This window comes from Cryptomeria japonica, chromosome 2 (assembly GCF_030272615.1).
Source record: "Cryptomeria japonica chromosome 2, Sugi_1.0, whole genome shotgun sequence".
In the NCBI taxonomy this organism is placed as follows: Eukaryota; Viridiplantae; Streptophyta; class Pinopsida; order Cupressales; family Cupressaceae; genus Cryptomeria; species Cryptomeria japonica.
The window spans coordinates 633160473-633448830 of record NC_081406.1 but is presented as its reverse complement, the minus strand read 5'-3'; the positions used below and the strand labels follow the sequence as shown (position 1 = coordinate 633448830).

Sequence of the window (288358 nt, the reverse complement as noted above, 5' to 3'; positions counted from 1 at the left end):
AGTGTTTGGAAGTAAATGCTTCATCAAGAGAGATGAATATGATTTAGGTGGTTTTGATTCTAGGAGTGATGAAGGTATTTTCTTGGGTTACTCAACTCACAACAAGGCCTACAAATGCCACAACAAAAGACTGAGAAGAGTCGTTGAGAGTGTGCATGTAAGAGTTGATAAAGACTTGCGTAAAGGCAACCAAACACAAGTAAACTGGTATGATAACTCATGTGATGAAGATGAAGTGCAATCAGAAAGTGAACAGGAAGAGGCACCCAGCAAGACTCCTAATAGATATGTGCAGAAAAATCACCTGGAAGAGCAGATTATAGGAAATAAAAATGACGGTGTGTAGACTAGAAGAAGACCTACATGAAACAATGAACAAGTGAATTTTTGCCTCATGACTGAAATGGAACCCAAAACATTTAATGAGGCCAGCAAAAGTGAGAAATGGATGGATGCAATGGAAGAAGAGTTGCAGTAGATTGAAAGAACAAGACTTGGGAGTTAGATCCTAGACCAGGGGATAAGAATGTCATTGGTACTAAATGGGTCTACCAGAACAAGATGAATGAAGAAGGTAAGATTTTCAAGCATAAAGCAAGATTAGTGTGAAAAGGGTATTCTCAAGTAGAAGGAATTGATTTTGAAGAAACATTTGTACCAGTTGCAACACTTGAGGCTATTAGAATGTTCTTAGCATTCTCTACTTACAAAGGATACAAGGTATATCAAATGGACGTTAAATATGCCTATTTGAATGGTAATTTGGAAGAAGAAGTCTACATAGAACAACCAGAAGGTTTTCTGTTGCATGATGATGAAAATTTTGTGTGTCGATTGAAGAAGGCATTGTATGGTTTGAAGAAAGCTCCAAGAGCATGGTATTCAAGATTAGATAAATATCCTCGAGAGCAAGGTTTCAGAAAGGGAAATGTAAATAGTAATATGTAAATCAAAGCAGATGGACATCACATGATTATTGTTGTTGTGTATGTGGATGATATAATATTTGGAGGCAACAAGGATACCTTGTGTAAAGAGTGTGTTGATCGGATGCACTCAGAGTTTGAGATGTCAATGCTTGGAGAGTTGTCATATTTTCTTGGTTTGCAGATTTCACAGCAAGATAAAGGAATATTTATCTCTCAAACCAAGTATGCCAAAAATATGTTGAAGAAGTTTCAGATGGAGGACAACAAACTGGTAAGTACCCCCATGGTGACCAGATGCAAGTTGAGCAAGGAACTGATGAGTCACCAAAAGTGGATCAGACCCTATATAGATCCATGATTGGTAGTTTGTTATGTCTTACTGCCTCAAGACCGGATATTGTGTAGGCATATGGTGGCAAGATTTCAAGCTGCACCTAAACAGTCACATGTGAATACAGTTAGAAGGATCTTCAAGTACCTACAAGGAACACTTAATTATGGCTTATGGTATCGAAAGCAAGGATATTTCACTTTGCAGGCCTACATTGATGTTGACTGGGCAAGTTGCATTGATGACTGGAAGAGCACAAGTGGTGGAGCATTCTTTTTGGGTAACCGGTTGGTTTCATGGCACAACAAGAAGCAGGATTCAGTCTCCTTATCTACTGCTAAGGCACAGTATATTTTTGCTGCTACATGTTGTTCTTAGGTGTTATGGATAAAGCAGACCCTCAAGGACATTCAAGTAAAAATATTTGACCCTATTCCTATCTGGTGTGATAACTCAAGCGCAATCAACATTTCAAAGAATCTGGTTATGCACTCAAGGATAAAGAACATTGCCATCAAATACCATTTTCTCAGGGAGAAGGTTGTAGAGAAAGAAGTAAAGGTAGAATATGTCCCTAGAAGTTAACAAGTTGCTGATAACTTCACAAAACCTCTACCGGTAAACACATTTGAGTATCTAAGACACAAGTTAGGAGTTGTCCCACTAGCTTTCTACACTTAAATGTGTATGGAGATTTGTGGTTCAGGGGGAGTTCGCATCTATACATCTTTTGACTCTCAGACCATATGTTGTACACAAAGGGAGAGTGTGTACCACCGAAAGGTTTGAGATTTGGAGAAGTTTTCTATTCAATTTGTCTATCTACAAAAGTTGCAATCGACTTGACAGGGAGAGTAACTTCAAAGGGGGAGAACTCGATCATCATTCATAGTCTACAGGAAAAAATTGTAATTTTGATAGTTGTCAATTCAATTTGTCTATCATCAAAGGTAGAAACCAGCTTGAAAAAATGGAGAGAGTGTATTGATGTTTGGAAAGGAGAGTGAACCGGAGTGAAGTTGGTGTTTGAGCCCTATGTCATTGTTGTCAAAGGGGGAGAAAGAGTATAGTTGTGAATAAAATGTGTTGACTGTTGACATTTTGGTATGGTTTTGTCATTGATGTCAACACCTACTATCACTTATCAACTTTGGCACTTTGAAGAATTGGAAATGTTCACCGACAAGCAAGTGACTTATGCATAGTCACTGGTATCTGGTACACCAGCAGGATATAATGTTCACCGACACTTGGAATGATATGGAAAACACCTGGTTATGTTGAAGATATCATTTGGACACTTTGTCTTGGAGATTTGTTCATTGGCATATTCGTATTTGCATTTTTTATGTTACCGGCAAATAGGTCCAGGTTATACACCGGCAGGATTATCTATTCCAGATCAGCACGACACGCTATGGAGATTTTTTATTGTTGTAAATGCATCAAGCCGACATGTTGAATCAGCTATTGCATCAGATATTGTTTTATTTGTAAATTGATTTTATTGTAATATCTTTTAGAGCCGACCTACTAAAATTGGTCTTAGGTTATGATATAAATGTAAGATCTTATTTGTAAGATCGAATGTAGAATGTGAAAAAGAATTGTGAGAAGGTATATGTGAAAATAAGCAGAGCTATACACGCAGACATCATTTCAAGGTTGAAAGAGGGTTTTTGTGAAAACAATCAGAACTACACCGATACTGAATCCAGCATAGAAAGATGCTAATTTGAGCAGTACATCCTTATTGGATTTAACCATCCAATTGTAGCCAGTGTGACTCCTATTTGTGTTTGAGCAGTGAGCTCTAGGTGCTTGGCCTTTCTGCATGTGCAGACCCCATTTGTATACACAAACTATCTGCAGTAGTATCATCTGATTGTGGGTAAGGTTTCCCACCGCGGTTTTTCCCCTTACAGGGTTTCCACGTACAAATATTGGTGTTATGTGTTGTGGATGTTATTGTCTTTCTATTTCATGCATTAATCTTTACCGGTATTACAATTAACTGATAAAACTGTCTACCAGCATAAAAGACTGGTTTACCGGTTTTAAGCATTAAAGTTGGTTAAGTTGTTTTGGTTTGAATTTATTTGACAACTGATTCACCCCCCCTCTCAGTTGTCCCCGGGACCTAACATTGACATCAATGCCAAAGGGGGAGATTGTTGGCATTTTTTTTTCATTGATGTCAACCGGTATGCAAGTTGATGTTACCGGTATGCAAGTAGGAGTATTGAAGATTGTTGGCATGTTGATGTCATCTGATAAGTATGTCAACCGATAAGCAAGCAAAGAGACAAATTGAAGGACTCGGATAAGAAGATGAAAGGATGTGAATTGTTTGCCACTATGGCAAAATGGTTGAGGATTGTCACTGGTAAATGATGAAAGTTTCTAACAATGGATTACCCCGGGTATGTTTCGTGGTTTGGCGAGTGTGGTCTGAGATAACATGTCCTAACCGGCAAAACAGAGAAGTGTATGATATGAAAGTTAACTGGTTGGTGTATACCGGTAGTATGTTTGGTCAATGACCAAGTTTGAATTGACAAAATCAAGTGAGATTGGATGTTGAAAGAGATGAAACATGGACTCCATATGGCGAACATGCAGTGGTAGATGAATAGTGCATCGGTGAGGTAGTTGCCTATTAGGCCGATATTAAATGAAGACTACGGAAATCATAGATTGATTGCAGAGGATTGCGGCTCGAAGCAGATTGAAAGGCAGATATTTTTTGGTGTTATGATTGAAGTAGGATATCTAATCATCTTGTTGATCTGGAGAAGGAAACAACTAGATCATTCATCGTGATCGACAAAATCAAGGCCGATGAACAAGGTCCGGGTTTTTAAATAGAGTAAACATGCATTGGAAGAATAAAAAGGACAAAGCTTTTTCTTGATCCGTTACAGGTTGTCGACTCAAGAAGATGAGATCCAATTTGATATGGATTGTGGTTGGTAAAGAAAACCCTAGGCGCGTAAATTTTGAATTTTTATTTTGGTGGGAAAGCATGTGTATAAATGTGCAGATCAAAGACTTAAGCTATTTGATGAGAAAGTGTGATTATGCTAGATGAGAGTCGGTCAGTCTAAGTGTTGATAGAAAAATATTGAAGTGACTGAGTGTTAGAAGAAGAACTAGCAAGAGGGTTTAACCAACAGGGTTTAAGGTAATCGGTAAACAGTTACAGAGTATAATAATCCATTCAACCTATAGAGATTGAACCTGTGAGGTAGCAGTAGAGAGTGAAGGAGAGAAGAGAGAGTGTGAGAGGAGATCTGGCAAAAAAGAAGTTGAGTTGAAGAGGATTCAGATAGAGAGAAGCGAGATCTGGAGTAGAAGAAGCAGTGTGATAGAAAAAAGTTCAACCGGTAGAGTGAATTGTTTGCAGGGGTTACAAAACTCATTTGTAACAAGGTGCTTATCATTGTATTGTTTTTTATATTTGATTGTATTTCACTTAGTGGGTTCTTAGTGTAGAAGTCAGTGCTCCTTGATTTGGTGCTCAAAATAGATTAGGGGTTGGTGCTCTTTTGGGTAGGTGCCCATAAATTATTAGGGGTTGGTGCTTCTTGGGTTGGTGCTCCTTGGGTTGGTGCCCTAAACACTATAAAATTGTTATTTCATTGTGAGGCTGGATTGGAGTAGTAGATCTCTAGCAACATTTCTCACCGAGGTTTTTCCTACATTAGGTTTTCCTCATATATCTAGTGTTATGTGATGTGCTCCTATGTGTGATTGCTTGTTAGTGTTTTCATTATTCTACTGGTTGCACACACACATTGAAATTATTTATAATCATTGATTCACCCGCGTCTCAGTTATATCTTCTGTTCCACAAGGACATGGGACCTTTTTGGAATACTTAGGATCATTTGAAAAATTGAAAGAGACTCATCTGAAAGGTGAATCCTAGTGCGCGAGATCGGTAAACACATGACCAAAAACCCTCCTGAGGATAACTTAAAATGCAGAGACCGGCTACTCATGGTCAATGAATAATTAAAGCACTGGAGGCCACATAGAACAGATATAAAACCCTCCTAAAACCCCTAGCAATGAAGACACTTTTAGGAACACAAAAGGTGTTATTTGTAGCAAAATTTAGCACTCCCAACACCTCCCATGCTCATCTTGGCGATTTCTAATCTCTTTCTCTATTCTACAAAAACATCTTGCATTTTCTTGCTTCCCTTTGCTTCCATAGCCACCAAGATTTTGCCTTAACCCTAAATTTCTCCTCTGCATCTTCAGCCCTCCAGAAGTTTGTTTTAAAAAAAAATTCAACTTAATTATTAATTATCGATTTACGATTACATCATTTTAATTATTTTTTATTTAATATTAATTATAACTGATCTTAATAATAACCTTTAATACATTTTAAATAAACATTAGAGTGAAAATAAATATTTTTGAATGAGTAAAATGAAAAATATTTTAAATTATTTTAAAAAATCATTTCTTTTTTACAATTTAAAAAATCTATCACTCCTAAAAATAAATTTGCTCCTATAAAACTATTTTTTTTAAACCAATCATAGTGTAGATAAATAATTTCTACAAGATCATATAAATCTCAAACTTTATAAAAATCAAGTTTATCTTGAAACCAAAAATAACAAGTGTCGCGTAGTGGCGAGTACTTCCCATCATAGTATTGTAATAAAAATATTTGAATTAATTTCTAATTATTATAATTTTGAATCATTGTTATTTTAAAATTATATTAGAATAATAATATTTATGTAATATTAACTACAACTCTTATTTTAATAAATTAATATAAACTAGCAATTTCACTTTGGTGTGCAATGGGTATGCCAAAGAGGTGTGGAAAGTCAATTGGGGAAAACTTGGTCTATTTTATGGATGAATTTTTGAAGTGCATGAGATCAATTTGTGGCCATGATGTTGTTTGTACAACAAAGGACTTAATTGAGAGGTGATAGCTTAAAATCAAATATGCATCCACTTATAAGGATTCAATCATAACTGAAATGAAATATTTGAATTGAGAAGCTAATCAAGTTTTATTAGCAACAGGCTCATATTATCTTTGCAATAGGGTGAGTGCAAGTGTCAGGTTGAGATAGGGCTAGAAAGAGGGATATATAGAGGGGTAAGAGTGAGAGAGATTGGTAAAGAGGTAGATATAGAGATAGAGAAGAAGATGAAGATATAGATGGAGTTGAAGATGGAGATGGAGAATGGGGAGAGAAAGATAGATGTGTGTGTGTTTGTGTGTGTGTGTGTGTGTGTGTGTGTGGAAGAGAAAATTAAATAATTGGAGAGAGATGAAGATATAGAAAGATAAACATAGAGATAGGAAGTGATATAGAGAGAGAGATACATATAGTTGTAGAGAGAGATAAAGATAGATGGATAGATGAAAGAAGTGATAGGGAGAGATAGATATAGAGAGGAAAAGAGACATGCATATAGAGGTCCAAAAAGAGGGAGAATGAGAGAGATGGATGGATAGAAGAAGGCATTTCTAGAGATTAGGGGGGGAGATGAAGATATAAAAAAAGAGGAGGGAAAAAAAGATAGAGAAAAGGAGAGGGGGAGATAAAGATAGAAAGAGAGGAGATAGAGAGCAGGAGACAAAGAGGAAGAGATAGAGAGAGATATAAAGGAAGAGGGAGAGATGATATATATACATATACATATGAACATATATATATATACATATGTACATATATATATATATATATATATACATATGTATATATATGTATATGTATGTATGTATTTATCTATGTATATATATGTATACATATATGTATGTATGTATTTATCTATGTATATATATGTATGTATATATATGTATATATGTATGTATATATATGTATGTATATATATGTATATATGTATGTATATATATGTATGTATATATATGTATATATGTATGTATATATATGTATATGTATATATATATGTATGTATATGTATATGTATATGTATATATATATGTATGTATATGTATGTATGTATATATATATATGTATATATATGTATATATGTATATATATATGTATATATATATGTATATATATATGTATATATATATGTATATATGTATATATATATAGATGTATATACATATATACATATATATATACATATATACATATATATATATACATATATACATATATATATATACATATATACATATATATACATATATACATATATATATACATATATACATATATATACATATATACATATATATATATATATATATATATATATATATATATATATATATATATATATATATATATATATATATATATATATATATATATGTTGTTGGATCATTGGGAAGGTTTTTGGATTTGGTTGTTCATTGTTGCTGCTAGGATATGTTGTTGTCATTGATGTCAACATATTCCTGTGAGTTATTCTGGTGAGTTTGGATCATTGATGTCAACATATTCCTGTGAGTTATTCTGGTGAGTTTGGAGAAGGTTTTTGGTCTTGTTTTATATTTTGGTTTTGTAGTTTGGTTTTGTTGATCACTATTTTGCAGAATCCGGTATTCCCTCTGGTATATTCCGATGTGATCAGATCTTGTGCTGAGATTTTGGATTATTGTTTGGGATGATCTTGTGTATCTTTATTTCAGATGGTTAGTGATTTGGTGTGCCGCAAGTTATATTTCTTCGTGACAGTTGCTGATTGGTTGTGTTCTTGAGCTTTGAGACGTTGACTAATGAAGATTTGAAAAATGGTGTTGGTGCAACTGTTTCAGATGAATCTAACGTGCTTGATGGTGTTTTCTAGTCATTTCCTATTTTTTTGGTTATCTGCATTGATCATTGAGCGATTTTTTTGATGATTTCTTTGAATCGGTGATAATTTGCGTGTTATGCAGTATTTCTAGTGGTGTAGCATGTTGCGGTTGATCTTGGCAGGATTTTCGATAGATGTAATTGTTTGGGAATTTGAATTAGGTCTATGCTATGTAAAGTAAATCATAATATTGGTTCGGTGGTCGATCTTTGTATCGTGTAATGTAATTTTTGTAATTATGAGTTGAGGGTTGAGGGTTTAGCCAGCCTTGTTATCAAGGTTGATGATTTGTATATATAGGTGATATACTTATGTAATTTTGAGGTAGGTATTGTGTTTGCATTATCAAAGAGGTAAATGTGCGAGCAAAGGATATATCATTCAATGAAGTGTTGTGGTGAGTTTGGTGTTGCAGGGCAGACAACTGTGCTTAACTGGAACTATCATCTGACATTTGTAGATATTATTATTGCATTTCATTCCTTTTAGATTGTTGTCTGAATCATATTGTAAGTTAGTGAGACTTCCAAGAGGGTTGTAGCCTTTCGAGCATATATCTCTTGAGCAATGAGCTTTAGGCAGTGTACCTGAATGCATGTGCATTTCCCATTGTAATATTTTCACATACTACTGTAGAGTATCATCTTATTGTGGGTAGGTTCCCACCGTGGTTTCTCCCTTAATCAGGATTTCCACGTCAAAATATTGGTGTTGTTTGTTTTTTGTTGTTAATTTTCTTATATATTGTTGTTGTGGTTTATCAGTTTATGTTTTGGAAGTTTAATTTGTGAATCCGATGAAGATTGATCCACCCCCCCCCCCCCCCCCCCCCCTCTTAGTCTTCCCTCTTGATTGCTGCTAATGATTGGTATCAGAGCTAGATCCTCTGGTAGAAGTTTAATCATTTGAGGAGATCCGGGATGGCAACTCAATGTATTCTTTTCAAGAAAAACAGCCTGAGGTTTGATGGAAGCAACTACACTGTATGGAAGAAACAGATGGAGGTGCATCTTAAATGTCTTGGAGAAGATTATTGGAAGATTACTAAGAATGCCTATGTTGTTCCTCAGAATGGACTATCCACTCCTGATGAGGTTAAGGAAGTTGAATATAACATCAGAGCAAAGGAAGCATTAGTTAGTGCCCTGACTAATTCTAAAATGACAAATGTTCTAGAACTTCAGACTGCACATGAGATTTGGGTGAAGCTTTAGATCATGTATGAAGGTGATAGTCAAGTGAAAGTTGCTAAGTTGCAGAGTTTAAAAGGAAAGTATGAGACATTAAATATGGGAGATTGTGAAAACATACATTCATACATGGCTAAGGTGAATGAGCTTGTCCTTGGAATCAGATCTGTCGGTGGAAACATTGAAGAAGATGAGATTGTTTCTAAGGTGCTAAGATCTTTGCCCCCTGCTTATAAACATAAGGTTGTTGCTATTGATGGGATCCAAAGTGTAACTATAGTGACAAGGGATGTATTGGTTAGAAAGCATCGACACCTGTGTCCAATAAGCATGATTATGATCTTGATGAGTGCAAGATATCCAGATATGAAAGAGAAAGGAGAGAGATAGTTAAGCAAGAAAGAGAGCTTGATGAGCTTGAATCATTGATTGCCCGGAGATTGCCTAAAAGTGCTGGTAAGTATGATGGAAAGTTACCCTTGAAATGTTTTTCTTGTAATAAGATGGGAATTTTTGCTTCTATATGTCCAGAGATAATGGCTAAGTATGACAAACATAATAAGTTTGACAAGTTTGATAGAAATGATAGATATGAGAAGCATGAGAAGTATGATAAGACTTATAAGTCTAACCGGAAGTTTAAGAACCAGAAGAACTATTATTATGCTGCAGATGAAGGTGTTACAGATGAAGAATCAGAAGGAGATGAAGTTGTGTTCATTTCCATGAAAGAAGATAGACTTGTGCCTATTGATTTCACTAGTTACTTTGTTGAGGAGAAAGCTTTGGTTACTAAGGTAGAAGAAAAAGGTGAATGGGTGATTGACAACGGTTGTTCACATCATATGACTAGTGACAAAAGCAAATTTGTAAGCATGTAAAGATATGATGTTGGAATAGTTAGATTTGGAGATGACAAAGCCTATGCAATCTGTGGGAGAGGTTTTATTTCTTTTGATGGTAAGCATAACACTGATGATGTCTTGTATGTTGAAGGTTTGAAGCATAATATTTTGAGTGTTGGACATATGGTTGATAAGGGTTATGATCTACAATTCAAAGATGATAAATGCAAGATTTTGAATGTATCTGGTATAGAGATTGCATCTGGAACTAAGACTGAAGGTAACATTTTTCATTTGAATGCTAGTGAGAAAAGTTGCTTGATTTCTAAGATAGATTAGAGTTGGTTGTGGCATAGAAGGATGTGTCATGTAAACTTGGATTCATTGATCAAGATCGGTTCTATTCAAGTTATTATGGATTTGCCTAAGATTGTTAAACCTACTAATCCGGTATGCAAGGAATGTCAGTTGGGTAAGAAAACAAGTGTTTATTTCAAGAGTAAATAGTTCACATCATATGGATTGTTAGATTTTGTACACACTGACCTGTGTGGACCTAAAAATGTAAGAAGTGTGTAGGGTGATAGATACTTTATGTTACTAATTGATGATTATTCCAGAATGATGTGGGTTGTCTTTTTGAAGGAAAAATCAGAAGCATTTGAAAAATTCAAGATATTCAAAGCTAAAGTTGAAACTGAGTCCGAATTGAAGTTGAAGCGTCTGAGATCTAATAGAGGTGGAGATCTCTGTTTTGGTGAGTTCAATTCTTTCTATGAGATGCATGGAATCGAAAGACAACTATCTGTTCCTAGGACCCCACAACAGAATGAGATTGTTGAAATGAGGAATCATATTGTTTTAGATGCTAGAAAAACCATGTTGATTGAAGGAAATGTTCTGAAGGTTTACTGGAGAGAAGCTATTAGCATTGTAGTCTATACATTCAATAGGTTTTATATCAAAGGCGATACTGGTGAGACTCCTTATGAGCTTTGGTTTGGTCATGTTCCCACTATGAAATATTTCAAAGTTTTGGGTAGAAAATGTTATATCAAGAGACATGAGGATATTGGAAAGTTTGATGGTAGAAGTGATGAAGATATATTTTAAAGATATTCTACAAATAGCAAAGCCTACTGGTGCTATAACAAGAGACTGGGAAAGATAGTTGAGAGTGCAAGTGTGAAGGTCGATGAAAACCTTGGGAAGGAGATCAAAGCTTATGATGAAGGTCAACATGTTGTTTTAGCTCCGCCTGAAGAGCCTAACCAAAATGATCTGATAGAGACAGAGACTGTTGTTGTTGTCAATGAGGATGTTCAGGATCCTGAGTCTGAGAACTAGAACAATCAGAACACTCTGAGGTATGTAAGATTGAATCATTCTGAGAATCAAATTATTGATGATAAGAGTAAAGGAGTAATGACTAGAAGAAGGTTAGCTATTGAAGAGATATGTTTGATTTCTAAGGTTGAACCTAAGTATATTGTTGAAGCTTGTAAAGATGACAACTAGATTAGAGTCATGGAAGAAGAGTTAGATCAGATTGAAAAGAACAATACTTGGGAACTTGTGCCTAGACCTAAGGATAAATATGTTATTGGTACTAAATTGGTTTTTAGGAACAAATTGAATGAAGTCGGTGAAGTAGTCAGAAATAAAGCCAGACTGGTCTGCAAAGGATATTCACAGCAAGAAGGGATTGATTATGAAGAAACTTTTGCTCCAATTGCCAGAATAGAAGCTGGTAGATTGTTGCTAGCTTATGTTGCTTATAAAGATTTCAAGGTGTATCAAATGGATGTTAAATATGCATTTTTGAATGGTGATCTAGAAGAAGAAGTCTACAATGAACAACCTGATGGATTTTCACTATCAGATGATGGAGACATGGTATGTAAGTTGAAGAAAACACTTTATGGATTAAAACAAGCCCCTAGAGCCTGGTATGCTAGATTAGATAAATACTTGCTAAAATTGGGATTTGTCAAAGGTGTTGTTGATAGTAACCTGTACTTTAAAATTTAAAATGACAACATTTTGATTGTTGAAGTCTTTGTTGATGACATTATTTTTGGTGGTGGTGATGATGTGAGTATGAAATTTGTCGGTGATATGCAAAAATAATTTGAGATGTCTATAATTCGTGAGATGATTTTTTTTTTAGGTTTGCAGATTGCATAGACAGGAAAAGGTATCTTTATATCTCAAACTAAGTATGTGAAGGAATTGTTGAAAAAGTTTGGATTAGATGATTCCAAATTGGTTGGAACTCCTATGGTGACTGGTTGTAAATTGTCTAAAAATGATGAATATCCTAAAGCTAATCAGAGTTTGTACAGAACTATGGCTGGTGGACTATTATAGCTTACTTAGAATAGGCCAGACATTATGCATGTTGTGTGTATGGCAGCTAGATACCAAGCTGATCCAAAAGAGAGTCATGTTACTGTTGTTAAAAGAATATTCATATATCTTAAGGGAACTAAAGATTATGGTTTATGATATCCAAAGATTGATGATTTTGTGTTATGTGCTTGATGCAGATTGGGCAGGTGATGTTGATGATCGAAAGAGTACTACCGGTGGAGCATTCTTTTTAGGTAAGAAGGTAGTTTCATGGGCCAACAAGAAACAAGATTCAGTATCATTATCTACTACTGAAGCTGAGTACATTGTTGCTACTAGTAATTGCACTCAGATAGTATGGATGAAGCAAATGTTGAAAGATATCAGAGTTTTTATGATAAGCCTATTGTTATATATTATGATAATTCCAATGCTATAAACATGTCCAAGAAGTCGGTGCAACATTCAAAGACTGAGTATATCTCAATTAAATACAATTACTTGAGAGAGAAAGTCGGTGAATAGAAGGTGAAGTTGGAATATGTATCTACAAAGGAACAAATTGATGATATTTTTACTAAGCCTTTGCCCGCATATACATTGTCTATCTGAGAAACAAGTTAGGGGTCTCCACCCCTCCTGAAGAGAACTAGATACATTAAGTTGCATCGATCCAGTGGAATTCAGAGCCTTATCCTTTTATCTGGATTGATGTGTTGGTGATGCTCATCTACTGGAGTAGTTTGTTTATTTGTTTTTGTGTTTTGGGGAGAGAGATTTGTGTTCAAAAATGGAAAATGAGTTTGACTTTTTTGTTCTGGTGATCTTTGGCATTGTTTTCAAATAGGGAGAGTGATCATGTGAAAAATTTCTTTATCTATCTTGATCTTAGGAGGAGTTTGCTGGTGATATCTTCTTTCTTTGCATTGACTATTTTTCACATTCATATGTTGCCATCAATGCCAAAGGGGGAGATTGTTGGATCATTGGGAAGATTGTTGGATTTGGTTGTTCATTGATGTTGCTAGGATATGTTGTTGTCATTGATGTCAACATATTCCTGTGAATTATTCTGGTGAGTTTGGAGAAGGTTTTTGGTTCGGTTTTGTAGTTTGGTTTTGTTGATCACTGTTTTGCAGAATCCGGTATTCCCTCTAGTATATTCCGGTGTGATCAGGTCTTGTGCTAAGCTTTTAGATCATTGTTTGGGATGATCTTGTGTATCTTCATTTGAGATGGTTCATGATTTGGTGTGCAGAAAGTTATATTTCTTTGTGACAGTTGTTGATTGGTTGTGTTCTTGAGCTTTGAGACGTTGACCAATGAAGATTTGAAAAGTGGTATTGGTGCAACTATTTTGAATGATTCTAACATGTGTGATGGTGTTTCCTAGTCATTCCTATTTGCTTTGGTGGTCCGCATTGATCGTTGAGCGATTTTTTGGTGATTGAATCGGTGAAATTTTGTATGTTATACAGTATTTCTGGTGGTATAGCATGATGCGGTTGATCTTGGAGGGATTTCTGGTGGATGTAATTGTTTGGGAATTTGAATTAGGTCTATGTTATGTAAATTAAATCATAATATTGGTCCAGTGGTTGATATTTGTATGGTGTAATATATTTTTTGTAATTATGAGTTGAGGGTTGAGGGTTTAGCCAACCTTGTTATCAAGGTTGATGATTTATATATATAGGTGATATACTTATGTAATTTTGAGGTAGGTATTGTGTTTGCATTATCAAAGAGGTAAATGTGCGAACAAAGGATATATCATTCAATGAAGTGTTGTGGTGAGTTTGGTGTTGCAGGGCAGACAATTGTGCTTAATCGAAACTGTCATCAAGCATTTGTAGATGTTATTATTGTTGTTCATTCCTCACGGATTGTTGTCCAAATCATATTGTAAGTCAATGAGACTTCCCTGATGGTTGTAGCCTTTCAGGCATATATCTCTTGAGCATTGAGCTCTAGGCAATGTGCCCAAATGCATGTGCATTCCCTATTGTAATATTTTCATATACTACTACAGAGTATCATCTTATTGTGGGTAGGTTCCCACTGTGGTTTTTCCCTTAATCGGGTTTTCCACATCAAAATCTTGGTGTTGTGTGTGTTGTGTTGTTAATTTGCTTATCTGTTATTGTTGTGGTTTATGAGTTTATGTTTTGGAAGTTTAATTTGTGAATCCAGTGAAGACTGATTCACCACCCCCCCCTCTCAGTCTTCCCTCTTGATTGTTGCTAACATATGTATGTATATCTATATGTGTGTATATATATGTATGTACATATATACACATATATACATATATACATATACATATATACACATATATACATATACATATATACACATATATACATATATACATGTATATATATATATATAGATGTATATGTATATGTATATGTATATGTATATGTATATGTATATGTATATGTATATGTATATGTATAGAAAGAGATAGATAGATGAGTCAAAAAGAGAGGGGGGGAAATCTAGAAAAAGATATATTGTGAAATAGATATCGAGCAAATGAGAGAGAGGGGGGGAAAGAGTGAGATAAAGGAGTTGACAAAGACAAGTAATAGAGAGAGAAAGGTTTAAACTTTAGCAAGAGAGAGAGAGAGAGAGAGGGACTGACGGGGAGATAGGGGGAGATAAGATAGTAAGAGGGAGAGAATCAATGTCTAAGGATATAAAGAGATATATATAAGGATAGAAAGGATCTATAGAGTAAATACAGAGGGGGTGAGCAAGAGGGAGAGATGGAAGGAGAGAAAAAGGGGGAAAGGAAGAAATAGAGATAGAACGATGGTGAGAATTAGAGAAGGGGGGATAGAGAGATAGAAAGATAAAGATATAGGAAGTGATATATGGAGAGGTAGAGAGGGATATGGAGAGAGTGAGAGAGATGAAGAAAGATAAGTGTATAAAATCCAGAGACAGGGAGAGAGAAATAGGCTAGAGTGTGTGTTTGTGTGAGTGAGAGATATAGATATAAATATAAGGAGGGAGTAAGACAAATTGTGTGTGAGTAAAAGATATATAGAGATAGATATAAAGAGGAAGAAAGATATAAAAAAAAATACAAAGGGGGGGAGAGTGAGAGAGATGATATAGAAGTAGAGAGATATAAAAAGAGGGAGTGAGAAGGAGAGAGAGATGGATAGAGAGAGGGAGAGATAGAGAGCTAGATAGAGTGGGAAGGGTAGAAGGGGAAAAGAGAGAGATATACGGAGAGGTAAAGATATATAGATAAAGGAGAGAGATGGAGATGGAGATTATAATCAAATTATATGCTACCATCAACATAACTATCGAAGGACTTATTATATCCTTAATTTATTGACATGAAATGAGTAATAAAGAGTTAGTTACTCTTTCTTTCTCTCTCACTCTAAAAATTTAATATAGGTGTTAAGTTGAAAGTTATTTTATTATATAAATTAGAATAAAATTCAAATATAATTGTTCTATAATAAATAAATTTAAATAAGATAAAATGTATAAATTCTAATATCTTTTAATTATTATTTGTGATTTGAAATTGAGACTATGAAGTTGAGGACGACAGGATGGAGAATGGGCATGTGCGGGGGTTGTAGGTGTCGAGCTAGGGCATATTTGCCCTAGCCCATGAGTGGATTGTGAGTGTTGTGCACAGGGGGGAGGGTAGTGTCTGGTTTTGCAGGGAGGGGTGTCGTTATTTACTGGTTTGTTTGGTGTTGGAGGTGGCGTGACGATGAGTGTTGAGAGGTGTGTGTTTTGCACTAGTTTCTGCAATTGTTTTGTGTTGGCTTTGCGAGGTGAGGTAGTCTTGGGCCCGGGCTCTTGTCTTGGAGGAGTCAGAGAGGAGTAGTGGTTATTTTTGCAGAGTGGGGTTCGCTCTCCCACTTTTTCTTGAGCGATGAGGTTGGGCGCGATGGCTAGTTTTCGAGAGGAGGCCTCGGGGGCATCTCCCAGATTGGACTTTCGAGTTGCTTTGGGTTCGGTATCCCTCAATCAAGTTGTTAAGACTTTTGATAATAACCTTTTTGTTCTGTATTCAAGGTTTGTTGGAGCTGGTATGTCTAATGGATCTCGGATTTTGAAGCTTAATGGCTATCTTGAGAGGTGCAAAGAGAGGCCAAAATTGGTTATCCGTTAGAGATGATTACCGAATATGTTGAATACTTTTCAAAGCATTCGTTATATTATAAATTTTTGGGGATGAGGGTTTTATTGCAGTTTTTGGAGAATTGGGCTCAAAGGACTTGGGCACCGGAGGGGCAAATGGATATTATGTTGTTGGAGAACAATTACTTCATGGTCACATTTAATTGCATGGATGATCGTAATAGGGTCTTCGAGGAAGACTTGTATTTCAACAACCAGGTGGGTTTGTTCATTAAACCCTGGCATGTGAGATTTAACCCTTCAGATGAGCTCATGAATTGTGTCCCAATGTGGGTTTGGTTACCTCGGTTTCCAATGGAATGTTGTCAGGAGGATGTGCTACGTATGTTAGCTTTGTTTCTTGGGACTCCTATTGAATCTTCAACACAAACCCTGGGGAGAAAGGTAATAAATTTTGCTTGTAGCTGTGTTGAAATTTATCTAAGTAAGCCTTTTCCAGATGTGGTAGATATGTGTGTGAGTTCTTACTCTTGGGTGCAACGGTTGAACTATGAAACTCTTCCTTTCCGTTGTCGTCTTTGTCATGAATATGGGCATTTGCAATGCAGATGTCCTCAAGCCAAGCCTATGGAGCCTCAACCATCATAGCCACATCACAATCCTATAGGGGTTGATAAGGGAAATAATATTGCATAGGGAGATGTTGCGGATGCTGATGGTTTTGTGCCTATTAAAGCTCATGCCAAGAATAGGGGTAAAAAGAGGACATTTAGGGAAAGGCAGGAGGAGGACAATTTTTAACAGGTTTGAATCTTTAGATGATCTCAACCAGTAGGAAGTGAATCCAGAACTAATGAACTTAGATCAAGGAGGGGTGGGCTCTATTCAGGAGGGCCTCACCTCTGGTGATGCTTTGGATTTGAAGGGAGATCAAGATTTTCTAATGGATACAGATCAACAGTTGGGAGCTCTGCAAGTGCCAGTTCTTTCGGTTGAGGTTCCAAAAGGTGGTGAGGATTCTTCACTTCCTGGACATGTTGCAATATTGGAGATGACAAAAATCAGCAAGGCTTCTCTTCAGTTGGGTATTGTGAAAAAGGACCTTAAGAAAGGTGGGGTAAAGAAAGCTACTAAAATTGGTAGGAAGAAGGATTTGGAGAAAATTAAAGTAATGGGTGAATCTTTGGTGGAGTCAAGGTCAGTAAAGACTCTAGATTTGCACTTTTTGAATCCCCCAAAATGATTGTCCTTTCATGGATTGTAAGGGGATTGAATAGTGGCCCTCGACAAAAAATTATTCATGATTTGATCAGAGGTCATGGTCCCGATGCTCTTTTTCTTCAAGAGACGAAGCTTCCAGTGGAGACTATTCTTGGTTTAGCACCCAAGTTGTGGAGGAATGGGGAGTGCCAGTGCATTGGAGCCCTTGGATCATCTAGGGGTGTGGCATGTTTATGGAATCTAAGGAATATAATCCCTATGGTGTGGATGTCTTCTAAATGTTCTTTGTCTATGATTTCTTCTAGTTTTGAGATGGGGGAGGTTATTCTCTTCTCTAATATTTATGCACCTATTGATTTTTGGGGTAAGCAGTTGTTGTGGTCCCATATCAGATTTGTTCATAGTATGGCACCTTTTATTTTGGATGGAGATTTTCTGAGCTAGCTAAGAAGAGAGGGGGTACCCTAAGGCTGGAGCCCTCAGCGTTGCTACTTTAGGATATCATGGACGCTCTGAATTTAGTGGATATCAAGCCTAGAAATGATCAATTCACCTGGAAAAATCATAAGTTTGGGGAGTACTGTATCACGGAGAGATTGGACAGGTTTCTCATTTCATGCTACTGGGTGGGTGGCAATTGGTCTTCTTGTTCAGAAATATTGGATTGGAGAGGTTCAAATCATTGGCCTATCAAACTTATTATTGAATCTACTCGGGTGCCTCTACATCCCTCGTTTGGGTTCCACTTCATGTGGTTGTGGGACTCTTCTTCTATATGATTATGTGGCTGACTGGTGGAGGCATGGAAGACCCACCTTTGGTACGACTATGTAGATTTTTTATAAGTTGCTCCAATTTATGAAATCTCGGCTCAAGCGGTAGAATAGACAATGTTTTGGAAATGTTTTTTATGAAAAGGCATCAGCTCAGGCAGAGATGGATAGTATTATGAGATTGATTAAGGAAAATGGAGTGACTGAGGATTTGATTCATGAGGAGGCACGAGTGGTGAAAGCCCTAGAGGAGTGGGAGTTGAGGGAGGAAGTGTATTGGAAGTAGAAGACGTGGATAGAGTGGCTTCAGGAAGGGGACAAAGATTCAACATTCTTTTTCAATTTGGTGAAAGCTTGAAGAGATGGAAATTCCATTCAAGTTCTGGTGAATGATAGGGAGGAGCAGATTTCTTCTTTCCCAGAGATCTCAGGTGAGACAGTGCAGTACTTTGTCTCTCTCTTAAAGGATGAATCACAAGGGGGGTTGCCTGAAGAAGCACAGGTTTTTTCTTGTTTTCCCTCTTTGGTTTCTATTGAAATGAATGAAAATATTATGAAGGACATCACACTTGATGAACTTGAATTGACAGAAATGAATGAAAATCTTATGAAGGACATCACACTTGATGAACTTGAATTGATAGAAATGAATGAAAATCTTATGAAGGACATCACACTTGATGAACTTGAAGAGACTGTCTTTCAAATGAAGAAAGGGAAAGCCCCTAGCCCAGATGGATTCCTGATTGATTTTTTTCAATAATTTTGGGATATTATCAAGTTGGATCTGTTAGTAGTTGTTTAAGAGTCTTAGAGGATTAAACAGATGCTATGGGGCCTAAATTCTATGTTTTTGGCTCTTATTCCTAAGCAGGAGGGGGCAGATAGACTCAGTCAGTTTCACCCCATTTCTCTATGTATTGTGCTTTATAAAATTATCTCTAAGCTTATAGCAAACAAATTGAAGAAGGTGCTTAAGGAATTGATTTCTGAGGAATAGAGTGGTTTTGTAGAGGAAAGACAAATCTTGGATGGGGTTGTTATTGTTGGCATGATTGGCATAACTATTGCAAATGAAGAATGATGATTGAACCGGTAAAGGACTATTTGTGATCACACTGTGATGAAGAGATTGAGATTGCATGATTGGATGACTTTGATCAATTATTTGTGTTGGAAATGATGGCAACTAGTGTTTACTATGTTGTATTTTGTCATCTTAGTCTTTTTTGGTCTACCGGAAAGATCTTATCGGTAAAGAAATAGGAAACTAGGAATTAGGACCTTAATCGGTAAACGAGGAAATGTTTTGATTAGATCTACCGATTGGTGATGATTGAAGTGTTGTGGTTTGCAATGTGAGTTTGTATCATTATAATATGTATCTGACCATAACCACATCATGTTTGGTTATCAGAAGTCATGTTTTGGTTACCAGAAGTCATGTTTATGATTTATGTTGTATTTTTTCTAGGGTTTAAGGACACGTAAAGAATTCTCATAACCGGTAATAATTTTTAGTTTGGTGGTGATCTACATCAAGTTCAAATGTTGGAGTTGATGTGGTACAACCCACATAGATGGATGAATTTTTGTTTTGGCATGTTTGAAGATGGAATTTATTGGGAAACAACAAATAGCTTAGAAGAGTGTTCTAAGGGTTTGACTTTGTATCAGATCGAGTTAATATGATGAGTTACGATCACTCAATGGTTGATATTGTCTTGTAAAATGTTATAATGATCTGTATGATGATCTAATATGATCTAAGATTATATGCATTGTAAATTCTTGATGTATCTAGGGTTTCGTAACCAACCTAGTTGTAAAGTTTATTTATGTCGGTTTAGTTGATGTTTGTTGTGTCGGTGGTTTTGAGAAGAGTGTGAAGTCAAACCAGAGTGTGAGAGAACTGCCAAAGTGTAGCAGATTTGGAGCATAATTGGATCTGATCAAGCAAGCAGTTAAGTGCTATACCTAGATCATTCACTATTTCTCTAATAGTTGCAGTAGTCAAAATCCCTTAACTGGGTAGGTCCTAACAGGCCTTACAAATTGTAAATCTCCTAATAGGGTGGCTCAACATATAAGTTCTAAATACTCTTGCAAGGTTGATCCTAATAGGTCAAAGCTCCTAACAGGGCTCAGCATCTAAATCCCTTAACTGGGTGACTCCTAAGAGGGCATCTTTGTAAGCTCCTAATCGGGCTAGGCTCCTAACAGGGCACATTCCGAAAGAGTGCATATTTTTTGTGGGTACCTATTCCCACCATGGTTTTTCCCTATTTGTATTTCCACATGAAAACATGGTGTTCACATGGTGAATGTTTTTATGCGTTGTTATGTTTCATTTTCAGTTAATGCATGGTTAATGAACACTTAATGTGCAGACTTGATAAATCAGATTAGCAGATGATTATCAGCAAATATTGATACTGGTAAATGGTTTTGTTGTTGGTTATTGTTTGATTGGTGAAAGTTTTATAAGGTTGATTTTCAGATTTGAATTTGTTGTTAATACTTATTCACCCCCCCCTCTCAGTATTAACTAGATCCTCTAAGATTAACAGTTATCACCACTAAGGCTATTCATTTTATGGCCAGTTCCAAGGAAAAGTCAATGTTCATCAAGTTGGACATGGCTAAGGCCTATGACAGGGTCAGATGGTCTTTCTTAGAGAAGGTGCTTGGTGCATTTGGTTTTGGGGTAGAATGGATTAAGTGGGTTATGAGTTGTGTTACTTCAGTTTCCTTTTTGGTGTTAATTAATAGGAAACATTCTAATTTTTTTGATGCGTCTCGGGGTCTCCAACAAGGAGACCCTCTTTCTCCTTACATATTTATTCTCCTTGTTAAGGGATTAGGGAGGCTGATTTGAAGGAATGTTGAGTGTGGTCTCATCTATGGATGGCATTGGGTAGGTGAATTTCCTCCTCAGTCTCATTTGTAATTTATTGATGACACTGCCCTGATGACTGCGACTTCAGTTAGAGAAGTATCTAACCTCCAAAGAGTGCTTGATGTTTATCTAGTTGCTTTGGGTCAGTTGATTAATGAGGACAAGTCTTCCATTTTCTTCTTCAATACTTTGGTCACCATTCAACGGAGGTTAGCTTAGCTTTTGAGATTTCAGATTGGTGCTCTCCCTTTGACTTATCTTGGTGTACCTATTGCGGTTGGAAGGTTGCCCAGGGGAGCGTGGCAGAATATTTTGGATAAGTTCAGAGTGAAAGTTAATCACTGGACTCATAGGTGGTTATCTTTTGATGGGTGAGTTCAGTTAATTAAGTCTGTGGTGCAGACTCTGCCCATTTACATGTGTATACTTTAGGTTGCCCCATTGGGTTTTGTTAAGGACTTGGATTCTATTACTATATAGTTTTTATGGGATGGATGTTTGAAGTCCTCCAAGTGGAGCCTGGTGAGACGAGAGGTGGTTTGTAGACTAAAGTAGTTCGGCGGTCTTGGGCTTAGGCAGATGACTTGGGTTGGGGTCGCTCTGGCTGCGAAGTTGTATTGGAGATGGTGTGTTGAGCAAAAGAGGGTTTGGGCTAGGGTGTTATTTCAAAAGTATATCTTGAGGATCTCCCAGTGCAATACTCTCCAATATCCCCTTGGGAGGAAAGGCTCAGTTATTTGGGGCACTTTGAAGAAAGGAATGACGCTTATTAAGGAAGGTTTATTTTGGATTTATAATAAAGGAAGTGAGGCCCATTTCTAGTTGGATTCTTGTGATGGTTATCCTCCCATCATTTCTCAATTCCCTAATATGTTGAATCTTTTCCAGCGATTCATGAAGACATTTGGTCCCGAGTTTGTGATTTCAAGACCTTCACTTCTTGTGGGCAGCTAGAGATTGCAAGGTGGAAGGCCTTGGATGCTTGGCCAGATGTTGGATTGCAAGAGTATTGTGTTGAATTGTATAGTATCCTCTTTAGCAGATGTTGTAGTTATCTTCATGATGAGGATGTGCTTGCCTGGTTTCCTAATCCGAAGGGTGTCTATACTGTTGTTGTTGGATATTAGGTATTATTATCCCAAAGGTTGGGTGGGGAGGAAGTTCAGTGGTGGAAGAAAGTATAGAATAAGTTCTCTTGGCCAAAGTGTAACTGTTTTGTCTGGTTGTTGGCTTGGAATAAGTGTCTAAATTGGGAAAATATTTAGAACAGGGGCTTTCAGGACCCTTCTATTTGTGCTTTATGTGGGATGGGTGAGGAGAATTCTACTCATTTATTTTTTCGTTGTTCTTTCAACCTTCAGATTTGGCACTCCTCATGGGAAGTTTGGCAGAGTCCCTATTTTAATGCTTCCTCCTTGATTAAATTTGGAGCAGTCCGGATAAGCATCCTTCTTTGACTTCATTTTTGTAGGAGGTGTGGTATGCGAGGCCTACTTTCTTATTGTGGCAGATCTGGCTAGAATGTAATTGAAGAATTTTTTGGGGAGAGAAGAGGCTTGTGCAGCAAGTCTGATAGAGAGTTTTGTGCATAGTTCAAGAGACGGTAGAAGCTAAGTGTGAGGTGTTTTTTCCTCTAGAGAAAAGGGATGCAGGATTGGTTGAGAGATTGGGGATTCAGGGGCTTTTTATGGCTTATGCGTGTGTTAGGAGAGGGTAGAGAGTGAAAAAGAAAATTCATAGGGGAGGGGGTGGCAATGTCTTCCGGAAGGTGTGCTAAAGATTAATTATGATGGCTCTTCTTGGGGTAATCTTGGTCCTGCCGATACTGGGGGGATCGGTAGGGATTCTTTAGGGTCAGTGTTGTTCTTTTTTTCATCTTATGAAGGGGTGAAGACTATTAACCTTATGGAGGGCTTGGCTATTCTTTGAGTTTTTGAGAAGGCGTATCTGATGGGGTGGAGGAGCGTTATTTGTGAGTCTAATTCCCAGGTTTTGATTGATTTGCTTATGAAAGGGAAAGCAAAGGGGGTTAGTTGGCAACTAGCTTTGGTGGTGCAGCAAATTTTGCAAGTTATCTATAGGATGGATTTAGTGACTTTTGTTCATATCCCGAGGGAAAGGAATAGGGTTGCGGGTTGCTTGGCAAAATAGGCTTCTAAGCAGTTCGATGGTGGTCAAGTGGAGGACTGGGAGTTGGTTCCCCTAGAGCTTTGATATGAGTTGGAGAGAATTCTTGTTGATGATAGAGATGGTTGTGGTGAAGGATGATTTTGCTTGATCTTTGTGGTTGTTTCTAGGGCCTTCTGGGACCTTGGTCCTATTGTTTGTTTGTAATGTTGCTTTTTTATTTTCAATAAAGTTTTTACCCTTTATTATATATATATATATATATTAAAAAAAAAATTGTAATTTCATTTAAAAACACAAATAATTAGAATACAATTTCAACTTAATAAAAAATCAACCCTTAAAAGAAGTGGAAAAATTAGAAATAAATAAATAAATAATAGAATTATAATGTCATAAAATTGTGACCCTAGCAATTTTTTACTACATTAGGGTCCTCACGCATGCGAACTCGAATCCTCTAGCCTGATCGGAGACTGGAGAGTGCTCAGCTTGCGAAAACAACTTCTTCCTTGGCCTCTGCATCACCCCAACCGCATGTTTCCCTGGAGTAAGGGGTAGGACAGGGGTGTGGCGCCACTGTCCCCCTTTGGATAAGAGCATGGTGCCCCTATCCCTACCCTATTTTGGGGCAAGACCCTTCCTAGAGCATGCATTGTGGGTTGTTCCTGGGGCGGGAAACTCCCCCGATGTCGGCCCATGACGAAATTCAAATCCACTAACATGTATTTAAGGGGCATTCCTCCTCTAATTTCCATACGTGGAAATTCAATAAGTTGAAATTCAATAAGTTGGATGAGTGGGAAATTCACAAGCGGTCAAGCATTCAAGATCATTCAATCGTTCAAGCATTCTTTTCCAGCATTGAGCATTCTCAAGTCTCCATTCAAGGCTAGGTGTTGCATTCAAGTCAAGGATTCAACCATTGAAGAGGAGATTGATTTCTACATACAATTCCACACAAGCATTTCTATCAACATTGCTACTACAACCTCCCTTGAGATGATTTACAATTCAATCTTTCATTTACATCTACTTGTAAGTACTTTCTTTCATTATTTGGTTAATTCCAAAACTGGGGTTTGAAATAAAAGGCAAACCCCCAATCCCAACCCATTTTCCTCTCATTTTTTGTGTGTGGGTTGCAGGTGTGTAGTTGTACATTCGGATTCAAGCTTCATTTGTAGAGGCCAAAAAACCCTTTTCGTTTCACAGATTTTTCAAAGGATCATGTGCATTTCTGCCACAGTCTAAGTAAATTTTCCTCAAATTCGCAGGGCGACTTCATCTCGACATTTTACTACCAGATCTAAGTGCATAGCTTCATCCCATATTGCGATCTCAAGTTATAATCAATTCTTTGTCACTCTTGCACTACATAATTCAATCAATTTCCTTTATAAATCAAACAAGGAAGAGGGGACCAACTTAGCATTCCCAATCATTAGTACATTTGGGGTTGATTTCTGACGGCCTATCGTTGGAATTTAGACTACTTTTCATCGGACTGCCGACAAATGAAGTCGTCAAAAACTCGACATTGGACATTCTGACGATGCCATCTAACGTTAGAATTCTGACGATATCCCAAACTCTTCTGACGGCGGCCATGATCGCTCCTGCGACCAAAAATGTCATCGGATGGACGTCGAAATTCCAACGCTCACCATAAATATGCATCGACTACGACTACGACGATCATCCGACAAGAAAGTGTCATCGAACATACAGTATCCTCGTCAGATGTTTCTTCAATTGGCGTCACAATTCTGACTCCTGACAGAACCTTTGCATTGACGAAGATGTTGTTGGTCGGATAGTTTGGCCATCGATGCAAAGTTTTGTTGCCATCAGAATTTCGACGGAGATTTATTTAAAAAAAAAAAAAGAATACGCATGCCAATTACAATGGTGCTTGTTGGTTCCCTTTTAGCATGTGGGGTATGATTCAAACCTTGACCTTGGTTTTGAGACCTCAGGTATTGGAGGCTATAAAGCCTATTGGATGGGGTCTTCAACCTGTCTTCAACCTACCCATTCCCAAACAACTCACATTTTGTAGTTCTTGGTACAAGTTGATAAGAATTGAGTCTATCTGGCGTGTATGCATCTCTAAATAACCGATATGTTAATTTTAGGATTAGACTGTAGAAAAAATAGCAATAATAGAAAGCAAAACAATGTGCTCAAGGAACAATCAGAAGTATCTTACAATATGGCTTCAACACTTGAAGCAATTAGAACCAGCAAACTATGCACAATAGGAATAGTTTGTTGGTTCTGATTAATTTTAAGCAATCAAGTTATAATAGATTGTAGATAAAGAGTAACTGCAATAAAAACACAAGACAAAATACACCAATACCCTGAGAAAACCTCCCTCTTGGAGGTGAAAAAACCTAGCCTCAAAATTCAATATGTATTATCTCAAATGTAGGCAATGAACTTATCTCAAATTGTTGTCCAATCAGCAAGGTAGCATATCAGAATCTTTCTTTACACAACAATGAATATTGCAGCCCTTATCAATAGTAGATAGCTAAAATAAGATCAACAATGAATTCTCATACAATGTAGACCAATTCGCATGTTCCAGCCTTCACATGAGAGTCCTTTCATATTCGCATGGATATCATTGTAATTCGCTCAAGGAAGACTTTGACTAGATTCGCACAAGAAGAGTGTTCATCAAATTCACACAATGAACTTGACAAAATTCGCACAAGATAGAGGAGTTCACTGAGAAGATTGAATTCGTATGAAAGATGATTATTAATGACTTAATTTGATGTTTGTTTTATATCCATCCTTTGGCACCAATCACCCAAGTCGGCTTGCATATGATATTAATTTATTTTTATCTTACATTGCCATTTTATAAATTACATCATTTCCTTCTGCCTTTACATTACATGTGTTTGGGCCCAGCCCTAAACAGTTGGAAGTGCATGAGAGATAATACATATGAATTTTAATTGTCATTGACAACATTAAAATTCAATAATCAGGTAGCTAGCTACTATTTCCAACATTTATCCTATGTAATATATTTGTTATTAATCCGTATTTATTTGTCCTTACTAATTTTATTGAATGACTAGATGAAGTTACTCTTATATATTGAAAATATGATAAACTATATTGTGGAATTACTAATTTAGGACAAAATTCAAGTAATCACTAGTTGGGGACATTATACATCCTGCCAACCTGTGTATCTATGCAGATTCATGAGCATTAGTGAAAAAGGATTGAGGTATCCACATAGGTAAAAGAGGGAAGAGGCTACCATGGGTGAAAAAGTTGAAGACTAATTTTGGGAGATCATCAAGGAGAGGTAGGTGTTTCAGGCTAATATGAGGGGCACCATGGTTGAGATGGTCTAGCTCCTAAGAGAACTGAATCAACCGATGAGTATTGGTAGACCTATTAAAAATGGGATCAAAGGGAGAAATCTGTAATGGTGATATGGTCTTAGCTAACCCAAATACAAGAACCTTTAGAGCCATGGTTTCAAGCTAATATGAGGGGCGCCATGGTTGATATGGTCCAACTTCTAAGAGACTGTATCAACCACTGAGTACTGGTAAACCTATTAAAAATGGGATCAAAGGGAGCAGCTCTAGTGCTGATAGGGAATTAGCTAACCCAAATACAAGAGCCTTTAAAGCCAATTTTTTGGAAAAGGAAGGGACAACACCAATGGAAGAAGGGTAACTCAATTAGGGAGATGAAATGACAAGACTTCATGATAAATACAATGCCCTAAGTGTTTCCATATAAAGAGACACTTCCTCTACAAAATACTATGAGATGAAGATAAGGAATGGGCATATGAGGAGAAGATGTGATGAGAAACCCCAAAAGGACATTCAACACTGCTTTGGAAAGATCACCATTCCCACCTTTACTGTCTCTGATAGCTCTTCAGAAAGAGCTTGGTTGGAAAAATTGGATGCATGTTTCCTTTTGAATCCTAAGTTTGAAGAAGAGGCCATCAAGTTTGCCAACTTTCATCTTGAGGGGATGATTCACAAATGGTGGTATCGTGGCATGATGACCCAAGGGAAAGATTCGATCACTACCTTAGAAGATTTCAGAAAAAACATTGATAAAGAGATTCGATAGAAAGGATACATAAATTCATTTCAAAAAGATAGCACAACTGAATCAAGAGGGCATAGTGGAAAACTATGTAGCAGAATTCCAGAGGCTTTTGATGATGGTTCCAGACATGATAAAAGGAGGCTCATAGTGATTTTTGTAGAGGGCCTATCTAAACCCCTCAAAGTATTGGTAAGGGCATTTGATCCAAGTACATTGCAAGGAGTCATCAAGAGAGCTCTAAACTTGCAGGATTCGGTGGCTAAGGATAAATTCTATTCCAAGAAGGCACCTACTATTGTGCCAAAAACATTTCATCAAAAGATTATTCCTCCACCTAATGCATTACCCCCCATGCCAAACCAAATTTAGGTATCTAAGACTGAACTCCGAATAAAAAAGCTATGTTTCACATGCAGAGAGCTATGACAACCTAGATATAGGTGTTTGGGAAAGGGACAAATGCACTACATAGAGGTGGTCTCCAATCAAGATATAGAGGATGATGAGCCTAAGCATGAGATAGTTCTGGTGGAGGTTGAGCATGATGACCAAGGAGGAGAGAATCCAAGAGGCACACTTGCAATACCATCAGGGGCACCTAGATATCATGCTTTCCATGTCAAAGGAATTTCGCGAGGACAAAGGGTGATAATTCTTATTGATACTAGAGCCACAATTTCATTGATGAAGGGCTAGTGACTAAATGAGATTGAAGACAAAAGAGTTCAAAGTTTAACATTAAAGTGGCAAAGGTGCATTAACAAAGTAAATGACACAATGTAAATATTAACAAAATAGTGATTTAACCTAATTAAACTAATAAGATCCATGTATTAATGAAGAAGCAAACATTAAAATTGTAACCATACAAATGCCATATATACATGGAGATACTCTTATAGAAAAAAAACTCCACCAACAAAGAGACCCAAGCTTGTATTAATCACAATAAGATGTGTATGCCAATACAATCAATTATTCCCTTGACAATAATCCAACAATATAAGAGCACCTATGAAAGGAGATTACAAACATTTATCCCATGCCTCCAATGTTTTAAAAAATGAAACTAAAAAATAAGTGGTATCCCAAACTAAGTCAAAACCATGAGCCATATTGAAGTTCCAACATCCATATACTCATGGTCAAGCACACTGGATGCTCTCTTATAAGTCACATTCCATCATAGTAGTCAAATTGACCATATTCCTAAATCTAGACACTACTTTTAGAACATGCTAATTTTTTACTCCTTAATAAATAAATCTCCACCTCACTTGTCCAATAACTTGGCTACAAAGAGCAGTTCATTCTTCAAAGAGTGATATTAAATTATTTCAAGTCCTTTCAGAAATCTTATTAGTTGTGAAGCAAGCCAATACAAATTAGCACACCCATAAATATGAAAAGGAGTACCCTTTAGATGTAATGTGTAGAGTTTAAATCTTAGGGAAAAAGAAACTAAAAAGCAATAATAGTAAAATTGAGATGCAATGGTACTACATTGAAGACAATTCTAAACCAACAGACTATTCTGCTGCAAGGTTGACTACATAGTCAAACTATGTCAATGTTCAAACATGGTATGAGTTAAAATTATTTTATAACGGAACAAAAAAGTTCATTGAATGATGAGTTTAAAAAAAACATGTTAACTGAATTCTAGAAAGACAAGCATAGCAGATTTGTTTAAGAATTCACAAGTTCCTTTTTTGGATAAAGAAAAATATATCATGTGATAGGTATAAAGTTATAAACTGAGATCACAGAATCTCATTTTTGCATAGTCAAAAAGGTAGCAAATATGTGTCATACAAAATACAAAGCCTAGACCCCTTTGACCTTGGATTATTTGAAGACCTGTGTCTTTTATTCACACAAATTCCCAAATACAACTCCATCAATACTTCAATACCCATTCTTATAACCTATAGTAATGTTGGCCCATGGTTTATCATCTACTGTATTGCTGAACACCCTCCAAAAGTTTGCATTATCTTCAAGATCATCAAATTTATCTTTCACCACATGTTGCATGCACATTTGCAGTGGTACAAGACAATCTAAGTAAAACAGATGTGGCAACTTCCATGGACACACCAAATTTATGAGTTCTTCCTTATTGATGGTTCCAGAAATCTACAAACTATACCACCAAATTTAGGAATTGATGGTTCCATAAATACATGAACATATTTAAGGCATGATTTGAATAAGGATAATACATGTGAATATATGTATCTTATAAAGCATGGGATGTTCATTGTAACACGTAGAGTGTCCATGAATTCACTTAAGCACACATGTTGTGCATGGAGCATGAAGAATACACTCAAAACATGAGGAATACAAATGAAAACACATGAGTCATAAGACATACATTAAATGAATACCTTGAAGCATGAAGCATACAATGAGCACTTAAAGCATGAAGCATACAAACAAATACACTTAAATTATGAAGCATACAATGAATACTTAAATCATGAAGCATACTCGTGAATATACTTAACACATAAAGAAGGAAGCATACATAAAGCACGAGGCATCCAAATGAATCCACTGAAGTCATAAAGCATACACTTGAATATATGTAGAGCATGAATTCTCTTGTCATGAAACATACATATTGTTACACACAAGGCAGGAGCATGAAGCATCCACGCAAGACATGAAGTAATACACACAAATAGCCCCTAAGGTACAATGCATATATGAAAAAGTAGATGTATAAATCATACAATGAGGAAATCATGTTGAAGACATAATAGACACGTTAATATCCACAATTTATTAGGTGTATATACATAAAAAATGCATTTAAGAGAAATCTACATGAGGCACATGGATGCACTTAAAGCATGAAGAATGCACATAAAACATAAAGAATACATATAGAGCATACACATGAATATACTTGGGGCAAGAAGCATTCATGCAAAACATAGAGTGTACACATAAGGCACAAATACATGTAAAGCATGAAGTGTACGCATGAATTCACTTAAGGCATGCAACATACACGTAGCATAAAGTATACATAAATACCATAAGATGTGCATACACGTAGCATAAAGTATACATAAATACCATAAGATGTGAAGTGTACACATAAGGAATAAGATAATGGATACATGTAATCAAAGAATCAACATACATGAATATATGCAAGCCTGAAGTAATTCCCATAAGGCATGAAGGAGCTATGTAAAGCACAAACCATACATATGAATACATGCAAGTGTTACAATGAACATCCCATGCTTTATAAGATACACATATTCACATGGATGCACTCAAAGCATGAAGTATGCACATAAAACATAAAGAATACATATAGAGCATACACATGAATATACTTGGGGCAAGAAGCATTCATGCAAAACATAGAGTGTACACATAAGGCACAAATACATGTAAAGCATGAAGTGTACGCATGAATTCACTTAAGGCATGCAGCATAAACATAGCATAAAGTATACATAAATACCATAAGATGTGAAGTGTACACATAAGGCATAAGATAATGGATACATGTAAGCAAAGAATCAGCATACATGAATATATGCAAGGCATGAAGTAATGCTCATAAGGCATGAAGGAGCTATGTAAAGCACAAACCATACATATGAATACATGCAAGGCATGAATCATACATGTAAACCATGAAGTAATACATAAATACACATAAGGTACAAGCATATATGAGAAAGGTTCTCATGGAGTGGACATGTCGAAGACACATCGATCATGAAGCATACAAGAGAGAGGTATTCATGGAATAGACACCTGAAAAACATCTCATTCATGAACTAACACAAATACACATATGATATAAAACACATATTCCAGACACATGACAGACATGGTGCAAGCACAAGGTATACATGAGGGAAGTGTACATATAAAACACCCATGGAGTAGGCATGCTCAAAACATATTAGACACTTAGAAGTTAAAGGCATACTCATAAGAATGCAATGTTGGCCAGATCAATTAAATTTTTTATTTATTTAAGAAGAGGGTTGAATCATTAGTTCTAACTAAGTAGCTGTTAAAGCAGGTTCGTCCAACAGGCTAGCAAAATCATGCTCTGAATATTGTCAATTACGTTTGACAATATAATTTCCATGCTCTGCATCACAATGCTCCAATGTTGACCTTACCTAATTATTTGTTTCTCATTGAAGCTTACACAAATGATACTGAGGATGTCATGGGAGCCATCTTGTTATAAGATGGTAAAATAGTATGCTACTATTCAAAGGTTTTTTTTTCAACAATGGGGGACTATCTAGCTTATGATAGAACTTTATGAATTAGTCTAGGCGATGAGAAAGCATATAAAAAATAGTATGAGAAAGACTCAAATTATGGGGAATACAATTAGCAAGAAAATACATGATCATCAAGGGAAAATCTAATCTGATTGGTTGACAAATATAAGATAGCAGCCATGCAGATCATACGATGGTGATAAGGAGAATGCCTAAATAATAGTCCATATGAATCACCAAGTAATAGAAGCATATAGTCATAATAATCCTCACATAGAGCAACCATGGAGTCAAGTAATAAAAACTAGAACAATAAATTCCATATAAAAGTGGTTAGACTTAAAATGATAAGGAAATTTTAAAAATTCTAAAGAAACTGTCAAGTAATAAAAAAACTTACAAGGATGAGGCATATTCATAAATTTTGTAGTCTCACCATGGATATCAACACTAGAAGCAACTCATATTATTAGTGTACATACAAGACAATATGGGAGTTCATTATACCTAGCAACTTGTGGTGTTGTTGTTCATGTTGGCTTTGTTGGACCCTGCAATTAAGATTCAATATACATTATTCAATAAGATTAACTGTGCAACATAATGAAATATTGAAAAGTGTGTTATCTTATTGAGCTTCACTTGGTTTCAAGAATAGTTTAATATTCTCTACTTAATAGGGCCAACCACATGAAGGTGGAAGCTCATTTGGCCCCTCCCCCCCTAACATCACTCTAAATTCCCCGTTAACATCTAACATTCATTCATTCATTCTTTCTACCATTAATAAAATATAACATTCATTCATTAATATCATATAACGTTCATTAACATATAACATTGATTACCATTAATTAACACACAACATTCATCAATATTAATTAACACATATCATTCATAACCATTCATTAGCACATAATTACATTCATTAACACATAAAAATCAGTCATTATCAAATAGATAGATTGCAATCATTTGTTTTTTTGTTTTTTTCTTTGAAGCTATGAAAAGAATAAGTGGAACATCGTTTTCTTCATCATTTCCCCCCTCTTTAGTTGTTCTGTCGTCTACTTGTGATCTCAATGTATGCCTAGTCCTATATTGAGGACGAGGACACTGAAGCGAAGGGGGGTCCTCTACAATAATAAAGAAATGGGTTAAATTCAAAACATTTTTTATTATTTTTACAATTATTTCATTAATTTAGAGAACATAATTGTTGCACTCTTTACCTGATGGAGCCACATCAATTTATCTAGCCTCAACCTCAACATGTTGAACACCCTCTAGATCCTCTGGAGTTGAAATACTAAAGGTTACATTAATGTTGAACACCAATTGTAATTAAATTTGTTTAAAGGAATAATAGTGGTCCTCTTTACCTTATTGGGGAACATCACGTTCCTGATGTTGTGGACCCGGATCATGCTCCACTTGGTCACCACCGACTGCATGCTCTAAAATATTAACAAAAAAAGTTACATTAATTACTACTCTAATTACAAATTAAGATGTTTAATTGTATTAATAATTACATAAATAAATTTGAATAGCAAATGAATACCTCCACTACTGGGATGCACATCCGGACCTTCATGTGTAGGTGGTGTTTCACGATTAGCAGGTTGCATTCCAGTGTCATGCACATTGTTATCATTGCTTGCTTATTTAAAACAAATATAGTCACTTTATATTGGAACTCAACATGAATTAGATTATTGCAGGTAAAGTATTCAATTTGAAACAATTTTCATTTAGCTTATTTACCTATGTGACGGATGCACCAAAATCTTGTGTTTGCCCACTCAATTCTCGTAGCCGATCAACCACGGCTATATAGCCTTGCTAGTAGGAAATTCTCTTTTCATCTTATGTGGGCGCTCTATTGAATTCAAAGCCCTGCATTTTTGCTTGGTATAGTGAAATTTGCTTGCATTGTTTGATTAAAAAAAATAAAATTGTAATTTATTAATATTTTGATGCGATATTTTATTTACAGATACTTACAATTCGTGCGGCAAGTTTCATATAACCACGAGAGTCGAGTTTGTATTGCCTGTGCTTTTCTTGTCTTGCCTTGGTTGCCTTTGACATGTCACTCGGTCTATAAAATGTTTGAAATATGTTAGATTATATAAATATAAAGAGTAATTATTCAGTACATAATTACATTCTTAATAGTATCCCATACCTTTTTTTGGCATCTGGTGGTGAATTTCCTTTTTTCCTTTCAATTCTCTCGGCATCCAAAATCAGGTCCTTCCACTCCCTCTCTGGAATCATGGGGGGATGCTCCTACTTTACGTTCTTCTCTAAATGGGTCCTGTATTGGTCCCTCACATACTTTAGATCTGTGCTAGCTGTTTCAAGGAGCTTGGTTTTGTCAAAGGTGTGATTTCCAAACCACTCAACCATACAGTTTTTCAATTCATCTTTTAACCTTTTTGTTGGTCATTCCACCTTTTAAAGCAAAAACAAACCTGTTAGATTCAAAAATGAACAGAAGCTACATTTATTATAGTTCAAGAAATGGATCAAAGGAAAACAATTCTAGCAATGATATGAAATAAAAATAGTGGATTAGGGTTAGTTCACATATGATGTTCCACATTTTATGTATGGTGGGCCCAAATATCTGCAATGCAATGTCATTCAGATTTTAATAAAAACTATCATTTCCTGCAAAAAAATTCATGGGATCATTAGTCCAAAATGAGTGATCAGAAAGTAAATTACAATTAGACTATATATAATAATAATTTTAAAGTACCTCGAACCTTCTGTATCTTTAAGGGAATCATTTCTTCGTCGCTCACCACCAATGTGGCCTGCAACGTTCCCGTACTAGCAATATGAGAAGATCCAAGAAATTATGGTATGTTATCAGCAGCAGTTGCCTCTGGTGCATCCTCGTGTGCATCTCCTGCTACAGAAAATGAATCCACTATGAAATGTCCCCAAGAAAGAATGCTTGAAGGGAAATAAACACATAACAGAAGATACAGAAAAAGAGAGATCTACCAACAGTGGGTGGGCCAATATGACGTGCAGTAGAGGATGTCTACATGCTGCGTGTTGTTGACATTGTAGTCGGCAATACAGGTGGGGCTAACCTCTGATGAGGCACTGGTGGCATTTGCACAGGAACATTGACAGCACCTGAAGAATAATACATTAAATATATAAAATATTAAATGTATGAAAAGTGCAAGAATTGTAAATAAGGATGAACCTTCATTATGAACATTGATAGTATCAAGTACGATGTATTTTGGGTACTCAAAGTGATAAGCCAAGAAAATTGTCATCACCTGAACTACCTACAACACCCTGATCATGGCCACCAGTTTCATGAGGATGCATAAATTGCTATAAAAACAACACATACATATTTTAGTTAATGACATAAAAGAGTATAAAATATAAACCATTATTGAACTTTTGTTATAATTAAAGCTTTCATTACTAATTACTTGCAAGTTTTATATTGTCTAAATCAATTTTTGCACCCTCTCTCATATCTCATCAATTTGAGGCTCCACGGATGCCAAAGAAATAATCTCTCTACTAATTTTTCTAATAGACTTTTTTTTATCAATTCCATAGGGTTTGTGGAATTTTTAGGGTCGTCATTGCTTAATCCTGTTGAGTCCACATCCCTAGAGAGGTGCTTAGGTACTGAATCTCACTTTCCCTTTCCCCGGACATCCGTCTGTGACAAGAATATCATTAACAATTATAAAATTAGTCTAAAATACTAAAAAAAAGAACATAATAATGTAACAGTTTGCTTCTATCTAATTTGTACAATTACAATGAGGTTTACTTTCTTGGTAGACGTGTCGCGACCTACATCCCTATCTGCACTATGTGATGGATCCATGTCACCCTATGACAAAGAAAAAATATAAAAAAGGTTAGCAAAATTAAACCAATAGACTTAACAAAAAAACTTCATAATAAAATGGTATATTGGAGTCATTAATTGAAGGTTGGTTAATTTAAATGGTTTATAGTATGTACCACCCCCATGATAGTAACTTTGTTTGTATCTATACGATTCAAATTGTAAATTATTAGTATCTCTTCCCCCGCACTTATTGATTTTATCGCACATACGAATACAGGATTTCCCTTGCGTGCCTCAAATATGCAATTAAGTTGTTTATTAGTTAACCCAGGTTGCATACTATTTATAAAACCTAAAATATTCCCTATTGTTTTTGGCCTTCCATCAATGTATATAGCCACTCATTTACTTTGATCATTATCTTTATGTTGTATATAATTTGCTGACAGTGCATACCTACGCATACTTTTTTTATATCGAACAATCTGCATCCAATTATTGTAATTGTAACAAGGTCTGATAAACTCCATCAATTCAGCAACTTTGTTGTAACAGACCTTTATCATCCATGGAAAATAGGCCCAAACCATGTAACGACGAAGGTTTTATGCGATATATCCTATCGTTAACATAAAAATCGATGTTTATTGGAGGAAGTTCCTTGGGTACCCATTGTTTCTGTAGATGTTTGTACCTTAAGGGCACCTCAATGTCGTCTTTGGTCTCATCATCATAAGAACATGACCCCCCTTGAGCAAGGAAAAATTTCATGCATTTATTGAATTTTCTTCTAATCTTTTGACCTCTAGTTGATCTCCCTATTGTAGACCTACTACACGTCTCACTTTCATTTTCTATTCCTGCATTTCCCTCACTCGAGGAAGACACATCTGACATATACCTATATGGTGGTACCTGCACTCCATCAAATGAGAGAGTTAGTTTGTAATGAGAGAGATATTTTGCAAATGAGGGTAATGTTGATGAAGAAGTCGGCCCTAAATTTGATGTTGAGATTAAAATTTGAATAAATCCAACTGGGGTCTCAAGTGTTGATAACTGTATTAGATTTTCTACTAATGTCGAGGTTTGAAAAACTAAGGAAGTTTGTTTTCCAAGTAACTTTTTTAAAATAAATTGTTTCTATAGGGTGTATTGACTTATACCTGTCGATCCATGAGACTGTGCAGGATCCTCGTCAAAGGGGTTCAGGTTCCTGCACATGTAATTCAATTATCTTATGTTAGCTAAAAACTACATAGTACACAACATGAACAACATGAACTTTGTAGATAAAAAGAGTATTAAATTAAAAAAAGATGTTGTCATCATAATCATTGTAAATTTTTTAATTCCTTACCTTTACTTTATGTAGACTATGCAGGATCCTCAACTAAAGGGTTGATGATGTTTGTGGTCAATGACTTGTTCCCACCAAGGGTGACAACATCACACAAAATATATACATGAAATCAGCACCATCAATTGAGAATCATAAGCATTACATTTATAAGTTGATAAACAATAAATACATATGTATCATAAGCATCATAAGCATCACACGATGTATCATCATATATGTAATTGGGCATCATAATTAGCATCACATATGTGTCATCATAAACATGTAATCCATCACATATGTATCATAAATCACCATCCATCACATAGGTAATAAACAATCCACATTCTATAAATAAACACAAAGTTCAAAAAATGTCACATGTATCATCATAAACATGTAATCCATCACATATGCATTTTAAATCAACATCCATCACATAGCTAATAAACAATCCAAATTCCATAAATAAACATAAAGTTTAAAAAATATCACATAAATAGTCACTCTCCCTATCTCCATCTCCTCAGGGTGGCATAGTTCTACTATAAGGACCTGCTAGAGGTCATGGAACATGAATTAAAAACATTAAAAGGTGCATCATGAATTAATTACGTGATGGCATTATAATTCAAAACATAATGAATTAATTATGTAACCATATAAGTCAAATAAATTTATGTCAAGAAATCAATATTAAATAGGTAATATACTAATCGCATACCTCATACATTTCATTCATCATCATGACCATCATGATCATCATCGACATCATCATTGTCGTCATCATCGTCGTCATCGTCATCGTCATCGTCATCGTCGTCGTCGTCGTTGTCGTCGTCGTCGTCATCATGGCCATCATCATCGTCATCATCATCATCATCATCATCATCATCATCATCATCATCATCGTCGTCGTCATCGTCATCATCTTCGTCATCGTCTTCGTCATCATCATCACCACCACCACCACCACCACCACCACCACCACCATCACCATCACCATCACCATCACCATCACCATCACCATCACCATCACCATCACCATCACCATCATCATCATCCTCATCGTCATCATCATCATCTTCATCATTGTTATCACCATCACCACCATCACCATCACCATCACCATCACCATCACCATCACCATCACCATCACCATCATTATCATTATCATCATCATCAGCAATAGTAGCTTCTTCTTCATCATCATCGAGTAACTTTCGATCGTGATCATCATCTACATTGTCTTCTACTTCTTTGGTATCTTCTTCTTCCATCACATTATACTTTATCGGCCTGCCTCTTGGATCATGTCTAACAACAAATGACCAACCTGGTTTATGTGGAACCTCTGAGTAAAATACCTACTCACATTGGCTTGGAAGAACATAGGGCTCATCCCAATTGGTTCAAATGACCTTGTATTAACCATTGTAAAACCATTATCATGTTAAATAACAGTTCTATCGGGATCATTTTTATTCAATCGTAGCCTGTACTATTTGACGACGAACAAAACTAATTTTAAGGAATTAAAGTCACACTCAAGTATATCATCCAAAATGCCATAGTATCAATTTTGAGACTCTTGAGGATGTATGTCATTTCTCGATGAAATATTTGTCACCTCAAAGGCTGCAGTTATCTCAGAATCACAAGTTTTCTTCATGTCATCCAACTTTTTTATGCGCAATTTATGACCATTGCATCACATAGTGTTATGGTGTTTGACCTCTGATATGTCAAACATGTAAAAATTATTGCATCGTGAGTTGATAAACATATGGGTGATTAATAAATTTATACGTACCTATTTATCTCTTAAACCATATGCTAAATCAATTTCCCTTTGTGTAACATTGGAATCTCCATTACGATGAGCTTCTTTAACCAATGAAGCCACACCTTCCCATGTTAATGTGCGAGTACAATGTTGACAACGTTCAATCCATATTGTCATCCAATCAAGATTGTTTGCAATATACATATGTAGTGCATCCCACTCTCAACCAACTATACAAAAAATAAATAGACGTCTTACAACCGATTTATTTTGAAGATTAAGAATTAATTAACTACAATAACATCTTATAATTACCTCTCACTTTCCTCACTCTACCTTTCCCTGTCAAGTACTCCCCTTCAAATTTGTTAATGGGGTTGGGATCCCAAATGCGATCCACGTGGATCTTTGTTGCAAACTTAGGAAGATATTCATAAATGTACACCATAGTCTGGTATACCATATATCCCTCCACCATAGAACCCTCAGGATGTTCTCTTTGTCGAACCAAAGCCTTCAAAAATTTCAACTGCCTCTCAATCATCCAAATTGACCTAGTGTGTACAGGTCCACACAATTCAATCTCCTCAACTTGGTGTATGAGGTAGTGTTCTTGTGAATTGAAAAAAGATGAAGGTAGACACTTTTGCATTTCACACATTAGATGAGGAATTTTTCTCTTCCAATATTTTATATCTTCTTTATGGATTTCTTTACATGACAACCACCTACAAGATATTCAAGACGCAAAAAAATATAATACATAACAAGTAAAACAAATCACAAATATAATATCTATACAATGAACTGAACAAATATAACTACTTACCTCATGTATTTTCCAAGATCATATATGACTTGCTTGACATTATTGTCGAAGTCATCTGGGAGAGATAGAGGTAGAAAGTACTGCAACAATTATAAAATTATCTTTTCATTTTTTTCTAACATAATACAATGAAAAGTACATGCGCAGTATACAAATATATAGTAAAAACACAAGAACATGAATTACCTTAATGAAGCTATGCCAATCATGCATTTTCATCCCTGGCCCAAATTCACTTTTCTTTGATATGAGATTGTTTATGTTTGTAGAAAATCCTGTGGGAAATTGAATTTTTCGTATGACTTCTTTTATAGCATTGCTTTGCTAGTCCGTTAATAACCAAGGAAGGTCACCTATATTAATCTGGTCTCCATGGCTATTTGATTGAATGACATTTTTTATTGCCTGATTGAATTCCTGAATGTCACTACAAATTTTGACAATTTTTTCTTTGTCAGGCCTTCCATCCAATATTTTCCATAATGTCTTTGTTATATTCTTTCCAATATGCCTAGTATCAAACAAATGCACAATTTGTAACTGCTCATAGTGTAGGTCCCGGAGACAACTGAGGGGGGGGGGGGGGGGGGGTGAATCAGTTGTCTAATAAATTCAAACCAAAAACTTATTAGTCAACTTAATGCTTAATACCAGTAAGATAGTTAAGTATGTCGGTAAACAGTGTTAATAGAAATTTGTTGTACCGGTAAAAATTAATGCATGAAACATAAGCACAAAGCCATCCACAACACATGACACCAATATTTGTACGTGGAAACCCTGTAAGGGGAAAAACCACGGTGGGAAACCTTACCCACAATCAGATGATACTACTGCAGATAGTAAGTGTACAAAGAGGGGTCTGCACATGCAGAAAGGCCAATAGCCTAGAGCTCACTGCTCAATCACAAATGGGAGTCACACTGACTACAGTTGGATGGTTAAATCCAATGATAATGTACTGCACAAAATAGCATCTTCATATGTTGGATTCAGTACCGGTGTAATGTTGATATGCTTCTACATAAACCTAACTTCACCTTCAGATGATGTCTTCGTGTATATCTCTGCTTGATCTCGCATATACCCTTCCTTAAATCTTTTTCGCATTCCACATTTGATCTTACAAATAAGATCTTACATTTATACCATACCCTAAGACCAATTTTAGTAGGTCGGCTCTACAAGATATTACAATAAAAATATTTTACAAATAATACAATATCCGATGCAGTAACCGATTGAACATGTCAGCTTGATGCATTTACAACAATAATAAATCATCTCCATAGCGTGCCATGCTGATCTGGAAAAGATAAGCCTGTCGGTGTAACCCTAGATAACCTGGACCTATTTGCCGGTAAAAGCAAATATGCAAATAAGAATATACCAATGATTATTACTTCAAAGAAAAGTGTCCACATGATATCTTCGACATTACCAAGTGTCTTCCATGTCAATGTAGGTACCGGTGAACATTATATCCTGTCGGTTGACCATATATCAATAACTGTTTGCACAGTTTACTGTTTGCCAGTGAATGTTGTTGGATCTCCAAAGTAGGTGTATTTAGCAGGTGTTGACATCAATGACAAAACCATACCAAAATACCAACACATAGTAGGGCAACCTACTAAATTGTTGGGGATAACATTTTAGTCCCTTAGGAAGGTGGTCATTTATGCCTTGACAACCTTCATGATAATCAATCACATCATTAGTAAACAAAACACAATACAAAGGATTTTTTATGACATAAACCATTAGATGGAATGGCATTACCTTGATGATTAATTCTATTATATTCCAACTTCCACATGTGAGGTGTCATTCTTCGTGGATTTGATGTATTCTCTTCTTTCCCATTGAAAAGATGTTTTTTCAGTATTTCGATACTTATGATTTTTGTGGAGAAAGTGCCTATACTCATCAAACACCTGCTTTCCTAAACTTTTTGAATGACGAAATTTCATCTTTGGACCACAAACTGGACATGCAAATTTTCCCTTTGTTTGAAGACCTACAAGATAATGTATAATTGGATTAAATATGTTAATTTTTTAAATTATAATTATCATGCGCAACTTGAACACTATAACATACCACAAAAATGTGTTAGCTCTGGGGCATCGTGTATTGTCCATACAAGTATCACATGGAATTGAAATTGTCTTTGTCCTATTGGTCTAGAGACGTCATACATAGTGACACCATTCCATAACTCCAACAACTCATCGATAAGAGGCTCAATATATACATTCATATCTGTAACTTGGTACTTACCTAATCGAATGAGCAAAAACATTACATAATTATTATGACCATTTTACTGCAATATTTATAATTAAATGTAGATGACTATTAAATGATAAAATACTTGGAACAATCATTGCCAACATTATGTGCTCCATCTTTATTGATAGCCATGGACGAATGTTATTGTTGATAACAAAAATAGGCCACACTGAGTAAACAGATCTCAGCTCTCCAAATGGATTGACACCACTCGTTGCCAATGAAAGCCCGAGATTACGAGGTTCTTCTTTAAAGTGTGGCCACTTTTCCTCTATGTCCATAAATGTTGAACCATCCATAGGAATTCGAATAATGTCATCTCAACTTCTATTGCGTGCATGGTAATTCATAAATTGTGCCAAGCTATTGCACTTGAATAATCATTGCATGCGTGGAATGATGGGAATATAACGAAGAACCTTGTGAGGAACCCTTTTTGTTATTTGATCTGTTTGATATCTACTGATATGACATTTAGGACATTCAGTTTTAAATTTGTGTTGTTTGTGATATATAATATGATCATTGGGACAAGCATCTATTGTTTGATACTCCATTCCAATATCTTTCATAATGGCAGATAATTCTCGGTATGAGCGAGGTAGAATATTTGATGGTGGTAACAAAAACTCACCTATCAATCTACAACAAAAAAATATAATTTGTTAATATAAAGAATATTAATGGTACATGGTTCACCATTTATTAACTATAATGACATATATGACATACCTTAACATACGTGAGATTGTTATGTTGGATAAACCATTCATAACCTTCAAGTTCACCAACAACAATACAACGGAGAGAAGAGTTGTTTGGGAGCCTTCATAAAGGGCCTTAGATGCCTTCTCAAGTAGAGGGACATCATGAACAACATCAAGGTCATCTTTATCATCATGATCAGTTGTGCCAGTACTAAATGTGTCATGGATCAATCTATTTGTACCATCATCTTCAATTGTGTTTTGTGGCTCATGATCGTCATCTTCCATGGGATCATTATCTTCAACTTAGATATTCACACCTCCATGTTCCTCCACTTTGAAAACCATATTCTCCAGGGTGCTCGACCTATATAAAATTGATAAACATAAAAAAACCATGATCATGATTTCATCATCAAGTGATTTCTTATGTATATAAATTATTAAAATGATATAATGAAAAACTTACCAATGGATGATAATCATGTCCACCTTCAATGTGACCATGCAGCCTACAATGTTTCTTAGTTGTTTTGATTAGAAGTCTTCTAGTCTTTAACCCCTTATAAATTTTGCAGGGACAATAACATTTTCCGTCACCTTTTCTTTTCAAGTTAGACCACAATCTAGCAATTGTCTCCTTATTTTGTCGTTCATTGATATTGTTTGACATGGTCTTTCTTCACAAGAAAAAAAATTGAGCTATAGAATTAGTTATATAGAAGTTGAAATGTTAGTTATGAAATCACGTTTCAGTATAATATACCAAATTAAATTACTTGAACATAGAAATTATGCAAATTGAACCAAAACCATTTAACTCTTCTTTTTCATCTCAAAACATATCTAATGGCTTTGTGGTGATTTAGAGCAGGTGATATGCTAATGGCTTTGTGGTATGCAATCCTTGTATCATATCTTAAGTTGACTAATGTCTAATTGGGGTAATCCATGAGTATCTAATGTGAATTCATTATCAATGTTGTGAAGTCATCGAGAGTATGGTGACAAGTAAGACAAGATTCTCAGTCACACCTTGGGTGCAAGTGAATGGTATTACATATTATTTTGGGATGAACACCATTGAGAGTCATAGACCCAAGTTAGTCTAAAAGGAAAGTAACTATCCATTCACATTCTCATGCATACTTGCATGACTAATGTTTCCCTTGTGTATCCTAAACATTGGAGAGACCTTATTTGACTTGCCTAATCAATGTGGTTGTTGTCCTAATATGAAATACTGAGTTCTACCCTTGTCTCTGCATCAAACTTCTCACATCATGTTTCTTCACCAAAACACACTATTCCCAATCTTCCTCAATACCCTCAATGGAGGGGCATGTATAATGGTTTCAACATACAAAGTCAATTATCATACACTCCATTCTTCTAGACACCCTTGGATACATTACTTGTCTTCTAGGCTTGAGAAAACTAATATGAATTGAGCTAACACCATGAGGATAGGGTCAAGTTTCATGGCAACTTATCATAATTTGTGAAGACAGGGTTCACACCTAAGTGTTGGCTCTCAACAATGCCACACTTCCAACATTGTCAGTCTCAAGACATCTCCTATTGGGTCAACACTCATTGCTGGCCACAAGGCCAAATCAATGTATCTACACTTCAAACTCCTTACTCTAGGCTTGGAGGACCCTACAAAAGGTCTATTAATTTTACCATTATATTCATTTTTTAATGGATGAGGATCTATATTATCATTTCCAAAATAGTGTTATGCATATTCACAAAATAGAAAGGTAAGTGGAAAGAGTGACATCTTGTTGTGATTTATTCACACATCGCCCCATTACAAATGGAGACCCCCACTTTTTAGCTTTCTAGGTTAGTTTTCATAGATTATTTGGTTGTTGTCGAGTCTTTGCTATTAACCTTTTGTTCGTATTTGCTCAAGAGTTGGCCAAGTCTTTCTCTTTGAAATGAAGTGAGGTTTAACATTCCCTTTGCCCAACCAAGGAATAATCCCTTCCACTTCTGTTGATCCTGTCAGTGGGTGCCCAAAACCAATCACTCCCATTTTCATTTCCTCCCATTTCCACCTCCCCTAACACTCTTCACTTCCATTTACCATACCTTCTAACTCACCTACCTTCCTATCCTCTATCCTCCATCCACCTTTCATACCCCATGCCTTAACCTTCTTCACATCTTAACTTAAACCTACCCTTCCATCTTACACCCTCACCTCCCTCCACTAACTTCCTTTCCACCTTACCCCTACCCCTATTCTATCATAGCATCTCCCTTTCCCTCATACCTTCTATCTCACACTCCCCTCCACAATACCTACCCCTTTATCCCTTTATTCCCCTAAAATCACCTATTCTAACCCACATCCCATAAGTCTTACTTCCTTATTTCCCTAAGCTTATCTCTACCACACACATATTAACCTACCCTTTCCATCTTATCACCTACCCCCATCCTAACCTACCCATATCCTATCCCTATCCTAACCTACCACCCTACCCCCTTACCCTTTTTCCTTGCCCCTTATAACTCCCATTATAACCTACATCCCCTTTACCCTTTCATTACCCCCTTATACCTCCCACTCCACTTTATTCCCCAACATATCCTAACTCCAACCCCTTCTACCTCCCACATCCTAAACCTCTTTCCCCCCCACGTATCTCCTTCTTCCATCATTTATATCCCTTATGTCCCCCTTTCCCCACACATCTCATTCCCTCCTCTTTCTCCACATAGCAGCTACCCTTAACATTTCCTACCACTCCCCCCTCGTATTTCTCTCCACCATATCATATCATCCTTTTGGGCCCCACACACTAAAAAATGGAGAATCAAACAAGATTTTTTAAGGACACAATGTAAGGTGTGGCACTTAGGAAATAGACAAGCTTGCCTTTGAAGGGAAAGATGTGTCACATGAACAAAACCATTTGGGGGATTTAAATTCAAAATCAGATCATAAGGAGAGCATAAGTAAATGACAAGGCAAACATAAATATTCATATTTGAATTGAGGTAAACAGATTTTAAGGAGAATTCAAGAGGTGCAGATTTAAGTGAATAATCTGACAGACATGGATTTCAATCTACATCGGATTCTGGAAACAAGTATATGCAGTCCTGATATGAATTCAAGTAGAGATTAATACAATTTAGTGAAGAAGACCAAACTTAAGCCAAATCAGAGAAGAAGGGAATTAACTCTTGAAGACAAACAAGTTGTTCATATTCAAATCCAGGTGTTTTCCTCCCATTCTTGTGTCACAACTTACCTAGGTTCTAAAGGGAGTCCAATTGTCAAATGACCTTTCCAATGGGGCTCACTGCTTATTTTGGTTACTTCAAAGCATCAATACAAATCAGTTCATCATCCTTGATCTTTGTTTCCCTCAAGCCACCTAGATCAACAACTTAAAGGAATTCGAGGAGTTAGTAGCTAGTTCTTCAATATCAATATAGTTGAACAAAATAAAATATAAAATTAATAATTACAATATAGCTGAACAAAATGATCTTTGTTTTAATTGAGTGTGTTTACAAAATGGGAAAACTTTGTAGTAGAGGTGAATGCCTTCTATTCTCGTTACATGATTCAAATTCAGCCACTATATAGCTTTCAAAAAAAGGAAAACTTACCAAAACTACTATATTAGGGATCTTGGTGGAACCAAAGAATCATCACACCTAGTACTAACTAGTGTCCTTGGAAGTTGAAATGAGCATTCAAATAAGGACAAACCTAAAGAAAAACTGAAAATGTTTGTTGGAAAATTATTTATTTGACACCCCCATTTGTCAAGGCCATAACTCTTGTCTGTTGGCATTATGTGAACCGGTATGTGGACATAATGACATTGTATGTTGTCATTGATGTTAATATGTTGAAGAGGTATGAACCGGCATATGTGAGAACCGGTATAACACTGTGAACCGGCATTTGTGCCAAAGTGAAGTGGTGTGCTTGTTCAAGATGAATGGGCATATGGTTATGGGAACCGACACATGGAAGCGTTGTATGACTACCGGTTGGTAGTCTCAACTTTAGGGTTTCCGGTTGAAGTGCTTCAAGCCTGTATGGCTCAACCGGTGATCTTTGTGTAATGAGTAAGTAGTATAACAAAGAATAGATTATGTTGCCACGTCAGCCTTGTGCGCGTGAAGGATCTTGCATGAAGAAGACTATCCATATCTACCTCGGGAATGTGCGAAGTTTGTAAACAGTGAAAACGTGTGATGGATTATCAGCCGCCATGAAATCGGTGGATAATGAACGATGGAGAATGTCTTGAGATTTATTCAAGATTTGCTGCATTTAATACAGTATGATCAACAATCAGGATTGAACTGTTTGAATTCCTTAACCTAATAGGTCTAGGGTTTAGGGTTTATGCTACTGACCTGTCTGTTGTCCTATAAGGTTGATGTTGTGATTCTTTCAGAGGTGGTTAGCAAAAGCTGTGTGTGAGTATCCAAGAGAAGGGATACAAGATCCTTGCCATATCAGAGGAGAGAAGTGATACCTGCAGAGTGTAAGTGTAGAAGGTGAAGAGGAGCTTAAGCGGATTTGCATTGGCATTGAGTGTTGTTACCAGATTATTGTAATACCTGTTGATCTCTAACCACCTCAGTAGCTGGAAAATCCCCTAACAGAGTAGCCTTAACCGGCTTGTTGTAAATCCCTTAACGGGGTAACTCAAAGTTATTGAGATCTTGAAAGCTAGTGAGCTCTGGAAATCCTTTAGCTATTGAGTTCTTGAAATCCTCTAACAAGTTACCCTTAATAGGGTTTAACCCTTAACTGAGTATTGTAGCCATCCCTTAACCGGATGATCTCTAACAGGATCTGTTCCTAGCAGAACCTTTTGTAATGTCTTTAACCGGACAAGGCTTCTAACAGAACAAACTTCCAAAGAGTTCAACAACAAGCTTGTGGGTATTCATCCCCACCGTGGTTTTTCCCAGTTGGGTTTCCACGTGAAAAATATGTGTGTCATGTGTGATGCTTTTATCTTGTGATGCTTTGTTATTACCTATTAAGCATATGATGGTTCTGTGTTTTATGCCTGTCAATAAAACATGTTGAACTAGCTGTTGTGAAGATATGATGATAGATTACCTGTTCATACATAAGGATGAAATGGTAGTGTAGTTCTGAGTTGAGTGGAAATCTCAGTGAGTAACCAGTTTATGATTGTTTTAGTTGTTCTGAGTTTTACCAATTGCACTCTGTTTCAAACCGGTGTCACTGTTTGCCAGTCATTTGGAGTGATTGCTGCTGAACCAGTTTAGGTCTGTATTTTATCTGTACTAATTCACCCCCCCCACCTCTCAGTACCGATTTGGTACTATTCGTTCATCATTGAGTTGTCATTGTCTATAACTGCCATTAAGATGATATTCTCAACAATTGATTGAATCTCTTGAGCTTGGTGACTAAGACACTAGTGGTCCAAAATCAAGATGCACACTCTAATTAGTGACTAAGACACTAAGATAACTACAACTTTTATTCACCAAAGGGACCATGATAAATTGGGATGTTGTTTGGACAATGGGTGTTGATTGTGAAGATGAATATGGGGTTGTCATTTTCCTTTATTTCCTTTGGATATAGTGATGAGTCCAAGCTCTAATAATTTTCCTTTGTTAGGACTTAATCTTAGAACCCACTTGAACTTCTCAAGAGAGAACAATGGCATATGCTCCAGCTTGTTCTTTCCCTCCCTCTAGAGCCAATTTTGTTGATGGGTCTTTTGACACACTCAACATAGACTAAGGATCCCCACTTAATCTCTCTTGTAAAATAGTAGAAACTAAAGGTATTCTAGACCTCCCAAGGTAACAATGATACAAGATAATAAAGTGTTCATGGTGCTAGTTTGTTCAAGGGGAAAATGTCACTAATCAAGTTGAAATGTCAATTTCTCAATCTTCCTAAGCTAAAAAGTTAAAATAAATTGCAAAATATAGAACAAGGATACGAGAGAATGAATCATCAGTATTACCTAGACCCACATTATTAACAAAATCTAGAAATAACCTTGTATGTAAATAAATTATCATGCCAAAATTGCCAATTCTAACATGAAAATGAGACCAAGGAAAGCTCTAGAATAACTACTATTATTCATTCACATGTTCATTATTAACCTCAATCACCACGAAAGGTGCACAAATTGATTATAACAAAGAAGATGTTTCATAAATGTAAATATTAATTTAGGACTAACGAAAATGAAAGAAATAGAAGAATACCAAGCAATCAAAAAAGACTACCAATACTGTTGTAAACTATGAACTTCATTGCTATTAATTCTTCAAAATATACCATCAAAGCACAAGTATTCAATCTATATCCTCTTGCTAAATATCTTTTGAAAGAAAACAAACTAAGTAGTGTTACTAAACTTGGACCTTAAATAATCAATTCTTAGACCCTCAAAATGAATTTTGAAATTACACTTATAGGGAAAAATTTTCCTCAAAATTAGAGATTAAAATCCACCCAAAACCTTATCAAACTAAGAGGTACAGTCAACACACAAAATACTAGCCTATAGCTTAATTAAGAACTATAAGTTGACTCATGAAAATAAAATATAAGTTAGAAGGAACTTAGAATATGGTGTTGTCAAGTGTTAGGAATTGATAGTTGTAACTCAAACTATTGAGAATGAGCACTTTGGACCTTTAGTTTAATTGAGAATGATCAAACTGTTGAGAATGATCATACAGTCCATTCTTCTAGACACCCTTGGATAAATTAATTGGCTTCTAGGCTTGGGAAAACAAATGAATTGAGCCAACAACAAGAGGATAGTGTCAAGTATCATGGCAACTGATCATAATTTGTGAAGACAAGGTTCACACTCATTGATGGTCATTTTGCAACTCACCTTGAGTCTGCATAAGCTGCAGAAGCTTGTGATAAATATGGATGATTGTCTCCTTCCAATATGTAGTCCTTTCATATTTTAGGTGCCTACACACTATGTTGTTGTTAAGTATTGATGTAGTCTTAAGACATCTCATGACTTCATTACATGTCCACACTTGGGTTTGCAAACACAACTATGTCAAAACAAAAACAATATCGCTAGTAAAACTATGACTGTGACAATTAATACCCTTAGGACAGTCATAGAAATTTAGTCTATTTCATTTGGTTTTGATCCACAAACCCTTATGAAGGTTTCATAGGGTCCCCTCACCCCTCTCTTTGTCATCAACCACTTCAATATACCAATCGCTTGGTCTTCCCACCATATTATTTACTCTTACTACCTTTTATTGTCTGATACATAGAGATATCAGACTATCCTCATGCCTTTTACTACTGAGACTATAAAGGTAAGGATGCAAAAATGATACCAATCTAAACAAGAAAGGAAGGCTATTTAGTATCATAGTACATGAGCAACTCTTTAAATATCTTTATGCCCCTTGAGCTTCTCAAGTTTCAGGGATACTGATGCCTAAGTTTCAGGGTTTCATCCATTTTCATTCATTTTTTACAAAGTTAAGAAGATTTAGTAAAAACTGCCAATACCCTAAACTAGGGTAACCCGAGATAGTAAGAAAATGGTTTGGGGGTCATATAGACTCGCTTTATGTTGTATGTTAATTACAAATTGTGACCTCAACACCAAGATTTATAAGAGATTTGAAATTCTTAAAGGCCAAACAAACCTATTGACCTAGAGAAAATATGAATCCATCCGCCTAGCTATTGCCCACCTAGAAATTGCAACCGCCCTCAACAATTAATCACTAATGTTGTAGTGTGTTATTTTACTCTAATGATATCTTTCGTGATGAAAATGTGGTTAATACTTTTTGGCATGCGATGTGCTATTAATCACATCATTGTGGGCTACTGAATGGATGCTTATATATTCCCTTAGGACAATTAAGGGCACCCACTTACCCAAGTTTGTATTCCAAACATCTAAATCTCTATCCTCACTTGAAGAAGCCACTAATAATTGATTACTACCAAAGGATGATCTCAAGATGAAACCAAATATGGCATCCCTTCCAAAGCTCTACAACATTTTGTAACTTAATTCCCTCCTTGAAAAGCCACTTTGGAACAACCTAAGCTTGATGAGTGGGTTTGCATTGTTGAGTTAGCAAAACTACCTAGTGAAATACAATTCCTATAGATCATGAGTACCTCAATTGCACATTATAATAAATTCATGAAGATTCTTTTTGAAATGAACATCCTTAATCCTTCTTCATTGGACCTAGAGGCTCCTCTTCATTGCTTTGATGAAAACATTTAGCAACAATATGACGAACTTAGACCAAATAATGGACCAATCCTTATCAAATAACTTCCTCCTAGAATGTATGAAACCTAATGAGATCATATTTAGAGTCTATGGTTGACCTCTATTGCTCACTAAAATCCAACATTCATGTCGAGTAAGGGTTCATAGGTGAAGACGTAAAAAATTGTGTAGTCTCCCTGATATTTAATTAAAATTCTTAGATACCTCATTGACAAGATTTAAAGCACTTTCTAGGCTCGCCAAATTTATTATTGAAGGGAAAAACCTTGCCTTGGAATCATTTGGCATCCATCATTTTACCTCTTAAAATTGTAAGTGTGAAAGATGTGATCCTCAAATTTTCAAATTTTCTATAAAATTTTATCAGGTCACTCATAGACCCATTGTATGAGAGCCATGCTCATTTTGCTTGCCAATGTGCTAATTTTTCTGATCTTAAATCCATTTATAAGTTAGAAGGTGATACCAAGCATGGAACTTTGGGCAACAACAACAACATACAAAATCCTCACTTCTAATGCATTACTGTTTATCGCCTTTTTTTATGCCTGCACCATCAAACTCAAAAGAACATCTTATGAAGACCTACACGGGATTGCAAATCCAAAATTAAGGTGAAGAATCTACCTCCTGCACGGGATTGCAATGTACAAATGACTTGCCCTCTTTTTTTCTTTTTTTTTAAGTAATGCCCCTTGTCGAAATTCCGACGAACGAGGGCACTTTTTTGAAAAAAAACACAAATTTCATTACTAATGCCTCCTCTGTTGAAACCAAATGTGAAATTACGATGAATTCAAACATTTTTTCAAAAAAAAATCAAATTTGGTCACAATATACCTTCTCCATCAGAAATCTAGACCAAATGTATTAGTGAATTCATTCAGAATTCAATCTACCATCTTTGTGTGGAGAGATTGAATCTAGTGAATTATCCTCTCATCTTCCTAATGTAATGGTGAAAAGTGCTTCAATGGTAATTGATAGCGAAACTCTCATCTCTCTTTGAGGGAAAGGGTAGTTTTCCTTCTTGATTTATCATTCACCATTTTCCTACCATTACAAGAATATCTAAGAAAAATATATAATATTAAAATAAAATAGTAAGAAAAGAAAGATTTTAATTCAAAATATAATTATTCTAGCATTATTTAAATTATAATAAGACAAATAATTATAGATTAAATTATAATAATTTAAATTATTATAAAAATACATAAATAATTAAAATAAATTCAAACTTAATGAAAAATTAACTCCTAATAAATTATATTAAATTTTTTTTTTTTTTATTCTTTAAATTTTTTTCGGTTAAAAGTATACAAATTTGAGTATATTAATATTCTAATTTCTTGATGGAGTCACGCGGGCGGGAGTCGCAAAGGGTCGAGCTAAGGCACTGATGCCCTAGCTTGTGATCGAGCATGTGTGAAGGGTGTCGGGGATGCACAATGGAGGTCTATGCAGAGCGGGGAGTAGCCGAGGGAGCAGGGGAGTCATGCGGTGGGCTGCGGGAGGGTGCAGGCTGCGCATCTTGGGAGTTTTCTCAAATAGGCCGAGGGTTTCCAGTGGGGCTAGGGGCCTCAGTTGGATCTCCATCCTGGGGGTGCTTGGGAGGGGTGGAGTTTTGGGTGTCGTTCATTCTAGCAGACCCCTTTGGGGTGTGGGTTCCTTTCTTCTTGAGATCTAATGTCGAGTATTGGCGGTGAGGCCTCAAAGGTACCGCTCACCATGGATTTTCATGCTACGGTGGGCTCAAAATCCCCATCCCAGAGCATGAAGGCTTTTAACAATAACCTTTTCTCCTCAGATTCGTGGTCTGGTAGTGCTGGTAGCTCTCACATTTTGAAGGTTAATGGTTTCTTTGAGAGATGCAGTGAGAGGATGAGGCTAGTTATTCCTCCAGAGATGATAGTTGAAGACATTGAGTACTTTTCAAAACACTCTCTCTATTGCAAGTTTTTGTGAATGAGGGTTTCCTTGCAGTTTTTGGAAAACTGGGCGCAGAGGACTTGGGCTCCGGAAGGGGAAATGGAGATTATGTTGCTGGAAAACAACTAATTTATGGTTACTTTCAACTTCATGGAGGATCGCAATAGGGTTTTTGAAGGAGGCCCGTATTTTTACAACCAAGTGGGGTTGTTCATCAAACCTTAGCATGCGGGGTTTAATCCTTCGGAGGAGCTCCCGAATAGAGTTCCAGTATGGGTTTGTTTACCATGCTTTCCAGTGGAATGTTGTTGGGAGGATGTCCTCCGGATGCTTGCTGCACTGCTTGGGAAGCCAGTGGGATCTTCAACACAAACCCTGAGGAGAAAGGTAATGACCTTTGTGTGTATCTGTGTTGAGATTGATCTTAGTAAACCTACACCAAATGTTATAGATATGTGTGTGGGTTCTTATTCATGGGTTCAATAGTTAGATTATGAGACTTTACCATTTCGGTGTCATTTATGTCATGAGTATGGGCATTTACAGCGCAAGTGCCCTAGATATAAACTGGTGGAGCAGCAACCTCAGAGGCTAGCCCACAACCTAGATGGGGTTGATAAAGGAAAAGTTGCTATGATGGTCGAGGGTGCAGGTGCTGATGGTTTTGTCTCAGTTAAGACAAAGAATAGGAATCGAGGACAAAAGAGGCCCTTACAGAAGAGACAAGAGGAGGATACCTTTAATAGATTCGAGGCCTTGGATGACCTTAGCTAGCAGGAGGTGAACCTGGGGTTTACCCCTTTGGAACAAGGAGCTTCAAGGGGGCTCCAGAAAGAGTGATTGAGGACACTTCCCAGGCTCTGCAAGTGGTTGGAAGCCAGCATATGGAGATGGATTAGCCAGTAGGGGTCCAGTTGGGACTCACTTATGGTTTGGAGGTGAATTTGGTTGGGGGGGAGGGTTCTTCGATAGCTCTGAAATTGGATCCGGCTGGGGGTAAAAGTAATAAGACATCCACTCACCTAGGTCTTCATTAGAAAGATATTAAGAAAAGTGCTTCAGAAAAGATCTCAAAGGTCGGCAGAAAGAAGGATTTGGAGAAGATAAAATTGATGGGAGAGAATTTGGCTGAGTCAGGGTCAGTAAATACTCTAGATTCTCACTTTTTCAATCCTCCAAAATGATTGTGCTTTCATGGAATGTGAGGGGCTTGAACAGTGGCCCTAGACAAAAAGTTGTTCGGGATTTGATTAGGAATCATTCATGTGATGTCCTATTCTTGCAAGAAACTAAACTCTCGATGGAGTGTATGATGGGTCTGGTACTGAAGCTATGGGGACGAGGTGAGTGTCAGTGTATTGGGGCAACGGGTTCCTCTAATGGGGTGGCCTGTCTTTGGAACCCTTTAAGGTTTTGCCTTGTCTGGTGGGTTGCCTCCAAATCTTCGTTATCTGGGATTGTCTCTAGTCTTGAGACTGGAGAATTCATCTTGTTTTCTAACATCTATGCCCCTACTGATCTTCAGGGTAGGTAGAACTTATAGTCTCATATTCCTTGTATGCGAAGGCTGGTCCCTTTTCATCCATGGATTATGGCAGGAGATTTGTATGCCATCCTTGAGTTGAGCGAGAAGAAGGGGGCATTATGCATTTGGAACCTTCTTCTATCCTTTTTCAGGATAGTATATGTTCGTTGCATCTTGTTGACATTAAGCCTGGTAATGGTTTGTTCACTTGGAACAATAGGAGGGTGGGGGAGTATTGGATTGCGGAGAGGCTAGACCATTTTCTAGTTTCTAGTTTTTGGATTGGTGGGGGGTGGACCACAAGTTCTAAGATTCTTGAATGGAGAGGATTAGACCATTGGCCCATCAAGTTGGTTTCCTCCTCGGCTCGGGTCACTCACTCTCCTTCATTTAAATTCCAACTTATGTGGCTTCGGGATCCTGCTTTGTAGGCTCTTGTAGCGGAGTGGTGGAGGAAAGGGAGGTCGGCCTTTGGCACTGCTATGTACACTTTTGCCAAGTAGCTGCAATTTGTTAAGTTTCAGCTTAAACAGTGGAATTTGTCAGGGTTTTGGGAACATTTTTCAAGCTAAGAAAGCTGTTGAAATTATGTTGAATGGCATCACCAGTGAAATCAGAGAGCATGGTTTGTCTAAGGCCTTGCTTAGGGAGGAAGACTAGGCTGTCAAGGTTGTAGAGGAGTGGGAGCTTAGGGAAGAAATATACTAGAAACAAAGAGCTCGTATTGATTGGCTTCAGGCGGGGGATAAGAACACTGCTTTCTTCTTCAACTCAGTGAAAGCAAGAAGACATGAAAACTCCATCCCTATTCTGGTCAATGATAGAGGTGAACAGTGTTTATCCTTGTAGGAGATCTCTAGGGAGTCATTACAATATCTCTGGTCCCTCTTCAGTGAAGACTCTCAAGGGGAATCGATGGAGGAGAATCAGGTTCTTGCTTGCATTCCTTCTCTTGTCACCAGGGAGATGAATGAGAAGCTTTTGGGTCATATTCTGTTGGAAGAACTTGAGAGGATTGTTTTTCACACGAGGAAAGGAAAAGCCCCTAGACCGGATGGGTTCCCTATTGAATTCTTTCAATAGTTTTGGGATATCATCAAACTAGACTTACTGGAAGTAGTCCAAGAATCTCAGAAGAATAAGCAGATGCTTCGGGCTTTGAATGCGACCTTCATTGCTCTAATCCCCAAGTGTGATGGGGCCGACAGGTTAGGCTAGTTCTTCCCTATCTCTCTCTGCAATGTGATTTATAAGATCATCTCTAAGATGATAGCGGATAGGTTGAAGAAATGTCTGGGGGATGTTATTTCTGAGGAGCAGAGTGGGTTTGTGGAAGGACGCCAAATTTTGAATGGTGTGGACATTTCTACGAAGACCATTCATTCTATGGCAACCTCCAAGGAAAAAGCTATTTTTATCAAGCTGGATATGGCTAAGGCTTATGATAGAGTTCGATGATCCTTCCTCCAGAAGATCCTCGGGGCTTTTGGCTTTTCTGATGAATGGATCCAATGGGTTATGAGTTATGTTACGTCTACTTCCTTCTCTGTGCTAATTAATGGAGATCATACTGAGTTGTTTGGTGCTTCTAGGGGTCTACACCAGGGGGACCCCTCTCCCCTTATTTATTTATTCTTCTGGCTGAGGGTTTGGGGAGGTTGATTAAGTATAATGTGGGTCTGGATATTATTCAGGGCTGGAGTTGGGGTAATGACTTGCAGCCGCAGTCTCATTTGCAATTTGTTGATGACACGACCCTTATGGGACTTGCTCGGATTAGAGAAGCTACTAATCTATGTGAGATCTTGGATGTTTATCTTGCGACTTCAGGTTAGATGATCAATGAGGATAAATCTTCTATCCTCTTTTTAAACACTCTTGGAACTATTCAAAGGATGATTGCTCTTATCTTAAGATTCCAAGTTGGCTCTCTGCCCTTGACTTATTTGGGTATCCCTATTTCTCCTGGGAACCCTCCTAGGGAGTCATGGCAGGGTATCTTGGATAAATTTCGCATGAAGGTTACACACTGGACTCACGGGTGGTTATCCTTTGCTGGGAGGGTTCAACTAATTCAGTCGGTGGTTTAGGATCTTCCGATTTATCGTTGTATGCTTCAGGTGGCTCCTAAGTTGTTCTTGAAGGGTTTGGACTCCCTGGCCAGGCAATTCTTATGGGCAGGCAATCTGTCCTCTTCCAAATGGAGTCTTGTCAATTGGGACTTGGTTTGTAGCCCAAAGTAGTCGGGGGGGCTTGGCTTAAGGCAGTCTATTTTATTTGGGGAAGCTCTGGCGGCTAAACTATACTGGAGGTGGTGTGTTGAGCAGGATCGAGGCTAGGCTAGGATTTTGGCCATCAAATATATACAGAGGATCCCAATGGAGGAAATCCCTAGATATCTACTTGAGGGAAAAGGTTTCAACGATCTGGTATACTCTTAAGAGGGGGGATTCTTTCATTAAGGCAGGTCTCTTTTGGATTTGCAGGAGGGGGGAAGAGGTCCTTTTCTAGAACGATTCTTGGGATGGATACCCTCCCATCCTTGACCAGTTTCCTAACTATGGGAATCTATGCCAGAGGTTTCTGGAGGCAGGGTGGTCAAGGGTGAGTGACTTCAAGGTTGTTTATGGGTGTGAGCGGCTGGATTTGGAGCAGTGGAGGGCTCCTAATGAGTGGTCGATTGCTGGGATGGAGGAAGAGTGCGCAGAGTTACATGGCATTCTGACGAGTAGACACTGTAGTTCCCTCAAGGGTAGGGATGGACTTGCTTGGTATCCAAATCCTAAGGGCATCTTTATTGTGGCTAGTGGTTATCGGGAACTATTGAACCAAAGACTGGAGGGAAGAGAGGTGCACTGGTGGAAAGAGGTGTGGAATAATTTTTCTTGGCCGAAGTGTAACTACTTTGCTTGGACTTTGGCTTAGAATAGATGCTTAACGTGGGACAACATCCACAAGCAAGGATTCTTGGGGCCTTCTATTTGTGTTTTGTGTGGTATTGGGGAAGAAGATTCCTCACACTTGTTCTTCAAATGTCCCTTCTCTATTCTTATTTGGCACTATTAGTGTGGGGTGTGGAAGCAACCTTGTGTTCACGTGGATTCTCTGGTAGAATTTGGTGTAGCTTGGGCAGACCTCCTATCTTGTCCTCCTTCCTCTAGGTTGTCTGGTATATTGGGCCCATTTTCATTCTGTGGCAGATCTGGCTTGAGAGGAACAAGAGGATCTTTTGTGAGGTTAGATTGGTTGTTCAGCAAGTGTGGAACAGAATCATTGTTATGATCCGAGAGATGGTGGAAGCTAAATGTGAGGTGAACTTTCCTCTGGGTAGAGAAGAGGCAGAGATTTTGAGTAGGTTGGGTTTGCAGGAGTTATCTCCCACCTCCACTTGTGTCAGAAGAGGTAGATGTGCTATGAAGAAGGTTCAAAGGGTGGGAAGGTGGTTACCTCCTCAAGATGAGTTTATCAAGATTAACACTGATGGCTCCTCTAGGGGTAACCCAGGCCCTGCTGGAGTTGGTGGGGTTGGTAGGAATAGTTTGAGGGAGGTGTTTTTCCTCTTTTCAGTGCATAAAGGATGGCAGTCTAATAATTTTATGGAGGGATTTTCGATTCTATATGCCCTAGAGTGTACTTGGGAGTTGGGTCGAAGGAAGGTTATTTGTGAATCGGACTCACAAATTATTGTTCTTGTTGACTGAGCAGAAGGTGTGTGGGATTCAATGGTAGTTGACAGGGATTGTTCAATAGATTCTTCAAATTAGTTCTTTAATGGAGCAGGTGTCTTTCATCCACATTCCTCTTGAATGGAATAGAGGAGTTGATTGCCTGGCTAAGATGAGTTTAGAAATGTTTTCAAGCTTAGTGAAGCTTCAAATTATCTTGAGCCTATGTGGGCCTTGGAACATGGTAGTGATTGGAAAGTTGAAGGTTGGGAGCATCTCTCCTCGGATTATTGTCAGGACCTGCAAAAGACTTTTGTTGAGGACATGGATAGATATGAAGCTGGCTAATCTGGGGCTGGTTTTGTGGTTCTTTTTGGGGCTCGGGGCTCTGGTTCTCTTTGTAATTCTTGTGTCTGAATTTCAATAAATTTTTTACCCCTTTATTCAAAAAAAATATATATTTTTTATTTTTTATTATAAAAGATCTATTTTCTAAAATTAATAAAATTTAAGTGATTAATTCTATAGTCTTCATTATTCTCCCCAATTTTAAACCACTGATTTCAATAAGTAGGTGGTTCACTTCATATAAGGAATGCTTCAACATAATAATTATAATATAATACAAATTTTATAGTGAAAATATATACTTTTCTTAAGAGCATAATCTTAATTTAATTTTAAAAATTAAATAATTATAATTATAATAATTAAATTAATCTCAAATATAATAACTAATTTGTATTATAATATTATATTATTATTTTTATTTATATAATATTAATTATAATTAGTTTTAATAAAATAACTATTAATAACTATAAAAAGTGAAAATAGACAATTTTTAAATAACTTAATGAAAAATATTTAAATTTATGACTAAAAGTTATTAAATTATTTTGTACATATTAAAATTATTAAAAAATTATTATGATTTTTAAAAAGTATTAAAAAATAGAATGGTTTCAAAATATATAAAAATATAATTATAAAGAATACATGTAATAATTAGGTTTATTTATTTAATAGAAATATTTGTATTTTATTTTTGTAAACTAAATGAAATCTTTATAATTGATTTTATTATCTATATTTTGAGATAAAAATAATAATTATTAAAATTTATATGTTTATTTAAAAAAATATTTATTTACAATATTATAAATGATAACAAATAAAACAAAAGTATTTAAAATAGACATTTCAGTTTTTAAAATACAAAGAAATCCAAAAAAAACCTTTAAAATCTATCATCCCTAAAAATTTGCTCCTATAACACCAATTTTTTTAAACCAATCATAATGTAGATAAATATTTTTTACAATATCTTAAATTTAAAAATATAAATCTTAACTTTACAAAAGCCAAGTGTTTTTTTTAAGAAAAAATAATAATCACTTTTGATTGGTGTAACTAATAATCACTAATTGAATAAAGGAGCTTCACTACAACAAATTATTATTATTTTTTCTTTAAAAAAAAACTTTGTTTTTGTAAAGTTAAGATTTATATTTTTAAATTTAAGATATTGTACAAATTATTTATCTACACTATGATTGGTTTTTTTGAGATTTTTTTTGTATTTTAAAAACTAAAACGTCTATTTTAAATAGTTTATTTTTTATTTTTTATCATTTATAATATTGTAAATAAATTATTTTTTCTAAATAAACATATAAATTTTATTAATTATTTTTTATCTCAAAATATAGATAATAAAACCAATTATTAGTATTTCATTCAATTTAAATGAAATTAAATCAAAAATTAAATACAAATATTTCTATTAAAAAATAAACCTAACTATTATATTATTCTTTATATTTATATTTTATATATTTTTTGAAATCTTTCTTTTTTAAATACTTTTCAAAAATCATAAATTTTTTAATCATTTTAAAATATACAAAATAATTTAGTAACTTTTAGTCTTAATTTTAAGTATTTTTCTTTAAGTTATTTAAAAAATGTCTATTTTCACTTTTATAGTTATTAAAAGTTATTTTATTAAAACTAATTATAATTAATATTACATAAATACAAAAAATAATATAATATTATACTACAAATTAGTAATTATATTTGAGAATAATTTAATTATTATAATTATATAATTATAATTTTTTTAAATTAAATTAAGATTATGCGCTTAAGAAAAATATATATTTTCAATATGCAATTTGTATTATGTTATAAATATTATGTCGAAGCATTCCCTATATGAAGTGAATAACCTACTTATTGAAATCATTGGTTTAAAATTGGGGAGAAGAATGAAGACTATAGAATTAATCGCTTAAATATTATTAATTTTTTTTTTTTGACCGGTAATTTTGTAGTATATTGATTCAGAAAAAAGTATACAACCATCTAAGGCCACGCTAAAGATATAAACATCGACCCAAAATATTCACAGTCCTGCCCTACTTTGAAAACATTTGAAACTAAAACAAGGAAAGGAAACCATTTACGTGCATCTATGCACCAAAATATTACTGACATGCCTAAAAAGTCTTTTTGAAACAATATAGTGGAAGAAAATGTAAAAAAACAATGGCCCCATGGCCACTCACTCACTATCACTCTGGTTCCCCTTCTCCTCGTCCATGATATCAGCCAAAGCTTTTCCCTTTACAGCTTCACTCTTCATCTTTGGGATGCATTCCAAGCATCCAAAATCGGGGTCTCCTTCCAGACTTGCTAACAATTGGACCTCCCACCCTTCCTCGAATCTATCTCGCAAATCTCTCCTGACTTCCATTCGCGCCACCACCTTTAGAGCCTTCAATACTTCATATGTCCTAATGAGTTTTACACAAAGCTTCATGGCTTCCCAACCAATGCAAGCTCACTCACGACATTGTTCCTTAATGTGGTTTTCCGGACCTCAAACAAACGGCAGTAGCTCCTCCTTATCGTCTCCCTCCCTAATGAAAATGCCTGTCTGAGGCACTACCCACTCCAGAATGGAGTCGAGGTTGATTAGGTACTCCCCATCTATCAATTTTGTCAAAGTGAGCCTGATTTTCTCCAACTCTGGCTCGAACTCGCATGCCCATGCCAAAATTAGGGAATACACCTCCATGTTCATCCGATAGCAAAAATGGATGTGCGACACCTCCTCTCCTAGCATCAGGCGCGCAACACTCCACAATTTCTCCTCTTTGTACCTGAATAGCCCCTGCATTCTCTTCTCCGAGACTATCCCCAAGAATGGTACCAATTTCTTCTCAATTCGCAAAGTGAAGTTTGCTTCCATTAGACTTGCACCAACTATTAACTCCAGCCTCTACAATGCAAATGGCATGATACCATTTATCAATCAAACTAAATACAAACTCAATACCCAGCTCACAAACCAAAGGAATTAAATTCCTCTGCCGTCATTTGAGACAGGTCATAAATGCAAGCGCGATGACATAAAAGAAATGAAATTTCACAACAGATTTGTTGCACTCCACCATCATCTCTAACAGGTACTATCTGCCTCAGCAACTACCACTTTAATTACAAAGTCTGCAAAGATGTACTTGTCATTTCAGGCTTCCTTGTGTGCATGTTGTTTATTTCGTGCTTCTAGGACTGCATTTAAGACCACTTCCATACTCTTCCATCTCCCTTCCACCACTTGGCCATTTGGCTAGTCATGTCGCATCCAATGTTGGAGAGTAGGTCTGCCACTGCATTTGCACCTCGCTTGACGTGGGATACCCGAAATTCCTCAAAAAGAATGAGTTTCTCTTGGATGATCGCCACCCAACGAGATAATTTCCATGATGGAGTATTGCCCTTAGTGACTGCATTGATGACCACCTGGGAGTCTCCTTCCAGATGCAACCATTGTACTTTCATGTTTAAGGCCAACTCAGTTTCCAGGAGTGTCGCCCAAGCCTCTGCTTCGTTGTTTGTTCCATCCTACAGACGACGGGCTCCTTTGAAGAGGATGGACCCTTTGTCATTTCTCGCCACTACCCCCACACCTGAGGTTCCCGGGTTTCCTCTAGATGCCCCATCGAAGTTTATTTTTATCCATTCCTTGCTAGGTGGCTCCCATATAACCTCCTCTTTTTCTAATGTGGGTTAGCCCTCAGGGACCCATTAACTGGTTGCAAATTTTATTAATTTTTAAAAAGAGATCTTTTATAATAAAAAATAAAATATATAAATTTTAATATTATTTATTCAGAGTTGATTTCTCATTAAGTTGAAAATTTATTTTAATTATTTATGTCTTTTTATAATAATTAAAAATTTATTATAATTTAATCTATAATTATTTGTTTATTAAAATTTTAATAATGATAGAATAATTATATTTTGAATTAAAATCTTTCCTTTCTTACTATTTTCTTTTAATATTATCTTCTTTTATTAGATATTCTATAATTTATTTATCTATTCTATTTTTTCTACTTCTTATTTTAAGGGTTGATTTTTTATTAAGTTCAAATTGTATTCTAATTATTTGTGTTTTTTAATGAAATTACAAATAATAATTAAAAGATATTAGAATTTATACATTTTCTCTTATTTAAATTTTATTTATTATAGAATAATTATATTTGAATTTTATTCTAATTTATATAATAAAATAAATTTCAACTTAACACCTAAATTATATGTTTAGAGCAAGAGAGAGAGAAAGAGTAACTAACTTTTGATTACTCATTTCATGCCAATAATTTAAGGATATCATGTCCTTGGGGAGTTATGTTGATGGTATAATGTAATTTGATTATTATCTCCATCTCCATCTCTCTCATTTATCCATATCTCCTTACCTCTCCCTATATCCCTCTTTTTTCCCCTTCTATCCTCTCCACTCTATCTAGCTCTTTATCTCTCCCTCTATCTATCCATCTCTCTATCTCCTTCTCACTCCCTCTTTTTATATCTCTATACTTCTATATCATCTCTCTCCCTCTCCCCCCTATGTATTTTTTTGTATATCTTTCTTCCTCTTTATAACTATCTCTGTATATCTTTTACTCACACACATTTTGTCTTACTCCCTCCTTATCTTTATATCTATATCTCTCTCACTCACACAAACACACATTTCATCCTATTTCTCCCCCACTATCTCTATTTTATCTCACCATCTCTAGATATTATACACTCCTCTTCCTTCATCTCTCTCTCACTCTCTCGATATCTCTCTCTACCTCTCCATATATCAATTTCTATATCTTTATCTTTCTATCTCTCTATCTCTCCCTCTCTAATTCTCACCATCTTTCTATCTCTATTTCTTCCTCTCTCCCTTTTTCTCTCCTTTCATCTCTCCCTCTTTCTCACCCCCTCTATATTTTACAAGTTATATTTTCTCTCTAGATCCTTTCTATCCCTATATCTATCTCTTTATATCCTTATATATTGCTTCTCTCCCTCTTTCTATCTTATCCCTCCCTATCTTCCCATCACTCCCTCTTTTTATATTTCTCTACTTCTGCTCTCTAATCTATATATACACACTCCATGTTTCTCCCTCTCTCTTTCTCTATCTCTATATCTCTATATTTCCCCCTCTTTATCTCTCTCCCCCTCTCTAAAGTCTAAACCTTTATCTCCCCATGACTTGTCTTTGTCAACTCCTTTCTCTCACTCTTGCCCCCCTATCTCTCATTTGCTCCATATCCCTTGCACAAATATATCTTTTTTTATATTTCTCTTCCTCTTTTCGGCTCGTCTATCTATCTCTTTCTATACATATATCTATCTCTCTCTCTATCTCTCTCTCTCTCTATCTATATTTTCCTTTGTTTATATCAATTTCCCCCACTCTCTCTCTCTAGGTCATCCCTCTCTTTATCTTACCCTCCTCTCTATTTCTCCCCATCTCTCCCTCCCTCATTCCCTCCTTATCCCCCTATATATCTCCTTAGATCTCTACCTCTCTCCCTTTTTCTTCATGTATATCTCTATATCTCTCTCTTTCTCTTCCAATATATATCTATGTCTTGTATTTTTATCACCCTCTCTCCAGTTCAATTTGTCCATTTATTTATCTCTCTCCCTCTTCCTGTCTCTATATATGTGTAACTCTCTATTTCTATCTCACCATAATATATATATATTCCTCTTTTTCTCCCCCTCCCCCTTGCTTTTTTTTTCCCCTCCTCTTTTGCTCTATCTTCATCTCTACCTCTATCTTCATCTCTCCCCCTAATCTCTAGACATGCCTCCTATACATCCACCTCTCTCTCTCATTCTCCCTCTTTTTGGATCTCTATATCCATATCTCTTTTCCTCTCTATATCTAGCTTTCCCTATCGCTTCTTTCATCTATCCATCTATCTCTATCTCTCTCTACCACTATATCTCTCCCTCTCTCTATATATCACTTCCTTTCTCTATCTTTATCTTTCTATGTCTTCATCTCTCTCCAACTATTTATTTTTTTCTTCCATATCTATATATTCCTCTCTCCTCTCTCTTTGTCTCTCTCATATCTCTCTCCTTCTCTCCATCTTTCTCTCCCCATTCTCCATCTCTATCTTCGACTCCATCTATATCTTCATCTTCTTCTCTGTCTCTATATCTATCTCTTTACCAATCACTCTCTCACTCTTACCCCTCTATATATCCCTCTTTCTAGCCTATCTCAACCTCACTCTTGTGCTCACCCTATTACAAAGATAATATGAACCTATTGCTAATAAAACTTGATTATCTTCTCAATTCAAAGGTTTCATTTCAGTTATGATTGAATCCTTGTAAGTGTATGCATAGTTGATTTTTAGCTATCACCTCTCAATTAAGTCCCTTGCTGTACAAACAACATCATGGCCACAAATTGACCTCATGCACTACACAAATTTATCCAAAAAATAGACCAAATTTTCCCCAGTTGACCTTCCACACCTCTTTGGCATACCCATTGCACACCAAAGTGCAATTGCTAATTTATATTAATTTATTAAAATAAGGGTTGTAGTTAATATTGCATAAATATTATTATTCTAATATAATTTTAAAATAACAATGATTCAAAAATACAATAATTAGAAATTAGAACAAATATTTTTATTACAATACTATGATGGCAAGTACTCACCACTACGTGGCACTTGTTTAATAGACAAAATGTCTATATCCTTAGATTAAGATATTATCTCATTTTGATTGTTAATTTTTTTGTTTCAAATTCATTACAATAAAATATTTATTATTATTTATGAATATTGTATACTTCCAAATTTGATATCTCTACCTATATTTTTTAAAATATAGGTATGCTAGTTATATTTATGTAATATTAATTATAACTGATAATAATATTAATAATTTTAAAATTGTATAAGATAAACATTAGAGTGAAAATAAACATTTTTTAATGACTAAATGAAAAATATTTTAAATTATACAAATTCAGAATTCTTTTTTAAAATTTTAAAAATAAAAATAAAAAAGCCTAAAAAATATATCATTCCTAAAACTAAATCTTGTCTCATAGTACCATTTTTTTTAAACCAACCATATTGCAAATAAATAATTTTTACAATATATTAATTTTAAAAATATAAATTTCAATTTCATAAAAATCAAGTTTATCTTGAAACCAAAAATAATAATCATTTTATTTAGTTTAGGATTATACTTGCCATAGGCAATACTATTGCATTCATTTAAGCCTAATTAATCGAATTTTTGCACCAATCAAAAGTAATTATTATTTTTGTTTTAAAAATAAACTTGATTTTTACAAAGCTGAGATTTATTTTTTTAAACTAGTATTTATTTATCTATAATATGATTGATGTTACAGGAGCAAATTTATAAGAATGATAGATTTTATAGGCTTTTTTTAGATTTCTTTATAGCTAAAAAATAAATGTCTATTTTAAATAACTTTTTTCATTTTTTTTTGTAAATAAAGTGATTATATATGTATGTATGTATGTATGTATGTATGTATGTATATGTGTGTGTATGTGTGTGTGTGTGTGTGTGTGTGTGTGTGTGTGTGTGTGTGTGTGTGTGTGTGTGTGTGTGTGTGTGTGTGTGTGTGTGTGTGAATCAACTATTTTACAGGGACTTGATTTGCATCATTTGAATAAAATTAAATAAAAATTTAAATAAATAATTTTATTTTTTATTTTTTTTTATCAATAAAAGGCCAAGGCCAAGGATTGTATTAATATTTAAAGGAATCACAAACTACTGGTTTATTATAAAATCCATCTTTGTTACGTCTAGAAATATCTAATTTGGCCCACATAAACCAAACAAAGTACTTAAAAACAAACCACCCTCCCACAATCGCTACAATCATCCCTTTTCCATGCCTAATTTTCACAACAAATACACTCTGGGAGACATACAACAAATTATCCCCAATCCATGACACAAGCATCAAAAACATTCAACAAAAAAACTAACAAACTGTAACCCCTATTACATTTCCAAAATGTGGCCATAGACCCATAAAACCAGAGCAAAATGCTAGAAAACCAGTCAAAGGCCCCTTCAATTATTTTGAAGATGAGCTCTCATTTTCAGAATTGTCATCATCAGCTTGAAGACCTTGAATAATTTTGTAGTATTTCACCCACCCCTTCTGCTCATCAATTGCATCACCAATCAGAGCACCCAATGACCCATCGGTGACAAACTCCATAATTCTTTTCAAGAAATCTAGGTTTGTGCGAATGTGAGGTTTTCTAACCTCCCAAAAGTCAACAACTAATATGACCAGAATCATAAGGTGGGTCACCAACTTTCCATCTTGCTCTGCTAATTGATGTCAATTAGCAGAGCAAGAACTATGTCCATGTCGCCTAAAAATTCCTCCTAGAATATTCTCTTGCAGAGGATATGACTTTCTATTTTTGGCTCCACTACCATCAATATAGTCACCAGAAATCGAGTTGGGATATCAATATTAACTTGATATCAATATGTGGCAATGAGATATTCAATGCCCAAAATCTCCTTTAGAGCATGGAGAAACAAAGCATGTGAAAATTTGGTGACATCGAGTAGTCGTTTGTCTGATATGACCCTCAAAAGGCCATTTGCCTTTTATCCGCCACTATTCTAATATTGGACTCCATTATCCGCCAGGAAATTCGCTATCACTTGCAAAACTAGAGTATAATTAATGTTGAAAAAGACAAAAGTGAAGAATGTTGGACGGAAAAGGCGGGTATTTAATCTGGAACCAAGCTTGCTCAAGAAGTTTCTCCCAAGCCATAAATGTTCCATCCACCCTCTACGAATAGACTCTAACAAATTTTGTTGTTCTAGTTGGATCCCCATTTTGGCTTTGACATTGAATGAGGCATTAATTTCTACTTGTCAAACTCTTTTGAATTGCATCGACCAAATATCTGACTCGTCTCAGGTGGCAGCATGCGTATTTGTCCATCTCATCACGCATGGGCCCATACTAACCATCACTTATCAATGAGTTTTAAAAATTTAAAGTTATCCCACCAAATCGGGTAGACATCATTTTTGAAACTTGAAGGAGTTGCTTGCCAAGACCCCGAGCTCTTATTCAATAAATAAAAATAAAAATTGTTAAATGCTAATAGATGAGTCTATTTTTATCCTATCAGCTTCCTTATTGGCTAATTCATATGCCATTTGATTTCCCTCTCTATATATATGATTAAAGATGACGACTTCAAAAAAATTAAAATTTCTAATGCTCTTCCAAGTAAAGCATTTAGCTTCCAGTTAGGTGTTTCCTCACGTGTCAATACATTGATTGTAATAGTTGAATCCCCCTGAATTTCCAACTTATGGATGCAAAGAGCCTTGCATTTTATCAGACCAATTATTAAAGCTTGAAATTATGCTTGATTATTAGAACCAATGAACAATGGAACTGCCATACTAGCTATCTTTCTACCCTCACAACAATGAATAACACAACCTGCTCCCGAGATGCTTGGGTTCCCTCTTGCAGCACCGTCAAAGTTTAGTTTAAACTAGCCCTCTTGAGGAGGTGTCCATACGCACCTAAGACATGCTTGCGCACTATCTTCTCCACCTGCTCCAATGAATTTTGGAGTTTTTAGACCCCTCTGCTTTCCTCTCACTTGCCCATCCCAGCTAGAGAAGCTCTTTTTCACCAAATTTTATTTTTCATACCTGTTGCTCACAACCTCCACAATAGCAGCTTCAATCTTATTGAGAAGGATATCTACATTCATTCTTGCATCCTTAAAGATGTGTCTGTTTCTTTTCTTCCAAACTCCCCATGCCAGAAGTGAAGGGCTAGTTATCCATAATCCACTGAAGATTCCATTCCTATTCAAGATAGGCCAACTCCTAAAAAGACATAAAATATCTACTGGGAGGGTAGTTGACCACCCTAACTTTGCACATAGCCATTGCCAACATTTGATGGTATATGGGCATTGTAGGAATAAGTGATCGATGGTCTCCTCTTCGTTTTCGCAGAGCACACATCTTGAGGGTCCACTAAACTCAATTTTCTTCAACCGGGCTGTTGTAAGGATATGGCCCTTTAGCATTACCCAAGAAAAGATATCAGCTTTCAGTAGACAGACCTTGTTCCAGCAAAGATTTAGAGGAAGATCTGAGATTCTCCAATCATGTTGTTTTATTATTGTCCTATAACCCTCTTTAGCCGAATATACACCTGAATTAGCTCTAGACCACACCAATCTGTCCTGTGAAGCTTTGAAAGCCACATTTCTATCCTTCACAATATCATTCAGTTGATTAATCTCAACTCTAAAATCATCCCCATCTTGAAGGGCATTCCAAACCCATCCAACCATATGACCATCCCCATCCATAATTCTTAACATAGAGACCCCACCTCTGTTCCAAGGATTCCTGAAGTCTTTTTGAGTTCATCATGGATTTTATAGGGGGATATCTACCCCAAAAGTCATCCCAAAAGCGAGTCTTAGCTTCATCTTCTATGTCCCAAGTAATATTTTTGATAATTATATCCCTACAAGAAAGGATAAAGTTCCAAATTATGGACCCTCTCGGGGGAGACTCTGTCCTAAATATTGTAGTCTAATCTTCCCCTATTAGATACTTGCTCTTCAAAATTTTAACCCATTTGAGCTACGGTTGTTCGTATAATTTCCATACCAATTTAGCTCCTAAAGCCTTGTTTTACCATAGTTGATTCCTAAGCCCCGCACCTCTGAACTATTTGGGCTTGCAAATAGAATCCAACGCTATTATGGCCATCTTCTTTTTTTTCTATAAACCTTGCCAGAAAAATTGTCTCATGCATTTGTTGATCTTCTCAGCTACCCCTATTGGGAGCACTAAACATGACATCAAATATATAGGTAATGCTGAGATTACTGCCTTTAGCATGATTACTCGACCCACCCAAGTCAACCATCTGCCCTTCCAGGAAGAGAGTTTCCTATTCAGTTCCTCTTTAAAGCCTTACCAGAAGTTTACCGGTCTGATGCCACTCTTCAAGGCAAGACCTAGGTAGGTGCAAGGAAGCTTGCCCTGGTGAAAATGCAGTATTCTGATTATTTGTGCTTCCTCCCATGGATGAAGAAAAAAGAAGAACACTTTTAATTTTTCTATACTAATTTGTTGTTCCAACATGTTAGAGTATTTGTCCAAGATGTATTTGAAATTGGATGCTTCTTGAGGGGTTCTGTTGATGACTGTTTTTTACACCCCCGCCAACAGTCAGGTAGCCAGTGTGAACACTCACCACCTCTCCTAAAAAGTAACGAATTCGGAAAAACTCACTACTCCAAGGTCTCTATAGTCGTGTCTCGACGGTGATGGGCAGCCCAATGGTTGATGTGGTTATACCTGTAAAGGGGCCTGCTAGTTAGAACTAAATCTCGCTGGTTATGGATAACTACACTTCCTTTCTTTTTGTATTTTTATGGTTTAAGATTCTCTAGGAAATAAAATGCAAAGCATAAAGGGAAACAAAAAAATAACAATAAAGACAAATATAATAACAACTTAATGAACTACTCAATTAGTTCCCTACAATCCAAGCAATTATCTAGTATTATCCAAGTTAGCATTCAACAACGAACCTCCAGGAAACCTGCAAAATCATCAATTTCACAAATCTATGGAAATAAAATCATCAACAATATGGCCTATCATAATGATTCTCATACACCACTGACGTGCGCAATATGATTTATAAAGTGATAGACAAAAAGATTAAACCACGTTGCTAACTCCAAATAATAGATGTTACCAGATTACACAGAACAATTTGGTAGAATATGAACATAGATCGGGCAATCTACAAGCTGCTTCTCGTGTTAATCTCCATGAATGTATAACAAAAATAACTCAAACTTCTTAACAATCTAAAAAATATTCTAAAAATCTCTAAGTAGGCCACAAATCATCAATTTGGGACGCTTACAAATGAATCCAACTTCTCAATTTATAGAAGTTCTTTACCCTACTATCTAGGAAATAACCCTACCCTAAATTAAGAACTAAAACTAGGAGTCACAGTTAACCTGCAAGTTTATGCCTTGACACTCCACTTAAAAACTATGAAATGGGGACTGCATGAGCACTACGAAAACCCTGCTAGGTGAGCCACATTTTTGTAATCATGTAGAATTTCTCTCAAAATTGAAACTTGAGTAGGAGCCGCAGTTAAAAATACTAGATTTAAGGATTTATAAAAAAAACTGTCATTTTTAGCAACTGTGTGCTTATCCTTTATTTCTTGATAAAAGATTTATAATTATCAACTATACGTGCAACTGCTTGAACTGGAGGATCTGCTACATGCTTAACTCTAAACTTATACTTCTTCAAAACTTCATCTGCATGCGTTCTCCCCTCCTCTAACTCCTTCACTGTGTATGACACCTCTTGACACTGAGTAATCAGATACGTGTACCTGTCCATAAGGGTGACATCAAACTAGGTCACGGGTCCGAAGTGTTGTGCCTCATATGCATCCCATTGATTCAAAACTTGTTGTTGGTCCATTATTCCTGTATCAGCTAATCTGGGGCCAAAAGGTCCTAGCATATTCTTTACAAAATTCTTGTATGACAAAATTTCTCTAAGGAAAGGGTCCTGAATCTCGGTCATATCCTTGATATATTACTGAAACATTTCAATCTTAAACTCCAAGACGTATACATAGGACTATAAGTTTTTAAAGTTGTCACCCCCTAAGAGGTCCTCCTTTATCACTGTCTCTTCCCCTAGCCGCAATATCTTCTTCAAAACTTGGAATTGTTTGGTGAAAATGTTCGACTTTCGTTCCCATTGTGTGGAACAGGAAGCCAAAGCTCTACCTACCTATACCACCTTACTATACATCCCCATAGTATCTTGCAAAAATAATCTTATTTTGCCTGTATTTACTTGGGCCCATGACTTGGCTGCAGCTGTCACCCGCCTCACCTCCATTAACACTTTTACTTCTTCTTCTAGCAGCGATGAGGTAGAAGGCAAGTCATCAGTTTTGCACGAGTCTGGGGTTTTCTCATTTCAATTAGTAGCTATTTATATTGTCCTAGTTGTGCTTTGAGTTCCATGTTGGAAGTATGCTCCTTCTCTACACGTCCTCTGACGACGCTCATGGCTAACTCCAAAGTATCTAACTCCCCCCACTTGGTTTGTTTGCCCAAATTTATTTGTGATATTTGATATTTGGGAGAAGCTTGTCCCTCGGCCTAAGATGGAACTACCACATCTGCAATCACTTCACTAGAACTACTTTTCGATAGGTGATGAACAGTTTTCAGTTTCTTAGCCTTTGGTGGCTCCTTGGTGATTACTTGTTGCAGAGTAACCTTAGGGAGCTATGCTTTTCTCCTTTTCTTCCCAAAGGTAAATTCTAGCCATTACGGTATATCTTCATCCTTGTCTCCTTGATTTGACACTATATCCGCAGTTATAACATGAACCTCTGCCTGCTCCTCTGCTTCCGTTTGCCTGAGGTCTTGAGGTGGTATAACTTGACGAGCTAAATTGGTTTGGAGAGCTTGTTGCTTGTGTAACTCTCCCAATTTGCCACTGACCTCCTCATTAAATGCCATTTCTTCATCACCTGCCTCTGTTTCCCCTTGCCCGACTGCGATATCCTTAAAAAGGTCTTCTTGATCTTAAGGGGTTAACACTAGTCTTTCATTTAGGAGGTCTCCTACCTCATCCCCTTCTTGTTCACCTTTTAGCGATCGTTGTTGCTCAATATTCTCTTCCTCCTGATCCGAATCAGACTTGAGGTTTCTAACTTTTATTCCTTCAGTGGTAGGTCTGAAGCCTTGCACTATGAGCTGCCTTGTGGATATATTGACTAGTGGTGGTGCAGGGGCGCTAGTACTTGAAGCATTTGTGGCATCTGTTGAAGGTGGCTGAGCAGGTATCTCCTCAGTAGCTTCTATATTTTCTTCTTGTTCTTGGGTACCCTCTCCTTCAGTGTTCCCTATATCCATCCTTGGTGGGAGAACTTTGGCAAGTGGTACCGCTCCCAATCCATCAGTCACTCCCAGGTCCGCAACCTTCTTTAATAATTCAAACTCCCTCATCTTTTCTTGGAGTTTATTCAGTAAGTCCTCAGTGCTTTCTTGAGGTTTGTCTTCTTCACCTAGATCGGTGGACGTATTCTACCTCGAGGTTGACCTTGTCTTTCGAGCGTACTCCTTATGGCCCCTTGACTAAGGTACCCCTGAAGTAGATTCCTTTTGTTTCGCCTTTGAGACACTGGGCCTTACCCTCTGGCGTAACCATTGTTTGGTCCTGTTGATGACCACCTGGGAGACCTTTTCCATATCTGTGTCTTCACTTGAAGACCATTTTATTGGGGAGAGAGGCTTTTATCTATCCTTGATTCCCTATAAGCTGGATCAAGTAAGTCGCCATCATCCCTAAGGTCTTTAGGGAGGTTATTCTCGATTCCAAAATCTCTTACCTATGGCACAAATAACCTGTTATAGTTCTTCTCCCTAACCTCGAAACAATCTTGAAGGCCAAAAGTCCTCCAAGCTGGGCCTATGCCCCTCATATGCCTTAGGCATAGCTTGTTTAAGTTCCTTGTAGGGATCATAGAACTCCCTAGCATGATCATACTCTTTCAAGTTCAAATCTTTAAGCTCTTGTTCTGCTAACTTTGCTACTTGTATTTTGGAACATGCAAAGTATCCAATAGATACTGAGAAATCGATACCTTCTCTGTGTTTTGATGACAAAAGTGACTGGAGGCCCACAAGCTGCCTCACATACTCTAGCAAAATTATCCTATTATTGTAGTATCGGGGCAGCGGCATTGGGTTTCCTATGAATCCACTAACCTTGATGTAAGTAGAGCATGGGTTTTGGATAAACCAACATGCCCATTCTCGGATGATAGCCATGGCCTCTGGGCTAATCTGATATCCTACATCTCCTATCAATTTGATTATTATTGGGAAGATGAAGGCATCATTAACTCTTTTAAAATGAATCTTTGCATTGGCTAGAGTGAGCTAAGCATAATACTCCCATATCTTCTTCTATCCTTCCTCCTCTCCCAATTGACCTTCTACTTGTAGCCCTGGGAACTTTCCAGCTCTAGCGGCTACCCAAATGCCATATGATGTGAAAAAGAACTTTTGAGCATGCTGAACTTCTTTCATCTACTTAAAGATATTGTTAGAGAGGATCTGCGGCCAATCAAAATATTGTTTTCCTATTAAAATAGTGCTCATGAATTAGAACATCCAGGGATGAAAATGCTTGCAATCCGGCTTGTTAAAGGCCCTGCTAAGCATGATGATTAAGTCTCTTTGAGGCTCTTTGAAGTCCACCCTTAGGATCTTTGTTTCCTTGAGTCTTGTCTTTCTTTCTTCTTCTAACCAGTTTGTATTCATGTGCCTCTTACTAGCTGATATCTTGTCATTCCATGCCTTTAAGGCCTCTTCTTCAATTAACAAAAATACTTCCTCCCTGGTTGGGATTCCAAAGACAAACCCAAGCATATCTGAAGACAAGTCTATGACTATCTTTCCTTGTGCATCTGTGCACTTTCTAGTTTCTCAGTTATAAAATGGAGCAATGGTCATTATGAACTCTAGTGCCTGTAATGATTGTGGGAAGACAGTAACTTCAACTAGGCCGAACCTCTTGATTCTCTGGTGGAGGGCCTCCAGACTAGGTTTGTCCAATTGAGCCTTGATATCTTCAATTTCTATATGGCCAATTTCAATATCCATGACCCATCTGATTTGATCCTCTAGCTTTGAAACATAGACCTGTCCTTGATAATGGTATTTCATGGTGGCTGGGAGTCTATCAATTTCTTTGCCTCTTTTGCTGGAGGATGAGTCCATCTAACCACTCGAACCTGCAAGCAGAAATCAAATCCTCAGTTTTTGATAACGAGCATAAAAGTTGATTTACCTCGGGACTTCGGGGTCCCAGGATAGGCATAAGTGAAGAAGGCCCAGAACTCCGGGGTTCCGGGCTTATGTTGGGTGTAAAAGGAATCCCGAAACTTTGGGGGTCTGGGGTTCTGAGCTTATGCCTAAGTGGAAGACACCTGGAACTTCGGGGTTCCGGGTTGAGAGCTACCCAGAACTCCGGGGTTCTGGGTTGAGAGCTACCCAGAACTCCGGGGTTTTGGGGTTAAGAACTACTCAGAACACTGGGGGTCCAGGGTTCTGGGGTTAGATCAAATAGCCACCCGGAACTCCGAGGTTCTGAGGTTCCGAGAGCATAAAAACCAATTGCCCAGAACTTCGGGGGTCCGGGGTTAAGAACTAGGGTACGCGAAAACAAAAGCACGCAAAGAAAAACAAACAAAAACCAACAATCATAAAAAAATGAGGGAAGAAAAAATCTAATCGAGAAAACCACCAACACGAGCAAGAAAAATCACCAACCTGGTGAATCGAAATGCCCAAAAACGGCAAGGAAAACTCGGAGGTCCAGAGGTTCACGATTTGGAGCTAGGGAGGAGGAGTTGTGTATGCACAAATGAAATTTAAAAGTCCATCATCTCTATTTATAGCTCCCCCCAAGTCCGTCCGTACAAAGGCCTTAAACACGACCTTGGGACTCTAGGGTCCCGAGGTTCCGAGCTCGACAAAAAGGAACACCCTACCCCGGAACTCCGGGGGTCTGGGGTTCCAAGGCAAGAAAAAAGGAGGCCCCTACCTTGAGACTCCGAGACTCTGGAGTCCTGAGGTCAAAACCAAAAGGGACCTCGGGACTCCGAGACTCCGAAGTTCTGAGGTCAAAAACAAAAGGAAAGCAAAGAGAAAACAAAGGGGACCCAAATTTTGACTCAAGGAGACTAACGGGGAAATAGATATGCTAGGCATAACAGGTTCCTTCACCCAATAGCATGGTGTCATTTGCAAATTGTTGATGCGTTACCACCTCAATCTTCCTAGTGATACTAATCCCTCTAATCTTCCCAACTTGTTGAGCCTTTTGGATATTTCTGCCCAAAGCCTTTTCCATAATAATAAAAAGGAAGGGGGATATTGGATCACCCTGTCTGAGGCCTCTAGAAGCCTAAAAAAACCCCACCAGAGATCCATTAGTGATCACTGAAAATTTTGGTGTAGAATACAATAAAAAATAAGATCTATCCATTGTTTGTTGAAGCCAAATGCTTCTAAACACTTGCATGGAAATCTCCAGTCAACCTTATCATACACCTTCTTTATATTTAATTTTATGACCATACTCGAGACATTCCTGGTTTGGATGGAATGAATGGCCTCTTGTGCTATGATTATGTCGTCTAGGATAGATCTCCCAGGGACAAACCCGGATCGCTCCTTAGAGATGATGTGAGGAAGAACTGATTTCAATCTGTTTGCTAATGTTTTGACCAAAACTTTATAAATGGTGATACAAAGTGAGATTGGTCTGAAGTTTGCAAAATCTCTAATGTTATCCTTCTTAGGTATCAAGACTATGAAAGTGTTATTTATCTCTTTTACAAATCTACCCCCATTTCCCGCCGCTTCTAGTGCTTCCACCATTTCTTGCCCAAAGATATGCCAACATATTTGGTAAAATCCTCTTGGGAAACCATCCAGACCAGGGGCTTTGTCTGGATGTAGCTGAAAGAGTGTTGTATGTATTTTAGCCTCTTAGAACTTAGAGTTAAGTTTCTGATTCTGATTCTTGGATATTGAATTGGGGATGTTGGATAGGATTTCCTCTTGATCCCCCCACATAGATCCTTCCCAATTATTAAGTAAATTTGTAAAGTATTTCACACTTTCCTTTGATATTTCTTCCAAACTATTTGTGACTCCTCCATCCTCTTCTTTGATGCTTAAAATCCTATTCATCGCCCTCCTTACCTTAGTGTTGGCATGGAAATTTTTTGAATTGCTATCTCCCTCCTCTAACCATGTTTCTCTAGACTTTTGTCTCCAAAATATTTCTTCCAAAGATAATAGATCATGATACTCAACCAAGAACACTTTCTCCTTTTCAAATAAGTATGTATTCATACTAGATTTCATGACTTTTTCAAAGATCAGTTGCAACTTCTCCTCCGCATCTTTCTTTTTTGTAAAAATATTTTGAAATTTCTCTCTATTCCACTTGAGCTATTTTGCTTTTATGGATTTTATTTTGGAGACAAAACAAAAGAGTTTGGATCCTATAAAAGACTCTTCTTTCCACCAATTTTCTATGAGTTTTAAAAAACCTTCTTGTTTTATCTAAATATTTTCAAATTTGAAAGGGCTACAAACAGGTCTCTGGCCCTCCACAATATCCAAAACAACTGGATAGTGATCTGACCCCGCTTGAGTTCCAATTGCAGAGTTCATGTCACCTTGAAAAGATAGGAGATCCCTTCTGAAAAATATTCTATCTAATTTCTCTACAATGTTTTTGAAGCCTCTGCGTCAGTTGGTCCATGTGAAGGTTCCATTCCCACATCTGATATCAATCAAATTATTCCTACTGACCCAATCCTGGAAGTCTATTGGTGCTTGAAGCTCCCTCTGAATACCCCCATGTTTTCCAGATAAATGAAGGATAGCATTGAAATTCCCACCAATTATGGTGTGAGGATAATCCATATGGGCCATGTGCTCATCTATATTGTTCCAAATCTTTTTTTTACCTCTTGTTAGGGTAGGTCCATATACATTAATGATTCTGAATTTGATTTCCTTTTTAAAGCTCTGGACTAGCCCAACCATCCAGTTGTCTTTTTCTACTATTACCTCCACATGAACTTTATGGGGATTCCACAGAATAGCTAAGCCCCCTGAAGCACCATGTTCTTTAACTATTGCACCACTCTAGTATCCTAACCCCTTTTTAAATGTTTCTATTTCCTCCTTATCCATTTTGGTTTCTTGTAGTAGCACTATCTCTACTTGAGCTCTTTTTAACCTGCGCTTGACTAAGCGCTTCTTGTTAGGGGCATTGAGACCCCTAACATTCCACATTAGGATTTTCATAATTCCTTGGGAAGGATATTCCCCTTCCCTGCATTTATCATAGTTGTTATTTTGTTTTGATCTAAGGCAAAACCATCTTTCAGTCTCAATTTTGCTAACGTTTTCCTGCCTCTCTTTTTACCTCTTGTAATATCGTAGTCCAATTTGTACTTCTGGGGGTAGCATTGACATAACCCCAAGCATTATTGTCCATCATCTTCTTGACCTATCAATTCTTGTTCTGTTGGCTCTAGGGATATATCTTGTTTTATGTTCTCTATCCCTTCACATTCTAAGACATTCTAAATCAATCTGAAGCTTGCTTCCCTCTGATCCTTTGAGTTGAACTTATTTGATGGGGTTAAGCCAAGAAAGTTGCAAATTGCCTCTAGCTCCCTAGGATTTTCTAAAAGGTTCTGACCCCCCTCTGAAACTACCCCACCTATTTCAGGGATTGTTTCCTCCACTATGTCAACCGAATTTGACACCCTTATTTCATTATCTAGGATAATGCCTGTGTTAATTTTTGAGACATTCTCTCTGTCCCCTCCCTTTATTTTTGAGTTTTTGAGGGTATCGATTTGTGAGATGATATCTACATTCAAAGCCTTGCTATCCTTTTCAATTTTATTTAGCTCTTCCAATGGCATTATGCTGATGAACCCCTGTGGAGGATTTGTGGACATCTCTACTTCATTCCTCCTAAAGTGAGGTTTGTATGAATCTGAAACCACTGTAATTCTTTCTTCTGCCCTATTCTCAATGTTTGAGCGGTTCCCATCCCCTACCCCTGGTTCAAAGGTAGTCTGAACTGATTCCATTTTATGTTGATCTTTAGGGGAATCATTAAGCCTTAAATCTAGATTGCTAATGCTTGTTGTATTTCTGTCACCTATTTCTGCTTGTTGATAGCTAGACTCAACTCCTGTATTCATGATCCTACTATTTTCAACCAACACTTCTTTCACCTTTTCATTTTCTCCTACTGATTTGGATTTCTCTATCACTGTTATCTACACAGAGCATCCTTCTTTCATGTTTTCCCTTGGTAATCATTTACCTATAATCCCATCCCACAAGATTTCAATTCTTTGTATCCATTTACCTAATTCCGATATGATCTATATGTTTTGATAGATACCCATGTTGGCATCGACTTCTACCAATAGGTTAGCTATATCTCCCTTGAGACCATTCAAGAATTCTTCTTCTACCCCTAAACATGCACCCAATGCATGCCCAATTTTGATTAGGGCATCCAGATGCCAAAACTCAGACGGGAGACCTACCAAACTAATCCATAATTGCTTCTTGACATGTCGATGTTTCCTAGGATCGAAACTATGATTCCAGTTAAACCTACTAAAACTACAACCTTTGAAAAACACAGGCGTTCCAAACAATAAATCTAGTTTCATCTTTCCACCAATGCATTCTATGAGGAAAAAATCATTTTACAAAGGTCTGATGCTTAACTTGCCTGGAAATGTGGATTTCCACCATGCTAGGATCTCGTCTTGCACCCCATTGGTCATGTTACATCTCACAAACAACGCTTGCTTTTGTAGGCATTCCACAAACATTTTCAGCAGATTTGGAGGAAGGGTAATCAGTTTATTCCCTGCTTTTTTGGTATGTTAGGGATTCAATTTCCCTCCCCCATAACCCTTGTTGGCTTTGAATCACCCTCTGCCCCAAAACTTGCCCTTATGGTTTGGAAAGTCCCTTCTATAGTTATCTTGATGGGTCCAGACTGTTCTAAATGAATCTTGCTTGTGATGTTGGTTTTCCTGCCTGCCAAATCTTCCCTAGGGGCCGTTAGGGATTGGTTTTATCCACTCTTGATGTGTGTCTACTCGCCTAATGCCAATTAGGATTCTATTCACTCCCATGGCAACCCCTACATTTTGTGACTCGCTCTTGAAGCCTACCCCAACAACGGCCACACCATTATTTTGTTTCTTCCCAAAACCAAGCTCTGACTATGAAAATTGTTACAAGTTTTGCCCCCACCATGGCCTTTGTTGCAAAGGCTCCCTTCGTACCATTTTTTTTCTTACTCCCACAGATAAAAAATAATAATTAAATTATTTTATTACAAGTATTACACAACAAATATTTCTATTAAAAAAAACTATGTATCTTTTATAATTATAATTTTTTATAAAAAAAAATTATACATTAAATATAAGATAAAAACCATAACAACAGTCTCATGGAGATAATATAGTCTTCTGGCTATTAAGCCATATTAACAAACGAAGCATATATTAGTATTTTGATTAACATAAGCAAACTACAACAGTTAACAGTGGATCTAGCATTACACTATTATGCTTGTAGGTACACGATAATGGAAAGATACAGTCTGTATAGCAAGAAATAGGAGTGATTTGTTGAGCACATGAATCAGGTATCTATCCATGAGGTCCATCCTTGTGGACCTTCCATCCATATGTTGGCTCTAGTTGTCTGAATCATAATTGGGCTGATAGTCTGCGGTTTCCTTGGTTTCTCCCTCCTGTTATTCGTGATCTCCTTGACTATGGTGTTCAATACAACAACAACTAGAGAAGAGTCTTTGGAGACTTTAGACCACACAGCACCATGGGATAAATTAGAGATGTAAATCCGAGTTGAGCCCTTGTCAATGAGTCTATTGAAATTTTCTTCTGATATCTTAATCATGAATGAGATCTACAATGAAACATTGTGAAAGATGAGTCTCCTAAGAGACTTAGTAAGAACCCTCTCTCTACTCTGAAAACTTGCCTCAGTATAAAATTTCCAAATGACCCATAGAATTTCACATGAGAGAAGAGACCAGACATGATTGATATCCTTTTTCATACCTTTGATAAACCCATTCACAACATCAATATGGAAAAAAAAACACTATTAAAATTAATTCCAAACATGTTCCAAAATTCTTTAGCAAAGACGCGATTAAAATAAATATGCATAGTATTCTCAGGGACCCTACAAATAGAGCACACAAGCTATCATCCTGAGAATGTTTAATGGGAAAACTCTACAATATAAACAACCATTTAAAATATTTAATTTTAGGAGGAATAATAGACTGCCAAAGAAAAGTAACGATTTTATACCAGTCATTAGAATCAATCTACAAATCCCAAATGGAATTAAGATACAAGATAACATCACCACTAGAGAGCATAGAATTATAAATCAATTTAGCACTAGCTTTTGGCAGAGTAGATCCATCCATCCATGTGTAGGAGGAGACTCTGTCATTCCTCACTACACAAGGCCTGGAGAGATAAACTATGCCACAAGCATTCTTAAGCATAACATATGTTCTCCAATTGGAGGGGGGGATGAGAAATTTTTGTTGGAATTCATCTCAAGAAATCAAAGCACCATTACAAATTATATTATTGAATGTTGTAATGCCTTTATTTGCCTAGCTCTTTGCTGAGAAGCCTTGGATGAGAGCCAAGGGTTTATTTTTATGTAAAAGATTCCACCAAATGGACTTTTCACCAGCAATAGAGTTATTATTATCCATGATCCCACTATTAGCATTCAAATGTCTAGTATACTCCTAGGCTTTCCATGTTGTTTTAAAGATAGAGGACCTTGCTAGGGAGACAGGGAAATTACTAACAACCAAGTCAACAAAGGGGAGTTGCTTCCAACCCTTTGCCTATTTAGGAATAGCCAGATTGATATTGTTTCTAACAAGGATTTTTCAGGGCTTTTCACCCTCAAAAGCTTGAAAGATCCATTTGGCAACAAGTGAAATACCTTAAAGTTTAGAGTTTTTCAGACCCAACCCGCCCATTTTCTTCTTTAGGTAGCACCAACCCCACTTAACGGAATGCTATTTTTTATTACCTTTACCATCGAACCATAGAAATTATCTGATTATTTTTTGCACTTAATTGATCTGATAATTAGGGAACATCCATACTAAAGAGTAGTATAAGGTGTAGGAAGACAGGATCTTTTGGCATACTTGAAGCCTTCCAGCAAGGGAAAGGTAGCAGTTATTCCATTTATTCAGCTTATTTTTAATCTTAGATTTAATCCACATGCACATATCCTTCAAGCATGGATTAACAACAAAGGGTATCCCCAAATACCTAATTTGCTTTAATGCCCCTCCCCATTGGAAATCAAACTTGGATAACCAGTGAGGAGGAGAGTCATCCCACCCCAATAAAATAGATTTGGGGGAAAAAAAAATTTCCCCAGAAGCATCCCCAAAGATCTTAAGCTTGCACATCAAGGAGGTGAAGTTATCCTACTCAAGTTGGATGAAGAAGGCAACGTCATTCACAAATTTAACATTCACCAAATCTGTATTATTTGGAAGGGTGATGCCCTTCACCTTGGGGGAGACAGTGAATCCCCGAGGAGATAATAAATTACGTCTGCAACAATAACAGATAGAGCAAGAGCAAGGGGGCAGACTTGCCTAATGGACCTGCTAAGAGAAATGGAATGAGAATGAGTGCCATTGATGTCCACTTGATCTGAAGCATCCTAAAGTAAAACTAAAACCATCTGGCAGAATGTCTTAGGAAGGCCAAAGGCCTCAAGCATCATAAGGAGAAAGCTCCACTCCACACGGTCATGGGCCTTCTCAAAGTCAATAAGGAACATGGCAACCTCCTAGTTGGTGATTTTGGTCCAATTCATATCTTCCCAGCTGGTGATTAAATTATCAAGAATGTATCTCCCTTTAATGAAGCCAGTCTGGGTATTGCTAACTAATTTGGGGAGGATCCATTCTATGAGGAGAGCCAACATCTTGGCCAAAATTTTGTATGAGACGTTGAGAAGAGTGATTGGTCTCTAATTCTTAATGAGGGATTTATCTCCTTCTTTAGGAATCAGTTTGATAACGCCCCTTTTGATCTTAGCACCTAATGAACCAGTTACCATAGCCTCTTGGTAAAGTTGCAGCAAGTCTTCTGAGATCCACTCAATATTGGCTTTATAAAACTCTACAGGAAGGCCATTAGGCCCGGGGGCTTTATCATTGCTGAGACTCTTGATGGGTTTCTGGATTTCTTCTATGGAGAAGGGCCTTTGAATCGTGCTAGCATCATTATCAGAGATATTCCTAGGAATAAGATTCCTGCATTTATCTAGTGCAACTTTATTTTGTGTAGGATCATAGTCTAAGGTAAATAGATTCTCATAGTATTGGTGGAATGCCTTTTGTATATCCTCAATATCAGTTAATTCTACACCACCATCCCAGATTTTGTCAATCATTTCTTTATACTCCTTATGTCTAAGAAAATTGAAGAATAATTTGGAGCCCTTATCACCTAAAAGCAACCAATCAATTCTTTATCTAATATTGGCTTCTTGTGCCCTCTTATGTTGAATAATTATGAGTTTTTCTCGAGTATGGGATACACTAGAGGAGAGATCTATGTTATGAGGATTATCTTGAATAAGGGCCTCTTGGGAGATAAGTTGCTCAGTGAGTTCCTTCTCCTCCCTTCTACCGTCTTTGACAAATTTGGTGCCCAGAGTTTGACAAAGAGATCTCCAACACCCCACATTCCTGGTCCATCCGCTAATTGCAGAAGATTTCTCACAATTCCACTTGTTGATCTGTCTGACTATATATAGTGCATTCAGAACATCATGTTTTTCAAAATCATAATTTTCTTTTTCATCCTTTTAATATATACAATATAACTTTATAACAGTTAATCATAAATTTATATATTTTTCATCTAGTCATTAAGACATCTTCTAATTCCCCCAGGAAATGACTTCATATGATTTTTTTGCACAATTTTCCCACTATTTTCTTTGACTCTCCTACATCCAACACTGTAGATAAAAACATGGCTAAGACATCCATTTTGACCCTATGTTTATGGCCAAATTTTAGAAATTTTGATGAATACTAAGAGGGGGAGGGGGGTGAATTAGTATGCCAAAAATATTTGCACTTAAACACTTTGCAAGACTGACAGTAAACCGGTAAAACAATTTAGCAGACAAACCGGTTAACAAACATGCAAACCAAATAGCTAATAATGCATTCACCCATAGAAGCACAAACACCATAACACAAGAGATTTTGACGTGGAAACCCAAATGGGAAAAACCACGGTGAGATGGAACTCACAAGTAACTATCTGCAGAATAGAAACCAGACCGGTTAAGGTCAGACCGATTAAGGTCTTACAACGTTCTTTACCAGAACAGATCCTGTTAGGAATCTCAATCTCTGTTAGGAGATAAGTCCGATTAAAGACTACCTTTCTAGAGGATTTGAGATCCACAGATGTGAACCACCTTGTTAGAGGATTTACAAGAGGCTTTTGGGCCTACCCGGTTAAGGGCTACAGACTTGTCGAAGATGTGAGTAGTCAACAAGTGAGTGATCTAGCAAATAGCACAGATTGCTTGGTTAGATCCTTGATAGCTCGATCTTAATGCATTACAGCATTACTTCAGTCTTCTACACATTCATACTCTCTCTAACTCCTCAGCTACCTTGAACCCTAGCAACAACATCAACCTCAACAACAACAACCTTAGAACCCAAGACATGATGTCCTTATAAAGGAATTTGATTTCATGTCAGTCCAATAGGATTACAATACAATTTCCTAGGTTCAATGCATCTGGACATATCTGGTAACATGACACAAAAACACCGTTATAGTGTCGGCACCATCAAACAATCAGTGGATGGTAACTCATCACAAAATGTCAGTTGGTAACTCATCACAGAGTATTACCGGTTCATACAAAATATTGGTTGCCGGTTTGTCAAAATGAAGATTGGTAAAAATGTGTTATGCCACTTTAATCCCTCATACCGCTTGGTATCCACGAACCGCTTGGGGTCGACATGCCGCTTTAGACCGGTAAACACATTCTGCAAAACATCAATAGTCTAAAGACTATAATACAACATATCGGTTGTGCTCTAACTCACACATATAAAGAGGATCTTAATGCAAGTGTGTGTCCATCAATGACAATCACAACATGAACATAAAAAATGCCAACAATCTGCCCCTTTGGCATTGATGGCAACACTTAGGAAAATAAAATTTTGACATCTAAGTGTTTTACAACAAAAACATGCCATTAGCAAAATTGCTCCCCCTAAGCATATACACTATCCCTTTAACAATACGATGTATAACAATTTTGCATATAGAGCATAAACATTGAGATATCAGAGCATATATCAAAGCATATAGAAAAAATTTTAATCTAGATACTTCTCCCCTATACTTCTCCAAAGTAGATAGAGTACTTCTCCCCCTTTGCCAACAATGACAAAGTACCGCTGAACAACCCTGTTTCCATTTGATATTAAAATAATAAAAGTTTATGACAACAAGGAATAATACTTGTCAAAAACAGATTTATAGTCCTGCAAGAATTGTTTCATCGATAGAGACTAGGACTCAAGTAGGGAGGTGGCTACTTCTTTCTCTGTTTGCATCTGAGAGACCTGTTCTTCCATGGCATCAACTGTGCTCATCTCCTGTGTAACTGTCAAGGCATCCAGGCTCAGATAGCACTTCTAAAGAATTTGCAGACATGGGAGTAGAACCAGTTGTAGCTCCTGCAAATCTCTAGACCATGTGCTTATCTCTTGCTCCATTTTGGCTGACTGGATGTGAAACCGGTGAACGGTTTGCCCATAAGTTGCAAAGGAATCATAAGGCATCTTGAATGTGCTCATGTAGAACTGTAAGTATTTTTGAAGCTTTTGCTTCTGAGCTAGCACATCATCATAGAATAGATGGGGTTGACAGATTTTGCTAAGTAGAAAATTCCCCTCATCTAGAGCATCCCTTATATCCTTTTGTTCTTTCTTCAGTTCAGTTCAGAGCTCATTCAACTTCTTCACCAGAGCTATATTAAGAGCTTTTTGATGCTCCTTCTTAACATTAGCCTCTGCTACCTCTTCAATGCTCTGCGCCTGATCATCTACTACTACGCATAGGAGCTTAAGTCTAGCTAATGATGAATTGGTGTTTGGAAGATTTGTATCGGGTATCAAACTAGTAAGTGTATCCATAGTTGCTTGGATTACATCCTTCTTCTTCTTTCGTTGAATGATTTCAAGGCACTCTTGAGCTACCTTGATGCTCTGCATTAGCTCCGTTTCACTTGCAGACTGGAGATCTATAGGACTGGTGAGAATAGCTGGTTTAGCTTGACTCTCGGTTGCCTTCGGAGTCTCCATCTGGGTGCTCTTCGCCGCTTCTCCTGCCTTTTCCTCTTCCGCCTTCTTCTTCTCTACTTCCGCCTTCTTCTCTATTCCTTGTCCTCCTTAGCCTTTTTCTTTTTGGCTTCCTTTTTCTTCTCCTGTTCCTTATCTTCTTCTTCCTTATTTTTCCTCTCTGCTTCCTTCTTTTTTTCCTCCTCTTCATCTTTCTTCTTTTTCTCCTCTTCATCCTTTTTCTTCTTTTCTTCTTCTTCCTTCTTCTTCTTCTCCTCTTCATCTTTCTTCTTTTTCTCCTCTTCATCATTTTTCTTCTTATCTTCTTCTTCCTTCTTTTTCTTCTCCTCTTCATCCTTTTTCCACTTCTCTTCTTCTTCCTTTTTCCGCTTCTCTTCTTCATCCTTTTTCCTCTTCTCGGCCTCTTCCTTTGCCGCTTCCTGTCTGTCCTCGGCTTTCTTCTCCTGTTTAGCTTGTTGCTCTTGTCCTATTGCCTCAGATGGTATCTCCTGGGTAACATCTTCTTCGTCCAGGGCATCGACATCAATAGTGTCGACTAGTTCATCAACCGGATTTCCTTCATCATCAAGTACTTCACCCGGTTTGGATATAACCGGTTCTTTCTCAGCTTGTCGGTTGGCTTCAGCCACTCGATGCATCTTCAGAGCATCTAGAGCATGAGTGTGTGTATCCTTGAGCACTTCCTTACCTTTTCCTTCCAGTAACAGGAGTCTTCTTCTTCTCATGAAGAAAAGACCTTTGTATTTGTTCGTTACATCGAACAATTCCAAATTTGATACATCAGGAAAATGTTCAGCAAAAACTTTTTCTCTCATTTCCTGTTCCTGCTCTATGGCAATGCGCCATTTATTATCTAAGGACTTATACAAAGAATCTTGTGTTTTAGATCTAATTTCTGAAGGGGACCGGTCATTAACACATAAATATTGAATTATTTCTTTTTCCACCGCCTCCTTTTCATCATCATTAAAGTCATCAAAATAATCAATTAAGTCATTCAATACTTTTCTCCTAATGTTTTTTTATAGTTCTTTGACAATGTGTCAAAGGTTTGTAGGAGGAGATATCAATATTTACCGGTGCAGATGATGTCGGTTCATTCTTTGTCTTCTTTCTTGTCTGTCTCGCCTTCTTGGGTTGTTCCTTAGACACAGTTTCTTCTGAGTCTAGAGAGTTGCTTTTTGTCATCCTTTTCCTCTCGAAGACTTTAGCTGGTGCTGCTTTCGGTTTCTTTTTGGCTAGTGACCACTTGGTCACTTTTGGAGTTGCAGTAGTAACCGGTGCAGATGCTGCAGGCATTGCCTTTGCCTTCTTTACTGCAAGTTCTTTTCCTTTCTTCACAGAGGGTTCCTCGACCGGTGTAACCCTTTCCAAATAGTTTCCGGTCCTCTTTGCCTTAGGATCAAGAGGTGAGGCAATAAGGGTAGAGGCATACCCTTCCAGCATATCATACATCACTTCATAGCCCATTGGCTCCACTTCTTCCATTCTAGGCTCAATAGCCTCCATTATGCATTTGTCCACCTGGATGGTGAAACAGATGTCATCTTCATATTTCTTGACGATATCACCTGAGATCCTCATCCTTTGGCTCATTTTTCATCTGAACCCATCAAAATACTTGTTCAGAACTTCAGAATAACTGGTTCCCACTGCTTGCAAACTTTCCTTTATTTGTTTGGTAACCGGTTGGTCCGCAGACCACTGAATGTCTCCCACTCCTGGGAAGTATCCTTGAAAGTAAAAGAACAACCCAACCAATAGTTGTCCAAAATTGAACCTCAGTGCATTATCTTGTTTGATTGATTTCAGGTTCAATAGGAGTTACCTCTGCATACCAGTGCATAGGTCAAATGATGCATCCTCCTTTATCATCCGGTAAGTGACATTTACCACTGCAGCAGATACAGAGTTAATTCTGCTGGCTGAGAACATCCGGTAACCAATCACCATACATGCATACTTCACCAGATCATCCTTGATTGAATTGACTGTCATGCCACGCGAGTCACTCACTGAACTGGTGAGCTTGGACATTTCAGTTTTGCTAACCATCCTTAGGGCTGGCACATCCCCTGTATTGCAAAAATCGGTGATTGCATGAACTGTCTGCGGCATGATATCATTCATCCTCTCCAGGTACATCTTGTCACCGTGGACTCTGCTCAAAATGATCCTTATGTGATCCTCTGTAAAATCTTCCAGGAAGTAGACAACATTGTGGAGTTTCTTCTTCTCCAAGATATTATACTCCGGTTTGATTTTCTTATCCTTGCCACAAAACAAACCTAACTGGGAGTGGATAGCTAGAGACCCTAGGTCTTCAATCTTGCAGTCTATATAATCAAAAATTCTCTCTTCTACTATCACACCAGCTGGAACTTGTGATAGGGCATTATACTTGGACTTTCGTTGAATAAAACTTTTAGACTCAATGGATGCACTAGAACTGGTATGAGATGCAGAAGCCATGACAGAAAATTTAAGAACTTCGAGAAATAACTTTTTAAAACATGTGAATTTAGGGCTTTCCGATTCTCCTTCAATCCACACTCCGTCGGTTGCTGAATCATCGCTTTGTGTTCTCCACTTGACCATTTGCAGTTTGAGTTTGAATCTCCTTCATGGTTTGTCAAATTCTCAAGATCTCAGCTCAAATCACCTTTTCGTCGCTCTGCTCTTTGAAAAACTTTTCTTCGCTCGAAAACAAATAGTGAGAAATGATTTTAAAAATGCTTTTAAACATATCTCTCACCTACCACCATTAATGCTCCTCTATTAGGGCGTAAACCCTAATTTTCCTTTTTACCATTTATGGTCTTCTGCCAAACGACAGGTATCACACACTGGTTGAGGTCTTTTACCAGTGTTAACTGGGGGTCTGAGACATTTCACCGTTTGCTCCCCCTAAACTTTTCTGAGGCTTAGTTTGTCGGTTCCGATATTTCCACACTAGGTGCAGAAACCGGTTACTCTTGTAACACCACTGGTTTCTTCTTCCAGGTTTTGTTCATATCTGCTTGAACGGTGTCAACATCAATGTCTCCTTCCAGAGTGACCGGTATATCATCAGATATGTTCTTTCTTGATCTACATAATCTGGCAATGTGACCTGGTTTGTTGCAGTGATAGCAGACCAATCCAGGTGCTCTCCAAGGTCCATTGTTCATGTTTCCATTCTTCCTTCTGCATGTTGCAGCAGTGTGACCGTGATCATGACAAATCCAACAATTTTCTCTCCATTTGGTTGCCGCTTGATAGCCACTGCTTCTTGGCTGATGATTGAAGATATTAAACCGGTTGTGATTTCGGTTCACAAAAGGTTCAGAACCAACTCCTTGGGTCCTCTAAGGATATCTTCCAGTGTCATTCATGACAGACTTGCATTCAAATTCTCTATGCCCATACTTGTTGCATGCATAACAGTTACCATTGAATCTATAGGATCTAGGCTTATCATTTAGGAAATAAGGAAAATTGTTGTAAGCCTTACTCCTACACACATTTGCAGTGTGTCCTTCTTTAAGATAGTTAAAGCAAACAGGTTTAAATGTTTGCTTACCTTTATCCTTTGATGTCGGTTGTTTCTTTGATGCTCCAGCATTTGTACTAGAGGTCTCACCTTCCTCATGACTAGAATAACCAAGTCCATTGGTATTCTTGACCGGTTTGGCAGATTCAAGCTTTTGCTCAAGCTTGATAGTACTCTTGTTGAACTCAGCAAGTATTTCCTTTGACTCGGAGAGTTCTTTGGAAATAGCAACATTTGCTTCCATCATGTTTTCATTCTCAAAGATGGCACTGTTCAGTTCACCTTGCATGTCGTCCTTTTCCACTTTGCTAGCATGGAGTTGAGCAGTTAGGGCACTGATCTCTTGTTTCAGCTTGGAGATATCATGATCTCTTTCTTTCACCAGCCTCCGGTTCTCAAGCTCTTGACACATCCGGATAGTCAGTCCTTCCAACTTCTTTCTCAAGCTGGAGTTCGATTCATTCAACTTATTTACTTCAACAATTAGAGCTTCCATGTCTACTTCATCTACAGAACTATTTTCAGATAGCTCCATCAGCTTTCTGCATGTTCTCTCCTTTTTGCTTGAGATGCCTTGCATTTGACCATAAGATCATCACAGGCTTTCTCAGATTGAGTGAGTCATTGAGTAAGTTCCCTCAAGGTGTATTCCCCCATATCTCTTTTCAATTGGTTAAACTTATAGAAAGGTTGGCTCTGATACCAATTGATGAATACTAAGAGGGGGGGGGGGGGTGAATTAGTATGCCAAAAATCTTTGCACTTAAACACTTTGTAAGACTGATAATAAACCAGTAAAACAATTTAGCAGACAAACCGGTTAACAAACATGCAAACCAAATAGCTAATAATGCATTCACCCACAAAAGCACAAACACCATAACACAAGATATTTTGACGTGGAAACCCAAATGGGAAAAACCACGGTGAGATGGAACTCACAAGTAACTATCTGCAGAATAGAAACCAGACTGGTTAAGGTCTTACAATGTTCTTTACCAGAACAGATCCTGTTAGGAATCTCAATCTCTGTTAGGAGATAAGTCCGATTAAAGACTACCTTGCTAGAGGATTTTAGACCCACATATGTGAACTACCTTGTTAGAGGATTTACAAGAGGCTTTTGGGCCTACCCGGTTAAGGGCTACAGACTTGTCGAAGATGTGAGTAGTCAACAAGTGAGTGATCTAGCAAATAGCACAAATTGCTTGGTTAGATCCTTGATAGCTCGATCTTAATGCATTATGGCATTACTTCAGTCTTCTACACATTCATACTCTCTCTAACTCCTTGGCTACCTTGAACCCTAGCAACAACATCAACCTCAACAACAACAACCTTAGAACCCTAGACATGATGTCCTTATAAAGGAATCTGATTTCATGTCGGTCCAATAGGATTACAATACAATTTCCTAGGTTCAATGCATCTGGACATATCTGGTAACACGACATAAAAAGCGTTGTTATAGTGTTGGCATCGTCAAACAATCGGTGGATGGTAACTCATCACAAAATGTCAGTTGGTAACTCATCACAGAGTATTACCGGTTCATACAAAATACCGGTTGCTGGTTTGTCAAAATGAAGACTGGTAAAAATGTGTTATGCCGCTTTAATCCCTCGTACCGCTTGGTATCCACGAACCGCTTGGGGTCGACATGCCGCTTTAGACCAGTAAACACATTCTGCAAAACATCAATAGTCTAAAGACTATAATACAACATACCGATTGTGCTCTAACTCACACATATAAAGAGGATCTTAATGCAAGTGTGTGTCCATCAATGAAAATCACAACATGAACATCAAAAATGCCAACAAATTCATCCCTTGAAATAACCTTCACTATATGGATTATGAGGTCATGACCTTACTTAAAGATGCATTCTAACTAATGCTATAAAAGCGGGGATTAGTGGAAAACCAATATGAGTTCATCTAAATAACATGCTCAATCATAAACATAATGAACTCAAACCATTTCAAAACATATCAAGAGAGATTAGTTAAACAAGAAGCTAGCTAGGAAATGAAAAAAACAAAATGAACTTCCCCATGATGCTCCCTATGCCATGGTTATTCCTTGTCCTCCTCCTCTCCAAGATCCTACTGCTATGTGGATTGTGCCCTCAATTTGAGCACTAGCACAATGGAATGCCAAATGGAGGATGAGAGATGATTTATTATGGTCAAGTGTTGAATGAGGATGCAAATGAAGTATTAGAGGTTAAATACTAATTCCAACAAGTGGAAGAGTTAGAACCTAATACAATGGCTTCCTAAAAAACATTCAAATTCTAAATAACAATGATAATGCATGGGTAACTCTTATGTGTGTGTGTATCCTCAACAATGATGGAATAAGCCCTATTTATAGAAGAAAAGGACAATTGGATGGTTAAGATGGATTTATCTTAACAAGGGCTAGGATTGAATGATCCTCAATCCATGTGACACTTTCAAACAAATCCTATGTTGACAAGTGTCAACATAAGAAGGCTTGAGAGGAGAGAGAAGAGACATTAAATGCTTGAGGGGGTGTGAGGGTTAACCTAGGGGGTTTCGTTAAGGTTGAGTTAATGGATAATCCTTTTATCCAAGGGATAGACTCTTGTGGAAGGGTTAAATGATAACTATGGTCAAAGCAATGAATGCTTGAAGAGACCCATGAGTTAAATGGATGGTTAAGTTAGAGAGAAAGTCTCTAACCAAGGGTTACAAGTGGGTTAGTTAGATTTTAGCCTTTAATGGTTTATGAAGATTTTGAGGGTTAAGTTGTTGAATAAATAAAGCCTTTAATGGTTTATGAAGACTGTGCATGTTTTTGAGAAGTGACCCCTTCTCAAGGAATGTGGAAATGTTTAGGAAGGGATTAGAAGAACCAAGAAGATAAGCATGCAAGTGGGTTTTGTAGGAGAATACAAGTGGGTGAGGGTTTTAGGATTTTAAATAAATATTTATTTATTTAAATGCGAGGGACGAGATTTTAGGATTTAAATAAATATTGATTTATTTAAATGTGAGAGAGGGTATTTAATTAAACAAATATGTTTTGTTTATTTAATTAAAAGTCGGAATATAGTTTAAGTCAATTAAATCAACTAAATTGAATAATTTTTTTAATTAATAGGAGAAGAGGGTTAGGGTAAATTAATTAAATATTAATTTGATTAATTGTTGATCGATGGTTAAATAATCAAATAAATGCTAAGTATTCATTTAATTAAGTGGACATATTTGGGTGTCTACATTTGCCCCTCTTTGAGACGGCGTGGTGTATGGCATCGTTTTGAAGAAAAAAAATTAAGCATGGTACATGCCCTAGCATGCACTAGGTTGGTGGTTAGGTATGACCCCTTGAGAGATGGGACAAAATTTTGAAAATTCGAGCGATCTCTCGATTTTTTTTTTAAAAAAAGGTTTGGTAGAATGGAGGATTTTGGAATGAATTAGGGGGAATGACGAGTAGTAGAGAATAGGGAAGTCAGTAAGTACCCTTGGTCATGTAGGAGATACGATGCAAAATGCAGTATTGTAATGCATTTGATTGACGTTGTTCAATTGATCAAGATTATTTAGACAATCTAGTGCAATTAGGTGAATTGCCTCGATTTTAGTCAAAGCATGATAGTTGATGTCAATTGTTTGCTCAGACAAGACAACGTATGAGTAATTGAAGCAAAGTGACCTGTTGAGACTCAGACAATTGATGTAATTTCCCGATGAAGTCAAGGTAGCTGAGTCAAATTACTCGTTGAGACTTAGACAATTGATGTAATTGTCTGGTTGGATTGTGTGTGATTGGTTGACCAATTGATTTTTGGGTTTAAAAGGCAAACACAATAACTTGATTTGTTGCGGATAGGATGACCTAGATGACACTAGCTATGCCACCCTTCGTATTAGATGGACTATGATAAACTTGCCTTGATCAGTTTGATGGCACATGATGTAGGGGATGATATGGTGATGACTTGGATAGGGAGGGTGAAGGGGGGAATCAATGTTAGATAGAAGGTATGGAGGACCTAGGACCCAATCCTATAGAAGAGGATCGAAATAGATTTATCCATTGTCATGACTATGTATGAATGATATGCAGTGATATAAATTTGTGGATGGATGAAATGCAACAATAGGATATGTTCAAATGAAATGAAATGGATGAATCTTGTGCTTTTCATAGTGCTTTCTTTCATCATTGGGATTATTTGGTACTGATCTTGACAGAGGTATCGAAAACCAAGGTTGAGCATTACAATAGTAAATAGACATATTATAGACAAGGAATATTTCCATTCATTCTAGTTCACATACTAATGGTCGAGGTATGTACGCTATAGTCAATAAGCCATAGTGATCCATAACTTTGTATTTTGCATAGGATCTCGTAGCTTTATGAACTTCCCACGTAGACACCATTAGTATTTGCCCCAGAATTTCATTAGAACAATCCACAGACAGAAACCAAAGAAAAAGATATCATGAACCATCCTGAGCACTCTAATCACTTGTGGATATCCTAGAGTAGCATAGGAACCTAATAAAAAAAGTAGTAATCTGACCAAGTGTCGATCAACCAAACCAAATCTTCTTGACAAAGAGATATGTCATCATGTCTTGTTGTAAGGAAAGATGTATCCTTTTTAAGACGATCTTGCATATGTTTTACTCAGATGTTTGACTGTTTATTGATCTGATAGTTGGTCATCTTTTAGGTAGCTCAAATGTTGTTTTACATTTGTCTCTATGTTTATGTACAAGGACCAATTTATTACAATGTTTTTGATTGATTTTGATGTTTTGTCATGTTTTTGGGTGTTTTTTTTGTTTTGAATGTTTTTTCTTTTCAATAGAACATTTTCTGAATGTTTTGGGTCTTTTTGAAATTTTACCAATGTTTTTGGATTATTTCAAGATATTTTCCGAATGAGTAACTAAGCGAATCACCAATATTTAGAATCCACTCCCATCATATAGGTAAAAAGTTGCCCCTATTTAGGTGTCAGTGTGAAAGCATGATGTGGGATATATGAGGTAATAACCTTGATTTCAAATCAATAACAAGCCATGATAGATATGATGTATGAGTGGATGCAATGGATGTGATCGCAACAAGTCTAAAAGACAATGGAGTCAAAGCCTTTATGAATGGCATTTGTTTGCTAGGTTTTCACCACCATACTTATCCAAGGTGCCACTAAAGTAGTTTTCACCATATGGATGAATGATTTTTCTTTCCTGTTTTCTTGATTGTATTTTATTTTTGTACTTGTTATGAATGTTTTTGGTATTTTTTGAGATTTGATAAGCTTTATGCTCTGCATAGCTTTATGTATGGAACTTTTTGAGATGTGTGTTGTTTATTGGATCTGCCAGTGGTTCCCCTTCTGAAGTTGCTAACTGATATGCCCTAGATTCGAAGATAGTGGTGAGGACATATGGACCCAACCAATTGGATTCAAATTTGCCCTGGTGTTCTTTGTTTAGTTGATTTTGAGGATTCTCTCTGAGAATAAGATCTCCTACCTCAAATGTGTGAGTTTTGGCCCTATGATATTAGCTTGGATTCTCATTCATTATTGATATGCCTTGAGGTGATTGTAGGCAGCTTGTCGCTTCTCATCAAGCAGTTCCCAGTCTTGAAGACGGGAAACTCAATACTCTTCATCATTAGTCATATTTTGGAAGGAAACTCGTAGGGATGGTAATTCAACTTCAATAGGCAAGATGGTCTCTACTCCATATATAATTGAGTATGGTGTTGCGCCTGTAGGGTTTCAAATGCTAGTTAGATATGCCCATAGTGTGAGATTCAGATGAATGTGCCAATCAAGACTGACATAATTGATTGTCTTCTTTAAGATTCTCAATATGTTCTTGTTTGAGGCTTTTTCTTGACCATTTACTTGTGGGTGATATGGGGTGGAGAAACGGTGTTGGATATGAAACATCTCACAGAGTTTGTAAAGATCCCAATTTTTTAAAGGAAGCTCGTTATTTGTGATGATGGACATGGGTACACCATACCAGTAGATGATGTAATTTAAGATGCATGAGGTGATCTGCTTGTCGGTGACTTAGGTGAGTGGAACAACTTCAATCCACTTTGTGAAGTATTCTATGGTGGTAATGATGAAGTTGTGGCCATTGGATGAAGATGGATGGATTCTACCCACAAGGTCAAGTCCCCACTAACAAAAGGGCCACGGTGTTGTGATGGGTTGCAGTTCTTGCGCTAGTGCATCTATCAAATCTTCATGTACTTCACACTTCTTGCATTTTTTGACAAAATAATGGGACTCTTTTTCCATGGAGGGCCATTAGTATCCTACCCTCATGATCTTTTTAGCCAATGAAGGGTCACTCGAATTAGCCCCACAAATACCTTCATGTACTTCTTCTAAAGCTATGGTCACCTCACCTTGCTCTAAACATCAAAGAAGAGTACCATCAAGACTTCGTTAGTATAGGGTTTTGGAAATGATGGTGTAGAGAGCAGATTGGTGTATGAAGTTTTTTCATTGATTGTTTGATTGGTGTGGTGGAAGGATTTGGTCGTGTAGGTAAGCATAAAACTCACCATACTACAGGGAATCGAGATCGATGAGTTGACATACCATCTTGGATTCTGGGATATCATAAGTGGGTATCCAAATCTGTTCAACTAAGAACTCGTAGCGTGTTGAGTTATATGAAAGATCAAGGAGAGAGGCTATTGTAGCCATTGCATCTGCAACTTTGTTTTGTTGTCGAGGAATCTGATCAAAGGTGATAGCTATGAACAATTCCTTGAAACTATCCACCATTTTCTTTTAAGGCATTATCTTTTCATCCTTAATTTGGTAATCATCATTGACCTGTCAGATGACTAGCTGTGAATCGCCATATACTTGTAGCTCCTTCAAATTCCATTGTACAACCATTCTTAGTCTTGTGATCAAGGCCTCGTATTCTGCTATGTTGTTTGTACATGGGAATGTGAGTCTGTATAATTTTGGAATGCTATCACGTTGAGGTGTGATGAAGAGAATGCCAACTCCTAAACCATGTCTTGTGTAGGACCCATCAAAATATAACTTCCATTGTTGTACTGGCATGATGGTGAAGATCTCTTCATTTCGAATACTTTATGTTCAATTCGTTGAGGAGCATAACCAACTTTGCCAAGCGGCTAGTTAGTGTTGCTTAATCAAGCAAGTAGTGGATCTATCTTGGTAATGAGTTGTATTTTGTGTGTCAGCATGCAGTGCCTTAATTTGGTTGCTGTTAAAATTACCGCACATTCTTTTCCTTCTACATTGTATTGTGCTGGTAATACTCCTAAGGTCGTAGCTATAGATGATATATATAATAACAAAGGCCTATCTGGAGATGGTGGTGTTAGTAATGGTGGCATCATCAGGTAGTCTTTTATCTATTGGAATCCTTGCTAGAAATTCTCTTCCCATTTGAAATAGACATTCTTATGGAGTATATGTGTGAAAGGATGACATTTATCAGCCAATTGTGCAATGAAGTGACAGATTGACTGTAGCCTCCCTTGTAATATCCTCAACTAGTTGATGTTCTTAGGAGGTGGCATCTCCATGATTTCTTTTACCTTGGCCAGATCAATCTCAATTCCTTTATTCAAGACAATGTATCCTAGGAGTTTCTCAGAGGTTACTCCAAAGACACACTTCTTTGGATTGAGGCAAACATTATATTGTTCCACTCTAGTGAAGATTTTGTCTACTACTGCAAGGTGATCTTTTCATGTTAATGATTTAGCTAGTAAATCATCCACATAGTCTTCCATTAATGTATGCATCATGTCATGGAAGATAGTAGTCATTGACCTTTGATAGGTGGATCCTGCATTTTTTAGACCGAATGACATCAGATTTCAACAGTATGTACCCCATGGGCATGTGAAAGAAGTCTTGTGTTGATCTTTTGAAGCAATCTTTATCTAGTTGTATCCTGAGAATCCATCCATGAGACATAGCATTGCATGCCCTGTTGTTAGGTCCACGATCATATCGATGTTGGGTAATGGGAAGTCATCCTTAGGACATGCCTTGTTTAGATCTCTGAAATCTATACATATACAAATGCCACCAATCAGTTTTGCCATGGGTACGATATTGGATATTGCCTTGTTTAGATCTCTGAACTTCTTGAGTTCTGCTTTGACTAACAGTGTGATCTGAGGATGCATCTTTCTGAGCATTTGTTTTACTAGTTTGGCTCCTTCTACTACTATTAAATGATTCATTACTAGCTTTGGATCTAGTCCTAACATGTTTGCATAGGACCATGCAAAATTGATTTGTCGCTTTTGAAAGAACTCTACAAAATTAGGATCTTCAGCTGGACTTAATGATTCTGCTAGATGTATTATGTGTGGATTTTGTGGTGTTCCCAAATTAACTTTCTTTGTCTCTTCTGTAAGAATGGATAATCTCTCCTGATTAGCGTTGAAGGGGGGAATGTAAAACCTTCCATCATCAGGTGCCTTAGAGAGGTTTTCACCCTTGGATGTGTCCTTTGTTTTTACTTTTTTGGGATTCAAAAGTGCCATGGTGTGGTTTTCACTTGAGGATCCTATTTTGATCGTAATATTTTTGCAACTGAAAGGTTTGGCATTCTCTCCAAAGTAAGTCACATTGTTAAGTTCAATAGCATACCCCGCTTTGTGATCCCTGCTTGGTATGTTATCCCGTAATTCAAGAAAGTCTATGATCACCTCATCATTTTGGAAGGTGTTAAGGCACGGGGAATTTTGCTGGTCCCAGTCAATGAGGTTGGGGTGGATCATTGGAATTACCTCATCAATAAGGTTGAGTTCATAGGATAAGTCTATTATGGTTAGGATGGAGGTATCAAGGTCATCGTCAATACTATCCTCTTCGTAATCAGGCTCGGGAGGTGATCTATTTGTTCTTGAAGTATGTTCAATATCCAAATCTGAAAAGGTTTTGATCTATGCCCCTCCTTAAACTACTTTATCTTCAAAAGTATCAAGAGACTCCTCTTCAAATTCATGTGAAGTCAAAGAACCCCATTTGTATTCATGTGAATCCATCTCGGAATCACTTGGTAGAACTCTCTCACTGTATATTATAGGGATGTCTGTAGGTGTGAAAGGTTTGTTGACAGCTGCTTCAGGGGTTATATCTGACGGGGTTGTTGATGTTGCTTGGGTGTCTGAAGTGGACAAGATTTTTATGCTTGGAGTGACAGGTTTTCATGCAACAAAACTCTTTTTCTTATTTGTTGTATGTGTGGACTTCAACTGAGAAGTGCTTTCGTGACTTGGATTTTCCGATCTTGTAGGTTGGTCTGCAATGGACATTATTCTTCTTTTGGCAGGGATGAATTTAGAAGTTGTCTGCTTTTGTTTGTTTGTAATCCTGAGCTTAGAAGAGCCTCCTAAATCAGGGTTGAATCCGAGTCCCATTTTATCCCGTGGTTGTAACAAGAATTGCAATGGCTCTTGTACACCTTGTTCGTGGGATCCCAATGCACTATGGCCATCATAGCCCATCTTTTGCATCATGGTAAAACCTTTACCTTACCTCTCTATGGGGATATTGATTTGTTGTTTACCTTTATCATAAGGGTCTCTATAGATCCATCCTTCCAAGTCTTCATCAATAGTTTCCTATTCTTATGATCTTCTTGGGATGAATCCATCAAGTGTATTAACTGCAACAGGTGGCTTGAGCGACATTTGTGGTTTTCCATGAATCCTAGGTGAGAGGGGTAGTTGGCCAACACAGAAAAGTTGACTAATATTACACTCTTTGAGGCCTTCATCCTTTACCTTCATTTTCAACTTCTCTTGTTTGGGCGTAAGGATCGGTGTAATAGTGAGAGAAGTTTGGTGGATGTAGGACAACGAGGCGGTGGCTTCTCTGTTGTTGGGTACCGTGACATATGATTGATGTCTAAAATTGTTGCAAAAGGTGAATGGGTGGGAATCACCAAGGATGGTAATCTCCACTCCATTATGGGGAAACTTGATGTATTGATAGTAAGTGGATGGTACTTGCACGGCATAAATCCATGGTCTGCCCAATAGGAGATTATATGGAAGAGGGAGGTCTAGGACTTGACAAACCACATTCTTCACCATAGGTCCTATCTATACTGGTAGAGTAACATACCCTTTAGAGGAGCATTCTACATCATCATAGGCTTTGACGATGATCCACTTTCTGGCATCAACTGCTTCTTCTACATATCCCAATGTTGTGATTAATTGTAATATGCAAATTTTAAGGCCAACTCCGTATTCAATCAAGACTCGCTTGATTCTATGTTTATGTATGAATCCCTCAATGTGGAGAGAGGCGTTATGTGGTTGTTGAAAGGATGCATCACTATTCTCAGTGAAAGTAAGACATGGTGATGATTTGAGACTTCTAATCATGGCTTGAAATTAATCTGTATTGAGGTTGGATGGAACTGACGCTTCTTGGAGAGCTTGGTCTAACATGGTTTTATGTGAGGGTGATAAGCACAAAAGCTCTGGTATGGAAATGAGTGTTGGCATCTTATCCAATTGGTCCACAAGGATATATTGTTTGGGCATGTATGTCACTCTTGATGGTGCTCCTTCTACAGTAATCTTGTTGCGGCAAGTAATAATGTTGCATGCGGGATCTTTGTATTTGATTGTAATGGTTGCAACTTGTTCATTGGAATCATAAAGGTTATTGATGGTATAGGTATATGGTGTATGTGTATAGTTTGTTGTGTTATCTTGATTCTTACCTTGATAGGAGGGACCTCCTTTCTCATATGTTAAGAGTGGATTTTAGAACGTGGTATGATCTGTATTGGAAGTTTTTTCATTATGGCCATCAACTTCTACATCACCTCGATCAACAAGGTCTTGGATGATATCTTTTGACCAATGACAGTTGTTTGTTTTGTGTTCTTTTCCCTTGTGAAATTCACAATACTCATTGTCTCTCCACTAGGAAGGTTTAACCCATGGTTCGTAGTTTGATGTTTTGGGAAATGTGATGAGATCGAAAGATACAAGTTGTTGTAATATCTTTTCAAGAGGTTCTCCCAAGGGTGTGTACGTTCGATTGGGTTTGTAGGTAGGGTACCTATTTTTAGGTGCCTCTTGTTGCATGTTGGGAGCTTGATTTCCCTAATTGATTAGGGGATTGCCTTGATTGATATTATGGTTGTTACAATTATCTACTTGCCCTACAATTTTGACTATAGGCTGGGTGATTTTGACAGTTCTTGTGTCTACAACACTATGGTTAACGATGTTTTTGTTCTTGGCCCAAAATTTGGGTTTTTCACTGTTGTAGGTTGGTCGCGGACCATCCTTGTTGTCTTTGTAGATTTTGAGAAGTCCCTTTTTTATAAGGGCTTTCTCGATTTTGAGTCCTTGAGCTATTACATATTTGAAAGAGTCTAAATATTTGACCTCTGAGTGAAATTCCATCTCTTCATTTAGGTTTGAAATGAAGATTTCCAGAAACTGTTCTTCAAGAATGGGAAAAGAATGTCTACTAGACAGGTGTCTCCATCTTTGCAATAATGTTGAGAATAACTCTCCATTATTTTATTTTGTATTGCATAGATTAGTCGTGGAGACATCACATTCTATGTTGTGCGCATGTTGTATAATAATTTTTTGTACTGGGTCCTCAAATGTTTTTATTTCACCGGGCAAGTGTGAAAAGCATTGCATGATCAATCCGCCTAAACTTTGAGGGAAGAGGTGCATTGGATATGTTTCATCACATGCCACCTCCAAGAATGCAAACTAAAATTCTTTCAAACGGTCTCTTGGATCTCCTTTCCCTTTATATGTGTCAAATTTTGGTGTTTCGAAACTTCGTGGGAAAGGAGGCATGACCATGTTCCTATCGAATGGATAGGGACAAATATCTTCAAGAGCATATCTTGTTTGTGCCCTCCCTAAGTTTAATTGTTGTGTGAGGGCCTGTATTTGTTGTCTCAACATGTCTATTTTTGTGGGAGGAGGCAGGATGTTCCCTCGTTGATAGTTATCATCATAGTTGTGTGTATTCCTTGCTTTCTTGTCGTCTTGATTTATTTCTTGTTGATGGCTATGTTGGGTGTGTTCTGGTGCGTCCCTAAGTTGCAATACATCAAAGTCTTGAGGGATTTGTTCTCCCTCTTGAGCAATTATTAGGAAATGGGTGTCGACATTCCCTCCAAGAATTACCTCAAAGAGTCTATTAAATTTGAGATTGCCAGTGGATTCTTCTATTTGTGCTTGTGTAGGAGTGTCTGGGTCTTCTCTTCCTGCAAAGGGGTTAACTTCCTCTTCCTCTTCCCATATTTCATTTTGTGGTTGTCTCTGACTTTGAGACCTACTCCTAGTCATGTTAAAGTTTTATGGTTTGAGAATGAGATGGGTAAAAAGTATGTGGTTGATCCCCTTCTTATGATTCCAAGATTTGACGATGGTGATTATTTTTTATGGATGAGTGATCTCTTTTACTAAGGGGTGGATCTTAACAAAGTCCTTTTGAATATTTCTTTGCTTGGTTTTCAACAATTAGGAGATGAGATGTAGCAAGGCTTTATAAGCATAATCTACCTAGCTATGGGAGGATGCACTCATGAACTAGTTTTAACCTATCTATGATGCTTAGTAATGCCCTTTAGGATGATTGATCCTAGATGTAGAGACACACTGGAGAGTAATTTTGTTGGTATGATAAACAATTATCCCAAAAGAACTAAGGACAAGACCCTTGTGCATTAAGAGTTGAAATTTCGATGTTTGGATTTTGGAATGAATGTGAACCTTGGAATTTCTACTAAGGGACTATGAATTTGATGATTGATTTTGGGAATGATTTTCAAAGTGAGAAGGATGGAAGAAATGACGTTAGAATAAGCTTATGATGTTTTGATTTTGGATTGATAAAGATGGAAGAAATGATTATGATGTTTTGATTTTTGGAAAGACTTGGAGGAATGACTTGAAGAAAATGTGGAAGATGAGATATGAAAGCGTTTGTCAAATTGAAGTGCGATTGTGAATTTGTGGAAAGATTTAAGAAGCTGAATTGATGAAAGACTAGCTTATACAGAGAGTGACTCAATAAGTGATTTTTGGTTGAGGTAGACATGACAATGATTTTTTACCACTTTTATTGAAAGATTGGGACAAGGCAGATCTTTGTTGAAAGGCATGTGTTTTTAAAGATTCCTCATCAAACTCATGCCCATGACCATGTAGATAATCTTGAAAATAGTGAAGGAAGGTTCGATGTTTGAATAAGAGTTTGCAGTTTGTGTAGAGAAATTTCCTCTTCTTTAAGATCTCCTTTTGGCTCAATTTCTTCTTCTCGGGACGACGATATATAGATTTCTTGATTTGCATGAGGGATTTCATGATATGACACATTTGCAAAATTCGGTAATTTGTTTGTTTATATTGTTGTTGGGGTGTAACTTGTTCCAAATGTTTGATTCCTTTGACAAGAAAACACGTCAAACACACAAACACATATTATCGCCCTTTTCAAAATGGCACAAAAGGTGTGGGTCTAAATCAACCCATTCATGAACTTTTTAACCCTGATATTGTGTTCTATGTTTATAGGCCTATAGTCAGCCCAAATTTTTACTAGTATGAAACAAAAAGAAGACAACTCAAGCACTTCTTATCCCTAAGGTAATGGCCAGTTGCGATATTTTCAGCCCACAACTTTATATTTCTTCGACTTTGGTATTACATACCTTATGTATCTCGTCATGGCATGTAAGGATGTGATATACTAAGTCTTGCACGAGCATAACATATAGGTGGTCCCTATGATGGGGGAGTCACTACTTTCATCAAGCTACAAGTAGCTTTTCAAAAATCCCTATTTCTACTCAAGGAAAAATGTATGGTGAGTATCTTGGGAGAAAAACCTTATATGCTCTTGCACTGAACTTTTCACAAATATCCTCAATCAATAGAATGGGTGGGTTTCTAAAATAAGAGGTGTCTAGTAATGTTCGATGTCTTTAGATGTAAGTTCATTCTGCAGTGACTCACTTAAGAGCCTAGTAACTCATGGTGGGGCCCATGTGTCCATTTGGCAAGTTACATTGTAGGAACAAATACACCTAAGGCTACAACTTTATCTCTCACTCGATTTCTATAGCAGCTCAAAATATTTACCGCCCAAGGTCATCCCAAGGGTGTATGTGTCCCTTTTGGCAGGCCTCTCTTAAAAAAAGATTTTTTTTGAGTGTTACTGACACTTTTCTCTTGTACCTAGAATGGGCGTGTGCAGGGGTTGCAGATGCTGAGCTAGAGCATCCGTGCCCTAGCCCATGAGTGGGTTGAGAGTGTTGTGCACGGGGGGGAGGGTAGCGTCTGGTTTTGTAGGGAGGGGCATTGTTATTTGTTGGTTCGTTTGTTGTTGGAGGTGGCATGACGGTGGGTGTTGAGAGGTGTATGCAGTCTTCGGCAGGGGTTCAGGATTTTCTGTTGCTTAGTGGATAACCTGTGGGGTGAGGGGGGATTTGGGTCATTTTTCCTTTGGTGTTGTTTGGGAGGGGTGGGTGTTCGGTGTTTTGCATGAGTGGGCGGTTTCCTCTTCTTCTCCCTTTGGGGTGAGGGTTTGTCGTGAGGTGAGATGTCTGAAACTGCTGGAGAGGCCTTGGGGGCATCACTCGACATGGATTTTAGTTCGGTAGTGGGTTTGAAATCCCCTTCCCAAGGTATTAAGACCTTTAATAATAATCTTTTTGTTTCAGATTGGGGTATGGTAATATTGGTATGCCTAATGGCTCTCAGGATTACGAAGATTAATGGTTGTCTGCAAAGATGCAGTAAGAGGCCGAAATTGGTAATTCCTCCGGAGATGATGATCAAAGATGTTGAATGCTTCTCAAAACACTCATTATATTGTAAATTTTTGGGGTTGAGGGTTTCTTTGCAGTTTTTGGAGAATTGGGCACTAGAAGGGGAAATGGATATTATGATGTTGGCTAACAATTACTTCATAGTTCCTTTTAATTGCATGGATGATCGCAATAGGGTCTTTGAAGGAGGGTCGTATTTTTATAACTAGGTGGGGTTGTTCATCAAACCTTGGCATGTAGGATTTAACCCTTTGGATGAGCTCCCGAATCGGGTCCCAATGTAGGTTCAATTACCTCATTTTTCTGGTGGAATATTATCGGGAGGATGTGTTGCGAATGCTAGCTTCATTGCTTGGGAAGCCTGTTGGATCTTCAATGCAAACCTTAGGGAGAAAGGTAATGAATTTTGCTCGTATCTATTTTGAAATTAATCTAAGTAAGCCTTTGCTAGATGCTATAGATATGTGTGCGGGTTGTTATTCCTAGGTCCAACAACTTGATTATGCGACTTTACCATTTTGGTGTCGTTTATGTTACAAATATGGTCATTTGCAGCGCAAGTGCCCTAGGTATAAACCGGCTAAGCATCAACCTCAACAACCTTCCCGTAACCTTGATGGGGCTGATAAAGGCAAAGCTTCCATGTCTTGTGAGGCTGTGGGTGTTGATGGTTTCGTCCTAGTTAAGACAAAGAATAGGAACCAAGGTCTAAAGAGGTCTTTGCAGGAGAGACAGGAGGAGGATACCTTTAACATATTTTAAGCCTTGGATGATCTTATCTAGCAGGAGGTGAATCAAGGGATGATTCCTTTGGATCATAGTGCAGCAGGGTTGATTCCTGATAGTGTGAACTTGGACACTACCCAGATTCTGCAGGTGGTTGGGAGTCAACAAATGGAGATGGAGCAACAGGCAGTGGCTGAGATGGACCCATCTCTAGTGTTGAAGTGAAGATGGATGGTGGGGATGTTTCTCCTACAACACAAAAATTGGACTCTGCTGGGGTTAAAAGTAATAAGATCTCTTTACATTTGGGTCTCTTTAGAAATAAATTAAAAAAGGAGCAACATAGAAGATTTCAAAGGTTGGCAGAAAGAAGGACTTGGATAAGATCAAATTGATGGGGGAGAATTTGGTTGAGTCAGGGTCAGTAAAGACTCTGGATTCTCATTTTTCTAATCCCCCGAAATCATCATGCTATCATGGAATGTGAGGGGCTTGAACAGTGGCCCCAGATAAAAAGTTGTTCGGGAATTGATAAGGAGTCATTCTCTTGATGTCCTTTTCTTGCAAGAAACTAAATTATATGTGGAAAGTATGTTGGGTCTGGTGCCAAAGCTATGGGGGAGAGGCGAATGTCAGTTTATTGGGGCATTTAGCTCCTTTGGAGGTGTGGCTTGTCTTTGGAACCCCTTGAGGATTCGTCCTATATGGTGGGTTTCTTCTAGATCATCTTTATCCAAGGTTGCCTCTAGTCTCGAGACTAGGGAATATATCTTGCTTACTAACATTTATGCCCCCACTGATCTTCAGGGTAAGCAAAAATTATGGTCTCATATTACTTTTATGCGTGGGTTTTTTCCTTTCCATCTATGGATTATGGCGGGTGATTTTAATGCCATCTTAGAGTTGAGTGAGAACAAGGGTGGTGCTATGCGGCTGGAGCTTTCTTCCTTCCTTCTTCACAATAGTGTATCAACCTTGAATCTTGTTGACATCAAGCCTGGTAATGCTCCGTTCACTTGGAACAACAAGAGGATAAGGGAGTATTGGATTGCAGAGAGGCTGGATAGCTTTTTGGTTTCTAGTTTTTGGGTTGGTGGGGGGTGCTCCACATACTCTGAGATTTTAGATTGGAGGGGTTCGGACCACTGGCCCATCAAATTGGTGTCTTCTTCTTCTTGAGTTGCTCGCATTCCTTCATTCAAATTCCAACTTATGTGGTTGCGAGATTCTTCTTTGCAGGATCATGTTGCGGAATGGTGGAAGAAAGGGAGGCCAGCCTTCGGCACTTCTATGTACACTTTTTCCAAGCAATTGCAATTTCTTAAGTTTCAGCTTAAACGGTGGAATCGTCAGTGTTTTTGTAATATTTTTCATGCTGAGACAGCTACTCAATTAGACTTGAATGGTATTACCAGAGAGACAAGAGAGCATGGATTTTTAGAAGCCTTGATTAGGGAGGAAGATGGGGCAGTCAAGGATTTAGATGAGTGGGATCTTAGGGAGGAAATCTATTGGAAACAGAGAGCTCGTATTGATTGGCTTCAAGTGGGGGATAAGAATACTGCGTTCTTTTTCAATTCAATGAAAGCAAGAAGACATGGCAATTCCATATATATTCTGGTCAATGCTAGAGGTGAGCAGTGTTTATCCTTGAAGGAGATTTCTAGGGAGTCTATGCAGTATTTTCAATCCCTTTTTAGTGAGGATTCTCAGGGGGAATCGAAAGAGGAAACTTAGGTTCTTGTTTGTATTCCTTCTTTCGTTAATAGGGAGATGAATGAGCAGCTTATGGGACCTATTATGTTGGACGAACTTGAGAGGATTGTTTTCCATATGAAGAAGGGGAAAGATCCTAGACCATATGGGTTTCCGATTGAGTTCTATCAAGAATTTTGGGATATTATCAAATTGGACTTATTGAAGGTGGTCTAAGAGTCCCAGAGGAATAAGTAGATGCTTCACCCTTTGAATGCAACTTTCATTGCACTCATCCCCAAGTGTGACGGGGTTGACCAATTAGGCCAGTTCCACCCTATATCTCTCTATAATGTGATTTATAAGATTATTTCTAAGTTGATTGCGGAAAGGTTGAAGAATTGGCTTGGGGGTGTCATTTTTGAGGAGCAGAGTGGGTTTGTGGAGGGTTGTCAAATCTTAGATGGAGTGGTCATTGCTACTGCGACCATTCATTCTATGGCAACTTCCAAGAAAAAAGCTATGTTTATCGAGCTGGACATGACAAAGGCTTATGATAGAGTCTGTTGGTCCTTTCTCTAGAAGATTCTTAGGGCCTTTGGTTTTGCTGATGAATAGATCTAATGGGTAATGAGTTGCGCTTCATCTACCTCATTATCTATGCTTATTAATGGAGATCATAGTGAGTTGTTTAGTGCATCTAGGGGTCTTCGTCAGGGGGACCCTCTTTCCCCATACCTCTTCATTCTTTTGGCAGAGGGTCTGGGGAGATTTTTTAAGTATAATGTAGGATTGGGTAATATTCATGGTTGGAGTTGGGGTAATGACATACCTCCTCAGTCCCATTTGTAGTTTGTGGATGATACGACCCTGATGGGACTGGCTAGGATCAAAGAAGCTATAAATCTGCGTAAAGTCTTGGATGTCTATCTTACTGCTTCTAGCCAGTTGATCAATGAGGATAAATCTTCCATTCTCTTCTTCAACACATCTGGAACTATACAGTTGATTATTTCTCATATCTTGAGATTCCATGTCGGTTCTCTTCCCTTGAATTACCTGGGTATTCCTATCTCTGCTAGTAATCCTCTCAGGGACTCTTGGCAGGGTATTCTGGACAAATTTTTCTTGAGGGTTGAACATTGAATACACAAATGGTTATCCTTTGATTGGGTGGGTTCAACTGATCTAGTTGGTGGTTCATGCTCTTTCGATTTATAGGTGTATGCTCCAAGTGCCCTCAAAGTGGTTTGTGAAGGAATTGGATTCTTTGGCAAGACAATTCTTATGGGCAGGCAACTTGTCCTCCTATAAATGGAGTCTTGTCAAATGGGACTTGGTGTGCAGCCCGAAACAGTTAGGTGGGCTTGGCTTAAGGCAATCTACTTGATTTGGAGAGGCATTGGCGACAAAATTGTATTGGAAGTGGTGTGTTGAACAGAATCGAGGCTGGGCTAGGATTTTGTCTTCTAAGTATATACAGAGGATCTCGAAGGAGGAAATCCCAAGATATTCGCTTGTGGGAAAAGGCTCTATGATTTGGAGTACTCTCAAGAAAGGGGTTGCACTGATAAAAGAAGGACTTTTTTGGATTTGTAAGAGGGGGGAAGAGGTGCTTTTTGGGCTGGATTCTTGGGATGGCTATCCCCCCATTATTGATTAGTTTCCTAATTTAGTGAATCTTTACCAGAGATTCCTGGAGGTAGGGTGGTCTAGAGTGAGAGACTTTAAGTCTGTTTATAGGTGTGGGCAATTGGAGATGGTGCGGTGGAAGGCTCCTAATGAATGGCCAGTTGTTGGTATGGAGGAAGACTGTGCTGAGCTTCGTGGAATTTTGGCTAGTAGACACTGTAGTTCCCTTAAGGATAGGGATAGACTTTCTTGGTTCCAGAATCCTAAGGGTGTTTTTATTGTTGCCAGTGGGTACCAGGAGTTGTTGTCCTATAGATTGGAGGGGAGGGAAGTGCACTGGTGGAAATATGTTTGGAACAAATTCTCTTGGCCGAAGTGTAACTATTTTGCTTGGACTTTGGCTTTGAATAGATGTCTAACTTGGGACAATATTCGCAAGTGTGGGTTCCACGAGCCTTCCATCTGTGTTTTGTGTGGTAATGGGGAGGAGGATTATTCACACCTGTTCTTCAGATTCCCTTTCTCGGTGCATATATGGCATTACTGGTGGGGGGTGTGCAAACACCCTTGTGTTCACGTAGATTCTTTGGTGGAGTTTTGGAGCAGTTTGGGCAGGCCTCCTTTTTTGTCCTCTTTTCTCCAGACTGTCTGGCTCATTGGGCCCATTTTCATACTTTGGCAGATCTTGCTAGAGAGGAATAGGAGGATCTTTCAGGAAATCAGACTGTTAGTTTAGCAAGTGTGGAATAGAATAATTGGAATGATCCAAGAGATAGTGGAAGTTAAATGTGAGGCGAATTTTCCTCTGGATAGAGGAGAGGTTAATATTGTGAGTAGGTTGGGTTTGCAAGAGATCTCTCATGTCTCAGCTTGTGTCAAGAGACGTATATGTGCTATGAAGAAGGTTCAAATGGTGGGAAGATGACTACCCCCTTAGGATGAATCCATTAAGATTAACATCGATGGCTCCTCTCATGGTAATCTAGGTCCTGTTGGGATTGGAGGTGTTGGTAGGGATCATATGGAGGATGTGGTTTTCTTCTTTGCAGTGCATAAAGGGCAACAATCTAATAATTTTATGGAGGGATTAGCTATTTTCTATGCCCTGGAGCATGCATATGAGATAGGGTGGCGTAAGGTTATCTGCGAATCGAATTTGCAAATTATTTTTAATCTGTTGATTGAGCAGAAGGTGAGTGGGATTAATTGGAAGCTGGCAAGGATTGTTCACCAGATTTTGCAAATTAGTGCTATGATGGAGAAGGTGTCTTTCATCCACATTCCTTGTGAATGGAATAGAGTTGTTGATTGTTTGGCTAAGTGGGCTTCAGAACATGGTGATGATTGGAAAGTTGAGGGTTGGGAGCATCTTTCCCCTGATTACTGTCAGGACTTGCATAAGATCTTTGCTGAGGATATGGATAGTTTTGAAGCTGGATGATAACTAGTTGGGTTTGTTGTTCTCTTCTGGAGCTTTGAGGCTCTGGTTTTCTTATGTAATGCTTATTTCTGATTATTAATAAAGTATCTCCCCTTTATTAAAAAAAAAACAAAACACTTTTCTCTTGCACTTAGGACCACGAGAGCCAAGGGAGAGGATAGTGTGTGTTAGAGGTGGGTCCACTCTACAAATTTTGCACAAGCGTGCCAGTCATTAAAGACATTTGTTTTTTTAATCCCATCATTGCAATATTATTGTTGGTGTAATTATTTATTTATTATGGATATAATTACATCTACTTAAGTTTACTTAGGTACATGCATAACATTGTAGTTTGCATATGAGACACTTAGAGAGATGTGCTACATTAGGAGCGTGTATGTAGGATAATTTCCACCTTTTATGGTGTGATCTTGTTGTTACTTTATCATATCTACTTATTGTGGGATGATAATTCCACCTTCGGTGGGTGATCTACCTCATGTGGAATATTTTACTATTTCTCCTACCTACCCCTACCTACCCTTGCATTTCATTGAGCCACATGTCATCATTGTGTGCTCTCTTGTCTCTTAGCCCTACCTTTATAAGCAGGCTTATCTACATTGTATGTGAGGATTATTGATGATCCAGTTGATCTCTTTTGCATCTTGATAGGAATACAGTTTATTCTTGTAATATTTTATATCTCTTGTCGTTGTGCTATCTCGTGGTCTCTTTGATCTTGGTTGCTTCAAGCATAATCTCACATGGTATTAGAGTGGTTGGAGTGCCTTTGCATATATTTTGGAGAGATTTGAAGAAGGTCAAGAGGCAGATCTAAGGAGAAGCATCTTTTGGAGGCGTCCTAGACTAGATCCGACCTCACCATTGCATCTAGGTGGCTATTTCCATGAATTTTGAATATAAATTGGCCTATATTTGGTGAAAAGTCAATTTCGTGCTTGGAGGAAATTTTTTGCCCAATTTGGGCGATATGGTACAATTTTGCAAAAAAAAAACAAAAAAATTATTTTACGTGGGAGTTTGACCCCCCCACGAAACAATACCACTGCCATATTCATTTGCAGGGGCAGCACCCTGCACGGACAACAGGGTCGTAATGCCTGTCTCCTCCGCCGACGGTCTCTCTTCCTTGCTGATAGACTCCCTTGGAATCCTCCATGCTCTGACAACATGCAGAAACTCCGACCGCCACCTCGACACTCCCGACGACCCTGCTTGGCCAGTGAATTTCCCAGTGCCGCCTGCTCCGTTCACTGATGACCTTCCTTTGACAGCCTGCCACCTCGTGGTCCCACCGCCTATCTCCCCGACGCTTGTTGACTTCACCACGTCGGATCATGTCAACCGTGCCACAAAGACACCGAGTCAGCAACACTTGGCACACATTTATTGGGTGAATCAGTCGCCACATCACTCTACTGTACTACACAGTCATCACTGCTAGTTATGCTATCCACGTCAGATCCATACTCGCCATGCAATCTAGTCTATACTACCAAATCAGTGGGCACATCGACAGTTCGTACAACCATGTAACCTACCACATCATTTCCATACGGACCATGTCACTTGCAAAGTCAGCCTAACCGTACTTGCCACATCATCACTATAGGACACTTGGCAGCATTTGATTTGTCCATGTCATCCGTCTGTTCTGTATGGACATCCGCGCAAGCAGGGAGTGAAGTTTTTTGCAATACTCATACGACCGTCAAATTTAACATAGTGGTTTGATGACATCATCATTTTTTGAAGTTTTTTTGCCCCTCGCCATTGAACTTTTCAGTTTTGCAGTTCAAATTCTAATGGCCATATCTTGGTCATTTTTGCTCCTTTTTGGGTGTAATTTTTTTTTGAAATGGGCTAATTTTTCATGTACTTTCACGTGGTGGTGTTTTTTCTGATTTGGGTGGGCAGATTTCTCAAAAAAAAAATTGGTGACTGTACGTGTCCAATCCCCGTTTCTGCAACTTCCGGGACTCCGTTTGGGCTCATACGAACTCCTTTTCAGGTGCCGTTTTTTTTAAAGTGCATGATTTTTCCTCTAATTTCATAATATGCTATCAGTTTGTAGTGAATTTCAGTGGAAATTGTACTTTCAAAATATGGTCTTTTTTGACCAATTTGGCACTTGTATTGCATAGATCTATCTTTCTGGTCTTTTGCATTATAGTTCTCAGCCTAATGGGGCAGTTGTAAAACAAAATCAAAAGTCCACTTTGTCTTTGTTTGCAAGTGGCCGATTGTACACACACTACATATAAAGTGCCAAAATCATCATTTTTATTTTTTTTTGGGGGGGGGGGGAGGTACTTTCATTGAGTGAATTTGGGGGGGTGTCTTTTGTGCTCTTGTGTTCTTTCATTTTACTGCTATGGGTTCTCCTAATTTTTATCTCTTAACTCCTCATAATTATGCTACTTGGAAAATTGATGCATGGAGTAAACTAATGGAAAAAGGGTTAACGCATTACATTGATGGAACTATTGTTGCTCCCATTGATCCTAAGGCTGATCCTAATGGTCACTTGGATTGGCTCAGTGAGAACATCATGGAAATTGGTACCTTAAGAAAGTATGTATCAAACGATCTTATCTTTCATATTGAAAATGTACCTTAATTAAGGATGCTTGGAAAAAGTTTCAAGACTTGTATGGTCAAGTCAATGAGATTAGGGGATATCAAATTGATAGTGATCTCACCATGTTAGATCCTAATAACTCTGATACTATACAAGATAATGTCACTGAGGAAAAAGAAATGAGGGCACAACTCAAGGATTGTGGCATTGATAAGAAGGATACTCAATTGATCTTCAATTTGATGGGCAAGCTTCCACAAGAATATGCAACATTTGTTTCTAGTTTCCAAACCCATAGGATGACAACGGGTTCAAGCTACACAATGCCTACATTTGATACTTTCACCAACATGTTGATGATGGAACAAACTAAGTTGATAAGCATGGACATTCTTAAGACTTCTAAGTCTCAAGCACTAGTGGCAACTCAAGGAAACAAAGGAAATCAAGGAAAGGACAACTCAAACAAGAAGAAAGGGAAATCAAAGCGTAAGGACAAAGCACCACCTTCTCCACAACAAGGAGATTCATCCTCTTCCGAGAAGGATGATTCACCAAAGAAGGAGAGACCTACTTGTGCCTATTGTAAAAAGGTTGGTCATGAGGAGCATCGTTGTGATTCTAAGCAGATTGACGAGCTCTTCCATATCCTCAAAAAAAAAAACATTGATTTGCCTAATTCCTACAAGAAGGAGGATTTGTCACCTTCCACTTCCTCACAATCAAAGGGGAAAGGACAAACATTTATGGCAACAACAAGTGGGAAGACTCACTCTTTTGGGACAAGAAAAGGACAAGCTCTTTGTGCTACTACAAGTCATGATTTAGGGAGATGGCTTCTAGATTCAGAGGCTTCTCATCATATGGCATCTTCGTAGTCTATGTTTTCTATATTTGAGCCTTGTACCATGCCACAAATTTTGATGGGAAATCATACATACATGGATGTGATTGGGAAAGGAACCATTGCCATTGGGGATAACTCCTTCAATGATTTGTTGTGTGTACCCCACTTAACAAACAATATTCTTTCCATCTATCAAATCACACATGGGGCAACAAAGAAAAATGTGGAGTTCACACCTGAGTCAGTTATCATTGAAGACTTGGAGAGTAGAGCTATCATTGCGAGTGGGGTTGTGGATCATGCATCTTAGTTATATTCTTTTTTAGATTTTGTTCCTATTGATGAGGATGATTTTACATATGATGATTCTTCACATGATGATTCTACATATGATGATCACACTTCTTGTGATGATTCAAATTTTGAGAACTTTGGGTACTTGAACTTGGGGATTCTCACATGTGACCCCGATCTTGAACCTTGTGTTTCATCTCCTCCTATTGATATCACATCACCTATTGTACCTGACGATGCAGATAGTGTGACTATTTTGCCTTCTTGTGATTTAGTGCAGCAGGGTATATCTTGTCTTGCAGCTTCAGTTCATTGGGATGACTACTTGACAGACATTGCAGGTTTGTTTATGGAGTCCTACATTGCAGATTTGGGAGACATCATTGATGATATTCATCTTCTCTTTGATGAAGATGATCCTTCTTCGATTGTTGCGAGGGAACACTCTGGCCCTCTTGTTCATTCTCTATATAATCATTCTTTTGAGGTTGGCATGATTGTGGATTCTTATGTACAACAGTTGGAGGAGGTCTCTTTATCTTTAGAGAAGACATGCGAGTCTTTGGATCATGTTCTACATTAATCTCCACTAGATCTTAGAGTACCTTTTTCAGTAGTGTGGATCAGTTCACCACCTTTGGAGGGGTTATCTTTCAACATCGACATGGGGACACTTGAGCAGTTTTCAGAGACTCCATTCATCATGAGTTTTTTTCTTACATCTTCCCTTCATGATTGGGGAGACTTCATGGATACACCTTTGGTTTTGTTTCTTCCTAAGGGGAGGAACGTTGCTAGACATTCATGGAGAAGTTTCTTCATTCAGTTTCGAGCTTCTTCCATTGGTGCAAATTCTACATTGAGGGGGGGGGGGGCGTGCTACCTAGCCTCTCTTCTTCTCTCATATGGAGGGGAATTTTTCCTCGCATGGGGTTTTGTCCTTCACATACTTCTTTGAGAGTTATTTGTATAGTTTTCATCTCTCTTTTTGTGGGAGGTTTTTTTCCCATTGGGTTTTTCTCTCTTTCCCCACTTTATGGGAGATTATTTTGCATTTGCATTTGTACATGGGTACCTAACATGGCCCAGTAGGCGAGACCCATATTGCATTGCTTAGTTGCATTGTAGAGTTAAGTGAATTCCCCTAAGTTGCACTTAAGGGGGGTGTTGGTGTAATTATTTATTCATTATGGATATAATTACACTTTACTTAAGTTTACTTAGGTACATGCATAACGTTGTAGTTTGCATATGAGACACTTAGAGAGATGTGCTACACTGGGAGTGTGTATCTAGGAGAATTTCTACCTTTTATGTTGTGATCTTGTTGTTACTTTATCATATCCACTTATTGTGGGATGATAATTCCACCTTTGGTGGGTGATCCACCTCATGTGAAATATTTTTCTATTTCTCCTACCTACCCTTGCATCTCATTGAGCCACATGTCATCATTGTATGCTCTCTTGTCTCTTAGCCCTACCTTTATAAGCAGGCTTATCTACATTATATGTGAGGATTATTGACGATCCAGTTGATCTCTTTTGCATCTCGATAGGAATACGATTTATTCTTGTCATATTTTATCTCTCTTGTCATTGTGCTATCTTGTGGTCTCTTTGATGTTGGTTGCTTCAAGCATAATCTCACAATTATCTAAAATGCTACTTGGAGAGGTTTTTGATTAAGGAAAAATAGGTTTTAAGGGACCCGAAACCCACTTACATATCAGAAAGAAAAGCATTAGAGAATCAAGAAAGAACAGAATGAAGAAAGAAAGGCTGCAAAAGATCAGCACAAAAGACAACAGGCAGAGAAAAGTACAACAAAAGACCAACGAGATACTGACACACCTAAAACAAAACTAGAACATCTAGGTAAAAATATTTATGGTCTCCTCAACATCCTTGACAAGCATCATCATTGCATTTGCTGTCTCTTTAAGGTCTTTGCTTTCCTGCACCTATTGATTACCTTTAGTCTTCAACTCCAACTCTTTAACATTTTGCCTAGTTCCGCGTCTAGAAGAATGCTAGACAGAGATAGAACCCGACTCATCATTAATAATCACAGTATCTTTGTTCTGCTTATCCTTCTCCCGACAGGCAACCAACGCATTCATATTTTGGGAAGTCACTTTCATCACAACCAAGCTATGCTCCATGATTTTCCTCATAGCACTCTCAGTTTTTTGAACCCTGTTGTTTATCAGTTCATGATCAGACTCACCATTTTCTTTGAGAGTCCTCACCACATCCTTCAGGTGCTTCACTTCTCCCTTTACGATCTCACCCTCTGACCAGTCATAAATTTCTTTTTCATCCTCTGCTTCACTATTATCCTCAGATTTTTCCTCTTTTCCTTTATCTTTAATATCCTTAACCACATTATCAATTTTGAGCTCCAACTCTCTCTGTTTTTCCCGAGTGTTGGTAATATTATCAACCACCCACTTCTGGAAATTAAACATTTCCAACAAACATGGAGATGTAGCCCCAACAAACATGGGGTTCTTTTTATCCACGATAGCAAAATGAGTTGTTCTTTTTAACCAAAAATTGCAATGTTTGAATTTTTTGAAAAAAACTTGGTCAACAAAATAGAGTCGGATGGCAAATAGCAATGTGATTTATTCTTTTTACCTTGCAAATGAAATGTGAGATGTTCTTTTTTATCCCTTTGTAGCAAAAAAGTAAAATCTGTCTTGTTCTTTTTAGATTGCACCCAAAAAAATGAAGTTCGTTTTAGCTTTGCAAAAATAAAGTTTTTGTTTTTAAGCCTTTTGCAAAATGAAAATGAGATTCTTTTTACTTGCACCAAACTCAAATGTTTGAGTTCTTTTTAGCCTTGCAAAAGAAAAATCGTTGTTTGTTCTTTTTAAAACCCTTTGCAAAAAGCAAAAATTGTGGTTCTTTTTAGGTCCTAAAAAGAAAACGAGTTCTTTTTAATCCCCTTGTTAAAAAAAAGAAAATTTGTAACTTAAAAGTAAAATAAACTAAACTAACTCCTTAAGAACCTACACACAACATTAGTACCTCCAAAATATTCAAAGTGTTAGTCCAAATGGTGGGCTTAAAAACCTAAAAACTTCTTTGAGGTTACAATTTTTAGCTCTCTGTCTGGTATAAAAGCGCAAAATTGGTAAGAATACAGAAGCGCCAGAACAGAGAACATAAGCGCTATATTGACACAAAAGTGCTAGACTATGCAACGAAAGTTCTAAAATATTACTGAAGCGCCAAACTATTTAACAAAAGCGCTACACTAGTTATAAGAAGAAAAAAATGACAGTTGCAAAAGCGTTAAAACACAACACAAAAATGCTACTACGAGCAACGAAGGTGCTAATCCGCATAACAAAAGCACCAAAGCGCAACCTGCGCGTGAAAATCTATAATTTTCAAAAGATTAGTTAAACAAAATTAATAATTTAGTGTTGATTCACGCCGGGTTCACCAAAAATGATGCCATGAAAATAGGGATTAGTGGAAAACCAATATGAGTTCATCTAAATAACATGCTCAATCATAAACACAATGAACTCAAACCCTTTCAAAACATATCAAGAAAGATTAGTTAAACAAGAAGCTAGCTAGGAAATGAACAAAACAAAATGAACTTCCCCATGATGCTCCCTATGCCATGGTTCTTCCTTGTCCTCCTCTCCAAGATCCTGCTGCTATGTGGAGTATGCCCTCAGTTTGAGCACTAACACAATGGGATGCCAAATGGAGGATGGGAGATGATTGATTGTGGTCAAGTGTTGAATGAGGATGCAAATGAAGTATTAGAGGTTAAATACCAATTCCAACAAGTGGAAGAGCTAGAACCTAATAAGTTGTGATGGCTTCCTACAAAACATTCAAATTTTAAATAACAATGATAATGCAGGGGTAACTCTTATGTGTGTGTGTATCCTCAACAATGATGGAATGAGCCCTATTTATAGAAGAAATGGGCAATTAGATGGTTAAGATGGATTTATCTTAACAAGGGCTGGGATTGAATGATCCTCAATCCATGTGACACTTTCAAACCAATCCTATGTTGACAAGTGTCAACATAAGAAGGCTCGAGAGGAGAGAGAAGAGGCATTAAATGGCCGAGGGGACATGATGGTTACCCTAGGGGGTTTGGTTAAGGTTGAGTTAATGGATAATCCTTTTATCCAAGAGATAAAATTTTGTGCAAGGGTTAAAGGATAACTATGGTCAAAGCAATGAACGCTTGAAGATACCCATGAGTTAAATGGATGGTTAAGTTAGAGAAAAAGTCTCTAACCAAGGGTTACAAGTGGGTTAGTTAGATTTTAGCCTTTAATGGTTTACGAAGACTTTGGGGGTTAACTTGTTGAATAAATAAAGCCTTTAATGGTTTGTGAAGACTTTTCAAGTTTTTGAGAAGTGACCCCTTCTCAAGGAATGTTCAAATGTTTAGGAGGGGATTAGGCTAACTAGAAGGGATTAGAAGAATCTAGAAGAGGCTTAAGCATGTAAGTGGGTGAGGGTTATAGGATTTTAAATAAATATTTATTTATTTAAATGTGAGGGATGGGCTTTTAGGATTTAAATAAATATCGATTTATTTAAATGCAAGAGATGATATTTAATTAAACAAATATAATTTGTTTATTTAATTAAAAGTTAGAATATGGTTTAAGTGAATTAAATCAAATAAATTGAACAATTTATTTAATTAATAGGAGAAGAGGGTTAGGGTGAATTAATTAAATATCAATTGTTGATTGATGGTTAAATAAACAAATAAATGCTAAGTATTCATTTAATTAAGTGGACATATTTGGGTGTCTACACTAACCTTTTGTCAATCACCTCACCCATAAAGGCTATTTGGTGTTGCTTGCAGGTGAGCCTCAGAGGGGTATCTATGTTATGTTGTCACCACAAAAAAGTAATCCCTTACATCTATGTCACCAATCTTCAAATAAAGCCTCACAATTGCCACTACCAGTCTATTCACACACATTTCTCTCAAAAACACCAAACCAACATTCATTTCCCATGCACCCCCATCACCTCAAATCTACTCACTATTAAGGAAATGTGCTGATGCCCACCTCGTGAAATGGAAAGGCCAAATCACCACCTCACCCATGATGACTAAGCTACCAACTCCTATCTTGTCGTCAATTTGGCCAGATCACTAGCCATTGCATTTGCCTCACAAAAAAAAATATTAATTTGAAGTCCTAGTACAAAATTTTATTATTAACTCTCAAATTGGTTTTAACCACTTATTAAGTTTCCAATTAGGTGTTTGTTTCCGGTAGATCACATTAACAGTGACGAGAGAGTCACCTTCAAGATGTAAACGCTTAAGTTTAAGATCAAAGCCACATTTTATTCCTAGGAGAGCAACATATAATTCAACATTGTTATTTATCGTCACTTCTAAGAATTCAATTTTCTTGCTCAACACTATTCTATTGTGGTCCCTAGCCACACAACTTGACCCGCTTTTCCCAGGATTGTCCTTCGAGGCACTATCAAATTTAAATTTCACCCATCCTACCTTAGAGGCAGACCAAATTACTCCTAACTTCAAATTCGAAGGAATATCAACCTTTTGAGCCCCATGAATGGGGTAATTTATTATTATAATTATAATTATATAAATTATGATTTTTTTAAAAAAATATGTATATTCTCACTATAATGTGTGAGTTTTAGTTAATATTACATAAATATTATTAAAACAATATAATTTTAAAATAACAATAATTCAAAATTATAATAATTAAGAATTACAATAAATATTTTTATTACAATACTATAAAGGCAAGTACTCGTCACTACGTGGCATTTGTATTAATTACGTTTATGTAATATTAATTATAACTGATCTTAATAATACTATTAATGATTTTAAATTTGCATAATATAAACATTAGAGTGAAAATAGGCATTTTTAATGATTAGTTGAAAAATATTTTAAATTTATGATTATAAGTTATTAAATTAATTTGTATCTACGAAAATAGGCATTTTTTAATGACCAGTTGAAAAATATTTTAAACTTATGATTAAAAGTTATTAAATTAATTTGTATCTTTTAAAATGATTAAAAAGTTATAATTTTAAGAAAGTATTAAATTTTTTAATGATCTATGAAAAAATATACAAAATTATAATTATAAAGACAATAATTGAGTTTATTTTTAATAAAAATATTTGTTTTTAATGTTTGTAATGAAATAGTTTAAATTTTAATTTAATTTAATTTAATTGATTTTATTAATTACATTTTGAGAAAAAAAAATATTAAAAATTTATATCTATATAAAAAAATCACTTTAGTTACAATATTATAAATAAAAAATGTCCTCTTTTAAATAATCAATTCTTTTTAAAAATTTAAAAAATCTCCCAAAAGTTAAAAATATTAAACCAATGATAACGTAGAGAAATAATTTCTACAACATATTAAGTTTAAAAATATAAATATCAACTTTATTAAAATCAAGTTTATTTTAAAACAAAAAATAATAATCACTTTTGATTGGTGCAAAATAATTTATTAATTGGACTCAGTGAATGCAATAGTATTGCTTATGGAAAGTACTAAGAATGATGACGTAAGTAGATGACACAACTTTGATGCTCTAGTTATGATTTCTATGTGATGATGCACCTTTAAAGTAAGAGATTTTATTAGCACATGTAGGGCACATACTCGAATACAACATCTGAGGGAGTTAGTAAAGACCCAAATTCAAATCTAAATTTTTAAATTTTAAAAGTTTGAAATCATTTTTGCACACTCAAAATTGAATTGATTTGTTTCAATTAAGAAAATGAAAAATATGCAAAACTCTTGTTATTACAATGATAGATGTAACTGTACCATGGAAACAATAAGAGATTTTATTAGTACACGTAGGGCATGAACTCAAATACAACATCTAAGGGAGTTAGTAAGAACACAAATTGTTGAAGTCATTTTTGCACACTCAAAATTGAATTGAATTGATCTAATAAAGAAAATGAAAAATGAAAAATATGCGAAAATCATGTTATTACAACGATAGATATAACTCTATAATGGAAACTATTGACATAACTCTAACTCTATACTCACAACGGGCTTTCTTATCCATGCAAGACAAACAAACAACAAGTTTGATGCAAACCCATTTTGTTTTTGCGAAGACTTGAAAGTAGATAAAGATTAATTTCTTTGCTTTAATTTTATTTTTAAAATTTGATATCTATGAGCCTCTTTTATATAAATTTTTAAAAATATATGTATGCTAGTTTGCTAGCTTAAGCTACAGTATAATAAACAAACAAAAAAAGTACAAAAAAAAGTACTTAAAATAATCTTTTTTTTTTTTAATAAAAATTTAAAAATCTCCTAAAAAGCTAAAAAATCTACCATTCCTCCTAAAAATGAATTTGCTCCTATAACACCAAATTTGATGAATAATTTCTACAACATATTAAGTTTAAAAATTAAAATCTCAACTTTAGAAAAATCAAATTTATTTTGAAACAAAAATAATAATCAATTTTGATTGGTACAAAATAATTATTAATTGGACTTAATGAATGCAATAGTATTGTTTATGGCGAGTACTAATAACAATGCCATAAGTAGATGATACAATGTTGAAGCTCTAGTTATTGGTGTAACTCTACAATCGACATTGACAATGGGCTTTCTGATTTGTTTAATAAAAACAAACAAGTTTGATGCAAACACATTCTATTTTTTCAAACACTGGAAAGTGTTGAAGCAAAAAAATGCAATGTAGAAGCATAATCGACGTTGGCAATGGGCTTTTTGATTTGTTTAATAAAAACAAACAAGTTTGCTGCAAACACATTCTATTTTTTCAAACATTGGAAAGTGTTGAAGCAAACAAATGCAAATGCAATTTAGAAGCATTGCTGTTAATTATTTGGAAGATAGATTTTTATTCTATTTTTATGAAATTTGTTGTGCACTTGATTTTTTAAGAAAAAGAGCAAGCTTAGGGTGGGGTCCCATGGGGGGCCAAGCTTCTATTTTGATGGAGTAGGAGGTCCCATGAAACAAAAAAAATTATACTACAATATCATTTGGAATCTTTTCATTGGGGTGGGGTTGGAAATTGTTCCACCAACTTAAGAATGTTATCTACCACTTGTCTAACATCTAAATTTAGTTTAATGAGTTTTAAAATTTGTTTTTATCACTCCATAGAATATAATATGACAAAGCTATGTATATAAGCTCACCAGCTTTCTAAAAAATCTTAGTTGATCGAACGCTATTTTTTAGGAAGCCCTCTCCATGAGACGCTAGCCTTACTTAATACATCACCTCTCCATTAATCATTCCTCTAAAATCAAAAGTAAAAATTACATCACCTCTCCATTAATCATTCCTCTAAAATCAAAAGTAAAAATTACTCTAAAATGAAAATAAAAAATAAAAAATAAAAAAATAAAAAAAAATCACCATTGTAAGGTTGCAGTTATGTTTTGCAGTAAGCATTTACGTCTAATAAAATCGCCAACAGTAACATAATAGTATATTAATCAATAAAAAATTAAATATAGTTGAGAAGGAAATAAAATATAGATTTAGGAACATGTCTTGTCGTAACAAAAACATAAACATCCCTTATTAAAACGAGAGGAAGAATAACAAATTCCAAATAAAGAAAACAGAATACCTACGCGACGTTGCAACACGCCAACAAGAGGCATCCCATCGAGGAAGTCAGCATTATTGGATTTAACATTAAATCCACATGAATTGCATCGTGCGCAGACAGAGATGGTGTACGTACAAGAATGATAAGCATATTTCGTTGGGGTCCCCAAAGGTTGGCTTTGACATTGACGGTAAAATTGTAGCTTAAAAATTTAGGTTAAATTGGCTGGGCATTTGACCTCAGAAGGCCCTTTAGCGCTTCACGGGAAGTATGTTGTTATAGAGGTGATTTGCGTGTTTTACACGGGCGTAGGTAAAAGAGGGCCATCGTTGGGGTGGACAAGAATAGGTGGATTTAGGTGAAGGAGAGTGGCAGCCATTACAGGTGGGCAGAACAGACGCAATCAAAGCTTAGAGGAAGTTTTGGCGGTCAATTGGCGTGGCACAGTGAAAGTAATGTGAGTGAGGGGGGAAGGGGAAGTGGAGTGACGGGACACGTTTGTAGTTGTTGAGGAGCAGTCGGGGGTTACGGTTAGGATTTCCCATCTGCAGTTCAAAATGGAAGACGGATCGGGCCCAACCTCTGCCCCTCCTTTGCGCTGTGCAGGCCGCATTGGTGCGCATTTCGCTCATCTTCTAAGCTAAGCAACCCAATGCCTCTCCATTTATCCCCATTTTTCATCTTGCGTTCATTCTGTTCTGTGCGTGCGCAATGGCGTCCAAGGGGAATAGCAGCAGCAAGTACAGGAAGACGTCGCCTCTGATTCCCAAGTCGCCCACATCGCCGGCGTCTTCTACAGCGTCGTCTTATTTGTCGAGCAGCATGGGCTTTGGCTCTACGTCCAAGTCGGCCGGACGGAGTACGCCCACAACGCCTGGCAGCGCACGGAACTTGCCGCCATTTGCCATTCAGAGCAAGTCCCTTCAGCCTTATGCTTATGCCGAGAGCCTCGCCTCAGCAGATTTTCAGAAGTCCAAGGAGAACGTTACCGTCACTGTTAGATTTCGTCCTCTCAAGTAACATTATCTTCCTCACAAATTTCTCATCAATGCCTGGCTTAAGTATGATGTCTTTTTAGTAATGTCTGTTGTTATTGATCAATTGCTCAGAGCTTGAACTAACAAGCAATTAAAACGAAGTGAAGCGGAACAAAGTGTCTGAAATGTGAGGCGTTTTGTCTTACCTTTCGGATCACATTACATATCGATATAAATTTGTTCTTATCCAGGTTAAATCTTGAATTCGAACAAATTTTGTTTTGCTCTCCTTCCCTTTTCTTAAACGGAGAGGGTTATTATCAAAGTCTGAGCTCGACATGGCACTGAATTGAATATCTTGTAAATATAACATGGATACTACGCACACGGAAAGAACGAAAGAATATGAGATCTGGAACAACCACAACCTAGATTGGATCTGCATTGAAACTATAAATGACGATGCATGACAATCCACTTCGAAACCATAAAAGAGGAGGCATGACTTTTGGGTGCAAGTCCCCAGGCTGATGTGTTAGCTTTCTTTTCTCTGGTACCTACATTGTTGCTCGTGTCTTTGTGGAATCGTTGCTTGTGATTATGCCAATGGGAGTATTCTAAAGCTTCCAAGCTTTTCCGAAACAAAGTGGCATAGACCACTAGTTGAGGGTTTTGTTTCACCATAATATGTAAAAAACCCAGGGATTTGCGCCTCAAAGTCCTGCTTCCAAATGTCAAAGTTCCAAATATTATTTGTGTATTGATAATGTTTTCGTTTCTATGCACCTAACCTTTATTTTGTAAATGCGTGTTGTAGTTTTGAAGAATTTTGGCAATGCCTTTGATTAGATGTTAAAGTTTAAAGTTTAAACCCAAATAAGTTAATGCCCACCATGGTCTATCTTTTCCAGAATGTAAATTTTCCAATTATAGAAATGTAAATGTTTGTGCTTTTAGCAGATCAATGAATGTATAGTGCATGAAGATGTTAGTAACACATTTACAATTTTGCAACTGTGTCTCTGAATTGTGTCAAAGGCTAATTTAACCCAGCTTCTATTAGCTCTGGAATTTGGGGCTCTGTTTTCTTTGGATTTGATAACCTGCATGGTCTATTTTATTTAACACAATTTTCTTCGTGTTGTCTTCTGCAATAGTGGTTGAGTTCACAGTTTTCTGAGATTTAAAGGTTTTTGTATTGTGTACTAAATTTGAACCGTGATTTCATCAAATTGTGAATATCTAAGTAAATGTGGTGCAGTTCACGAGAAATTCAGAAGGGAGATGAAATAGCTTGGTATGCAGATGGAGATACAACCGTTCGGAATGAATACAATCCAATGACAGCTTATGCATTTGGTAATCAGTTCCTTCCATATGACAATAATAATATTGCATCATAAGCTTTGCATTTGTTTGCTCTGTTCTCATATTTTGACAAAGAAATCCAGAATTTACAAGACATCTTCAAACCATGTGAATCCATTGTTTCCTTCCATAATTTGCAACGTTGATAGCAAATTACTGATGTATTTCTTCTAAAATGAACTGGTATAGAAATAGAGGAAAAGGCATACATGAATTCTATAATGAATTTCTGTTAGTTGACATAAAGTTAAATTTTGTTGCGTTTGTGTTAAGAGGATTTGAATGTTTATAATGCATATGAAACCCTATGTAAATGCAGAATTTATCAACTGCAAGAAGCAGGGATAGTCTCGTGGTGGATGAGAACATTTATGTGACACTTTGTTATTTCATTGGTAGTTTACATGAAATCAACTTTAAAATTGGATTAGCTCATTAATTAGTTTCCATGTCAATGTGATGCCATTATTGGGTTCCGAAGCTACAAACGTTCAATAAAAAAAAATAAAAAAAAATGTAACTTTTTAATATGGAACACATAACAATTTAAACTAAAAAATTTGCATAGCCATCAACCCCTTAAACCATCAACAAACAAATTCAAGTAGTGGCAGTGAGCTATTTCAGATAGCAAAGGGTTTTTATGCTGCAACAACCAAAAGTCTGGAGCTTTGACGAGGCAACAGATTTGCAGGCGTGAAATATTTGAGCAACAAGAAGGATTGGAAGGATTCTTTGAATTTGTTGCTCTCTTTCTGATAGCAACTTCTTCTTTAATGGATTTCTGAATTAATTTTCTGCATTAAAACTCAAGTCTGTGCAAACCCTTTTTTACTTGGGCACTTAGGAGTTATTTTTTTTTTATTAGTCTTTTAACTTTTATATGTTACAAATTTTTATATTATTTTAATTTATGATTTTTAACTTTTAAAATTTTAATTTTGGGATAGATTAATATTTTTTATAGATAATTTAGTTGTGGGTTGTGTAGAGTTGGCCCATATCCATTGAAGAAGAATATATACATAAGACTTAAAAGTCGATTCTAACTATATGAAGCATACTAGCCAATAGTATATGGCCTAGATGGAACGTAGGCAAAACCAAGCCATACCCAAACTTATACCAAAGTGAACTAAATAAGTGTAGGCATATATGCAATAGCATGATCTTTACCAACAAATTTGACTTGACAGTGAGGGAAGAGTGAAAAGGCTGAAAATTTCTAAGTGGCCATTTCTTAGTATGGCTCTAAGATTGTCAACATACAATGCCATAGCCAATGTTGACATCACCGCCACTGGGTCATCCATTTCCTCTTTGGTTAAGCTTGCCGCTTCATACAATGCCTTCGAAATAGGGGATAATGCATGGAGAATCCATTTACAGGCCACAATAACAACAACATGTCCCTCCAGTTTAGAGGCAAAATCCTTGCAATCAATGTCTTAGAGCACTTGTCTTCGGTATCGCCATACTTGTCCTCCTTAAGAATATCCTTGACAAAAGCTAGGGTAGAAAAACCCCTTATTTGGAAAATATGGCTCAACTTTTTGATTACATTTAACTCCTCCAAATATAGAATCTTGGCCACGAGTACCATGCTGCAACTTGGCAAAATTAAGCATCCCTCCACACAAACTCTTGAGAAGCTAAATGGAAGAAAGTTGGGAAAAAAACAACTATTATATTACTCCATTGCCAACAAAATATAATTTTTTTGCGCAAATTGCACATAACGGCTGCATAATAAGCTCATGTGTAGCAAGAGCTCTACATGTGAGGCATGAGATGTAGTACAAGCGACAACCATGATAATGTTATGTGTTTCCAAGACATTGTTAAAATCACAAGGATGGAGTTTGAAAGTTAGGGGCAGGTGATGGAAAACAATGTTATGCCTTGGCCTTAAAACAATGCTATGTCTTGGCCTTAAGAAAGTTCCAATAGACTATTTGCTAGAGATATCAATTAACTTGGCCGTGGAGGGAAATTGAGACACTTGCATTAGCTAAAAAGTTAATGATACTATTGCATTCTATGAAGCAATGCTTGCAATCGCTTATTCAAAACTTGCATCAAGCAATGTTGCTTTCTCAACAACACTTATTTAGTCTCCAATCTTCTAAGCTATTCTTGAATGATGACAAGAGAGTTATCTTTGACATCTAGACGCTTGCAAGCTAAAGATTTCACAAGTTTCAACCTCTCTAGAGGTGCTAAATCCACAACTTCATTATTGGATTCAAGGCCAAGGAAAAAAGAATGAACCTTAACAAAAGAACTTGAAGTAGAGTGACTAACCTACCCCGATCATGTAAGACTAAGATTACGTTTGGCAGCCTTATTGGAATTAAGATTTAAGAAGCCAACCTTAGGTGGAATCTAATAATTTGCAAGATGATTTTTAATCTCATTTGCAATTATTGTAATGCCCCCCCTCCTAGGTGTAAGTGCTGGTTAGGGACTCTTAGCCTATTTTAATTCTTGTAGGCTTATTGAGAGGAAAAAAAGGAATAATTAATTAATTAAATTAAGATGTCTTAAGTTCGAGTGACTTCTATTGAATTTTATTAGTTGAATAGGGAAATTGATGTCACTTTATGGGGGCCAAATATAAATAAAAATTTAATAAAGTCTCTAAGGCGGGAAAATGAATATTATTTTATTATTTTGGGAAAAGTTTAGACAAAGAGGAATGGCTAAGGAGAAAAGGGATTCTTGGCATTTGCATTTTTTTAAAACCCCACTTTCGAAAGGTGAGCAACTGTTCATCTTCAGCCTAGGGATGGAAACCTTGTGGCCAAATTGGTTTCAGGGATGAAAACACTCCTAGCCAATCTATGGGTGGATTCGCAAGTGATTTAAATGATTAGAGTTCATTTTTCTCAGTTTGAGAAATTTGTTGCAGATAATGGATTTTGAATCCACCCGGTTGCAAATATTTATCATATTATTTAAGAATAGAGCTTTGGCAAGTTACCTGTATTTGTAGATGCTAGTCATCACTTTCAGGAGTGTACAGGTCGCACCAACTGAAAAGTATATCAAATATTTTAATTGGTGACTGGCTGCCAACTTGAATGCAAAAAAGGGGGTTGGTTCATGTCATGACTGATGTGCATTTGCTGGAAAAAGGGAGTGGGTTTATGACCGGGTTAAATCATTAGTGGCAGCCATTCCATATTGGATAAAGTATAAACTATATTCCTTGTTGGGTGAACTGAAGAGGCCCTGGAAATCTATCAACTGTTATTTGTAAAAAAGAAGTAAATTAAGGGAAGCTGCTGCCAACAAAGCACATACATCGTGAGTTTAGGGGGATGTGAAAACAAATAGAGAGTTGTAAAAGGGGTTGTAGCAATATTTTTAAGGATTTAAACCCATACAAAGTCTGCCGTTGCCCTACACTGGGTGTTACTTGTTCAACATCTGATCACAGCACTGCTTTGGCACTTAACAGACTCATGGGAGTATAATTGCAGGTTTCTGCTGAGGGAAAATTCTATTATTAATAATATCATCTACATTTCACTGGTGGGTGAATTCGGAGAGGGACATGAGGGTTCGATTTGGTTGCTGCACATATTTGAGGGATTAAAAAGTAGCCAAATTTCCAGCTGCCTTATGCAAACAGGCTATTCAAGGTTAAAGATTGTTAATTAAAAAATTGACAGCAAATTATAGGAGCATTTAGCAAACTTTCCAACCTATAGTGATAAAACAGTGCTTGGGTATACTGCAGCAGAACTTGGAGGGTTTCATTTCTGAGAAGGGAGATAAATAAGTTTATTTGTTGGTAGCAACAACCAACCACAGTTCATTGTATGGCTTGACCGTTCAAAGGTCAGACTCCTTCCTACTCCTTTGTATATGTAATGCTCCCATACTCAGTAAAAGATGAAATGAATCATATGTGTAACTTGTGGTAGTAACTAGTTGAATGAAACATATATATGCAAGTTGTTTCAGTTTGACAATCATACACATTTTGTCAAACATTTATAAGTTTCACCTCAAATCAATTTTTTGGGGCACTGCTATTTTGTTAACAATGTAAAAATTCAAGAAAATATAATCCAGCTCTTTACAATTACCTTGTTTACTCTTCCTTCTGACAAAACTAATATTTGAAATTATGAACAAATAGAGTAGCAAAATATATCTTTATTCACATATAAAGTTCTTAAAGAAGTAGACCAAAGATGATGAGCCAAAGATCAGACTACTCTTCTTGACTATGCAAAGTTTATTTAAAGATAATGATGGTTGCCAAGCAGAACATAATCGTCTACCAATAGATTCCAATAACTACTTGAAAGTTTTCAAACAATTAATAGTTAGTTGGATACAACAATATTAACAAAAGCTAAGAAAGGCATGGTATGTTGACTACATCATGCCTTAAAAGAAAACTAATCTTCTAGATGACAAAGAAAATGAGCAATCATCTAGTAACATTAATTAGGGTTTTTCAAGCTTGTGATGATGTTGTAGAGGAAGGAGGATAGTTGTGTTGATGCTTCCCATTGGTAGCCTAATCGTTCCATAACTAGTAAGCATTCTTAATGCCCCCTTCTCCTTAGCACGTGGACATTCATCAGGTTGGCCTTTAATTTGACCCTCGTAGGCCAAGGATTTGATTAGGGGGTTGACTTGGCGGAAATTGTTGGCTTCACATTCTATTTCTACTTGGTTTTATGGCGAAATAAGGAGATACAACGTATCATGAGACATGTGCGCTTTAATTATAATGAAATAATATTGTAAAAGTGCAATTAAAATAACATGTGTAATAAATAATAATAAAGTGTACCTACCCGATAAGGAAGGAATCTTCTAGAAGGATTCTTATGATGGGATATGAAAAGAATAAATAGAGGAGGGTAATTCATGGTTGGGCATCAGTTGTTTGTTATCTTCTCTTGTATTGTGGTTGTGGAGCCAAGGGTTGTCTGCAGATTTGGTCTTAGGGAACGATACCTCCCTTCGATTTGCATAACTGAGGGGGTGAGAGATCCTCCGAAGGGTTGCCTTGAGAGTGAGGGACATTCAGTCCTTCATACTGAGCTAATTGAGTTTGATAATCTGAGATGTTTTGCATCGGACCTCCAGCTACCACAATTTTGCTCATATGTCATTGTGAATGCATCCTTTCAAAGGTTTGAAGGGAGCAATATTATCTAGAAGGAAGGGCGATTCCCGTTGATGCATTTTGGAGGAGAATGGAGTGAAGTTGCAGCTGATATACCAGTCTGAAGCAGATCATACCACATCTCCTTTCCCACAATTTCACTCATACCTTTCCATTTGAGCATCGAACTTGGCAAAGGGAGATAGCACTACACTTGGGAGAGGACAGCGACCATTCCTAGGGGTTTAAAGGAAACCTTCATGCTGATAATTAATTATTATCAGTCATTACTACCTGCAGCAGGGGGGATTTGTAGAACCAGTCAATTTGGCATGAGGAGAGCTCCAAATTAAGGGAGTTTACTTGCTTCTTCAACCACCAGCCTTGGCGATTATAATCAGGTTCATTTGGCATCATTTGTTCTTATTATTTTTCAGTTGTAAGCAGACTCCCATGGCTGCCATATGACTTCAGATTTCTGAGTATTCCATGCTAGGCTGATAGGTCATTGGGCACATATTTGATCATTGTAACGAATCCTTTATCTCATAAATAAATGGAGTAATAAGGTTGCATCTCAGTTGCATCTCATTTGTATATTGTTCAAGGCTACATGCCAACTGTTTGTCTAAATTACAGTCAGCTGTAGGTGTAATATACTTGCACTTAAATTCATCTTATTGCATTAAAAAACACAAAAAAACTATTGCATATCCATTCTAGGAGGCCATTAGACAATTTAGAAGTTGTTTGCAAGCCTTAATATCATTGCCATTGAAGTATGCAAATCTGAAGTTTTTATATCAGTCATATGTAAAGTGTTTGACAAAATTCTTCAAGGGTCAAGAAGTTTGAAAATTTATATCAGAAGTGGCAAGGGATATTACAGCATTCCAAGATGAAAGAGGGATCAAGATTTGGAGTGGTCATTTTAGTTGGTAGTAGAAAGGAAACTTGATGAAAGAAAATTTCATCTTTAGCAAATGGAAGTTCATATGGAACATTAGTAGAACTAACATAGGCAAAACACATGCCAATGTATGGAGAATGTAGTTGCTAGTGGACATAGACTTTAATGAATTGTGGCCAAGGACCAAATAAACAAGTAACCTAATCTTATTGTAGATTGGAGTCTAAAAGTGCAGCACCCAATCAATCATTGAACCCAAATAGGACTGTAGGTACTTAAATGGCATCGTGATCATGAATTTTTTTTTCTTTATTCCCATATTCCACAAATGTATATTCATCTAATTCACTAGAAATGATTTCTTGTTTCTGCCAAATTTAGATTTGAGGAAGAGCCAATTGCATAAGGATCAATAACAATAGACCCCAATCTACAATAGTGGCAATTTGAATAGATTGAGCAATGGTTGAATAAAGAATGGGTGATCGTCCTCCATGCTTTGTAGGCTATATGATGCAAAGTGATGATTCTGAAATAATTATTCCAGTAGTGGTCATATAATATGATGTTTTAACAAGGACAATGGAGGAGAAAAAGGTATTATATGTATTGTAGGTTGGGAGGTTCAACTTGAGGGAGTCATACAACGTAAAATGTCAAAACTTGTGTTGTTCTGTGTAGGCCATGCAATTGAAGCAAGATGTGTTGCATGATTGGAGGTTAAAACAACATATATCGTCGGTGGATTAAATCGTATGTTAGCACTTTTTAGATTATCATAGGATGTGAGGGAAAATTTAGGGTTATAATTTTTAAATGTTTCTTCCCTTGACCGTATAATGAAATCAAATGAAATAGATGTCTCCTTAGAAGTTTGTATAGTGGTCTCGCTTAGTAGCGTGTCGTATGATGGAAATTGGAACTTTACAATGGTTAATTGATTGCCCATTTTATGCCATACAATCAACATAGAAATGTTAGGTTGCATGTTGTAAATAACTTATTAAAAAGAAGTATCCTTTGGAATTAATATAGGGACCATATTAGCTTGTTGTACAATGATTTCTTTTTGAACTTTAGCATTAGAATTTGTAATTGGTTTTCAACTTAGGAATACTTAGCTATATGCCATATGGTGATAAAAGGGAAAACTTTATTTAACTTTCAAATTTTTGGCTCTTCCATTCTTTGAACATCATTTATTATTTATTTCTTCTCTTGTGGCGCCACTTATTAATTTTCACTTCAACATTTTTCTTTTGTGACCCACTTTATGGTACTTTTCCCTTTTTCAGAATTTTCTTGTGAAGCTTGTGTTGATATGACTTCGATATCATGTTGAAAAATACAACACGAGTAGGGTCCTTTGTAACATTCGGTATGAGATTAAATATTCATAGATGTCAAGTTAAATAATTTTTAATGTAATTATTTTGAGGCATACCTTAATTTATATTCAAATCTTTACTACCTCTGCTAGAACCAAAAGTATTGACTTCTGTGAACCTTGTATTGTGTTCAACACACAAATCTTTAACTTTCCAAAGTCATCTTTCATGGGTTGCTTGTCATTGCACATTCCGTGTTCCTCTTCATTCTTCATTGCTTTTTGTAGTTTCATAAAATTATTGTATGATGTAAATACTCCATAGTCCTTCATTGGCCAATGAAACAAGCCACAAAGAAAATTTGTTTCGTTGTTTGAACATGATTGCAATTCCAAAATTCCTTCGGCATTTGGCTCCATAGGACCTTGATTGTGCTTCTTTGCCGACTCTTCTTTAGAGTTCGAATTTAATGGATTTGAGGAAGTTGCTTCTTCAAATAAATTATATACTTTTTGCCCTTGTTTTCAATGGAGAGAGTGTTCATTTTCTAGTTGTGGTTGGATTTGCCTATTATTAGCTAACCATGACTTACTAGTGCATTGTACGCCCTCTTTTGTAATGAGATGACTACATAATTTAATTAAAATGTTGGAGTTCCAATAAGTATCCTTTGGGCCATTAAAATTCCTAGCACCTTGATTGCTTGTTGGTTTGCACTCACTCTTCCAAAAGTACGTTCACATCAGACCTGCCATCAACAATAGTAATTGTGAGATTCTTTTTAAGAATTTCCATGTTCACCATCATTGGTTTCTTTGACATGTTAACCATTAGTCACATGGGATTGATCGTATGATCTCTTAAAAATGGTGGGTTGGTTATCGGGTCATCATTATCTCTAGATTTTAAATGGGTCATATCATGCATTTTCTTATTCTTTCTAGATACAATATTAGTCATAGTATTTTGGTGTTCAAGAATACTTTCTAATAAATCCCCCTCTTTAATTGGTATATTAGTTTGAGAAAGGAAAATAAGAGCAAAAAATGAAAAATAAGCCAAGAAGTTTGTTGATTGAAGTAATGTTACAAAGAATGAAGAGCAACTTGAGTTGAGCAATTACCAAATAGGAGAGGAGACACAAGAGCTTTTGAAAGGGGAAAAAACAAAGAAAAAGCCCCTTGTGAATTATGAATGGAAGGCAATAGCCTAAGAATACAAGAGGTTGAGAGAGAGCTTAAGCAAGAAGCTTATTACAATATCTTAAGAATGAGAGGAGAAGCATCTCTTAAATAGACGTGAGGAAAGGAGTTACTCCCAACTCTATGAATGCCACCATTCATAATGTGTGTGCAACGTGTCAAGATCCTCTTAAGGAGGAGACAACTAATATTCCTTAATAAAGGAATTAAGCGAAAATGAGTCATCCACACACATGTGAGATGACACAAAATGTTAAAGAACATGTAGGGATTCCAAAGGAATCTCCTAACATAATACAAATAAATAATTAACTTTTACCAAGTAAAGATTAATATTCTAACACCCCTCCTCTTGTTGAGGTTTAGACATAAATCTAGAAACTAAACCAACACTATAAAAAATATCAAGCTTAGTAAGAGTTAAATAATTTAAACTTCCAATTAGTTGTCTATATAAAGTAGCATCAACAAAAGGAGTTTGTATCTAATTCACAAGGAGTAGACACATGATTAGCATCATTCATTTTAAACTTATCTAAAAGATCTTGAGCATATTTGCTTTGAAATAGAAATATACCATTAGGTGTTTGTCAAATTTGCATACCCAAAAAATAATGTAATAGTCCCAAATCAGTTATTTGAGATTCACGATTGAGTTGAAACTTAACTTCAAAAATCAAATTATTAGAACTTGAAGTTAGAATTAAATCATTTACATATAAAATAATGATCACAATATCATCTTAGCTACGCTTAATATATAAATTAGGATCATTTTTGCTTCTGATAAAACCTTGAGAAAGAAAGAAAGCTTTGATTTTAGAATACCATTCTCTCGGAGATTGTTTCAATTCATAGATAAATTTCTTTAACTTATAAATGAAATGTTCATTACCTTAACAAAATTAGGAGGTTGACACATAAATTTTTTCATGCAAATCATCGTTTAGAAAAACACTTTTAACATCCATTTGATGAAGAGGCCAATGCATATGAGAAACTAAAACAAGAACAAGTTTAATAGTGGGCATTTAGCGACATGAGCAAAGGTTTCATTATAATCAAAGCCTTCTACATGAGAAAAACCTCTAGCAACTAATCTAGCTTTAAACTTGCTAACTTCATTATTTGCATTGAACTTAGTTTTATATAACCATTTACAAGAAACAAGATTCTTACCTTGATGCAAAAGAACTAAATCCCAACTTTGATTAGCAATCGAAGTATCATATTCCTCTTGCATAGCCTTTTTCCAATGAGGTTGATTATTAGCTTGCTCAAAAGATTGAAGATCGTTTGTATTCATAATAGTAGACGTCAAAATAATAGTAGACATCAAAGCATAATTCCTATAATTGGCTCTTCTAGCTTTAAGTTTATCCATCCTAGCCAAATAATCATCACTTTCTTGAAGCAAAGTTTCAAACCATTTAGTCTTTCTCTTAGATGTAATAGAATCATCACTAGAAGAAGAATCATTAGGAGTAGAATTATCATGATCATTGTGTCGCCAGAAATGTATGCGGGAAAAGTGGTTCGATGAAACGAATATTATGAATTCAAGACTAGTCCACACACCAATGGGACTCTTGGTGCAAGTTATGGAGCTATATGGAATAGCTCAACTTCCCAAGGGATGTTCCATTGTTTTTTATTTCACAAGACCCCTTAAGCCAATGCCTTTGCTCTCAAATCATTGAGCAAAGTGACTTAGGGATGACAATCATGAGAATGAGGGATGTTTGATCAATCTAACATGAATGCAATCCTAATGTGCATGATATTAACAAAAGATGAACTAAACTAGCATGTATATGATGATAAGATGAAAGGATTAATAAAAGAACTATCCTAACATGATGCACTAGCTTAATATGATTATTATGATAAATAGAAATACTTCTAAAATGCTTATTAGATTATTTCTATTCAAAGAGGGATTAAGATGCTTGATAAAAATTAGTATAGATTAGATGCATAAAACTTGGATCCTAGAATGATAGAAGAATGGTTCTATTTATAGGGAAAATAGGGCAATGAAGGGTCAAGATTGGATGATCCTATCAAGGGTCAGGATTGAAAGTTATCAATCCATGTTTACAATTCTCACCAATGAAATGGTGACAATTGTCAACATAAGACTGCTTGAGAGGAGATGCAAGAAGCATTAAATGCTTGAGAAGACCTCATGGTTACCTTAGAAGGTAAGGGTTAAGGTTAGGTTAAGATTACCCATTGGATAAAGCTTTTACCCAAAGGATAAACTCTTGTGGAAGGGTTAAAGGGATAACCAAGGTTAAGGCCATCAATGCTTGATGAGACTCTTAGGTTAGATGAGGGTTGAGTTTTTAAAAAGTCTCCAACCATGTAAGAAGGTTGAGTTAACCATTAATGGTTTGGAAGACTTTGGAGGTTAAGTTGTTGAGGACATAAGGCCTTTAATGGTTATTGAAGACTTTAAGGGTTTGAGAAGTGACTTCCCTTTACTTAGGGATGTGACAATATTTAGTAGATGGATTAGGCTAATTTAGAAGTGATTAGAAGAATTTAGAAGAGGTTTTTAGAGAAGCAAGTGGGAGATGTAGGAGAATGCAAGTGGATGGAGAGTGATTTTAATTAAAATAAACAACTTTATTTCAACAAAATAGATGCAAGTGGGGGGATTTAAATAAATTAGATTTATTTATTTGAAGTGAACAATTTAATTAAATATAAATTTAATTAAACAGAGTAGAAAGGGGTTTTAATTAAATAAAGTGATTTATTTAACTAAATGATATGAAAGACCTAGGTGAATTTAATTAAATAAATTGAATAACTTATTTAATCAAATATATGAATGTGAGTGCTTTAGTTAAATTAAATTTAATTAAATAGAGGAATGAGAATAAAATGAATATTAAATATTCACTTAGGAAAGTGGTCATTTTTATACATCTACAATCATCATCAGTATCAATATGAGGAAGAGATGCATGAGGGGAGTCTAGAGAAGGAGGATTTTCCTCCACAACCACAACTTTACTTTGAGCAAATTCAGTATCATTAACTTTAGAACAATCATGAATACCATTTTCAGTAATGCATACATCTCTAGCAATTTTAAATTTGTTAGTGATAAGATTATAAACTCTATATGCTTTAGAATGTTCATCATACCCAACAAACATATGAGAAGAAGATTTATAATCTATTTTTTGCCTTTTTGTTTAGGTTTATGAACATAAGCAATTGAAACAAAAATCTTTAAATGCTTTAAATTAGGGTTCGTACTGGACCATGCCTCTTTAGGAGTTATATCCTTTAAAGCTTTGGTAGGAGTTCTATTAATGAGATAAGTAGCACAATCCATAGTTTTAGCCCAAAATTTAGAATACATATTCTTAGCATGCAACAAACATCTAGCCATTTCAACAATTGTTCTATGCTTCCTTTTTGCTATACCATTTTGTTGAGGTGTATAGGGAATAGTAAGCTCATGTTTAATCCCAAAAGATTTTAAATAACCATTGAAATAACTATTCACATATTCCTTACCGTTATCAGTTATAAGAATTTTAATCTTAAATCCAGATTGCCTTTCAACAAACTTATGAAATCCTACAAAAACATCAAGAAGTTGATCCTTTCTATGAAGAAAATATATCCAAGTTTTTGAAAAATCATCAACAAAAGTAAGTGCATACCTTGATCCTTGGATGAAGGCATTCTCGATGGATCCCAAAAGTTCATTATGAATGAGGTGAAACTTATGATTTGCTCTCTATGCTTGACCTTGTGGAAAGGGCTCCATATGTATCTTACCACTCATGCATCTCGTGCATACAATTTTAGTAGGAACAATACTAGGCAATCTTTCTACCATATTAGCTTTTTGCATCAAGGCAATATTGTTAGCATTGATATGGCCAAGTTTTTCATGCCAAACATTGAAATCAATGGTAGTAAATAAGGAATATGTTGAATGAGAAAACTCATAAAACTTGAACAGATTATCATTGTCCAATTTAGCATTAGCAATAACTTTGTTTTGCTTTGGATCAATAACATAACACATATCCTTATAGAATTAAATCTTGTAATCTTAACAAAGCTTAGCAACTGAAGGCAAATTAGTTTTCAATTCAGGAACATAGAGAACATGCAATTTACCATTAGGTACATGCATATCTCCAATTGCTTCTACCTTTACAACTATAATTATTAGCAAGTTGAAGAGGAAAGAGTCAAAAACTTCTTTATGTCGAGTATCATGTTGAGAAGCACCTGAATCAATAACTCATTCAAGAGGTTGAGAAATATTGTAACTACAAGTAAAAACACAACGAGATTGATTCCCATTATTGTTAAACTTTTTATTATTAGGTTTATTTTGTTGATTATGTTGTCATTGACTTTTTACCATTTTGCTTCTTTAAACAATTATTAGACCAATGATCATCTTTACCACAATAAGTATAATGAGGCCTCTTAGAAGAAGTATTCTTTTGATTATCATTAGTATTATTATGATAAGATTTAGAATGAGAATTAGATTTACTATTAGAATAATGATTATAATTTATTATTATCAGATTTGAAGTTATGATTATGATTTTTAGACATAAAAGCATGCTCACTACTTTTAAGAGTACCAAACTGAATCAATTTAGCTTCCTTTTGACGTAACAAATCACGAAAAATATCATGAGTAAGTTGACTATTTAAAGAAGGAATAGCTAATTGAGCATGAATATTAGTAATAAACTGCTGACTTTGTCTAGTAAGACACTTTTTAAAAATAATATGAATTAAATGTGTATTGTTAAGTTTAATTCCTAAATCATGTAATTGACTATTAAGAGAATCTAACTTTAATAAAAAATCATCCATAGTTTTGAAATCAGTATGCTTGAGGTCTTCGAGTTGATCATGCATTTTGATCTTTCTTGATTCATTCGAACTATCATAAGTAGATTTTAGAATCGCTTATGCCATAGGCTTTCGTACAATTCCCAATGAGAACCTAAAGTTCGGGAACCATTGAAATGCCAATGAGCCCAAGGGCTTCCTCATTTTGAGCCTTCCATCTGTCTTGGTCATTTTCGAGGTGTAGTTGAAGCCAGCTCTGACTTCAAATTGGTTGCAACACCCATGAGGTGCTTAAAGCGAAAAATAAATGAAATATGTGTTTTCCAAGAATGATAATTAGAGCTCTTTAACTTAATTTGAGGAATTAATGTAGACATATTTGCAAAATAAAAGCACTTAACAAGAAAAGGTTTAGTTGAGAAAAATAACTGAATAAATACCCCCCCTTTGCTTTAATAATTACAATTTGATTTTAAAAAAACTTTTATTTTAAAAGTTGAATATAACTTTAAAGTTTTAATTTAACATTATAAATAACTAAATAACATTGCATCACCTTAAATAATTTGAAATTAAAAACTTCAAAACTTAATAACAAGCTTTATTTAAAGAGTTTTGAAAACTTAAAAAATTAAAGCTTGCCAATTTAAAAAAAACAAAACTTTATAATAAAAATAAACTAAGCTTTGAAACAAACGAACAAGGATGAGATTATATAAAAAAAAACAAAAAACTAAAAAATTATAAAGTTTTAAATAAACTTAGAAACAAGAATGATACGAAAAAGTCTATAGTTTGAACTATTATTAAAACTTATGAAATGCTCACTTTGGCTGGAGCGGAGGTTTGAATGGGCAGGTCTGAAACTTTTGTTATATACAGCAGAGATTGCAGTGCTAATTATTAGCAAAGCGAAGGTGTGCAGCAAAAAAAGACTCAGAACTAGCAACACTAAGCTAAGTTTAGAAAGACGTTTGTAAGGTGGTAACAAAGATATGAGACAAAGAATAATAGTTTTGATATTTGGTGAAGCTAAGATTCGGTAGATGAAAAAAAAGAAAACGCAGGTAAAGTACAGGAAACATTGCATAGGTTAAGAAGAAATAATAACCTTTACAACAATGAATGCTAAAAACAGCAGAAATGATAGCTAAAAAACAGACAATGAAGGGTCTGAAAAAAAAAAGTTGAATATGCAACCTCAGCACAAATTTGAAATGCAATGATGAGGCACAGGTAAGAGATAGAGTTCAGCTGCTCTCTTAGCGTGAGAACAGAAGACAAAAAAAACAAATGAAAAGAGTAAATAGTAAAAGAAAACTAAGCGCTGATAGATGCTGAAGGAGCAACTAATTACTTGAAGTTATACCACTAAAATTGTAGGCGAGATATGAACTTAGATTAATATATAACAGAAAGATGACAATACAAATACAGTGAGATTAAAAATAATTTTCTTAACAAAACCTGCGAATAAATGATAAAGAATCAACCTGCAAGGAATGAGCAAGAAAATTTGGTAGAAACTTATTCTGCAACAATATTAACAATACTAATCCAGATTTGAAAACTATATTAGAACGGAGGAAGTTGATAGTTCTGAATGAAATTGCAGATATAGATTATTGAAATGGAAATAGAGAAACTAGAGAAACTAATATTATTCTTTTATTACAACCAGAAATAAAAAATAAATAAAGGAAATTGATTATAACCAATTGTAAATTAGTATTGCATGCAATAGTAAAAAATAGATTATAACTCTGCAATAATAGTAAATTTGTTAGAAAAATGGTAATAAATTTGTTAGAAAAACTTGATAATCAAGTTTTTTAAAAAAAAATTCAAACTGAAATCAAAACCTGCAAACATAAATAGTACAAAAATAATTTGATTTCTGAAACTAGACTAAGCAAATAAGCAAGATACAATCCTTCAGACAAAACAAATTTAAGATTATACTCTACTCTTCTCTCAAAGAGTGCCTCCAAGGAAGGTGAGCTCGCAAGACAAGGCAACTTTCATCAACTTCAACTTAAACAATTGTTTTAGTTCCGAGTCTCATTCACCTTTTTTGGTCGTTCTTGGACAATTGTCATAATTTCTTTGTCATAGACAGCCTCAATATCTCACCTTCAAATGTTAATACATTATAATTATTACTTAATGACTCACCTAAATAGACTTAATATGGAATGACCAGAGGACCAATTGCATGTTTTCTAATACAGAATCAATTGAAACGCTATATTAAACTCTCTTCTTCACACACTTCTTTGATGGTATTGTCCCAAGACAAGTATGCAACATAATTTACCATGCAGCGGTACAGTACACAGTCAAATTTGTTTAGAAATCAACTAATAATACAATGTACAATCCAATCAAGTTCTTGTAGGCATCAAGTGTCTACCTGGCTTGGTCAATCAATCAGCCTCAGTAGCTACCAGCAAACTAGAGTACAACAACTGGTCCAAGGTTCTTTTATCTGCCTGTGTTAGAGCATCTTTTATTATAATTTCAGCCCCTTTATCTCTGCTATTACAATATCACCAACACTATCTGTTTGATTTATTCATATTTGCACATGTTGACATCCCTGCTAGTGAAAGACTTTCTCTGTCTTTTTTATATTCTTTTTTATTATCTCAATGCTCCGTCAGTCCTTTTTCTTTCTTCAACCTCTTTCATGCCCAACTCTTTTAACCATGCTTCTGGATTTTCTCTTTTGGGTCGACAATTCTGTCTCTATCATATCTAAGCAACTCTTTTTTTGGTCAGTTCTTGTCCTCAACTGTCTGTTTCTGCTTTTTGTCATTTGAGAACTTCTAGTTTGCTATAACTTGCGGTAATTTTAAGTACTATTGACCTTCTTTGGCCATCTATGAACATTTATATAATTCTTTCAGTTTCCTTTTCTTGAAACCTTTCTTTTATGCATTAACTAAATGTGGCTTAAAACACACACTAGGGTTGTTTAGAATCTACTGCTGCATATGACTAGAAACATATAATTCGTATGTTCTTCCATCTGACTGACACTATGTTTCATACAGGTGTACAGTTTAAATTAAACTGATTGCTTGAATTTTTTCAGAATTGAACTGTCTTCATTTTTTATGTATTGAAGTTACTATTCAGGATGCTTAATTCTTGAATTGACATCAGGATTTCAAAGAATCGGAAGGAGAATCATGTGTTAGAAAGATTTGTCATGTAATATAATGTAGCAAGTTGTCTGTGTGACAGTAAGATAAGTCGGGGGATATATTCACTTCTGTTTTTTATAACCTTCATCTAAGTGTTCATTTTGTAAAATATGATCAGTTTTAAGCAACTTAGGTCAAAAAACATTTGAATTCTTTGATCAAGCTAAATAACATTGTCATCATTCTGATCAGGAACTTATGAACTAGGTTGTTATGCCTTAAATCACACCGTAGAGATCCTCTTCTTATTGGTAATCATGTCAAGTAATCTACAACCTATAGTGAACAACACATGAACTTATAGAATGTGAATAAATGTCAAAACTGTTAAGCTTTCTCAAAATGTGAATTTCACATATCCTTCTTGGGAATTGAGATTGTACCTGTTGGATCTGTGGATTAGAAGACAGCAGATAGAGTTTCTGTCATGTTTACTCTAGCTCTCTTCTTGACTGATTATTCAAATAAAATGTGCTGGACAGTTATTTAATTTGGCATTTGATGTTTTCAGATAGAGTGTTTGGGCCTGCAACTACCACACGACATGTCTATGATGTAGCTGCACAACATGTAGTTGGTGGTGCAATGGAGGGTGTAAATGGTAAGGGACAATGCATTCTCTTTTTATTGGGATCCAAGAATTGGAAATCAAATACTAAAAGCTTGTGGAAAATTTATAATGTCATGTCATAAAACTTAGCTTTCTGTCATTAAATTGTGATTGTCTTGCATATTTAGTGCATATATCTTGATCGAATTATGCATTAAAGTTTGTGAAAGTTATGTATTTTGTACACAATAACACAATTGCATTTAGTATGTGATGAGAAATTATCATAATTAATTCAAAAGAGAAAGGAAATTATATTGGTGCACATGGATTACCAAAAATGGTCAGTGAGACAAAAAAGTTAAAAGTAACAATAATAGCTATAAAAGGATAATGATTCTCCTTCTTTGTTCTGTTTTGTCACTAGTTGAGTCTCATTCTATCCTACCTGATAGATTGATGCTCCAAGTTTTGAACTGGCTCTTATAAATTGCATCCAATTTTTGATGGAGGGCATTAATAACTTGTCTTAGCTAGTGTATTCTTGATTCTTATTCCCCTTAGTGATTTTGTTTGGACTTCATCCTGCCTACAATGTGCTCTTACACATCTCAAGTTCACTTTGGCCTTTATCATTCAAGTTTTCCATTGTAGCTTGTCATCTGTTTTGTATTACAAATGATCAATCTTATAATATATTTTTTTCATAGATTAAACGCATCTTACTCAGATCCACCTCATCCCATTGCCCAATAGGGGCTTTTGCAACTTGGGTTCTCACCTCACAAAAATTAGGATGTTTGTGCCGTATAACTCTATGATGTCATTACAAAATTTAGGTTAGAGACATATTCATTTGTGCCATTGTGAAATCTGGGCATTACACTGCATAATATCATGCAAGAAGAAATGCTATTTAACATGGCAAAAAATCTAAGTTACCGGTTCTTCCCCTTTTGGCCTGGGTTCGGGTTCTGGTTCTTGCCCGGTCCTGGTTCTCCCCGGGTTCTCCTTGGGTTCCTCCTGGGTCCTTCCCAGGAGGACCCGGGTGAACCCAAGAGGACCCGTGTGAACCCAGGCCCGTGGTTTCCAAAAAACAGGGCCACGGGTTAAAAAAAACAATAAAAAAAGACTTTTTAAAATAGTTTTTTAATAATAAAACTCTAATTCGCCCTTTTATGACTTTTTAAAAAAGACTTGAAACTTGAATATTATCTTTTTTGCAAATTATGAATATGATATTAGACTTTAGTTATTAGTTTACTGATTACATTTGCGATATATGAATATTTATTGGCATTGGCAATTAATAACTATGGATTTATGATTTATGATTTATCATTTATGTATGGAAAGTCACATTGTATATTTTATTTTTGTATGGATTGTATATATTGAACATATATATAATATATGGGTATATATATATACGGACAAACCCATACCCAAGATTTTTTTTTTTTTTTGCCGAATCCGAGAATCCGTACCCGAATCTGAACCCGAACCGGTAACTTAGCAAAAAAACAATATTGACTAAGAGAAAATAGGTATAGCAAGATCTTTTTATCAGTGGTAGAGATGTTTGTTAAAAAATTATGAAATAAAATCATTAATGATTAAAGCTATAATTAATGAGGTGGATGGCAATATACTACTCCATACCAGAAAAATATTTTGGCCTAGAACTGAAAGGCTTTTGCTTGTCAGATTATGTTGTATGCTTGGGCAGACCATTATTTAATTTTTATGAATGAACGAAACATCAATGTTGGAGAAGTTTGTGGTAAAAGATGTTTCATCATTGTTCAATGTTAGCATGCTCATGTGTTTGACATGATGAAGATTTGAAGGATAGGTATTATTTGAGAAAATATTTGTTTATGGATTTTATTCATTTCAATGCTTTTCTTCCTTCTAGAATAACATTTTTATGAATGAGCATTGAGAAAATATAAGTTCATGTGTTGTTCACTATAGGATCACATTCTTGGGTTATTATATAGGAAAGCAGAAAACAATTTAAATTTGACATTTTTTGTACGTGAATCTCCTATAGTTAAATGATAAATCAAAATGTATTGACTTTTTTAGAAAATGACAAGTGCTGCTGCTACAGCCTCTAGATATTCAGGTGGAGATGGTAGTAGGCACACATTAAATATATTTGTTTCATGAATGACTGAATAGGGTACACATCCAAAAAGAAATGTACGATTTTGTTGTAATTTGTAGAAGGTTTTCTGTACTAATTTCAACTACCAGGCCAACTTGAGCAAAAAGAAATGGATAAAGTAGGAAAGCAGATGTTGGAACTTTTGGAGCATGCCCTTGCTCAATCTTCCAAATTTCCTATTAGATCTCTAAATCTTTTGAAAGCATAGCAAGATCACTGAGAATGCTTCAGCAAAGAAATGATCATTAAGTAGAACAAACCTATTCCTTGGATTGATGGCCTTTTGCATATTATGAACGGTGCCACCGACTTCTTGGAAACAAATTTAAGCTGGCAGTTTGTTGTTATTAGAAATTCATATCTCGTAGAACTTTTGATGGTTATGTTTAGCTTTTTAGTGATGATGAGGAGGTGAACATGTGTTCCAACCATGTTTTATGAAGATTATGAGTAACGTGTTCAACTTTGATCTTGGTAAGGCTGTTCCAAATAGTTATGGTTGATTTTTAATTTCAAACTAGAGTAAAAAGGGTAATTGTAAATGGCATTAATGAGCCTCAGAGGACAGAAACTATATTCAAATGATTAAAATGCTACTTCAAGGAAGTTGTATATACTTTCTACTCATTCCTAAGAAAATTAAGAGACAAACTTATAAACTTCTTGGAATTAAAAAGCTTTTAGTGAAAGTTGTTTTTATTAGTTTATAGGATTGTAGATTCCTTTCTGGCTAATATGGATTTACAAGATAATCACAATGCATCATGTAGCATAAATAAAGTAGAATATACAATTTAAAATCAATGTAATTATTATAAATCAAAATATTTGTACATATATGGGTTGTTATGCAAGATATTGGATGTGAAAAGGAAACACAATTTTGAGCCAACCTTTGTCACAAAATGGGATTAATTGAGCCCATAAATGAAATTATACTAATGTCCATAGATGACCAAAAGTCGGTCAATGGCACTAGAGGATACAACAATTAACAATTGAAAGCTCTAGTAAGAGAGAACCTTAGAAGCAAAATAATAAAAGTGCAATAGACAAGATAAAGCATTGCGCTACTAACAATAGCAATGGAGGATGAAAAAGAGCCCCAAAAGCATGTGCCTATGAATATTGGAAGTGAATGTCATTGAATATCTTTGTCTATGCCTATATCCACAAAGTAGGAGTCATTTGAGTTATCATCGATCTTTTTGAAAGATTTGATAATTCTCCTTGTGAAGCATCTAAGGTTAGAGAGTGTAATGTCCCCTTCCCAAATTGTATTTCTTTTACCTAAAGAAAACATGAATTAAAAATTAGGCTTAGGATTTGAACTTACCAAATAATAACTTGCTAAGCAAATGAATGCTTGCATGTGGATCCTGCATATAAAACATAAGAACAAATACAATACATACTCATCTTATAGTTAGGGTTAGATCAAATAATAAGACTAAAATACATAGAAGCGTGAGAGAGGGAGAGATGAAGGATTGCTTGGAGCCATTTCTACACCAAGCCCAAGAAATGTTGCCTTCTACAACCTTCTTGCTTGACCTGGCGGCTCACTGGCTCACCTATCAACTCTCCTCTTATTTATCAAGTCTTGTGGGGGAATGGGTAGGGAATGCGACTGGTTTCCTCGACTCCTCCGTGTAAGGGCCACCCAAGCTTCGATGCCACTTTGGTCATCCAAGGATGGCTTAATTACAACCCCCTCGTTACCCCTTCATCTCATCCATACCGTTCCTCTACAAGGGTGCACAAACATACGTAAACATTATCTAGAGAAACATATTTTACATATGCAATAAATGATGCACATCCTAGATATATTATACACATTCCAGCATGACTGACTATTGTGGCCATGAAGTCTAAGACAATTGTTTCTTAATAAGGCATAATTAATTCTGATATGATACAAATATAGTCCATTGCAGCCAAGAGCATTATAATACTATTGAACTTATGTTAAGCAGATATGACAGGAGCAGATGTAGATGATTATACTGAAATGGTAATAGTCTTGCAATAAAGAAATGAATTTTCAGTAACCATAGCATGTCCAGATATTTGATTCCATATGATACTAGAGTTATTCTCAAACTATTGTTATATTAACTAGCTGCTGAAACTAATATATCGATTTGCCATAGACTAAGAGTAATCAGTAATGCAAGCTATTAAGCATAGTCAGATCCTTAATATACTATAAATGTAACAGCTTTGATGTAATGAAGTGATACAGCATACCAGAGAATAGTTGTGCGAACCTACTATTCCTCTACGATTTTGCTGTCTTCTTCCAATGGCTCGCTGTGCAGGTTGAGAACAGATTCCGTACTTGTTATCTCCTTCTTACTTGGTGGTTTGATGGAAAGACAAAACACAATTACTGTTATAGCAATTGGCTCATGAATCTGTAGTTAGGATTATTGCTGTTTCTGATTGTATCTATCTTGATTGTGCAAGGTTATCCTTAATACACCGTCTCTAGTTGATGTCTTTGTGTACATGTGCTCTTACGTTGCCAATGGTGAATTGATGCCACCCTCCTTGTCTATAGTGCGGCTCCTTGAGCGCTGCCAATATAAATTATGAATGACTATCGTCCATGCCTTTGGAGGAATTAAAGACTTCTCTTAAATATGTTATGTGGAGTTGTATTGAACCAACATGTCTCTTGCCTTTCGCACCTCTTCCATGTAACTAATTATTTAGTTAACTATATTATTCTTCTCCTTAGCGCCATTACTCCATTGCTGATTATTGATTCCCAACTCGTATTAGTGTAGGTATTAATATATCTGTTGCATGTGTTTGTTTGGAATGATAGATCACTGCTTTCCTCAATTGTAAGTATCGATGCCATTCAAATGTAATGATAGGTTTGATGTTTTACCCAATCACTCTTATTAATATCGATGATTATTAATATGATTATGATTATGAATATGCCCAATTGCTGTTATTCTTGATGATTGCCGATCTTAATTAGTGTCCCATTGTATGTGCCTTATACGATATTCTTTAATGATTATCGGGGTTTCTTATCAGTAGGTCATCATTAGGGATCCCCGCTAAAAGATCACTTTACCTCCTTTTGTCGTTAGAATCTTACTTGTTTACCTCACTGGGTAAACAGGAAGAATACAGAAACTGAACAGTAATGCACAATGCAAATACAAGAGAAGTACCAGAATAAGCTTGCCATTAATGTCAAAGGATGTTCATATTATATTCTGTCGTCAATATTACATGTCCTCCAACACCCGGAGGTGGTACAATATATGACAGCCGAAGGGGTGCGACACAACCGTCGCGACTCCAACTACCTACCCGTTGGCTAACTAACTATCAATAATTAACATTACTAAACTATACACTTTTTCCCGATAACATCATCCCCCCCCAAAAAAGAAGTCGTCTCCGACGACTAACAACAAAATAGAGACAATGTAATATAGATATACAACCAAGATAAAGTCAAGGAGGGGGTTGAGGAAGCGTCCCTGAAGTTGAAGGGTGAGATGCGGGTGTCTGGGCCGCCAGGCGGGCGCGGAGCTCATAGACCTGCAGGGTGCGTGCTGCCACATCCCGCTCTGCCACCAACACCTTCTCTAAGGCCGTCTTCACCATAAGCGCAGCCTCCAGTAGCTCCTCCTCCTTGGTATCGGCGGACTCTGTCATGCGAACCAACTGAGCCTGAGCAACATCTAACTCCTGTTGGACGAGACTCCGCGCACTCTGCTCCTCCGAAAGACGGGTGGCCACCGCAACCTTCTCTGCGCGGGCTGTCTCAAGCTGTGCTACCAACTCTGATCTCTCGGCTGCCCACGAGGCTTGTTGTCTGGCCATGTCCTGCTCTAACTCAACTCGAGCAGCCTCGTGAACCGCAGACTCATGCTGCGTCTGGCGTAAGGCATAGTAGGCCTCCCTGTAAACCTGCTCAATCTCCCGGACGAGAGTCGTCACCCTACTCTCCACGACGGGCTGAGGCACACTCCAAGCCTCCAACATCGCATCCGTCTGGATAACTGGCCACCCTCGTGCCTCAAAACATGAAGTGAAAGCTACGGGACAGCCGTCTCGTATAAACTGGAGGACCTGCTCTAATTCCTCCACAACCTGCTGCAGAGCTCTTGTCTGAGCCGTGGCCACCACTCGCCGACCCCTCGTCACCATATCTGCCAAGTAAACCTCAATATCCTCCCCATCCAGCCTCGATGTAGGTACAAGAAGCCCACGTGGTAACTCAAAAGTCTCCTCAACCACACCTGCTGCATCCTGCTGGCACAATGGTGTCTCCCCCGCCCCCTCAAGTGTAGCAGTTGCCTGCTCTGGGCCAGTAGGAACACGCTCTCCAGTGACCTGTCCCTCTGCTGGTGCCTGCGTCTCCGCCGAGGAATCCTTCAGATCCACCACCTCAGTGGGAGGCTCTCGCCGAGGTGAGAGTACAGCTGCTCCTACGGGTGGCATCACTGTCATCTGGAATCTCCGGGTCAGCCAACTCCCCATAGCCGCCACCGATGGAGCTGCACTCAACACCTCTGACCCTCTCTCCCCTTCGGAAACATGTCCTGCAATGGGCTCCTCCAACAAGGAGGCAGCAACCGTCACCACTGCGTCGGATCCCACAACGTCCAGTCGCACCTGAGGCTCCGTCTCAACCATCTCCCCTGCCACGCCTCCCTGCGGTGGACCACACAACTCCGCCCTGCTGTCAGTACATGCCTTTGCGGGAGTCGGTCCTGCGGCTGGTGCACGAGCTTGCTGCGGTGATGTGGCTGAAGGTGATGCCGCCGGCTGCATGGGACCGAGTGCAATAGGCGTGCGGCTCTGCCCAAATGCCGGAATCGAAGTACTGCCCACTGAGGACCCCACAAGTGTGCCAAGTGGAAGTGTGGGTGGTGCAAACAACACTCGCTCTCCGGCGGGCTCCATCCTCCCCTCGTCTGTGGCCCGACTGCTACTGTCATCCTCATCCTCTGAATCCTCGGAATCCTCTGCACTGCTAGAAGTTTCTCGCCCACTATCCGGTTCTGCTGCGGTGGTCTCTAATATCCTTTTCCGCTTCGCGGAAGAGTGGCCAATGTCCAGGTGGCGCCAATGCATGATAGGAGGCTCACCCTCCGCCAAAGGTCCCTGTGGCCGTACCTCCAACTCAGCCTCTGGCACTGCTTCCCGCGTAGCCTCCAAGAACAGTCCAATGGCATAGTGGGGCATGTAAAAGGTGCGCTGCTCCATCATCAAGAATGCGTACATCCGCTCTGATAACAAGGTAGCCCAATCATACACGACTCCGTTCATCAACCCGTTCATCAATACGATCTGTGGTAGAGCGATGTCTGATGCCCTACCCGACCCTGTCAACCTGCTTTTGATGACGTCCATAATGCATCGCCAATGACCCTCTGCGACAAAGGACCTACGCATCCCACGACCCTTCGTGGCGTCTACGATGCTCGCCAACTCTGTTGGGGTCAAGTCTCGGGACACTCGCGTAATCCAATGTTCCTTTTCCTCCCGTGTCATCTTCTTCGCCTTCAAGTCCACTTTCTTGCCATGTATGCTTGGGATGCCAAATACTCTGGTGAAATCTGCAGGTTTGAAAGATATGGTGATATCCTTCCCAAGGTACTCAAATGTGCTCGTCCGTGAGTGGCTATCAAAGGTATCAACCATATATCGCAATGCTCCCACGTACTCGCGAATGGCGAATACAGGCATCCGGATAGCCCATTCTACCCCTGCTTTGCAAAGACTTGCCTTCACCAAATTATCATCCGGCGTGTCTTGCCACCATTTCCTACATTCCACCCCATTCAATCTCTCAAAGGTGATATTCTGTGAAGTGAAGGTGTTTTTCCCTCGTGCGGTGGACTGCTGTGGTGTCTGTTTCTTCTGCTTGGTTTCCATTGTGCCACCTGCTATTCGAACACCTGAAGGAAGAATACGTGCATTCGGCTTTCTATGGCTGCTATCCTGCAATTGTTTTTTCCAATTTCTTTTTCCCGCAGACTCCATTGACCTGCTAACCACTTCTTGATTTTCCCTTGTCGGACGGAAGGCACCTAACTACCTCCTGTCAGGTAGGCCGTACGGCTGTAATCCCCAACTACCTCTGGCTAGTAAAAAGCTCAAAAAAAAAAAAATCCTCTTGTCCACCTCCCGCACTATATATCTCCGCCTATGCTTGTGAACACCGCACGATAGCTTCTTGCTCTATCTTCTGTGTACAGTCAGAGGTAAAACTTCAAATGGTTGCATCCTGATTCGTGTTCTATCAATACAAGCAGGTCATCACTATGAAATTTGGTAGAGAGCAATCCGAACGATGAAATACACAGCAAGAACTTGTACCCAAAAATCTTTCACAATTCCAATGAAAACAGTGCAATCTGCAGGTACATCACGACCCTGGTAGAGTGCAATCTGCCTTGGCCGAATGATGAAATTCACACCATGATCCGCACATCCGGGGCGAAAGGGTTTTCGGCAAAGAAAATGCCGCTTTTTCCAGGAAAGACTGTCAAACTTTAACGGTAGTCACGGGGATGGACGGGCTAGCGACCATGCCCACAGCTTAGACCAACGGCTGTTGGAAGGTCAGGATGCTGGTCCTTTCGAGCTCGCTCTATTTTACTATTATTTAAACCCTGTGCTTCACCCGAACAATGGCTGCGTGCGGTGTTTGCTTGTTGTGCGGTGTTCTTTCTTCCTTGCTTCGTGCGGTGCGCTTTCTTTCTTCCTACTTCGTGCGGTGCGCTTTCTTTCTTCCTACTTCGTGTGCGGCTTTAATTTCGCGGCCTTCTTCCACTGCACCGTGGCTTCCTTTTTTCCCTTCGGCTGCTTTTGTTTTCCCTTCGGTGATTCCCTTACCGCGTGGTGGCGTGGTGGTGCGGGGTTCTTTTTTCCTTGGCTGCGTGTCCTGTTCTTCCCTTTGCGCGGCGTTGTAATGACAATCGCGGCCTTTTTATTTATGCGGCTTCACGGCTTCCACCTTCGGTGGCTTCCACCGCACGATGGGTTCCACCTTCGGTGGCTTCCACCGCACGGTGGGTTCCACCTTCGGTGGTGCCACCGCACGGTGGTGTCCACCGTTGGTGGTGCCACCGCACGGTGGTATCCACTACGTGGCCAGCGTACGGTGGTCTTTCCTTCGTTTTTCTTTCTTTTTTTTTTTGTTCTATTTATTCTTTTTTCTATATTTTAAATTATGTTATTCTGTTCAATTTTTTTTCAATTTTTCTTTTATATATATATATTTTTCAAATTTTCTAAATTTTTTTTTTCATTTTCTTTCATTATCTGACTGCGACTGCGCGCCTCCTGTCGGGCTGCTCCTGCTCGCCTCCAGCCTCTGGTGATACACTTTCAGTTTTGACCCGTTGACGCCCTCTGGAATTTCTTGTCCGTCAAGGGTCGAGAGCTTGACCGATCCATTCGCTGCGACCTCTCGGATCCTGTAAGGACCTAGCCACTTCACTCTGAACTTGCCGGGCTTAATCTCGTTCCGTCCGTTATACTTTAGGACTAATTGGCCCGGCGTGAACCTCGCCCGCCGAATGTGTTGGTCATGCCAATATTTCCTGCGTTGCTGGGCCACGTCTATCACCCATTGTGCCATCGTCCGTCTTTCATCCAACTTATTTAGGGCGTATAGTCTCTCTCAAAGGCTTTCCATGTCGCCTAGCCTGTTGTCAATAGCGATTTTGAGACTTGGCACCATGAATTCCACTGGCACCACAGCCTCCTGGCCGTACATCAATTGGAAAGGTGTCTGCCCGGTGGTTACTTTGTAAGTTGTTCGGTACGCCCAAAGTACCGACGGCAGACGCTCCTCCCAGTCTTCTTTTTCAACCCCACAGGACTTATAAATTACCGACACCATGATTTTGTTGGTTGCCTCAGCCTGACCGTTTGCCTTGGGATAGTACGGACTTGATAGGGAATGAAAAATTTTGAACTCGGTTGTCAGTAGTCGAATAATATGATTTACAAAGTGCCCCCCTCTATCACTTGTCAATTGAATAGGTATTCCGTACCGGGTGATAATCTGTTCATAAATGAATTTCGCCGTACTGACGGCGGAGTTGTCTGCCAAAGCCCTCGCTTCGACCCATTTGGTCAAATATTCTGTCGCCACGACAATGTATCTACATCGTCGGGCGCGACTCGGTTTCAATGGACCAACGAAGTCTAACTCCTATCTTTCGAACAACTCTTGAGCATGCGACGGGTTAAGTGGCATGAAATCTCTCTTTAACGGTCGCCCAGCACGCTGACATGTATCACAACTTGTCACCCATTCTCTGGCGTCATTATGCAGTGTTGGCCACCACAAGCCAGCTAGTAGGACCTTCCTTGCTGTCGTATCCGGTCCCATGTGTCCTCCAGCGGCCCCTTCATGGGCTTCTCTCAATACTCCTGGGATTTCCTCTTCCAAGACACATCGTCGTAGGATCTGGTCAGGTCCCATTTTGTAGAGAAGGCCATTTATAAGTTGGAATGTTCAGCTTCTTAATACAAGTTTCTGTCTTTCGCCTGCTGACATTTCCTTAGGAAATTTTGACGTTGATAGGTATTCACCCACACTCGTGTACCAGGGAGGAAGGATGGCAATGCGGAAAAGATGGGCGTCCGGAAAATCCTCGCTAACGCCTTCGGCCGGTTCTCCAGACTTGATCCGTGATAGCTGGTCGGCTATGACATGGCTCCTGCCAGGTCTGACAATGATGTTGAACGTAAATTCTTGTAACAGCAACAGCCATCGACTAATCCGCCCCTGGATGATTGGCTTGTTCACCAAATACATCAACGCCTGGTGATCCACATAAAATGTGAATGGTGTCGCCAATAGGTAATGTCGGAATTTTTGGACGGAGTATACCATGCCGAGGGCTTCTCTCTCCGTCGTGCTGTAGTTCCTCTCCGCGTTTGACAAGAGTCGACTTGCAAAATATACTGGGTGGTCCAACCCGTGGCTGCCATCCTGTGCCAGGGTGGCCCCTATGGCGAAGTTGGATGCGTCGACATGTACATGGAACTCCTTGTCCCAGTCTGGGTATGTCAAGATTGGCGCACCCACCAACCGTGACTTTAACTCTTGAAAAGCCTCTTCTTGGGCCGTCCCCCAGACGTACGGCTCCCCCCTTCGTGTCAGCCTATCAAGTGGGTATGATACTTGGGCAAAGTTCTTAATAAACCGCCTATAATACCCGATGTGTCCAAGAAATGACTTGACGCCAGTGACATCGTCGGGCGCCTCCATCTCCACAATGACCCGTACTTTGTCAGGGTCCGTCTTCAGTCCAGCCTTGCAGACGATGTGCCCTAGTAACTTGCCCTGAGGCACCATGAATCTGCATTTCTTGGGATTTAGGGCGAGGCGGGCTCGTCGGCATCTCTCCATGCATTCGCCAAGTGCGGCCAGATGTGCCTCCTCCGTGCTGTAAATGGACCAATCATCCAAGAATGCTTTGAAGTTTCCTACGGACATTTTATCGAAAATATGGAGGATTATCCGTTGAAAGGTAGCTGGCGCGTTGCACAACCTGAATGGCATCCGGTTGTATGCATAGACGCCATCTTCTACGACAAAGGTGGTCTTCAATTTGTCCTCCTCTGCAATGGAAATTTGATTATATCTGGAAAATCCATCCATAAATGAATAGATTTCATGACCCGCGACTTCCTCGAGGATGGTGTCTGTGAATGGTATGGGAAATGGGTCTTTAATTGTGACAACATTCAAACACCTGAAGTCTACACAGATTCTTATCTGATCGGCCTCCTTTTTCAAGGATATCACAATGGGTGATACCCATTCACTCGTCTGGACCTTGAAGATAATCCCTGCTTCAAGCATGCGGTCAATTTCGTTATTTACCCTGGCCGCATAATTTTTGTTCATCCTGTATGGCCGCTTCCGTACGGGCACGGCTCCGGGAACCAGAGGGATCCGATGTACACAAAGTTCTTGTGGTACCCCCTTGAGGTCCTTATACGTCCAAGCGAACACATCTTTGTATTCTGTGAAGATTTTGAACGCCGCCGTCTTCAAGACCGGATTCCAGTCGTCGCCGACCAGAATATTTTTCTGTTCTGAAGTTTCTCCAAGGTTTGTAACTTGAAGTGCGGGTTCTTCGTATCTTATGGGCTTACTTTTGTCAAACTGGTGCGTTGGTGCATCATCCATAGGGACATCCCCTTCCTTGTATTGTCCGTATTTTGGCGGAAACTCGTTCATGTCAGGTCCTTCAATCCCCAACATATTGCACCCGTACAATAATTCATAGTCTTCCATTTGCCAATGGAAGAGCCCTTTCAAAGAATCCGTCTCATCCTTAGAACAGGCTTGAATTCCTAAGATGCCTTCGTCATCTGGTTCCCTGCCATCTTTTCCTTCGTCGATATCGTTGTCTCCGTCGGACTCTGACTTTGACGCCAACTCTTCACTGACCAGTTGAGTTTTGAGGTCAATGGTATACCTTCTACCAGCCTTTTCCATGGACAACGTGTTCTTCTTCCAATTGTGGTTTGCTTTGGCCGCCACCAACCAGCCTCTGCCGAGGATGGCATCATACCCCTTCTTCTTCAATGGGATGACCACAAAATTCAAGACGAACGGCTGTGTTCCGATCGTCACTGGTTGCGCCATGAGTGTGCCAAGCGGCTTGATGCCGTGTTGGTTTGCTCCCAATAAATTAAAGGTGGACGGCCAAAGAGTAGGTTTACCCAATTTTTTCCATGTTTCCTCTGGCAAGACATTTACTCCTGACCCGCCGTCGACAATTGTGTCGGTCAGGATGGTGCCCAATATACCCATTTCCACCACTGCTGGGTGTCTACCATTATTGATCGTAAGGGTTAATGGGTCTGCCGCTGTCTCGCCAAGGTTGTCCTTGCCATGTATTGGTTGGCCTACTGGGGTTATCATTGCGGATTGCAACAATGTCGCTCGCAAGTGCGGCATACTTTCCAGGAGGTCCTTCATTTTGACGGGTATCTCGACCTGTAACAGTTGGTTTATAATGTTTGTTTCTCCTTCAGAGCGAGAAGTACCCGCAAGCCCCTGTGCATCCTTGCTCGTTGACATCTCCTTCTCCAATTCCGCTCGTGCCTCCAGTGCCTTTCGTTTTTCCGTGCGGGGATCTGGATAAGTGGCTGCTTTCGTCTTGGACCTTGTTATGGCGAGTACATCCTCCGTTTCTACATTCAACAGGTTCACGCCAGATTTGGGACAATTGCCATCATCATGGTCCCTCGGACCGCACCACTTGCAAAGTTTTTGTGGTGCTTCCTCCACTGTACAGTCTTTGGTGAAATGCCCCCAGTGATTGCAAGCTCGGCATTGTATCATCGGCCGCCCTTTAGCGTCGTATTGGATTCGGCTTCTATTATTCGTATTGTTATTATTACCTCTTCCTCGCCTGTTGTTTCGATAGCCGCCAGACGAGGCGTTGTTGCTCGCAGCCTGGGACATGCCGGCTGACGCAGATGGTTCTGTAAAGAGAACCTGTTGGTTACGGGTCCTCATATTGTACGGACACTCCTTGGTAAGGTGTCCGGCAATCTGGCAAATATCGCAAAATGCTTTTTTCGGACAAGACCCCTTGGTGTGTCCGTCGGTACGGCAGTCCGTGCACCATAACTCCCCTTCGTCGCCCTTGCTTGTGCTTCCTTTGGTTGCTTTTATCTCTCTCATCATTCGCTCCATATCTTTCTGGAGAGCCCGTACCTTCCGATTAGAGTCGTCATCACTGCTATCACTTTTGTCAGAAGAGGAATCATCCTCCGACGAGGATTTATTTTTCTTCTTCTTGGACGTCTTCTGTTCACTTTCTAAATCCATTGCCCTGTTATAGGCGTCGGAATATGAAGAAGGAGGTACTATCTTCATTTTTCGTCTAAGGGATTTCTTTAGACCTTCCACGAACCACCGTTTTTTCAATCCGTCTGCCGGCTGGTTCTCCATCTTTCCTAGCAGCTCTTTGAGCCGCCGGCTGTAGGTTCGAACAGTCTCGTCCTTTCTCTGTTTCATGCCGTAGATTTCGGCTACGATCTCATTATCGTCTCTTAGGAGACGAAACTCTGCTTGAAATTCCTTCTTCAAGTCTGCCCATGTGCTAATCTTAGCCTTATCCGTATCCGAAAACCAGTCGATGGCTACGCCCCTCAGGGTTGCGGGAAACTGTGTTACCCACTCGTCCTCATTGGTAACACCATTCGCTCCCCAAATTGTTTCACAAGTGCGACAATGGCGGACAGGGTCTTCTTTCCCATCCCCATGGAACTTTGGAAGTTTTTGTTTTTGTGCCATGCCTTGTCTTTTTACTACTGGTGGCTGTTGTCCTACTCCGGATGGGTCAGATCCTATAAGGGGTGCTTGACCGCCGTGCCCCGGTGTCCCTCCGACACTCCTGGCAGCCCCGGTGTCTTCTCCCTCTCCTGCCTCCTCCCCACTCCTTGGAGTTTTCCTAGCCTCTGGTGTGTGTGGCAAGTCCCTCAAATCCCTCAACTGAGTTTTGGTACACTCTATCCTACGGCGGGTTTCCGCAAGTAACTCCTCCCGACTCCGTGGGTGGCCGTTGGCCTCACCGTCCCCTTCAGAGCGTTCCTCCTCTCTTCGCTTATACCTCTGTCGCCTTTCCGCTTGCTGTTCAAGGATCAAGGCACGTTGGGCTACTGCACGTTCATCTATATATTGTGGCTTATTTTTGTCCTTATTCAGTGTATTGGGCATTAATTCCCAGACAGCTTTCTATATACTTAATGACATAAAAAGTAGAACACTTTTATTCATTCATAATGTGGAAGACAAGTTTATGCCAACAATATGACATAATTATTACAATAAGTGTTCTTTATTCCGCCCCGTATGGCTCACGGTTCAAATGCCCCTGACCTGGCGCCATCTCGTTCTGCTTCCCGTTCCTTGTACTGCTGCAAAATTTGTTGGCGTCGCTCGTCCTGGGCAATCTCCTCCAGGCGAGCTTGTTGTGCCAACGATGCTTGTGCTAGCAATCGGGGGAGATGGTTCATCAACCGATTTACCTCCGGACTCACTTCTAACGCTGTCCACACGACACTTGGTGGGACTTCCGCCTCCGCCGCCTCTCGTTGTACGTAGGTCTGAATGGCTACTTGGAGTAGAATTGAAAATTCTCTCGTCGCGGTGTCTTCTCCTACGTAGAGTTCTGTTTGGGCATCGTCGACTTCTGGGTTTATTTCACCAACGGGTAGGCCCATTGGGTCTGTGTGCCATCCGTGTCTTCCGTTCCGAGTTCGTCTAGGCAACGGCGCCAAATGTTTACCTCACTGGGTAAACAGGAAGAATACAGAAACTGAACAGTAATGCACAATGCAAATACAAGAGAAGTACCAGAATAAGCTTGCCATTAATGTCAAAGGATGTTCATATTATATTCTTTCGTCAATATTACATGTCCTCCAACACCCGGAGGTGGTACAATATATGACAGCCGAAGGGGTGCGACACAACCGTCACGACTCCAACTACCTACCCGTCGGCTAACTAACTATCAATAATTAACATTACTAAACTATACACTTTTTCCTGATAACATTACTTACAAATTCATCTCCATAGGAAACTTCCCGAATTTGAATGATCTCTGTAGGTAATGCGTATAGGAACTAAGCTTAGAATGATTGTGTGGATTGGAATTTGATGGGGATATCACATTGGTTCATTGTTTTAGTCTAGCGTCCATGGTGGGGACATGACAGAGAGGCCAAGTTGGGAGGTCCTAGGAGGAAGCAAAGCTCATCCTTTAGAATCTTCCCTAGCTCCCGTAATAGAAAAAAACTCATTCGATTACGCCCTTGTGGTTTGGGGGTGACTTGTAAGTAATAGATCCATTTTGCATAATGGGACCAAGTCACACCAATGGGAAGGAGTAGAACCATAATGCTAAGGGAGGGTAGGTTGGGGAATTTGAGTAACTTTAGTAATGGTGTATTGAGAGAAGTTTGGCCTAACTAATCCTCTAGCTCTAATATGTAAAGTATTGGTATCCAAAGGGGTTTTTGCGTTTTTGTTGCCTAGTAGGGCTAGAAAAAAGAGGTGTAAAAGGGCTAGGAATTGCTACTCTAAACATCTAAAGAAATTAGATAAGGTGTTGTTAGAGTCCCTATAGAGGCAATAATATCTTTCGCTGATCTCATACTAAATTGAGATTTGAAAATGTAGTGTTCCCCTCTCTCTTCATGTCTTGGAGGGAGCAAAAATGGTGGATCTAGTTTGATAAAGGATGTGATGATTTGTTTCAACCCATAATTAGGGTAAAGAGTAATACCATACACTATTTGTAAGAAACGCTTGATGATAAAAGCCAACTTCGGGCTAAGTGACACAAGGGGGGAAGATCCATGTGGTCTATATATATTATCTGTAGATGTCCTCTTTGATAGCTCTATTGGTTGCGTCCTTCACGGGAAGAAGTTGGAGGGGCAAGCATCTAGGAAGCAGATGAAAGGGGGTGTGCTTATAAGTAGAGATGCCAATAGAATGAAGAAGCAACTTATTCTTGGTGGGGAGAAATGAAGCAGTCTTTTTTGAAGAGCTTAGTGCTAAGTATTGATATCTCCCATTACTAGACGCTGAGGTCCCCATGAATTTGAGTCTATGGATGTAGAAATTAAGCTTGAAGATAGACTTAAGGTGTATCAGTTTGGTGGCAAATTCACCTTGGATGATGGCAAGAAATTTATTTTTCATGTCAAGGCATAAGGAAATTGCTTGAAATAGCATATTATCCTTCAAGAATTAAAGGAAGTTTGTCATGGAGGTAAGAGAGAGCCATGGTTCATAATTTCGGATTTTGTATGAGTTGTATGATAGTCCTTTGCAGGGTCATTTTGGATAGCATCACTCTTACAAAGAAACAAACTGTCTATTGAATTGACATGAGGTTTAAAATGGCTGAATATGCAAATGCTTGTGAAGGTTGCCTAGTGAATAAACCAAGGTTGCCAAGAGACCGGTACTGGTGCATCTATTTTTTAAAATAGCAGACAAGGGCACTTGTAGATGCCAATTTTTTAATATAATTTAATAACTTATAAAAAATATCATGACATTGAACTTTTGAAACAAGAATAGTGGTAAAGTTTAACGTTTACTTTAAAACCGTAAGTACTCTAATTTCTCACACAAGATGAAGAGCTGGCTGCTTGTGTGAGCAAGCTTATTGCAAATGATCGCAATTTAGGGGTTTCGCCTCAATGGTTCCATCGCCACTCTCTAGGGTCTTTCTTTGCTTGCATATCATATAAAGCTTCCATGGAATAAAAATCACCATGCCCACATGAAAACTTATTCCATTGACTCCTCATAATTGAAGCATCCTCACCTTGGCCATAAATCATTGTTATTGCAACACAAAATACCTTTATTACCTTTCTATTCTCATATTGAGCCCTCTTATTGGTTTCTTGTATATCATACCATATAGGTAGCACAATGAAAGGTTCTGTTAAGTTTGTTCCGTTGCACATGTAACTTTTCTTCTATCAAAGGTTATAGAGAAAGATCTTTTGCATTTGTTATTTCTTGGTTCTTTCACATATGGAATATATTTTTTCATACATTTTTCCCAAGCACGGTTTGTTTGAATCAGCAAATTTGATCACCTCACATGTGGGCTTAATAAAGTCCACAAGAAATTTAACATCAGCCCAAATATGGTTATCAAGTTCCCATACCTCTCACCTCAATTGCAGTATCCGGTGTGGATTCTCTCCAAGCTGCCTATGCATCACTAACTACTGTGGAACACAAAGATCCTTTGTGTTCACAAAGACTGTCAATAAGAATAAAATAAGAAGCAAACTGTGTATCAGCAGGTTTTAGAAGTTCTACCTTGGTATATTTTCAATAAATTGCTTGTATATGTTGATGGTTACATATAAACATTTATATTTTTCTGCATTTTTCCAGGAGATCTGAAATCTGTTGGAACTTGCCGATATCTTTGAGTGCATTATTCAACGAATGCACACAACATGGTGTCCAGAATATATGCATTTACTTTTTTTGCACCAACATGCCTGCTACTTTACAAACAGGGGCAACATTTGTAACAACCTGGACATGAAGTGCCCACCTCCTCAATGCTGTCACATAGCTGGTTATGAAGGAACTCTGCATTTTTCTTGCCTCAAACAATCTATTTTCTTCAAAAACTAAGACCCTTTCCTGCATGTTGCCATGGTATCGAGTAGTGGACGATTTCTAGCATTTGTCCACCCATCCATCACAGTACTGCATCCTTTTGTAGACCATAGTCTTTTTGATTGGTGGAGTTTGTTGCTTTAATTGAACTTTTTCTTTATCAATTAAAGTAGTGTGAATTTTTTCATATGAAGGTGGTTTATACCCAGCTGGTCCATTATTGATAGCTTGGATCATCTCTCCATAGAAAGGTGAGCGAGAAACATTAAATGGTATCTTATTTGCATAAAAGAAAGGGGCAATCGCTGCATCAGCCATTTCTCGACCTTGCACATCAAATAAACTTGCAATGGGGTTTGAGTTGCCAATGTGTGGTATCTTGCAAGAATATTTTGTAGGTACGTCTCCATCAAACACATCCATCTTTGACTCTCTATTTTGATTTTGAGTTGCAGCAATTGCCCTTGTCGTTGAAGCATGGGAGTTCAAATTAGAAACTTTCCCATCAGCCCTCTCTTGATCCCTCAGAACATCATATCGTTGTACCTCATTTGGACAAGGATCAATGGATTTTCTAGGTATGTGAAGGAAATGGGCTCTCACCCTCGTCTAAATACCTCGCTATGACATTTCACAAAGCTTACATGTGATCGTAGTTGTTCCACCTCTACCCTTCGATCCTGGAACATGATCACAATACTTCCTCAATGTGTACAAGCTTTGTTTTGCTGCACCTGACATTCTACACTTAAATGGTATTCAAAGTGATGCTAGATAGAGATATTGGTTGTCCTTGTTGTTTTGGCTTTGTAACATTTTCTGATCTGCGATCAATGGAAGATGCAATTGATCAGTTACATGGAAGAGAATTAAATGGGAGGAACATTTTTGTTAACAAGGCTCAACCTAAGGTAGGGCCAAATTTTGATTATGGCTTTGGTGTTGGGTAAAATTTTGGAAGAAGAGTCTATGATGACAAAGTGCTAGGATGACTTGGTTGCTTCAAGTGTGATCATCGTGAGCATTGGGCAAGAGAATGTACTATTGGTGGTGGTTGTATGTTTCAATCATGCTTTAGGTAGTTGGTGTGGGTTGTGGAGATCGTTTTGGAGGGGTTTTTTTTTTTTTTTTTTGATCGGTAATAATATTTTATTTATTATTATATTGAAATAATGGTTTACATTGCAGATTTCCAAAAAGTCTGATAAATTAGACACCACCAACAACACCCCCTAAACATCCGCCAAGACACCACCACTAAACTACCGAGACTTTGGCATTCTCACAAAATTTGGCAAGATTACAAAGTTCAAGCAAAAATGAACAAAAAGGGACCCCAAACTTCCATTACAGATCAAAGACCATAGGCCTCGAAACCCACCGAGCATCACTCCTATAGAAGACATCATTACATACACTACTTACATATAATAGAGAGAAACCGACTACAAAAGATATACAAGATTATACATAAAAATGAAAACCATTAGAGATTATACCACAAAAAAACTAGGGCACATTTAGGGCAAAGCCACTTGGCCCTTCACTAGCACTGCCACAACCACCACCACCCATGTTAGCACCATCACCCTAACACGCCATCATGCCCATCTTGGCCCTTTGCTTCCCTGAAACCTTCCTCTTTCCCTTTCCCTTCACTTTCGACTTCACATCACCATCGCTTGCAGAATTGCTTGCTGTAGGGCATCGAGCTTCCAACTCTCTCAGAAACAACTTGACGGAATCCCAGGCAATGGTTGCCTCTGCCCGCCGCTCATCTCTGCCCAACCCAAAGGGCCAACGAATGTAGGGGACCAATTCACGCAGCTCGTGAATACCGTCAATGTCCAACCCTTCTCTAGCATCAAATCCAGCCCTTGACATTGCCATTGCCAAGAGTTCCATCAAGCCACCCAACCAGTCATCCTCCATGCACTGTCTCATGACTTCAACCAGAACATCCTTTCTCTCTCCCAATTCTAGACCCCATGCCAGGACCATGGTCACCACATCAACATTAGTCCTGTACTTGTGCATGGTCTTGAGGAAACTTTCCCCCAGCAACATCGTCACAATTTGAATGAACGCATCCTCGCCATGTTTGAAAATGCATTTAAACCGCTTCTCCGAGACATCACCAACAAATGCCAACTGTTGTTGGGAGGTGTACAGAGTAAAGGTGGCCTCCATATTTGTTACATCCTCACAAAAACCTGCATCCAATACTTCCAAAAATGGGCCCAAGACCCTATAAATACATGAATGCCCCTCCCATCCCCACATTCCTTCCTTACCACCAAATGAGTAGAATTAATGATGTCCTTGTACATCGCCTACCACATCGGCGTCTTGCATATTTCGAAAATCTTCCAAGTGGGTTTCGTGCACTTCATCAAATGATATTGCCCATTTGGACAACACATCTGCCACTTCATTTCTTGTCCTTCTAACATGTGAAATCTTGTAACTCTTGAAAAAATTTAAATCATTTCTTATTTTGGAGATATATTTATTTAAATACCAGGTATTTGCTTCCCCTTTAATGATCACATTAATAATGATTTGTGAATCCCCTTCCAAGTGCATATTTTGAACTCCAAACTTTAATCCCCACTGAGCCGCCAATAATGCTGCTTTGACTTCCGCTTCATTATTGGTGCCCTGCTCAAGTTTTTGAGCACCCAACATTACAATATTCCGATGCCAATCCCTAATAACAACCCTTGCACTTGAGACTTCCGGGTTGCCTTGGAAGCACCATCAAAATTGGCCTTAAACCACCCTGTCTGTGTCTGTGGCAATTCCCATTTTTCTTGGATAGTAGAGGAAAGAATTAGATCAACCTGAGAAGGCCTATGAACGGGCGTTTTGGAGGGGATTGTTATGAAGACCGCTATGATGACTTCTATAGTGGTGGTTGATATGGTGAAAGAGACTATGGTGCTGATAGTAGGGACGAATATGGAAGTCACAACTAGTATGTTGGTGGTCGGTATGCATTTGATAGTTATGCACAAAATGGATATAGAAAGGAATGGGGATATGATTGTGATGGTGCCATTGCTAGGGGAAGTGACCATTATGTCAGTGGTGGCCCTACACGTTATGAAGGAAGCTACAGAGAAAGACCAAGGCCCTATGATTGCCCAAGTTGTGGGCATCCAGCTTATGATGATTGCTATTAATGATTAAATAATATTGGCAAATACCTATGGTCCTTTCGGCTCTCTTCCCCTGTGTCAGCTCCTTTCCCTTCTGTGACATGTTTTTCGTCCAGCTTCCTGACATGTTAACTTTTAACTGTTTAAGTTTTATGAAGACAACACCTTTTTCATGGGAGACGACAGGAGTCTTTAGGAGACTATGGCTGAAAGTCTCTTACGATCAGAGACATTTTAGACTGCATATTCCGTATTGGAGGCGCGTCCCAATCCCTGAGATGCGTCTTTGTCCCAATCCCTGAGATGCGTCCCAAGGGGTCGGAGACTTGGCTCCGATTAACACTGGAATAAATAAAAAAGAGACAAGTCAACTAAAATACAAACATCATTGACAGTTCCGTGTGGAAAGGAGGGAAGTATTTCTATGGATCACTTATTTTCCAAGATCAATTTTAGACAATCAACATTGAATGCAATTGAGTAATAAATTCTATAGGTTTTCTGTTTTTATAATATTACAATAAATTCAAACAATCAGATAAAGACAACTAGTCAAAATGAAAATGATAGTCGCTCTTTTCTAAAACAGTGAAGCTGCAGATGTTCTTCACCATTTGGGAATGGAAGTGGGTTCAAGGAGTAATTCATCTTTATTAGAGTAGTATTTATTTGCACTTATCAATACATGTGTATAAACATGCCATTGTATTTGAAATTGATTTCTTGTTAAGATGTTTCTACTAAATGCATATAGAGTAGCAACAGTATCTATTCACTGTGAATTGTTGGAGAATTACATCATTTATGCATGGAAGCTAGATTTAAAATCTTCTGGTAATCTTAAACTTCTTCATCAATGTGTGAAAATTCTGTTTTTGAATATGTTTTAATTTATATATACTTTTATGTTGAAGTGATGAAACTGTGCATTAAAGAAAACTTCAACATTTATTTTCTTGTTTCAAAAAAAAATTCCAATAAGGGATTATATATTCTTATAATTATTTCAATTCATAAAAAAGCTCATACTGATGATTTTCCAGGGCTCTTTTGCAGGCACGGTGTTTGCATATGGTGTGACAAGTAGTGGCAAGACCCATACAATGCATGTAAGAATAAGCTTCTGCTCTTAGTAGCTTGATTATAGATATTTCTCTATAATTTTAGAGGCAGAATTGGCAAGCTGTTTGCTTTTTCATTTCCTGGTTACAATCTCTAATATTTTGAATGGGACTGTGCTTAATCTTTTGCTAAGGTTGTCTCAATATGCTTGAATGTTGAATCCATGGCTCTTGTTTGTATATCTAGGCATTTTTTTATATTTGTTGCAAGATAAGGCCTATTTTTTCTTGTTACAAGTGTATTGATATTTAATGTCTCAAATTCATTAGTCATAAGTTTAGAACATAATTTGCTTCAGTTCTGAATATATCAGTACCATCTAAATTCCTTCTGGCTGAATTTTACTCATGTCTATAACATAATTTGTGTCAGTTCTGAGTATGTTAGCACCATCTAAATTCTTTCTGGCTAAATTTTAGAATTTTACTGCAAAAGTGCATGACTTACTGGGTGAATGCTTCTCATTTCTGAGCTCTATCTGATTGAGTTCACTGTCCCTCAAATGTCCATTGCCATATTCTTGTCATCCTTCTTATGTGTGGTCTTTTTAGCAGAGAAATACCACAATCACCCAAGTGATATTCAAGGATAACTGTGCACATCTCTAGTGCCACTTTAATAATACCAGATTGTACAAATGTTGCAAAGGTTAATACCACATGCTGCTTTTCATCTTATTTGTTTTTACCCATACAGATCTAGCTGTGGATGCAGCTTCTAAATCTAATTGATATTGTGGATGCTCTTCTAGGAGGTGCAAGAAATCTTCCACTTGACTGTAACAGAATATATTCTTGGAACAATCTTTCACTCCCAGCAAGAAGTTTTTGTGCTAAATGTGGTTGTACTTTGCAGAGTGAAATATGCATTGCTCTGTCTAATACAAACAATTTTATTTTAGCATATCCTTTTGCTTATTCTGGCAACTGCTTTTGCTTAGGAGAAATGAATGGATACAATATCTGAATCTAACCTGTATGTCTCTGACTGTGGCAGGGCGATCAAAAATCTCCTGGAATAATACCTCTGGCAGTGAAAGATGTATTTAGCATTATACAGGATGTAAGCTCAATGATTTGAAAACTATGTACTACATTGTTTGCTCTGAGACTATTATCTAATTGTTCTAAACATCATTTCAACCCTGCAGACACCTGGTCGAGAGTTTCTTCTTCATGTCTCGTATTTAGAAATCTATAATGAGGTTAGCATTTTTCTTTATTCATATTTTGACACATTCATACAAGTTAATCAAGAATACGTTGAATGGATGTTATCTATATGATTGTGCTTGTGTGGTGAAAATACAAGCTCTTTGTAAAACTTAACAATAATGGGTTTTTATTTGGCAATACATGTTGGATAGAAAAGAGAAGCTGTTCGAAACTGTTTGTATGAATGCTGTATTCCGAAAATTAAAATAACAATGCATGATTTGGGAGAATAATTTATTCATACAAATTCTTTTTGGTTTGGTAAGAAGGGAAATGTTTTATGAATGGAAAATAATAAATATCTTACAAAGTATATAATGTTGGCAAGACTTTCTAGATTGGTTGGCAAATCTGTCCATTTTAGGCAATATGTATTCTGTGATGTTTTTTGAGGAAAGACACAAGGTTTACAATTTATACAAATATATTTTGTGATTGTTGTGAATTTACATTTAGATGTTTATTTAAATTTGTTAATTGTTGAATGCAATTTTTGGAAAATTCATGAAAAAGTAGCCAATTGGCTAGAAATGGTCCATGAAGATACCTGTTGGTAAATACTATCAAACTTTTGTATCAGTTGGGCTAAAAGCTTATATGTATGCACAATCCATTTACCAGGAAGATATCACCAGCAATTTTTTTTTTAATTATTCGCAACTTGCTATGGACCAGGGTATGGTAGGTTTTGCTTTTTATTTGATTTCCTGGTTGTGCTTGCAAAAGTAATGCTGTTGCTATAGAATGCAGGACAAGAATCTTCAAACAAATTTAGACTTGGTTTCAAATGTTAAATACCATGTCTGAGTATTATCAGATATTTACATTTAAAGAATGGGCATTTGTACTACGATAACAATTTTATGTGCTAGCATGTTGCTTTCATGGATAGCAGTGCTCTAAGTTTATACTATGGAGCAAGTCAAGCTACGTTTCTGATACTTGAATGTTTTTTGCAGGTTATAAATGACCTGTTAGATCCTGCAGGGCAAAACCTGAGAATAAGAGAAGATGCTCAGGTATAAACACACACTCTGTTTCCTCAACAATATTTCTCTGACATGTTAGGTGCATGGCTATTTTTTATTTCATATGCATAGCAGGCTTCTAGTACCTAGGATTCTTTCTAGGCTCTAATTGAAGGCTGAATGTGGCTCAGTTAAAAGAAACAACAATACATTATAAAATGAAAAGAGCCTGCATATAAGGCTCATACTTCACTCCAGGAGTGGGAACATTCAAATGGATCACTTCACACATTCCCCATTAATACACCAACCTTGACACTTAAATGAGAATCAGGACATACAACAGTGATGGTACATCTTCTAAACTTTTGAATCGAAAGATCCAGCTAGGCATCCCAATGTGTCTCTTTATCTGCGGACCCCACCACTTAGTTACAAAATGGTCCAACGTGCAAGCCACATTTGACAAGTAATCTGCCACCCCATTCCCAGCCTGCAAAATGTGTGAAATTCGGAAGTCTTGGAAGGTTCTTAACTTTGAACAAATGATAGAAACAAACTTACTGATTCGCCAACACGGAGAGGACCCCTTAACAATTGCATCCACAACTACTTGGGAATCTCCTTCTAAATGGACCTTCGAAGCCTTCAGATTCCTTGCTAGTTCTATCGCAAGTAAAGCTGCTTGCGCTTCTGCTTCATTGTTTGTTCCATCTTGCAGACGCTGGGCACCTTTAAACAGAATTTGACCATCTTCGTTGCATGCAACACATCCTGCCCTTGCAATACCCGGATTACCTTTCGAAGCTCCATCAAAATTAATTTTGATCCACCCTTGCTCTTGTTTAGTCCAAACACAATTCGAAACCCTTGCATCTCTAAGATTAACCTTAACCTGCCCATGAACGGGCCTGTCAGGCTTCATTTTTAACACTATATATTAAGTTGCTGTATTTTTGAGCTCTAAAACAACTTTGGTCATTCATAGACATTAATATAAGTCCTTTCTTTTCTTCTTTCTTGTTTAATTTTGACTAAGGATTAATGTTTTTTTTAATCTATTTACACAGAAATAAGGAAAATATATTGATGTTCATATATGACTAGAGTTGGTCAGTGGGAAGTAAATGTGCAACAAGTTACTATAATTATGCTGAAGGCATATTACACTCACATAATGGATGCAAAAATGTTTTTTGATAAAAAACTAGCCACATTTAATTTGACGTGTTTGTGACACTTAAATGCATGAAAAGCAAAAAAAAAATATATTTTATTTATTTTCTCCTCTCAACTACCACACACTCAGGGTTTAATTGATCAATTAATTTTGTCTATCTCCATCATGCAATCAGTTAATTTTGTAATTATCTTAATTTAATATTATAGTAATAATGTAATGATATGATAATATAATAATAATGTATGTAGTTTAATAGATTTTTTGCTTTGGTCAAGAGTTTAACATAAACATAAAAATATAATAATATAGTAATATCTTAATAATAATTTAATATTAATTACAATATCATAATATAATAATAATTTGATATTCATTGCAATATAATAACTTTTTTAAGTGGACTAATGAACAAATATGATATCTTTCGGCATGCTTTACCTTTATTCCTCTAAAGATAGGTATGCTAGTTAAACATGATTGCTAGAAGGATCCCAACAACCAAAGAAAATAATCTTAAACTAAATATAGATATAGATCCAGGTTGCAAAAACTATTAAGGGAGATATAAATTGAAATGGGAAAACCCTAGATAAATCATTATACACAGTCAAGTATTATAAAATAATCCTGCAAAAGGAAGAATCTGTGGTAAAATGAAATCTGCTAAGAAAAGCTAGAGAAGAATGCTGATGGAGAACAAGGATTTAGTCTGCATTAGAGTTGGTAGCACTAAAGGGACCAGTATCGTTGTTGATTCTTACAAAAGGGTTTTTTGGGTTTAATGATGTCTTCATGATAATGAATTGGGCTAAGAGGGCCTAGCAGAGAATCTTGAGAAGAAGCAAGGTAGTCGTTGCATTACCTCTCCAATATTCATGATCAACAATTCTTCAAATGTAGATAGAAGATTAATGTTGTACATTTGTTCCTATGGTCTCAACTGAACCTCAACATCAGGAGTGAGAGTAAGAGTTTGAGGTGCCCTGGTGGCTGCTTGTAGGGAGGGCCACCATCTATGAGTCTATCATCATCCACATCTATGGCTACTGTAGCTAATGAGTGTTTGAGTTATTGGATATTCCTATCATTATGATTGTTTTGCAATTTCTCATCCACTCAATGCTGTTAAAATTGTCTATTAAGGAACATCACCAGTGAATCATCTTTCAAGTATATTTTTTTTTGTTTCTTCATATCTGACCCTAGACTAGAGGAGTAGGGCCTTAAATTGAATGAGCTGCATATAGCCAGGAGGCATGCATATTTGTGTAAATGAGGAGCAGATTGGTAATGTATATAATTGTTATACATGGGTATGAAAATCTTCATTGTTGAAGTTCTCAACATAGCCCTTGAATTACAAGGCGTACAAGTTACAGCACATTCTTTTACCCATGGTCATTGACATTTTTTTTCTCAAATGCTTGAGAAAGCAGAATTTGGCTATCAAGAATCTGCAGATTGTAAGTTCCCACTTATTTTAGACATGGTTAATTCAAGTTTGTGGCTTGTTCCTGGTTTATGGCATCATGTCAATGGGGTGAAAACAATGGAATTTATAAAATCATTCAGTGTTTGACCTTGTTGTTCAGTATTTTGTGGAAAAGCAACTTTTCAATCTTTTGAAGGCAATCTAAACGACCAGTTGGAAAATATTCTAGTGTTTGGAAAAGAATCAAAAGGTCAATTATATATCTGTGATATTTTGTTGAATTGCATTGGATCAGAGAATGAATTTGTTTGTTTTTTATCAAGAAATTGTCATTTCACTTGGTTCTTCCTGGACAGGACTTGTTTATGTACAAGTAAGTGAAAAATCAAGTTAAGGAGAATATTGTTGTTGAGCCTCTAATATGAATTCAAATGTTTGTGACTTCTCATTACATGTTTGAAAAATTGGGAAGTGTAAGAATGCAAATGATTCCTTTTGTTGGCTGATAAAATGCTTAGGTTTGTACATTTTCACTCCACAAAAGGTTGCAGAGTACGGCATTTTATCTGGTTATTGAAAATGAACTACTGGCAAATCATGTACTAAGTGACATGATTACTCTATGACTCTTGTTGGGTATATAGTATCAATAAATGATAGACATTTGTTTCTTAGTTGTATAATTGTGAATTGCATTTCTTTTGCAGGGAACATATGTTGAAGCGATTAAAGAGGAGGTTGTTTTGTCTCCGGCTCATGCTTTGTCTCTTATAGCTGCAGGAGAAGGTAATGCTCACAAATTTAATTGTTAGTCCTGCAGAGCATTCTCTTTTGCTTTTCTTTTGACAGATATACTTGTTGGTTACTGTTATGAAAAGTGTGTTAGACACTCAATATATGAGCTTCTGTTACTGTATGTTGTTTCTGTTTAATACCTAATTCTTTATGTATAGATAAATCTATTTTCACTGTTGGGTATGGCACTGACTACTTTATAAATGTGTTTTTGGACGGTGTTTGTGCCTGTCACTATGAGCAAGTGTATCTGTCAACTTCTGTTGTCGATGCCTTCAAAAGGGGGCTTATCTAATGAGATTTAATTCAATACATCACAATTTAAATGAGGGGCTTGAAATTGAGAACAAAGATACAACCTGTACTACCTGCTATAGTACAGGTTGTTTTGTTCCGTCATTCTGTACATGTGTTGAAGTCTAGGAGATTTGAAACCTATGAACAATATTTGTTTCTCTGGAAACCCTAATTCATTCTGTGCCAGAGTACACATATTCAACAATTTAACATGACTCAAAGACCCAAACATCATGCTTACACAATGATATGCTACTAGTTGCTTCAATACTCCAAAGCAGGTCCTATAAGAAAAGATGGGTGGGATTATTGCATCAGACAATAAATTACTATGCTGTATATTATTGTTCACGTTGAATTCTTATGGGTGCTAGCATTAAGAAGATGGTCCTATGGCATTGACAGCTTGTATGCTATGTGGCTATTTTAGTGGATAATACAACCAATATTTATGTATTGTTTACTTCTTTTATTATATTTTTAGTAGAGATTTTTTATGTTATTTGTCGAATCTTAAGATAAATACCCATTTGGTATTGTCATTCACATATGATGTTGCAGATTGTCAAGCTCTTGGGCTTTTCATTTCTATTACTTTTTGATTCATTTGACATTACACATTGAATCATTTGGAACATCTTTTTAAGTTCAAGATGACAGAGAGATGATTGTTTTTTTTTTTTTTTTTTTGTTTCTATATAATATATATTAAGGAATATGGTAAGAAAAATAATTTACCTAGGAAACACAAAAAACTATCCTCACTATTGAGTGACCAAATTTATGTTATGAAGGAAGGCTATTCAAAAGAAGTTAATTTGTAAAGAGGTTAATTTGTTTATGTGCTGTCTTTTATGTGATCATTCTTCATTTTCCTATTTCATAAGGGTGATATTTTTATTTTTGCTCTAGTTCCTTCCAAATCTCTTTACAAATTCTTAAATTCATAATAAATTTTTGAATGGTGTGTTTGAGAGTTTAATGCTGGCGTTTGAAACCTTTTGTGATCTTCAAATCAATTTCATCAAGCCTTGAATGACAGCTGGCAGATGTCAACAACTTTTTTGAGCTAGGCCTGATTTTGTCTGAAAATGGCTCTAACAGCAGCTGGTCCTTATCTGTCAATCAACTGCTTGATGGTGTTTCTACAACAAGATTTTCTTTTCCATTTGAACATGATTCTTAGCTTTCTATAGCTTGAAATACTTTTGCAACAACATGGAATTTAATGCTTCTTTAAACTTAAGTTTTTACTCTATAGAAGCAGCAGAGAGTGAATTTCTGTAAAGCGAAATAGTATCTTTTACTTCAAATGGTTACTGCATCTGTGCTCCTCCTCGGCTGCTGTCTTAAACTGAAAACCCTTGAACTGAATATACAATTTTGCAAATGATTCTTCCTTGCTGGAAAAGTTGTCTGCTTGATTTAGTTCAAAATTATAAGAATTATGAGCAGTCATAGAAATCAAACATAAAAAATTTACACAAATAATATCTTTCCAATTCATGTTTCTTCAACAATACATTTACTGAATTATAGGAATTGGAGCTCCTACATTAACTCCGTAAATATATGAGTTCTTTTAACAACTATCAAACAAACACTCTAATTTAATATTAAGTTGTTTCTCAACAACTTAATATTACTGCACATAACTCTTTTTATTTTATCATACTAAAAATGCTAACCTAAAGAATCATGTGAGGACTAATTCCCAACACCTACCCTTATTGCGAACAGGGGGGGTGTTGACGTGTATTTTGTACACAATCATACACAGAATAAAATACCGACAGGCATCTTATCCTCTCTTGAGAAAATAGTCTCTAACTGCTGAAGATCTGCAAAAAGGATCAGTTAGATGGACTCCAAGGTTCTTTTAGTGGGGTCTCCACGTGTGGACAAGCTTTTAGTGGTATGATGTGATTTGCTGTTTCCTTCAAGGCTTCTTACGGATTCAATGGTTCGAAGATTTCACTAATCTAAAAAGAACTTTCAAAAAAAATGGAAAAAGGACAGGGTTTAAGTAAATCTAATCTAGCCTAACCCTAGGAACGACTTAGCATGAATGAGATTTGGCAAGACTCAACCAATTTCAATTTTGCCATAAGATAACAACTCAACTGAAATTAGTGCGATCTTCTAAGGTAATAATGGTGTTCAATGCATCAAAGACCAAGGACACTACTACGAAGGTACATATCCTAGATGCGAAAATGCTTGAAGGTTAAGGACTCAAAGTGTTTTCCAGTCGACCACGCAAGGCGTTCCTACAATCAGCAAGAAGCTAGTGGTTTGGATTGCGAATCCTACCAAATATCAAATCTCACACTTAGTCTTTCAAATTAACAAACTACTTTGATTGAGCGTGATTCAAGTACATCCAACAACCATGAAGATAACTCAAGAAACTTGCAACAAAACACCATAACTTCAATATTTTATTGATTTCCAAGTCATCATATACAACAATTGCTTGAACTTCTCTCTTCAAGACTCAATCTTGCTCCAAAATAAAAATTGCTTACAATTCTAATCTCTCTATTTCACTCTTAACTCTATTCTCTATTAACTGACTCCAAATAAAATGAAAAATGGGGGTATAAATAGCATCCCCAATTACAATGAAAGGTCCAGATTGAAAGTAAATCAACGGACAAGATCATGACACCTAAACCCTAATTAGGGTTTGTTACAAATGACCTCCTTTTTACTGAACAATATTAAATATATAGCCAAATATTAAATTTGGCACAAAAATCTAGGAGGTATCAACCAATGAGAAATAAGATGTCATGTCATCTGTAACAACCTTTCATCTAGAATCTTATTCCCTTTCCAATTTTCCTTCTTAGCATATGCAATGAATTTTGTCACGATTCCTTCGATTTCTGTGATTGGAATCTCGGGAAGATTCTTGATACTCTCTTCTAAGTGGATAACCTGATCAAATGCATCTAGAAGAGCTGTGTCCCAAGTAGGTTCAAGTTCCTTTGTTCTATCAATCAGGAGCATGGTGGCATACATTTGATCATACTGCTCATCTGTAACATCTGCGTCCTTGCGAAAGATGATCTTGATTCTATCCTCAAATTCTTGTAAATCCACATCTGTCTCGACCTCGATCCTTCTGCCAAGAATGGTACGAAGTACCTCAAATACTCTGTCCTGGATCGGATTGATCACCTCCTCAACTTGACCACATCTAACACTGATGTCCTCAAAGAGAACACTCTTTATATGGAGTAAGGTTGACCACTGAAACAAACTGTGAGAATCACCTTCTAAGATCCTCTCTTGTGCTAAAATTCTTCTAGATGTATGTCTTATAACTTTCAAGACAGGGATGACAACGTCCTTGGTATGGGCAAATGCAGCTACTGTTGCCATCAATCTGTGGATTATCTCAAGAACTTGGATAGCCTGGTGGGTGATCTTCGACATCCTTGTAATAAACTCAATGGCCACCGTGTGAGATCTATCCATCCAACCACATGTACGCTGGACCAGGTTCCTGAATCTTTCTGCCTCATTGATTGATTGAAGGGGCAATGCCTGCAATGGTGATCTAACTGGATCCTGACGTCCCAAAGGTTCATTGATGTGACTGAAATACGTCCTCCATGCTCCGACCTCTCTTTCAAGCTTTCTATTCTTTTCTACTTCTTCTCTAAGCTTGTCCTTCAATGCCTCAAATGTGTCGGTGGCATCATCTAGAGTCTGCTCTGCTGTGGATGGTCCCAACTCAATAGTCTGTATATGATAGTCTTCTGCTAGGATCTCACCCTCATATTTGTCTGCCGCCGGTGTAGCTATCTGCAGTTTTCTAGATCCAGTCTCATCTCGAATCATCTTGGACATCTTTGTAGCCTTCTTCTTCTCTGTTGTCATATGTGAGCGTCCAACAAGGCTCTCTAGATCAATTGCACTGTCCTCGTCCTCAATTACGATCACCTTAGTCAATCTTTCCTTCAACCAATCTGGGATATTTGATCTTGTCTCTTGAACTTGAATTTCTTTGTGTACTACTTCTTCTTGTCTGGGAGGAGATGTTACTTCATTATCATTATCTAAATCATAGTCTTGGAGAGATCCATCGGATGAAACATGCTGTGCCTGTTCTTCTTCCTGTCTGTCATTCTGTACCATCGATTCCATGGATTCTTCCACTCGAACTGTTCTATCCTCTGGCCTGGAAGAAATACCTGGTGTTTGATCTTTGTTGGCACCTTGCTTTTTCTTGGAAGGCTCTTTCTTTTCTGATCTTTCCTTTCTCTTTGAACCTCTCGAATGGAGATTGCCCTCACTGGCACATCGAAGGTTACCTTCACCTGAATTCCTAGGATTAGGATTGCCTTCACTAACACTGGCTCCACCTTCGGCTGGTTTCTCTTCCAAAGTAAAAGACATGGCTATGCCTTGTTCTCTCAGCTTTTGATGCTGAACGTCTACCCATCTGCGAGTACAAGACAAGACTGGTGCCATCAAATCATCTAAATCCACGGCCTCGGGCTCATTCCAATTCAAACTTATTGTTTTGCTTTCTCTATCATATGAAGATTGGATGTGCCTGCCGTTGTCCTGAGCTTGGTCGGCCACTCTGTAAATCTTACATTTCCTGATGAAATCCAAAGGCAATCTAGAATGTATCTTTCGTTTCACTTCGAGATCATCTAGGAGATTCATCATAAAATCTTCAATCTGGTACTCATGTCTAAATCTTCTACCGACCGTCTCCTCTAAATGTCCATGTGGATCAAAACTATTCCTCCAAGCAAAAGATGAAAAAGGATACAAGGCTAACTCCTTCTCTGCGTCATCCATGGCTAAGACATTAGGACATACCTCAACTGAATTACCCAAAATAATAGGTACCTGAACTCCATTCTGATGTCTGTGTCTGAATGCCTTCACATATGCTGCCAACTGCCTTGTTACTTCAAGTAACACAATTCTATCTGTCGGGTACCTCGGCAACATGTATGGAGGTAAAGGACATCCATACACTCTAATGTAAGTGAACTTGGGAAACTGAATGAACCAAGCACCGTACCTCTTGATGAATTCCTGGGCATCCTGAGATAATCTGTTGTGGATCCCTCCTTGCAACGTCCTTGTGATGTTCATCGTGAAAGTATCATTGATTAACTTGTAGTTCTTCCCTGGTGGATGATGCAAGTAGGTATAGGATTCAAAAACTCTGACCTCGCCGGGTCCTCTTCCAATCACTCCTCTGTGAGGTAGTCCTGCGTACTCAACGCTCCTGATTAAGGCATAGATGACATATGAACTCATGTGGAAGGACTTAGTAGCCCTGAGTCTTCTCAACTGTACGTCTAAACAATGGCTAATTATCCTAGCCCAATGTATTGTACCCTTTCCTTGAACAATCACCTGGATGAAATAAAACATCCATTTCTCAAAATAGAAGGCATGAGGTGCTCCTGTAACTCTGTTGAGCATGGTAATCAAATCTCTGTACTCCTCTTGGAAATCAATCCGGTGTGGTGTGTTCGGTACTTTGCTCAGACGGGGACGACTCTTGAGTAGCCAGTTCTTGTTGATTATGCTTAGACAAGCATCTGGATCATCATCGTACACTGATCTGGCTCCTTCAATGCTCTTGTATATCATGTCCCTGTGCTCTGGAAGATGGAAGGCTTCACTTATGGCCTCCTCTGAAAGGTACGCCAAAGTGTTTCCCTCATTGGACACAATTGTCCTGGACTGTGGATTGTAATGACGGGCACACTCGATCATCAACTCGTGGCACTGAATAGCTGGAGGAAAACCGGCCGCCTTGATAATGCCACTCTCTATTATTCTCCGGGCGACAGGTGATGGCTTGCCGATGTAAGGGACCTCTCGGAATTTCTTCGTGCTAAAGTTTCCCAAGTTTGTATCTCCAATGTTGCTCCACTTGGACACGATCTTGGTCTCCACTTCTTCAGTCTTCTGATCTTCTTTCATGAGAGCCGAGCGACTGGTGGATGCTCCCGCCTTTGGGGTCGCCATACCTACACAACATTTCATTATAAGAAATAGATTTTGCAATAAATAACGTAGATAAGAGAGATAGATTTTAGGAAACCTCATGATAAGTCCCTAGAGTTATCATTTCCCAAAATACAACGATTGAGCTAAGAGATTTAAAATTCAAAATTTGAAATACGACGATGAATGAATAAAACAATAATAATTAAATCGCCATACCTCGATAGAGAGCTAACTCTAGAATGCAAAAACAAAATTTGCCTAGGCAAAAATTGAGGTATAAAGATAATCTTCAATATGATCCCCTCAAATTTGATTTCGCCACCTCTGGAGAGAATGTGATCTTCAAATTCGCACAAATAAATCTCGAAGTCCTTAGCAAATTCGCCTTAGGCGTGGTCTTGGATGGATCTTCAAATTCGCTCTTGGTGTGGTCTTCGAATTCGCACCACCTTTGATCTTCAATGCAATTCGCACCTCTTCAAACACACTTCGCCCGCCTCACACCACCTTGGGAATGTCTACGCCACCTTTGGTTTGAAGTCGCACCACCTTTGGAATGTCTTCGCCACCTTGGATAAATGAAACTCGCACTATATTCGCCTCTTGTCAACTCGCATGAAGGAAGGTAAAAATAATGATGTAGAAAATGATAATTCTACCCCCCTTATATAGCGCTTGCATCCTTTACCCCTTAGGCCGACTTAATAAAAATAAAACCATTTTTTTTAAATGATTTGCAATGAAATAACAAGGCCGACTTGCCTAATTGAGCGCTCAAATCGATTTTTTTTTATTAATTAAATAATTAACTATTAATGCCTTGCGTTTTTAAATTGCAAATTTCGATTTTTAAATAAGGCAAAAATAATTAATAAATGTTAACGCCATATTAAATGCCAATAAAAAATGGATTTTCAATTTTTTAAATTGATTTAGCATTTAAAGAAAATTTGAATTGTTTAATTTGGCGCCAAAACTGGAAAACAAAGGGACGTACCTCATCGCTCTGGTCCCTTGGAGAGGGACAGGAGCGATCCATGATTTTGGTCTTGATTCTTGCGTTTTCAACGTTCAACTCCTTCATTTCCACGTTCCAAATCGATCATCTGGTGGTCCTTCGAATTTGAATTTCTTTCTTGTGCGAGCAAGTGCATCTCATGACCATTATCGCCCTGGTCCCTTGGAGAGGGACAGGAGCGATCTCCATGTCTTCATGTTCATCTTGTATCTTTGACCTTCGAAATATCATTGTAAGGCGAACAACAATCCATGCTCATGTCCTTTGCGCTTATTTCCCTTTGCTTTTATTATGTGTTTGGATGTATTAAAGGGACCATCGCCCTTGTCCCTTGGAGAGGGACAGGAGCGGTCCATTATTTCTCCTTGATCTTGGCGACTTTTAAACTTCGATCCTCTTTGCAATGTCCTCCAAATGTCGTCCTTCGCACTTCCTAACCTCGCCTCGCCTTGATCTTTGAAGGAACGGGAGTGTTTTAATAGTATCGCCTTGGTCCTTGTCCAAAGGACAGGAGCGATGGGAGACTTTTACCTCGATTAGCAATGTTTGGACGTTTAAAACTCTTGCAAATTATCTTCAAACGATGTCCTGGAGCATATGTAACCTTGTGTATCTTTGTCTTTACGTAAATCTTGCATGGATTAATCTAATATATCAATATCGCTCTAGTCCCTTCCTGAGGGACAGGAGCGAAGTTCATCATAATATGCTTGTTCTTGTTTGTACCAACTTGCAATTATCTTCATTGCGTGGAATGATGTCCTTTCGACCCTCTTGGTAACTTGAAACTTGTTTGCCTTTTGAAATTTACGCCATTATGTAGATATCGCTCTGGTCCCTTGGAGAGGGACAGGAGCGATCTAGGTCTTTAGAGTGCAAATCCTTCCATGTGATGACCTTTGCAACGTTGCGCTTGATGGAAATGCCTTGAAATGTCCTCGCCACCCTTCGTCCTGACTTGGATCGGCCTTGAACCTTGGAGGGACGACCTTGAACTTTGGAGGGACGCATCATCACCATTGTATCGCCCTGGTCCCTTGGAGAGGGACAGGAGCGATCCTTCCCTTGTGGCTTTCATCTCACTTTGCCATGCGCTAAGTTTATATTCAACGGATTCGTCCTTCTTCCCTCTATCCGCCCATGCCTTGACATTGTTTGTAATTTTGCAAAAAAAGGCAATTATATCAAAAATCGCTCTGGTCCCTTCCTGAGGGACAGGAGCGAACTAGGCATTTAACACTGGTATGGACGTCCCAAAAATCTTCAATTTATATTCAATGTGCTCATCTCATGTTTTCCCTTGTTTTTGAACATAAACTTGCCCCGACCCTTGTCTGGATTTTGCAAAATGAAGGAAATCGCTCTGGTCCCTGGGAGAGGGACGAGAGCTACAAGGTACCTCGCCCTGGTCCCTTGGAGAGGGACAGGAGCGATTTAGTCAATATAGGTCATTTTCCTTCGTTTTTTGCATCTCAAATTATATTCATTTGGCAAAGTATCTTCCTTCGGACGTCCTCAAATCATTAAGTTCTCAAAATCTTACAAGGACAAGGCGAAATTTGAATTGTAGCTCCGGTCCTTCACTGAGGGACAGGGGCGATTTTCTTCCTGGAGACATTTCTGTGCTCATAAAAATCTTCAATTTATATTCAAATGAAAGATCTTGTCGTTCTCTATCACTTCAAACGTAAAATTTGTCCGGACTCTACAAGGATGATGAGATATTTGAAAATGAGCTCCCGTCCTTCACTGAGGGACAGGAGCGATTTTGCTCCTACAGGCCAAAATAACAAGATTTTTCACATTTTCACACTTCACGAGGCGAAAACAAATCAATTCCGATACCTAGGATCAAAATTCAAAAAAGTCAAAATTTGGTCAAAATATTCAATCAGACAAAAATTCACATTGACGGTCAACACTTAGACAAGTTTAAGCTCTGCATGAACATTCCAATTGAAAATTAGACCATTTTGGCGAAATCATTGCATTCAAAATTTGCATTCTAGAAAAGAAAGCTCAAAAGCTCTCAAAAATGACTGGATTTTGGCTTGAAAAGGCAAGATTTAAAACCCTAAGGCTTAGCCCTAAATCCAGACAACTAACGGACTAACAAAACCCTAAAAACGAAAGCGAAAACAAGCGAAAAACAAGCAAAAAGAGGGGGTCCCCATTTGCGATGGGGCGATGTGTGAAATGGTCACAACAGGGGGAAAGTACATCGCATGAACTGGAAACAGAATCGTATGCGTAGGCATACGTTTAGTTCTGCATACTGCCATCTGGATTTGCTACATATGATCACCTATATACGAGAACTTATCTCGCTTTCACTTCTAGTGAACTCATCACCGGCCGACCATACTTCCAAGAAGTCCGGCAGTCAGAGGATTTCTTTAGTCTGCTGCCTTCCTATACAACTGTTTACAGCGTCAATGACGTCCACATTCTCCTCCTTTCAGGCTTAACACTTCCAACTGCATTAAGCCAACTCTTTTGGTTCATGATCTTGATTCAAATGAAAGGCACCTCTCATCAACCTTTCATGGTTTTCACATAGGTTTACCATAAACCTAGACACAAACAGGAACACACTTATTTGTTCACCTCATGAGGTTTTCTCGATTACTACTAATTGTTTCAAGATCCATAAATTGCATTATACTAGTGTTTTTGTTCATTACAATATTTTACACTAGGAGGTTTATAAAGAAATAACACACATTAATAGGAATAGCCACTATTGTTGATCATGCCTCTCGATCTCCAATAGCATAGGAAATTGTCACATAATAGAAAACAAAATGTCACCAAAACTGATAATTGGCCCCGTTGTCGGTGACTGACGAGAAGACGCTGAGTGTCCTCCAACCTTCTGTGAATCCATCCTCTAGTAGGCTTGCTACTTAGCAATTTTGGCTGTTAAGGCTCATTTCTTTAGTTGTGAGGAAAGACTATATCTTCCCCCCTTGTGAACTTTTTACAAGGAGTGTTAGATACCACTGTTCATGCACTCCAATTACAATTGAAACAATTTGATTTTTATATTATATATATATTTTTTGACACTTTTATGTTTTAACCACTCAACTTGAACTTTAGACTAGAATATCTATATAATAATCAATAAAAAACTACCACCATGGAACTCTTAAAACTTTTAGCTCTAATTTCTAATATAATTCGAAGCTATCACCTGAGTTGAGCTTTCACCATTTATTTGTGTCTGTCATCATGCTGATGGAAAGTACCACACAGTCGATTTATATCATTGAGCTATGCAATAATGTTAGAATTTTTTTTAGCTTTTGCGATGCAGCAAATTCAACAAAGGATTCACTCCATGCTTGCAATTTAGAGACACTTGCTTACCTCTGATACCATATAACTTATAAGAATTATGAGCAGTCATAGAAATCAAACATAAAAAATTTACACACAAATAATATCTGTCTAATTCATGTTTCTTTGACAATGCATATGCTGATTTATAGGAATTGGATATCTATATTATAGGTGAGCCTATAACAACTCCCTAAATATACAAGTTTTACAAAGAAGCATTAATTGTTTGGGAAATTAATTGGCAAAACAAAAGTATAAGATTTTTTAAAAAAATCGGGAAAAAATCGGATTTACAAAAAAATGTAAAAAGTTGCAGAAAAACAATAAAAACAATTTTTTTTTATATTTAAGGGCATTTCCATAGCATAGAGATATTGCAGGCAAATAAAATAGACACTTAAACACATGAATTGTAGAAAATAGATTTTTTCGTTGTTTATATTCATATCGTTGATTGCATTGCACAAAACATACCACAACATAAATAATGTCTAGATGGTGATAGATGTCAAAATGTCAATTACAAATTACAATATAGTTCAAGATCAGTGTGATTAGAAACGTGTAGCAGCAGGTGAAAAATATAAAAACCTGAATAATGCTTTTGCGATATTTGGTGAAAAAATAAGTAGGTGCCGACTTGCAACCAGCCGAATGCCAACAAGCCCCCACCCTATGTCACAAAGGTTCGAGTTCAAATTCTTGTTCACCAACAATAAAATTCAGATGAAATTTGACAATGAAAAAAATTTGGAAAAGAAATTCATCGTTAAATTCGCCTATATAATTATATTTTATATTAAATATAAGTAATAAATTAAATAACAAATACTATGTAATATTTGCATACATTATAATAAATTACAAAAAGGTAATATAGATATGTTTTAAAATCTTAATTTAAATATTATTAATATATAAATAAAAAATATATTAAAATTTACATATTAAATTATAAATGTATTATAATGTCTTCAGACATGTAGTGTCGCGGTTAAAACACTTTGTTGGTGAAGCGGTCACCAAGGTTCAAACTCGTGCTGGGCCATTGTGCTTGCAGGCTTTGTGTCTTCGCTGGGCCATTGTGCTCGCGGGTTTGAACAAGTGAAGTGTGGGGATGAGGTCCCCCAGTGGTGGCCTCACCGGTTCATAGCTCCGGGTCAAAAGCGTTTCACGTGGAGCTGGAGGGCGTGTCATGCCAGTGTCGCCAGTCACGTTAAAAAGTTTACCAGGCATTATTTAAAAAAATAAAAATAAATGTATTATAATTAAAAATTTAATTTAAATATTTTCTAACATTAAAACTTTAATATTGAATAAAAAACAAAATAAAAAAACAAATCATGTAAAACACAATTTATAAAGATATTAAATTTTATTTTAAAAAGAGAGAATAAAAATAAAAGGTAAACTTGATAAAAATAAAAGCTAAACCTCTCGGGCTGCAACTGCTCCTCACTGTCGTGCTGCAACACGAAGCTCCTCATGATTTTCAGGCTCTTCTCCCGTGTTCTTTCTGCATCTCCTATTTTTTTCGCATTACTTTATATACTTTTTCGCACATTTTTGTGGGTTGTTTTTAGGGTTTAGAACATTTTTTGGTTGACGCAATTTTCTTGCATTTTAATTGGTGATTTTTTGCAGGTTTTAATCGCGTTTAATCGTGAAAAAATTGTTGACCAACGGTCAACGATTTTTACTGCCGATCGGGGGGGAAAAATGGGCAGAGCTACTGATTCCTGATTAGTCGCGATTAATCGCGGCTAGTCACCGACTATTGCTTCCATGGTTTAAACAGCTCACAAACAAACATTCACTATTATTTAATATTAAGTTGTTTCTATTACCGTACAGAACTCTATTTATTTAATCATACCAACAATGCTAATCTAAAGAATCACGTGAGAACTAATTTCCATCAAAAATCACATAAGGGTACAAACAGGGTGGTCACACCTTATCTCACTATATTAGAAAAAGACACTTGCATGAAAATGAAGGGGGAAGAAAGTGCTGCCACATTTTCTCTTTGAGGGTCCCTAATGCTTTATAAAAACAAAATTATTGGGGAGTAGAAGGTGCAGCTTTCTACTTCCACATTGAAACATGGCTCAAGGAGGAGAAGCTACAGATGCTCCTCCTGTTCAACTTAAATTTCTCCTATCAAATGGAAGCAAAGGTAAGAATATAATTCCCCTCGCCCAGAAATGAAACACTGTTCTAAAATTAATGTTGTGCCAATTCAATATTTGGAGTTTAGCATGCTGCGAATGCCAGCAATGTTGCGGAATTTACTCTTGCACTTGCGATTTCCTTAACAAGGGACTAAATGATAATAAACTATAATTAATTTAAAAGTTTAGTCTTAATAAAAGTCAAAGGGCATATGAAGGGTTATGACTATTGTAGAAAATTTGTTACTGGGTCCCTCTATTATATCCACCATACTCGTGCAGGTTCGGTATGGGTTCATTGAGAGGCCCACGGGAACCTGGGGTGTTTGGGCAGTACCCTAGGCATAATCAGGAGAACTCTGATGTACGCACTGCCCATGGGGCTTAGAAAACAATTTAAAACATAAAAAATGTTTTTTTAAAATAAAAACATTTTATAATGTCATTGGTTGCCCTAAAAAGGAGGTTTTTACAAGTTTGGTCTTTTGACAAACATAAAAGATTAAAAACTGCATTTGTTTTGAAGCTGAGGGCTACGGGGGAGTTAAACATACACTAATAGGTTAGAATTAGTTACACAAAGAATATTTGACCATTAAAAGTGAGTTAATATTTGATTGTTTTTCAAGTTTTCAATAATTTTTTTAATTTTTTTTGGTAATTTTGAATATTTTAATTGTTTGAACTTTTTTGCATAATAAGGGGTTATAATGCCGATCTTAATTTTAGGTCCATACAGAATGGTTGGTAGTTCTAGTTCAGTTGCCCCAAATGCAGACGGTTCGTTTAAATTGATGCATTGTCACCTCTTTGGCAACATATAACAATGTTTCAACAACTTTTTTGTGGTGGGGGTTATCTTTGGCATTGTAGCCAATGTGGAAAGAGTATAAGAGTATAAGAGTTCATGCTTTTCAGTGAAGGATCACATCTGCGCTATTACTTTTCAGGGAATAAAAGTTTATCATGGACCCAAATAAAAATGTGTTGTTTAAGCAACAAATATTGAATTATTTATTAATGAACAAGAGGATGCCGACATGACATGTAATAGATCAAAGGCCACGAGAATGCTTTGGCTCTTTGTTCATCATCTGGTTCACCTCAGAATTTTTTTTTAAATCACATGGCACTCTTTGAATCAAAAAGGTTGATCATGTGAATAATTCAGTAGCATACTTCTGTGTACTTACAAGTACATGGGCATTTCCTTGTCATTAATTTATCTTCAGTGGAAATTTGTGATCTCTAAGAAGGTGCTTTCCTTGTTTGTATATAACTTATATCTATTGGGATTTCAAATCTTATTTTAAGGGTAAGTGGCACTGGATTTTTTGGATTTTACGATGTAAATCCTAGGTTGTTTTGTGTTTTTAGTTGACACCGTTTCCATAGAATCTTTCTTTCAGCTTCACCCAACTTGACACTGTGGTCGATGTTGAAGGTGAACAATTCTGTTTTTTGAGGTTCTTTGTAATGCCCTTTAGCATGAGATTCTTTGCAATGTCTTTTAGCATCCATCTCTGTTTTGAGAATTTTCTTATTATGTTTTTATTTGTTCATAGTTTGAGATATAATCTCTAACTTTAAAAAATGGTACTTTCAAATCTTAAACTTCGTCCTTAGCTTTCAAGCACATTTATTTTAGTGCAAAGAAGGGGATCATATTTGAATGGATATCCAAAGATCTGTTTATTTTCAAATCCATTGTGTATTTTCCTCTTGGTATTGCTATAAATGCTTGCTTTCCATCTTGCCTCTTATTAGTTTTGATAACATCTATATATGTTTGCTGCAATTACAGAGCACAGACACGTGGGATCCAATAATTTTAACTTGCTCAGTAGTCGAAGTCATACAATTTTTACATTGGTATGGGTCTTTACCTCTTATTTCATATATTTTTCTTTTGAAGAAAATACTAAATTAAGCCTTGAGTAGGACTCACTGTTGATTATAAGGAGTGCAAACCGGTGGAAATAAGAAAATTCTGATTTCTTTTTCATTTCAGAAGATACTATATTTGTGGAATAGAAAGCCATGCATGCTTTTATTGTTGATGAAACTTTTGATGATTATTTTTTTGGTGGCTAAGGTGTAAATAAACTTCAAATTGATTTATATATGGATGGTTTATTTTAAGATTGGGGAGTAATACAAATTGATTTTATTGCCCTAGTAAAAATTAGAAGGCCTTTTTAACAAATCTTAAGGTTACGTTTATTTAAGTATATAAAAAGCCAAGGAGATTAGTACAATATTGGCTTTGATCTTCTTTACAATAATTGGTTCTACCAGTAATACCACCACTATCATCATTTTGTTTAAAGCAAACATTTTTTTTAGTTAAATGTGAAATCACAGCATGTTTACTGAATTATTATTATGTAGAACTGAATATCATAAATATAGACCCAAAATTCCAGACCTGGTCTACTACCATCAAACAGGCTCTTAAATTTATGGATGATCAGACAGCCATAATAACAGATGTTACAATAAGCCATTATATTGTTAGGTCTGTAAATGTAACAAGAATTATTGATCACATGGAATCCTAATGACCATGTTTTTGCTATACAACCAGACTGCAAGGATCATGCCAAGACAAATCGTACACATACGATTAGGAAATATCTACAGTATCAAATTACATGATTTGTTTTGTGAGAATATAATTACTTTACTCCTGAAAAAGCCAAATGAAATCCCTATGCATAAAATTGTCAACTTCTGTACCACAATGTCTACATGAAGTCAAGTGGTGTTGTTAATTTCAGTGACTATTGCTGTTACATTTCATAAAGAGAACTTGGGTATTAAAATATTTGTACATTTTATATAGTTCTCTTAATGCACTGAAAAGGACTTAGAAGTCAAAGCTAATAGTTTATTTTCTCGTCTTGTAATGTGCATAGCACCTCTGGCATCTAGCTTGTGTTTTTATGTTGTGCTTGATGTAACAGTAACTATATCATAAACGTTCTTGTTATTGTAATCGGTCATACATGCCCTTTCCCATAGCTGCTCATAAAAAAGATTAAAAAATAAAAGAACATCATTATAAATATCAACATAACAGGGATAATTATGTAGAATAGTGGAGCTAGTATGACTGGCACTACCACGAGTCTTACTGCATCTGTTTCTAATGGGGCACTCATCTGGATGCCCTTGATGGAGAGCAATATGTGATTTCTTAATTTTGTTTGAGTTTGACTGTGATCATTGACTTTTTTCCTTTTAAAATTTTTTTTTGTTTATGGAGTTCTGTCTACAAATTTGTTTTTGCTATCTGATATGGGAGCAGGAGAACCTCTTTGGCTAAGAGCCAAGGGCTGAGGGGCATCCATTCCGCCAGATTTGCTTGGGGCATGAACCCAGCCGCATCCCTTTTTGATGTCGGAGCCTTGCACTTCGCAAGACTTGATCCCTGGTGGGCTCATTAAGAACGTTTCAACTATTTTCCTATTTTGAATATATGGTATAAACTGTTGTTTTAAATTAAAATCAGGCTTGCCACATAATATCTGGGCCTAATTGAAAATTTTGAATTATCAATTATGGTAGTGTTTTGTTAGTTTATATGTATATAATTGCTATACCATATTATGGTTGATTTTGCAGGTTTTTATTTATTTTTTTGGTTGGGTAAGGACATACTTAAGCTGTCCCAATTTCCAAACATCCGCACAAGTTGGAAAAACCCCTAATATCTTTGCTCATGTAAGTACCATGGTATTTTGGGTTGCCAATAATATTCTGGCTGCATTCTGTCAGTGTCAACCAAGAAACTGGTGTTCAAACAGAGCTGCCCAGTATACTTTGCTTCCAATAATAATGCTCATTCAATTAAGGGCTTTAAAATCAGAAGGTCTTAGAGATCAAGAAGGGCTTTAATGCCATGGTGCTTTTATCTTCCTGGGAAATGCACAGAGATTCTTCAGTAATCATTTAAGCACTACACTAATGGGGTATTCAAATAGACAGTTATTGAGTTGAAGCCACAAGCTATTGGGAGAAAAATAACATACACACCCTTTGTTAGATTGCGTTATTTTGCACTATACAAGCGAGTCATAGTACATCTATTTATAGATGAAGCACACTTCTAATATCACTGACCAGCCCTTAAATTTGCACTAGGTTTGACACAAAACACAAGTGGCCACAATATGGAACCTCTAACCACAGATGCTAACCTATCCATTTAATTACATATGTCACTTGCCACATAATATCTGGGCCTAATTGATTTAGAGTATTGTTTACCACAGATTGTTCCCTTGCATGTCAAGCCAATGTTTTGCTGTTAAGTTTGTAACTACTAAATTCATTTTCTAAGATTTTTTTGGCTTTTTATATCTTTAATTATTCAATATTATGTAGGTTGAGTCATTTGATGAAGGGCAAATTATATCCAGCGCTAATATGTTTTTGAAAGAGGTTTCTTGAGGATTATTCTGTCCAATGCCCTTGTATGTAGGAATGCATGATGGATGTTCTTATAGATCTTTTTGAACTTTCAGTAGTTACGTGTCATCAATTTATGCTATTGTTCTCCCTATGTTCATGGGTTGATATAAGCTCCCCATGGTTGCAAGTATGTTACCTTCCTGTAAATTGCAGTGTTGTTATATTGAAAATGCTTTAACCATTTTAATCTTGGGATGCATGTCGATTGATTGATTGTTTCCAGAGCAAGTTAGACAAGCTTTGTATTCTATAAAGATTATCATATAAGTCTTTAACCTTTGTAGGGTAATTCTTAATATGTATTTCCATTGATTCAATATTTCTAAACCATGCTAGCAAACCTTGCATAGTATAAAGGTAAAATATAACCTATATAGGTCACTTTGAACTTGTATTCATACGAGGATCGATCTTTGAATAGACAATTAAAAACAGTCCCTATAGCTCTCTATTTGTTGTGGGTATCATACAGAAGATTCTTGTGGTTGTGACATGGCTAGTGTGTGATAGCTTCCTGTGGATTGTAGGCGCTTGTTTTAATGGAAATTCTGTAAGATTTTTTAGATTGAAATCCTTATCCATTGATTGATCGTTTCCAGAGCAATTTAGGCAAATCTTGTATAGCATACAGGTAAAATAAAACTTGTAGAGGTCATTCTGACCATGTATTCATATGGAGCTTGAACAGACAATTGAAAGCAGCCCCTGTGGTGAAAATAGAGGGGATGAAGATGTCACCCTTTCTCAGCTGGTAAGTTGCATGCTTGGTGCTTTTTTCTCTGGTTCCTAGCTTCTATATTTCCTTTATTATATGCTGTAATAAATTGAACTTCACATATGTAATTTGTGCTTCTTAAGCCTGTGTTGAAAACTCTAAATAGGGCTTATCTACCACTTCAAATCATAAAATGTGAATCTGTGAAACATCTTAGTAGTAACTTCAAATTTCGTTTTCTTTAGTGCGATTTCTTCTTATTTATTGCATATTGTCTATTTTAGAGAATAGTTTAGAAGTCTTTAATGCATTATTGTGTTTTTTTGTAGAATCTCATTGACCTTGCAGGCTCTGAAAGCTCAAAAACAGAAACCACAGGGTTGCGAAGGAAGGAAGGTTCTTATATTAACAAGAGTCTTTTGACACTTGGAACTGTAAGTTTATGCCTTTGACATTGATTTGTGTTTAGGTTTTTACTGTATTTGTATCCTATTAAGCGTTTCTGCTTCAGTTCTATTCTTTAGCAATTTACCTGTCTCAGTTAATAGTGTTCTATACCAATGATTGTGATTGTTAGATTACTTTTAATATCGTATTTGAGTAATATGGCATATAGAACCCAAGCATAAACATAACAACATTTTAAAACTTAGCTGTAAGTTACATTACAAAGATACAAAATGTATTGTCATTTGAGTTCTTCTCAATTGGAGATGTATAATAACAAGGCATATAGCAAAGTCATGTTGACTAAACAACTTAAGGTGTGTGAATTTTAAGGATATTTCTGTGTGATTGTTCCCTTCATTGCTTGACAAGATGTGGCGTTCTTTGCAAATTTGGGTCTCCTTAGTCACCGTTCCTTGATGATCTTCAATTATTGTGTGTAGGAAAGCAATGGTTTATTTTAAGAGCTGTAAATGCTGAACAAAATGACAAGGGAGAATAGTTCTATTGTAATAAAGCATGGTAGTACGATTAGTGATGCTTATCCAGTTGGGTTAACCTTTACCTGAGTAGCCAACTCCTCATAGACCTGAGCAGTTCCTTTGCCCAGTTTAAGGATAACTAAAATGAAGATATGTTTTTTAATTTAAATGTTAGTTTGTTCTTTCTTTTGGCACTGCTGTGGACTTTTTGTCTTTCAGAGCATTTTGTGCACCAATAAAATCATATGTTTATAACTGAACCATACAGCCCGATAGTCAATTAACATCATAAATCCTTTTTTTCTGTAAGACTAAATACATTTTAATCATCACAAATTCAAGCTATCGCTGTAGCATTCAATTTGATCAAACCATTCAATTTATGTTTTCAGAAAGTGGGTAATAATAGATCTGAGAGATATGTCATTCTGTTAGTTTTTGCTTCCTTGCTAGAAGACATGAGGGACAAACTAAAAACATGTTCCAGTCTGTGTAGCAGGTTGACCTGGTCTCCAAGTAGAAAAATTATGAAGATTTTTTAGTTTCATGAGTTTTATTCTCCTCTTTAGTTTTCATGAGTTATATTCTTCTCTTTTGCAAATTTTAATCCTACTCTCATGTTATATTTAAAATGATAAATACTTTTGTGGCATATTCAATGTTCATTACTTCATTGTAATCATTCATTTTAATTCTATTCTTACAGGTAATTTCAAAGTTGACAGATGGGAAGGCAACACATGTACCTTACAGGGACTCAAAACTCACTCGTCTTCTGCAATCTTCCTTGAGTGGCCATGGACGTGTATCAGTAAGTGATTAGAATCTATGAGCTTTAGCTTTGTTTCTTCTTCACTCATTTCATTTATGGTTTATGAAATAATGCAATCTGTACATATGAGTTCATAAGATGAAACTATGACATGCATGACATTCCTGTCTGTACTGCAATTCATGACCTATGAGACATTATTTTCTCTGTTATAAATATGAAAACTGTACCCCTCTGCTTTGTTGTGTCAATCAGAAATTAGAATAAAATCAAACTTAATGGGAGAATATTATCTAGTTTCTCATTGATTAATCGTCCTCAATTTAATTACTTGTGTGAATAAAATTAATTCTTCTTGATTGCAGCTTTTCACATGTAAGATAAAATTTTTATTGTATTTTTTTTGGGGAAATACAGCTTATTTGCACTGTTACCCCTGCATCGAGCAGTACTGAGGAGACGCATAACACGTTGAAGTTTGCTCATCGAACAAAGCATGTGGAGATTCAGGCAGCTCAGAATAAGGTAAGCACAACATAATCACTTGTGATTCTGTGAACCATTTGCTGAACAACTAAGAATGGAAATGTGGCATTAATATTCTACTTTACAGATTATAGATGAGAAGTCATTAATTAAGAAATACCAGAAAGAGATCCAAAACTTGAAGCAGGAGTTGGATCAGTTAAAGAGAGGTATGACGGAGAAGCACTACTTGGTAGCTCCTGGTCAAGATGATCTTGTAACACTAAAACAACAGGTAGCATTCATATGCAGAAATCCTTTAAGTTAATAATTCTTATATGTACTAAAAATGTGGATAGCATCAGTTTTAACTTTTACACCTTTTTTGACTTACATGTGCTGAATAGATGGTATGGGATCTTTGCTGATTCAAGTTTTGTTGCATGTAGAATGTGAGGATTCTGTTTTCCACAGACAGAATCTGTTTCTATCTGCATACTAAAGAGATTTTGAGCTGATCCTTAATAGTAATGCCTAACATTAGGTAGATTGAGTGTCCGTTCTAACAATCTGACTTTTTTTTTCTCTTATTTGTGCTCATCTCACATGCACCTTCCTGAAATGCAAATATTAAAAATGACTGATGATGATTTCCAATGACTGTGAAACTGCACAATGTCCTTCCATACCACCACATCTTTCAGATCAACTGAGATATTTTCTACATTGTCATCTTCCACAGTTGCAGTGGTGTCAAAATCTTATGTTTGACATCACACACAGAAGAAAGAAAATACATATGATTGTATTCTTGATTAGCTAGAAATGGCTGATGGAACTGGGTTTTACAACTTATAAATAAAAAGTAGGCTGCAGGAGACATTTGAAATTTTTTCTAGGTGATTTGGTCAAAAGAATGCATAGTAGGCCTTGAAGAACGACCTTGCAAGAATGTTGGGCATGTTTATCACAAATTAATTTCATTTTCTTAAGAGTTGGAAAGATGTGGATGGTTATCATTTAGAATTACTTTTACCTTGTTCTATGCCTTTGGACTACACAACAAAAAAACAACTATCATCAGGCCAGACCATTGCTTGAATGACTTTGATAGTTTAGGAAGAACTTACACAAGGTAATACAAATATGGTTTTGGGAGGGGTTGTGAATTCCTACGAGGAAGAGAATTAACCATCTTTAAGTTTCAATGTAATGGTAATGTTAATGTAAATATAATTTGACTATTTAAAAAATATTATTGACATTGTCAAATTTAGTTGGAATGTATTTTCTGTTGTAAGGGATGGAGTAAGCATCTTACTTTCTATTGAGTATTTTCCTTTTCCTTATTATGGGAAAATGTAGTTTTTAGTTGCCTTAAAATAAATTTAATCATCTCCAATTATATTTTTACATTTTAATTTTTTGATATCACAATGTGTCTCTGTTGCATTTAAAAGATATTGTGTGCATTGTTCTTTCAAAATTTTTTTTGCCAACTTGTCAAGTAGTGCTACAACTATTTCTGGATTCTGATGCCATCTCATACTCTTTATTATTTTGTAAAGCTGAAAGCTGGCCAAGTAAAGCTACAGTCGAGATTGGAGGAAGAAGAACAAGAAAAAGCTGCCTTAATGGGAAGAATTCAAAGGCTAACAAAGCTGATTTTAGTATCTACAAAGAACACGATCCCCTCAAACTTTCCAGAAAGGTCTGGTCATCGACGGAGACATTCTTTTGGAGAAGAGGAGGTATGCAGATGCAGGTCTGCAATCTAAGTTGGCAAAGTTTACTTAGCCTGGACTGTTAAAATAAGTTAGTTAAGCATTATTTGTTTTATTAGTTTTAAGAGAAGGTATATGTTCATTTTTGTCTCACAATTTAGTCATGTACCTCTATGGTGTTTACATCCCAACATGAATATTATTGTAATCTGATGAAATAAGAGAGCTTTATTTCAAAGTCCCTTTACATGACATTCCCATCTAAGATTTTTTTCAATTGAATTTCAATTTAGTAATTGTATATATTGTAAGGAACCTGACACCTTTTTGTGAAGCTAGAGCTGTTAACATGTGCTAAATCAAAGTGTCCAAGGTTAGAGAATCATGAAATTTGGGGCAAGCTCTTTGTAAGGAAAATGTATAAAAGCTGCTATCTTTTTCTTGTCACCTTGACATGTTTTTATGGTTGATTTTTTGCAGTTAGCATATCTACCAGATAGAAGACGTGACCTCTTGATTGATGACGAAGACAGCCATGATTCAGAATTTTCCATGGAAGGAAAGGGTGATAACAATCCCATGGAGGAGACAATTAAGGACAAGAAGAAAAACAGAAAGCATGGCATGCTCAACTGGTTTAAACTACGGGTATGATTTCTTGTTGAACATTGTAAAAAATACACCAATTTGTATATTCATATTTGATATTGGATTCTTTGTGCTGTTTTCTGTTATGTTGGTTTCTGATATTAACTTGTTAGATTCACATGTGACCTCTTACAATCAAACACACATTCAATTTTTTATTTATTTTTATCAAATATTGGACACACAAGATAATAATCTCTCTGAATCAACTTGAATATTCCCCAGTGCCAACCTCAATTTATAGATTACGCTGGTTAAACAAACTTAAAGAAACATCTAGGAGATATCCATGAAAAAAATGATCATGCATTTAAATTGATCATGCAAAAAGATGATGGGTTAACAATTAAGGCAACTCTAGTCAAATGAAGAATGTAGATAGTCATTGAATTATCCACAATTACATTGTAGTCATCATAACAGAAATAATCTTAGGGATATGGAAATTAATCAAAAGATGCATAGGTCCTAGATATGACCAAGACAACAACACTCCCCACCAAGATTAACTTTTGGACATTTAGGGAAGAAAGAGAAATTGTAGACTACCTCTCAGTGACAACTTCCTTGCTCAATAAAAAGGACGAAGGATTGAAAACTCAGATGCCAATGCAAATGTTGCTGTAGAAGGAAACATGGTGTGGCTAATGTCAAAGTGGATATGATCTGATAAAGATGCTGAACTAAGCCAAATGTCACAGTAAATTGAAAAAAGCTCCAAACCTAAGTGTTGCAAATGTTGAAGCAGAATGTTCTAATACAAATGCCAGGTGAAGCAGTTGTGCCACAGCTAATTGAGAAGGCTCTTTAACTAGAAGAGTGCTCCATAACATGACACAAAGGTGTAAAAGTAGCAAACATCAAATGTCAGGCATAAAAGGAAGTAAGAGACAGGCGACAAGATGTTGGACTCAGTTCTGTCTAAATTGACTCCAGTGTACTTGGGGACACATCCCCAGGATTTTTGTACTGTTTTGGGGAAATGGGGGACAGTGGGACAGAGACAGCTAAAAATACAACCAATTTTGGGGATATGAGGGACAGTGGGTCAGAGACGGCTAAAAGTACAACGAATTTTGGGGATATGGGTGACAGTGGGACAGATCCAGTTAAAAATACAACCAATACATGAAGTAATGTACATTGTTTGAAAATTAACATGGTATTGGAGTGGAGAATCTGAAATCTTCCAAGGTGTTTGTGGATGGAAAAATTTGTTGCTTGTGAGGGGGAGTTTTTGGAGGCTTTTGGTGGGTGTGATTGAAGCCAACTTGTGCTTGTGAGAGGCCCAAGGACCCACAATTGGTTTTGGCTGTGATGTTGAGGATTTTCTAGTAATTGGAAGGTTACCTGAGATAGCTGATTTATTTTAGTGGATGTGCTGTGGAAGAGTCTTGAATGATTGAAGAGATCCAAACTTAGTGAGAGTTTGTAGGGTGGAACATTCTAAGTACTCTAGTGTTTGAAGTGTTGATTTGCACCTTGACAGGGTACTGATCTGATTGTTTTTAGCATGTCTGAAGTGATATAGGAATGACTAGTCTTGGTCTTCAAGAGTGTGACCATCTAGAGGTGCTTCCAACTCTACACCTTGGAAGTGTAGATTATAGATACATTGAAGGAGGTTGATATTTAGAGTTTTGTGGATTTTTTGACTTACCATTTGCTTCATATTTCTTCTTAAAAACCCACTCGCAAACAATTGGCTTCCTTTCCTTAGGGTAACTCACTAGATTTGAGGTGTATCATCTCCTCCTACATTCTTGCATGGCTTTGTTCCAAGATTCACATTCCTTTGAAGAGAGCCTTTGGTAGCTCTTGGTTTATCATTAGTACAAGATGAAATAAATACACAATGACAATTTGTTGGGATATATCTATTTGCTAGATTCCATTGCTTTGTGCAGTTTCTCAAGGGTGGAGTAAGGGATTCTACCTATTCTTGTGGATACCCAACCTACTCAGAGCTCTCACATAATCTTCTTCTTACTCTACATCACCAAATTCATCGTGTTCTTCAACATGTGCATCTTCTTGCATCTCAACCTTAGTCTCAAAACATATTCTTTTTCCTTTGGTTGTTTCAAATAAAAAAATACTCTCAACTCCTTAGAAACCACATCTTTAGAATAAGTTAGTTTCAAGGTTAGAGGATTTCAAATCTTGTAACCTTTCATTCTTACCATATTAGACAAATATACATTTTTGAGCTTTGAGATCCAACTTCGGTCGCTTTTCTTTAGGCACATGATTAAAAGACTCACATTCAAATACTCTTAAATGTGAAATAGAGGATTTTTTACTTGTCTGCACTTCTTAAGGAGTTTTATCAACAGGAACTGAAGGAGACTTGTTTACCAAGTAGTAGGTAGTACTCACAACCTCAATCCAAAGCACCAATCCAACTATGTACCACTCATCATACTTTTGACTTTTTCAATCAAGGTTTGGTTGATTCTCTTTGCAACTCTGTTTTGTTGCTGCATAAAAGGTGTAGTCTTTTGCCTCACAATACTTGCATGTCTATAGAAATCATCAAATATCTTAGAGCAATATTCACCTCCATTATCAGATCTCAACACCTTTATTTTAATATCTAATTATTTGTCAACAAGTGCCTTAAAATCATTGAACTTAGAGAAAATTTCAAAGTTAGACCTAAGAAAATAAACTTTGGTGTACCTTGGGTAATCATATATAAATAAAATCTAATATTGCGATTTACCAATAGAACCAATACCCGTTGAACCAAACATATATGAATGAATATAACTTTTTGGTCTAGTACATTCGAGAGGGAAATTATCTTTATTATGCTTTCCAAACATATAGTGCTCACACAAACCAAACTTATTAGAATAACAAAAAAAACCTTAACCAATTCTTTATTAATCATTGTCCAAAGAACTTTTTCACCTATGTGGCCAAAACATTGGTGCCACATGATAGATACATTTTCAAAAGTGACAGTTGCTTTGGTTGAATTACAAAATGTAGAAGCAATAAAATTAAGCAAAATTACACATCATGAGCCTCCTGTTATCATCGAATTTCCTTTAGCCATCCTACAACCACACTTGTGAGATGTCACAATGTCACACTCTTTAGAATCATTCAGCTTGGATATAGAAAGATTTCTTGAAAGTCTTGAATGTGCAAAACATTGAGAGTTTTCACTCTTTCATCACTAAAACACAACTGCATCTTCCTACGACGAACAATTCAATGCAAACTGTTGTCATCAAGGAATACCTCTCCTCCATCATAGGTAAAATGAGAATGCGTCTTTGTGAGGAGTCATATGGTGGGATCAACTTGAATAAATAAATCATCATTATTGTCACAATGGAGGATTTCTTAGTGGACAAATTGTCAAAAGTTTTCTTCTTATTTTTGCACTCCTTCACCTGTCCGTGGTTCCCACAATTTTAACACTTAAGTCTACCAAGGGTTTTGGATTTTCCATTTGAGTTGGATCATTCTCTCAATTTCTTTTGTTTTTGTTTAGATTTACCTTTATCCTTGGGTCTTCATTGAATGTATGGGGTATCTTTTGAATCATCATCCATGGATTTTGTTCTGATTTCTTTACTGAGCAAAGTAGCAACAAGGTAATTCAACTCTGGCTTTGTAAAACCATCACTAATTGCAAAAATTAAATTCTTTCAAGATTTGGACAAAGAGCAAAGCAACAAATACACCATCCTGTTTATTGATTTTAATATTTACCCATCTATCTAACTCACTATAAATCTGAAAGCATTCAAATGCTTGATAACTTAGTCACCTTCATTTTAATGAACACAGACATCTTCTGAGATAAATTTTCATGTTAAACTTTTAGTTTGATAGATATCATTATCCTCTTCCACAATAGATATGTGGTAACCTTGTCAAAGAAATTCAAGAAAATAGATTGTGCAAGACACAACTCAATGGTTTGTTGTTCTTTCTTGTACAGCTTCTTGCAATCTTCATTAGACATTCACTCAATCTTTCTTTCTTTCTGCACAATACTCCATTGATCTCTCTCCTTGATGAGATACTCCATCTCAAGCGTCTGAAGCTTTAACCTCATGCCATTGAACTTATTATTCTTTGTCCTAGATGTGCTTGCTATGGATTAAAAATACATAAAGATCTGTAATCACACCAAACAAGATGTTCCTATTGCATCACAGAAACCCACAACACTCCAAGAAAGGTGTCCCCTTCTGATATCAATATGTACCGTGGATACTAAATGTTGAAATGTAGGGTAAACAAAATTAGTGAAAACAAAACATTGAGTGTTCAAATCTTGATTATCCTATAATATCCCCAAATAGGGATAAAGGAAAAAGAAAAAAATACCCACGAGTATGCAATAGAAAATTCTGAAACCTTATTTGCAAATAAAAACCTCTTCAACAAACTCAAATCTAGACTCAGAATATTTATCTGATTTTGCTGCTAATTTATAGAAATTTCTGAGTACGAAAAAGTTATAAAAAAAACTCTCTAAATCTGCCCAGAATTTTCAGAAATAACTTATATTGCTTTTTTGTTATTTTTTTGAGATGAATATGACTAGCAGTATGCAGATTTTGCTAAAATACCTCAGAAATATCCTCAAAACCCCAGCTGTCATTGCCAAAACCCTCAGAAAACCAGCGCTATGTCTAACAATGATGTCCCACTTGTCCTTTCTGATGTTAGCTTCAATGATGCTCATAAACATGCATAAACATTGCTGTAGGTTTTCCAAATCTGATCCTGATAACTCTATAAGACACACCTGCAAAATGTCCTCCAAACCTGATAAGGAAATGCAGGTCTGAAAATGATGTGCTAGGGCATTACAGACCTAAGCCCTTCCACCAAAACACATCCTCCTAACTTGGGGCAACCCATATGTCTCTCCGAAACCCAGGATACTCAAGGGTTTTAAGCCTCAAGTCAAAGATTGCAGCAGCAATAGAGAAAAGTCTGATCACTTAATGTGCTCCAAGAGAATCCTAATATGTTATATAATGATTCCCAAAAGAGTGATCTAATCTCAGCCATAGATTAATTGCAAGCCCAATCTAATGCTCCAAATCATAGTTGAAAAACTTGGACTCGGCAAAAATTGGCAAGGCCCAAAAATGCGATTTGGCAAAAACTCGGCATCTTAAAATATTGCTTAAATCTCATTAGAAACACATTTTTTTTGTTGCAAAATTCAATAAGGAGATGCATCCAATGAGCCAGTAAATGAGTACACAAAAGAAACAATATAAATATAGTTATATCTGATTGTTTGAAATGCAAATTGGGTACAAAATGGCATCCTCATGTGGAATGTTGATGGCTGATAGTCTGAAACAAAATGAAAATAGCAAATTGTTTTAAAGTAAATGCTACATCAAAACATTTTACATCTTCCTCTTCCCAACTCTAGTGAAAAACTAGAGGAGAGGTAGAACTAGAGGGTCTAGTCCTAGGAGTCCGTTGTGGCTCCAATAGTCTGAAACAAAATGAAAATAGCAAATTGTTTTAAAGTAAATGCTACATCAAAACATTTTACATCTTCCTCTTCCCAACTCTAGTGAAAAACTAGAGGAGAGGTAGAACTAGAGGGTCTAGTCCTAGGAGTCCGTTGTGGCTCTACCTCGCCAAAACGAGGTTGAGGGTAGCACCCCTCATGGGGCTCTATGGTGAGAGAGAGAGAGAGGTAGAGGGATAGGTATAGATCTTGGGGGAGAGAAGAGAGAGTGAGGTAGAGAGTGGTAGAGAGAGGGGATAGAGGAAGAGTGATCGAGAGAGAGATAGGTCTAGAATTCATGGTAGATAAAATGAGTCAGATAGAGAGAGTGAGAGAATGCTGATAGAAGCCTACTGATTACTGAAATTTGACTGTTTGAAAATTTATAAAATCTTTTGAAACCTAGAATTGGCATTATAACTCCTAGAGATCTGAAACCACTGTCAAACATCTTGCCAATATATACATGAAATATAACTTAAATTACAAGAAAGGAAAACCAATGTCTTTTTCCTAAACCACTCTCAAACATCCTGCCAAATATAGATGAAATATATTTTAAAGTGTAAGAAGGAAAACCAATGTCTTATTTCTTTCTTATACTTAAATGTTATATTTCATGTATATATTTTGATGAAGAGAATGAGAATGACTTAAAGAAAAAAAAATTAGAGAATTTTTTGACTTGTCTTGACCTCTTTTTTTTATGCAGTTGAGTTTTTGCCAGAAACTTGCCGAGTTTTTGTTGAAACACTCACAAAAAACTGGCTGAGTTTTTTTGAAAAAGTTGCCAAAAACTTGCCGAGTTTTCTGTGCGATTTTTTAGTTGAAAGACTTGTAGAGCAAAAAAAATCATGTTTTTAAAAACTTGCTGAGTACTCTTCGAGTTTTACACCTATGCTCCAAATAAAACCCTGAAAAATGAGCCAATCGGCTCCTTATTTTCCAATGTCTCATTGACTTTTTTGGCACATTTTTAATAAAAATCTCTTAGAGTACATGTCTCATATGTCATTAAACTCTAAAGGGGGAAATATTAATTCTTTAGGCTAAGAGTCACTTAAGTTTCATAAAAAGACACTTACACAATTTAAAATCAATTAAGTTGCATAAAAAGACATGCCCACAACTTAAGAATAGAACAGAATACAAACCAAAGACTCTTAACACTTACCTAATATTTCTCTACGTTCTCTTCCTCTTGGGTTATAAGGAAAGGACAGCCAATGCATCGTTAAGCCTCATGGATTGAGTTGGGAACATCACATATCCAATGAAAGATTCATGCACTTACTAATAGCATGGAATCAAGTCACAGATAAAATCAACAAACTACGAATAAACACAAGTTCAAAATTACATCTAGAAACCCTTTCAAGAAAAAACTCTACCACCAAATAGACCCTTCAAGCTTGTACTAACTAACAACAATGTGTTACAATAATACAATCTACTTCACTCTTCCTTCATAATCCTATAGTCAATTTAATAAATGTGAATTCAAATGTGCTCCAGTGCTTTGAACAAATTTTGGGATTTCAACTTCCACATAAGTTGCGGCTTTTGTAAATTTGTTTAGGGAAATATTGTTGTCTCTAGTTGTAATAATTTTCCTCTCAGCTGTGCAACAAATGTTGATGGCTACTCTGTTTTTCCAACATATATATCCTCTGAATTTTTTTTTTACGTCACTGTGATATCAGATGTTTTTTTATTTTTTTGACTATGCTGCTATGCCATGTTTTCTTGCTTATCTCGTTGTGTTAAGTCTGACCCCCTTTTTGGGTGTACTTTGGAGTCTAATTCCTTATTGATTAAGGAAACTCAAACAGATCTTTTATGTTTTCAGAGAAGGTTTATAGCCAGTTTTCACAGTAGTGCAGAGAGTTGCATGATTTATCCTGACTTTAATGAGGAGCACTTCTTCATTAATCTGGAATCCATAAGATATTAATATTTTGAAGTGAACAATAATAATAAGAATCAATAGCACATAGATAGAATCAAATGCATTGCTTCCTTTGGAAAACTATCCATTAAATGGTTGCAAGGTCAAAATTTCTACTTTAGCTTTTTCGTTGAGGAGATCAAATACTCTGTATAATCTCAAAGCCATTTTAACTGTATCTGCAACTTGTTAAGGTACAACTTAATATTCACAAAAGTCTTATCAGCAGAGAAATTTATTTTTTAATAATGAATATAACTGTGAATAAGTATTTCTAGGGAAGAGTTTGAGTTGATTCATTTTTTTGTTTACATTTAATGTTCCTTTTTATATCATGGATTTGCTCTAAATTCTCTCTACTCATTTACGTAGAAGCAAGAGATTGGTGGAATTTCCACAAATATTGATAATGAAAGCTCCCCGACTGCATCATCTGTATCTGGTACCACTTCATCCTTAAATGCAGACTCTCCAGTAGATTCTAAGACAGGGCGGAGAAAGTCAGTCAGTCTTAGGGTGGATGATGTGGCACCTGTGATTGATTCCTTTAATGAACGAACACAGGCTGGAGATCTATTCAGTGCAACAGTTCGTGGGCGACGGCCACCTCCAGTAAGTCAGTTTACATCTTTGTTTTTCTGTTTCATAAAATCTTATTTGAATCATTCTAGATGGCTTTTTTATAATTTAGAAGGGACAAAATGAGATCAAAATTAATTTCGAAACCTGCAGAACTATTTAGAAATCACAATCAATTTTGTCTACTCTGCCACTTCCATGTTACCAATCATGACCGAACTTTGTTGATTTTAGTGCTGTGCATCATCAGTTGTTTTATATGGAAAATGTTTCTTTAGTAAAGAAGTCAATGAACTGTACTCTCCACAAGCTACTAATCTGAAAAAGAACTATATCAAATGCTATATGCCAATTGGCATCAATGCAGTAAACAGACATCAAAATGCAAGCATAAACGAAAAAACTGCTTACAGTTTATGGCCATTATTACTACTAAAATTGAAATTAACTTGCAGTTGCACTTGATATGCAGACCATAATATGTATATATGAAGTCTACTAGGATTCTGTTGATGTGTCTTTTGTACAGGACCAAACACAGAATAAAATATCCAGAGGTATGTTATCCTCTCTTGAGTAAAGCTTCCCGAATGCTGAAGATATTGCAGAAGGATCAATCGGAGAAACTCCAAGGCTCTGTTATGTAGGTTCCCTACTTGTGGATAAGCACTAGTGGTCGTTGTGTTTGCTGTTTTTTACAAGGGGCCTTACGTACTTTCAAGGAAAGCTTGTTCTTACAACTACTTTTTCAATGAGGAAATTGGGTTCTCCTAATACTAACTGATGTTTCAAAAAAGATCAAAAGATAAAGGTTTTAAGGAGATGAGACTAAACTAATCCTAAGAATGACTCAGTGAGGACTGGCCTTGATAAAACTCTACCAATTTCAGTATTGCCAAAAGATTACAACTCCACTGGAATTGGTGCGATCTTCTAAGGGGATTCAATGATTTTCAAATCATCAAGGGGAAAGATACTATCACTAAGATACATATCAATATCTCCAATAATGATTGAACTCTTAACAATCTTAATACTTCCAGTTGACCACACAGGGCGTACTTACAATCAATAAGGCGCTAGTGGTTTGGATTATGAGTTTTACCAAAGATCAAGCACAACATTCGTCCTTCAATCTTAAAACTTAAATGCTATCTCTACTTAGAGTGATTCAAGAAGATAAACAACCATGAAAATAGCCACAAGGATTGCAATAAAACACCATAACTTCAATATTTCATTGATCTCATAGCCAAATAAACAATTGTTCAACTTTCTCTGTTCACTACTTATTTCTCCGCTGCTAACAATATTAATCTTATTTCTCTTTTCTCTAACTCTAACTCTCTAACTCTTTTAAAATGAAATGAGTGAGGGCTTATATAGCACTCTAAAATACAATGAACGACCGGGATCAAAAGAAGATCAAAGGCTGAGATTTTGACACCTAAACCCTAATTAGGGTTTGTTACAAAAAAGTCCCCATTTAGATAAACATTATCAATCCATAGCCAATAGAAATTGTCACAAATAACGAGGAAACATAGCCCAATGGGAATAAAGTTGCCACATCATCTTATAACAACTTTTCATCTAGAATTTTGTTCCCTTTCCTATGCCCTTTTCTGGCATATTCAATGAATCTGGACGTAATCCCCTCAATCTCAGCAATGAGAATCTTAGGCAGGTTCTTCATTCGTTCTTCCAAGTGAAGGACTTGATCAAAAGCTGTGAGAAGGGTCGTCTCCCATCCAGGCTCTAGCTCTTTTGTCTTCTGAATTAGGAACATAGTAGCATTCATCTGATCTCGCTGCCTTTCTGTGACAATGTTCTCTTCCTTGCAAAAAATGATCTTGATCCCGTTAATTTTAGTACTTTCAGATGAATAAAACTCAGAAAATCAGAATTTGTTTCTAACTAGGTTAATTAGATTTATTGTTTTACAGATTTAAGCATAGTAAAGAAAATGAATGCATAAAGACAAGGCACAGTTACCCTGGGAAAACCTCCTAGGAGGAAAAACCCAGCCAGAAAAGATCCTCAGATCTGATTATGGTTTTGAATTCAACTGATAATTACACACTTATTTGGAGTATAGATGTTGCAGTCACAAGGAAGATGACATAGAAGTCTACACAATTAGTTTACTGATAGAGATCATGATTTGTAGTCCTTCTAATAGGGTTTGCTATGCATAACAAGGGTTAGTTGCACCTTTCAACTAGTTCGCAGTTTGCTTGAGCCTTCAATGGAGTTCTCTATCTTTTAATGATGATCTGCTGCCTTTAATGAAGTTCGCTATTATCAACTGCCTTGTATATGTAGTTCGCATCCTCAAGGTATATATTGCATTTACTTGAAATCTGAATGAATGATTATTATGTGAAGTATATGCTTTATTTATAGGAGTAGCAATACTTATAATCATGTCGGCTTGCCTTGCAAATTAACTATTTTAATTTATTTAATTTCTTTTATGCGAAATGGATAGGGTCGACCCTATCATTTTGGCGTGATGGGTTTGAGTGTAGCATGGGGACCTTTTAGGAGAAGCCGAGAGGTATAGGGCTTGGCACTATATGTTGGAGAAGGGGCTGGCCCCCTTAGGCGGATTCCAATGTTGCCCAAGGCAATTGGAATCCGCTAGCCCTAATTACAAACAACACTCCCTCTTAATTAGGGAAGAAAATCATAACCATAATCTTCCATCTTGCACACAAGCAAAGTATGGAACTACATAAACATAATCTTCTAGCTTGCACACAAGCATATACTGGATCCACCTTACATTGCCCGCAGAGGGTGGAGAGGATCTTTTCTACCATCTTAGATTGCTCGCAGAGGATGGTCAACAATTACACCAATACCATATTACATTGCCCGCAGAGGATGGTTTAACAATTACATTTCTCCCTGAGAAGATTTACAATACCATCTTACATTGCCCGTAGAGGATGGTTAACATTTACAATACCATCTTACATTGCTAGCAGAGGATGGTTAATAATTACATTTCTCCCTGAGAAGGTTACAATACCACCTTACATTGCCCGCAGAGGGTGGTTTGATACAACACAATGTATCACTGAGATTGAAACTCCCTCTCAATTAGGATTTCATTTTCCATAATACCAAGTCTGTCCGTGAAGTACACAAACTTCACTTTGGATAGAGGCTTGGTAAGAATATCTGCAACCTGCTCATCAGTGCTGACATACTTTAGCTGAATAGCTCCTCTTTGCACCATATCCCGAATGAAATGATAGTGGGTTTCCACATGTTTTGACCTGTCATGAAACACTGGATTGATTGACATTTTAATACAACTCTAGTTATCATAGTGAATAACTGTAGGATCCCAAGGATGACCAAACAACCCAGCAAGAAGCTTACGAAGCCACACTGCTTCTCTGGAAGCTAAACTTGCTGCAATATACTCAGCTTCAACAGTACTCAATGCCACTGAGGATTGTTTTGTGCAAGCCCAAGAGATCACTGTGGATCCCAAGCTAAAACAAATACCGGAGGTGCTTTTCCTGTCTTTGACGCTTCCAGCCCAGTCTGCATCTGAATAACCTTCCAAGGTTATTGAAGTGTTAAGTGGATACTTCAGCCCAAAACCAACTGTTCCTCGCAAGTTGTTTGCCCTCTCGGGTAAACGGTTAAATGCAGAAAGTAAATGCACAGAACATAATGGAAATATATTAAATAACCAGCCTCTGTATTAATTCCACAGTCCATGTACAATAAGTGCTTATAACATTACATCTAACACGACTAACATGATCCTTTCGAAGAAAAGGTACACAATATATAATACCCGAAGGGGTGCGAGACAACCGTTGCGACTCCAACTACCTACCCGTCGGCTAACTAACTGACCGTTGTAACTAATTATTACCGACGACAACATAAACATAATATAACAACATAACATAATGATTATTCTTGGCAACATCATCCCCCCCAAGAAAAGAAGTTGACTTCGACGACTTAATACAAAATAGAGATGAACGGCAGGAACTCCTGACGCCAGGCGGGCCCGGATCTTATACACTTGCTGCGTCCTCGCCTGAAAACCCTTTTCTGCTACCATCCGATGCTCAAGTGCGGATTTCACCAATATTGCTTCCTTTGCCATCACAGTCCTCTTGTGCTTAACCCAAACTTGTCTGCAAAACACGTTTTTCAGTCTCAGCTTCCACCAACTGCTACTCAATTGATACTATCTCCTTAGCCAATTTGTCCTCGATGGCCACCCGTGGTGCTCTCCCGACATCCAACTCCTGGGTACGCTGAACTAAGTCTCACGCGACTATTGCCTCCAACCTGGTGGTCAGCTCCTCTCGAGCCCTCTGTGCATCCACCAAGGCAACCTCACGTCCAACCGAGACATACTCCGAGTTCCTCAAAGCGTACCTATCCTGCCTGGAGGTGGCCACAACCCGCTAGCACAAATGCTAGGAGACACCTCAAATCCTCCATCACACTCCCCAAAGGCTAAAAACTGAACTGAATAACTCCCTGGTGTCATACAACTGCGTGGACCTGCAATGCCTTCCCTCAAACTCTGTTTGTTCCCAACCTCCAAATCCGTCTCCCTCTACGGCTTATGGCTTCCCTGCCAATGCTTAGTTGCGGGCTTCTTTCTCACAATACGGACAACCACAACACTTCTCGTGGTCTTTTGTAGCTCAAAATAAACTGGGGGTCTGGGGGCAACGCCCCCAGCGGGGTCGAGGGGCAGCGCCCCTCGCGGGGTTTTATGATGTCAAAACCCTTCTTCTACACTCCAATATTTTCAGTGTCTAGGCTCCAAATGTCATCGAATCATTTTTCAATCTGTCGTCGTCGTTTTTTTTTTTTTTTTTTTAATTGTTAGGCACTGTAATGTCCCCGATGGCACCCCGGCCATACAACCTCCCTGTACGGTCAACAACAGCACTAGCACCTCCGATTGTGCGGCCACCTTTCCGTGCGGTCGACACCCTTCTTACCATACGGACACACCTCCGGTCAACAACAACACTGGCACCTCCAATCGTGCGGCTGCTTGGTCTACCTGTGGCGGTCGTTTTGCCCTTACGTGGTTGTGTGGATTGTGCGGGCTTGGTCTCTTTTTTTCTTTTGCGGCTGCTGCGCGTTGGTGTGCGTAAACCCTTGCTGTGCGTGTTGATCGGGCCGTGCGGTGCGTCTTCCTCCTCCTTTATCCCTTGCTGTGCGGTGGTGTTCGGTGTTGTGCGGTGTGGGTTCATGTCTCGGCAACAACCTTCGGTGGCTCCCACCGCACGATGGTGTCACCGTTGGTGATTCCACCGCACGGTGGTGTCACCTTGGTGGTTTCACTGCACGGTGGTGTCACCTTGGTCCCACCGTACGGTGGCCATTTTCCCTTTTTCTTTTTTTTTTTTGACCATACGGTCGCTGTCGTACGACCGTGCGATTTTTTTCAATTTTTTTTTTTTAAATAAATTTTGATCGTACGGTCGCTTGTCATACGATCGTACGCTTCTTTCTTTCTTCCAACCGTACGGTCATCTGCCGTACGGTTTTTTTTAAAAGTTGTCTAGAGAGTCTTCGGCTCGGGTCCTCTGTCTCTGGGATCGCCCTTCATCCTTCTCGGTTTTCCTCGCCCAAAAGTCTCCTGCTTTTGTCCCGTGCCTCTCGAGTCGCCTGCCTGGCCTCTTAGGTCCCCTTCCATCCTCTCGGGTCCCCCTTCGGGCTCTCGAGTGTCCGTCCGGCCTCTCGGGTCCCCTGTGCGCTTCGCGTGGTAGGGTTTCAATTTGTACCCGTTGGTGGCCAATCTATTTTCAATGGCCATCGGAAGACCTGGAACCACAAATTCTACAGGGACCACGACCTCCTTCCCGTACATAAGAAGAAGAATAATAATAAAGATTTTGAAGACTGCGGTCTTCCACACAGGGTTCCAATCGTTGCCAACACTCTTCGGATTATCTACGTCGCCAGGGTTTGGGGCGTCTCCCTTCCAATATTCTTTGTATTCCGGCAGGTACACCTCTGTTGGTTGCTCTGGTTCCTCTACTTCGAGCCTGTAGCTTTGGAACATTTCATAATCCTCCATTTGCCAATGGAAGAGCCCATTAAGTGAGCATACCTCATCTTCAGTACATCCCTCCAATTCGAGCACCCCTTCATTGTTTGGCTCCATCGCGTTCTTGCTCTTGCTTTCATCGGGACCCCCTTCCCCTTTATTAGAGTCCTCTGAGTCCGAGTCGGAAGAGGCGAGCTCTTCGCCGACATCTTGGGTGTGTAGGTCAATGGTATATTTCCGCCCTCCCTTCTCCATGGAAAGTGTATTTTTCTTCCAGTTGTGGTTTACCCTCGCGTTGATCAACCACGCTCTCCCCAGGATGGCGTCATAGCCTTTCTTCTTCGAGGGAATAACCACGAAATCTAACAAGAATGGTTGCGTACCAATTGTCACTTGCTGGGCCATCAACAGGCCGAGTGGCTTAATGCCGTGTTGGTCCGCTCCCACCAGGTTGAATGTGGGTGGCCACAGGGTGGGCTTCCCCAGCCGCTTCCATGTTTCTTGTGGTAGTACATTCACCCCAGATCCCCCGTCCACAATGGTGTCCTTCAGAATGGTCCCACGGATACCCATTTCTACCACAGCTGTGTGTCTACCACTGCTCAAGGCTAGTAACATCGGGTCAGTCGAAGGGCTAACGGAAACCTCCACCTGTGGTGCACTCTTCGAAGTGGTGGCGGGAGCCCGTACCTATGGTGCACTCGACGATGCGGTGGCGGGAACCCCTACCTGTGGTGCACTCGACGATGCGGTGCTTTGCACATTGGTGAGGATGGCAGTCCTCAATTGTGGCATAGAGTCTAGAAGGTCTTTTACCTTTATCGGCACCTCCATCTGCAAGATTTGCCCAATGATGTTATTTTTCGCTTCCGTACGAGATGATGTACTCGCCACCTCGTTGTCCCGTCGTTTGGTCATCATCTCACGTTCAATATTGGCCTTTGCCTCCCGTAATCTCTCCTTCTCCGTATGGGGGTTGGGATAAGTGGCTTTTTTCGTCTGGGCGCGGGTGATCGCCAGTACTTCTTTCTTACCAGTCTTCTCAGCCTTCTCAATGTTGAGGAGATTAACCCCTGCCTGCGGGCAATTTGCGTCCTCATGGTCGCCTGGCCCACACCAACGGCAGAGGTGCTGAGGGGTGGCTTCCTTCGTGCAATCACGGGCGAAGTGCCCCCATTGATTACAGGGCCTACATTGGATAATTGGTCGGCCCTTGGCATCATACTGGATACGGCTTCTGTTATTGTTATTGTTGCTATTCCTTCTGCCACCGCGTCTGTTGTCTCGGTATCCTCCAGATGATGCCGTTGTGTTAGTATGTTGGCCGGTACCCGCTGGTGCGGATGTTGTGGCCTGCTCCGTGAACAGCACCTGGTTCATTTGCGTACTTCGGGTTTTCATGTTGTATGGGCACTCCTTGGTTGAGTGTCCCATCACTTGGCAAATCTCGCAAAATGCCTTCTTTTGGCAAGTACCCTTTGTGTGCCCTTCCTCTTTGCACTCAGTGCACCATATGTCCCCTTCGTTCCGACCAGTGCTTCTCATTATTTTGAATTCCTTTCTCATTCGCTCCATGTCTTTCTGGAGCGCTTGCACCCGTTTGCCAGCCTCGTCATCGCTGCTGCTTTCCTGTGAAGAAGCATCATCCTCGGATGAGGATTTATTACTTTTCTTCTTCTTTGATGTTTTGTGTTCGCTCTTTATGTCCATCGCCCTATTATAAGCGTCGTCATATGATGTAGGTGGTACAATTTTCATCTTCCTCCGTAGGGAGGATTTCAACCCTTCAACGAACCATCGTTTCTTCAATCCATCTGCGGGTTGGCTTTCCATTTTACCCAAGAGTTCTTTCAGCCTCCGACTGTATGCCCGTACTGTCTCCCTGGTACCTTGTTTGGTACAGTATATCTCCGTTACAATTTCATTGTCATCACGGAGCAACCGAAACTCCCCCGTGAATTCCTTCTGTAGATTGGCCCACGTGGCCACTTTTTGCTTGTCCACATCGGAGTACCAATCTATGGCAACTCCTCGTAACGTGGCTGGGAACTGCTGTACCCAGTCATCCTGGTCTGTTACTCCGTTGGCGGACCAAATGGTTTCACATGTACGGCAGTGCCGTAAGGGGTCTTCCTTGCCCTCCCCTGTGAACTTTGGCAATTTTTGTTTACTCGCCATCCCACCGCTGGGTCTCGCTCCTCTAATTCCTTGTGTGCTTGTACCTGGCGATCCTTCGCCTCCTGCAACTGAACCTCCACTCGTGGGTCCTCCGGAAAAAGTTGCTGACACCGAACCAAACAAATTGCCTCCCGTACGGTACCCTTGTGCTCCCTCGGCACCTTCGGTCGTGCCGTCACCTTCCGGTGTCTCCCTCTGGTTGGTTGTCTCCCTCCGGTTGTCCTCTGAAATGGACAAATTCTTTAGCAAGTCTCTGGCAGCGTCGATCAGGTTTAGACTTCGCCTTGTTTGTTCCACCAACTCTTCGCGACTTCTTACCCTACGGAGGTATTCTGGCGAACTGTAGAGTTCTCCTTCGGCACCCTCCGTGACTCCTTCTAGCAGCCCTACAACAGTGTAGACAGTGTAGTTTTCTTCGTCTATCTCTACCTCCGCAACCTCCGTGAGACCTCCTGGGTTCCCTTCGGGCAACCCCTCGGCCGGTCGTCCCTCGGCAAGCTGCTTTAGCCTACGCCTTCGTTCTATCTGCTGTCTGAGATTCAACGCGGTTTGTGCCACTTCCCATTCGTCACTCTGTATCTTTTTATTTTTGTCCTTATTTAGTCTATTGGGCATAAGTCACTTCCATACACAGCAAACACACGCCATGTACACAAAAAAACTTTGATTATTTTTATTTTTATTTTGCCTTTCGGCCACAATTTATATCAGCAGTGTGTCGGGATTATTACAAGGTTCAATTTCCTCTTGGCCTGGCGCCATCTCGTTCTGTTTCCCGTCGGCTGTTCTCTTCGTAGCGTTGCAGGATTTGTTGTCGTCGCTCTTCCTGGGCAATCTCCTCCAGGTAGGCCTGTTGTGCCAGTGATGCCTGTGCAAGCAACCGGGGGAGGTGGTTCATCAACCGGTTTACTGCCGGGCTAACCTCCAGCGCTGTCCACACGACACTTGGTGGGATTTCTGCCTCCGCCGCTTCTCGTCGAACGTAGGTCTGAATGGCTACTTGGAGCAAAATTGAAAATTCTCGCGTTGCCGTGTCTTCTCGTGTGTAGAGTTCTGTCCGCGCGTCGTCGGCCCCTGGGTTTACTTCACCAATGGGTAGGCCCATTGTGTCTGTGCGCCATCCATGTCTTCCGTTTTCGAGTTCGTCTAGGCAGCGGCGCCAAATGTTTGCCCTCTCGGGTAAACGGTTAAATGCAGATAGTAAATGCACATAACATAATGGAAATATATTAAATAACCAGCCTCTGTATTAATTCCACAGTCCATGTACAATAAGTGCTTATAACATTACATCTGACACGACTAACATGATCCTTTCGAAGAAAAGGTACACAATATATAATACCCGAAGGGGTGTGACACAACCGTCGCGACTCCAACTACCTATCCGTCGGCTAACCAACTGACCGCCGTAACTCATTATTACCGACGACAACATAAACATAATATAACAACATAACATAATGATTATTCTTGGCAACACAAGTATCTTAGGATGTGCTTGGCCGCAACAAGATGAACATGTTTGGGCATGCTCATAAACTGGTTGAGAGCATTCACAGCAAAACATATGTCTTGTCTAGTGTTAACTAGATGCATCAGTGAACCAATCAACTGCTGGTACTCTGATGGATCTGGAAAATCAGAGTTAGCTGCAGAAACACTTAACTTCTTTAAGTTAGATTCCATAGGAGTAGACATGGGTTTACAATCCATCATTCTAAATCTTTTCAAAATGTCAATAGTATATTTTCCTTGACTAAGAAAAATTTTGTTAGATCTTTGCCAGCCATACTTCTAGACCTAGAAAATAATGCATTAGACGTAAGTCTTTCATTTCAAATTCTGAAGCTAGTTGTTTCTTGTATCTAATAATAAGTTCATCTTTACCAGTAAGGAATAGGTCATCCACATGTAGAACTAGAATTAGCATTTCATCGTTGGCTATCTTAAAGTATATGTTAGAGTCAACATCATTTTTACAAAAACCTAGACTTAGCAAGTATTTATCAATTCTTTCATACCAAGCACGAGGACCTGCACACATGAGTTAATTTATCGTGAATCTCATAACGCTTAGGTTGCTCAATATAGACCTCTTCCTCAATGACACCATTAATGAAGGCAGTCTTAACATCCATCTGATGTAGTTTCCAACCCCTAGTAGGGACAATAGCTATTATCGTTCTAATAAAAGTATATCTAGCAACAGGAGCAAATGTTTCTTCATAGTCTATGCCTTCCTTTTGAGAAAAACCACGAGCTACAAATCTAGCCTTATATTTTTCAATACTACCATCAGCATTATGTTTAATTTTAAATAACCATTTAGAGGAAACAACAGATTTACCTTTGGGTCTGGGCACAATATCCCACACATCATTCTTGATGATTGATTGATACTCTTCATCCATAGCAAGCTTCCAGGCATGATGAATCAAGGCTTCTTCAACATTGCAAGGTTCAGTTTCAATGAGATTGCACATCAATGCAACATAGTTGAAGAATACCTGAGGTCTCTTAGTTTCACAGAAGGTGCCACTGGGAGCAGCAAATCTTTCAGCTACTAGAATGGTGTTTCTTACCCAAAGAGGCCTCTTTTTGGTAATGGCAATGTCACTAGGAATATCAGTGGGATTCATGGGCTCTGGTGGATCATTATGTTCTTCTTGAGGTGGAGGTTCAACCAGCTCCCTTTGAATCTGAGGGTTAGTATCAAAATTTATATCTTGATTGTCATTAGCTTCATCAATAACACAAGAACCTTACGATTTCTTAAAAGCAATGTTTTCTTCAAATGTAACATCCCTACTTACCTCAACATACCTTTGACTAGGGATGAATATCCTGAATGCCTTGGAGGATTCACTGTAGCCGACTAGCATGCCTTTCTTTCCGGAAGGTTCCAACTTTGTTCGCTTTTCCTTGGGCACATGAACATAAACGGGACTTCCAAAAATTCTGAGGTGACTGATGTCTGGTTTGGATCCTGTGAAGGCTTCTTCAGGGGTCATGTTCTTTAGAACACGGTGTGGACATCTATTCTGGATAAACACTGTTGTTCTAGAAGCCTCCGCCCATAGGAAGGTCTGCAAGTCTTGATCGTGAATCATAGCCTTTGCAGCCTCAACAATAATCTTGTTCTTTCTTTCAGCAACACCATTTTGTTGAGGATTGTATGGAACACAAAACTCCCTCTTAATTCCTGACTCAACACAAAAATCATAAAAGCTACCGGAGGTGTACTCACCTCCATTGTCAGATCTTAGACATTTAATTCTTTTACTAGAGGAGTTTTCAGTTAATGCTTTAAACTCTTTAAATTTACTTAAGACTTCATCAAATTCTTTAGATTTCAAGAAGTAGAGCCAAGTTTTCTTAGAGAAATGATCTATGAAAATTACGTAATAAAGAAATCCACTAGGAGATGCTATAGACATAGGACCACATAAATCAGAGTGAACAAGCTCTAATTTGTCTTTAGCTCTATTTTCACTTTTATGAAAAGGACTTTTAACATTTTTACTTATAGCACAACCTTTACAACTGTTATCATGAATTTGACTAAGTTTAGGCATACCTTTGACTAACTTTTCAAGGGATGGAAGAGCTTGATAATGCAAGTGTCCAAGTCTTCTATGCCATAGCTCACAGGATTCAAGAGCCTCATTAATGAGGGCTTGAATAGGGTTAGTAGAGAGCTTATAAAGACTATCATATCTATGACCAATTATACGAGCAGATTTAAAACTAGATTTCTTAGGCCAAGCAAGAACTTTTGCCTCAGAAAATGCAATTTGATAACCTTTATCTTCTAGATCAAAAATGGAAATTAGGTTTCTTTTAATTCCAGGAACAAACAAGATATCACTGAGATGCAGAGAAATACCAGAGTCTAAATTTAGAGAAGTATAGCCAGAACCTTTTACCGAATAACGAACGTCATCACCAATTACCACGTGAAGGCTGGTATCCTTTTCTACTAAGTCTGAAAGATGATCACAATAGCCTGTGATGTGTCTGGAGGCACCACTGTCAATCAACCATGTATTACTATCTGAAAGGACACTACTAGACAGAGCGGAGATGAATAAGAAGTCATCATTTTGTTTTGAGACTTCATTTAGGTTGGCTTCACTTTAGGTAGAGTTATTCTGACATTCTTTGGCATAGTGTCCAAACTCGTCACATCTAAAGCATCGGACACGCGAGGTGTCTCTTGGTTTTTTCCAAGGGTGTTGGGAACTAAATGGTCTGAATTCCCTATTTCTTTTTGGATAAGGCTTCTTCCAATTTCCCCTTTTCTTGCATTGGGCTGCAAATGTGATGATCATCTACATGGGGACTTTTGGTTTGCCCTCTTGTGATGAGGCGAGACTCTTCTTGGATGCAATAATTTTTAAGGCGATCAAGGGTAGGTAACTCAGTCCTGCCACTTATGGTTTGGATAAATGACTCCCATGAGTGAGGTAGGCCATTTAGGGCAGGTCTTTGTCTTCCATGTTATGACCAATTAAACCTAGCTGATTCTTTAGTTTTGAAATTCTCATAAAGTAAGAAATAACAGAATCTTCTTTTGCCATTTTGATATTAAGTAGTTGCTGTCTTAAAGTAATTGCCCTACTGAGATTGTTAACTTCATATGTACCTTGTAGATGGCTGAACATTTCCCTTGCAGTGGTAAATGAGGCAATAGAGGTTTCTAGGTGGTCTTTGACTGAATCAATGAGAATCTTCCTAGCCTTGACAACATCCTTTTTGAATTGTTTTAGCTCGGCTACATCCATTGGTTCAGTTAGCTTTTTTGTTTCAATGAATTGGAGAAGATCTTCTTCCTCTAGTGCCAACTTGATTCGAACCTTCCATGTAGTGAAATTGAGATTCCCATCAAGCCTATCTTCAACTTTCAGCCCCATTGACTTGACCTGCAAATGCGACAACAATCTGGAAATAAAAAGGAGTATTGAATTCTAAAATCTGAAAGTTGATCTAGCCTATAGCTCTGATACCATGTTAATTTTAGTACTTTCAGATTAAATGAAACTCAAAAAATCAGAATTTGTTTCTAACTAGGTTAATTAGATTTATTTTTCCAGATTTAAGCATAGTAAAGAAAATGAATGCATAAAGACAAGGCATAGTTACCTTGGGAAAACCTCCTAGGAGGAAAAACCCAGCCAGAAAAGATCCTCAGATTTGATTATGGTTTTGAATTCAACTGATAATTACACACTTATCTGGAGTATAGATGTTGCAGTCACAAGGAAGATGATATAGAAGTCTACACAATTAGTTTACTGATAGAGATCATGATTTGCAGTCCTTCTAATAGGGTTTGCTATGCATAACAAGGGTTAGCTGCACCTTTCAACTAGTTCACAGTTTGCTTGAGCCTTCAATGGAGTTCTCTATTTTTTAATGATGATCTGCTGCCTTTAATGAAGTTCGCTATTATCAATTGGCTTGTATATGTAGTTCGCATCCTCAAGGTATATATTGCATTTACTTGAAATCTGAATGAATGATTATTATGTGAAGTATATGCTTTATTTATAGGAGTAGCAATACTTCTAATCACGTCGGCTTGCCTTGCAAATTAACCATTTCAATTTATTTAATTTCTTTTATGCGAAATGGATAGGGTCGGCCCTATCATGGTGGCGTGATGGGTTTGAGTGTAGCGTGGGGACCTTTTAGGAGAAGCCGAGAGGTATAGGGCCCTATATGTTAGAGAACGGGCTGGCCCCCTTAGGTGGATTCCAATGTTGCCCAAGGCAATTGGAATCCGCCAGCCCTAATTACAAACAACAGATCCTGTCTTCCAACTCTTGGACATCCACATTCGTCTCGATCTCAATCCTTCTGTCAAGGATCGCACACAATATATCAAACACCTTGTCTTGAATAGGGTGGATAGTGCCTTCAACTCGGTTGCATCTGGAATTGATGTCTTCGACAAGAACTTCCTTCATCTGGAGCAAAGTTGACCATTGCAGAAGGCTATGAGTTCCTCCATCCATTATCTTCTCTTGTGCTAAAATCTGTCTTGGTGTTCTTATTACTTGCAAGATTGGGATGATAATGTCTCTAGTGTGAGTGAATGCATCCACAGTTATCAATAGATTATGAATGATCTCAAGGACTTGGATAGCTCGATGGACTGTCTTCATCATTCTTGTTGCAAATTCAATGGCTACCTTGCAAGATTCATCAATCCAAGAACTCATGAGTTGGGCTAAGTTCTTCATCTTTTCTGCCTCATTTATCGATTCGGGAGGAAGTGCATGCAAAGGTGATATTGTTGGATTTTGTCGTCTCAATGGCTGACTAAGATGACTAAAGTAATTTCTCCAAGCACTAACCTCTCTTTCTAGCTTCTTATTTTTTTCCATTTCTTCTTTGAGTTTGTCATTAAGTGCTCTTACTGAATCAGTTGCTTCTTCCATGGCTTGCTCGGAGGTAAGTGGACCAAGATCAAATGTCTCTAGATCATATTCTTTTGCTAGAATCTCATCCTCATACTTGTCCACCACTGGTGTAGCTATCTGTACCTTTCTGGATCCTGCTTCATCTCTAATTACCTTTGACATCTTTGTGGCCTTTTTATTTTCTATCTCTTCATGGGAATTTCCTATGAGACTTTTTAAGTCGAACACTTGTTCTTCTTCTTCGACCACAACCACCCTTGTCAGCCTTTCCTTTTGCCAATCTGGAATAGAAGACTTTCTTTCCCTCACTTGTATTTCCTTAGGCAGAGGTCTATCTTCTCTGAAAGGAGATGTTGCTTCATCATCATTCTTTTCTTCTTGTTGTTCATTAGCACCAACCTGGAGAGATTGACTCGATGAATGCTGTGGTGTTTGTCCTTTACCTTGTTTATCATTCCGCACCATGGATTCCATAGACTCATCAATTTCATACACTATCTGTCTTTGATCTTCTCTTTGACTTGTTTCTTTTTCATGCCTAGAAGACGTATTTGGTGGATGATCGGGATTCACCTTTTGTTTCTTCTTGGAAGGCTCTCTTCTCAGGTCCTTCTTTTCTCTTTGATCCCTTGGAATGAGAAGTATTCTCACTCACACTTGCTTCTCCTTCTTCCGTTCTTGTTTCCAGGGTGAATGTCATGGATACATTCTGCTCCTTCAACTTTTGATGTTGTACGTCCACCCATCTGCGAGTGCAAGTTAAAACGGGATCCGTCAATGCTCTTAGGTCTGCAACTTCGAGCTCATTCCAATCTACCTTCACCTCTTTATCCTCCTTCTCATAGGAAGATTGGAGATATTTACCACTGTCCTGGGCTTGATTGGCTACTCTATAAACTTTACATTTCCTGATGAGATCCAAGGGTAATCTGGAATGCATCTTTCTTTTCACCTCCATATCATCTTGGACATTCATCCAAAAATCTTCTACTTGAAACTCATGTTTGTATTTCTTCCCAACTGTCCCTTCCATGTGACCATGAGGATCAAAATTCTCCCTTGAGGCAAAGGATGTGAATGAATATAGAGATAACTCCCTCTCTGCATCCTCTGCGGCTTGAGAATTAGGACACACTTCAACTGAATTTCCTAGTAGAATGGATACAAGGATACCATTTCCATGCTTATGTCTTGATGCCTTAGCATAAGCAGCCAACTGTCTAGTCACTTCCAATAGTATTATTCTGTTTTTAGGATATCTCGGCAGCATGTAGGGAGGTAAAGGACATCCATGGACTCTGGTGTATGTGAATTTTGGAAACTGAATGAACCATGCACCATGCTTCTTCACGAGTTTTTGTGCCTCCGGAGACAGCCGATGGTGAATCTCTCCTTGCAATGTCCTGGTGATATACATCGTGAAGGTGTCATTGATTAGCTTGTAGTCATTCCTTGGTTGATGATGTAGTTGAACATAAGAATCACAAACTCTTATTTCTCCGGGTCCTCTCCCAACAACTCCTCTGTGTGGTAGCCCTGCATACTCAAAACTTCTGACTAAGGAATATATAACATATGAACTCATGTGAAATGACTTGGTAGGGGCTAGCCTCCTCAATTGCACGCCCAGGTTATTACTAATGATTCTAGCCCAATTGAGCATTCCTTTTCTTTGGACAATCACTTGTATGAAGAAGAACATCCACTTGTCGAAGAAGAAGGCTTGAGAGGCACCCAATAAGTCCTTGAATTCTTCTTGGAAATCAATTCTGTGCGGCGTATTGGGAATCTTGTTCAAGTGAGGCCTACTCTTGAGCAACCAATTTTTGTTAATGAAGTTCAGACATGTATTGGGATCATCTTCGTAGATAGACCTAGCTCCTTCCAAGCTCTTGTAGATCACGTCTCTCAGCTTCGGGAGATGAAAAGCTTCACTTATAGCTTCTTTTGAGAGATAGGCTAAGATAGTTCCATCCTTGGCTACGATTGTCCTCGAATGTGAATCACAGTGTCGGGCACATTCAATCATCAGCTCGTGACATTTGACTACGGGGGGAAAGCCTGCGGCCTTGATGATGCCACTCTCAATTATCCTCTTCGCAATAGGTGATGGCTTGCCGATGTAGGGTGCTTCTCGAAACTTCTTCACATTGAAGTTTCCTAGATTGGTGTCTCCGATGTTGCTCCACTTGGACACGATCCTGGTCTCCAATTCATCGTTCTTCTGATCTTCTTTGATGAGAGCCTGCCGGGTAGTGGATACACTGGCCTTGGGAGTCGTCATTTGCTACCTACAAGAAACGCTTAAGTTAGGTTTGAGCATGATATCTTAAGATAGGAGATTTGAAACCTTTCAAGGAAATGATAGATTATAATTTGAAAATAGTGTGTTAAACCCTTAGAATTATGAATTTTCAAATTGATGTTACTTAAGAATTAAATCAGATTATGAAAGACTCAACCTCACAAAGGATTGATATAGGAAATTAAATCAAATCTTCAACATGCTTTCAAAAATCTCATTGTACATACCTTCTCTTTGATTTTTAGCTATCAACCTTGAAAAAATGAATAAAGGAAAATGGAGATCTGCTGGACAAAGGTCTTTGATTTGAATTTCAGGTCCTTCCCTTTGATGGCTTCAACCTTCAATCAGCCTTCAAGCTTCCTTCAAAATCTGGAAATTCGCCTTCAATCTGCTGGAATTCGCACCTCTAGGTCTGCTCTCCGATTCGCATAAGAAAGAATGAATGAATGATTACAAAAATCAAAACACACCTTTCCTTTATAGGGCACTCCCACCATTTTACCACTAGGCCGACGTGATTAATATGTAAAAAATTAATAAATAAAGCCTTGCACAAGCTGGACGACTTGGCAATAAAACACAAAAAAATGTGTTGAGCGCTAAAGTATGAAAATTTTGATTTTAAGGCTTGAAATTAATTAATTAATTCATTTTTACAAGTGCCTTAGCTCATGCGAATTTGTCTTATTCTCATAAGTGAGGTTTGATTAGCTATTTAATGGGAGAATATAGGTAAGCCTAGTGGATGCTAGAATTTGTTCAAGGTTTGATGAAGGCCCACTTTCTCCATAGGCACTAGAATGCTCATGATATGAGGAAGGCTCAAACCACCCCAAGGAGGCTTGCTTGAACTTCTCACCTAGGTTTCATTTACCCCATCTATCAAGACCTCCATAATCTTGATTTGTCATCACCTCATGCTCTTGTCATCATAACTTTGCACCTTGCCTTTGTCATAGTCCAAACAAGGTGAAGAATAGATCTTTCCAAGGATTTCGCCCTGGACCCTTTGGAAGGGTCAGGAGCGATTTCGTTGATTTTGTCTTAATTGCCTCATTTTTTCACTCCAAAATCCTCTTAAAGGTGAGCATATGCTAGTTTTAGCTCAACAAAGCCTAGGGATTCAATTCTTTAGCTTTTAACATGGGCAAATTAGGTGATGATGAGAATTTCGCTCTGGACCCTTTGGAAGGGTCAAGAGCGAAATTCCTTCTTTAGGTCAAAACTCACCTTTGTTTCATTGACAATCTCTTCTAAGGCAATCTCTAAGGTCCATTCACCTTGATCACTGACTTGGCTCAACACTATCTTGAAGAAAACATGACATTTTGTGAATTTCGCTTTGGACCCTTTGGAAGGGTCAAGAGCGAAATTCATCTTTCAGACTTAATTTCTCATCTCCTTCACTTCAATTCATCTTGCAAGGCTAAATAGCCTCATTCAAATCTCAACCACACCCTAGGAATCAAATCCTGGCTTCGCACAAGGAGGAAATGGTGGATTTGAAGAATTTCGCTCTGGACCCTTTGGAAGGGTCAGGAGCAAAAATCTTGTTTTAGGCTTCTTCCTCCATCCTTTCAACATCAATCAAGTCCAAAAGGCAATAAAACACTCCTTCACACTCATCGAAGCTATAAAAACCCAAAGTTTGACTTGTTTTGCAAGGGAAGTAGGTGATTGTAGAATTGGACCCTTTAGAAGGGTCAAGAGCGAAAATCTTGGTTTGCACAATTCCTTCAAATTCTTGGATCACTAGCAACTCAAAGTCATTCTTAGGGACATCTCCTTCTTGAATTTACCTTAGCCCACACATGATCTAGCACAAAGTTAAGAGAAAAGGGTGGTTTTGAGAAAATTCGATTTGGACCCTTTGGAAGGGTTAGGAGCGAATTTCTCATTCTTGACTTGATTCTTCATCCTTTCAATCTCATTCTTCCTTACAAGATAAAATTTCATCGTTTTTCACCCAAGGAACAAAGTTTTAAGCCCAAGCAAGGTTAAAAAAAATAGGCTTGTAAGGAATTTCGCTCTGGACCCTTTGGAAGGGTCAGGAGCGAAATTCACCTTCTAGGCTAAAATCCTTCACATTCTCACATCCCATCACTTCAATGCTAGAAATTAGGTCCAAACAAAGAAGGAAATGAGCTTTATGGGAAATTTCGCTCTGAACCCTTTGGAAGGGTCAGGAGCGAAATTTCCATTCTTGGACAAAATCCTCACTTTTCAATGCTTTCAATCATCCCCCAAGGCAAGAACACATCAATCCACCTTCTAACATGCCTTAGAGACCAACACTTAGCCAAAATTAGGAAGGAAATGAGGGTTATGAGGATTTTCGCTCTGGACCCTTTGGAAGGGTCAAGAGCGAAAATCATGTCTTAGATTTGATTGTTCATTTTTTCAACTCCAATCTTCCTTGGGAGGCAAACATAGACCATTCTTCTTGCATCTCCATAAAGGTCCTGATCTTGTCTAAGGGGAAAATGAGTGTTTTCGAGGATTTCGCTTTGGACCCTTTGGAAGGGTCAGGAGCGAAATTCACCTTTTAGGCTAAAATCCTTCATCTCCTCCACCTCAAGTCACTCCCTAAGGCTAGAACATGTCAAACACTTCCCTCCATGCCTTAGAAACTAGGAATCTGGTCTTGACAAGCAAGAAATTGAGGTTTGAGGGGATTTTCGCTCTAGACCCTTTGGAAGGGTCAGGAGCGAAATCCCTACTCTTGGCTAGTTTCTCACTTTCTTTCATCTCATTCTCCTTCAAACCTGATCAATTTAACTTCCTCCTATCACCATCAAGACAATCCACCATCCAACTGGCTCCAGGCAAGGTCAAACTAGGTCTTTAAGGCCAAAAAGAAGGCTAAATCGAGGATTTCGCTCTGGACCTTTTGGAAGGGTCAGGAGCGAAATTCTCCTTCCAGGTTGATTTTCACTATTTCCAAGCCTTAAACCTCCTCTCCAAGGCAAACATGCTTCAAAACATCCTCAACTACGCCTCAAAAGAAACAATCTTGGTTACATCCTTGAGCAAAGTGGAGGAAAAGTGGATTTCGCTCTGGACCCTTTGGAAAGGTCAGGAGCGAAATCCATGCCTTAGGCAAAATCCACTCTTTCAAAAGATCTTCAATCACTTCCTAAGGCTAGAATATGAAAATTTGCCCTTACCACGCCTAAGGAATCAAGGTTTCTAGTGCAAACAAGGAGAAAAAGGTGACCTCCAAGAATTTCGCTTTGGACCCTTCGGAAGGGTCAGGAGCAAAATTCATCCAATTGGGTTGATTTCACACTCAATTTTATTCCTTTCACTTCAAATTTGGTCAAATTCACTTCTCTTTATCACCCTTATGTCTTCTTGCCATCATTCTCCATGTGTTAGGCCAAAATTGAGGGTCAAATGAGGATTTCGTTCAGGACCCTTTGGAAGGGTCAGGAGCGAATTTCCTCTTCCAGGCTAACCTCCATCATTTTGTCGCTTCAAACCTTCTTCCTAAGGCAAAAATGCATCCCAGTCTCCGACACCATGCAGTAGAAGTTTCAAACTTGGTCAAGACAAGGAGTAGAGCAGAGGAATATGAATTTCGCTTTGGACCCTTTGGAAGGGTCAGGAGCGAAATTTATGGTTTTGGCTCATTTTACACCTCAAACCTCCTTTCCCTGCCTTGGATATAACTTTCCAAGACTTCTTCAATCATCATCAAGTGAATTTGCTCATCAATTCCTAAAATCGCCTCCTGAATCTCCCCTTGGCCACTGACTCTGCTTAATAGGCTCTGACCTAGAGGAAAACAAGACTCTGACAAGAAAACCAACATTCCAGACCTACCCTGACCTGAGACCTACCATCTCTTTCACCCAATCTATCCATCTTCATTCCCCTGAAAGGTAAAACTCCTCTGTGACAACCCTAGGGTTCAAGGCAGACAATATCCGATTTCCCAAATCCAGACTTTACTCAGCTTTGAAAGAAACCCTAATCTACCCAGACCAGGGGACCACTCACTCACTCAAAACACCTAGCAAGCAGAGAAAACCTAACCAAGGGAAAGCAAAACCCAAGAAAAAGAGGGGGTCCCCATTCTAATGGGGTGATGTGTGAAATGGTCACAACAGATTCTTGTTTGCATAAGGCAGATAGTGTGAAGTAATTTCGAGTTGCTCATCTTTTATTCTCTTATTTGACATTGCCAATGGTGATGAATGTTATATTTATTCCTGAGGTAGTTTTATAGTGGCTGTTTCAAGCTTGCCATCGACTAACATGCAGCATGCGTGGTTGTTGTAATAGTAATAAAAAATAATGTTAGCAGAAGCATAATTAACGCTTATATGGAATATATGAGTTAATATTGCCTGTGATTAGTGGTAGTACTATAATTGAAGAAATTTGCAAAATTAATTGTGAGAATTGGCTTTTTTAGTTTTGGAGAACTGTAAACCATTTTACTGCAACTGTATATGAATACCACCATATTTTCAATGTCTCTGTTTATGATTGTTTTTCTTTTTAATGTGGTATTTTTTAAATTAATAATCCTTTATATTGATTAGAAAGGAGTTTTTTCTTATTCTAGGGAGGATATGCTTTATAGTTTTCAATTTACTTATTTATTTTTTATTTTGACAAGTTTGTGTATCTTCTTTTTGGAGCATTTGCCATAAATATATATTGAATAAATGCATATTTAGTTGCATCAATGGAAAACAATGGTACATGTGATGGACAGCTAATTATGGTGAATGTCTCTCCTTATAGAAACATGGAAATCATACTTGTGAGCCTGAGCTCCAATGGGCAAGGAGCCAACATCTTTTGAGAAACAGTCAAACTTAACAAATTTTGCTTAACAAGCCTCAATTTACCTTGTCTGAGAAGGGAAGCATCCTCTTAAAAAGGTACTCTACATCTTTCCTTCTACAAGAAGCTAATAGCTGACAAGTGACAAGTGAATTCTCTGGCATAAATTTTTACAGCTGTCCTGGTCATGCAGTAATCCCTGGAATAGAGCTTATAACCACACCAGGAGAGAATAAATACAAAGCAAATTACATTCAGATTGTAACCATGTCCGAAAGCTCCAAGCTGCAAGACATCTTCAGAAGACACGAGTGAATAACTTTGCTCCCCCACATAGATTGCATGACAAATCTCAAATACCAAGCTTGAATAGCATTGATTTTCATTCAAGTGTCAATCCTTGAAACATTTTTGCCATGCAAAAAATTTGTGTGTAAAAGAGGCCTTTGTTTCTCAAATAGTTTTGCAAGGCATTTACCATTGCACTTCAACATCTTTCAACCCTTGCTGCTTTTTAAAATGTGGGGAAACAGAAAATACGTCTCACTTGATCAAACAGGGTGTTTGTCACATGGTGGAAAGCTTTCTCATTGTTCTGCTTCCAATCCTGACATTAGGTAGTGTTGATGTGTATTTTGTAAACGACCAAACACATAATAAAATACCTAAAGGTACCTTATCCTCTCTTGTTTAAAGTCTCCGAATGCTGAAGATGTCGCGAAAAGGATCAATCGGGATGACTTCAAGGTTCTTTGTTGTAGGATCTCTACGTGTGGATAAGCACCGGTGGTCGTTGTATATGCTATTTCTTCAAGGGGTCTTACGTACTTTCAGAGAAAGCTTGTCCACGTTTTCTTTCCAAATGCAGGAACAGGATTTTCCTAACACTAACGGATTTTCAAAAAAATGTCAAAAGATGAGGGTTTCTAAGAAGGGATACTTGAACTAATCCTAAGAATGACTCAATGAAGACTGGACTTGATAAGATTCTACCAATTTCAGTTTTGCCAAGAAATTACAACTCTACTGGAATTGATGCAATCTTCTTAGGGGATTCAATAACTTTCAAATCATCAAGGATATAGATACTATCATAGAGATACATATCAATACTTCCAAGAATGATTGAATTCTTAATCAATCTCAATGTTTCCAGTTGACCACACAAGGCGTCCTTACAATCATTAAGAAGCTAGTGGTTTGGAATATGAATCTTATCAAAGATCAAGCACAACACTTCGTCCTTCAAACTTAAAATTTAAATGCTATTTCAACTGAGAGTGATTCAAGAAGATAAACAATCATGAAGATAGCCACAAACATTGCAATAAAACACCATAACTTCAATATTTTATTGATCTCATAGCCAAATGGACAACAATTGTTCAAATTTTTTTCTTCACTACTGAATCTTGCTACAACAATAACTTTCTAACTTTCTTCACTCTAAGCTTTCTCTCTTTTCTCTAACTTTTCTCTAACTCTTCTAACCCGTTAAAATGAAATGAGTGAGGGTATATATAGCATCCTCAAATACAATGAATGGCCCGGATCAAAAGAAGATCAACGGCTGAGATTTTGACACCTAAACCCTAATTAGGGTTTGTTACAAAAAAAAGTCCCCATTTAGATAAACATCACTAATCTATAGCCAATAAAGAATTGGCACAAATACCGAGGAGACATAGACCAATAGGAATTAAGCTGCCACATCATCCTATAACAACTTTTCATCTAGAATTTTGTTCCCTTTCCTATGCTCTTTCTTAGCATATTCAATGAATCTGGACACAATTCCTTCAATCTCAGCAATAGGAATCTTAGGAAGATTCTTCATTCGTTCTTCCAAGTGAAGGACTTAAGCAGTGAGAAGAGTTGTCTCCCATCCAGGTTCAAGTTCTTTGGTCTTCTCAATCAGGAACATAGTAGTGTACATCTGATCTCATTGCTTATCTGTGATGATGTTCTCCTCTTTGCAAAAGATGACCTTGACTCTATCCTCCAACTCTTGGATGTCCACATCTGTCTCGATCTCGATCCGCCTGTCAAGAATGGTACACAACACCTCAAACACCTTGTCTTGAATTGGATGAATGATACCTTCCACTCGACTACATCTGGTGTTGATGTCTTCAAAAAGGACCTCTTTCATCTAGAGCAGAGCTGACCACTGTAGGAGTTTATGGGTTCCTCCATCCATTATCTTTTCTTGTGCCAGAATCCGTCTTGGTGTTTCTCTTATCACTTGTAAGACTGGAATGATAACATCTCTAGTGTGAGTGAATGCAGCTACAGTTATCATTAAATTATGGATAATCTCAAGGACCTGGATAGCTCGATGAACTGTCTTCATCATTCTTGTCGCAAATTCAACGGCTACCGTGTGGGATTTATCAATCCAAGAACTCATAAGTTGAACCAAGCTCTTCACCCTTTCTGCCTCACCTACTGATTCAAGAGGGAGTGCTTGTAAAGGAGATATTGCTCGATCCTGACGTCTCAAGGGCTGATTAAGATGACTAAAATAGTTCCTCCAAGCACTAACCTTCCTCTCAAGCCTCTTATTCTTTTCCATTTCTTCTTTAAGTTTGTCTTTAAGTGCTTCAAATGAATCAATTGCCTCTTCCATCGCTTGCTCGGAGGTAAGTGGACCAAGCTCAAATGTTTCTAAGTCATATTCTTATGCAAGAATCTCATCCTCATATTTATCCACCACTGGTGTAGCTACCTGCACTTTCTTGGATCCTGTCTCATCTCTAATTACCTTAGACATCCTTGTGGCCTTCTTCTTCTCCATTACCTCATGAGAATTTCCTATAAGGCTTTCCAAGTCAAACACATCTTCTTCCTCTTCAACCACAACTACCCTCGTCAGTCTCTCTTTCAGCCAATCAGGAATGGCAGATCTTGTTTCCCTCACTTGTATTTCTTTAGGTAGTGGCCTATCTTCCTGGAAAGGAGATGTTGCTTCATCATCATTCTTTTCTTCGTGTTGCTCATTATCACCAACTTGGGGAGATTGACTTGATGAATGCTGAGGTGTCTGTCCTTTCTCTTGTTTATCATTCTGTACCATGGATTCCATAGACTCATCAACTTCATATACTATCTGCCTCTGATCTTCCCCTTGACTCACCTCCTTTTCATGCCTAGAAGATGTGCTTGGTGGGTGATCAGGATTCGTTTTCTGCTTCTTCTTGGAAGGTTCTCTCTTCTCAGGTCCTTCTTTCCTCTTTGAGCCTTTGGAATGAGAAGTATTCTCACTCACACTTGCTTCTCCTTCTTCTGGTCTTGCCTCCAAAGTGAATGTCATTGATACATTCTGCTCCTTCAACTTTTGATGCTGTACATCCACCCATCTGGAAGTGCAAGATAAAACAGGAGCCATCAAAGCTCTCAAGTCTAAAACCTCGGGCTCATTCCAATCTATCTTCACTTCTTTGTCTTCTTTCTCATAAGACGACTGGAGGTATCTACCATAGTTGAAAATCTCGGACTCGCCTCAGACTCGGCAAACCAAAATTTTGGACTCGGACTCGGACTCGTGAAAGACTCGCGAAAGACTCGGCAAAAAAAAAAAACCGTAGTTTTACAAAAAAACATAAAGAAATTAATGCATTTAGAGAACATAAGTGCCATAATTGAAACATTACACATGTCATATGATCTACAAAGTACAAACACGCAATATTTGAAATTTCATCATTCATGGCAGCATATTCAAGTTTCAAGTTTCAACTCTAAAATGTATAATACTATAATGGCAGCATAAGTATATAAATGTTCACAAAATTACATATAATGATATGTCCAAGTCCAACTGCAAATGTGAAAAACAGCAATGTGAATGAACAAACCAAAGAGAAGACTACATCTTCCTCTTTGTATTTTTCCTAATATAGCTCAATTTTTCAGGCCTTGAGCTAGAAGTAGTAGCAGTGGGTGTTGTGGTATCTAAATGGTGAGATGATTCTTCTTCAAAGTCATAGTCCTCATCATCATCCTCATCTTCGTCCTCATCTTCATCCAATCTTGCTCCTTCTGCATCTTGTGCTGCTCCTCTCTCTATTTCTGCAATTTCTTCTTCGGTAAGGAGGACATCATCACCATCATTTTGTTCATTCATGGTCCAATCACCATATGGATCAATTTCATCCAAGTCAATGGCCTCATGTGAAACACCCTCCACCTGTCTAACTCGAAGGCGAAGGTTGTACCGAACAAATACTAGATCATTGAGCCGCTTTTGTGACAATCTATTTCTCTTCTTTGTGTGAATGCTTTCAAAGACACTCCAATTTCGTTCACACCCAGAAGCACTGCATGGCTGAGACAAAACACGGATAGCTATCTTTTGAAGATTAGGCGTGCCGGCACCATAATTCTCCCACCATAAATCTACAAAAAACATTTAGAAATATTAGAATTGAGAAAAAAATGTAACAATCAAGTTTGTAGGTTTTTTCTTGCACTATTGAACTAAGTTACTAAATGTTTTACCTGGTTGTTGTTTTCCTCTCCTATCAATTGCTAGTTGTGATGAGAAGAGTCTCCCCTCTGCACTTTTGTAGATCTTGAACAATGGAATGAACATTTCCAAATTCAGAAATAGATACTAGATAGTCAAAGTGTCAAACTCAAATTCAATAATGAACATTTCCGAATTCATAAATAAAGATAGAGCAATTGCAAATGTCAAATCTCACCTCCAATTCATCAAGAACCTTGTCTCTCAACTCAGGATCAGGTGTCATCTTATCAATGCATGTAATAACACCTGCCATGACCTCCTCATCAGCCCTAAATGAATCAGAGAAGTAGAATTTCGGGTTCAAAAAGTAGGCGAAGGCATGTATCGGTTGGTGGAGTTGGTTTGTCCACCTACGATCAATGATGCGCCAAAAGATTTCACATTTTCTTGCATTTCCACGATAGTAATGTGAAATGGCCTCTTTGGCCCTATCCATGGCCTCATAAATGAAACCCATTGGCATGCCCTCTCCATCCACCATACGGAGAACCCTCACCAAAGGTTCTGTCACCTAAAAAAATTAAAACAAATTTTAAATTAATACAAAATCAACCCCTAAAAAATAAAATCAGCAAATAGACAAGATTGTATAAACTTTACTTTTGTGTTTGTTACTTACCGCAGTCAACTCCTCTCCACTTTTATTGAACCCATCATCAAAAACAGTGGTCACAATCTTCTCTGCTTCAAGTCTTTTGGAGTATGCAGACCCCAACCAAGCATTTGACACAAACATCTGCTTAAGATGAGGAATGGCACTAAGAATGCTCTGCAAAGTGATGAAGTGGCTAGCAAATCGTGTCACTCCAGGTCGCACAAGGTCCTTGCCATTTGTGTATTTTCTCATCAAAGCAAGCACCCAAGTATGGTTGTAGATGAATTTGGTGACACTTTTTGCATCTTCAACCACCTTCTTCACCCATCCAATCTTCCCAATGTCCTCTAGCACCAAGTCCAAGCAATGTGCAGCACAAGGACTCCATGTAATCGAAGGATGCCTCTGCATAAGCATTCTACCTGCAGATACATATGCAGCTGCGTTGTCCGTGATAATTTGGACAACATTCTCAACTCCAACTTCTCGAACCACACCATCCAACAGATTACACAAAGTCTCTGCATTTTTTATTTCATTTGAGGCATCAACAGACTTTATGAATACCATTGCACCATTTGAAGCCACCAAGAAGTTGAGAAGAGTTCTATTCCGTCCATCTGTCCATCCATCAGATAAAATGCTCCATCCTTTTCTCTTCCAATACCTTTTCTGATCATCAACCACACCTTCTGTATTTTTCACAGCTTTCTCTAGCAATGGCCCACTGAAGTCATGACCTGTTGGGGCCTTAAACCCCTTACCCGCCACTGTACATGCATTAACAAAACTTTCCCAATACACATTGTTTGCTGCATTGAAAGATAGATTATTGTAAAACCAAAAGTTTGAAGCTGCTATCCGTGCTTGTTCATGCTTCTCTTTATTCCATGCTGTACCTTCAAGTGAAGGTTGTGCACCTGGAACATTGCGTGGTACAAAAAAATTAGGGTCTGATCTAACAGGAGTGCCACTAGCCTCACCCTCATTGTCACTAAAAGATGAAAGTGACAGACGACCCCGACTATGACCAATGGGACCCGAAGTGGACAATGTGGGATTCATTGCAGCTGCTATGGCTTCTCTTGTTTTTTGCCTTTCTTCCTTATGCATATCATTCTCAGCAAGAATGGCCTTCATCTCTCTAATAATTTCAGGAGTTGATTTGGGGCATGCCTCCACACCATATCCAGGTATTTGTGCAAGGTGGTATTTTAATCTATTGATTCCACCAGTCATCCATCTTGTGCATTCGGTGCAAGTGACCTCCCCCTTTTTGCTTCCTGCAATCCCATATTTCCAAGCTTTATCTCTTTGTCTTCCTGACCTTGGGGTTGCCCTTGGAGTTGAATTTGCCATTGCTGATTTAACATGGAAAAAAAAAATCAGCAGGGTTTTATGGAAAATCAACAAAAAAAATGACAATGAATCATTTGGGAAAAATAGCATTCAAAAACAAGAAAAAAAAAAGAGGAAATAACTTAGGAAAGAAAATAGAAAAAAATTTGGCAGCATATCCCCTTGTTTTTCAAGATTTTTTTCAGTTTCAAAACAATGAAATGATTCAAATGAAAAAAAAAAAGAAAGAGAAAAATCCTTACCTAGATCTCTCTTGCTGATTTTTCCTTCTTCCCTCTACTCCTCCAAACCCTTCTAACCTGCTCCAGCCAAAAAAAACCCAAATTGAAGTCAAAAAATGAAAAAAAAAAGTGGTTTTAACCCCCACGGGTACGTTTTTTCTGGGCCCGCGAGTCCCTGTGAAAGACTCGCGAGTCCGAGCGAAAGACGCGCGCGAGTCTTTGCGAAAGACTCGCGAGTCTTTCGCAGGGACTCGCCTGGACTCGCCATGCGAGTCCTAGGCGAGTCGACTCGGCTCGCCAAAGGACTCGCGAGTCCGTGGCGAGTCCGAGGCGAGTCAAAGAGTTTTAAAACTATGGTATCTACCATTATCCTGGGCTTGATCGGCTACTCTATAAACTTTGCATTTCCCGATGAGATCTAAGGGTAGCTTGGAATGCATCTTTCTTTTAACCTCTAAATCACCTGGGAGATTCATCCAAAAGTCCTCCACCTGAAACTCATGCTTGTACTTCCTACTGACGGTCTCCTCCATATAACCATGAGGATCAAAATTCTCTCGCGAGGCAAAGGATGTGAATGAGTATAAAGATAATTCCTTCTCTGCATCTTCCACGACTTGAGTATTAGGACACACCTCAACTGAGTTCCCTAGTATGATGGGCACGAGAATCCCATTTCCATGCTTGTGGCTGGATGCCTTCGCATAAGCTGCCAACTGTCTAGTCACCTCAAGTAGTACTATCCTATTTGTTGGATATCTTGGCAACATGTAAGGAGGTGAAGGACACCCATGAACTTTGATGTATGTGAACTTTTGAAACTGGATGAACCATGCGCCATACTTCTTCACAAGCTCTTGTGCATCCAGAGACAGTCGATTGTGAATCCCACCTTGCAATATCTTGGTGATGTTCATCGTGAAGGTGTCATTGACTAACTTGTAGTCTCTTCTAGGCGGATGATGCAAATGAACATAAGAATCACAAACTCTTATTTCTTCGGGTCCTCTTCCAATCACTCCTCTGTGAGGTAGCCCTGCATACTCGAAACTCGTGATCAAGGCATATATAACATATGAGCTCATGTGGAATGATTTGGTGGGTCTTAGCCTTCTCAATTGTACGTCCAGGCAATTGCTAATGATTCTGGCCCAATGGAGCATTCCTTTTCCTTGGACTATCACTTGTATGAAGAAGAACATCCACTTTTCGAAGAAGAAGGCTTGAGAAGCACCTGTAACTCGATTGAGCAAAGTTATCAAGTCTGTGTATTCCTCCTGAAAGTCGATCCTATGTGGTGTATTGGGAATCTTGTTCAGGCGAGGCCGACTTTTGAGAAACCAATTCTTATTGATGAAGTTCAAACAAGACTCAGGATCATCTTCATAGATCGACCTTGCTCCTTCCAAGCTTTTGTAGATCATGTCTTTATGGTTCGGAAGATGAAGAGCTTCACTAATAGCTTCCTCTGAAAGGTAGGCTAAGATGTTCCCGTCTTTGGTTACAATTGTCCTTGACTGTGAGTCATAGTGGCGGGCACACTCGATCATCAGCTCATGACACTTGACTGCGGGAGGAAAACCTGCAGCCTTGATGATGCCACTCTCAATTATCCTTCTTGCAACAGGTGATGGCTTGCCAATATAGGGGACCTCTCGAAACTTCTTCACATTGAAGTTTCCTAAGTTGGTGTCTCCGACATTATTCCACTTGGACACAATCCTGGTCTCTAATTCGTCGCTCCTCTGATCTTCCTTGATGAGAGCCTGCCGACTAGTAGATCCTCCGGCTTTGGGGGTCGTCATTTGATGCCTACACAAAAATTTAAAATTAGTCTTTAAGCATCATACCTTAAAGCTTAGCATTTAAGACCTCCCAAGGGAATAATTCAAAACATTAATTTGAAAAGGACATGATTCCCCAAATTAATTATGAATGAAAATTGGACTTAGACTAAAAAAAATCGCTATGAAAATCAATACAAGTCTTGAATAAGAGCTTCAAACAATTTGATTCTTCATACCTTCTCCTTTGAAAGCCTAACTATGAACCTTGAAAAATGAAGAAAGAAGATCAGACTTTGCTGGATAAGGATTGAATTGTGGTCTTCTTTTGGATGAATTACACCTCAATTAGCCTTCAAAAAGCTTCGCCTTCCACTAGCTTCTCAAAATTTAGCGAATTCTGGAAATTTAGCCTCCAACTTGGTAAGAAATTCGCCTCCAATCTGCTAGATTTCGCTCCTCCGATCTGCCTCTCAAAATCGCATTTAGAACAATGAATGAATGATTTGCATTTTGAAACAATACTCCTCTCTTATATAGGGTGCTCACCCTAATTAACTATGAGGCCGACCTAGTTTTTTAGTAATAAAACAAATAAAATTCCCCTTAGGAAAAGGCCGACTTGCTTGTAAAAGCAAACAAATGCATTTTGAGTGCTTGCCTATATTTTAAAATTTTAAAATTGATTTTAAGGCCTCTAAGGTGGATTTTATATTTATTTTAAGGCTTTAAGATTAATTAATTAAATGGTAAAGGCCTTAATTCATGCGAATTTGATCTAGCTTCCCCAAATGTCTTGAATTTGGCAAATTTGGTGAAAATTTAGGAATATCAAGGTTTGATCAGGGCTTAATGAAGTCTCTTTGCTTCTTAGGCACTGAAATATCCAAAGTGATGAAGGCCTAAATTCTTTCAAGACTTGATTGAATTCTCATCTAGGCTAGTTTGCTTTATGAATCAAAATCTTCACAACCTAGGTTTGCCATCACAAATTTGGATTTTGCCTTCAACTTAGCCTAAACAAGGTGAATAATAGGTGTTTTCATGAATTTCGCCTTGGACCCTTTGGAAGGGTTAGGAGCGATTTTTCAAATTAGGTCCTAAGTACCTTGTTTTCAACTCCAAAATCTCCCGGAAGGCGAGCTTATGTTTGTTTTGACCTAATCAAAGTCTTGTATTTCAAACTTTTATCATTTCACATGAGGAAATTAGGTGAAAATGTAAATTTCGCCTTGGACCCTTTGGAAGGGTCAGGAGCAATTTTTGCTTATTAGGTCAAGGGTCAGGAGCGATTTTTGCTTATTAGGTCAAAATTCACCTTAATTTGATCGTTGACCCCCTCCAAGGCAATCTCCAGGGTTCATTTATCTCCATTACTGGGTTAGCTCATCAAAACTTTGAGGGAAATATTGTATTTTGGGAATTTTGCCCTGGACCCTCTGGAAGGGTTAGGAGCGAAATTCTCTCCTGAGCTCAAAATTCTTAATTTTGAAGGTCCAAAACCTCTTCAAGGCATTCCAAATAGGTTCTTTCCTTGTAGTCCAGGCTTAGTCTCACTCAAATTCGGGAGAAAAAGATGATTTTAGGGTTTTTCGCCTTGGACCCTCTGGAAGGGTCAGGAGCGATTTTTCTTTTTTAGGCTTACTCCTTCATCATTTTGTCTTGAATCCACCCCTCAAGGCTAGGCAATGGTCTTCTTCATTCACTCCATCCAAGCTTGGTTTATTCCTGCAAGGCAAACTAGGGGATTTTGAGATTTTCGCCCTGGACCCTTTGGAAGGGTTAGGAGCGAAAATCCTTTTCTGACCTAGAATCATCATTTTTTGGAACAAACATCCACTCAAAGGTGGTCTCAAGGGCAATTTCCAGCTTGGTTTAGCCTTGTCTTAGCACAAACTTGAAAGGAATGCACTGGTTTTGGATTTTTCACTTTGGACCCTTTGGAAGGTTCAGGAGCGATTTTTTAGGTTTTAGGGCAATTCCTTCATCCTTTCATCTTCAAATCATTTCCAAGGTATGGAACATCACGCCTCACTCCCATCCAAGTCATAAATAGCAAAATCTTGTCTTAAATTTGCAAGAAAAAGGGAGAATTTGGAAATTTCGCTTTGGACCCTCTGGAAGGGTCAGGAGCGAATTTCCCTCTTGGCCTTCTAAATTTTCATCCTTAGCAGTCCAATTCCACTTCAAGGCAATTCAAAAGTCCTCTCAAACCCATGTCTAAGCTTGGTCTAGTCCAATCTTTGGAAGAAAAGATAGGTTTTAGGATTTTCGCCCTGGACCCTCTGGAAGGGTAAGGAGCGATTTTCATGTTCTAGGCTTGATTGCTTCTTCTTGACAATTTCAATTATCTTCAAAATGCAAAACACTTTTCCTCACATCCATTCAAGCCATAAAAACTGAAAAGTTGCTTTGACCTTGCAAGGAAATAGGTGCTTTTAGGAATTTCGCTCTGGATCCTTTGGAAGGGTCAGGAGCGAAAATTACAATCTTGTCCAAAAATCTTCATTTCTTCACCTTAAAACTTCTTTGCCAAGTGGGATTTCATGTTTCATCATGCTAGGAATAAAGTCTCATGTCCAAGAAAGGCCAAAAATGTGTTTATAAGGAATTTCGCTCTGGACCCTTTGGAAGGGTCAGGAGCGATTTTGCCTTTCCTGGCCAGAATCCTTCATTTTCTTCATTTCTAAACATGCCCAAGGTTTTCACCCTATTCATTCTTCCTTTCACCATGCCTTTGACACTTCAATTTGACCAAACTGAGCAAGAAATGTCTCCTATAGAGATTTTCGCCCTGGACCCTCTGGAAGGGTCAGGAGCGATTTTTAGGTTTTAGGCTTATTCCATCATCCTTTCAAGTTGAATTCACCTCTCAAAGGAAGAAAACACTATTCCTCTCTCATCCATGCCATAAAAACCAAAACTTGACTTGACTTTGCAAGAAAATAGGTGATTGAGGAATTTTCGCCCTGGACCCTTTGGAAGGGTCAAGAGCGATTTTCCTCCTTTTGGGCAAAATCCTTCATTTTTTCAATTTGAAACTTCTTCAGGAGGCAAAAACAAGCTCTTCTTCCATTCATGTCAAAAACTTGACCTTCTTCATTGCAAAATAAGAGCCTTTTGGGAATTTCGCCCTGGACCCTTTGGAAGGGTCAGGAGCGAAATTTCCCTTCTTGTCCAAAAATCTTTCATTTTGCAAGCTTCCAAATCTTCAAAGGTACCAAATGATGTCCAATCTTCATTCCAAGAGACCCTGCACATGAGAACTTAGCCAAAGTTAAGAAGAAATAAGCTCTAACAAGATTTCCGCTCTGGATCCTCTGGAAAGGTCAGGAGTGAAATTCACCATTCCAGGCCAAATTGCTCAGTCTTCAAATTTCAAACCACCTCACAATGCAAAATTAGATCATTTTCGAGGCTAGGAACAGGATTGCAATTTTATCCAAGGCAAAAAATAGTGTTTAGGATAAAATTTGCTCTGGACCCTTTGGAAGGGTCAGGAGCGAAAATCATCCTTTCAGGCATCATCTTGCTCTTCAAAAAAAAACAATCAAATCCATCTTTAGGCAAGAACACATCAATTCACCTCCAGACATGCCCTAGAAAGCATCATTTAGTCAAAAATGAGAGGAAAAGGAGGTCTACAAGGATTTTCGCCCTGGACCCTTTGGAAGGGTCAGGAGCGATTTTGACATTTCCAGGCTACATGTTACCTTGATTCGCTTCATCTTCCATCAAACTTAGTCAAACCATCTCCTTTTCTTCATTGGCTCTGCTAGACAAGGAAACAAACAAGACCCTGACAAGAAAAAACTCTCTTTCATTCTAGACCTTACCTGAGACCTATTCTCCCCCACTGGATCTAACCAACTTGACTCTCCTGAAAGGCATGCTTCATTCTGGCAATCTTGAGGCTTCAGGCAGACGACTAACAACCTCCCTAAACAAGACCCTAAAACGAGCTTCCAAGGTTTAGCCCTAATCTAGCCAGCCCAGGCAGACCACTCACTCACTCAAAACCCTAAAAGCAGAGAGAAAAGCAAGCAAAGAGAAAGCAAAACCTAAGGCAAAAAGAGGGGGGCCCCATTCTAATGGGGCGATGTGTGAAATGGTCACAACAGGTAGGTTATCCATATTTGAATATTAGACCTTTTTATTTTGCTATTTCTTCACCACGTGGTGTTATAACCTAGAATTATCTTTTGAGAAATAATTTTTGATCACTATTTATATTCAAATAATGTGACAAATTTCATTGTAAGCCAGTTGAGATTGCCTTGAACAGGATACCCTGAGACTACGGGAATTATAACAACTCTCATAAATTTGTAATCTATGCTTATTCCAAAGCAAAATTTGGTTTTATGCTAGTAAAGTACTGATCTGAGAAAATAAGTCATTGGTAACTTGGTTGTACTCTTTAATGTTGAAATCATTTGTTGTTAGAAGTCTGAAATAAAGTTCAAAATTTTCTTCTCCTATTTGGTTGCAGACGGGAACTACAATGGCTGATCAAATGGATCTTCTTAGAGAACAAGTGAAGATGTTGGCTGGGGAGGTTGCTCTCTGTACAAGTTCCCTGAAACGCCTTTCTGAGCAGGCTGCTAGCAATCCAGATGACTTTCAACTTCAAGTAAATGGATAAGATTTCTATTTAATTAACTTGCTTTTTGGTAACTTTGCAAGCTTACAAATCACAGGCTGATTCACATTTGTTTGTTTAACAGGTTCAAATGCAAAGCATGAAGGATGAGATTGAGGAAAAGAAACGACAGATGCAGGTTCTTGAAAAGCGCATGCTAGGTTCTATTGAATCTTCGCCAAACACTGCTAATATTTTGGAAATGTCACAGGTAACATATTCAATGCTAGAGATGATATGTTGGACAAGATTGATTTTTTTAATTGTTGAAATTGATATAACTGTTTTACTCTAATTTTAGACTATGTACTGAGGGTTGGCAATGAGTCCCTTACCCTTCATGAGGGTACTGCTTTGTGATGCTCTCCCAGCAGGGATACTGCTGGACTTAATATTCTTCTACCCGTGTCCTAGGGATTGAACACCTCACCTATTTCTTCTCTTGTAGAACATCCAAATTCATCTTCTACATGCTTTGCTAATATAGCTTGAACACTTTCTCCTTATATCTCCTACTACATGGCAACTACTCCTTATTCCTCAGTATACCCCTCCATCAACTGTGGACCCAGTGTACACTACCACTAGTGCAGGAATATTGGTCCAACATTAGTGCTAAGATGTCCTTGGGGAGAAATGAACCTTGATCTTCAACATGAGAACCAAGTGGTCCAACCAATTGACCAAAACCCATTTGACAATCAGTCATGTACATTAATTTTGCAACAAATTATACCTAGAAATTTCTGTGCTTGCTTGGCTGTTATTTGTGGTTCAAGTTAATATTATGCTGCTGTACATTTTTTCTTCCAGAATATGGCATCATATCTACAACTAATTTGTTTGTTTACTTTTCCAGTGTATCTCAAAACTTACAGCTCAGTTGAATGAGAAAACTTTTGAGCTTGAGGTAATTTTGAGAATATCAATAATCTGAACGTTATTCTTTATTTTAATGCATTTGGCAGTGGTGAATTAGCGTGCTAGATCTATTTTATCTGTATTTTTTTGGTTTTTTTGTGTGCCAAATTGTGGCTATCTCATTGTAAAATTTGGATTTCATTTGTAGATCAAAACTGCAGATAACAGAGTACTTCAAGAGCAGCTACAAACAAGGGTTCGATCATTTCTTTTAGTTTGCTACACTGCATGCATTTTTTGAAGTGAGATTCCTCAACACTATATCGATTCTCATGTGATTTACAGTTTTTTTCTAATCCTGCTTCAGGTGTTAGAGTTGAATGAGATGCAAGAGACAGTTCTTTTGCTCAGACAACAACTTAATGCTGCAATGGAGAAGAAGTCTCTTGATGAATCACAGTCTGCTACTCCTTACAACACAGGTGGCTGGCTTAATACCTGCAGCTTGTCTGGAGAGCTTCGGCATGTTGAAAACAGCTTAGATGTTAAGAGGCCAGATTCGACTAATCAATTACCAAGAGGATCTTTGATTGTTGAAGAGGATATTTCATTGCAGTCACAAGTTCTTATGCAGGCAGGTTCTGATTGTATAAAGCAACTGTATATTCTTTTGGTCTTCTAGATTGTGTTATTACAGTCTCTTCAATACTTTAGTTCTATCACAAATTTACAAATATGGTAATAAATATCCCCTTTCCTGCTGATTAGGATGGTATATTTTTTATAACTGCCCATTTTATATCAAAGAGCAACTATTTATTCTTTTTAAATTTTTTTAGGTTTATTGACCCATCTCTTTTGTTTATGTCAGGCTGCTGAGATTGAGAAGCTAAAGCAAGATAAAGTTCGTTTGATTGAAGAAAAAGATGGACTTGAAGTTCACAGCCAGAAGTTGGCAGAAGAATCAGCTTATGCTAAAGAACTGGCCTCAGCTGCAGCAGTGGAACTAAAAGCTTTAGCAGAGGAAGTAACAAAGTTGTCATATCAGAATGCTAAATTAACATCTGATTTGGAAGCAGCACAAGAGTCCACCTTTCGAAGAGCTGCCAATGGCTCTAAGTATGGTCAAAATGATGAAACCCAAGACATATACACAGGTGGCAGGAGAGAAGGACACATGAGAAAGTTTGACCAAGGGACAGTTTTGAGTGATATTAGGAGGGACCTAATTGCATCTCATGAAAGGGAAGCAGCCCTAGAAGCTGCACTGATAGAGAAGGAACAAAAGGAAACAGAGCTTCAAAAAAAAATTGAGGAAGCAAAGCAAAGAGAAGCAGACCTAGAAAATGACCTTGCAAATATGTGGGTTGTTGTTGCAAAACTGAAGAAAGGTCGAGAGAATCCAGATGAAGTCACTTTGGGATTGAACGCAGGTGAAGGTAGTACACCTAGAAGCATTGTAAATGACAATATTGTGGCACACTCTGTTGAGAGAAGCAACAATTATGATGAGAAAAGGCTGGATCAAACCACGGAGAGTAGGGGTACTGTAGAAGAGCTAAAAATTTCTCTTGATAATGAGAGGCAAAAGCGTGTGGAGCTGGAATCTCTAATATCTCAACTTAAGGTAATCTGATAGAAATTTCAATTTATGCATATTACTTATAGACTTATAGTAGAATACATATAGAATTCGGAATGACATTTATTAATTTGGTTGAAATATTCAGGTCCGGATATGATTGTGTTATTAAGAAACTATATCTGATAAATCTTAGTGTTTAGAGAGAAAATTAGTTTTTGTTATTTGAAAACTCCTTTCCTATGTAATTTGTTTCAAAAATGGCCAATCAATATCTTATCTAAGCTTAGTTTTTTTTTGGGCATTGTTTTCATTGTATGTAATAGTTTTTATCTACCAGGGGAAGAGCACCAGTAGTTGAGCACCCTAACTTCGCACTTCTCAAAATCCTACGTGGAAATTTCAAATCACTCCCAATTTTTTACAGTAGCTTACTTGGCAAGTCCCCTGCTTATAACTAAGCTTTCAGCACCACATCATCAAGTATGGTGCCACATCAGTATGCTTTTTGCCAAGGTGTCCAAAACAACCCAAAAAAAAAGTGAGACCAATAGGCGTGCAAAAGAGGCCCCAATAGTTGTGCAGCTGATATGGCATCCTTGATTGGTTACTTTTTATAATATTAGTACATTTCCTAACAACTATTGGTACATTTCCTAACAAAAATTGATATTTTATGTTTCAAACAATAGGTTTTATTTGTTCAATTTTTGGAACAAAAGGTATCAACAACCCTCACAACAATTGGTACATGCTCAACTACTGGTGCTCTTCCCCTATATGTCTGAGATTTTGGAGTTTGTAGGTCTTTATAAATTAAATTTAGACCGTAGTAGTAAAATTCAGACTCGGCAATTACTTGGCAGGCACAAAAAATTTAAAAACTTGGATTTGGCAAAAAATCGGAGAAAAACTCGGCAATAACTCGGCAAATTTATTGAACATTTGAAAATATATAAATTTTAAAAAATATTCTTTAAAAACACATATTACTGAATTTGTAGAATATATTATCAATTTTCATTATATATAAATCAAAGTTAGAGTTAAAAACATATCATAGACCAAAAAATGAGTTCAACCTTTGAATACATATAAAGTTCAAGTTTTAGTAACAATGAAAAGTATAAATCATATATTTCATCTATGGCTAAATCCCAAAAAAGTTCGTTGCTGCTATGTGGGTGTTGTGGAAGTAGATGGTATAGTCACAATATGCTCAAAAGGTGCCTTGTCTATGGTGATATGATCAAGTTGTGTATGTAAGGAATCCATCCCTGATGGCTCACCAACCTTGCCTTTGCCTCCTTATATGTTGCCACATTCGTTCCCTATTCAGTTGCCTCCCTCTCTAATTCAGCTAACTCATTATTGTTGAACAATAGATTTGCATCAACGTCCTCAAGCTTAGCAATCCAATCTGAATATGGATTAATGCCATCATGGTCAAGTGCTCCATGTGTACCTTGCCTACTACCTTATTTTCATGCAAATGAAGGTTGCACTGTACATAGATAAGGCCATTCAAGTGATTTTGAGCCAACTTGTTGTGCTTTGTGTGAATGGCTTGAAAAACACTCTAGTTGCGCTCACAATCAAAAGCACTACAATGCTGGGCTGAGATATAATGCGGATGGCAAGCTTTTGAAGATTAGATGTAGTGGCAACGTAATCTTCCTAATAGAAAATTAAAATATGTTAATTTTAGTATTAATGCTCATTCAGTGTATATTCTATTTTAGACAGATTGTCTTCGATCTTCTCAGCAGTTTCTTATTAGAAACTTGCTATTCTTGTAAATAGCTTTTTATTATTTATGAGCGTCTTGCTCATTCTGATTAATCAATCAATTCTTTGAAATCCATTGCGTGTCTCGCATTGTTTTATGGTATTAGAGCCATAGGAGGAATTTTTTTGAAAATTTTTTAATCCTAATTTCCAATTAGTGGAAATTTTCGAAATTATTTTCTGGAAAAATTTATCAAAATTTTTTTTTGGCTTCTGGGGTGGAATCGTCGGTTTTCGACCTGCAGGTTTGTCGTTTTTTTTCGGCAACCTCTGTTTGCAGGGTCGTCGCGACCTATGTTTGCGCAGGGTCGTCGTCTTTCGGCGTTCAGTTTGTAACCTCTGCGTCGCGAGCTCCACCTGCAACGTCCCGCGCGACCTGCAACTCTCTGCAAACAGCGTCGCGCCTTCAACCCTCGGCTATCGCGGCTCTGTCTCCGGCGGTGTCCGCGGCTCTGTGCAAACTCTGAGCTCGTTTCTGACTTCGGCGTCGCGACTTCAAACTCAGGCGTCGCCTCCAACAGCGTCGCCATCTGCAACTCCCTCCAGCGTCGCTCTCTGCAAACGCGTGACTTGCATCTTCGGCGATTTTTTTTGTGAAAACCATGGCGCCCAAGACTGTCTGCATTTTTCGATTCAGGTGTTAACTTTTAGGTTTTTATTGAAATTCAATTTTTCTTGCAGATTCATGGTGGGTTTTTCAAACCCTAATCTGGGTTGTTGTCCGTTTTTTCTGGGTACCTCGATTTTCGTGCCTCATTTTTCGAGCCCGCGGATCCAGATTTTGACAGGAGAATCCTTCTGGGTTTTTTGCACGCATTTCTGGGTTGTCTTTGGATTTTTCTGGGTCAGCCAGGAATTTTTTTTGGGAAATGTGCAAATGGCTTCTCTCACCAATCTGATGTTAGAAGGCAGTCAACGCTTTAATGGTCACAACTACAACATCTGGAAACAGCGTATGTTGACCATTTTTGAATATAGGCGTCTTGACCAGCTTATTTTGGGAAAAGAGCTCAGTCCTGGTACACCTGGTGCAGATCAAGATAAGTTTGATGAACGCAATCGGGAGGCAGTCATGCTTCTCAAACTCTCAGTAACTGATGATCAGTTACCACAGATTCCTTCCGGCAAGACAGCTTCTGACATCTGGAAGCATCTGAAGGAATTGCATGAGACATCCGACAAGAGCCGAGCATTCTTTCTGAAGAATCAGTTGTTCTCCATTATGATGGATGAATGTATGTCCTTACAGGAGCACCTCACGAGGATTAAGGACATTCGAGATCAACTCGAAGCTATTGGTCGGACTATGGAGGAAGAAGACATGGTTGTAATCACTTTAAAAAGTCTTCCGAAATCGTATGAACACTTCATTGAAACCCTCAATATTACTTCCACTAATGTTGATCTGAAGTTTTCAGAATTGTGCACCAAACTTCTACAGCAGGATCGCTGGAAACAACAATTTGGTAGTGGTACTAGATCAGCCTCCTCGGAAAATGCCTTCACAGCTCAATCCTTTCAAAAGGATAAAGGCAAATTTCAGTCCTCTCAGTCTTCTCAGCAGAAAGTCTCTTCTCAGACACAGGATGGAGCTAAGAAGAAGAATGTGCAGTGCAATTACTGTCACAAGTACGGCCATATGAAGAAAGATTGCCGTCAGAGGCTCGCTTCTGAACAAAAGAAGCAGGGAGGGTCACACCAGAAGGCGCATGTTGCGGAACATTCCGAGCAGAAAGAGTCTGCCTTTTATGCCTTTATGGCTAAGAGGTCTTCAGATCATGCCAGGTCTTCTGCTTGGTACATCGACTCTGGCGCATCACGTCACTTTTCTCATCGGCGTGACTGGTTTACAGACTTCTCACCTTTCAGTGATTCCGTTGTATTTGGCGGAGGTGAGGAGTATACAGTTGTTGGCAGAGGTACTGTTCAGATACAGTCTGGTGGCAGGACTCTCCTTTTTCTGAATGTGTATTATGTTCCTGGAATGGAACTTAATCTGCTCTCTGTCAGCCAGATTATGAGGAATTCTCCTCAACTAGATGTGGTGTTCAGTGCTCACAAGTGCTCCATCATTGATCGGGAGACTCGTCTTACTGTTGCTGTTGGTCTAGAGGATCATGGCCTATATAGGCTTCTTGACACTGGTGATTCTCCTGAAGTGGCTCTGGCAGCTCGTGTTTCTCCTCTTAGCACTTTGTGGCATCAGAGATATGGACATCTCAACATTCAGTATCTCTCAGCTATCTCGGGAGGGACTTGTTTCAGGGTTACCTGATATTCAGACTCAGCATCTTGGAGTATGTGGCGCCTGTCAAGCTAGCAAACAGCATCGGACTTCATTCCCACATGGAAAGTCTTGGCGCGCATCTAAGGTACTTCAATTACTTCATGCTGATATTTGTGGTCCTATGAATACATCTTCTGTTACTGGTTGCAAATATTTTTTGCTTATTGTAGATGATTTTAGTAGAAAGATGTGGGTGTACTTTCTTAAACATAAATCAGATGTATTTAGTATCTTTTAGAAGTTTAAGTCCTTTGTTGAAAAAGAGTCTGGACATAGTATCATTACTCTTAGGACAGATAACGGGGGGGAATTTTGTTCTTCTGCATTCTCCAACTTCTGTGATACCCATGGCATCAAACGCCAGTTGACTACACCCTATACTCCTCAGCAAAACAGTGTTGTCGAGCGTCGCAATCGTACGGTTGTTGAGATGGCTCGCTCTATGTTACAACACAGGAGTGTTCCGAATAAGTATTGGGCTGAAGCAGTCTTTACTGCTGTCTACCTTCTTAACCGCTCTCCTACTCAGGCTGTTAAGGGGAAGACTCCAGAAGAGGTTTGGTCTGGTCGGAAGCTTCAGATCAGCCACCTGAAGGTTTTTGGCTCTGTTGCCTATGTTTGGATTCCAGATGCTAAGCGCTCCAAGTTGGATTCCAAAAGTCAGAAACTCATGATGACAGGATACAGTGATCACCATAAGGCCTACAGACTGATAGATATAGACACTGAGCGTCTTATCTTCAGTCGTGATGTTGTATTTGATGAAGACAGAGGATTCTTTCAGTCCCCTTCTTCTGAGCAGAGTTCTGAGGATCAGCCTCACAGTGTTCTTATTCCATTAGGTTCGCCTGATGGGAGGGATGATGCAGAATCTATTTTCGATGATGCACTACTTGAGTTCCCTCCGGAGAATAATCCTCCTCCTGCTGCTCCTGTTCCTGATCCTGAGCCTCTTCCAGCTCCTCCAGATGTTCGCACTTCTACTCTCCGGCCTAAATGGTGGGCCAAGACCATTGGTGATCTCAGGGATACTGAGCTCATTGAGGGTAGAACCTCTCGTAATAAGAGCAAACAGCAGCATACAGTCAATTTTGCTCTCATGGCTAACATACACAGTGTTTTTGAGCCTCAGACATATTCAGAGGCTAAAGGTATACCTGAGTGGGAACAGGCTATGGAAGCTGAGTTCCAGAGTCTTCAGAAGAATCACACTTGGGCCCTTTCTGATCTTCCTTCAGGGAAGAAGCCCATTAGCTGCAAATGGGTGTACAAAGTAAAATACAAAGCTGATGGAACCTTAGACAAGTATAAGGCTCGTCTTGTTGCTCGTGGGTTCTCACAGAAAGAAGGCATTGACTACGAGGAGACTTTTGCTCCTACAGCCAAAATGAGTACCATACGGCTCGTTCTTGCCTTGGCAGCCCAGTTCAGTTGGAAAGTCCATCAGATGGACGTAAAGAGTGCTTTTTTGAATGGTGACTTAGAGGAAGAAGTCTACATGACGCAACCCCCAGGATTCAAGGTTGCTGGTCAAGAACAGAAGGTCTGTAGATTAGTCAAAGCACTCTATGGTCTGAAACAAGCTCCTCGGGCTTGGTACATGAAAATTGATAAGTACCTGACAGATCATGGCTTTCAGCGGAGTCCATCTGATGCAAACCTGTATATCAAGCATACTAGTAATGATATTCTGTTTGTAGTTGTCTATGTGGATGACTTAATCATTACTGGCAGTTCAGCACATTTGATCACTGGGATCAAACAGGATTTGTGCCGCACCTTTGATATGACAGATTTGGGACTTCTACATTACTGCTTAGGAGTTGAAGTCTGGCAGACTGAGACCAGTATCTTTCTCTCTCAGTCCAAGTATGCCAGAAGTCTTGTGGACAGGTTCAGAATGCAGGATTGCAAACCTGCCTCTACTCCTATGGAACCCGGGCTCAAACTTTCAGCTCAGTCATCCTCACCAGTTGTGGATGAATCTCTGTTCAGGCAACTAGTGGGCAGCCTCATCTATCTTACTGCCACTAGACCTGACATCAGTTTTGCAGTGAGCTACATTTCACGCTTCATGAAAGCTCCCAAGGCTGATCATTGGTTAGCAGCGAAGCGTGTGCTGCGTTATGTGAGTGGCACTCCTGATTATAGACTTCTGTACACTCGGAGTTCTGATCCTATACTCAGTGGTTACACAGATTCTGATTGGGCAGGTTCGGTTGATGACCGTAAGTCTATAGCAGGGTATGTGTTTAGTTTGGGATCTGGTGCTGTCACATGGACTAGTAAGAAGCAGCAGGCTGTGGCTCTCTCCTCGACAGAAGCAGAGTATCGGGGAGCAGTTAAGGCATCTTGTGAGGCGGTTTGGCTTCGACGAATGCTTGCGGATATGCATGTCTCCCAGGCAGGTCCTACTCCCTTGTTCTGTGATAATCAGGGAGTGCTCAAACTCGCCAAGAATCCAGTCTTCCATGAAAGAACCAAGCATGTGGAAACGCATTGTCACTATATTCGACAACTGGTTGAAGACGGATCCATCCAGTTGCTGTATGTTCCTACCTCGGAGTAGCCAGCAGACATCTTCACCAAGCCCCTTGGTCCTGATAAATTTGTAAAATTCAAGGGGTCTATAGGTGTAGTTAATAGATTGAGCATTAAGGGAGGGTAATAGAATATTAAAATATGTTAATTTTAGTATTAATGCTCATTCAGTGTATATTCTATTTTAGACAGATCGTCTTCGATCTTCTCAGCAGTTTCTTATTAGAAACTTGCTATTCTTGTAAATAGCTTTTTATTATTTATGAGTGTCTTGCTCATTCTGATTAATCAATCAATTCTTTGAAATCCATTGCGTGTCTCGCATTGTTTTACTTCCCACCACAAATTTGCAAGGATAACATTTGCCATTTATAACCTAGTAAGGATTTAAGTAAACTTAAAAATCAAAATAAATAGGTTATAATTGTGAAAATTCAAGCATGTAGGTCGTTTAAAATTTAAATAAAACTTTTAAGCATGTAGGTCGTTTAAAATTCAATTAAAATTTTGGTTCATATTACTAGTTTAATGGGCTATAGGCTTGAATTTTCATAGTTATAATTGTAAAAGTTCAAGCATGGAGGCCTTTTAAAAATTAAATAATTTTTTTGTTCATATTGCAAGTTTAAATGACCTGCAAGTTTGAATTTTACAGTTTTGCAAGTAACTATAATTGAGTTTCACAACTATTGTTTAATTGACATTTTTTGTCATATTGTAAGTTTAAAAAACCTGCAAGCATGAATTCCATTGTGAAAATTTAACAATTTCAGATTTCAGTATAGAAAGGAATCAATGGATATTAAATTGTGAAAAATAAATTCACAGCTTGCAAGTCATTTTAACTTGCAAAGTCAAAAACATTATAAAGTTTTTGATTTCAAGTATAAGAAATTTATAAATGGTGTTGCCAAATGCATGCCATATATGCAAAAAAATCACTGATGAAAATCTGCAGATTGCTGTCCCAAATTGTTTGCCCTAAATAACCAATTGAGTGTGCTAAATTGCTTCTCATGTGCCTGAAATGCTTCAATAAAATGAATTTTTTTAGTTGTAGATATGAAGGGATTTGATAACAATTTGGGCAAATTTTTCCCAAAAAATTGTGAGTTTTTATGGGTTAACTTATTGTGAGTTATTGAAAAACTTGCTGCCGAGCTGTTTGACGAGTCATCCGCCAACCATTTTGGCTTGCAAATACTCACGAGTTCTATCAGTAACCAGTGAGTTTTGCAACTATGATCAATACATTGTATTATATATTACAGGATTGGCTTTTGATTTCAGAACATGAACCTGAAATAAAGCAACTTATCATACAACTCTGCTCAACTGTAGGGGATATGTGACTCTCAAGTGATACTTTGGACATTTCCTTCACATCTCAGTTTTAGATAAAAAAATAAAAACTTTCCAAACTTTCTACAACACTATCACTGCTATAGTCGGCATGGCACGCATACCTTGCCGTTTACTATTTGATGTTGGATTTCTTGAGGCTTGGGGCAGTTGAACGGAGATCTTCTTCCACATGCTATCCTCAAGCAAATAGATTTGTGTTATGCTTAGTTTCGTTATAAAAAAAATGGTTTGTTTTTTAGAATTTTATGATACAAGGGAATAAGCTCCCATTGGGAAGGGGGAAAAACATGGTCATAAATCTGTTTATGTCTTCTATGATCTTATCATGTCTCCTACACTTGCACAAGAAACCTTCAACTAACAACTTTTGTGCAATTTTAGTGGTACAATTTTTCAATTGGGTATCAAGCTTCAATTAATTTTTAAGTTACCAGTAATTTTAGATTGTTGGTCTTTTCCATACAGTAATAAATATGTACTCTTCAGATTTGGAAGCAATCTAAATACCATTTTTCTTGCATACTGTGCCTTTTTTCAATTAGGATATTTTTTAAAGTAATCTAATTTTTGCTACAAATTTAGTCAAAATTTACACATTTCTAACGCACACTAGGTTAATAACTTAATACAAGGATTTAATGTATTATGGTATATTGATTTGTCATGTGAATCATGTTATTATAATATTTGAACAGGGCTTGGTGTTATGTTCTGGAATTTTTTAAGAAATGCATTTTAAGACCTTCCCTTACACACTTATCATGTGTAAATTTAGTCAAACTTTGAGTTAGAAAGGATATTTGCATTTAGTAAAAAAATATAATAACTATTACATATTGTATGTCATTACAGTTTGACACACTGGGTCATTATCAAATTTAGTATTACTATAAAATGGGTTTTTATATATTGAAAATTTAATCATAACATTTTTTCTTGGCCAAACTAGCTATGTTGAAGCTAATGCATTTGCAAAGTAGCCTTTTGTTACCTTAACGTTGCATTTTATTTAAATCTTTTCTTCTAAGAGAATTTAGAGAAAAGAAACATGTCCCATTTAGTATTTTCTTCTCAATCATATTATATTGGTGTTACAGAATTGTTCTAGGTTAGTTTGCATTTAAAGCAATACCTATTTTAGATAATATGAATTGACATGCTTGTATTAACTATTAGCAATAGGAACATGCTATAATCTATATTGAAAGCTACTTCCTTTGTTGGCTATATCAATGGCCAATTATGGCTTGGGATTTGGTGTCCACTTGATGCTGTATTTGTTTTATTTGAATTTGGAAGTTCAAATTCTATTTATCAAGATTAGACGAGGATATGTTTGAAATTAATAAACACTGCACGCTGTAAAATGGGACCATTAACCCCTGAAATTACATAGGTTTATTTATGTATTCTGAAGGTATTTTAGGTAGTCTAGAGGCTATATCATATTGTGTATGAGAATGTATACTTTTTCGTAGACTGTTCTCACTTTCCTTGATGATGCTGCACTAGTTTATTTTATTCATTTATACCTTTTTATGATCAAATATTTTGTTAAGTTTTGGTTACACAAGACTTTTGTGTTATTTTCAAGTGCATATTTAAGGGATATGAAAACAGTATGCCCTGTTAATTAAATCTTCTCGTCCAACATTTTCATGGAGATAATTGACACTTGGCTGTAATACTTAATGCAATATCTTTTTAATAAATAGTGTGACAGAGATAACTTTATGTAGAGCATACCCACATTCCTCTAAGATTGTGCATGAGTACATTTAATTTCTTGATAGATTCTTATAATTGAATTGACGATGGTGTATTTTTGGTTTGTCTAGATAATATTCTGTATGTGACTTTATACATTTTCCGAGGAATTGTTGATTTTTGATAGAATAGTGGAAGAAGACTATATATATATGTTATTATGATCAAACGTTTTTGTTTACTTTTTTATAAAAACAAAGTAACGTTGGTCTGTTCTTTGTAATGCTTGACTTTTGAACATTTTTCTCATCTTCTTTATTGTCATTTAAGAGTGAGGACATTGATGGCTTGGACCTTCCAACTCTTGATGATCTGCAAAGTCTCCATGTGGATGCGATTACAAAGATTTGCCATGCAAAGGTATTTTTCTTTCTTTAAGATATCTTTTTCTTAAATTATACTTCCATTACCTTTGAACACACATGAATGCGAGATACACATGCAAAGTTACCAACAATTTGTTTAAAGCTCAACATTCTCTCTTGCATGCTTTAAATGGAAAATCATTTAGTGTAGTATCTGAAACTAGGAGTGTTGAATTTTAGAGATAATACAGATGTTAGCTATCTAATAGCAAACATTTTTCTACTCAATCTCATTCATGATATATGTTACTTGTCTATTGAAGCTGTCATCGATTCTGGCTCATTTCTAACATAGGTTTTTTGCATGAAGCAATTAATTTTCCTTCCCACTTGTTATTTCTAAGATATAGAGTTTTTTTGTTATATTTTTCATCTGGCATCCTCTTTTCATTCCCTTGTGCACTTTTTTGACCATTCATGTAGATTTGTTTAGGTTGTTTTTTTCTCAACATTGTTCGTAGCCAATGAGTGCAATGACAAATTTTGGAATAGCTTGTCAACAGTGTAAATTTTAACACGATTTGGTGATTTTTTTCATTATTTACAAGTACAAGAGAGCTATCCTTCAGTATATAGCTAGCACATTGCTGCCAAGTTTAGATGTAAAAGAGTAGCTGATAGTACTACATTTCTGAGTCTAGAATATAAGGTTTGAAAACGCACAACCTACAATATCAATCCCAATGTATTGTTTCAAGTTTGACCTCAAAGAGAGCTCCCTGTATGTGATCTTCAGGTTGTAATATTTGAATAACCCCTACGATTATGTTTATGTAGTGTCCCCCTTTTTAGCTCGTTCCTGTCTTGATGGTTTAGCCTATTATTTTAGCCCTCGTAGGCTAAAGCAGATGGTTAGTGGGTCCTGGTGGGCAGTTGGTGGAGTGTTCTCTTCTCCAGAACTCAGTTTGGTTCAAGACTAACCTTCATTTGACTCAGTTTCTCACACTTATTATTTATAGTAAGTCACTGAATGATTGAGAGGGACCCTTACTATTTTTAGTAAGGCAGTTGGATGCGTAGTGGATGTAGTGGTTGACTCCCTGGTTCAGACGGCTCGTCAAAATAATGAGTATTTGATGAGATATTAATATTTTAATGGCCTTTAATGATGTTTAGTTATATTATAAAGTTATAAATTGACTTTATAATAAAGTGGGGCCATTTTGAGGGTCATGAGTAATTAATACTCATTGGAAAAGTAGCCCAAGATTAATATTATTTTTTCTAAGTCCATGAAGTAAATATTAAAATAACATTTAAATGTTATTTAATTGCTTTTGGGTTGAGCCATTCAAAGAAGTATTAAAAAGGCTTAAAGGCAAATCGAACTCATTATGTTATGACTATTCGACTTTGTCTTTTATCAAGTGCTTTGGGATTTGTGAGAGACCAAGGGTTTCTGCAGATTATCAAGCATCTTCAGCCATTGGAGAACGAAAACTCTTCAGTGTTTGAGCCATTTTGAGGCTGTAAGATACCATCTGAGATTATTGCCGGAGTGTGGACTTCATTCAGAAATCCAATTTGTGCCTAAAGTGAAGGATTTTATCAAGGGTTTGAGGAGCAATAAAGGTTAATCAACTGTAGACCTGAAGATTCATTATTGCAGCCATTATAGATCAGACTAAAGCTTCATTTCTAGATATTATTGTTGCTGCAGCCTGTAGAATTCATCACCAGGTTTAGGCGTGTCCTTCAACAGACCTAAATGCCTATGAAAATGTGCCTCTCTGTTCATCTTGGTGGACGCCACAGCTAGTGCAGCCTTGGTAAATGTTATATGTTGAAGAATTCTTTACCAGCAGGCGCACCATCAAGTATTTTCAACAGCAAACTGCCATTACATTCGAGGTTTCTCATTATATATTAACATCATTTAGTTTGGCACATTGTACTTGGCTTTGGCATTCGAAAATAAGGAGTTACAAGGTTGCACAATAACTGTTTGATAAAATGCCTTTGCTGTAGTTATTCATTTCAATTCATATTAAAGCACTAGTATGCATGCCAAGTGTTTGTAGAAATGCTTATTTGCTGTAGGAATCAGTTACAATCATTTTCGATCTTATAAGCCATTGGAAATCCAAAAGAGAAGTCTTGCATTGCATCTCTGTTATTTGTTAAGCTTATTTACATTCTTTTTTAAGCATTTGGTCATCATTGGCAATCATCGAAACAAAACCAAACAAACTGAAGCAAAGAACGGCAAGTACAGACTTTGTAAGACAAGTGTTTGACAATATTCCTTGGAGCTCAAATCATCACAATGGGGTCAGATTTACGAAGGGATATTACAGTTTGCAACATATTATGTGAAGAAGTCTGACTTAATCGACCAGTTGGAGTGATTCATTCCTCATATGATTCTAAAATTGTATCTATAAATTGAAGAGCGGTTTCTTTGTCCAAAGCATGATTCCAGTGTATAAAGTAGAGGTAAAGGAAATATTTAAATTGTCAGCTTATATTAACCTTGATAAGACAATGCATTATATCACTAGAATAGCAAGCATAATCAGTTCAATTTGAAATAAACTTAGAATCTTATGACACCTCTAAAATAGTAGATGGCTTACATACACAAAGAATCCATCAAAGAAACAAGCAATCATCCTCTATGGAAGAGACCAAAATAGGATAATTTATCAAGGAAATATTGTTTCCTTTGCAAACTTATCCTTTAAACACCAACTCCATCCTCTAGAGAAAACAATCCTCTAGGTGTGAGCACACTAAGAATATGTGGGAAAAACTATACTGCAAAAATAACCGTTACACCTTAGCCAAATAGCAACATTCAAAAATAGACATTTGTTTGGTAATACTATTGTTATGTTTTCTGTAAACCTATATAAAAACTAGATACACTTACTGTAGAAGGAAATCACAGATTCAGAACTCGAATACATTTAATTAACAACAATGGAGAAATAAATTGAATTATCAAATTAAGTCAATATCTATCTCTTCTGTTTCTAGGACCGAGTCAAAATCTGCCCATGCTTTCACTTAAATCCTTAGCCAAACTCTAGGGGTTCTTTAGCCTTGCTGCCTGTTGGGTGAATATTTTGTAATCAAGTAATTGGTTACAAAATGGTAGATTCAACCACAGTTGCGATAAGATTGCATCTCTCTTCACAAAGGGAGGCGGCCTTCCTATTGCTAACTATTTTCAGCTAGTATCTAAACTAAACTATATACACTAATCTATTTTTGGGGCATTACATTCATCATATCCTCTTCTTTCAGGATAGACTTCCTTTTCCTTACGATAACACTTATAACACAATCTTAAGCAGATTACATAATTTATGATTGCAAAAGACTAACTAAAGCAATAATAGCCGATATAAAATCAGGTTATACAAAAGAATAACTGAGAATGTACCAGCGATTCCTAACTAACAAGGAAACTTGCGTAAGCACAAAGTCTTGCATAGCTTCTCCAAACCGATCACAAGAATAAAGTTGTAATAGACTAGCAGCTCAAGGTCTTTCACATGTATCACAATTTAACTACTCTAAATGTATAACAGATTACAGCACAAAGTGTCCAAACTGTTATTGATTTACTGATATTAAGAAGTAAAAATTCAATGATGTAGTGCAAAAAAAACTGTTGGGTGAATATTCTGTAATCAAATAATTGATTACAAAATGGTAGATTCAACCACAGTTGTGATTGGATTATATCTCTCCTCACAAAGGGGAGATTAGCAGATTACCTTCTTATTGCTAACTATTTTCAGCTAGTATCTAAACTAAACTATATACACTAATCTAAATCTGGGGTGTTAAATTCATCATATCCTCTTCTTTTAGGATAGATTTTCTTTTCCTTATAGTAATGCTTTAACACATTCTTAAGCCGATTACTGAATATATGATTACAAAATGAAAAGACACTAACTAAAGCAATAATAAAGCCGATATAAATTCAGGTAATACAAAAGAATAATCGAGAATGTACCAACGATTCCTAAGTAACAAGGAAATTCAAGTAAGCACAAAGTCTTGCGTAGCTTCTCCAAACTAATCACAAGAATAAAGTTGTAATACATGAGCAGCTCAAAGTCTTTCACATGTATCGAAATTCAACTACTCTAAATGTATAACAGATTACAGCACAAACTCTGCAAACTGTTATTGATTTACTGATATTAAGAACTTCAAATTCAATGATGTAGCGCAAAGCCTACAAAATCAGATTTGGCTATCTTTAAGCAAATACCTTCTCCACAACGCGCAATTCAATCGATATAAGATAATGTAATGAGATAGACATAAGAACAATCTCACTTCATCGACACATTGAATCCAAAACAAAGGTTGGATGCCAATTTTCTTTCTACATTGACTGAAATTTTGATTTACAACTTAAGCACAAAGTCTCAAAGTGTTCCTCAAATTGGCAGAGTTTTGATGCATAAGAAAAAAGAGAGATATTTACATTGAGGCTTCTTCCTTTATATAGAGGAGAGCCTTGAGCAAAAATAGGAAATCTACTGTTAATTTGACTTATTCAACAGTATAGTTCGATTTGATTTAGGACTTGTGCTGTCTTTACATGTAATTTCGTATTTACAAAAAGACATGTAAAATGTGAATAACAAACTACAAACTATGTAACTTTAAAGCATGGAAAATGGCTAAGTGTCCGAAGACACGTCTTTATCATCTTTATTCTTTTTCAAGAACTCTTCAAATTTCTGGAAGGTGGCTTGCATGTTTGATTCATCAAGTCCCAAGGTATGATTGAAAATAGCTTGGACTTGTGTGATGGAGTCTTCTAAGTTCTATGCTGTCAAAGGCCTTTTTATGTTTACTGAGAATGACCTTCAAATTATTCACAAGAAGCATTTCTTGGTTATCATGATGTCATAGAGATCATGGTCCTCTTGCTTGGTGAAGGTTCCAACATCTGGAATGAAGCCACACCATCGATTTTGAAAATTGTCCAGTGTTAATTTTTTTTGTTTTGAGGTTTCATGCAATTTCGGAAGAATTCTGCGATTCAACATATTGGAAAGATGCATTTCGGGTTTTTAGAACCCGAAATACATGACAATGATGCAGGTGACAATAAGATGCATTTCGGGTTTTAAAACCCAAAATGCGTAAATGCAAAGTAGTAGACATGTAATTCAGGTTTTAAAACTCGTTTGACATGTCTAAAGGGTCAGTGAAGAAGTTGCACATCAGGTTTTAAAACCCGATGTGTATATGATAGTGAACTTAGGACTTGTACTTCGGGTTTTAAAATCCAAAGTGCATGTTCATTGGTGATGAATGTGTATTTCGGGTTTTAAAACCTGAAATACATATTTATGAGAGATGTGCATTTTGGGTTTTAAAACTCGAAATGCATGTCTAAACAGTGAAAAGTGCAATTCGGGTTTTAAAACCTGAATTGCATGAAGGTTGAATGGTAGGGATGTATTTCGGGTTTTAAAACTTGAAAGACATAATGATGGAAGTATGTGCATTTTGGGTTTTAAAACCTGAAATGCAAAAGGTATGACAAAGGTGAATTGTATTGTGGGTTTTAAAACCCAAAATACACTAACTTAGAAAAAAAAATGCAATTTGTGGAAAAAACCTCGAAAGTACACAAAAATAGAATGACAAAACTTTGAAAAACTATTTTTTGCCAATTTTTCAAAAGACAAATTAAGGGATGTAAACGAGATGATTTCTCAAGGAACTTGACTACGTATGAGAGGGTTTGACAAGCACCTCAACATGTGTGCTTAGGGGACATGGGCTACAAAACGGACAAATTTCATAGGCTTATCCCACGATTTGAGTGAGCTAAATTTGAAGATAACACTGCCATTCCAACTGAATCTCTTGAGGTTCAATTTGCTTGCAGGATTGAGTAGCAAAATAAGAAAATTTGTTAGTAGAATGTTAGGCCTGACAATATAGTACAAGAATGAAGAAAATATTGACAAAGTAACTGTTTTTGGACTAAAATGAAAAATATTCAATGAAAGTTTCACTCATTCAATCAAAATGTGCATATTTAACAACATGAACATTGAATGTTCACTTTATCTTTTATATGATTATTCAACTTTGAGTATAACTAGGAATTATTAAATATAAAATATTATCCTACTATCAGGATTATGTACATTATTGTTACATTTCCCTCTTAATCTATAGGGTTAGTGGTAGAACTACTATTTGTGTTGTGAACTTGGCAACTTGTTTATTGCACCATGTTTTTTAATATGGAGCTCTTGAGTTCTGCAAAAGGTTTTGCTTGAGTGATTCCCTTCTGCAGTTTTTCAAGAACCAATATATGGACTTGGTATGTAGACCTAAGTTCGTTTTCTCAGGCTATGTCAACTTTCCATGATGCTATATCCCAGTTTAAGAAAATATCACATCCATTTGCTGTGAAAATTTTCACCACCGTTTTCTTTTGAGAGATGAAATTTACATGATAAGGCTATTCAATTTCTGTCTTTGTCACTCCAATGAGTGAAAATTAAAAACCTAGGTTGATGGTGCCCATAGTAGTCCAAAAGTGTGCCAGCATCCCAGCTATATTGCATGACCTGAAGACTAGGTATCTAAGGCTGATTTTGCCCATGAATAACCCAAAATCGTGCTGAAGCATGCATTAAATGACCAGACTTTCTGTCAAGCTGAAAACGTGAACCACTTGTCTTCCACAATATCAACACATAAAAAAATAGTTTCTATGGTAGGAAAAATTGTGCCAAAAACTGAAGGTACATGATGATCTTGTTCCATGCATAGTTGTTAGAAACCAAAATGAAGTCTGCAATCTTAGGTGTTGAGGTGTTGAGCTGAACATTACTTGCTGAGATGTAGTGATAAGTGGCAATATGTTGCAATCACAAGTTTTCAATGGACAATGTGAGTAATCTCCAAGTACCATGCTCAAAGAGCTCAATATCTAGATCTTGATGTTTCTCCAAGTACTATAAGAACTCGAAATTTGAATTATGGTGCCTCCCCTCTAATAGAGATTGATGACTTCTTAAAATAACCCACTATGGGTTTAAATCATACAAAAATGAAAAATAGAAAACAAAACCTTGAGGCTGGAATTTGTGATAATTATCAATTTAAATCCAACAAAATTTTATCTGAACACCATAAATTTGAAGGCAACCTTTGAAGAAACTTGACCAAATGAGAGATTTTAAAATTCATCACTGGAAAAGAACTTTTTCAAAGAACTTTTTCATATGCTGGGCATGTGAATAATTTGCCTAATACTTAAGGTGTGTGTTGTGCTGTTCTAGCTTTTAGCCATTACACAAGTCTAGTAATCAACACAGCTACTAGGATTCTGAGCAACAATCAATGACTCTCAAGATAGAGAGAAATATCAGCAAAAGTCATTCAACCATGCATTGTCCTGCAATCATAGTGCTCCGCAATTTATAACTTGTGGCTATTTCTTCACCCTTTACTATAGTCATGTGCCGCTCCTCTATTCTCGTTAACATAATGAATTTACACATTGCCATGAAACCCAGCCATTCACAAAAGAAAAGCTTCAAGAAATCTTGGTCAGTGTAGATGAAAAATTACCACGTTGCTGAATCAGGATAGTTCCTGTCATATCCCCATACTTGATAAATAATATTAATTATTTATTTACTTTAATTAATGTCTTGATTGATGATAATGATAATGAATATATTGATTAATAATTGTTTATTCATTAATTTTTGGAAGGAATGAATAAGAATTAATTCTTGATCGAATATAGTCAACACTAGCAATCGGTTACTACTGGCATTCTGACTGCTGAAATCTCTCTTAACACGTCACACAAAGGATGTGATGAGTCAATTTAGGAAAGGCAACGGTTTAAGAGGCAATGGTCAGTCTAGAAGGAGACACCTCTTTTAGGAGGAACGTGGCATTGAGAAGTCATAACCCTCCATCACTGATTGAGGGGTTATATATTGCTGTGCAGCACTCAAAGGAAATACGAATTTTTTTTTAAGGAGAATCAAAGGCTGAGAATAGTATCTCAGAAAATTGAATTACATCTTGGGAATAATATATTTCACTGCAGATCGGTATGCTATCCTTCTACATCTGCATATTGTTTGATTATAATAAATGAATTTTACAATATAAATTAATATGTGTATGTTAAGTTATGCATTCTGTTTAATGATCAAAATATATGAATATGCAAACATAGGTAATGTACGTATATCAATAATTTGATATAAAGTAAATCTAAGGAATTATGTAATAAATTTATATATTCTGTTATAATAGGAATATTAAATGAATATTTAATTTATTAATATATATGTGTATTCAGAACACTTGGCATACTATTATGTTAATGACTATGCCCTATGAGTGGATAGGTTGGTGTGTGTAGGGAAAGGCGAGTAAACTCAATCACAAGTCATGGTAAGCCCAGAATGGGTAGGGACATAGTCCTGGGCCTTGAGGAAGCCTCCTTGTAGGTAGTGTCAGCGCCCTATGACAGTAAATTCCTATCCCTCATTAGGATTAGGGAAGAAGCTAAGATAGGCCTTAATGTGATATGAATACTAATTCATGTAATATTATTTAGAATTATAAGATAGAAACATAATGCCGTATAGTAATGTATGTTATTCATTTGGAAAATGGCAGCCTCCTAGTAGGGGACATTACATTTCCCTCACAATTCCTGATATGAAATGTACTGAAATCAGAATTTGAACTGAAACACCTATGGATCCGTCTAGGGTTTGGTTTTTTGTGCGCTGAAATGAATCCATTGAAAGTTGCTTGTACATGTACGATTCAAGCAGTGACATGGGGTTTCCAGACCATTTCCAAGCATTTATTTCACTTTTAAAAAACAAAAACCCTAAAATGAAGCATTTCATGGGCTCCTTCGATGGGCTTTCTTATGTTTCCTTGTGTAAGATGCGACACAAATGGGTTTTTTGCAATTGTGCAGTGAAACGAAATATGCGTTTCATGTATTTGCAGGCAGCCAATGGTTGATGACAATTCAGATTCATCCCACTAGGGTAACTATAGATTGCAACTGTAGATCTCTGTTTATTTTTAGTATTAATTTTATATAGATATCGATTTTATTTTAGTATTAATTGAATGTTGAAGATGTAGATTTAATAATGATTTAATAAGTATTTAATTTTTAATATAGTAGTTGCAGTTGATTCTACATTAAATCTATATTTGAATCAATATTGGAACTACATCAAAATATTAAATTAGATTTAACATTTTTATAATGATTTAATACATAATTAATTTTAAATTTTTTTAATGTAGAATCAATTTAACATAAAAATTGAGGTCAATTGAAATCTTCAAGGCAAAATCTGCAATATAACATCTCTATGAGTGCCCTATGAAAGGCCAACTAGTTTTCATGAAGTTACAGGGTGCAATCAGTACGTAATGGCATGTGCAATATAGCAAGTGACCCGGTAGCATCTCGACAGAGGTGGTGGTGGTGTGGGTGGTTGTTCCCCCCAAGTCCCTAACTCTTAGAAACGTCCCCCTATAGTGTATGTGGGTTTTTTTTGGGGCGGCAGGGGGGACGCGGAACACTGGTGTCTAACCCTATTATAGCTACCATAAAAATTAGTTTTGCAAACATGACATGACCAATGCTTGCTACCCCTTTTTATCTTTTGATTTTAGTGCTTAAATTGGTGACAAATTGCAGCAAGGGATTTTCGGAGTTGAAATGGCCTCTAGCAAATTGCTGAAGAGAGGATGAAGAGCATGCAAAATGGTGTTTTGGTGTTCTAAGAGAACTTGTGTTTGGATATTCATAAGAACAAGTATCTCGAACTCAACCTTGAACTTCCATTCTATTTACTTCTTCACCACCTATTTGTTTGTCATCACCATTCTTAGCGCTTATTTTTAATGGCAAAGATGTTTTAGAGGTATTGTTTTAAGGATTCTGTGTGAGAGCAAATTGAAAATAAAATAAAATTACAAATTCATTCCCTATCTATTGTGTTGACAACTATTCAAATAAAATTGGAGAGCATAGTAGCATACCTTACCTCTCTAAAATGGCGGCAACTATCTTAAAGTGGTGACAGGTCTCTGAAACCTACCATGGGTATGCAAAAACACCCAGTCTATGAATAGCAATAACAACTTTACTTCTAGTCTTTCGGTCTTACTTGCCAATAAAATTTGAAATGATCAAGTGAATATCTGGTGGCTTGTTTTGTGATTTGTGGGACCCCGGTGACCCATTAAAAACAGTTTTTTTTTGGATTAAATGTATTAATTTTCCACAATCCATAATAGTTATTGCATGAGTTATTTTTTTTTTGTCTGTTTTGATTGTGTGCAATTTTTTGCATCAACATTTTGAATCACACTATGTGAACCATCATCTAGATCGTTTAGCCCAAAGAAATGGGACTCGGGACTCGGACCCGACTCAGCGAGGCCTACTCGTCTTGGGATTTGGGACTCGGAGTCGAAACTTAAGAAATTTAGAGATTTTTAAGGATTTAAAACTTGTTTCATGCACCCTTTATTAAATACACCTTAAAGGCAAATAACATCATCAAATAGAAGCTAATTTCATTACATACAAAAGTATACATCAATCACATAAGCATAAACACAAATTGTAGTTGAAGGAAATAACAAACATAGATATATAAATATTGTCAAATGTATATAATATTACAAAACTCATGGAATAAAAAATCCATGTCATCATATGATTAAATGAGATTCGATCTCTTCCTTTCCAACTCTTGATGCACCAAATGAAAGTATATGTTGTTATATGAAGCCTAATCAGACTTGGAGGTTAAAATTTCCCTACTTTTATCGGCGTAGTTTCCCCCTAATTTTATGACGGGGGTTTGGGTGCAGTGCCCCCAAGTTGGGGTCAAGGGGCAGCGCCGTGCCCCGTGAGGCCAAAAGACTTTTATTATTTGATAAAGGCATCGGGTGTTATTTTTCTATTGTTTCTCCTCGCAACTTACTTTTCTCCTCCTATTTTGCCAAATGAATGAAATGAAGTTCACTTTTAGGGGCAAAGCAAAATATAAACAAAAAAAATAAGTTAAAAACATTTTAAAACATGTTTTTTTTTTGTCTTTAAGTTGCCTTGTGCCGACCGAGTTTGGCGAGTCCTATTTCCCAAACTCGGCGATTTTAGGCGAGTTTGGAAGATGGCGATTTTGGGCGATTTTTGGGGCCAAACTCGTCCGAGTCCGAGTCTGAGCCCAGTAGACTCGGCGACCCTCACTGGACTCGGGAATCGCCCAAACTCGACGATTTTGAGCGATTCCCGTTTCTCTGGTTTAGCCATCCTTGGGATGGTCGAACGACATTTTAGACATTACCGGCTGCCTTAGGGATGATCAAATGTCTTAATGGCATTTCCTATCCATGCTTTGTGTTTATGAAATGTTTCACCATTTGATTTCTGAGTGACTCTGGCTATCCCTTGCTGTCTCACTGTCCTCAAAATGCCATTGGGGGTGGGGATGCAATTCTCTGTGGAACACATATTTTGATGGTGGCCCATTTCACTTCATTGACAGTGCATAGCCAATTTATTCCATGGCTTGCTGCCTTTGCAGTACTTAAGCAAGCTCAATGTTGTTGATGAGTCACTTGTTGGGATGGCCTGCAAAGAACTTATGCTTAAACTAGCTTGCACCATGTAAACAAAACTAAGGCATACATAATTTCTTCTGCCAAGGCATGGCATCTTTAGATGTTTTCAATACAAACAACTTATAAAACACACTTCAGATGTTTTTCAATACAAGCAACTTACCAAAACACAAACATCAACACACATTAATTAGCAAAGGCAATCTACACGTTCAATAGCAAAGCCAACATACACATTCAATAGAAAAGCCAATCTGATTCAGCCTAATGGGTGACATTATGAATTGGACACAATGAGTTTCATGAACCCCTTTATGCAGCGCCTATGTCACCACATTCGCCGACTTTTCGGCTCGAGATTCGAAATACGACGAAGTTATAAAAAGCGTATGAAATTCGTTGAATTTCGCCTTAAATTCGTAGGAGAATGGGCAAAGGTTTTTTCCGTCAATGAATGACCTCTTATGAATCTTGATAGCAATATCATAATTTGACTTGCTGTGGAAAATATCTTCTACTTATCGAATGATCTCTTGATAGGTGTTGTTTGGAGGTATGAAGGCTGCTGCTGAAGTCTTTGGGGGCTGCAGGCAAACACGATCCTGGAAAGGCTGCCGCTGGTAGGGTTTGGGGACAGCCGTGTCGGGAAAGGCTGCCGCCACTGCTTTTTGAAAAATACATTGTAGTTGCCTTTACTCGTAGAAAACAAGTTTTATTCGTTGCCCTCAAACAAACTCTTCAAACTTCACAAGAGGACATTATTAAACATATTATATATTTAGTATAATATAATTTTTTAAATATTTTTAATATATTGAAAATTTAATATTTTAGAATATTTAATCTATGTTTTTTTAATTATTAACATATAAAATTTAATAAATTAAATTAAATTAAACAAAACAAATTTAATGTTATTATTTTTTGATTGGTAATAGGATATATTTGTATTGATAATTAAGTAAAAAGTACATAGTGCAAATAACAAAATGGGGGACTAACCCCATTAACTGTCCATGAGATTTGAAAAACTAATTACCCATCTACTGAAAAATAAATTGAATGAATGATTCAATAATCGGATGATTACATTGAACGATATACACACGTATATATAGAGGTTACAAGACGATGTTCTATAATAAGAACATAATGTTAAAGTAAAAGATTAAAGAGCTAAAAGCTAAATTAAGCTTAAAAGCTAATTAACTAAAAAGAAAAAGCTAAATGCTAAATAAAGCTTAAAAGCTAATTAACTAAAAAGCTAAATGACCATTAAACAAGGAACTAAATATAGGTGACTAAAATATAATTAAATATTCTAATATCTACTACATCGCAACTATCGAGATTGTGAAAATTACTATCCCTTCCCAAAAACGCATGTGGCCGTCCCAACACTAAGCCTATAATGTTAACATTTAACATTGAACTATACAAAAACTGTTAAGTTTATTTAAATTCTGTGATCAAGAGGTTAGAACAGATGAAGATATAGTCTGGAATTTACTTCGAACTGCAGTAGTGTGAATGGAACAAAAGCACAACACTTATTAATTTCGGTATTGTCCTCCTCCCATTGTATGTATGTCTTCCCACGTGGGAAGACACATCTCTTCCCTACGTACCACTCCTAATGTCACCGCACATTAACAAACAATTTGCTTGCTTGGCTGATTGCGATGTATTATAAATCGTTTAACCCCAGCCTGTTAACATGAAGGGGTGTAACTGGTGGCATAAGATAACATTCCCAGCCTGATAACATGAAGGGGTGTAACCGGTGGCATAAGATAACATTTATTGTTTATCGTATAAACTAATATGTTAACATGTAAGCATCGGAATTATGAAATTGTACGACCGACGTTACCAGAATCAACACTCCCCCTTAGCTAGGGAGGACATATTTCATGTTTAGAGAAAGCATCACAATTCATCCATTGATTGTGAAGAGAAGAGATATCACACCATAGTGATATTCAGAGATATGGTTCAACAATGAATATCAAGTCTCATGATACTCACCATAACTCATAATTATCAAGTAAGGTATGTGCACTGGCATCAAGTCACATGATGCCTACCATACTGATAATGATTCATGGCATGTCCACGAACATTATGTCCATAACATTCACCATGAAGATCTCTATCATAATTATGGTTTATTTAATGATACCAACCAACTGATATCTACCATAATGTCTCAGAGATACATACTATCATGACATGTCCACAGATATCAACTCACATGATATCCATCAAGATAGATAAATTGATAATTGTAAAATTGTCACCTTAGAATATCAATTTGAAACAAGTGTTCATTATTGAAAAGTCGTCACCCTTCAATAATGTTCATAGGGGGCCCATGAAGTCATGGAGTCACACACATGACATATGAAAGAGTACACACATTAAACATCTTAAATATATTAGTATATCAGAATAAATGAGACTATCTCTCAAAATTAAATAACATTTTCAACCATACCAAGTTTATCTCTAAAGTGTTCAATCCTGATCCTGGAGAGAGGCTTGGTAAGAATGTCTGCAATTTGATCACTTGTACTAATATAATTCAGTCAGATCACATTCCTTTCTATCATATCTCGAACATAGTGATAAGGAATCTCAATGTGTTTAGACCTGTCATGAAATACTGGATTCATTGAAAGCTTGTTGCAACTCTGATTGTCACAATAGATGACAGTAGGATTTAAGGGCTGACCAAACAGTCCTACAAGCAATTTCCGGAGCCATACTGCTTCTCTTACTGCCATGGAGGCTGCAATGTATTCAGCTTCTGTAGAACTCTGAGCAACTGAAGACTGTTTTCTACATATCCATGAGATCATTCCTGATCCTAAACTGAAGCAACATCCTGATGTGCTTTTCCTGTCAACTACCCTTCCAGCCCAATCAGAATCAGTGAATCCATGTAGGTCAAGGTCTACATGTTTATATTTCAGATCAAAACCAATAGTTCCTCAAAGATATCTCAGAATATGCTTTGGAACAACGAGATGTCTCTCCCTAGGTTCACACATGAACTGACTTAGTGTATTAACAGCATAACATATATCAGGTCTTGTGTTTACCAAATACATCAGAGATCCAATAATTTGTCTGTAGAGGGTAGGATCTGCAAACTCTGATTCTGCAGCTGCTTCCTTTAGCTTGTGCAGATTTGTCTCCATAGGTGTGGTCATGGATCTACAATCCATCATTCCAAATCTCTTGAGTATATCAGTGGTGTATTTTCCTTGATTAAGGATTATACCATCTGCCTGCTACCAAACTTCCAATCCAAGGAAGTAGGGAAGAATTCCTAAATCCTTCATATCAAACTTAGAGGCTAATTCTTTCTTACACCGAGAAATACGATTATCCTCTCCTGTGATTAGTAGATCATCAACATAAAGAATAAGAATTAATAATTCACCATTGATTACTTTGTAGTATAGATTTGGATCTGCTTCATTCTTGGAAAACCCTAATTCCAAGAGATAGTGATCAATTCTTTCATACCATGCTCTGGGGGCCTGTTTCAGTCCATATAGGGCTTTCTTTAATCTGCAGACATGTGATTCAGCCTTATGAATCACAAAACCTTCATGTTGCTCTAAATAAACTTCTTCTTCAATCTTACCATTCAAAAAAGCAGTCTTAACATCCATTTGATGGACTTTCCATCCTTTAGATGTTGCAATAGCCAAAACTGCTTGGACAAAAGTGTATCTGGCAATAGGAGCAAATGTCTCTTCATGGTCAATACCTTCTTTCTGTGAGAAACCTCTGGCAACAATCCTTGCCTTGTGCTTCTCAATGCTGCCATCTGCTGCATGTTTGATTTTGAAGAGCCATTTAGAAGATACCACATATTTGTCTTTAGGCCTAGGCACAATATCCCAGACATCATTTTTCAGAATTGACTGATACTCTTCTGACATAGCATCTTTCTAAATTTGATGCTTGAGAGCATCTCCAACACAGGAAGGTTCTGCATCAATAGTCTCACTCATCAAGGCAACATAACTGGAAAATAGGTTAGGTCTCTTACTTTCTCTGAAGGTCCCCTTTGGAGCAGCATAATTTTCAGTTTCTTGAAGCATCTTTTTAGCCCAAAGTGGTCTCTTCCTAGTTTCGGGATAATGTTCTTCCAAAGGTAAGTCTTGAACTTTATGTTCAACGTTTTCAAGGGTCTCCCTCTGAATCTCAAGGGTGGGATCCTCATCCATGCTTGTAGGAGGATCTTGGTGTTCTAATTCATTAGAGCTTTTGGACCTCCTGAATGCTATGTCTTCTTCAAAGATGACATCTCTGCTTAGTTCAATTTGCCTTTGTCCAGGTATGTATACTCTGTAAGCCTGAGAGGTTTCACTGTACCCAACAAATACCCCTTTCTTTCCAGAAGGTTCTAACTTTGATCTCTTTTCTTTGGGAACATGAATATAGACTGGACACCCAAAGATCCGGAGATGACTTATGTCAGGTTTGTTATCAGTAAAGGCTTCTTTAGGGGTTTTATTATCAAGAAGAGAATGAGGACATCTATTTTGAATGTACACAGCTGTCCTAGATGCTTCAGCCCAAAATGAGGTTTCTATATTTTGGTCGAACAACATAGCCCTAGTAGCTTCTACTATAGTCCTATTCTTTCTTTCAGCTACCCCGTTTTGTTGTGGGTTATAAGGTACAATTAACTCCCTCTCAATCCCAGCATTTATACAATAATCTTTAAACATATCAAAAGTGTATTCCCCCCCATTGTCTGTTCTTAAGGTTATGATTTTCTTACCTGTCATGTTTTCTGCAAGAGCTTTGAATTCCTTAAATTTAGAAAGGATTTCTTCGGACTCTTTGTACCTCAGAAAATATATCCCGGTCTTCCTAGAATAATCATCTACAAATATTACATAATATAAAAATCCCCCTAAGGAGGGTACAGACATGGGTCCACATAAATTAGAATGAACTAATTCTAATACATTTTTGGATTTACTATTGCTAGAATTGAAAGACCCTTTAGTATTCGAATCTTTTGTGCCATAGTTCATTCGAATCTGGAGTCTCATGAATCAAGGCTTGAGGTGGAGTGGTGCAAAGTCTGTAGAGGCTCCCTTGTCTTACTCCAATGGTGTGGGCTTTCTTGATGGTGGAGTTCTTTGGCCAAGCACGTACCTTTTTTCCACAAAGGTTAATCTGTAACTCTTATCTTTAAGTGCAGAAACTGAGACAAGGTTTCTCTTTATACCAGGTACAAATAGAACTCCAGTCAGCTGTAGGGATATGCCTGACTTTAGGTTGATATTGCAGGTTCCTATTCCCATAACTGGATAATTTGAGTCATCACCAATTGTCAGTTATTCATTTGAATTTTTCACAAGTGTATCTAGGTGCTCACGAAATCCAGTGATGTGTCGAGATGCTCCGTTGTCAATCACCCATGTATTGGAACTGGAGGTGACTTGACTGGAGAAGGCTGAGTAGAAGAATAGTCTCTCAGAATCACTCCCTTTCTTAACTTCTACCATTGAAGCTTGTTGCTTGATCCTGTCTGGGCACTTCATTGCATAGTGCCCATATTGGTCACATCTGAAACATTGTACATCAGAAATGTCTCTCTTCTTCTTTGAAGACCTCTTTCCATTTGAGCCGTTGTCCCTCTTTCTCTTAAAGTTCTTCTTTCCTTTCTTGCGGGAATTAGAGTTTAGAACTTGAATGTCCTCATTACCATTGTTTTGCTTTATTCCTCGTGACAAGCCGAGATTCCTCTTGAATGCAATCGGTTTTCAATCTATCAAACTTAGGAAATTTAGAACGAGCACTGATTCCTGGAATGAACGATTCCCACGAGGTAGGAAGTCCATTTAGGGCCATCATAGCAAGTTCTTTGCTGTCTACTAGATGTCCAATAGTGGATAGTTGATCCCTAAGCTCAGTGATCCTCAAGAAATAGGATGTAACTGTCTCTCCTTTATTCATTTTCATATGGTGTAGTTGATTCTTCAAGGTGAGCGCCCTGCTAGTGTTGTTGATTTCATAAATGTCAGCTAGGGCTTTGAACACCTAAAAAGCCATCTCATATTTAGAAATAACTGGCACAATGTGGTCTCTCACGGAATCCACAATTATTTTAAGAGCCTTCTCACTGTCCTTGCTCCACTGAATTTTCTCCGTATCATCAGAGGGTTCAGGAATTTCACTTTTGACATGGGAGTCAATTTTATTTTCTTTCAAAATAAGCATGATCCTGAATTTCCAAGATACAAAATTTGATGCTCCATCAAGTCGATCTTCAAACCCAACTCCGGTTGCCATTAGGATTATAGGAATGTAATCTACTAAGAGCCGGGTGAAGGTCTATATGATTGTTACAGAATTTAATTTGATCTTCCTTAACGTAGCTCTGATACCATGTTAAGTTTATTTAAATTCTGTGATCAAGAGGTTAGAATAGATGAAGATATAGTCTGGAATTTACTTCGAGCTGTAGTAGTGTGAATGGAACGGAAGCACAACACTTATTAATTTCGGTATTGTCCTCCTCCCATTGTATGCATGTTATATATGTGAATGAGAGGGTTCGTAGAAAAGAGATATGTCTTCCCACATGGGAAGACTTATCTCTTCCCTACGTACCACTCCTAATGTCACCGCACGTTAACAAACAATTTGCTTGCTTGGCTGATCGCGATGTATTATAAATCGTTTAACTCCAGCCCCCGTTAACATGAAGGGGTGTAACCGGTGGCATAAGATAACATTCCCAGCCCGATAACATGAAGGGGTGTAACCGGTGGCATAAGATAACATTTATTGTTTATCGTATAAACTAATATGTTAACATGTAAGCATCAAAATTATGAAATTGTACAACCAACGTTACCAGAATTAACAAAAACAAAGACTCAAGGGCGAGTTTCGTCTTCTTTGCCTTGTCCTCCATCTTTGCTTCCCTCGCTTCCCTTAGCTCAACCTCCTTCTCCTAGAGGTAATGTTTTAAAATTCTCTCAGCCCAAACGAGCTTTCTCGTTCCTTGCCTCACAGTTCGTTCCATCCTGTCACAACACGAACGACCTGAACTCCACATCACTCCCATCCGGCATTATCCCTTACCCAAAAGGGCACTGTAAACCACGATCTGTGACTGCTCTTGCCATCAGAGAAGTTAATTCGCACAGAGAATGGTCTGGGACAGAAGCTTTGGCTACCTAGACCACCTCCTCCTTCGTTCCAAACATCAAGCCCCATGCCACCATCATTGAGATGATGTCTGCATTAGTACGATACCGAAACTCAGAGACTAGATACTCTTCACCTAGTAGAGTTTCAATAATCTCCAGAAACGGTTCATCATCAAATTTGAAAATTCCCCCAAGTCTCTTCTTAGAGACCTTCCCAAAAAACGTCAACTGCTGTTTTATTGAGTGAAGCGAGAAGTTCACTTCCATGAGTGCCACCTGTGATTTTAAACTTCTGCCTTCTATCGCTCTCTAGATTGTTCTTCTCCAAACTTCACTGGTGAATACCAGCTCACCCTCCTCGATTTAAAAAGCGATGTCTCTCGTCGTCCCATCAAGCTTTCTAATTAATGTGCCCTCATTTCAAGGACATCCTCCTTCGGCCATCTCAAAATCATGAATGCATTTCCCATGTCACCTTCCACTCGTCCCATGTACAGGTGCCACGTCTATGTAGATGCAAAATTTGGCGGCATACACAAGCCTTGTGCATTAAACACACCTATAAAAACAGCTCAACTTCGTCCCAAAGGCAAATAAAAAAACATGCCATCCCGCATGCCATCGCATTAAAAACTACCTGCCAACATCAAACGGTATCTTCCATGTGTACTCCTCGCTCCCATCACTTCACAGCTTGGATTTCCAACTCACAGCCCACATTGGACAACACATCAGCCTCGGAGTTGCCCTCTCTACGCACATGTGAAATTTTAAAATCTTGCAAATTTTTTAATTTTTTCACCAATGATGTGAATAATTTTATTAATTCTCCAACATTGCGAGACACCTTTTACAATGGCATCAGTGACAATTTTCGAGTCTCCTTTTAAGTGTAATCTCGTCACCGAAAGTTTATCTGCTAGGAGGATGGCCAGTAAGGCCGCTCTTGCCTCTGCCTCGTTGTTTAAGCCATCTAAAAGTCGTTGCGCTCCCCTGGCCAAGACAATAGCTTCATCGTTCCTTGCAATACAGCCTGCTCCTGAAACCCCTGGGTTCCCTCTTGAAGCTCCATCAAAATTAATCTTTATCCATCCCTTCTCTGGTGTATTCCACACTACCCTTTGCTTCGGAACAATTGTAGGATTTATCCTACCAAGGCCATTAACGAGCCAACAAATTTAATAGTATTAATTCTGATAATTTGGTAGATATATTATTTATATTTTTTGAAAAACAAAGATATATAAAGCGAATTTAATAGCGATTCTTTTTCTGAATTTTTTTTTTCTCTCGCATTCCATTCGAATTTTATAGTTGGAAAATCGAACAAGAACTCGAACCTGGTGACTGAGTGCAGTGCAGCAGCAGCATTCACTTATAGAAGTTCTTTGCTTTTTCATTCTCAGTAGCAGCATCCATTTCACTTATAGAAGATCTTTGCTTTTTCATTCTACAAATCCTTACCTTTGGTGAAAGATAAAGCTTGAACATTGCTAGCACCTTTCTGATGACTCTTGAGCCCTCAGATTTAGCATCAGAAGACGCATACTATTTTGCCCATGGTTGAGATTTGTTTTACGGTTACCATAACAAAAGCTGTATTCTCCATTGAAATTTCGAACGGCAGACTTCAAAACCTTAGAATTCTTTGAACATGATTAAGATTTGTGGATTTTTTTGCTAACTAGTTAAGGTAAAGGCCTATCTATCATTGAATTTACTTAAGTAAGCATATATTTAATTTATTTATAAACTAATGAAGTACCCTAGGATTGCATGTTACAGTAATTACTCTAGAATGTTTTAAATTTCTTTTGAACTTATAAGGAAGGCCACTATAACCATGCTAGTGTTTTTACTTAGTGACTTTCCTCAATATATCATCTCTATATATATTTTTAATTTGCTTTACAGTTTACAGTATTTGAATCTTTTTTTATTTTGTACAGTAAATTCCTTGACCTGCAAGAACATGTGTCAGAGCAAGCATTCCATGATTTTATGTGCATTCACTGTGGAAAGGAATAATGCAAAAAACCAGTTTTTTGATTTTTTTGATATTTCTTGTTAAATCTTGAGTGAGGCTATGGCTTGTCTTTATTATAGAAGTACTTTATCCGTTTAAGTTTTTTCTGTAATTAAGGGTAATCCATGAATGTTCTGAGTTTCCCCATTGTACCATATTAGCTATATTGCTATGTTCAATAGCACTAACAATTAGCGTTTCCTTGATGATGTAAAAAGTACTGTATTAGTTCTCAGAATGCAGGCATGACATCTAATTATAACTTGTAAATTTAGGTTTGTAATTTGATGCGGGGCTTTGTCGCTTCATCATTGCGTCTTTGCACTTTGCTAGAATAAAGCCTATGATGATTTTAACCGTGCATTTTAAATCACACATGCCAATTTTAATAATTGGTCTTATATTTGTTTATAACAGTTTCTTAAGGCCCAGGGGAATCAATGATTCATGCTTAAGCATCTACTGTGATTTTCATGGTTATCATTCTTCTTATATAGGAAAGAGAAGTTTTCCTCTACATATCTCAATATGTTCGTATGTTCAAATGTGTTGTTATTTTAGGTTCGAATGCAAGAAAAGAGTGAGAAAGAGGGATTCAGAGCTAGCAAGGTTGAATCATATGATGAATCGAACAGCAGCTTCTGTAAAGTTTGCTTTGCTGCACAAACTGCAGCTGTTGTCCTTCCCTGTCGGCATTTATGTTGTAAGATTATCGTGCCACTTTGAACTCACTATTTTTTTTATTCAATTTTTGTTTTAAAAGTTTAAGTGCCGCTTTGTTTATTTTATCTCAACACTTCTAATTATTTGTTTGTGTATGCTTATTTTTTTTTATCTGACATTTTATAGTTGTGTTATATTTTCATATTTATTATATGCATTATAACACTTTTTTAGGTAGTAGATTTAGAAGTTTTTGCCTTTATTAAAATTTGATTAGAGCATGTTTTGCTTTTGGTATGGTTGCAGTATGCAAGACATGTGCTGTAGCCTGCACAGAATGTCCAGTTTGTAACAATGTTATTACTGACAGAGTCATTACATACAAGTCTTGAGGTGAGACTCGGAAGGTTTTTTCTTTCTAATTATTGCTACATTGATGAGCTTCATTTCTTGATGTTGATGAAAAGGGGTAACCTTAGAGGAGGCAAGCTCAAGTTTCAGCACAATTCTTGCATTTTTAGGAATTATAACCTTATGATCTACATTTGGCATAAAGTGCTTGTCACAATTGCGTCTTGGATTACAATCCTTTTCAGTCTTTTCTATCTTCTTTATGTTTATCTTGGCCCCTCTGTCTGAAAATTCATCTGAGGCATTATTCACTCTGAGCTCAATACAATTTTTTTTGTTTTCCTCCATATGACTAAATACATATTACAATCTTCAAAGAATATCCTGGCTGGGCCATGCATCCACTGAACACTGATATGTTGTATTTTTCTCGAGAAGAATTGTCTTTTGGAAAAGAGCTGAAAATACAAAGTGCAGAACAGCATTTCAGCTATGATAGCATAATATGATTCTGTACAATGTGATGTATTCTGGGAAAAGTGTATGAGAGACATTTACATTGGGAAGAGCATTTTGATGGTTGTTTCTTCTCAACCGGTGTTATATTGCTGGTCAAGTTTGGTTTTCTTTGGACCTGTAGATTATCCAAGATTTGCCTTCTTAGCGAGAGTAATCCGCTTAGTGTGACGTGTACAACTGTGGCTCCAGTTGTTTCCTTGGTGGCCATTTTTTGTGGGAAGTAACTTGGCACCGGATTTGATGCTCCTCCTATATAGAGGAAGGCCTTTGTGCTTTGGAATTTTGTAAAGCTAATTTCCTCGAGGAAATATGCAATAACTAATTGCCAAAATCATGTACTAACATCTTGGAATTGTGAAGTATTGCTGTCTACGTGAGTTATAAAATGTAGCTGCTTTGTTCTTGAGAAACTTGCAATATCTAATTGCTAAAATCATTTACTAACATCTTGGAAATTGTGAAGTATTGCCATCTATGCGAGTTAAAAAACATGGCTTCTATATGCTCAATTGAAAGATCTTCACAAATTCTTGTGATGCAAGAATTTGATGTTAGATGATCTATCACCATTGCAATTTACATTACAATAGATTTCCTGTGAAATCTTACTAGCCCCTGTTTAATGGTAATCATTATGAAATTCGTAATGCAGTAATAAAATAGATACATGATAATGGAATGAGGTTTACACTAAAATAGTACAATCTAAGGACCTTATGATAAAGCAGTGTTTTTAAGACCACGAGAAAGAAAATGGACTGTTTAATGGTAAGCATTATGAAATTCGTAATGCAGCAATAAGATAGATACATGATAATGGAATGGGGTTTACACAATAAAAAGTACAATCTAAGGACCTTCTGATAAAGCAGTGTTTTTAAGATCACGAGAAAGAAAATGGTGCATTTCTATCCTTTCACTAAACTTGTCATTAAGCCTGATCGTGTCATGAAGCTTTCACTTGTATTTAGGCTTTTTAATTTCAATATAGTGTTTTGCTTCTTCGAAAAAAGAATGCAACCCCAGTTATACAAATGGACACTTATATGATAAAGCAGTGTTTTTAAGATCACGAGAAAGAAAATGGTGCATTTCTATCCTTTCACTAAACTTGTCATTAAGCCTGATCGTGTCATGAAGCTTTCACTTGTATTTAGGCTTTTTAATTTCAATATAGTGTTTTGCTTCTTCGAAAAAAGAATGCAACCCCAGTTATACAAATGGACACTTATATGTGGTTTTTATGACAAGTTGAAATCAATTATAAAATCTACAGATATAAATATTACTAATTTCAGTGCATTTTTACCCATGTTTTCATTATATTTTAAATGCAGGATTACCACTTGATTTGTATTTACTGAATATTACTCACGACAATATGCAAGCTTAGGAATACCTAACATGGCAATAAATAGGATGGATATCGTGGGGTTGTAGCCATGAAAGAATAAGCTCCAAGCCCATTTGAAAAGATGTCAGAGAATAACAACATATGTCACTTAGTTGCTCTCAAGGATTGCCACAGGCTGGCAAAATCTCCAGTTCTCAATCCTATGTTTGAGAGGGACAGCCTACATCTTTTGTACCTGATGATGCTTGAATAGGATAAACATTGCCTGATTTATATGTATGTGTAAGAAGCCTAAGATGGCAAATATTTCTTCGAAGGAAATTTTCCTTCCATGCAAACTTGGTGCTAGCCCAAGATCAAGTTAAACTCTATATTTGGTCACTAGGAGTAGTTTTATAACTCATTAAATGGAGTGGATATCTATATTTAAAGCCACATAAGTATCTTCACTTGATTGCCAACTGTTAAATTACATGAATAATTTTGAAGCTAAATTGAAATATTTCAAAATATTTCAATGCTGTTAAATACAAGTAATGCAAGCACAAAAACAATATAACAAATGTATAACATATCGAACAACTTAACAATTATGAGTGAGTCAAAATTATTCAGGGTGAAATAATAAATTTGTTTTATTTACTTTGTCAATCCTCATCATTCAACTCAACAACAGATGCATTGTCTCGTGGACGTCATTAAAAACCTTCATTCATTCAGTCTTTGGCCTCTAATCATTCAGAAGGGAGAAACTACAATTGCAGAACATTCTGGAAAGTACATTGGACGAGGTGCTGCCTTGGAGCAACGACAAAAATAAATATTTCTAAACACTTCAAATTGGTTTAGCTTAAAATGCACCTTCTGAATGTCTAGAGTGAAGATGATGAACACCAAAATATATGCAAAATGGTCTCGATGCCCACCTCCGAACAATAAAATGGAGACTCTAATAGAGAAAGTCCATAGAAGTAAAATAATCTTTGATGGTAGAATGAATGACAAGAAATTGGAAAATGTAGGCAACCATAGGTTTTGTAGGTCTATGTTGAGGAATCATAATAAGAAAATAATTCCAACAGTTTGAAAGAGGGAAATCTGAATCAGTAATTGAGCCAACAATAAACTAATAGTAGTTTAGAGACCTTGAAAAGGAATCATAATAGCTTCAATGACGATGGTTGTAAACACGAGTGACCTAAAAGAGAAACTAATCTTCCCAAAACTCAAAGGAGGGTTATGACCATTAGCAACAATTAATATACAGACCTTGAGACTAAATATAGAGACAATTCACAAGAGTTGTGAACGAGACAAGGCATACAAAATGATGAATTTGCATGAGCAAAGAGAAGACTGAAATATCCTATTTGTTTTTGGGGATGTGATTGAAGGACAATGCGAGCTTACGATGAACCTCAATAGCATTAGCCAATCTTATAAAGGCCCGATATAAGTTTGCAGTAGGAGGCCTTTGACCACATGGATTGCTCAAAATTCCCAAAGAAAGCCTCTTTCATTTTAGGATGAACAATCCAAAAGTGTTTTCGTTGTAGAATTTGTTGAAGTTATGGTCATGCAATGTAGCTATTTGGATTCCATGTTTAGCATGATTTTGAATTGTATGAAATAGTCTTGGTTGTGCTTGTTAGGCTCTAGAAGGGAAGAATGAATGAATAAATGCTTATGCAGAGAGGCATCTACAATGACATCAAAATGTCTCTAAACAAAAATCCATTTTCGAAACAATTTGACATGCAAATGATGGGTAAATGCATGAAATATGCCATGTTTTAGTTTTTGTGGAGGTGTTATTTTATTACTCCAAATAAAATAGAATTGTCGCCACTTGTCTTCAACTAGATTCACAACTTTTTGCATGTAGGAGTTTAATGGATTTGTATTTTTGGTGTTTAGTATTTTAGAAGAACCTTTCTTTTACAATGATCATCGTCCTAGGCGAATTTGGTGGAATGGATACCCAGTCCTTGGCTCTTAGCTAAAGAGATTGCAACCTAAAGAATTGTGCTCTTGGATTGGGTAACTAAAAGTTCTTTGTGGATGATATAAAATCCTCCTTAAAAAAGGAAAATAATTCACTACAACATGAATAGTAATGTATTTTACCAAGGATAATTTGTTTCTCCCATTTAAATCTTTAAACAAGGATTTTGATATGTTTAAACAAGAACTATTATTCAATTTGAAGCCTCAATTAAACCATTGAGGTAGATACAATCCTAATAGACAAAATTAAGCGATCAACAACCTTTTCTAGGTCCAAAATTAAATCTAAAAAATAGACATTAGCATGTTTTATGGTATAAATGTAACTTTATGGACAAGTCGCATGGAAGAAGCTTCATAATATATTAGGTAATGCAATGATTAATATAGTCTAGCGAGATTTAGAATTTTAAACCTTATGAATGAGACTAGTTAATGATGAGTGACAAGTAAAGGCAAGTGTTTAGTAGGAGATAATTTGTAAATGGCTTGGCAACTTGGTTGAGCAATAATGAAGGGCAACTATTTTCTTAGTTGACAAATTTAAAACAAATAGGATATGTAATAAAATATAATGTTGAGCATATGAGATTAACGATCTAGACTTGCAATATGACACCTTAAATCAAAGGCTAAAACTCTAGGCCAATGAAATTAATTGGAAGCTTGTATAGTTGGGAAATCTATGTAACTGGCATTGCATATTTAGCATTGAAACTTTGCCACCAACGTTCCACACAAAGTCAAACCATAGGATGGAAAAAATATAAATGTGACAAATCTTGTCAATAGAAATGGGTCCAATTTCTTTAGCCCAAGTCAAATAACTAGGCTTTCTCTCAATAGAGGGCATAAAAAAGAGAAAAAATGCTATGTTGCAATTGTAATAACAAATTGTCTGGAGGTGGATAAAATTTGAAATGTATGCTCCTGCTCTGCTCCCGCATGTCTCCAACGGTCGACACTCCTCTCCTTCACGCGACTTGCCTTTGCTCCCACCTGTGCCTCTTGCCTCGCTGGTGGATGCTGCATGCCCCCCTCCTATTGATGCTCCCACGGCTCTAACGACTTCTTCACTTTCTCTTTTGGCTTCTGAGCTTGGGCGGTTTCTGCTAGGTGGGGCTCTGGTTGGGTCTTCGGACTTGTCGTGCCTTCCTCCTGTCGGTGCTTTCGGCCTTCACAGTTTTGATCTCCCTCCTCTTGTGCAACGTTTGGCTGTTGGGGGATGCTCTTCTATTTCGTCTTCACCCACGCCCTCTGCGCTAGGTTTTCGTGATGGGTCCCCCACGGTTGGTGTCTCTGATCCACTTTTGGATTTGGATGCCCTTGTTGCTGCTGTTGGTGATGCTCGGGGTGATGATGCTCTGCCTAGACCCTTTGCTGGGATGCGTAGCTTTGCTCGTGTGGCTAAATATGTTGCCCAGCCTTCTAAGGGGGTTTGTCCCCTTCCTTGTGCCAAGACCTCTCCTCTTGTGATATGTGGTTGAGAGGTTGTGGAGAATGTTGATTTCTATCAACGCAACGCTTTGGTCTGCAAATTTGTTGCGTTTTGGCCTTCTCTTCCGAACCTTCATCGCTGGGTGAGTGATTCTTGGAAGCCTCTTGTTGCTTATGGCTTTGAGCTTTTCCTTTGTTCTAAAGGCTTTTTCGTTGCTTCCTTTACCTCTACTCATGATCGTGATTTGATTTTGGGAAAGCTGTGGTCTTGGGGGGGATCACTCTCTCTCTATTAAGCCTTGAACTCCTTCCTTCAACCCCCTTACTGAATCTCTCTCTGTTTGTCCGGTTTGGGTCTGCCTCCCCAATCTCCCTCTCCATTTCTAGGAGCCTTCTTGTTTCGAGGCCATTGCTAATTCCATTGGCAACTTCTTGGAGGTTGATGATGCCACGTTCTCCATGGGTCATTCTACCTTTGCTCGCCTATTAATTGATGTTCGACATATCTTTGACTCTCCCCAACGATGTGGTTCTTATGGTTAGGGATAGGCCATGGACAACCGCTGGATTATGAGGGCCCCCCCTTTCGCCGTCGAAGGTGTTTCTCAATGGGTCACCTTGCTTCAGAATGTTCTCTCTCTCGTCACAGAGGTGCTGCTACTTGGTGGAAGGACGCTACTGAAGACCACTTGACAATTAATGCTTCAGACTCTGTTTGCATTGAATCCTCTCAAGATGAGGTGCCCCTTATTATTGATGAAGCCTTTGTTGATGTTACCGCTGTCGTGGACTCTTCCGCCCCCTTGGTTCCTACATCCGTTGCTCCTGCTCCACACCTTCGCTCTTCTCCTGGCGATTATGCTCTTGCTGCTCTTCTACAACAACCACCTGCTGTTGCTTTGTTGCAACAGTATGACAATGTTTTTGCAGGGTCTTCCCTACCCGATTCTTCTTTGAAATTTCCTAATGATAGTGTTGCCTGGACAATTGTTTGTCGTAGGCGGAAAGGAAAATCTATCCCCCTTTCCCAACCCTCCCATTGTCAACTTTTGGGTTTTTCTCCCCACTCTTGAGTTGGGTTGGGTTGTTAATGGTTACAGGTTGGTTTGGTCTATCAGACTTTGTTCTTTTGGGGTTTGCACCCCTGCTTGGTCTGTTTAAATTTGATAGCCTTTAACTATGTAAAGGGTGAGGGCCCTAGTTAACATTGCTTTTTTAATAAAAAACAAATGGTTTGGAGGTCATAAGTGTCTTTATAGTGAGAAAAGACTAATGATATTGAGAATGAGGTTGAAGAAGTGGAAGAAGTAATTTCTAAAGAACCAAATATGGAACTTGAGCATGAGAAGTTAGAGGAGGAAGAAAACACTACTATCTCCACACATACCTTGAATGACACAAGTACATCACAAATATTTGAAGTGATTTTTAATATAAAAAATTGAAAGGTGGCAATGTTGGTCGATACATGTAGTACACATAACTTTATTGATAGAAGATTGACTAATGAATTAACTATTTTTTGTATCTAGTCCACTTTTTGAGTTATAATAGTTGATGCTAAATAATTGTATTGTGGTGGTAAATGCCATCATATTGAAATTTCAATGAGATTATTAGTTGTGTTGAAAAATGTTCCCATTTGTGGGAGCATATGTAGTTTTAGGAGTGCAATGACTTAAACAATTGGGAACAATGCCTATTTACTACAAATGGAATTAATATGAATTAATTTATAACGATGTAATTAGTAACAAGCCAAATTATTTGCTCCCATAGATGGAAAAATTACTTAATGGCATATTGACATAAGTACATTTTGTAGGTGTACAAGAGATGAAAATTCAAGATCCATGAAAGCTTCAAAAGACCATTCAACCCATCAACATGGTTTACAAGAACTCGAGGGTCTACCTTTAGTCAAAGACCACGGTCATGCCATTGAATTAATATGAGGGAATTATTTGTCCTAATATTAGGCCTTAGAAGTTAAAAATTAAAAAAATTATCAAGGAAATGTTTGATTCATGCATTTTTGATCCTAGCAAAAGTGTCTATACATCTCTAGTGGTTATGGTTAGAAAAAATGACGAGTCATGAAGAATGTGCTCAAAATATAAAGAGTTCAACAAGCTCACATGTAAAGATAAGTTACCTATTCTTGTTATTAATGAATTATTAAATGCGTGAAATAGTGCATTTTTTTCTTTATTAGTTTTGACTAAAGGAGGAGGATGTACATCAATCTATATTTATAATACATCAACTCATCATAAGTTTTTTAGTTACACCATTTGGTCTCACTAATGTTGTCGTAAACTTTTCAAAGCCTTATGAATTTAGTGTTCTATTCATTTTTTCAACAATTTATGTTGGTTCTTTGATGATATCATCATCCATAGTAGAACGTGGGAAAATTAACGATTCATACAAAAACATCCAAGGTTGCTAAGCATTTATGACAACACTATTTGAAGGGGATCAACATGTTATGCCTCCAATATTCTATCTTCCAAGTGTAATAATGTTAAACACTCGTGGCATTGTTTTTTTTTTTTATCATAAATTATTAGTTTTAGTTATTTTCTTAAACCGACTTAATCAGGATGAAGTGGTGTGTCAACATAGTTATGCCTATAAATAAGAAAGAGAAAGTCTCTCCCAAATCATCATAATTTATAATGCTAAATTTCTATCTTTATATTTTTATTTTTGAAAGTTAGCTCTTTGAAATGGTCTAATATTTTGTAGAATTTTACCTTTATTCTCAAAAAATATCTCAACAACCAACAATTGTGGAAGGGGAAAGGATAAAGATTCCAAATTTAGGGTAAATGGTCTTTGTGTCTTGAAGGCCAATATAGAATTACAAGATTTTCATTATAGATATGTTAAAGAGATCATAAAGATCATAAGCATTAAAGATGCTTTGATAACTTTATCACCAACTTTTTATCATTTAATTTTAAAATGTATAAATATTTTATATTTAATCTATATGAAATTTGAAATATCAAAAAACAAAACAAAACAAAACACAATCAACATGAATACATCAATGAAATAACAAATAATTATAAACTTTCAACCTAATAATTAGGAGTGAGAGAAAGATAAACCATGGGGTAAAATATCAAAACTTAGAATATATATATTTTTTGAAAGAAGCAGTTCTCTATTGTTGTCACTCCTTTTGTGCACCTTTGGTACCTGTCCATTGACTGTGGTCACTTTGGTGCGAGCCTTTGGTGGGGGCAAGTTTATTGATGTAAATGGGGTGCTTGGCTGTCTAGACTTTGCAACAATGACTTGCATGGGGGATGTTGTTGTTGCTGGATTTTAAAAGTTTGGATGTCTTTGATTGATGGTGCAAAACCATTTTTTCGTGTTAGGAGTTCCTTTATTACATTCCCTCTCTCAAATCTTGCCCCCCTTCTTTCAATCTTATGATTGAATCTTAATGTTATGTCAGTTTAGGTGAGGTTGCTTGATCTTCCTTTTCAATTTTAGAAAGATATATATTTTGAGGATATTAACAATGCCATCCGTCATTTTTTGAAGTGGATTCAACTACTTTCAACATTAGTTACACTACTTATGTTCATATTTTGGTGGACATTTCTAAGGCAATTTATGAGGATGTTGTTTTGATGGTTTAGGATAGACATTGGATTCAATTGCTTGATTATGAATGCCTATTATTTCATAGTACCAATTGTTTCATTGTAGATAATACTTTGTTATGGGTTGCCTTGCTTCTAAAGGCCTCATTCTCATTGTAGGAGGAATGTGTGTTTTGCTACATGGTAACACAATTCTCTCGTTGCTTGTTTGATTGTGGATGTATCTAATTTTTTTTCACTCTTTGGTGAATGAGTCTCCATTTTTTGTCCCCCTTCAGTGGATCATGATGTGAACTTGGAGTCTTCTCTCTAGGGGGCATCGGCCTAGGTGAGTGTAATTTAGGTGCAGTTCGTTAGGACTTTGCTTTTTGAACAGATCTAGACTTCTCTTGTGAATGGCCCCACTGCCTAGTTGATAACTTAGTGGGTTGTGGGGGATTCTTGTTCCTAATTAGTTTGTGGATTTTATGTTGCAAATAAATTTTTTAGTTAGGCCACCTTTCTCATCGTGTGAAGCATCTATGATTCAGGTGTTGTTTGAAAAATCCTTCCTCTCCATGTTTAGAGGAGCTAGACAATGATGTATTTTGGACGATTCTTCAAAGAAGGAAGATAGGTCTTCCTACATTTGTTTTAGAATTCCATCGTCAAGTTAAGGGTGCGTGGATCATAAGGAAGAGGTCTAGTATAGTGCACACTGGGAAGTTGTTTTTCAATGACAACTTTGTTGTAGATGTTTTACTAGTTGGATTTTTTGGTTGTTATAGTTGTAATTTTTGTGTTGTTGTATAACTAATATTTTGCTAATGTTTAATGGAAAAGGGTTTTAGGAACCCAATAAAGCTAATTTACCCTTTAATAAAACAATAAATTATAGAATATATACTATTCATGTAAACTACAAGTCTTCATCACAAATTTTCACTCTATTTAGATAGCAAACAATTATGATTGGGTTAATGTATTGAAAAGTCTTAAATATTAATTTTCTCAAACAATTTGTGAATGTATTTATATGTTATTTCAATAATTGACGTTCTTAACATTACTAATTTGTTGTTGTCAACCTGAATCATATTTTTGAAATCTAGAGTTGAGATGACAATCAAATGTTTTGGGAGAAATTTTCTTCATCGACTTTATCTTAATTGCTGAAATTGAACTGTTAAAATGACAACCCATAAAGCTGTTTTAAATGCCTTACAGATTATATCTGACCGATATTTTCTTTCTGATTTACAAATATTTTGATTACATCACTTAATTGCATAAATTTATTGACTGTTGTAAATTAATATTTACAATTTTTTTTTCCTTCTTCTAAGTTATAGTCCAAGAGTCTTGCATTGTATGGTAGCAAAAATCATCATAGGCCAACAAGTCCTATTATGGACGATGGCAATGATGTCTAAAGACATTGATCAGCAAGCAATCTGTTAATGGATAGATTTCCTAGAGTTGGTTGAAGCCATGAATTAATAAAGCCCAAAACCCAATTGTAAGATGACAATAGATGCCAAATGGTCCCTACCATGGATTGATGAGATCTGGCAAAATGTCAGTTCTCACCTAAAGGGTTGACGGCAAGAATGGAACAAAGCATAAGTCAATCGTCGTGCAAGGAATGGTGGCAGGGTATTATAAGCAGGGATGTTAAAAGACTATTTGCCATTAGTTGATAAAGGATGTGGTAATTATCTACCCAACAGTTTCGTAAGGGTTGGGCGTCAAACTCCCACCTAGGCAACGCAAACTTCAGTTTGGAATCTGATGGTACAGACCATTAATATTGGACATCATTGTTGATAGTCAAATACACTGCCAAATACAAAAATCTTCAAATTCATAACCAACATCTCTTTGACATCTAGCATAGAATTTTATTCCAGTTGTAGCTTCACCAAAATTTCTTTCATGATTCTTTAACTTGTGTTTTTTTAACAATTTTTTTTGTTATGGGTTTTCTCTATCTGATCGACTGCCAAATACTTTGCCATGACACCTTCATTTAGAAGTTTCAGCTTGACCTGTAGATCTCACTGTCTTGGGAAACGCCATCTTTGAAACAAGCAGCTCAACAAATATTGAATGTATCCTTATGTTGATTAATTTTGTTTTTTAGGTTATACTTTGACAATCCATTTGTGATTATTCGATTGATCGATGATGGAATGACAACACTGAATTCATTTATTACACACCTTCGATTGGGCTTCCAGAGGGGAATATTATGCATCTAGAAATAAGTGGGCAACATGTACGCTACATTCTTATGAACCAAAGGAGTGACTAGTTTGGCATGCGTTTGACCTATTTCATTCACCCTGATGATGCTTTGTGTGTATGCCTTCTTTGATGATTTACATTGCATAAGAGGATATTACATTCAAATTGGATGTGTTGGGTTTGAATATGTATTTTCTTATAGCTAATCATCTGGTTAACCTATTGAGATGATGGGGAAAGGGGAGCTTGAGTGTTAGTCATATCAAAGGATGAAAATTATTAGAAGGATTTAATATTGTTATAGGGAAATCATATGTTTTTTTAATTTCTAAAGTTTAATTTTGTTAACATATTAATACATGTTTGCTATAATCTTATAGGATGAGATTTCTGTTACTATTATTAGAATTATTGGAAAGTGAAGATTATTAGGATATCTTTTCTTCGTTTGCTTTGAAATGTTATCAAGAGATGAATATCTTTGAGAAGTATTGACAATCAAATTTTAATTGTTCAAGTTGTCATGACTTGTTTTTGAGGCATCAATAGAACTAGGGTATTACAAACATTTGTTTTCCTTATAGAGCTAGAGGCTTTAAGAGGATCATTTAGAGTGAGAAATTTGACATTTTTACATAAAATATCTCCATTAAATAATGATTTCACATCTTTTCTTGCCTTTGGGTCATGATCATTGTCTTTAGCACCACATTCACTACTATTTCAACTTAAAATGCTAGATTTGCTAGCACCAAAATAGGTACACTCATTTCTTGGTGGAACAACTTTTTTAGTCGTGATACAAGAACACGTTAAGTTCTAAGTGACCCGAACTTTCGGTAAGCGTTCACCTAGCCACAAGTGATAAGTTAGACAAGTATATAGAAAAATTAGGTAGTGGGGGTATTGGCCTAGCCATATATGTGGCCTTAATGGACAAAGTGACACAATTTGTAGGAGCACTTGAGAGCTCTAGAAATATTTTTTTAGGAAGTGGGAATGCAATTGAACTTTGGCAAAACCAAGGTCGTGATCTTTAACTTGAGAAGAAAAAGAAGCAAATAAAATTTGAGTTCGAAGGAAGCCCCTTGCAAGCGGTAAATGAATACAAATATATGAGCCTTGATTTTCACAACCTTAATTGGCAAACTTATAGGATAAAAATGATACAAGGGGGATGAAAAGTCTTATACATGCTCCAAAATAGATGTAGATCATTTGAGTTATATGATTGGAAAACAAAGAAGCTGATATTTGAGCTACCTTTTATGCCCATAGTGTTGTATAGATCCAAAGTTTAGGGGAAAAAACATCACCATCAAAATTGAGACAAATAGAAAGGTTACAGACACATGTTTAATTACAAGCAGATCCAAAATAAAAGCCATGGGAAAAAACATATGTGATTCTGGATAAGGGTTTGGGAATACTGTAGAGGATGGGCTTGACTCTCTAGTTTTGAAGGCTCTTGATGAAACTCATGCATGTAGTGATAGGTTACATTTCTCTCTGGTAGTTCTCTCTTAGTACTTGCATGCACATCCTCACATTAAATATTAAAGGTTTAAGTTGGTTGATGGCTTAATGCTAGTTAAAGATTTAATGTTTCTTTGTGTTGGTACTGCACTCACATTTAATCATCTTGTTTGCTTGTGGTCTTGATTCTCTCCTGATTCACTACATTTAATCCCTTTTGATAAAACATACCATTGCAGTTATGGAGGGGGTGTTGAGCCCTTCGATAAGATTGAAATTAATAAAGAAAAAATTAATAACATATTAGAAGGAAAAACATTTCGAAAGGCGGTGGTAGAGAATTCTATTAAACTGTTGGCTTTTGCAAAATTTCCAAACTCTTAATGATGGAGCCCATTGTGAAGAGTGGGCAATACTTAGAGACCAAGGTAAGCACTCTCTCAGGAAATTAGTCATTTCCCCAAACCTTGATATGTTGCATGCTATAAATAAAGAAGAATTCAGGCTTAAAAACATTACAATCTTCTTAACCGATGTTAATAAAGATAGATTACTTGCAAGAAGGTATTTAGATCAATGGTTTGATAATATCTGGTAAAAAAAACTAGGGATATATATTTTTTTCATTGTATGATTCAAACAGCCTTACTCTTAGTAATCTTTAAAGACATGAAATGTAACAACATGTTATAGAAAAATAATATTGGACCATTAAATTTGCAATCTTTAGGTCCATTGCTTGGTTGCCTAATTTGATTTTTGAAGAAGTATTGGCCCTTACCTACCCAAGGTGGGTCATGGTAAAAAGTGTCCCCCACCAATTATGGATCTTTTTGCCTCATTTAGTCTCTTAGTTTGGCAAAGTTTTAAGGGTTGAACATACAAATGCCACCCTTATGCATATGGATGCGAGAACCCTAATCTTACTAGCTCTTGGTGTGGATATACTAGAGATAATTGAAATAGAGATTGTTGATCAATCTTTATCTTGTGGCATTGAATTACTTGGCATTTTGAATGCTTGCTTCCTTTACAAGAAAGAAGGGCATCAAAGACAAAATTTTCCCATCATAAAGAGGAATACTTGTAACCCTTGACCATTCTATTTAAAAATAAAAAAAAAGGTCCACCTGCTAGTAAATCCAATTGTAAACATGTTGCTTGTATTGCTCCTTCTTCTGAAAAGGTCAATGATCCCGCAACCTCAGCCAATTTTAAAGATTGTGATTCTATCACTACCTCTAGTATTTTCAATAATCCCATAACTAACCACATTCATTCTATGCCAAAAGTTCTCATCTCCTCTCAAGTTGTTGCTCAACCTACTGGAGATGATTTTCCAAAGTATGGGTTTGGTGACATATGGGCGGGTGCGTTCAATACTGTCCATGATTTGAAAAATAATTCCCAAGCTCTTGTAATTGATGAAATTGGAACAAGGCCCAAGACAAAGGAAGATAAAAAACAAGCTTTAAATTTTGGATATGGTGACCTGAATAAAATATTTATAGAAGGCATCTTAATAATTGACAAAATCTTTTGAAGGGAGTCATATAAAACACTATTCTCTCATTGTAAATTGTTGGCATAATTGGCATAACTGATGTTGATGAAGAATGATGACCTCAACCGGTAAAGGACTATTTATGATGACATTGTGATGAAGAGATTGAGATTGCATGATTGGATGACTTTGGTCAGTTGTTTGTGTTGTCATTGATGGAAACTGATGTTTACTATGTTGTATTTTGTCATCTTAGTCTTTTTGGTCTACCAGAAAGAGCTTATTGGTATTGAAGACAGTGAATTGGGAATTAGGACCTTAACCGATAAACGAGGAAATGTTTTGATTAGATCTAGCGATTGGTGATGATTGAAGTGTTGCGGTTTGGAATGTGAGTTTGTATCATTGCAATATGTATTTGACTAGAACCACATCATATTTTGGTTATCGGAAATCATGTTTATGATTTCTGTTGTTTTTTTGCTTGGGTTTAAGAAGGGTTTAAGGACCGGAAAAGAATTCTCTTAACCGGTAATGATTTTGGTTTGGTGATGATTTACATCAAGTTCAAATATTGGTGATGACATGGGTGAAACTGCATGAAGTGTTTGAATGATGTTTTGGCACGTTTGAAGAGCAAATTTCTTGGGAATGTGTGAAGTGTTCTAAGGGTTTGACTTTGCATCAGATCGAGATGCGGTGATCATTCAACGGTTGTAATTGATTGTAATGATCCATATGATGATCAATGATGATCTGTAATGAGTTGTAAAAAGATCTATGATGATTTATGTTGCAAGTCTTAGGGTTTTTGTAACCGACTATATTGTAAAGGTTATTTATGTCAGTACAGATGATGTTTGTTGTATTGATGGTTTTGAGAAGAGTGTGAAGCCAAACTAGAGTATGAGATATGCCAAAGTGTAGCAGTTTTGGAGCAAGAATTGGATTTGATCAAGAAAGCAACTAAGTGCTATACCCAAATTATTCACTGTTGTTATCCTAATAGTTACAATAGCAAAATCCCTTAATTGGGTAGGTCCTAACAGGCCTTACATTGTAAATCCCTTAATTGGGTAGCTCAACATCTGAGTGTTAAATCCTCTTGTGAGGTTGATCCTAACAGGTCAAAGCTCCTAACAGGGCCCATCATCTGAATCCCTTAACCGAGCGACTCCTAATAGGGTCTGCTCCTAACAGGGCATCTTTGTAAGCTTCTAATCGGGCTAGGCTCCTAACAGGGCACATTCCAAAAGAGTGCACAATTTTTGTGGGTACCAAATCCCACCATGGTTTTTCCCTATTTGTGTTTCCATGTAAAAAACATGGTGTTCATATGGTGAATGTTTTTATGTGCTGTTATGTTTTACTTTCAGTTTATGCATGTTGATGAACACTTAATGAGTAGTTCTGATTAACCGGTTTAACAGTTGGTTATCAGTGATTATTGGTATGGGTAAAGAGTTTATTACTGGTTTATGATTGATTTGGTGAAGATTTGTAAGTTCAATTTTTATGTTTGAAATTGTTGTTAATACTGATTCACCTCCCGTCTTAGTATTAACCGGATCCTCTAAGATTAACATAAATAATTCCTGTATCCCATTGATTATTGATACTATGGATGATGGAATAACCCCTCATTCAAATCTTACTATGGATTTAGAACTCCAAGTGAAAACTAAACCCTCCCCTAAGTAAATGGTGGTCTCTAATAGTAACTAAGTTAAGGATTTAAAAAATCCTTCTAATAATAAGGAATTGGTTGTTAGTAAACCTTCTTCTTCTTGCATTTCTAAGATGGAGTTGGCTATTGTTAATCCTCAAAAAATCGCTTTTAAATATAGACTTAGAAATACAAGGTCCCCCATAGGAACTCTAAGAAGAAAAAGGAACACAAAATTAGGGATAAAACTCTAGTATTATCTAGGTCCCTCACTAGTATAGACAATAACAAATCTAATTTTAGCAAGGAGTATTGTTTGGAGAACATACTCTTAATCCTTTAGTGATTAACATGCCCATTATAGATAAACTTGGACAAGCAAAAGCTGTCCTAAATTTACTTTTGGACATGAACAACTAAAAAATTATTAAGGATGGATGTTCCTCCAAAATAAGTTTGATTATAAGAAGAACTGAAAACCCTTGCTTACTTCAAGGAATTGAATCCACACAATAAGATAATAATCCCTCTAAACAATAACTAATCAAATCCAGCTCCCCAAGTGAGTGTTAATTGTTGAAAAGGATAGAAACATTGCTATGTTGCAGTGGATGAAGGTGTGACAGATGAAGAATCAAAAGATGATGACAATGGGGAGATAGTGTTTGTTGCTGTGAAGGAAGATCTGATTGATGAAAAGGCATTGGTGTCTCACATGGATAAAAGTGATGTAGGTATAAGATATAGTGGTTGTTCAGACCACATGATCGGTGATAGAAACAAGTTCTTATATCTTGAAGAATTTGATGGCGGTGTGGTAAGGTTTGGTAACAACTCACCCTGCATGGTTAAAGGTAAAGGAATTATTTCATTGAATGGAAAAATTAATGCAGATGATGTCTTTTGGGTTGATGGATTAAAACATAACCTTTTGAGTGTTGGTCAATTAAATGATAAGGGATATCTTCTAGAATTTAAAAGTGTAGTATGGAAGATTCTTGGAAGTAATGGAGAATTGATTGTTACAAGAAAGCAGACAAGAGGTAATATTTTTCATCTGAATACTAATGTAAATAGTTGTTTGGTGGCAAAGATTGAAGAAAACTGGTTAATGGCACAAGAGGTTTTGTCATGTTAATTTTGACAATTTGATAAAGGTTAGTAAATCAAGTATTGTGAGAGGTTTGCCCCATCTTGTTAAACCAGATAATGTGTTATGCAAGGATTGTCAGATGGGTAAGATGACTTATGTATCTTTTAAGAGTAAGTCTTTCTCTTCATAAAATATTCTAGATTTGGCTCATACTGATCTTTGTGGTCCTATGAGGACTAAGAGCTATTTTGGTGATAGATATTTCATGATTTTTACAAGATGATGTGGGTAAATTTTCTAAGAGAAAAGTCTTAAGGCATTTAGTAAATTCAAAGCATTCAAAGCTTTAGTTGAGAAAGAAACCGAGAAGAATTTGAAATGTTTGAGATTTGACCGGGGAGGAGAATTTACTTCTGATGAATTTGTGAAGTTTTGCGATGAACAGGGAATCAAGAGGCAGATGTCAGCTCCTAGAACTCCACAACAGAATGAGATAGCAGAGAGAATGAATAGAATAATTGTGGAAGCTGCTAGAACCATGCTGATTTAAGGAGAAGTACCAGAAATGTTTTAGAGAGAAGCAGTTAGCACTGTTGTTTACACTTTCAACCAGGTACTTGTTAAGAGAGGTAACAACAAAACACCTTATGGATTATGGCATGGCAAGACTCCTAATGTAAGTTACTTTAAATTTTTTGGGATTAAATGTTTCATTAAATGTGATGATTTCACTGGAAAGTTTGATGCAAAGTGTGATGAAGGTATTTTTCTTGGTTACTCTACAAAGAGTAAGGCTTTCAAATGTTATAACAAGAGAACAAAAATGATCATTGAGAGTGCAAATGTGAAGGTAGATGAACTCTTTGAGAAATTTGATGAGACCAGTAGATCTAAACTTGAGAAAGATGAAGAAAAACTTGTGTTTATTGAATTGAAAGTACTAAATAATGATGAGTCGGTAATAGCAAGGTATGTCAGACCGAATCATTGAGAAGAACAAATTATAGGAGATAAAAATGCTAGCGTACAAACAAGAAGGAAAATCAGAGAAAATTCTTGTCTGATTTCTACTATTGAGTCTAAAACAGTAAGAGAGGCATTGAAGGATGATGATTGGATTAATGCTATGAATGAGGAATTGGATCAGATAGAGAAGAACAAGACTTGGACACTTGTTCCCAGACCGAAAGACAAGAATGCGATTGGCACTAAATGGGTCTTTAGAAACAAGTTGAATGAAGAAGGCAAGGTTGTGAGGAATAGAGCAAGGTTAGTATGTAAAGGCTATGCACAAGAAGAAGGAGAAGATTATGGAGAAACCTTTGCACCGGTGGCAAGATTGGAAGGAGTAAGACTGTTTCTTGCTTATGCTGCATTTAAAGGCTTTAAGGTCTACCAGATGGATGTTAAATCTGCTTTTCTTAATGGCATCCTTGAGGAAGAAGTGTACATAGAACAACCAGATGGATTTGCATTGTTCGAGGATAAATATATGGTTTGCAAGTTACATAAGGCAATGTATGGATTAAAGCAGGCACCAAGGGCATGATTTGTAAGATTGCATGCACACCTGATCAAGATAGGATTCCAACGTTCCAGTGAGGACAATAACAGATATCTTAAGACTGATGGAGACTGTAAAGAAAAGCAAGTGCGGAATTCGCTTCCTTAATGTCAATTCACAGAGGAGA

At 37.4% G+C, this 288358-nt stretch overlaps 2 protein-coding genes across 4 annotated transcripts; one reads left to right on the top strand and one right to left on the bottom strand.

Annotated features, from left to right (window-relative positions):
* The first annotated feature begins 122116 nt into the window (after positions 1 to 122116).
* Positions 122117 to 276928, top strand: LOC131046886 (kinesin-like protein KIN-7E, chloroplastic). 3 transcript variants are annotated; one of them, XM_057980698.2, is made up of 27 exons: positions 122117 to 123080; positions 124303 to 124400; positions 141555 to 141644; positions 164185 to 164237; positions 165247 to 165312; positions 165401 to 165454; positions 166424 to 166483; positions 169755 to 169833; positions 184478 to 184545; positions 187838 to 187900; positions 188194 to 188298; positions 189500 to 189604; positions 189983 to 190090; positions 190179 to 190325; positions 191599 to 191781; positions 192235 to 192402; positions 200229 to 200468; positions 235184 to 235324; positions 235419 to 235544; positions 236193 to 236243; positions 236403 to 236450; positions 236562 to 236828; positions 237066 to 237821; positions 247795 to 247884; positions 269310 to 269451; positions 269718 to 269804; positions 276905 to 276928. In XM_057980698.2, exons 1-26 carry the CDS (start codon positions 122776 to 122778, stop codon positions 269801 to 269803), a joined length of 3699 nt encoding a protein of 1232 aa, XP_057836681.2. In that variant the 5' UTR covers positions 122117 to 122775; the 3' UTR covers position 269804; positions 276905 to 276928. The 3 variants fall into 3 exon arrangements, with proteins under 3 accessions (XP_057836681.2, XP_057836682.2, XP_057836680.2); XM_057980697.2 differs by lacking the exon at positions 276905 to 276928 and having other exon boundaries at positions 122118 to 123080; positions 269718 to 270684; XM_057980699.2 differs by lacking the exons at positions 141555 to 141644; positions 276905 to 276928 and having other exon boundaries at positions 269718 to 270684.
* On the bottom strand, positions 225892 to 226897 carry LOC131873670 (uncharacterized). Its single transcript, XM_059216791.1, has 2 exons — positions 226702 to 226897; positions 225892 to 226599 (listed from the first exon to the last, which is right to left on the bottom strand). Exons 1-2 carry the CDS (start codon positions 226793 to 226795, stop codon positions 226070 to 226072), a joined length of 624 nt encoding a protein of 207 aa, XP_059072774.1. The 5' UTR covers positions 226796 to 226897; the 3' UTR covers positions 225892 to 226069.
* Positions 276929 to 288358: the final 11430 nt, after the last annotated feature.

Coding starts and splice junctions, on each gene's coding strand:
- LOC131046886 (XM_057980698.2), top strand. CDS start 122,776: ATGGCGTCCAAGGGGAATAGCAGCAGCAAGTACAGGAAGACGTCGCCT. Junction 189,605..189,982: donor GTGGCCATGGACGTGTATCA/GTAAGTGATTAG, acceptor GGGGAAATACAG/CTTATTTGCACTGTTACCCC. Junction 190,326..191,598: donor TTGTAACACTAAAACAACAG/GTAGCATTCATA, acceptor TATTTTGTAAAG/CTGAAAGCTGGCCAAGTAAA.
- LOC131873670 (XM_059216791.1), bottom strand. CDS start 226,795: ATGTTCATTCCATTGTTCAAGATCTACAAAAGTGCAGAGGGGAGACTC. Junction 226,600..226,701: donor GAGAGGAAAACAACAACCAG/GTAAAACATTTA, acceptor TGTTTTTTGTAG/ATTTATGGTGGGAGAATTAT.